This window comes from Carettochelys insculpta, chromosome 6, assembly GCF_033958435.1.
Source record: "Carettochelys insculpta isolate YL-2023 chromosome 6, ASM3395843v1, whole genome shotgun sequence".
Taxonomy (NCBI): Eukaryota; Metazoa; Chordata; order Testudines; family Carettochelyidae; genus Carettochelys; species Carettochelys insculpta.
The window spans coordinates 73928731-74217088 of NC_134142.1; the positions used below are offsets into that span (position 1 = coordinate 73928731).

The following is a 288358-nucleotide window of genomic DNA, read 5'->3' on the forward strand; positions in this document are numbered from 1 at the left end:
TGGTTTTGTTCAGAGCATTTTTCTTGCAGTTGCCAGGCAGTGAAGATCATGTCCGCTGTTCTTTGGAAGAATTTCTTCTGAGAATGGCAGGAGTCAGTTTTCAAGGATTTAATTTAAATTTTCCCTGCCATTGCCAGAAGGCAGATGCCATGATCGTTTCCACAGTCCAACTTGTCACCCTTCTTGAACAGACTGACAACCAGCGTGTCTCTGATATCTTGCAGCATCTGCTCATTATCCCAGATCTTGAGAATCAGGAGGTGGAGCTGTTTGTGGAGCTCTGACCTGCCTTCTTTGAAGATTTTGGTGGGTATTCCACCTAATCCAGTTGCCTTGTTGCACTTCACCACTTTAATGGCAACTTGGACCTCATCCAGTGTAGGAAGTGTTCCAACATTATCCCTAGGTGGTTGCTGAGGGAAATGGTCAAGGGATTCTACGACCATGATGGAGGGGCAGTTCAGGAGCTCACTATAGTGCACCCTCCAGCGAGAAGCAATGGCTTCATTGTCTTTCAAGAGTTGGCAACAATTTTTTGATCCCAGGGGACTGATTCCATGGTTTCTCTGTCTATAAATGGCTCTGGTAGCATTGAAGAAACCTCTTGTGTTGTTGATGTCTGCAGGATGCTGGAGTTCTTGTGCCCTCTCAATCCGCCACTGCTTTTTCAGAGTCTTTTTTTTAAGTTGGACTTCTGGCTTGGCCTTGGCACTTGGCGTGGACTTAGTTGTGCAGTTGATGTCGCTTTTCCAGGCCTTAAAGGCTTTCCTTTTCACCCCAAATCAGGCATTCAATTTCCACATCACTCTCATCAAACCAGTCCTGATGCTTCCTAGACAGGTAGCCAATGGTTTCTCCACAAACTTCAATGATGGCATTTTTCAACTAACCCCATGGTTCTTCCACATCTTCAAGGTGTACTGTTGGCAGCTTCCTTTGGAGAGCTATCTGGAATTCACTTCATCTGATGGGGTCCTTCAAGCATTGTACATTTTTTTCATTGTATTAGTTGCCTCTGAGTTCTCTTTTTGGCAACAATCCCAAATGCCATTGTGGATTTAAATAAGGCCGTGATTGGTCCAGCACTCATCAGCACTAGTCATTACACATCTGAGAGGCACACCATGCTGTTCCTGAGTGTGGAGATGACATAGTCTATGAGATGTCAATATTTTGATGGAGGATGTTGCCATGAGGTCTTAAATTTGTTTTTCTAGTGGAAGAGGGTATTCGTGATGATGAGCTCATGTTCCGCACATTTCATAAGGTGGAGCACTCCATTGGAATTGTTGTTGCCAACTCCTTCTTTCTGAATTGTGGTCTGTGAGAGGTCCACGTCTCTTCTGACCCTGGCATTGAAATCTCCCAAGAGAATAATATTGTCTTCTTTGGGGATGTCTTGAAGAACTGTGTCCAAGTGGGTGTAGAACTTCTCCTTCACATTATCTTCTGTGTCTAGAGTTGATGCATAAGCACTGATGCACTTGTCCTTATTGAACCTCATCAGATTTCTTGCAGCCCAATCTTCCAATTTGTCTAAGTCAGTCTGGACCCTGTCCCTACCTTCCAGCATATCTACCTCTCGCTGTAGCTTAGTGTCATCCGCAAACTTGCTGAGGGTGCAATCCAACCCCTCATCCAGGTCATTGATAAATATGTTGAACAGAACTGGACCCAGAACTGAAACTTGGGGCACTCCACTAGAAACCGACCGCCATCCTGACATCGAGTCGTTGATCACTACCCGCTGGGCCCGACCTTCTTTCCAGCTTTCTATCCATCTTACCGTCCATTTATCCAATCCACATTCCTTTAACTTGCCGACGAGAATATTGTGGGAGACTGTATCAAAAGCTTTGCTAAAGTCAAGATAAATCACATCCATTGATTTTCCCCTATCCAGTTATCTCACCCTAGTTAGGAGGCATCCATCATAATTGTGATACTTGGAGTGGGTTTCTGAAATGGCACTCCTGCAAAAACTCCTGTGTCCACCAATTCAGGGAGTCTCTGACTGTAGCTGGGACTCTGAGTGTTTTGTTCAGTGGATGAACTCAGGGCCTGAACACGGCTCCGAACCAGGCCTGCATTGGTCTCATCTGGAGGCATGCATGGGGCATGACTGAAATCATTGCTGCCATGCGGCCAGGGAGATACAGACATTGCCTGGCAGTTGCAGTGGGAGTGATCTGCAGCGTGGTGACGAGGTCTTGTATTGCCTGTAGTCTGTGTAGGGGACGCCAGGCTATAAAAGTCTGGCAATCCAAGAGTGTCCCTATGAATTCAAATATGGGGGTTGGCATGAGGGTGCACTTTGGGAGGTTTATACATAGGCCCAGATTGGAAAACAGTGTTTTGGTTAAAGTTGTTGCCTGTTTGTTCTGAGCTGAGGAGAGGCCCATTTTTTAGGCAGTCATCTAGGCAGAGGAAGATGGTTACACCCTTTGTTCTCAGAGGTGCGGTGACCACTGCTGGGGCCTTTGACAAGACCCTTGGTGCTGTGCATAGGCCAAAGGGGAGCACCCTGTACTGAAACAGTTGTTTTGCTCTCACAAACCTGAGGTATCATCTGTACGATGGGTGGATAGCGACATTAAAATAAGCATCTTGGAGGTCAAGAGTGGACAGCCAATCCCCTTTTTGTAAAGCCAGGATGACTATGGCTAACATAACCATCTTGAATCTTTGACAAAATACATGCTGTTTCAGTTTTCTGAGGTCTTCTTCATCCTGTTTTCTTTTGTGTAAGGAAATAAGGTGAGTAGAAGCCCCTTCCCCTTTGTTTGGTGGCTCCCATCTGCAGAAGGCATTGTTCCTCTTGTATGAGCACAGACTCATGAGAGAGGTTCCTGAAAAAAGATGGGGATGGGGATTGGGGTTTGGAGATTAATGGACTCACATAACCGGTGTGTACAACCTCTAAGACCCACTTGTTATTGGTGATGGCTCGCCATGCAGAATAGAGTGCTGCTAGCCTTGAGCTGAAGGTAGTGTGTGGCTCCATTCGGGGCTCACGAAGCAAGGGGAGTCTCGATCAAAACTTCAAAATCAGGAGCCAGAGCCTCCTGGGTCAGAGACTGGTCTGTGGTCTGTCTCCTCCTAAGTTGTTTCTGACATTGTCTACTATCATAATGTCTGTTATGGAATGAAGGTGGCTTATACTTGTAACTCAACTGACTGTTTTGTCTGTGCTTTGCAGTGGTCGCTTGGATGCCCATTGTACACAAGGTGACCCTCAAATCTTTAAGGGACTAAAGCATCTAGTTGTTTTTTTCAGTGAAGAGATGAGGTATCTTGAAAGGAAGTTCCTTGATGGTGGTTTGGACCTCCTTAGGGATTCCAGAAAGTTGCAGCCAGGACACCTGCCTCATAACTACCGCTGACACTAGGGACCTGGCTGTAGTGTCTGTTATGTCAGGAGCAGATTGTAAAGCTGTTCTTGAAATCAAGGAGCCCTCTCCCATGAGGGCTTTGTATTGATCTCTCTTATTGCCTGGAATTACTTCAATAAAGGTGTAAATCTGGTCAAAGACGTGATGTGTATATTTTGTGAGTAGTGTCATTTAACTGGCAATATGAAACTGAAAGCTGGGCAAGGAGTACAACTTCTTCCCCATTGCATCCAGCCTTTTCTATGCTTTCTCTCTGGGGCTCACTCTGGTAATCTGCTGTCTACCCCTCTGATTCACAGCCTCTACTATTAGAAAGTTAGAGGGTAGGTGAGAGAAAAGAAATTCAGTGCAGTACTTGCAACTCCAGCCTCTCTGATGTGGGCGTAATGGAGGCTCCAGGAAAGCTTGGCCGGGTCCAGAAATGTCTCATTGACTGGTATTGCCAGTCTATTCTAGGTGGACGTGTGTAAGATACTTGTCAGTTTGTGCTGTGTATGCCTTGGAATCGAGAGGGATACCTCGAGTCTGTCTGGGTATTCGGTTGATTGTCGCTTTTACAGTGTGGTCCATAGTCCTCCATGTCTGAAAACTGTGGCCTGTTCAGTGACTGGATAGTAGTGGGTCGGGGTCTGTCCCTTGGTAAGGGAAATGGCTGGGGAACAGGCCGTTGTTGAAAAGCTGCCCACAGGTCCCTGTAAGGCCAACTGGGAGGCATGGGTGGGGGTGCCCATTGCGGCAGCCACTCTTGTAATTGTGGTGGCTTGCATGACAGTTTCCTTGTTCTTTTCTGAGGAGGAATGCCATCCTCTTAATCTGAGGACCCCGTCAAGTTAGTGGCCAGGGTGAGTGAATATGAGAGTCATAGGCTATGAAGAGAGCAGGGAGGTGCCTGGTGCTGAGGTGACAGATAGCTCCCTTGGGGTGGTGTATGGAGGCATGAATGGTGCTGTCGGTACTGGGAGAAGTGGCTGCAGCTGTGCCAAGTGCTTTTGTGGTACTGGCTTGTCAGCACTTCCCACTGATGGCACAGATGAAGTATTAGAAGAAGCTGGATTGCCCTTGTTGTTTACTGCTCTGTTCTGTGGTGCCAGGATGATGGCTGTACCAAAGAGCCTCACTGTCTTAGATAAGGAGGGGTGAGCCCTCTCCTTTCATCAGCTTTTCAGTGAAGCACTCAAGGCTGCCCCCATAGATGCAGGGAGGGTTGTGGAGAAAGCTGAAAAGTTCAGAGAGACCCTCCAGGAAAATCTGCGCAGCGGCCCTGGAGGTACCAATGCGACATCCAAATGGCAACATCTGAGGGATACAGTTTACAACACAGCCTTGTCGGTGTTTGGAAGAAGACCTAGAAACACGAACGACTGGTTCAAAGCTAACTCCGATGAGATGATTCCAGTCATTGAAAAGAAGCGCGCTGCACTCCTGCAGTCCAAACGCTCACCGAGCCAGAGTACCCAGCAAGCACTTAGAGAGGCCAGAAGAACAGTACAGCAGACAGCCAGGCGCTGTGCCAACAACCACTGGCTCCAGCTATGCAGCAACATCCAGACCTGTGCCGACTTTGGTAATCTCAGAGGAATGTACGAGGGTATGAGGAAGGCATCAGGATCCAGCCAGAACAAGATGGCACCTCTGAAATCCAAATCTGGTGAAGTCATCGCTGACAAAGCCAAACAGATGGAGCGCTGGGTTGAGCACTACTCCGAGCTGTACTCATGCGAGAATGTTGTGGTTGACGCAGCCCTCGATGCTGTCGAGCTCCTACCAGTAATGGACAAACAGGATCAAGAACCGACTGTGGATGAACTGAAGAGAGCCATTGACAGCATTGCAGCAGGAAAGGCCCCTGGCCAGGATGGTATACCACCAGAGGTAATCAAATGTGCCGCGGACACCCTCCTAGAACCCCTACATGAGCTACTGTGCCTGTGCTGGAAAGAGGGTGAGGTTCCACAGGATATGTGCGACGCTAACATTGTAACGTTGTATAAGAACAAAGGAGACAGAAGCGACCGCAACAACTACCATGGAATCTCCCTCCTAAGCATCACTGGTAAACTGTTCACTCGCGTCATCCTTGGCAGACTCCAGAAGATTGCTGAGAGGGTGTATCCCGAATCGCAGTGCGGATTCCACGCAGAGAGGTCTACCGTTGACATGGTCTTCTCTCTGAGGCAGCTGCAGGAGAAGTGCAGGGAGCAGAGAAAGCCACTCTACATAGCCTTCATCGACCTGACCAAGGCCTTTGACTTGGTCAGCAGGGATGGTCTGTTCAAACTGCTCCACAAGATAGGCTGTCCTCCACGGTTACTCAAGATGATCCAGTTGTTCCATGAAGACATGAGAGGAACCATCCAATATGACGGTGCATTATCGGATGCTTTCAGATCAGGAGCAGCGTCAAACAAGGATGCGTGCTTGCTCCGACATTGTTCGGGATCTTCTTCGCACTTCTCCTGAAGCATGCCTTTGGATCTTCAACAGAGGGCATCTTGCTGCACACAAGATCTGATGGGAAACTGTTTAACCTTGCAAGGCTGAAAGCTAAGTCTAAGGTGCGAGAAGTCCTCATCAGAGACATGCTGTTCGCAGACGATGCTGCTGTAGTGTCTCACACAGAAGACCAGCTTCAAAAACTGCTGGATCAGTTCTCCAAAGCGTGCAAGGACTTTGGGCTTACCATCAGCCTAAAGAAGACAAACGTACTTGGTCAGGATGTTGCTGAATCCCCATCAATCAGCATTGACAACTATATGTTAGAGGTCGTCCACGAGTTTGTTTACCTCAGATCCACCATCACTGACACCCTGTCGTTGGACACTGAGCTAAATAGGAGGATCGGAAAAGCGGCCACAACTCTGTCCAGACTCAGCAAGAGAGTGTGGAATAACAACAAGCTGTACACTCACACCAAAATGCAAGTCTGCAGAGCCTGCATCCTCAGCACCCTCCTTTATGGCAGCGAGACTTGGACCCTGTATGCCCGCCAGGAAAAGAGGCTGAACGTCTTCCACTTGTGCTGCCTCAGGCGCATCCTTGGAATATCGTGGAAGGACAGAGTGACCAACACCACCGTCCTCGAGCAAGCTGGAATCCCAACCATACACACCCTCCTCAGGCAGCGTCGACTCCGCTGGCTTGGCCACGTCCACAGGATGAATGATGGAAGGATTCCAAAAGACATCCTGTATGGTGAGCTAGCCTCTGGCAAAAGACCTCCCGGACGCCCCCAGTTGTGCTACAAAGATGTCTGCAAGAGAAACCTCAGAGAGACATCGAGCTGGACAACTGGGAAGAACTAGCAGATGACCACAGCAGATGGAGGCAGGGGTTACACAAGGGCCTTCAGAAGAGTGAGATGAAGATCAGACAGCTAGCAGAGGAGAAGTGAGCACACAAAAAGCACAATAAGGACTTGCCAGGCACCCACCAGATAGCAAGGACTGTCACTCTCGTGTGGGTCTTCATAGTCACAATAGACGCTGTAAATGAAGTCCTCAATTGAAACTTTAAAGGGCGTGATCCATAGTCTATGCAGACTGAAGGATGCCTACTACTACTGTAATGTGGTGCATGGAGTTGGTCTGTTGAGCAGCTGGGGAGACAGACACTAAGGAATTGTGTGACCTCTTCCTCCCACCAGAGGATTTTCCCTTATCTCTCAGGCTTGTCCCAGTCAAAGCCCTGTCAGAAGTCTTGACCCCCTGAGGACGGTGCCTGAGGGGGAAGCTGGAGTTGGTATGGTCCCTAGGTGCCGGAGTCGGCTCCATTAACTGGACTCAGAGCTCCTGTTGTCTTGCTCTCTGGGACCATTTTATGAGCTTTTTGCAGTGTGGGCAGCCTCTGGTATTGTGTTGCTGACACAGACAGTGGTTACAAAGTGAGCAGCCATCCAAACTTGGGATGGAAAGGCCACAAGCAGCAAACTTTTTAAAGCCTGGAAGCCAGGTATGAGTGAATAAGGAGGCTGGCTGTGCTATGTAGCAGAGCCAGTAAAAATGGCTGAAGCTGCTTGGGAGACACTGCTGCATCTATGACATTCCCGTTATGTTTGTTCTGTAAATAGCTGATAAGTAATCTTCTTTTGTTTTTTGTTGTTGTTGGTTGTTTTTTTTTTCCAGGTCTGTGGTGGCTGAGGGAGAGAACAAATCTTGCAATGAAAGCCAGCGGCAATCAGAGAAGAACTGAGGGGACCGGCTGCCCGTGCATGAGCAACAGCTGTCACAGGCTTCACGTGCCTGTGCTCTGTGTGTGCGGGCAGCTGGCTGACAGGACACTGCTACACAAATCTGCAATCTGTGGGTGCAGAGGTGCTGACACACCTAAAGGTGGAGCACCCACAAGGACCCTCGAACAAGAACTGTGAGTCTCCTGTCTGCTGCAGCCTTCATCCACTTTCACAGCTGTTGTAGCATGACCTTTGCTATACTCCATCTGTTTTGCCATGTTGAAGACATTTAAGATCATTCTTCATCTGGACCCTCTCCCTTGGTCAGTCTCCAGATCACTACCTTGTTGTGGTGAGTGGGCTTGTGTGTTCCAACGAACACGAGCATGATGAGGTAGGGAGCCTTGTACTTCCAGCAGGGTTGCCCATGGCGACAAAGACTGTAGATTTAACTATAAGCAATAGCATTGTGAACAGTGACCTGATTAATAGCCAGTGATACTAAAATAAAATGAGATTACGTGGGAATTGGCTCTATTCTATTTTGGTAAGGCATAAAGTAATCTGGCATGAATCTCATAGGAATGCCAAGACATTACATTTCAAAAAGATGAAGTATTTACCCACTCAAAATTTTATTACAAATGAATTAAATTACATCTGTTTAAGTCCTTTGTTGTAACAGGAATAATCTGATGTACATCAATGAAGTTGAAGAACTGATATGCAAAGAGCTCCTTGGGTGAAATTTACCTCTACAAAGAGCTGGCACAAGACATATGAACCACTGAAGTCTCACTTAGGACCCACATAGTGCATGAATCTTGTGCTGGCCCATTGAACATGGGTGGTTTTCCCTTGTTTTGAATAGAATCATAGAATCAATCATAGAATCATAGAAGAGTAGGACTGGAAGGGACCTCGAGAGGCCATCGAGTCCAGCCCCCCGCCCTCATGGCAGGACCAAGCACTTTCTAGACCATCCATGAAAACCATCTATCTAACCTCTTCTTAAGTATCTCCACTGATGGAGATTCTACCACCTCCCTTGGCAATTCGTTCCAGTGTTTGATCACCCTGACAGTTAGGAACTTTTTCCTAATGTCCAACCTGAACCTCCCCTGCTGCAATTTAAGTCCATTGCCGCTTGGTCTATCCCCAGAGGCAAGGAAGAACAAGTTCCCTCCCACTGCCTTATGACACCCTTTTAGATACCTGGAAACTGCTATCATGTCCCCCCTCAATCTTCTCTTTTCCAAACTAAACAAGCCCAATTCTTTCAGCCTTTCTTCATAGGTCATGTTCTCTAGACCTTTGATCATTCTCATTGCTCTCCTCTGGACCCTCTCCAATTTCTCCACATCCTTCCTGAACTGCGGTGCCCAGAACTGGACACAATACTCCAGCTGAGGCCTAATCAGCGCTGAGTAGAGCGGGAGAATGACTTCTTGTGTCTTGTTCATGACACACCTGTTAATGCATCCTAGAATCATGTTTGCTTTTTTTGCAACAGCATCACTCTCTTGACTCATATTTAGCTTGTGGTCCACTATAACCCCTAGATCCCTTTCTGCTGTACTCATTCCTAGGCAGTCCTTTCCCATTCTGTATGTGTGACACTGATTGTTCCTTCCTAAGTGGAGCACTTTGCATTTGTCCTTATTAAACTTCCTCCTGTTTACCTCAGCCCATTTCTCCAGATCCTTTTGAATTATGACCCTATCTTCCAAAGCAGTTGCAACCCCTCCCAGCTTGGTATCATCTGCAAACTTAATAAGTGTACTTTCTATGTCAATATCTAAATTGTTAATGAAGATATTGAACAGAACCGGTCCTAAAACAGACCCCTGCAGAACCCCACTAGTTATACTTTTCCAGCAGGATTGAAAACCATTAATAACTACTCTCTGGGTACGGTTATCCAGCCAGTTATTCACCCACCTTATAGTAGCCCCATCTAAGACCCATTAGCTTCTGCCTAATTGGCTTGAGGAGATATAACTATTCTGTGCTTCGATCATTCTAAAAAAAATCAGCCACTTCTGTTTGTAAAAGTTCACACTCTCTAATAATAAACTGATTTGTTGGCTGACATTGAAGGGCTACATTCAAGCTCCCTGTCTGGTGCTTATACATGTCATGTTTTAACTCAGTAAGAGTGCTTCCATTGACTTTGATGCCATTTGAATGAACAGTACAAAGTAAGATAGCCAGCCAGCTGTGGTGTAATCCTGCTAAGCCCCACACAGATGACGCTCCAGAACTCCACTTTGGTCTCAGTGGTGGGCCTGGCATTCTAGGGTGGGGTCTTCCTGACCTCTTACATACACCTACCCCTGTGGAATTATTTCTGCTTCTAGCATATGTAATCTATCTGGGTGGCTGTGCAGGCATTGTGCATCCACTTCCAGGATGACAAACAAACAAACAAAACAACCGCCCCCCAAGTAAAACCAGGCCCTCATTAATGTTACTTTTTACATTGTTAAATGTGAACCCCTAACTATGCTAAATGGCTAGAACCTAAGATAACCTAAGATATTTTCAAATTTGGGATCAAACACTAAACTTTTGATTATCTGACAGTAGGTCTGGGTACAATACAGCCCTAAGAGCTACAGAATAAAAATACTATAAGTGCTTAGTATTAATTATGTATTATCATAAGCAAAGAGTAAAAATACTAAATGTTCTGTCTGAGCAGGTTAATATTTCACTTTACTATCACTGTGTGGTAGTTTAAAGGATAGTAAGTTACACAAATTTTAACTCTGAAATGACAATTCTTTTTCTCCTACACAATTCTATAAATAACTAGACATTGGGTCTACAATTGATATCACAGCCAAGTCATCTATATGTGTATATATTTGTATACATATATTCATTTGAAACTAAGTGAGGTTTTTCTTATACACAATGGCATATACTTCATTGATCAGTGAAGCATGTAGAGAATAAGATGTACCTCATCTTCATGACTTTCCTTAACAGCTATTGCAGCATTCCTCTGGGTATTTTGACCAAGCTTGAGATTCTTCTCATTAGAAACAGATGAGGTAACCAGGGTTCCCCATTTAGGCTTCAAAACAGCCATGTAATGCTATATGAAACCCTATGCAGCCAAGGTGTAGGGTGGCATGCAGAGAGCAAAGACATACATTCATGATCATATCATCAAAATATGGCATGTCCATTGTAGCTCACTACAGAAAATGCCTGATCAAGGGTGACAATGCGACTGTGCTGCATGCAAGGCTAAAGTAGGTATCCTTTTGGTTACATCACATATTACATTTAATCACCGCAAACTCTAGAAATAATCTGTTTTACTGACTACTGAGGACTATCAAGATGATCTGACTATGAAAGATAGTGTGTATACAACAGGGACTGAGAGCCAAGATCCTTGGGTTCTCTTCTTCTCTGACTTGATTCCGAGTCACTTCAGCACTTAGCTTCTCATTGCCTAAATTTCACTTGTGTATAAATGACATCATTGTGCTTACATATTTCCAAGAGAAACTGGGGTAATTCATGTATTTGTATACTATTTTGAGATCCTTGGATGAAAGGTGCTATAAAATTGCAAGGAAATATAATAAAAGCTATTCTTTCTCAATTCAGATTAAGCAGTAGCTGCTAACAAATGAATTGCATCATGCTGTCATACGCACTTGCTAAAAGTCTGTACAGTAGACCCTCAATGTACACGAGGGTTCCATTCTCAGGAACCCTCATGTAACCCAAATTTCAGGTAAGTAGGGGGCCGCTTTTTCCCCAGTGGAACGCACGTTCTACAACCAGGAAAGCAGCAGGAGCACCTGGAGCTCCTTTTGCAAGGTAAATCCTGGGATGGGGGGCAGCTGGGAAGGCTGGTGCATTGGGAGAGGGGCAGGGGGGTTAAGTCTGGGGTGGGTTAGGGCTGCAGGGGAGTGGGGAGTGGAGCTGAGCCAGATCTGCGCACAGGGTGGGTAGCTGAACCAGGGATGGGGGAGTTGAGCCAGAGCCACACACGGGGGTGGTGAGCTGGAGCTGTGCTCAGGTGGTGAGCTGGGCCATGTGGGAGTTGAACTGGGGCTGGGGGATGGAACCAGAGCTGTGTGCTGGGGGTTTGAACCAGGTGTTTGTGGGGGGGGGTTGAACTGGAGCCGCGCATGGGGGGTTGAATCGGAGCAGGAGGATGGAACTGGAGCGACATGTTGGGGGTTTGAATGAGGGCGGTGGGGCGGGGGATGGGGGTTGAACTCGGGCCATATGCAGGAGGTGAGCTGGAGCCACGCACAGGGGGTTGAACTGGGGTAGGAGGGTTGAGCTGGAGCTGCATGTGGGGGTGGTGAGCTGCACACGGGGGGTTTGAACCAGGGTGGGGGCGGTTGAGCCAGAGCTGCACATGAGGGGTTGTGAGGCAGAGCCAGGCATGGGGGCGGGGGGGTGAGCCAGAGCTGGGCGTGGGTGGTAAGTGAGGGTAGGGGCTGAGCCAGAGCCAAGGGGGGCTCAGGGGGCTGAACCAGGGCCAGGGGTGGGCAGGACTTTGAACTGCACTTAACTCACGTTAACATGAGTTAAGCACAATTCAAAATTGAATATTTTGAGGGTTTACTGTACTGACCCCATTCTGAATTCAACAAGGTGCCTTTCTCTTTTGCATCACTAACTGGAATCTGACATTTGATTAAAACTTTATCTACCTGCAATAACCCAAGAGATACCTAAAGATACATCACATTGTTTACATAAATTACCAGCCATGCGGCTGAGGCATTTGAAAAGCCACAAATCTTGTCACTCAAATGAAGATCTGAGGAGTTTACTGTCACTTTGGATCCAGATTGTGTCAAGACAGACACATTCCTCAGACGCATTTAGAAAGGTTGCCTCACCACAGTCATCCAGTGTGTCATCATTTACCCTCCTCCTTTCCACACAAAGAAATATCTTCTAGCTGCAGTGGTGATTAGAATGCATATTAGAATGCATATTATGGGAGAACTCCCAGTGTGTGTGTGTGTGTGTGTGTGTACATATATATATGTAGACAACAGGCCAATAGCCTAATACCATTACTCAGATGAAAATAATGTATATTAAGAATTTAAATGTGATTAGTGGTTTAATGCCTTCAGATGCTACTGGGATGTACTTCTATGGGGATGCATATTTAATTTGTGATATTTTATTCACACCACTGAGGGGATCCATTCCACAAGGTACTGTGCACTTTAACTTTGCTGCAGCTAAGCATTTAAGAATGGGTCTCATTCTCTGCTGAATACAAATTCATTCTCAGCAAAATGAATATAGTTCAGGAAGGATGTTGGTGTATGAAACACTGCATTTTAAGAATGTGACCATCTTCTGCCTCTCTCTAAAAATAATAATCTGGGAGATAATATTTATGTTCTAGATTGTAGACTAATCGCATTGTAGAACAAATACAAGGAAAGGTGGCATTGCCCTGAAAATGTAAGAGTAAATAGCTCCATCAAGTTGACTTGGTTAAAGTATCTGTAAAATCAGTGTGAGAAGGTCAGGGAAGGGTATTTCTATGCCTGATCAAGCTCTTCAGAGGAAAAGGTTGTAGTCAGCTCTTCCTTCGCACAGTGTGACTTCAGCATCTTCAGTCCCCAGGACTCTCAGCTCTCTCCCTTTCTGTTTGTTTCATGCCTGTAGCTACAAGGCCTGAGCTCATGGAAAAGCTATTACTCTTACACACATCTGACTACTTGTCTTTATTATTTCATTTCTAAAACCAATAATAATAGATTCAGAACTGCAGATTTGTTTTCTGAAACGATTAAACAGGTTCTATGTAACATTATCAGCCACATACTCCTCTTTATGTTATTTCATAATTTTTAACAGACATTTTACATTTTAAAAACATTGGAAACAAGTCACAAATCAATTATATCTGGTCAAGGAATATAATCTCTGGATTTTTGCACCTAAAGATAATTATGTGTTATCAAGCTTTCACAGAACCAAATAATGTGTTAGTAAACTTAACTAATGTCCTTTTCATAGACTTTCAGAGCACAATCGCCTATATTTTAGAAGTAAATTTGGGTAGCTGTGTCTTCTCACCAAATTTTGTGCCTTGATTAACTGGACAAAGAATGTGTATACTTTGTCAAACACCAAGATGATGTTACTCAATCTTCTTATTTTAGGATCCTACATTATTTTCACTGACTTCAAGATGGGACCTTAACTATTTGAAAATCTATACATTATGGATAGATGTATATGGCTTTTTTAAAATATATGACATATATATGCCCACATTCATTTTAACATCAATACTGAAATTCTATTGAACATTACATTGGAGAAATCTGGACTATACTTTTTCAGTATTTATATATTAATCAATTTATCTGAAAAAGTAGCTAGTCAGGGCCATGGCCCAAATTCAGCAAATCAATGTGACTATTCACATGTTTAAGTTGGGTACGTGCTATCCTGCTGAACTGGAGCCATAGGATATCAAGATTAACTATTTTCCCTTTCTTTTAAGATGGGTATTTAGTAACAAATGACAGAAATTCTTTCGTAAAACTGAGACTGACTGAGTCAAATAGTAATTGCAATTTAGCTACTGTATTAAAATATTTCAATATTTAAACCACCTTATTCGTACTAATCTGTTCTATTTTTCAAAACGAGTACTGAAAGCATGTTTCAATACTGAATTAAACATATCAATTGAAAATAGTTTTATTTTATTTTTTTATTTTTTGTTGAATAACAGAGTTATCTTGAATAAGCTATTTAGGGGTTGAAAAGTAAAAGCTACAGAACATGACATTTACTTTATTTGGTCATTGTACTTCACTTTCAAATTACTATCTTTGGTGATCTGTGGACTCATTAACATTTAAAGCTAATGAATAAATGAAGACACTGACTTATGTTTCTTTACTTTTGCATTTTCCTCCTAATCCAAATTCACATTCTCCAAAAGTCACACTTCTTCACAGCTAGGATACTTTCTTTTATCCTAACCTTTCCTTTCTCCTTCTTTAAATGCCCAATTAACAAAAAAGCATAAGATTGGTGGATTAGGATCAGTGGGCGTGTATTGGGAGTGACATCAACTGAGGCAATAAAAAGGGCTCCTTAGTTACTTAGTTCTATTTTAAAGTTACATTTAAGAGGTCCACTAGATCAATTCAGTAGTCTTTAAATATACTCAACATCAAAAGACTGTCAGCTGCTGACTTATCTGAAGAAGAAACCAAGATGTTCTTTGGTAAGTATGCCCTATTTTCTTTTAGGATATATTAGATAAGTGATTTGAATAACAAATGATATTGCAGTCTGTATACTTTTTCTGATTAGGCTAAACAAAAATTCAATGAAAGTCAAAAATCTGCTGTTTTAAAGGTTAACTGAATTGCACTTTTTTCAATTAAATGAATAAAATTCACATAGGATGGTGAATGCACATATCTCAAAGTGAATTCAACCAATGAACTTAACATAGTGAGTCAGATGCTGCCCTTGGAGCATATTCACGCTATGGTATAAAATATGGTAGTTTAAATGCTTTTCTTACCTACTGTATAAACCAAACAGTACAGTAACTGTAAAATCCATGCATATATTTATTCCACTATTATTACTTCACATCAAATGTGCATGGTTTACTATTCAAAAGATCTTTTTCTAGATCTAACCATAAGAACTCATATTGGAATCTGAAATTCAAAGTTATTTCTGCCTTTTGCATAAGTACTAGTATTCTGCAATTATAATTCCACTGACAGTATTGTTGACATGCAAGCAAAATAAAATCCATCTCTCTTCCACAGCTATATGAGTAACGCAGTACTAGCAATTGTAAAAACTTGGGGCCAAATGTAAGGACCAGCGCAACTGACCTAGGAGAATCAAGGTTTTTTAGTTCTGTCAGTAGAATCACCCAATAGGCCAAATGACATAGAAGAAGCAGACAAAAGTTAACATTTTGCAATTTACATAGCTGTATGTAAATATTTCAAGAAGGTTTACATATCTCCATGAGACAAAAATTACAAATAAATAATAATACTTTGCAATTAAACTCTGACTTTACTCAGAGATATCAAAATTGTGGATATTAGTATGCTGGTGGCACACTCATCCATCACTATACGAGCACAATTGGTTCCCAAATTTCTGCTCGTAGGTGAAAACTCATAACAGTGATACTAAATTCCCATTAAAATACATGTAAAAGTCTCCGATTTGTTCCAAGGGCTTGTAACTTGACTTAAACCAGTTGTGTTTAGGTATTTTCTGATGTATTTGAATATTTTGGCACTAGAAATAGGAGGTAGTGTATGTATGTAGAGCAGGGATTCCCAAGCTATGGGTCAGGACCCAAACATGGGTCACCATGAGATTTGTTAAGGGTCACCAGCTGGACAGTTCTGAGCTGCATGTGGCTGTTAAAGAAGCAGCTGCTTAACACTGCTGCCTCAGGCAGATATCTATCACTAGAGATAGCAATTACCTTATGCCTCAGTGCTGAAAGCTTAACACTTGATTTAATTGGTTTTAACGACTGATACCACCCAGCCTAGCAGCCCTACTGAAGAGGCTATGAGAGGAGGAGGAGTGTCTAAGGCTAGGGCTGCTGAGGGCTGCAGGCAGGCAGGTGGGGGGAATCTAAGGCTGGGGGAGGTTTAAGGATGGGGGGGTCTAAGGCTGGGGGAAGTTTGGGGCTGCAGGGTGGTTCTAAGGCTGGGGGTAGTTTGGAGCTGCTGGGGGGGTGCAGGTCTCCCCGCTCCCCAGCCAGGGACCCCATAGCTTGCTCATATAAGTGGGGGAAGTTCACTCATTTAGTGAACATAGGTGGGTATACATGTCCCTCATTTTAGCGAGTGCTCATAAGTGAAGTACTCTTTAAATGACGGATGGGTGTAATGTGGGGAAACTGAGAGACTTACCCAAGACTGAATAGAATCCAGTGCTTCTGATACCTAAATTCCTTGTTCTGATTACTGTATGTGAAAGACATTGTTACATAATCTCTTTTCTGACTACATTTGCATCTTCAAAACTTTTCCTCTTTACTCAGCCTCAATTGTTTCCCTACTTTAACTGGTTTGAAATTATTTGAAACATAAATGTACAAATTTCCTTCTTTCTATCTTTACAGTTAACATGATTTCTATCAAAGATATGGCTAAAACTGCAATTGTTATATATGCAATTTGTTTCTTTGCACAATCTGATGGAAGACCTGTGATGTGAGTATACTGCTATACATTTTGGAATGTAGGGTGACTTTTACTCATATTCTTTACTTTCATCTTTACTTATTATCTTCCTATCCCCATCTGAAATCTGGTGTCAAGTAGAAGAATTAAAATAAACAATGCCAGTGGCCAAACAATATTGGCACTAGATCATTTCCCTCTTCTAACCCTCCTCCCACTAATAAATCCACCACCAACTAATATATCACTATTTCCCCTCCCACAAGCAGACAGTATATCCCCTCCTGTGTTTAAAAAACCCAACAACAAAAAACAGGTTGAACAAATGTGCCTTGCCCTGCCCCCGAAACTTAAGCTTTAGTAGAAGGGCCTTTATGAAATTGTTACTTTGTCCACCCTTCATACAGGAAGAGGTCAGTGAGTGAAATGCAACTAATGCATAATCTTGGGGAGCACCTGCATACTGTGGAGAGACAGGATTGGCTCCAGCTGAAACTGCAGGATGTGCACAGTGCTCCTGAGGCACTGGTGGATGCAAGGACCCAGAGGCCCGGCAAGAAGGATGATACTGTTCTTGGGGAGATCAGAAGTCGGAGGCTGCTGCCTGAGCATTTGCAGGCAGCAGTGCAGAAGAAACCTGTTGTTCTGGACAAAGCTTATATGGACGTACTCTTCAAAACAAAGTCCAAATGAAAGAGGCATAGCCTTGTATCTGTCCAAGTAAGAACACACCTGTAAGTCACTGAGCAAGTAGGGCATTTTATTATTATTTATTATTTCTATTACATTGGTTCCTAGAGATCCCAACCAAGACTATAGCTCCATTCTGCTAGGTCTTTTACGAACATAGATGGTACTTATGCACCTATCTCAAAGACCGGTAATTTCTGAATATTTAATTCAATTGCTAATGTGTCCCATTTGTTTTTAACATTGAAAAATAAAGTATGTTTTTAAAAGCAAACAAGCAGGAGGTTGAAATAAAAACAGTTTCAAAAAGGTAGGGTTAAAATAATTTAAGGCCAGGTTCTACCACTCTTACTTTGAGTGGCACCTTAACACATTGGAATCATCTACAGAATAAATTACTAATGAACCTAAGTGTTGATGGCCGAGTCTGAGCCATTAATAATAAAAAAGGGAATCAATTTTGCAAGGACTTAAATATGTGCTTCATTCTACAAATTGTCCAGTCCCATTGATCTACTACTCAAAATGCAACTAAAGCTAAATTAAATTAAACAAAAGCTAAATTAAACTAATGCATGAAGTTAAGCTCACATCAGTTTACAGGATTAGGCAAAGATCTTGGAAGTGTTAATTACACATAAAAAAGGACTTTAATTTTAAAAAATATTAAAATAAGGTAAAATATAAACATAAAAAATAAGGATCATAAATTATTAAAAGGAAGGGGCTAGAATTAAAAGTGAATTCTATAAGCAATAGAAAAATCAAGGCTTAAACATAATATTAAAATAAGGGAAAGCTAATTATCCAACAAAGGCCAAATAGATATGATTTATAACATAAACAATAAAAAGAAATGGAGTGGCATGTATCTAGACGTTAGGTTAGATAACAAAAATGTGAATGAAATACGGGCCAGACAATTAAATTTAAACCAAAATCATACAATGCATTTTCACCTTCTCACTTGTGTGAATATGACTATTTAAATTGCCTGTATATGCCCTATGAATAACTTAGGCATGTAGTTCTAAATATTCTTATGAAAAATATGACTCACCTGCATACATAAGCATTTGTAAGAATGGGGTAATAGATTCAAAAATCCTTGCCGGGGTTCCCATGAGCTAGTGGAAATCATTGCCACAGTGTAGCATGGAGACTGTGAGCTTTGCAGAATTCAAAAAAGTATTGGATATAAACATATGTGAATAACAAAAAAAAGTTTATAAATAAAATTTTAAGTGTAAAAAGAAAAGTAAAAAAAAATCTCAACCCTGAATTTTGGAAGGAACTCTACTCTCATGCTTTGGAGCATAAATCAACTTCTGACTAATGAAATTTAGGAAGAACTTTTCCTACAGTTAACATTTCACATAGTTGTCTACTGAGGAGTTTATGGCACCTTCATCAAAATATCTGCAAAATATCACTATCAGAGCCTGGGTTGCTGGGAACAATTTGTACAGTTCAGATACTGAGAGACACTGAACCAAACCGTAAATCCAACTTATGATGGAAAACACTTCGGCTGTGTCTACACTGGAGAGTACTGTCGACAGAAGTGCAGTGTAGACACTTTTGTGGACAGACAGAGCTTCCTGGTGCTGGGCAGCTGTTTGCAGAGCTGCCATTCCGCTTTCTGTCACCAGAGGGCAGTGCAGTCTGGCAGTTCTCTGTCGACAGAGCAAAAGATGCTTCTAGTGTGGCCACAGCCTTCAAGTCAGGGAATGCCACAGCACCACCAGATCCAGCATCCATTGTCAGAACCACATATTGGATTAGCTGAACCATTGGTCTCAGTCAACATTGCTTTTCCCCCCTATTTCCTAGCCATTTTGCCAGCCAAGGAAGAAGATATTTTCAGCATCATACACTCCCTCCAACGATTGAGAGGAAGGGTGAATAAAAGCCTGGGCAATCAATGGAGCAAATGAAAAATGGTTAGACAAACCAAAAGGAAAAGATAACAGCAAAGTGGGGCACAAAATCATAGTGCTTCTTGGAAGCTAACACCCAGGGTGACTGCCCCACTTGTGCATCCCTAGAACCTGCCCTGTTCCCATGTAATGTTTACTTGTCTATTTGATGCTTAGCACACTTTAGGAAACCAGTGGTCAAATAATAAATAATATTTTTAATATATAAATTCAAATCCTCTGCACATTAGAAAAGTACTTAAGACTAGTGAACTGTATTTCATTATCTTGACTATACCTTTACTAACGTAAAGGCCCTGATGCTGCAAAGAGATGCACTAATGCAGACTCTGCACCAAGACCCATTACAGTGAAAAGTGTTTAGGGATCCATTATACTACATCTATTTGTGGGACTGGGGCCTTAAAGTGCACTTTCTATTTATTCTTTTGTTGTATGTTTGTGCATAACTTATAAAGAATAAAACAGCATTTTTGTACTTATGTCTCACTTACATATCACCAAATAAAATGGACCAAAACCTCTTGGACATCATTTTAAAGCATAACAAATACTGATTTTTCCTATCAGATGATGGTGTAAGGAGGAAGATTTTAGAATTGTGAGGAATTGGGGAACCTTTGGGAAAACTGGAAGAATTAGGGATGTAAAATCCTTTTTAATTGGTTAACTGGTAGGATAACCTGACATTTAACTAGTTAACCGATTAAAGGGGGGCAGCTGGGAACAGGGCTGCTCTTGCCCAGCTGGAGTTTATCTGCTTGTAATGGTGCTTGTGGGGGGGGGGGGGGGGGGGGCTGCTGGCAGGGACGACTCCAGTGTGGCTGGAGCAGTCCAGTCCCTGGCATGCTCTGGATGGGGATGACCCATCCATGGCAGCCCCAAGTACACTGTGGGCTGGGGCACTCCATTCCAACCAGTGAAGCCTGTGGCAGGGGCCTTTCCAGCCTGGTTGGGCTGCAGCAGCCTCTGCAGTGCCTCTTACTCCCTTTGGCTGTCAGACAGGGACTGCCTTGGCTGGGCTTGAGTGTCCCCACCTGTGGTGGCCCTATGAGGCTGGAGCAATTCCCTGCCCGTAGTGGGTGGGGGGCTGTTCTAGCCCCTACCAATTAATTGATTAATCATTAACATCCCTAGAAAGGATGGACTCCACCCAAACCAAAACAGAATCAGGCTGCTGGTAGAAAAATTTAAAAATGCTTATGGACAGTAAGATGGATGTGGCTGACCAGAGTAAGCCCCTGACAGGCCCTTACCATTGTACTTACCAGTGCTTGCATTTCCCATTGGCTGTATGGGAGCTCTGAGAAGCAGCATGGATGGGGAAATGGTGTTCTGCAGCCAATGGGAGCTGTATGCGCCTGTACCTGTGGAGATACAGGTAAATACAGTGGAGGTGGCCCACCAGGGGCTATTTCTGGTGAACTGCATCTGGCTCACAGGCCAGTTATTGCCCATTGCTGAACCAGGAGAAAAGCTGAGAAAGCCGACAGATGCAACGGAGCACACAGTTTAGTTAGAGACAGCCCTTACAGACAAATCTATTAAAGAGCAAACTCTGTATCATAGTAAAGAGGATAGAAAAGAGGTTGGTAAATACAAGTAAGAGCTGCTGAGGAACAGATAAAGACAAATGCCATTTAAATATAACACATGATGACAAGCAACTACATATAGACAAAATGTACTAGTGTTTATATACAAATGCTGGAATTTTAAATAGTGAGATGAACTAAAATGTTTGGCAATGCATTAAATGAAGTTATTGATATAATAAGCATCATGGAACTGGGACTTGTATTATTAAAAATACTCATAAATGACAGGGAAAAAGGATAAATAGTGAGGCTGCAAAATCTGCAGATGATACAAAATCAGTCAAGATAGTTAAGTCCAAAACTGACTGCGGAATTTTAAAGGGAGCTCATAAAATTGGGTGACTGAGCTACCAAATGATAAATAAAATTCTGTGTGGACAAGTTCAAATAACGCACATTGGAAAATAATAATCTCAACATACAAAATAATGGAAAGTAAATATTCTGTTACCACTCTAGGAAGAGATCACTGTTTGTGGATAATTTATTCAATGTACAGTGGCAGTCAAAAAAGCAGATCATGTTAGGAAGAAAGGAAAGAAAGGAGAGGAAGAAAGGTGAGCAGTAAAATACAGACCCTTGATTTCAGAAGAAATCAGACTTCAAATCCCCCAGAGAACTGATGTGCAGGATCCCCTGGGAAGCTAACATGAGGGGAAAAGCAGTTCAGGAGAACTGGCAGTATTTTAAAGTCCTATTAAAGGCACAGGAACAAACCACCCCAATGCACAGCAAAAAAAAGCAAATATATTAGGCTACCAGCTTGGCTTACCAGGGAAATCCTTGGTGAGCTTAAACTCGAAAAGGATGTGTATAAGAAGTGGAAATTTGGACAGATGTCTAAGGAGGAGTATAAACATATGACTAGAGAATGTCCGGGGGGTAATCAGGAAAGCCAAAGCACACTTGGAATTGCAGCTAGAAAGGAAAGTGAAGGACAACAAAAAGGGTTTCTATGGGCATGTTAACAATAAGAGGTTTATCAAAGAGGATGTGCGGCCACTACTGGTTGACAGAGGTAACCTGTTGACAGATGATGTGGGAAAGGCTGAAGTGCTCAATGCTTTTTTTGCCTCAGTCTTCACGGACAAGGTCAGATCCCAGACTATGGCACTAGGCAGTGCAGTATGGGAAGGAGGTGGGCAGCCCTCGGTGGGGAAAGAGCAGGTTAAGAGCTATTTAGAAAAGCTAGATGCACACAAATCCATGGGTCCAGATTTAATGCATCCAAGGGTACTGAGGGAATTGGCAGATGTCATTGCAGAGCCTTTGCATATTATCTTCGAAAATTCGTGCAGATCAGGAGAGGTCACGGATGATTGGAAAAAGGCAAATGTAGTGCCGATCTCTAAAAGGGGAAAGAAAGACAATCCAGGGAACTATAGACCAGTCAGCCTTACCTCTATCCCCGGAAAAATCCTGAAGAGGATCCTCAAGGAATCCATTTTGAAGTACTTGGAAGAGGAGAAAGTGATTGAGAGTAGACAACATGGATTCACCAAGGGCAAGTCATGCCTGACCAATCTGATTAGCTGTCTATGATGAGGTAACTGGCTCTGTTGACATGGGGAAGTCAATGGATGTGATATACCTAGACTTTACCTAAGCTTTTGATATAGTTTCTCACAACATTCGTGCCCATAAGTTAAGGAAGTATGGATTGGATGCATGGACTCTAAGATGGATAGAAAGCTGGCTACATAGTTGGGCCCAATGTGTAATGATCAATGGATCAGTGTCTGGTTGGCAGTCAGTTTCAAGTGGAATGCCCCAAGGATTGGTTCTAGGGTTGGTATTGTTCAACATTTTATGAATAATCTGGATGAGGGAATGGATTGCACCCTCAACAAATTTGCAGATGACACTAAGCTAGGGGGACAAGTAGATACTTTGGAGGGTAGTGATAGGGTCCAGAGTGACCTAGATAAATTGGAGGATTTGGATAAAAAAAATCTAATGAGGTTCAAGAAGGACAAGCTCAGAGTGCTGCCCAAGCATTGTTACAGGCTGGGTGCCGACTGGCTACATAGAAGTGCAGCAGAAAAGGACCTGGGGATTGTGATGGATAAGAGACTGGATATGAATCAACAGTGTGCCCCTGTACCCAAGAAGGTGAACGACATATTGGGGTGCATAAGAAGTACTTCCAGTAGATCTAGAGAAGTTATTATTCCCCTCTATTCAGCACTGGTGAGGCCACATCTGGAATACTGCTTCCAGTTCTGGGTCTCCCAGTATAGAAAGGATTTGGATGTATTGGAGCAGGTCCAGCAGAGATCAACAAAAGTGATTAGGGGGCTGGAGCACATGACCTATGAGGAGAGGCTGAGGGACTTGGGGTTATTTAATTTCCAGAAGAGAAGACTGAGGGGTGATTTGATAGCAGCCTTCAACTTCCTGAAGGGGGGGCTCTGAAGAGGATGAAGAGAGTAGTGATAGATGGCAGAACAAAGAATAATGGTCTGAAGTTACAGAGGGGGAGCAGTATGTTGGATATTGGGAAACACTATTTCACCAGGACGGTGGTGAAGCACTGGAATGTGTTAACTAGAGAGGTGGTGGAATCTACATCCATAGAGGTTTTTAAGACCCGGCTTGACAAAATCCTGGCTGGGATGATTTAGTTAGGGTTGATCCAACTTCAGGCAGGGGCTGGACTAGATGACTCCAAATGGCCCTTCCAGCCCTAGGATTCTACAATTCTATGACTCATTAGGAAAGATATAATAAAATAGAAAATATCACATCATTACACAAATCAATGTTATACCCATACAGTAGTCCCTCAAGTTATGCAAGGGTTGGGTTTCCAGGCACTGTCAAATAACTCAAATTCCATGTAAGTCAGGGGGTGGCTTTTTGCCCCAGTGGAACACATATTCTGCAGCTGGGGAAGCAGAAGGAGCACCAGGAGCTCCTTTAGAAAGGTAAGTCCTTGGGCTGGGTGGGGCATGTGGGGAGGGTTAAGCCTGGGTAGTTTGGGGCCATAGGAGTGGGCAGGGGGTTAAGCCTGGGGTGGGTTAGGGCTGAAGGGGGAATGGGGGTGGTGGTGAACGAGGGCGGTGGGGGGTTGAACCAGTACCGCATGGGAGGAGTTGAACTGGGGCCATGTGCAAGGGTGGGGATGAGTCGGAGCCAAACATGGGGGCAGAGGTGGGGTTGAACCAGGGCCGTGCGGGCCAGGTGGCTTGAGCCAAGGCTGGGAGGAGTGGGATTCTGAGTTGCACTTAGCTCACATTAATGTGAGTTAAGCACAACTTGAAATTGTGCATTTCAAGGGATTACTGTACAGTAAACCCATGTTTCAGGCAGCTTCACGTTGTGTGAAACTCACATTAACATGAGTTTCACACATGAAGCTGCTGGGCTGTCAGCCTGTCTAGCTTCCTGCAGCTGTGGGCAACCAGACAGGCTAAGAGCCCCTTCCCCTGCTTTCCCAGAGCGGCGCTAGGCATCACTCTCAGAAGGTAAGGGAAGAGCTTTTAGCTCACCTAGCTGCCAGCCCCTGTGGGCAGCCAGGTGGGCTAAAACCCCCTTTCCCCCGCCCAGAGCCCCAGGGAAGCAGTGACCATGGGCACGCCGCACCCAAAGCCCTAGACAAGCAATGGCCACAGGCACTCCCTGCCCAGAGTCCCAGGAAAGCAGCAACCATGGGTGCCCCCTGCTCCCCTCCCAAAGCACCAACCCACCCCCGCAAGCCCTCCCCAGCTTCCACGAAATTCAAGGTATGTGAGCACTGTGTGGCATGCAACTCTCGTGTACCTCGAGGGATTACTGTACTTAGAATACTCCGTGTACTTCCATTCAGCACATTGCAAAAAAGATACATTAGAAAAAAAGATGCAGAGAAGGGCAACAAAATGATTTGGGATATGGAAGAGATTCGACATAAAGAGAGGTTAAAATGACTGGGATAGTTCAATTTAGGAAAGAAACGATTAAGGAGGGAATATAATAGACATCTATACAGTTATAAACAGGGTGGAGAAAGTGACTAAAGAAGTATTATTTATATTTTCTCTTAGCACAGGGATGGGCACTAGTCTATGAGGATTATTTCCAGGTGTGTCCCCACCTCTATATTTACCTGTGCCTTCACGGGTATCAGGTGATCACAGCTCTCATTGGTCATGGATCGCCATTGGCAGCCAATGGGAGCATTGGGAAGTGGTGTCCCAATCCACAACACTTCCAGCAGCTCCCATTGACAATGAATGGCAATCTGTGGCCAATGAAAACTGCACTTGCCCAATACCTGCGGGGGTACAAGCAAATGTAGCAGTGGTGGCCCACAAGGGGCTAGTCCTGGGAGCTGCTGCTTTTTTATTATCCACCCCTTTCAAGAGCTAGGGATCACCCAAAGAAATTAAAAAGCAGCCGATTTAAAACAGTAGAAAGTACTTTGTTGCACCGTGCTCAGTTATCCTGTGGAACACATTGCCGGGGATGTTGTGAAGGCCAAATGTATAACCATTTTCATAAATCAATTAGGTAAATTCATAGAGGATGAGTCCATCAATGGTTTTTACCCAAGATGGTTGGGAATGCAGCACCTTGCTCAAGGCCTCTCCCATGAGAGCATTTAGAATTGCACTTCTAATTTTGAAATAACTATGCTGCTTACAGATAGAAAGGAAATATTGTATCCTGCATTCATTACATAAATATTCCATACATGAATCACTAATTACTATTTAAACAATGGAAACACGTAAATCAGCAATCACATCAGATGATGACTCCTGCCAGCTCATGAATACTCCCAAAAAGAAATTCCAAAAGCTGTACAGAAGTATTTCTTAAACTTTTTGAGACCACAGAACACCAAACAATCATATTTTTATGCAGAACTCCTAGGGAAATTTTCTACCAAAAAAAAATTGTCAGACCAAAAGCAAAACAAAACAAAACCAAACCCACACCCTAAGCCCCCCCAAAATCATTCAAAATATATTTCAATAAAACTGAAGAAAGGTCAAATGACAGAAAGACTGTTGTTTTAGCTGCTGCTGGCTGTCACCTCCAAATGCTGCTGTTGAATATTGCTCAGACTGTTGTTAAACACTATGCAACATTTGACTCTTTGTTACCTAGTTAGCACATTTGAATGACTTTGTTGAATTTTGTGCTTGCTTAGAATCATAGAATCTAGGGCTGGAAAGGACCTGAGGAGGTCATCAAGTCCAGCCCCCTGCCAAAATCAGGACCAACCTTAACTAAATCATCCCAGCCAGAATTTTGTCAAGCTAGGACTTAAAAACTTCTAGGGACGGAGATTCCACCGTCTCTCTGAGTAACACATTCCAGCGCTTCACCACCCTCCTAGGCTGTGTCTACGCTTGAAAGTACATTCAGAAAACCTGTCTCTTCCGAAAGAGCGCGCGGAGCATCCACACACAAAATGCGTTCTTTTAATCCGAAATCGAAAGAACTGGATGCTATTTGTGAAAGTGTTCCTCCAATCCCATAATAGGAAGAGTGCCCCCTTTCAAAAGAGTTGCTCTTTCGAAAGAGCAGTCCTCTGTGGTGCTGGCCAGCTGGCGTGTGGAGACACCCTGGCCATCAGCAGCAGGGGTCTATGGTAGCTGCGTTCAATTGCATTTAAAGTTGTTCAGACCCAGAAACTGCGTGGCTGGAAGCTGAGAGTGTGCTAGGGGTAGCCATCGCATGAGCTCCCACAGCACACCCTCATTGCAGCTGCAGAGCAGCAACTGGCATAGATGGCCAGCAGGCAGCCACCCCAGGAGCCCCAGGGCCCACCCTCAGAGCCCTCACAGGGCTCACAGGACTCCAGGCAGCCCCTGAAAAAAAGGGTGCCCTCATGGACTGAGCCCAAGCTGAGAGACCTGCTCAGGCTCTGGAAGGAGGAGGTGCTCAAGGAGATGGGGGTCAAGAGGTGGAATTTGGCTGCATTTGCCCACCTGGCCAAAGGGTTGTCCACCCAAGACCACTCTGCCCCCACCCCAGACCAAGTAAGCAGCAAGGTGAAGGAGCTGCGGCAGGGATCTGCCCGGGCCTGGGACTCTGCCAGCCACTCAGGGGCAGGTCCTGTGACCTGCCCCCAATACAGGGAGCTCCACTGCCTCCTGGGGCCCAGGGACAGCTCTCCCTTATCCTTTGTCCTCGACACAGTGGTGGGTGAACTGCGCCCCAGATGAACTACACCCTGAAGATGAGGAGGAGCCTAGACCCACAGAACACCGCCGGAGGCTGCCACCAAGGTCTCGGGTGAAAAAGGGGTGATCGAGGTCCACACTGGTCATTGAGCCAGGCAACAGGCAGCCAGGCATCACCGGACTGTGGCAAGGGACCCTCAGGTAAGTACCTGGCAGGCAACACACCCTGGCCTACGGGGCTGGGGCACCACAGCCACCAGCAGGCTACCCACATGCCCAGCAGATCTGGGCCAGTCACAGCACAGGTGGCCATGGCTCCTGGCATGCCACAGTGGCCACTAGCAACATCCAGCACCTGCTCCTCTGGACAGCAATGTGAGCAGCATGCATGGGGAGGCAGGAACGGGGCTGGATCACGGCTGGGGACTGCCCCACATGGCGGGGACCCTTGTGGCAAGCGTGATACCCCATGGCTGCCTACTGCTGCGTGGGAGCCAGTGCCATAACACAGGACTGACTGTGTCCTCCTCTCCATTCCTGCAGCCATGCTGTGAGAGGGCCAGGACACCCCTGACCTACCCATGGTCCCGGACAGCCCAGAGGAGGAGGGGAACCACTCACCACCCCCAGCTGCACCACAAAGGGCCTGGAGTACAAGGGCACAATGGCAGGCCAGTAGGAACGATGCCACCCTTCACCAGACAGAGCTGGCAGAGCGGTGCTTCTACCTGGACGAGGCACACGCTGAGTGGTGGAAGGCTGTATGGGATGGTCTTCTGGGCCACCTGTGGAAGATGACCGTGGTCCTATGGGAGCACTCAGGGCTCCTGGCCAGCCTGCACCCCCAGCCTGTCCCCGCTGCTAAGCCTGCCCCTGCCCAGCCCACCCCCGCCCCTGCCAAGGTGGCCCCTGTTGGCCCCCTCCAGGCCGTACCTCCCTGTGTTGCCCACCCTTCCCAGCCCTGTCAGTGACCCAGGATTATGGGTGGGAGGGGAACCATGGGGCTTGCAGCCATCAACTCCCACCCTGAAGTAGTGCCCCTCCCCCCAGGTTGAGCTTCCTTCCTCCCCCCGGAGGTTGAGGTCCCCCCTTCCCAGCCCTCTCACTGTATATAGTTTGTCCTGCTCTCTGCTGTAACTAGTTTTGTTGTGATCTTAGACCACACAATGTTGATAGTGAAAGTTAAAGTTTTACTTTTGCACCAGGCCTGTGTCCATGCTCTTGTTGGTGGGGGCGGGCAGTGGATGGTTGATGTGTGTGTGGGGGGGTGATGGGTATGGTTGGGGTACAGTGAGGGGTGCATGTGTGGGGCAGCCTCTGAGGGGTGCTGTGGGTGTGGGGTCATTGTGCCCCACGTGTGAACGCCTCCTGGAGGTCCTCCCTAATGCAGATGCCATCCCAGTGGGCCTGGCAGCTTGGGGCGGGGGCTGGCTGTTCAAAGCCGGGGTCAGACTTGGCCATCCACCACGGGGGAGAATACTTTGCCCTTTACCTCCACAACGTTCTGGAGGACATAGCAGATGCCCACCATCTGCAGAACATTTTGGAGGCTGATGTTGGGCTGCGCAAGGAGGCACTGCCACCGACCCTTAAGGCGCCTGAAGGCCCATTCCACCACATGCCAGGCCTGGTTCAGGCATGTGCTGAACAGCTCCTGGGTGAGGTCGGGGTGGCTGATACAAGGCCCCTTTAACCAGGGCTGAAGTGGGTAGGTAGCGTCCACCACCAGCTGTGAGCATGGTGATGTCCCCAGCCTGGTGTTCCTGCGGTGGAACTTATGTCCCAGCCTCCATTCAGTTGCAGAGGCCAGAATTCTGGAACATCTGGGCATCATGTCTCTGGCCTGCCCAGCCCACATAAAAGTCCCAGAAGTGTCTCTTTGGGTTCACCAGCGCCAGGAGCACCACCGAGCGGTAGCCCTTCCAGTTAACATAGGTGCCAGCACTGTGTTGCAGGGCATGGACGGGGATGTTGTCCAAAGCACCAAAGCAATTCAAGAAGCTGAATCCTGCGAATGCTGCATCCACACCTCCATGTGGACCACCCTGTGCAGCAGCATGGCATTGATGGCCTGCACAATATGCATGGGAGGGAAGGCGTGCGCTCTTGTGAGGGTGTGCCCCAACCCCTCCACGGGTCCCCAGCCATCAAGGGTCCCCCTTGCTGGCATCCTCTCCTCCCTATCTGTGGTGGGTGCATGCCCTGCGCATGCCTTAACTTCATGTTGACAGCCCTGACTATGGCCTTCAAGACCCAAAATTGGTGCCCCACTGACCGGTAACTGTCCATGGTGGCCAGCTTCCAGAGGGCAATAGCTACTCACTTTTTGAGGGGGAAGGCAGGCCACATGTGGGTGTCCTGGTGTCTCAGGGTTTGGGAGAGCCAGCGGAAAAGCTCTTTGAAGGTCTGCCTGCTCAGGTGGAAGTTTTGCATGCACCTGGTTTCATCCCAGTTCCTCATCATCAGCCGCTCCCACCAGTCCGTGCTACTGGGGTGACACCAGAGGCAGCGGGGTGCATGGGGGGAGCACTGGTGGGATCCAGGCTCGAGGGGCTCCAGACACCCAGTGGGGGGGTCGACCCCATAAAGAGATGGAGGGTGGCCCATGAACACCATGGCCAGCCGGCTGAACATGGCATTGAGTACGGCCAGCTCGACAAAGAGAAGCTGCTGCTGGACATCCATGGGGACTAGCTTCCAGGCACTTTCAGACTCTGTGGGCCTCAGTATGTGCAGGGCAACAGGTCGTGAGAGGGGCCCTTTAAGGGAACGGCTGGCTGTGGGGCCTGGGGGCTTGTCCGCCACGTGACTCTGTCTTGCATCCTGGCCTGTTCTTTCGCTATGTGGATGCTCTCTTTCAAAAGAGCAAGCCGGTCTTTTGAAGGGGCAGATCTCAAGTTCATTCTACTTTTTCTGTGTAGACGCATACTTTTGAAAGGCGATCCTTTGAAGGGTGGCTTTTGAAAGATCACCTTTCAAAAGCGTGTTGTAGTGTAGAGATAGCCCTAGTGAAATAGTTTTTCCTAATATCCAACCTAGGGCACACTGTTGACTCATATCCAGCTTCTCATCCACTGTAATCCCCAGGTTCTTTGCTGCTGCACTACTACTTACCCAGATGGTCCCCAGCCTATAACAATGCTTGGGAATCTTCCATCCCAAGGGCAGGACTCTGCACTTGTCCTTGTTGAACTTCATCAGATTTCTTTCGGCCCAATCCTGCAATTTGTCTAGGTCACGCTGTACCCTATCCCTACCCTCCAATGTATCTACCTCTTCCCCAGCTTAGTGTCATGTGCAAATTTGCTGAGAGTGCAATCTATCCAATTCCTTGTTGGCATTTTATTGTCCTAATGATGGATTTCCAGAATACTCTGGTTTACCTCTCTTTTATAAAAGGAGATCGAGAAAACGCATTTAATTGATTTACATTTTGCTGTACACAGTAGTTAAGCTTTCAGGTTTTCATGTCATTTAATATTACAAGAGAGAAAGGCTTTATGCATACATTTCACGTAAAGTTTGACTAATTTGTGATTCCCCTATCTAAAATAGTTAGTTCCAAAAACTGAGCCCTAATAAAGCATCAGGCAAGGCCAGAGAGATCAAACCCACTGAAACTTCAGCACAACCTTTAAAGAGCAAACTGGCAAAGATACTGAGAACCAGCCTCTGTAAAGTGATAGCCCTATTTGGTGAACTTTCTTCAGTAGTCTGACATCTTTCTGCAAGGTGAACACTAATAAGGCATCTTCAATTTTGATACCACTATGCATGTTACTGGACAAACCTATGTCTGCTGTGCATACCACTATGGTTCACATTACTGTGGTACTTAACAACTGAACAGTTATCTTGTTCTAGACTGTACATTCTTTTGGGGAAACTGTTCTTGTACGTTTGTACAACGCCCAGTACAAAAGAGGTAACTGAGGTATCAGCCTGGGCACTGCTCTAATATAAAATACTTAATAATACTTTTGAAGAGAGGCCAATTTTGATCTGAATGCACCCACGCTTCAGGCCATTATATTCTTATACCACAAACAGCTGTGCTTGTCTACCACTTGGAACATACCTTAACTGTATAGGAGACTCATGGATGGATACGGTGATTCCTAAAACGGCACAATCACAATTAGGAATTAAGAAAATTTATATAAATATGTCAAATTTATATAAATTAAGGAATTTATAAATTAGGAATAAGATTTTGAATCCATTCTTGAAATGGACTGGAGGCTGCTAGAGGCCCTTTCTTTATCAGATTTACAAGCTTAATTTTCCTTTTGTTTAGAACTGATATTAGCCAACTCCCTTTTAATTCGTGTGCTAATCTCTGCTAGACACTGAGATAGTTGGGTGATGGTGATTTACATTGTAAAGGATTAAGGGAGTCAAGTATAATTCACCTTTGTTGGCATTTGAGCCCATAATATCACTTTCTCCTAGCAACTATATGTAAGTATGGAAAAAGTGGTGGTAGAAAAGCATTTGTCCAGCACCACCCTTGCAGTACAGCCTTCAAGGAACAATTTTAGAGCACTGTCTCTTGACCTTTGTCTCATCTCTTGAGACCCAGGATCTTATTACACTGAGATCTAAGAGTATGGGAAGAAATGCTCTTTATCCATGAATTGCAGAAGGCTCACTGTTTCAGATTTATTACTGGCCAGAATGGAACATATCTAAGATTATCTTGGAGTTTGTACTTGCTTGCTTTGTAATTAACTTGCTAAGAAATAGGTGTGGTACCAAGCTAGAACTGTTGTGTTTCATAAAGCTTTCTTTGGGAATGGAAGACTATAGCCGTTTCAAGGTAGGAAGTAGTATCCCTTTTTCAAATATGGCATTGACACAAGGATTTCTAGTTATTCTTCTTTTTCCACAATCAGCAGCAACTTGCTGTTGATCAGTTTGTTTTACTGCATAAATAGACCAAATCAGAGGAAAGGAGGTGCTATGATGCTGGATATTTACATGATTTTCAGCAGCTGGTATCCCAAGAAACTTTGGATATCAGTGAACTCCATGGAAAAGGATGAACACATCTCTATCCAAGAAGTATTGGCTTGTGTTACGTTAACAGTCTGGGCGATGAAGCAACTCACCCCCTTTTCAGCATGTTTACAAGGAGAACAGAAGAGAGACTCTATGAGCACAGGCTCATAGAAGTTATTTGCATGTCATCTTGTATGCCTCAGCTTTCCATCAACAGTAATCTAGTTTCTATCCATTATCATTTCTGTAAGAAACATAATGATCCATACAGACTGGGAGACAGAACAGAGTAATTTCATACACATACTGATTCATCCATACTACACTTTGTGACTGTACTTCGTAAACTGGGCCAAAATTGGAATCACAGATCTAGACCCTTTCAATCTACCAGGGCATTTAGATTCAAATTTAATGTATGGTACTGGTTTCAAAATCACAAATACATATTCATCCGCATGGCTGATCTTGTGGCAACTCTTAATTCCAGGGCATCACAGTATTTCCCAAAGTTCAAAGTGCATGGTGAAATAACATCTCTACTAGCCACAAACGATGGATGGTACAACAAACTGCCACAATAAAGATTATCACCAGAAACAACACTGGTATGACTCATTTTCAGCGGCATGGATGTGACTCACTCTTTCAGGCTATGTCTACACTAGAAGCATCTGTCTACAGAAGTTACTGTCAGAAGAGATGTTCCAACAAAACTTTTGTTGACAGATTACATCAAAACACAAAAAGGGATGGATCTTTTGAGCTGCTCTGCTGATATAAGGGCCCTCTGGAGCATCTCCATGGCTTTTTTTGTGAACAGTTTCTACTGACAAAATGCATTTTGTGTGTAGACGCACTGAGAGCTTTGTCACTCAAAGTCTCTAGTGTAGATATAGCCTCACAGTGCAGTTAGAGAATAGAGAAGATGCTGGCCAGCTGAGTGGGTGAAACCGACAGCAGGCTAGTGATCTATCTGGAGGGTCTTACATGACCCTCCAAGAGCAGTGACTGGAGAAGACAAAGATCAATTGCTATCAAGTTTGTCACCTGCCTCACCAAGACAGCCAAGGGAAAACTAATAACCGCCCTATTGCGAGGGTCATTCCGGACCCTCTCCTTTCTCCCGCCTCTCCATTCTGTAACCTTGCGGCGCCATTTAAAGAGAGGGCAGGGCGGAGGGGGCAGCTCCTGCCCACACACGTGCGCCACCCCCCACACACGTGCGCCACCCCCCACACACGCCTGCTGGCATCACCCGTAAAGCTTCTCTCGTGTTGGGCTTGTCCCACGTTCCTGCCCCCAGCTACCCCCCTCGTGTGCTAGTGCACCACCCCTCCTCCCCCCGTCACTCGCCCCGTCTGCGCGCCTCTCCCTGGCACCTCCTGTCGCACTTGTCTCCCCACCCCTCCCCTTGCCGGGCCCGGCCCTAGCGTCACTTACACCAACAACGAATCCAGCCTTCGCCCTCGCTTTCACCCAAAACCAGCTCCCCTACCCGCCTTTCTGCCTACGTCACATCCGCTCGGGAGTACCCGGAAGCCGGTTGCACACCCCGTGCCCCACTACAATACAAGTCATAAGGCTCAAAGCTCGCGAGATTTCACTCTTCTCCCGTTTCCCTGGCCCGCTCTCGCGAGAGGAGCTAGCCGTGGCTTGCGCGGTGCAGTATTAGTTCGGTAGCTGCTGAGTGTGGTGGTCCTGGGCCGGCGCTTGGCTGGGTAGGCGAGGGATTCGGATGGGTCTCCCGTGCTGCTGGGGGCTGGGAACATGGGGAGCGCGACGTCGGCAGAGCGGGGAGAGGTGCCGAGGGCGGGAGCGGGCCGAGGACGCGGGCGAGAGGTGATGGAGGTGCCGGGGTGAGGCTGGAGGGGACGGGGTCTCGAGGTGCTAGGGCTCGGGGCGGGGGGTTGGGGGCAGGCAAGTCTGCGGCGTGACGGAAGCCTGATAGGGCGCACAGGCGGGGTGTCTCCGGCGACTGAGGAAGAGAATGGGGGTGTAGCTAGATGACCGTCCCCTTTCTGTTTCCTGTTTGGAGTCCTGTAAAGCGCTGACCAGCCCTCCCTTCCCCTGCGTGGCAGCAGGTTTTCTGGGACGGTTTGTAACGTGCTATTTCGTTATTTTTATATCTATATGTCTACTGTGTGCGATTGATATCCTGCCTCCTAGTAAGACCGATAATAAGCTTGTTTCCTGGTGGCCTTGTTTGGCTCGTCATACAAGTAGCTTTGGAATGAGGTGGTTAGACTATTAATAAACAGTGTTAATGAGGGTTTTCTGCCGTATGTCAGAATTGCATTTCCTGCTGAGGAGTGAAATGATCTGTGTTCTCTGGTCCCCCAACGAAGAAGAGTGGTTTAACTGCAAAGGACAGTACTGCAGGGTTTTATGAAATTAGCATCCATTTCTCCTAATGTTGACTAGTGAGCTGTGAAACGTTCCTGTGTATAATATAATAATTTTTTCTTTGTATAAAATCACTTCAAGCTGGGATCTTAGCTTTTGCGGTGGTCCTCACAACACCAAAAGAAACTACGCTCAGTGGATGTCATGTTAAAAGGCAAGGGGATTGGGTGATTAGTGTTAAGTATTTAGCCTGTCTTTAATATTTTGGATAGTAACAGAGAGGAAGCTGTGCTAGTCTATACACTATCAAAACAAAAAGCAGTCAAGTAGCACTTTAAAGACTAGCAAAATAGCTTATTAGGTGAGCTTTTGTGAAGAAGTGGGTCTGTCCCATGAAAGCTCACCTAATAAACTATTTTGCTAGTCTTTAAAGTGCTACTTGACTGCTTTTTGTTTTAATATTTTTGAGATTTGGTTTTGATGATGATGAATTTGTCAGTGTTCTACAATGTAATCTAAAATACTACTGTAATACCAGAAGACAGTGATTTTCAGCATTTTTTTTCCAGTTTCCAACCCTTAAATTTCAAATGGTGATGTGGACCCCTTTGAAAATTTTAAACCTAGTCTGTGAACCCTCAAGGGTCCATGGACCACAAGTTTAAAACCACTGCCATAAAACATATAATGGTAAATGTAGTGACAGACCAGCAACTCTGTCTTACCTAGCTCTGGAGTTCTTAGTTCTGATACTTTCTTCAGCAACTCCAGCTTTTTGGTAGACCTTCTTAAGATTGCCTCAAAAGTGTCTTGTTTTTGAAGATATGCTTAGCAATGCTGTGCTGGCAGCTAAGATGTACAATTTTGTAGTCTGACAAACTTCTTATGACAAAGTGAAATTGTAAGATTTTGTAAACTGTAGGTAGTTCACCTACAAGAATGCTGCAGGCCTCCTTCCTTCTGTCTGAACTAAAATCTCTCTCTCTCTTTACATTACGTTATGTATGTACATCTGGGAGTGATGTAGTCCAGTGAGAAAATATTTTTTATTGGACCAAGTAGGGATAGCTCAGTGCTTTGAGCATCGGCTTCCTAAACCAAGGGTTGTTGTGAGCTCAGTCCTTGAGTGGGCCATCTAGAGGAAAAAAAAAAAAAGACTTTAGAAAAATGAAGGAGGTTTTGGTGATGTAGTGGTTAGTATGGCTGCCTTCCAAGCAGTTGGGGAGGGATCGTTCAGTGGTTTGAGCATTGGCCTGCTAAACCCAGGGTTGTGAGCTCAATCCTTGAGGGGCCATTTAGGCAAATAGTTATTTTAAAAAAAAAAAAAAAAAAAAAAAAGCATGGTGTTTGGTCCTGCCTAGAGAAATTTTTGGTGAAATGGACAAGTTTTCAAGCTTCGCTCATTTTGTGTGTGTCTCATATCATGCTGGGGCCAACAAGCTGCAGTGACAGAACAAACACAAAACTGAATTGTTTATCTTCTCCCATCACTTCCCTTAAACCTCTCTCCCCTTTCTTTGTACCTTGATTAACAGCAGCACTATCAGGACAGCACTCTTGATTTAATCACTGACTCATTCTTTTTCCCACTCCCACATATCCAGGCTGTCTAAATCTAGCAGCTTTCCCCTATGTTGCATTTTTAAAACTGGATATTTTCTTCCACAAAGCTAAAACTTTTGCCCAAGGCCTCATGGGTGTATGTTCACACAGGAAAGAAGAACCCAGGTCTGGCCCATGCCAGACAACTTAGGCTTGTGGAGAGTGGGTTTAAGGGGCTCTTTCATTGCTGTGTAGACTTCTGGGCTGCAGCCTGAACTATGGGACCCTCCCACCCCACAGGGTTCTAGAGCCTTGGCTATGGCCTGGGTATGGAAGCTTATTCAGTGATGAAACAGCCCTGCAGCATGAGCCCTGGGAACCAGAGTTTGCTGGTCTGAGCCAGCCACAGGTTTTTCTGTTGCTGTATAGATCAGTGGTTTTCAGCTGTCCAAGTATGTCCTGAAATTTGTCAAGTTTCCCTTTCCTCTGGCTGCCCAAGTCTCAGACAGCCAATTCCTACCCCCTTCCCCTCCAGCTCTTTGCTGAGCCACAACTAGAGGAAATGCCAGATCCACGGGAGCTTGCTTGCAGTGGGAGGTAGCTAAAATGCTGCTTTTAAGCTCAAACTGGCTGGCAGTGAGCCCACCCCTCTCTCTGCTGGGGGAAGGAGGGAAGGAAAGTTGGAGGAAGAGGAGAGCCTGCTCTCTGGAGCCACCTTCCCCCTCCCTCTGGAGGGACATGCTGACCTTTTTGCATTCTGGCATGCCTAGGTTTCCCACTAAGTTGCTATTTACTCTACCTTGCATTTTGCTCTGATCCACTGAATTTCAATTATCTTTCTGTTCAATTATTTAATGACAATAATTTTTAAAAATGTTGTTACGAATATGACATAATGTGAAAAGGTGAAATTCAGATGCCTGACCTGAATGCTGCATATGGAACAAATAGAAATAGTTAGAAATAGTTGATTTGAGCAGATTTTGAAAATGGTGTGTTCTGTGGTGGACTTGAAACATTAATAAGTTTGATCCCTGTTTAGCTTGTTGTATGCACTAATAAGACTGTAACCATAGAAAATGCAAGGTTTATAAGCTGTAAATTCAGCTGAAAAAAGCAAGTGTGCAGAGGAATTTTATCTCATTGAAGTGTGCCTGGTTACTGAAAGGGGGGAACCACTAGTGTAGATGTACACATTATCTCATAAATTGCTGCAGTTTTCTCCTTTATAAGCCTTTTATGTCTCTTGGACAATGAATTAGAGTTTACGCAATGATTCTTTTGTCTCTGGTGCTAAATACTGGTTCAGGTAATTATTGGTTTGGCTGGAATGTGATTCTCACTTATTGAGGCAGTGGGACTGTTGATCCTGTTGGAAGCCTTTCCACAGCTAAAGGCTCTCTACTTACCTTCCCCTCCCCTCAGCAGCTTGTGGGGGAAAAGTTGAAGTGTTGATATCAAGTCTGGCTTTTTGACATACAGTCCTGCAAATAACTTTGGAAATGAGTGATTAACCTGTGAATTGCTACTAGTCCTGTAATGGCAGGCAAGATTTTGCTTTTGTGTAGGATGAGTGCACTCCTGCTTCCATTGAAATCAATAGGAGTAGACTGAGTGACTGAATACTCCTTAACCCTTGTGGTCCACATGGAGCATAGGTTGTTCACAAAGTTGAATTATTAATGTCCTTTGAAAAATAAGAGGACAAACTTTTAGGTGTGTGGTGTTGTGCAACTAGACACTTCTCTTCCATAACTCCTGCAGTAACAATAAAGTGAAATTTATGACTGTTCTTTCACATCTGCAGTTACACGGTCAGGATTTGTTAGTGTCGCTCATCTGCTCCTGAAACCTATTGTTTATTAATGGGGGGAAGTTTCCTTAACATCAGTATGCATTAGTAATGCTAACAGTTGGTTAACCAGTGGAGGCTGGAGCTGCTCCAGCCCCTCAGAGATTGTCATTAGCAACCTGGGGCGCACTTCAGGCAGGGGGTGCTTTGGCCTTGTCCACAATGACAGGCCTGATCCAGCCCAGCTGTGTGCTATTAGGACAGGTCTCCTTTTTCACAGCCTTATGTTACAGTATTTTAATATAATTTGGATAGAATGATGATGTGACATCTTGCTTTTCAGATAATGGTTCCAGCTCTTTTAGCCTGACTAGATGGAAGCCATAGGCTTTAGGCCTTGTAATATGGTTACCAAAAAGGCCTTTTCCTTATAGGCTACATCTACACGTGCACGCTACATCGAAATAGCTTATTTTGATGTAGCGACATCAAAATAGTCTATTTCGATGAATAACGTCTACACGTCCTCCAGGGCTGGCAATGTCGACGTTCAACTTCGACGTTGGGCAGCACCACATCGAAATAGGCACTGTGAGGGAACGTGTACACACCAAAGTAGCACACATCGAAATAAGGGTGCCAGGAACAGCTGCAGACAGGGTCACAGGGCGGACTCAACAGCAAGCCGCTCCCTTAAAGGGACCCTCCGAGACACAGTTGCACTAAGCAAGACAAGATCCACAGAGCCGACAACTGGTTGCAGACCCTGTGCATGCAGCATGGATCCCCAGCTGCCGCAGCAGCAGCCAGAAGCCCTGGGCTAAGGGCTGCTGCACATGGTGACCATAGAGCCCCGCAGGGGCTGGAGAGAGAGCGTCTCTCAATCCCTCAGCTGATGGCCGCCATGGCGGACCCCGCTATTTCGATGTTGCGGGACAGGGATCATCTACACGTGCCCTACTTCGACGTTCAACTTCGAAGTAGGGCGCTATTCCCATCCCCTCATGGGGTTAGCGACTTCGACGTCTCAATGCCTAACATCGATTTCAACTTCGAAATAGCGCCCAACACGTGTAGCCGTGATGGGCGCTATTTCAAAGTTGGCGCCGCTGCTTCGAAGTAGCGTGCATGTGTAGACGCGGCCATAGTTACAGTATTGCAAGGAATCTTTATGAATAGTGTTTGATCAGTGTGAATTTAATAACATTTTATAAATAGTTGGTATACATCCACATAAAGTAGCTTTTATTTAGCAGATGTGTGCTTGAGTCTACAGCAAATGTATTCAGCTGACCTGGTATGAGTATGCAGTGGTAAATGCCACTTGTAACTTCTTGCCAAGCAGATTTCATTGGGATTGCAAACAGTATTCCCTGTAAACTGAGGGCTTGGGAGGCCACCCAGGAGAGATTCAGGTTCTGCCCAACTGACTAGCAGAGCACTCATAGCCACCTGCATGTGTTTCTGTTGGTGTGCATGTCTGCATGTGCCTTGGTGCACATAACAAAACTTATTCCATCCAGGAAGTGAAAAAATTAGAGGGACTGCTGACTGCAAGCACTCCCTCTGATAATTCCAGCTAAGGGTGTATAAAGGAGTTCATTCAGCTGATGTTCATATTCTTTTGACAACTGAGGCAGTGAACAGCAAATTGTCTGCCTGTCCGTTTTGGAAAGTTTTAGCTTTTTTACTTGGAAATATGGAATATTAAATAGTGTGACTTTTGTGATCATCTCTGGCCCTGATGGGCATTCTATTTTCCAGACTCCAGTGAGACTTCCTTGTGCAATTGTAAGGCTGTTGTTAAGCTTTCTGTTGTATTTATCTGATGCTTCTGTGTCAGTAACAGCTGATTTCCAGCACCTACTTTGTCTACTCTTTATTAGATTTTTTTTTTTAAACCAATTGCCCCTGTCGAGTTTGGAAGTAACAGCCAACAGGTGGAATTTAAGGCTAATTTATTACATTATTTTTGACATAATCCATTCTGAAATAGTTTATTTCGAAGTAAAACAGCTATGTACAAGAATGCATTTTGAAATAGCACCCAACTACTTTGAAACAGCACGTCTGGGCACATAGTGCCTGTTTCAAAATAGTGCCATTGGATGCCATTATGGCGTATTTTGAATAGCATTATCCTGTGTCTTTGCAGCGCATTCTTGAAATAGGCATGTTTCCTCCTGCAGTGAGGTTTATGAGATTCAGAATTATGCATCTGCTATTATGAATTTATTTCAAAATATCATGTGCATAGTGTAGATGCTGACAAAGTTATTTTGAAATAACGGCTGTTATCTTGAAATAACTTTGCTATGTGGCTGTATCCTGGCTGATCAGTTGGAGCAGGCAGTATGCAGCGCCTGGCCTCTGCCTTGTGAAAAAGGTTGGCATCAGGCATATTTCCTTGCCAGAAAAAGACTGATGGTTGAAGAGTTATAGCTTACATATGAGGGCTGAGCTAAACTACCCATGCAGAGATCTTCAGTCTCATAGTTGCATTGCCCAGAATCAGGCACCAACAGCTGGAAGATGTATGCTCTGTCGGAGTCTATGTGGCAAGCCTTCTAAAACTTTTTACATTGAGTCACACTCTTCATCCTTGCAATTAGCCGGGGCAGGAGGGGCAACCCTTCTAATATAGTGCAAATAGATGGAAATTTTGGTTATGTTCATATGTGTGTGTGTGTGGGGGGGGGAACTCTTTCGGCATTGTAAGAAAATATGTAGAATGTAAAAAGCTTTATTAATTGCTGTATAAATGTGAATACACATTGTAACATGATGGTGTTTCTAGGCATAGCTAAGGAAATCAGTCCAAGGTATTTCTACTTAAAACAGGGCCACTTACTGCCCCAGGCTGGGATTTCCTTCTCACTAAAGCAAAGCCTGCCAGCCACATAAGTATCTCTGCTGGCCCCACTGACCAGCCAGAAACCATACCGGCAAACCTACAGATTTCCTAGCTACTTCAGAATGCCAAGTCCAATAGCCACCTACTCAGGTGAGAGGTTCTTAAAACATATTTCACCAGCACCACACAGATTCTTCCAGGCTCCAAAGGGTCCAGCCACAGTCCCAGGTCAATCTATACTTGGATCTTACCCAAATCACCACGCTGTGCCAGTCCTTCACACCTAAAATCTAAAGATTGGTTAACAAAGATAGAAAGGGTGAGAGAGAAAAATTGTTAAAGTGATACATTACATAAATCAATTATGGATATTGATGCAGGCCAGCAATGTTAGTCTTGAAAATCTTTGCAGATATCTTTTTGGGGGATGGACCTCTAGTCCACACAGGCTTAAATCATGAGGACCAAAAGAACCAAGATGGACCCCTGCCAGGCCCATCTTATACTCTTTTATTTATTTATTTTTTCCTCCTGCGTGGAGGGCAAATTCCTCTCTTCTCCCATAGGTCTTACTTTACCACCTGACTAGGAGGGTTACCATTGCCTGTTGCCACTTGTTGCAGCCCAGGAGGAAAGTTCCACATTCCTGAGATTTGTATTGGTCATCTGGGAATCTTTTCCTTTGTCTTAGTCCATCATCCTGGCTGGGAAGGAGATTACACCTCCCATTTTGTACTCTTGGCTCTGAATATTTCTAATATAGCTAAAGAGTCAAAAATCTATAACTTTACCTACAAGCATGGTACAGACATACAAGTAAGATAAACAGATTCAGGGCGTTTCTAGCTTTCAGTAGACATATGACTTGCACTGCTTGGCACAAGATTTGGTGCCACTACATACAATGGTGACAGAAATGGCTTCCATATCCACTATTAAATCCAATAATATCACACAAGTTTTTAATGAAATGGAAGAGCCTAAGAAACAGCAGCCAAACATGCTGTGCCCCCATTATAAAATTTCATGGGGCCTGCCCCTCACTTTGCTCACCCCTGCTTTAGAAGAATTTTTTACTGAAACTGTTTATTCTGAGGTGAAGAAATGGAGCCTTGCGTCTTACAACTCAATTTCATAGAAGTCTAGGGCTGAAAGGCACCTCAGGAGATCATAGAATACTAGGAATGGAAGGGACCTTGAGCGGCCATCGAGTCCAGCCCACTGCGCCAATGGCAGGACGAAGTACTGTCTAAACCATCCCCGATAGACATCTATCTAACCTGTTCCTAAATATCTCCAGCGATGGAGATTCCACAACCTCCCTTGGCCATTTATTTCACTGTTTGACCGCCCTGACAGTTAGGAACATTTTCCTAATGTCCAGCCTAAACCTCCCTTGGTGCAGTTTAAGTCCATTGCCTCTTGTTCTATCCTCAGAGGCCAAGAAGAACAAGTTTTCTCCTTCCTCCTTATGACTCCCTTTTAGATACCTGAAAACCACTATCGTGTCTCCCCTCAATCTTCTCTTTTCCAAACTAAACAAGCCCAGTCCTTTCAGCCTTTCTTCATAGGTCACATTCTCTAGACCTTTAATCATTCTTGTTGCTCTTTTCTGGACCCTCTCTAATTTCTCCATCTTTATTGAACTGCGGTGCCCAGAACTGGACACGATACTCCAACTGAGGCCTAACCACCGTGGAGTAGAGCGGAAGAATGACTTCTCGTGTCTTGCTCACAACACACCTGTTAATGCATCCCAGAATCTTGTTTGCTTTTTTTGCAACAGCATCACACTGTTGACTCATATTTAGCTTGTGGTCCACTATAACTCCTAAATCCCTTTCTACTATAGTCGTTCCTAGACAGTGTCTCCCCATTCTGTATGTGTGAAACTGATTGTTCCTTCCCAAGTGGAGCACTTTGCATTTGTCCTTATTAAACTTCATCTGGTTTACCTCAGCCCATTTCTCCAATTTATCCAGATCATTTTGATTTATGACCCTATCTTCCAAAGCAGTTGCAACCCCTCCCAGCTTAGTATCATCTGCAAACATAACAAGTGTACTTTCTATGCCAATATCTAAATCATTGATGAAGATATTGAATAGAACCAGTCCTAAAACAGATCCCTGCGGAACTCCACTTGTTATACTTTTCCAGCAGGATTGAGAACCATTAAGAACCACTCTCTGAGTACAGTTATCCAGCCAGTTATGCACCCATCTTATAGTAGCCCCATCTAAGTTGTTTGCCTAATTTTTTTATAAGAATATCATACGAGACCATATTGAATGCTTTACTAAGGTCAAGGTATAACGCAGCTACCGCTTCTCCCCTATCCACAAGGCTCGTTATGCTATCAAAGTAAAGCTGTCAGATTGGTTTGACATGATTTGTTCTTTACAAATCCATGCTGGCTATTCCCTATCACCTTACCGCCTTCCAGGTGCTTGCAGATGATTTCTTTAATTACCTGCTGCATTATTTTTCCTGGCACAGAAGTTAAGCTGACTGGCCTGTAGTTTCCTGGGTTATTCTTATTTCCCTAATTATAGGTGGGCACTATATTTGCCCTTTTCCAGTCTTCTGAAATCTGTCTCCCATGATTTTCCAAAGATGGTATAGGCTCAGATATCTCCTCTATCAACTCCTTGAGTATTCTAGGATGCATTTCATCAAGCCCATCAAGTCCAGCCCCTTGACTAAAGCAGGACCAACCCTAACTAAATTATTCCAGCCAGGATTTTGTCAAACTGGGACCACCTCTCTAGGTAAAGCATTCCAGTGCTTCTGGTGAAAGTTTCCCTAATATCCAGTTTACTTCTTGACAGTCACTCGATGATGAATAGGATGTTTGCATGTCGCCCTCATATTTGTGAGTGCATTGATGGCTGATCAGCCCAGTTCTGGGGCCGCAGATTTTATCATAGATGGGGCAAGTTGGTAGCTGTTGGAGGGATTCAGGGCAGTTTGTGATGCTCTTCTTCACCTCTCCTTGTCTGCACTGTGGCAGGACCTCTCATATTGCTCTACCCTCTCACAGATTACTGTTTCCCACCGCCCCCCCCCCGAGTATGGTGTTGGGCAAGGTTCTCGCAAGTGTCAACGCTGATGCTGCACTTTTTCATGTGTGCCTTCAGCATGTCCGTATATTGCTTCTGCAGGCAACCAATGCTCCTCTGTCCTTCCTGCAATTTGGGGAAGAGTGTCTGTTTGGGAAGCACTGATCAGACATCCGAGCCATGTGCCCAGTCCAACAAAGTTGTTGATGAATGATAATGGCTTCAATGCTAGCCTTGTTCGACTCTTCCAGGATGCTAGTATTCATGTGCCTATCCTCCCAAGAGATACTTAGGAGTCTACTGAGGCAGTGTTGATGCTATTATTCTAGTGCATTCAAATGAAGCTTGTGTGTTGTCCAGGTTTCATGTGCTATATGGACAGTTAGTCCCTTGCCTCTATTGGGAGGCATGGGTTCACTGCCTGGGATCCAAAAGACCAAAACCAGTTTCCCTCCAAAAATCTGATGGGGGACCATATTCCATGTTTGATTTATATATTGGAGAAAAATAACTGCATTGTTTCAGCAGCCGTCTTTGCCTTAACCCTTAAGGTTCAGTTAGCTTTGAATTAGCTCAAGAGACCTTAGTGATCCCCAAACTTTTTGGTCTCTTCTCCTTACCTTGTCCTTGCTCCCCTGGAATGTGGCTGTGGCCTTTTGTAAGGAGCAAGGATTTGGGGAGCAGGATTACAATCAGAGTAGAGGTGGGAGCAGAGTGGGGCTGTGATGCTTCCTCTCTGCCCCCATGGGGGGGCAGGACCAGGCTCCACTGTGCCTCCCATGTGTTCCTCTGTGCCCTCTGGGGGTGTTCCCACAGTTGGGGGATCACTGCTTTAGATAAACTTACTGCTGGGTGCCTCCTGCCACTGTTATCTTCAGCTTCTGGCTGTACTCTGGTCCTAATGTCAGTCTCCATCCTAATAATTTAAAATGTTTCTAGGAACACCTGGGAATGGCTGAGTGTCTGTGCACCTGTACTCAGTGGTAATGGGAGGGTGGTGTGAGGGTGTGGGGGAAGACACAGAAATAGTCCATTACCTCAGGTGAATGAGGCTGTGGGAATAGCCAACCAATGAACGAAAGCACCAATTATGGACTTCTTTCTGACTCAGATCCTTCCTGTAGTCGAAAGCTAGCAAATTACATGGAAAGGGTTCAAATATTCTTAATCCCGAGTTTTTCAGTCATGTGTACAACTCATGATGGGTGAAGAAAACCTGTTCCTCCCTCTTTATCCCAAGTGATGAAAAAACAAACCATAATGCCAAGACAAGATGTTTTATACTCTCAGACAAGAAATTAGTTTAACAAAATTGTCTTCACTACCCGGGATAAACTGTCCCCCTTAGGCTATGTCTACACTATGAGGTAAATTCGAATTTACAGCAGTAAACTTGATATTACAGTGTCACTCTGTTCACTGTATATATCCTTAGTTCAAAGGGAGCACTAATATCGATGTCAAAACTGGATGGGTGTAGTGTTAAATTCGAATTTAAGAGTCCAAATGAAGGCCAGTGTGGAAGCGTCATGTCTTAAACTTGATTTCATTAGCGTCCAGAGGTGTCCTGTGTGTATCTGCTCTGGCTTCTGTCTCTGCTGCTGTCTAGGTGCGCAGAAATTAACTGGAAGCCCGCGGATTTGAATTCGGCATCAGGAATCCTGTTGCTGTGGGATCGTGCTTGTGTGAGACCCTGAGAAATGTCTTTGTGTGCTCTCAGGGCTGTGAGTGCATCTACCCATTCAAAATAGGCCTAACGAGGAGTTGGTGGTTCTGTCTTTACCTCTGCAAGCTGAGCACTTGGATATTTTTTTTTGGGGTAGGAGGGTGGCAGTGCTGGCGTTAACCCCCACCCTGCCGTACTACATAGCAGCTAGGCTGTTGGGTGGGGTGAGCTGGGGTGAGGTAGGGAGGCATGCATAAAACAGAAGCCAAGAAACTTCTCAGTGGTTTACATTTGTGCAGGGTCACCCTCCCCTTCCCTACAAGTGCTATGCATTTTGGGGTCTTTGCCGCACCCAGCCACATCATGTGGCTAGCCCCTGACCCAGTGAAAGGGTGTGCCAGGCAGCACCATGTCCTGGTTTGCATGCAATGTGGGCTCCAATGGAAGGAAAGATTTCTTGGGGGCTTGCTGCTGCCGGGGGGAAGTCTTGTCTGGCAGCTAAGATTTTTGAGGCCTTGCAGCTGCTGTGGGGACCGTTTCAGTGGGTTCTGCAGCCATGGTCCCTATGCTCCCCTGCACAAAAAGACTTTCAGGGAACAATTGTAGTGTAGCAGAAAGCCAAAAATCTTTTTCCTAACCTTTTCTATCATTTTTCGTCAAGCTTTTTCCCCTAATACAGAGCAGACAGACACCTTTCTGCACTGTAAGCCCATTACAGACACTTGCTGCTTTTTGTAAAATCTTTGATATTTCAGTTGTGAGTTATAGAGATTTCAGGGCCCATCCATTTTGGAAGCCCAACATCTTTTTCCCAACCTCCTTAACAGACTGAAGAGTGGGTGGAAGGCCAGTTGAGAAGACAGAGTGCTGAGTGATCCCAGGGCCCAGAAGCTGTGTAATGGTCTGGGAAGCCAAAAACCCTGCCTCACAACATCTTTTTTTTTTTCCCCCTAAAAACCTTTACTCTACTCTTTCTTCAAGCTTTGCATTATTCCTGTTTTATTTTCAGGGATCATATGTAGTCGGGGGTCTGGGGGGGACAGTGGCTGGATGGCCAGTTGAGAAGACTCTGAATCTGCTGGCTTTTGTAAAATTTTTGATAATTCAGTTACGACTACAGTTGTAAAAAGCAATTCACTTGGAGAAGCAAGAGATTTCAGTTAATTTGGTGATATTTGTTGATGCCCTACTTTTCCTTCCTTCCTTCCTTCCTTCCTCCTGGGAAAAATGGCTGTTTGCTTTCCCTGGGAGGGGAATGAGGGCAATGGAATGTGGGAAGATGACATCACATACCTACAATCACTTGCAGGGTATTTTTTTTTTCCCATGCTGCGCCAGTGACAATATCCAGAACGCTATGGGGCTGAGGGAACTGTGGGATAGATTCCCACAGTGCACTGCTGCCGCAGTCAATGTTTGGCGATTGAGTGCGGCAGCAATAAGTTGACTTTGTGGGGATCTTGTGGAGAGATGAGGATACTCCAATTCAAATTTATAAAGCACAGTGGTACAAAGTCAATTTTAATATTCAAATTTATCTAGTAGTGTAGAAGTAGCCTTATTTTATCAGCTCTCTGGGGAAGTGAAAGCTAGGGCATCTAGAGACTGCTGCCATTGACACTACTGTAAGAACAGAGGCAAACAATAACCATGCACGCATGTTGGCTAATGCATTCTGTTTTTCCAAGGGGCATGCAGACTGCTATAGTACATCCTCCCTTTTGTAGGCTTGTTCAGTGAAAAAACAACTCATTTTACCATCTTATGGTCCATATCAATGTCTGATTCCTTTTTGGATGTGTTTGTAAGTAATCTTTTGCATGCACGCCGAATTCTTACACTACAAGAGCTTACCTGGTGAAGGTGGAAATTTGTTATCTTTTTAATGTTGTTTTTCCTGGTAATATAACTAGATTGTTACCAGGGAGGCAATGCAGTAAAAGTGGATTTGCCTCAATGTAGTGTTTAAAAATGAACCAGTGAGATTAGCTTCTATTTTCTCAACTGGCAAATGTTTTCTCATTTAATTCAGACTACTGCACAGCTTCTCCTTGTAGTACCCAAACTTGTTATGTTTTGATGTTTCTTTTATGACTTGATCTTAGAGGTAAGAGCTGCACAAACTTGAATTAAAAAAGCTGCTGCAAAAAGCAATTTATGTGAGTAGAAATAGCATCTGTACTTACACTATCTCATTAAAAATTACAGTAGCATAAATCATTAGCGCATCATCTGTATGGTTGGGAAGTAAAAGCCCACCCCCCAGGTATAGTTAAAGCCACAGATATTGTAGCACTTTTACCTGTTTCTGATATATCCAGTTAAGGATAGTGGTGGAAGCAGGATCCTGGGAAAAATTCTTGTGTAAGAGCTTACTTATGGCGTGCCACACTGAAATATTTCATTACAGTATATACTAAGGAGCCTGGCAGGTTCAGCTGCACACTGTCTCTGTATAGGTACACAAATCTAGTATTTCAGACTTACTCTCAATCTCTTTATCTGTTACACTAAAGAAGGGAAGAGAGGAATGTTGGTGGGCAGGGGGAAAGAGATGAATGTGGTGATGGGTAAAAGAGAGAGCAGATTTTAAAGTACGTAAAAGGTTGTTACAAAAAGGAGGGACAAAAATTACTCTCCTTAACCTCTCATAATAGGATAGAAAGCGGTGGACTTCGATTGCAGCGAAGGAGGTTTAGATTGAACGTTAAAAAAAACTTCCTAACTCTGTCAGGGTGGTCAAGCACTAGAGTAAATTGTCTAGGGGTGTTGTGGAATCTCCATCATTGGAGATTTTTAAGAGCGGATTAGATAAATAACTATCAGGGATGGTCTAGTCTAGATGGTGTTTGGTCCTGCCATAAGTGCATTAAATTAGATTGCAGGCTTCTTTATTAAACACCAAAATGTTATTTGATAACAGATAATTATGTATGTCATTACTGTATTTATAGGTGCTCTGCAAAACTGTCATACACCATGTTTTGGCCACCTACATTTTCAGTTAACATATAATGAGTCGTTGAGCTCTTTTACTGCTGCAGTACTTAGCATCCTAATAACTAGACAAATTTAAGATTTTTCTCTTTCCTGCCTGTTTGTGCAGAGACACGCAAACTTGTTTATCTTGACATCTAATTGTACATCATGAGACTTCAGCTGCTGCTTTAACCTGGTTTCACACAAATACTCTAAAAATGATTTTTTTACTAGTGAAAATTTAAATACTATTGCTTCTGGCTACATCTACACTAGAGAGTTTTGTAGTCGAAGTTGAGGTTTGAAGATAATACTCAGAGCGTCTGAACCCAAAATGTATTTTGTCGACAGAGTGGATCAGAAGATGGATCCACTTTTATGTGTATATGTGATCTGTTGACAGAAGTTTTGTTGGAACATCTCTTCCAACAGTAACTTCTGTAGACAGATGCTTCTAGTGTAGATGTAGCCTCTGTTTTTGTATGCTATACAAAGATACTGTGTTGATTTTTGTGGGATATGGTACAATTCTCTTTTGCTTTCACAGAGATAAAATTTCAAAAATAAAACTGACTGTGTGGTAAATGGCACCTTAAGCTCCTTTCGCTCTCCTGAGTGCACCACTTAAGTAATCTGCAGGGTGTGATTTGTGTTGACCAATCACTTTTAAATGGAATTTCTGGACTTCAGTTTCTTGGTTCATGACCACAAACACAAGCTTCTTTGCAATCTCAGTTTCTGTTCTAGAGCCTGTGCTATTATGCGTTTGCAGTGATACAGAAACACATGTATGTGTATAGAGCAGTGTTCCCTATAAGATGAGCACTTGGGTGGCCACCTACGAGAAACCCAGGTGATTTGCAGCATGCCCACAGCTATGCATTGCTGGCAGCATGTGTTTCTACTGGTACTGCACATTTGCATATGCTGTGGCGCACATTAAAAAATCATTCTGCCCATGGACATTAAAAATCAGTGTAAACACTAATGTAGAGGACAGAGTGAAATCTGTAAAACTTACACAATGCACTTAGGCTACATCTACACTAACCCAAATCTTCGAAATGGCCATGCAAATGGCCATTTAGAAGATTACTAATAGACACCGAAATACATACTTCAAAATCTCCTTAGTCCTTTCAAAAAATACATATTTCAGCACCTCGTTAGTAATCTTTGCATGGCCATTTTGAAGATTTGGGCTAGTGTAGACGTAGCCTAAGTGCATTGTGTAAGTCTTACAGATTTCACTCTGTCCTCTACATCAGTCTTTTTGAAAAGGAGCCCTGTCTGGACAAGCCGTGCAACGATGAACCGCGTCAATTTCGAAGTGCCGTGGCCGCCCACATGCTAATGAGGTGCTGAATATGTTTTTCAGCGCTTCATTAGTAAACTTCAAAATGGTCATTTCAAAGTTTTTGGCTAGTGTAGACATGGCCTTAGTGTGTTTAGCTTGCATTGATAAAACTTGTGGTAGCCTTTGGCTTCTCACTCTGTCCCTCCTTTTTCCAGCATTTGTGAGATTTGGGAGTCATGTCTGATTCTTGGTTCAGCCATGGCAAGTAGCAGTCATTCTGGCCTTATTGTAGCCAGAGTATTTTTCATTTGATTGCACGCCTTCTGATTGTTGCCTCAAGAAACTTGCTACTGTTTAGTTTTCTGTGGGTTTTCCCCCTTCATAGCATCCTTTAATTTAATCTGTGGTGTTCAGGCAGGTTTATCACTTTTCAGACTACTCACTGATTTTTTTGTTAGTGTGTATGTTTGGTTAGGACATGTATGAAGGAATGGTTGAGTGGTGTCTTAATGGTTTAAGAAATAATCTTATAAATGCTTATGCATGTTCACAAATGCGTTCAAGTGGTCCTACTGAAGTTAAAAGGCTGAACACATATATGTAACTATTGACAGAATGGTGCATAATAGTACAGACTAAACATAAACAGCTAGCTAAAAATGGTTTTACATGCATTAAATATTTTTAGAATTAGTTGTTGTTATTTGTAAGAAATGAACATCACAAATTATAAAACATAGTTAACAAATTAATTTTAACAATGGGTTGTTTTTCCATTTCTCTGCACCAACAGAATTCTGTCCTCTAAGTTCTTCATTAACTATGACCAAGAGTCTTGTGTTTTTTCTGATTGCTTGTGTTGTAAGTCTTTTTAGAATGTATTGTCTTCTCCAGATGTAACTTATTTTTATGCCACTTGTTTTGGATTCAGTCTTTTTTATCAATCATAGGGGGTTGTTTTACATAGAAGTGCTCTTAATAAGTCACATACAAAACCATTTGGTTTATTTCCAAAGCTTTCTTGAGTGAATTGTTTTCAAAGTTCTTCCTGTAGATGTTCAGATCTAAACCTTATGTCTGTTCTAGAATTTTTAAGATTTTTCAGTATAGTTTACATTTAAGCAGCCTTTCTGATGGGATTTTGAGCGAAGGCTATGTAATATCGTAATTATGTAGTTGGTGCTTTTAATTCTGTTTCCACTGGATGGAAAGTTGAACCAACTGTTACACAGTAACATTTTACACCTAAGACAATCCAAATCTACTTTTTTTTTTATTCAGTGATTCTTGTAGTAAATAAATGGTTTGTTTCTGAATTACTTAACTGTGCGTAGCTAACAATATATTGAAAAAATGTTCCTATTGGGCTTGTAATGTCTAATTGATAAACTTTTGTCTGCCCACAATGGAATAAATAAAACCAAATTTAATTGTTAAAGTATATAGAATTACACTTCTTATAACAAAAGTGCTATTTTAGTGTCAGTTGTAGCCGACCAGCTAGAAGGAATACGTTCTGTATTGCACCATGGACACTCAAGAATACAAAAACTAGGATACTGTATTGGTGAATATAAATTAACAAGGAGCATTTTAAATTAATCTTCCTCTGTGATATTGTTTAAAGGTCGACACTGCTCTTTTAATGTAGGTTGAGTGCTGCATGTGTGCTTTCAGAGCAATAGTGTGAGGAAGTTGCAGTGGGGATGGCAGGACGGCTTCATCCTTATGACAGTAACTCCAGTGATCCAGAGAATTGGGATCGGAAATTGCATAATAGACCCCGTAAGCTTTGTAAACATTCAAGGTAGGTGTCATACAATTTGTTGCATTTCAAAGCTACAGTAAATCTCTTTCTAAAGACAAGTATACTTGGTTGTGGCAAGTCCTATCATATGGGAGTTCTTTTCTTTTTAAAGCAACTATAATTAAAAATGTCACTTGAAAAATTAATTTTATCAACACAGTTATCAGCCTTTCTAACCTTCACTTGTATTTGATCTGCTATTTTTCTCAGTCTTCTCTAAATTAAATGCATTGTGAATTCACTTAATTGGTAGCCTGTTACATGGATACTTGAATGGTTGAGATGGAAACCAAGCAATTTATTCACTGAAGATAATTTCAGTGAGCTGGCACTTCAAATCTGTGTAACAGCACACTTGGTATGTTTGTGGCTTGCACATAGGCAGGAAGTAATATTTTGCTTACGTGTCTTTCAGTCTTTATGGCTCTTTATTTGCATGGCTCACTTGCTTGCTCTTTTGACTGCTAAATAAGTCTGTTGCTTAAAAACAGTTTTTTGAACTTGACATGGTTTGTAAATACTCAGTTTGGAGATAGATCATGGAGTAAATTTGTATTTCAGTATGTTTTTAGTCAGAAGAGAAACTAAATGAGAAAATAGCTTAAGTTGCAAACATTTTTCTAACAAGGCTTTTCCTCATACATGTCTAAGGATTTGAGACCTTATTAAACACTTAATTACATTTCACAACATTTTGGTCAGATGGGTCAATGCTAGATTACCCATTTTAAAGGTGAAAAAACAGATGCACTCAATTGTGACTTGATCATTTAAGAGTGATTGAACAGTTGCGATGGAACTAACTGCTAATTCTTCCCTCAGTAACGGTCTATTGCTGTGTCAGGTAATTTAAATTTACGAATTAAAAGTTTAACATTAGGTGATATGGAAGACATGCTACTGGCATAATTGTATGTCAGCCAAATACGCATCTGGTGAAAAAGTTGAATAAATACTACTGAGGATCTATGTTTGAAAGTTGAAATATAAATTAAAGTAAGTTCAAGCAAATAAATGTCTTCTATTAAAGATAAATAACAATAAGCCTAAGTGCTCTTCAGATTATTAATCTGTGCTCTTCAGGTTATAATTGGAATATTTTATGTTTGGCCCCCTGAACATTGTCATGTGGCCCTTGATTTTCTCTCTTAAAAAAAAAAAAAAGGGGGGGGGGGAGGGGCGGCGGAGTGGGGGTTGGCCACCCCAGCCTAGAAAATCATTTCCTGGTTTGTATGTCTGAAACTGATTGTGCTTTCCTAAGTGAAGTACTTTGCATTTGTCCTTATTGAACTTCATCCTATTTACCTCAATCACTTCTCCAGTTCATCTGAATAATTATGACTTATAACTCTATCCTCCAAAGAACTTGCATCCCCTCCCAGCTTGGTATCATCCTCAAACTTTATAAGGGTACTCTCTATGATATAAAAGGTTCTCATTGAAGAAAAGGGCCATAAAATGGATGTTAGCTGTTTATGAGCTCTACTAGACCTGACTGACCCTAGTAAGGCCTACTTCTACTACCAAGTTCAGTCTCTGACAGCATTGCTAAGACATGTGAGGTGTATTTAAAAAAAACAAAATACACATTCTAGGTAAAAGTGGTCTGAAGAAGTAGGTCTGTCCTACAAAAGCTCACCTAATAAACTCTTTTGCTAGTCTTCAAAGTGCTACTTGACTGCTTTTTGTTTTGATAGTGTATAGACTAGCACGGCTTTCTCTCTGTTACTATTTAACATTCTAGGTAGTCAGTCAGCATTGCATTCCTAGGTTTCTGAAGAGCAACTGAATCCATTTTACTTTCAGAGGAGACACAGCTCGCACTCATATACTTACAGAAATGTAAGCAGCAGTTCATTCCATTTTCTTAAACTGAAGTCCAAGCTAACTCTCCTCTCTTACTGGAAATGAGGAGAATGTTTCTCAGAGTGATCATCTTTATGGGGGCCAGGAGATGTGTGGGTTTGGGGGGGGCAGCTAATGGTCTCCTGTATCGGAGAGGATCTTGTAGTGCTTGCAGAGCAGGAGAGGTAGAAAAATAAGGATCTAGATACTTCCAAGTCCAAGTACCTGACTTTCTTGGAGTTTATAGAAGGGAAAAGAATTGCTCTCTTAAGGAGACTTAAAGGATTGTTCTTTCTTGTTCTTCTTTGAATCATTTACAGTAGGTTCTTTCAGTGGTTGGAATGTTAGTGATGGGCTTATTAAGGTTTGGGTGCTTTCTTGCCCCTAGGTTGTCAGTGTTACCTTATTTTCACTGGAGACCACCCCAGATTTACACTCATATGTATTTAATTAAATGCCACTATTGGATTAAAGGAAAAAGGGGAACTAGCTTTCAAACACACACTCATACCCTCCTTCATTTCATACACTTACACAGGCGAACTCACACAAATGAAAAATTTGCATAGGGGCAGTGGAGGAAGCCAAGGCATAGTAGGTCCAGTGTATTTGCCTGCAGTCATGAGTCCAAGGTGCTCAGGTGATTGTATGAGTCTCTTGTCAGCTTGCTCCCTTGTCAGTCTGTGCTCTTTTGTCAGAATAGTACTTCGGAGCAGCCAGTACCCATCCATCCTGGAAAGAGAGGGATGGGCCCTGGGGCACATCTTGCTTCTCCAGCCAGCCAAGACTAACTCCTGCAGAGTGGTGATGGCAAGGAGAATTTCCTTAGAGCCTGGCATCCTTCTTTTTTTGTGTATATTATTATTATTTTTTTTGTTTTGTTTCTGTACCATTTTGGTCTAGTAGCTCTTATCTTGTCCCACTGCCCCAAGACACTGTATGACCATGAGTCATCAGCTAATAGCAGATGGGACTCTGATCCTCTCTTGATGGGGCCTCTTTCTCTTTCTTGGGTGGATTCTTTTGCAGGCCTCAGCTCCTATTATTCCATGGCCATCAAGGTGCTGTTGATGGTTGGTTGTCCAGACAGGCTTGCTTCAGGGACTGATTCCATTGCAAAGGAAAACTCATGTCAGGAAAAAAAAAATTCTTTTGCAAAGGAACAGCCAGTATTTCTTAGACTTGCAGTATCTATAAATAATTTCTTACTAACTTTTAATACTTAATGTAGACCTAACAGCTGCTACAAAAGAGAGCTTATGAAACAAAATATAACTATATATAGAACAAAGCTAAAACAAAGCTACTGTTACAAAGCTTAAAGGTTCAACAGACAATGTCTGTTGCAAAGCTTACAGGAAGTTACAACACTTACATCTGCATTGTACTCAACTGATTGGAAGCTTTATATAACACTGAGAATTGAAATGTTTGGGGTCTGGCCCTTCTGGAGAGTAAGGGCAGGCCTATACTTAAAACAGTGCCTCAGCAAACTGTACCACTGTAGCACTTTAATGAGGACTCTGTGCCTATGGGAGAGAGCTCTTCCATTGTCATAGTTAATCCACCTCTGAAAGAGATACTAACCGTGCCAGTTGGAGAAGTTCTCTGACCATCATGGTGCTTTTCACACCAGTGCCTGGGTAGATATAATTATGTCATTCAAGGATGTGGATTATTCATGTCCTTGAATGATTTTATACCAAAGTAATTCTGTAGGGTAAACCTATTATAAGAGGCTTCCCCTTTCTCTGGGTGAGAAGTCCTGACATCCTTGAGTTCTTTTTTGGACATTTACTTACTAACTGGGTTGGAAAACAGAGGAGGAGACAAAGAGAAGCAACAAACAACCGTTCATGCAGAAGATGTTGGCTAACTGGATAGCTTGACCTCCTTGAAGAAAAGTGTTCAGTTTAATGCACCTTCAGAAAATGTTCCTTGCTACCTGAAAAGACTCCTTGAAAAGTTTTGACTGTTTTTTGAAGTGAAGTGGATCTGAAGCTCTTCCATCCTTGGTATGGGATCCTGCCCTGAACTAAGAATGAGGAATCACTCAAAGTTCTGTTAGTGCTTAATGGTTCCAGGTTGGAAAGCTCTAAATTTAGAGCTCTGTTCTGTCTCTATGGGGAAAGACTTGTGACACTACCATTCAGATGAGTACTGCGTGCTTTGGGAGAGCTGTTTGTGGGTGTCCTAAAGAGAGATGGACTTCTGAATTGTGCCTGTGGGACATGATGTGGGGTGCATCACCTGGCCTGAAAAGCAAGAGGGATCTGGAGCCTGACCTCCCAATGATGACAACTCTGTAAGGTTGTAGGAGAGTGCATTTGTTCTCTGCCTGAAACCAAGCAAAAAGTGGTGCCCTTGCATGGATGATAATTATAAGGCCAGGTCTACATTAGATCTTGAAATCTATTGTAGATATGCAATTCTAGCTATGGCAGTTGTGTAGCTAGAATTGACTTATCTACAATTGACTTACTTGGCTGTCCTCACAGAAAAAGTCTCCCGTCGACCTCCCTTACTCCTCACAATATTGAGGCATGGAAAGTCAAACCCTGGAAGATTCACCCTGACCACATGCCCTTTTGTTTGCCCTGAGAGTGGGAGGGGACTCTGAGCTTTGACTTGCTGCATTGCAGTGAGAGTGAAGCAAGGATCCTGAAATTACAGCATCATGAACTTGTAGCTGTAAGAATTTTAGTACAGCTGCACCCATGTTTCCTACCAGCTGACTGCTTCAGAAAGAGAGAACCTGTTGAAATAAGGGAGAAGATCACCTGAATAAGGGATGGTAGCCAGCTTGTAGTAGGCATATGTCTGAGAGAGAGAAAAATACTGGAAACCAATGATAGTTTCTGTATCTAACAAAATAGAACAGCAAAGAGAGCCCCACAGATCTAGATTTTGAAACGGTATGAGCAGAAATCTTCACCCCTCTGTAATTTTCCATCTTAGCTTTCACAAGTCTCTTTAACTGTTCCAACTCCATAGTCTTAATCTTTCAAGAAGTCTTCAGTGCTGCAAGCTATTTTCTTTCCCCAGTAGTAAAACTCTGTGGTCTTGTTTCCTTTTACCATTTTTCTTTGTTTTAGAAATCCAAATTTGCTTTTCTGTCTACAATTTCTTAACAAACACTTTCTTGTATCTAACTTCCATCGTTTTACTTTTCATATCATGGGTGTCTGTTTCCTGGGATTTACTCCCTTCTTTAAATGTAGTGTGACTGTAACACAGTAGTCTGACATGAATCATGCAATTTAATAAATAATCAATTAAAAATATTGTGTAACACTCAGGTCACCAAAAAACTGGAGGGAATTTTGGCCCTGAAACTGTTAAATATAGTGTTGGGCTGATTTTTACCTGCGCCCATTTGTATATGAGAAATTTGACTTGCAATTGAAAACTCAATGATCTGCTTTCATAAGAATGCAGTGGTTAGGAAACAATAAATTTGGTTTATGCACTTTGCTATATCATTTCCCCATGAACTTCCTGGATTTGCCAGAGGTGAGATTTCCATGCCCAATGGTGGGAAACCTTCTTCTCTCTTTTTCAAAAGTCAATTGCACCATGTGCTTGTGGTCTCATCAAAAGACTGTTTTTAGCTGTACATACCAAATGAATAGCTATAAATCCAAACTTGAAAAATATGACAAGAAAATGTTAGCAACAGCCTTTTCAGGTGTTTTGTTTCATATGCTGAAACCTGACAAGCTGGCAGGACTGGAAATTGCTTCCCAGATGGTAGCTGGCAGTATATCAGAGCTCTCCTCTCCTGTGTGCTCTTTATCCTGTCTGTCAATTTAATCACCCAATGGCTGCTTAGAGATGGCGAAATGGCAAGCATGAATTCATCAGACATCAGCACTGCACTATGCACGGCTGAGTCAGTGACTGTGGGAAAATGAACTGAATTAATATCGGTGGGGGCGTGTTTTGAGCACTTAAAGGACTGAATAGCTACAAAAGGATTGTCAGACTTGAGGTAGAGAGGAAAATAGAAGAAAAAAGTAAGACTGGCTAATGGTGCAGTGGGGTAATCAGGTGATGGAAATGTAAATTATACTGAACTTAGCAAGTAATGCCAAAGGATGGTGAGCTGGCTTCGAGAGCTGTTTTTTTGGAAGGAGCAGAATTCTTTTGTACTCTGATTTCAAATTTGTGCCCGTGTTTTTGTATTTCTTCCCTGGTGTATACAACAGGAAGGTGCGTAAACATTGAAAATGGGATAATCTCTGAATAATACATAACAAGGTAGACAGTGAAGGAGATGGAGAAACTCAGAGGACAGTGCCTCTTGATCAGCTCAAGTGATCATTACATCTAAGATAAGTTAATGTAATATAAGCAGAGAGGATTAAAAAGACTTATAAAAATACTGTGTTAACTTTGTGTTTAAAGTGGTCTCCGTTTTCTGAGTGATTACGTGAGTACAGTCACCATTTCATGCAAAAGGGTATCTAAAGTTAGTATGTTTGGAAAATTGGTTAAATAAAAGCTTTATGAAATATAGCAAAAGAGCAGTTGCATTAAAGTTGGCTTTCTTATTGGCTCACTGTCATTCAACTGACTGTAAATTTTTGCTGGTCATAGACATCAGGGCACTATGATTCTATTTAAGTGATATGATAAATTTCTTATTTTTTACAATGTCAATTACAGTATAGATTAGCCTAGCAGTTTGTAATCTATGGCAATTGTTTTGATGGTAAAACTAATCTTTTCTTTTTTAACTTGCCTAGTATCAAATGTATAAACTTCTGTTCTGAAAGGGTAAAGTTTTTCTATTACATCCGGGTTTTAAATTGGAATAGGACATTAACCATTTATCGAAATAATCAACATTTGCCTGACTGCAGAAAGACAAAACTTATATACATCATGACAAGTTTCTCTTCCACCCAACCCCTTTATCCTGTTTTCTATGCTTATGTAAAGTTTTTAGCACATTAAATTTTGTTTGCAATGCAGCTGCTTTTAAAAGAAACTTTAAACTATTTTATCGAGCAAATTCAGTTGTGTGGTTGATACTAAACATGGGTAAACTGAGTGTACCTACATCTCATTTGAAAGGAATATGGTGTTTTAGATTAGTTTCCTCAATATTTCTTTTTTAACTACCACACTACATTTTTATCCTGTGCTTGAAGGAAAAATAATTAGTCAAGATGGGCTGGTCCAAGTTGTGTATGAGTGCACTAATATTGTTACAGTATTTATCTTAGCCACGTCTACATGAGAAGCATCTGTCAACAGAAGTGACCATTGGAAGGGATTTCCTGGCAAAACTTCTGTCAACAGATTGCTCTTTCCATCTGCTTTTATGTGTAGACTCAATCTGCTCCGTTGACAGTGCAGCCAGACTGCCTGGCCTTCTCTTGACAGAGCAGCTGACTGGACGCTCTGCAAACAGGGCTGCCTAGTGAACTAGAAGCCCTGGTTGTCGACAGAAGTTCCCCAGAGCATCTACACGGCTGTTTCCTTGACAGGAAACTGTTGAGAAAGGTGTTACACTTGAATGCGGAGAGAGAGATTCCTGCCAGTGGATGTTCTGAGTTTTGTTGACCAAGTATTGACAAAGCGCATTTTTCGTGTAGATGCTCCATGGGTTTTTCTGACAGAAGCCCAGTTTTGCTGAAGAACCCTCTCGTGTAGACATAGTCCTTGTGTTTAGGAAATAGATGTCCCATGCTTGTGAGTGTTGGTATATTTAAGGAATTGTCAGAAAAACTTTCCCTGTAAAAATGTAGCTGAGAAAACTAGGCAATTCAGCGTTAAGTCTCATCTGCTTCTGTGGTAATGTTCATCTGTGATGTTTTTAATACCGCTGATACGCTATTATTTATGTTATCTTCTAATGAAAGAAGAAATGATTGTTGGCTCTGAAAGGTCTTGTCCCTCTGAATCTTAACATAGTTGTAACAGGTTTTTGAGCACAATTTTTTCCTCCTGAATGCATACTCTCTGCTATTCATATCATTGAGAGCCATTCAGTGCACATCCTCAGGGGAAGACTTTGCTTTGCTTTTTTTACGTGACTAGTTTCTGAAAATAGTAAAACAGACTCTGCTGCTTCTTTATACAGTAAACTTTTTCATACCTGGAGTTCTGTTATCTGGAACTCTGATAACCAGCATTTTACCCATAAGTAAGTGATAGTTGTTTTCCTTTAAGTACAGTATAGTGAAAGTAAATACAAATAAATACAGCAAATACAGTATAAGTTTGAAGTGTATGATACTACTGTTGTTGGTAAAGTACTCTGCACACACTTTTGTTTGTTTCTTAATATCTAATCTTGGTTTTTCTGTAGTGTTATGCATTACTAGGGATACCTCTCATTCAGAATATTTTAATATCCAGCAACTTCCCAGTCCTGGGCCTCCTGGATATGAAAGAGTTTACTTTATTGGCAGCTTTAAAATGCCAAATTTGCTGTATTGCCTTCTCTAATTAAAGTGACCATCTGTCCATTTTCGCTGGGACAGTGCTGTATATTAAGTAGGTGTCCCACCTTTGTTGTAATGAGAAATTTAATTGTTCTGTGTATTCACTCCCCCGGTGAGCTGCCCTTTTCCCCAAGTCAGTGCAGTTGCAGGTAAAAATCAGTCAGGTGGTGGCTGGACAGCACATACTGAGTAGCCAGTACAGGCAGCAGGAGAGGGGGAGCTGGGCCCTGCTATAGAGGTAAGGCAGACAATGTTGTGGGGTAGGGTAGTGTGTGTTGTCCCCACTCAAAATGAGGGAGGGGACTAGAAAATGTGTCCCGAAAATTGCTTGTCCCAACCAAAATGGCCTGTATGCCACAGCTGGGGGTTTTACCCTCACGGTGATTGAAAAACAGTGGGGAAAAGAGATGATATTTGCAGTATGGAACAGTCTCTCCCTCTTAGACAGGGAGAATGCTGTGTGGCCTGAGAGAAGAACAGCCCTCGTAGCAAGAGAACTGGCATGTTGTAACATAGGCATAGTTGCCCTGAGCAAGACCAGACTGGCAGAGGAAGGATCCATTTGCGAACCAAAAGGAGGTTACGCCTTCTTTTGGAAAGGCAGGCCAGAAAATGAAGACAGAATCCACAGAGTGGGACTTGCCATCAAGGCATCACTTCTGAACCAGCTTCCTGACCTACCAACTTGCATCAGTGAGGGTCTGATCAAGCTCCGCTTCCCTCTCACAACATCAGAGCTTGTGCCCCCACGCTGACTAGCAGCGACGAAGCAAAAGAAAGTTTCTATGAGGACCCTGACCATCTTGTGAAAGCAACTCCTCCTAGTGAAAAGCTTCTCCCGTGGGGTGACTTCAACACCAGGGTTGGCAAGGACTGTGGGACCTGGAAAGGAGTGCTGGAGCATCATGGTGTTGGTAACATGAATGCCAGTGGCCACCTTCTGCTGAGCTTGTGTGCAGAAAACGACTTGACAATTATCAACCCTCTCTTCAGGCAAGCCGATAAATACAAGACCACATGGATGCACCCGAGGTCAAAACAGTGGCACCTGATTGACTGTCATCAGTCGCAGGTGGGACATTTGAGATGTTAAGATCAGCAGGGCCACGCAGGGAGCTGAGTGCTGGACTGATTGTAGACTCATCAGATCAGTCCTTATGCTGCACATCACACCACTGCACCACAAGAAGCTCAAGGTTGTCGGACCTTCCTTCAACATTGGGAAGCTGCAACATACTGGTCATTGAGAAATTTGCAGCCTCCCTTGACGAAGTGCTGATGTCCCATGGACCTGTGAATGGAGACCCAACACAAAAGTGGGACCAGTTCAAAACCCTGGTGATGGAGTCAGCCAAGTCAACACTAGAACAGAAAGAGAGAGTTCAACAAGACAGGTTTGATGAAAATGATGAGGCCATCATGAAGATCTTATTGGAAAAACAGAATGAATTTCTGCTATGGCAAAACGATTAATCCTCAGTCTCCAAACGTGATCATTTCAAACACCTTCAGAGCCAGGTGCAAATGGCACTTTGCAAAATGAGTGGTGGGAGAGTAAAGCTGATGAAGTCCAATATTACGCTGACACCAAAAACTCCAAGGTGTTCTTTAGTGCTGTCCAAGCTCTATATATGGACCTTCACGGCCAAATACTACTCTCTCCTGTCTGCAGATGGCATGACCCTTTTGAGGGAGAAGAACAGCATCAACAATAGGTGGAGGGAGCACTTCAGCAGCCTTCTCAACAGACCCTCCATTGTCGACCCTGTGGCCCTAGATCAGATCCCTCAGAAACCCACAATAGACAGTCTTGACCTGCCCCTACAATGGATGAGGTCAAAAAGGCAAATCAGCCAGACCAGCTCGCGCAAAGTCCCTGGGATGGACAGTGTCCCTGCTGAAATTTTCAAAGCGGCAAGACCGGTATCCCTTGAAGCCTTTCACAACATCTTGATCAGCATCGGGAAGAAGACGACATGCCCAAAGACTTTAGGGATGCCACAATCATCTCGCCCTTCAAAAACAAGGGCAACAAAGCTGACTGTGGAGATTACCAGGGCATCTCCCTTCTCTGTACTACTGGGAAGATCTTGGCTCGAGTCATCCTCAACTGTCTGATCACCAGCATCTCAGAGGAGGAACTACCAGAGGCACAGTGTGGTTTTTGCCCAGGCCGCAGCACCATTGACATGATCTTTGCTGTTCGTCAGGTACAGGAAAAGTGCATAGAGCAGAACTTGGATCTGCACACTGTCTTTATAGATCTGATCAAGACATTTAACACCGTCAACAGAGAGCCCTGTGGATTATCCTGTCAAAACTTGGCTGACCAAGAAGATTTTGTTAACCTCATATGCCTGTTCCACAGTGACATGACTGGCTTTGTTCTTTCAAATGGCGAGTCCTCAGATCCATTTGAGATATCCATTGGTGTAAAGCAAGGGTGCATGCTGGCCCCAGTGTTATCCAACCTCTCTTTCATGTGTGTCCTTAGCCACGCAGTTCGGGACCTGGACCATGGAGTTTACATAAAATACAGACTTGATGGGTCACTTTTCGACCTTCGTCGTCTGAATGCTAAAACCAAAATGCTTGAGAGGCTCATCCTTGAAGCCCTTTTTGCTGATGACTGTGCACTTATGGCACACAAGGAATCTGATCTCCAGCTCATCGTCAGCAAGTTTGCTGATGCCACTCGCTTCTTTGGTTTGACCATCAACCTAGGAAAGACCGAGGTACTGTTTCAACCTGCTCCAGGATCTGCGGCTCTCCCCGTTTCAATCTTTATTGAAGGAACAGACTTAAAAACAGTAGAGGAGTTCAAGTACCTTGGCAGTGAGAGAGCCAATGATGGCTCCCTTGACAAAACAATGCCAGAATCTGCCAGGCCAGCTGGGCACTAGGACATCTGAGAGCACGAGTGTTGAATCAGCACAATATCTGACAGTCCACTAAACTGAAACACAGCCTGAGGTCAATACTGCACATTCGATGGCAGGACAGAGTTACGAACCTGAAAGTCCTGAACAGAGCAGGAACCACGAGTATCAAAGCCATAATTCTGAAAATCCAGCTTCACTGGACAGGGCACGTCATACGAATGGAGGAGTCAAGAATCCCTAAGCAACTTCTCTACAGTGAACTCTCCCAGGGCCAAAGGAATCGAGGTAGGCCTCTCAAGAGATATAAAGACTGCATGAAGGCCAACATTGCTCTATGCAATGTTTAAAACCAGATGAGCTAGAGCAGCATGCAAAAGACCAAACAGGCTGGCGTGCTCTCGTACGACACACGTATGACAACTTTGAAGAGCAGTGACATGTACACCTCATTGATGCTCATGAGAGGAAGAAAGCAACAGCAGCAGCTGCACCAACAGAACCAGGACAGTTCCCTTGTCCCCACTGTAAACGCCCATGCCATTCAAAGCTTGGACGACTCAGCCAGATGCGAGTCCACAACTGATAAGCCTGTGCAAGCTCAAGATGTCATCGTTGGACATGACAGACTACCTACATACGTGGTAGTGTTATACAAGTTGAACATCCCTAGTCTGGGACTCTGTCATCCAGCAACATCTGTAATCTGGTATGATTTATTAGTGTGTCTCCTGTAGGCCCATAAAGTTTTACAGCTGCCAGGCCTGGCTGTCAGTCTTCTTCTGGGGTTATATATTGGGAGAGGTCCTGAATGATTGGAAAGAAGGCAAATACAGAACTCATCTTTAAAAAAGGAAAGGAGGATAATCCAGGGAACTATAGACCCGTCATTTCCCTGGAAAAATCATGGGAAGGAGCCTTAAAGAATCCATTTTGAAGCACTTGGAAGAGGAGAAGGTGATCAGGATTAGTCAAAATGGATTCACCAAGGGCAAGTCATATGTGACCAAGCTGATTAGCTTCTATAATGAGGTAACTGACTCTGTGGAAATGGGGAAGCCAATGGATACCTTGGTTTTAGCAAAGCTTTTGGTACAGTCTCCCACAACATTCTTGCCCATAAGTTAAGGAAGTATGGATTGGATTCATGGATACATGACCTGTAAGATGGATAGAAAGCTAGCTTGACGAATGGGTCCAATGGGTAGTGAACAATGGATCTGTCTGGTTGGCAGTTTTTTTTTTCAAGCGGAGTGCCCCAAGGATTGGTTCTAGGGCCAGTATTGTTCAACATCTTTAATGACCTGGATGAGGGAATGGATTGCACCCTCAGCAAATTTGTAGATGACATCAAGCTGAAAGGGGAAGGGGCCAGGTAGATACATTGGAGAGTAGGGATAGGGTCCAGAGTGACTTCAATAAATTGGAGGATTGGGCCAAAAGAAATCTGATGAGGTTCAACAAGTGCAAAGTCCTACACTTGGGGCAGAAAAATCCCAAGTACTGTTACAGGCTGGCCACCAACTGGCAAAGTAGCAGTAGCAGCAGCAGAAAAGGACCTGGGGATTACAGTGAATGTGAAGCTGGATATAAGTCGACCGTTTGCCTTTGTAGCCAAGAAGGCTAATGGCATATTGGGGTGCATTAGGAGAAGCATTTGCAGCAGATCGAGAGAAGTTGTTTTTCCCCCCTCCACATCTGGAGTATTGCATCCAGCTCTGGGTCCCCTAGTGTAGGAGGGATGTGGATGCATTGGAGAGGGTCCAGCACAGGGCAACAAAAGTAATTACGGGGTGGAACACACAACATGTGAGGAGAGGCTGAAGGATTTGGGCTTATTTAGTTTGCAGAAGAGGAGAGCATGGAGTCATTTGTTAGCAGCCTTCAACTTCCTGAATGAGGGGCTCTGTAGAGAGAGGCTGTTCTCATTAGTGACAGGTAGTAGAACAAGGAGCAATTGTCACAAGTTACAGAGCAGGAGGTGTAGGCTGAATATCGGGGGGGGAAAAACTATTTCACCTGAAGTGTGGTCAAACAGTGGAATGTGTTACCAGGAGAGGTGGTGGAATATCCATCCCTAGCTGGGATGATTTAGTCAGGGTTGATCCTGCTTTGGGCAGGGAGCTGGACTCAATGACCTCCTGATGCCCCTGCCAGTCCTAGAATTCTAATGATGATTTATCCCAAATATCCTCTAAGAGCCCAAAACAAAAAAGCTGACATGTAGCACTTTAAAGATTAACAGTAAAACCCTCTTAACAGCCCAGTAAATAGTGAAAGTGTTTGTAATGCTGCTAGACAATGTTGGAATTCTGTGGTTTGGGAAATTCTCTTATTCGGCATTGGTCAGGTCCCGAGGGTGCCAGGCTAGAGAGGTTCAACCTGTGCTTTAAACTATGCCATAGTGGTACAATTAATGCAATACAAAAAGTATTATCTTTGTTTATGTGCACTTAACCATGAGTATACTTCAGTATATCAGCCTCCCAGTTTTTGCTGTGAAAACAGCATGCACATGTACACTAAGGCAGTGGTTGTCAAACTTACTGGCCCACAGCCCACCTCACTCAACATAAACCTTTCTGCAGACCACCAGCCAATCATCCATGGTGAGCGTCGACGGAAAGAAAGCTGCCTACAAGAGCTCAACCCACTACTGAGCTCCACCATTCGAGCCCTGTGACGCGCACAGTGTCTCTTGAAGGGCCGCACCCCGGTTTCATAATGACCGTGGGTCCATGTAGCTTCCTGTCATTTGTTCCCCTTTTGTGAAAAACGTTTTCTAATAAAAATTAAGCTTAGAAAAGTCAAATTGAATTTGATGAACAGTGGGATTTTAAAAATTAGGGGTCCGAGTCTTATGGGTATATACAGATGCCCGCTCCTGTCCACAGGTAAAATACCCGGGCGGCGGGGGTGGGTCTTAATGGAAATTCACTTACCCACTCGCTATGGTGCACCTGTGACCAATGATTTCAGGACAAATGATGGTTTTAACAAAACAGGAGGGTACTTTATTTATGGGTTTGTAAGACCACAGTTTGGTTTCCCCACACTGAACAGTTATTGAATAGTTGTCTAAATGTTACAAGGTACAAATATTCACACTTACATAGTTGCTATACATTCTGTATGACCAGTCAAGTTGGCAAATCGCCAACAACCACTTTCTCTGGATACAAACTATAGGAATATCAAAATACAAAGTGACCGGTTATATCTTGTCGCTGTTTAGCCCCTGGCTTGCTACACCAAGGAGCTTTAAAAATCTTCGGACTTAGGGCCCTGCTACCCTGAGTCTGGTTAATCTACAGAAGAAGCCCAATAAGGGGCTCTACTCCCTTAAGAGGATGATGGGTTATTTTTACCATATATTTTACTATATATTTATATACCATGTACTTATGTTAAACCATGCAGACGGTCTTATTGACATACTGCCAGTTAATCTGAGCTTACCAAGCAGTGGTAAGAACTACAAATAAGGTACTCTCAATTCCAAATAAATTACTCTCTTAGCTATCTAACTAAATACCTACCATATCAATTAGCTTACCTAATGTTAACTAACTACTATACTAACTTGATGTTAAATTAATAGTTTTAAAATTAACGTTGTCTTTTCTTGTTGATGCTTTTGTCGATGCTATAGGTAAGGAAAAGTAGATTGAGTTTATAAGTTGAAAAAATTGAAGTCATTAACCAGTACACGCAGTTAAACAAGGAGGATATAACAGGTAACTGGGCACAATTCTTTTGCTGCTGCCTCAGTCCCTGTGCTGTAGATAGCTGGAGGCTACACTGCCACACCCTGACTAGAGTGCAGTACCCCCTAAGGGGTCAGTTCGACCGCTAGCCGTGGGAGCAGGGAGTGCCGCTCATGAAGTGTCGCTGCCTGCTGGAACCCGCTCCAGGTTCTGCAGTCTTTTATTTGTAGCACCTCTCTCTGCCAACGACTCGTTCGAAGGGACCGTGTGTCCGAAGAAGAGGACCAGCCCCTCAACTCTGCTGTCACTCTAGCTCCAGCTCTCAGGATGCCAGAGTCCAGGATACTGACGACCGTCGACTCTCCACTAGGCCGCCAACCTGCCGACTACTACAGACTCTCTCAACTCCCCCCTTTTATAGAGCCTCCTCCATACATATTAATGAGGCCCAAAAGTTCCAGGCGGACCTGGTTGAGGACTTTTATTCTGTGGTCCTCCTGACTTTAGAAAGTTCATGGAAAGTGCTGGTTATATTTACATAGGTATAAGTTCCACTTAATTTCATAGGTAAGTTCTTACCGTAATGGTATTAATATTCAACCATGTTTAAATCATAAGTGACCGTTGGGAGTTCCAACAGTAATCCCCTCAATGTAAGTGAATGGACATGTGATGGTTTAAAAATAAAACCATTTCTAATAGACAACTTTAAGGTAAAACCTCATGATTTGCATGTGCTAAGCACAACCACACATAGGAGGAGACCCTGCAATTCACCCCGAGGGCGGGGACGTCAAAAACCCCACTAAGGGATTTTTAACAGTGAGGAAATGCATTTGCTTGTCTCTAAATATCTTAAATCTAAAATATTCATATTTGTCTACTGGAGCTTACAGATATAATGCAGAGGGGGGCACGACTTCCTGCTGCATGGAGGGGTGGTGGTGGAAGGGAGAGCAAGTCCCAGGTCTGTGTCTGACTGCAAGATGGTCACAGACCACACTTTGAGAACCCCTGCAGTAAGGATACAGGTAGCAGTTCAAAAAGTTTTTAGCTGGGGTTGATAATCACTTTCTGTATGGTAAGGCTTTTGCTTAACCCTACTTTTTTAAAGCTGTTTCTGATTGTTCCAGTATTTTAAACTATTAGTATTACTAGTAACACTCTTCATTACTAAAGCAGTTTTGTAAATCAAAATTGTCTGACTCCCGAGGCATTGCATTTATTTTTGCTATGTCACCGAACTTCACTTTCCAGAGGTTTTGAAACTACAGCCTCATTTTGCAATCTGGCTCACAAATTTAGTGTAGTTTTAAAGTCTCTTAATTGACTTTTATTTTTCTCCTAAATCGAGCACAAACGTTTTTAACATTTTAAATATATATAATATGCCCCCTAAACTTGGGGGGTAAGCTTCTCCATTTAACTATTTTGCTTTACTTCTGAATGCTTTTTTCAGTAGTAGTTTTCTGTTTTGTAGCATGTGTTCAGATAAATAGAACTTGACATTTTGCCACATATATTAACTGTTCAAGCAAATGCGTTTTCTGAATTTGTCTGGATATGATTCAGTAATAACATTGGCATTTAAGTGATTGTAATTATGATAATTGTTCATGTTTCAGTTGGTGCTGTTTTAGTCAGTCTGTCTTGTGTACTTAAGTCTGTCATTTATAGAGTACCTAGCAGCAAAAAGAACAGGGTTCTCATGCAAGAATCTAACCTGTAAGTATTAAAAATGGAAACCGGAAACTGTCCATAGTCTGTTTCAGAGGAGTGAAGGAACAGCAATTCCACTTCAACTCTGTGGAGAATGTAGGTGGAATGCAAACACGGGGCCTGGAATCTTCTTTCCTGACTTCCTATTAGTTGCAAAAAGTGCCTTGGTACCTTTTTAAATGGGCAGAGTACTGGCTGTTTTTGATCTTCATAAGTTGTTGATAAGAAGGTATTTCCAGCAACAGTGTGAGTGCGGACTTCCATAAGCTGTTGATTTCAGGACTGACAAAGAGGAGAATACATTACCTATTGCAGTGCTAGTAGTTGAAAGATTGCCACACTTGTGGTTGTCATCTTTCATTACTCACCACATTTGCCTTCCCCCTCCCTCCTGCTGCCCTCTGACTAAATGCCCAGCTCCTCCCCTAGAGCCAGGCACCCTTGGCAGTGTGTTTGCCTAGGCCTCCCCACCCCTCTGCCCTGCAGGGGGCTCCAGCGCTGGCCTGACTCTCCAGTGGGCGCCATGGCTGGGGCTCAGGCTCCAGGCCCAGGTCCTCATTCCAGCAGGGGACCCTGTAACAGAGGCTCAGGCTCCGGCCCTGTACTGGTGGGCACCTCATATCAAGGGCTTGGGTTCTGGCCTAGGTGCCGCACTCTGGCAGGGGACCTGCAGCAGGGACTCAGGCTCCAGGTCTGCATCTGGGGGTTGGACTCCAACCCTGTGCTCTGGCAGGGGCCCTGTGGCTGGGGGTCGGTCCTCAGCCCCTGTGCTCCAAAAGTCCCAATCGCCACAATGTGGTCTCTTATTCACCACATGTGGTGAATGGAAAGCATATTGGACACCACAGCCATGTTGAGTCACCAACACTAACTACTTCCCGCAGCATTGATTTTCCTTACTTATTTTTCCATTGAAAGATTAACCAGGGTTAACTGTTCTGTGTGCTCAAAGAACGTTGCCTGGGACACTGGCGGTATATAGCTTGATATGTTTTTTTTGAAGGACTTGGCTTCCACCTGAAGGACTGGGCTTTCTTGTCCACGCAAATTTTAATTCTAGAAAATATAATAAAATCTATAAATGACCTCCATTGTCCGTAGTGCCAAAGCACTTAATCAGTCGGTACACTTTTGGAGACTTGAGTATTTTCTCATGTCTAACGCATTTTTTGTCTAAGGAAATTTATATATTTGGAGAATGTTACTGTGAAATGGAGGCACCTTTCACCACATAGTTAAACATGTTAGGCCAGGTCTACATTACTGCTCATTTCAGTGTTACTTGCATAGTTCGTGGGATAATTCCCCCGCCCCACCCTGGTGATATAAATTATGTTAACCTAATTAAGAACCAGTGTAGACATTGCTATGTTGTCAGGAGAAGCTCTCCCACTGGCATAGCTATTGTATCTCATGGAGGTAGATATATTATGCCAATGGAAGAGCTCCTGTTGGTATAGAACAGGAGTGTACAAAGTGGGGGGCGTCATATGTGTGAAATTTCATAACCATGGGTGCAGCATGATTGGCTGCTAGATCTTGGGCTCATTCACCTCGTTAAAATGTTGAAATACGTTACTGTTTTTATGCATGTGTATTCACATTTACGTATCTGTTAATAGTTCTTCCATTCTGCATACTCTCCTGCACATGCCAAAAGGTGTGGTGCGTGCGGGTGTTTTTTGTTATATGAACATAATGGCATTTCCTTAGGTTTGGATTTCATTAGACAGGGGTGTGTGGGTGGTGGCGGTGGTGTAGGGAGCTGCTAATTGCAGGGATGAAAAGTCGGGCCTGATGTCAAAAGTTTGCTCACCCCTTGTATAGAGAGTGTTCACTAGATGCCATGAAGAGGCGCAGCTGTGCCTGTGTAGTGTTTCTAGTGTACATTAGCTCTTAGTAATTTACCTAAGTGTTTCACTCCTGATGCCTGCTTGGCCATGTACATAGTTACGTTCCTGTAATCACTTAAGCATACAGGTTTTTGGAAGTTGTTTCCAGAGTAGGCAGGACCCAGCCCTCCCACCCCCATTTTCCCCAGACATGTTAATTTCTTTCCTGCTTTCCATCTTCGTATTTTTTTTAGGACTTCCACAATGTTTGCATGCCCTTTGGGCACACTTTCCCATGATGAACTGATAAATAAATCCAGTTAAGTAATGAAGTAATTGAATGTACCATGAGATGACAAAATAGTAGCTGTAGGGACATTAACTAGATTATTTATTTGTAGTGTGTTAGGGTATGTTTTTACTATCCAGTCAGGGTCGATCTTCTGACATTCAATTTCACGCACCTTGTAGGGACACACTAAATTGAACTAAAGGGTTGACAGTTGACCTCTATACTCCTCAATATTGTGAGGAGTAAGGGAGGTTGGTAGGAGAAACTGTGAGGATTCCAGCTGTGCGGTTCCCATAGCTAGAGTTGTATCTACAATCGACTTTACGGTCTAGTGTAGTTCTGGCCTTAGAATCACACTATCAGTTGTTTATCATGTCTGTACATGATTATGAAGTCTAATGTAGACTAGCAACAAAAATCTGCTTGTGTATTTCTAAACCTATGCTGCAGCCTGTCACTTTCAATTTTTGAAGATATTTAGTAGACTTCCATTGAAAGTAGGTGAGTTTATAAATGCAAATACTTAAAAGAAAAATAAAAGTTAGATGTTCCCGCCCACAATCTTCATGGACTCTAAAAGGTGGGGTTACAAATTCTTCTAGGCAAATTCCTGTTTCAAGTCTTGTTTTCTTGAAGGATAAATACTATTTGACTTTCGTAATGGGAGAATCAAGTACATTTGTATTGTAGAATGTCAAAATTTATTTTAGTTTGTTTTTTTTGTAAAAGTAGAGCACTGTCGTCTTCTGAATGTGTCATTTGTTAATGAATCCAGTTAGACCTGTTCATTTTGAAATGTGCACCTGATCCCTGGAACCCTCTAAAAATTAAGACTTGAAGTTTTATTACAGTAATCAGTAATCTCTTAGCCAACTTTACACCTAGAAAATGTCAGAGTTGCGCAGAATATTTTAAGCGTGACAGAAAATGTCATTGCAGCAATTTCTTTGTGCACCAGTTTGTTGCCTCATTGGTAGCAACTCCCTTCCCCTGTCTGCAGCCACGTAAAGTGTGGAGAAACTTGAGACCTTAAATTCTTTTTGATATATAGATTTATTTTTTAGGATTTCTTGAATGACTCTTAATTATTAACTAACTCCTCTTCTTGGTGAGTCACTAACCGTTTTTAATTTGATGGAGTCCATTATCAAGATTAAGCAATGATATGAGGGTCATTGTTCTGTTTTGTCTCTTATGCTTCATCCATCACTGAAAGGGAAAAAGTGTTATCTGCTGGCTACTTACCTTTTGAGAAGTCTTAGTCTCTTATCTCCACTTGGGTAACTTCTAATCATGACAACAGCCATAGTGGATCAGACCAAAGGACCATCTTGCCCAGTATCCTGTCTTCCAACAGCAGCTAATGCCCTTTGCCCCATAGGGAATAAGCAGAACAAGTGATCCTTCTCTGTTGCCCATTCCCAATTTCTGGAAAAATCAATCATTTAAAAAAAAATTTCAGAAACTGGCTTGTCAAATTGCATTGCTAATTATAGTACTAGTTTTATAGTTGTTAATTGGATTCCTTCCACCTTTTCAGGTGAGGGTTTGTTTTTTGATTCTCTTACCCTTTCTTCGGTAGTCTTTTCTTTCCTTTTGGTTGAGAGTAGTATTTGTGGGATTTACAAGCTGGCAGGTAATTGCATAATTTATTCCCTACATCTTGGACACAAACAAGTAGGCATGTTATTTGTCAGCCTCTTAGGCCGATTCTTTGTGCCTCAGTAATCAGATACTAATTTTTTTTAGAACGTTGCTTGCATTCTGCTAGCAGATATTAAAAATCTGTAATGGGAGCAGTTCATGTCTTCATTTATGTCTATGCTGATAGTCTTCCTAGAACTCTCAACTAAGGCTATGTGTACACTACAAGATAAATTCAAATTTAAGGCAGTCAGCTCAATGTTACCATGTGACTGTCTTCACTGTAAATACCATTAGCTTGATTTAGGGAGCGCTAATATTGATATAATATCATTGGTACCTGCTGGCTGTAGTGTCAAGTTCAAATTTAAAAGTTTGAATAAAGGCCAATGTGGAAGCACCATGTCTTATAATGAAATTTATTAGCCTCCAGAGGTGTCCTGTTTGCAAACTCCACTCTCTGGCTGCTGTTCCCCAGGAGCTCAGGAATTTGGTAACAGGAAGACTGTAAATTTCAAATCAGGAACAGGAATCCTGTGGTTGTGGGCTCATGTTTGTATGAGAGCCTGAGAAATGTCTGTCTGTCTGTCTGTCTGTCTGTCTGTCTGTCTGTCTGTCTGTCTGTCTTTTCTATTAGTGCTGTGAGCACATCTACCCATTACAAATAGCCCTGACATGGAGCTTGTTGTTCTGTCTCTATACCCTCCCCTCAGCAACTCTGTTTTTCAAAAACTTTACCAGCAACACTTCCTTGCTTTTCATTGTCCCTGTATTATTTTCCGGGATCAGATGCAATTGAGGGAGGGCGGACAGTCGCTGAATGGCCAGTTGAGAAGACACACACTTGCTGATTTTTATAAAATCCTTGACAATTCAATTACAGAAGAAAGATATTTCTGTTAACTTTGCCATCTTTGTTGATGTCCTACTTTTTCTTCTTTCTGACGGGAAAAATGGACATTTGCTTACCACAGGAGGCGGGGTACGAGGACAGTGCAATGTGGGAAGATGGTGTCGAAGACCAGCGAACATGCCCAGAATGCTATGGGGATGAGGGAACTGTGGGATAGGTTCCCACAGTGCAGTGCTGCAACAGTCAATGTTTGCTGATTGAGTGTGGCAGCAATAAGTCAACTTTGTGAAGAGCATGGGGGGAGGTGAGGATAGTCAAATTCAAATTTTTAAAATCCAACATTACAAAATAATTACTAATAAATTTTAATTTGTCTAGTAGTGTAGACATAGCCTCAGTGAAGAGCAAAAGAGAAAGTAGAGGTTGAACCTCTCTCATCTGACACTCTTGTCCAGCAAAATCTGTGGTCTGGCATGATGGGTTACCAGATGTCCCCTTATCATGGGCATGGCCAAGTTACTTATGGTCCCATGAAGTTTTAGCCACCACATCTGGCTCTGTGATCTGTGTTGCTGTTTAGCTCTAATTTACTCCTGAATGTCTTCTGAGAGCCCAGTAAGCAGTGGAAGTGTTGGTAATGCTGCTAAACAGTATTGGCCTCCTGTGTTTTGGCAAATTCTCTGGCTTGGTACCCGTCAGATCCCCAGGGTGCCAGACTGGAGACGTTCAAACTGTATATGGAATCACTCCTATGCCAAGCTATAGCCGTGGTAATCTAAATGTTGATGCATGTAAAGTGTCAATAATATTCTAAATCTTAAACTAATTTGAGTAATTTTAGCTACCCTCTGAATTTGTGGAGCTTGAAGTCAAATTCTTAATACAAAAATATTTTCACACCTGTAAAGAAAAGTGCCAGTATTAAGAAAATGTATTGCTTATTCAAGCACGCTCTCTATAAGAAGGGAGCTTTTAGCGAACACTGTGGGCAGCGAACAGGGGGCAGCAGCTAACAGGGAAGGGAGTTTGCCTCTGGGCAAAGCATCCTAGAGGAGCTTGGGTGAGTGTGGGATTTGGGGGGCTGTGTGGTGAGCTGGTGGTTGAATGTCTGTCTGTCTGCAGCTATGTAACTTTGCAGAGAAGGGCAGTTTGATCAGCTGCCTGTGTGCCTGAGCAGTTTGCAAGGTGTGAATTGGGGGCGTTTCCTGCCAGGTGAGTCTTCAAGGGCTGATTAGACTGGAGGCAAGGCTCTGAGCCAGGCCTAACCAGCTAGTAGCTCTCTCTATAAGAAGGGAGCTTTCAGCGAACACTGTGAGCAGTGAACAGGGAAGGGAGTTTGCCTCTGGGAGTTCGCCGAGGGAGGAGCCCCGTGTTTGTTGTCCTTTTCAGATATGATGATCCACCTGTGCCCTGCAAGGCAGCACTATCAGGAAAAGGAGTCTCTGAAGAGAAGAGCCTGAAGAGTGATGGGGGAAGGTGGACCTGGGGGGCACTGAGAGCAGCTGGGGGTAGAGGGGCCAGTGCGGTGAGGAGGGTGGACATGGGAGCATATGGGGGTAGTGGGTTGGGGAGGGTCCTATGGTGATGGTAGCTGGGGGGGTGGGGGGGGGAGGCAACAGGTGGGGAGGAGGGTCCCGGGCATATGAGGTCATTGCTCCACAGGGAGCTATGGTGACTCGTGGTGACAGGGAGGTATGAAGTAGAGGGATCCTTAACCCCGTTCTCCACACCCCACTGCCTTGTGGGTTATCCTGGGAAGGAGCAAGGCTAAGGGAGTAAACCCTGACAGAAAATCCGGAGTGGAGTCCGAAGGCGGTTCGGTGTCAACTTCTGGCACTGTCCCGGCAACTCCTGCAGCTGAGCTGGTACCAGACGTTGAGGTTATCCTCTCCTTTGGACTATATCAGTAGAGCTGAGAGGGGGACACTGGTGTCTGGGCAGCCCAGAGTCTCCATAATAAGTGCCCAGTCTCGCGCCCAGAGAGGTACTCCGGCATTGCTGAACAGCGTTGCATCAACACGGGAGGCAACAGATACCGGTTATAAGCTCTTGCTCGACTGGCGTAGAGAACGAGCGCCAGGGGTTGCCTTCGACAGTGGGAGAGATCCTCGCATCTCATTGGACAGTCACCGCCCACCTCAGGCTGGGCAGCCCCCAGCCAATAGGGTACTGTCCCACCACAGTTCACCTGCTTCGCTGGGTGCGTGAGGCTTAAGGTTTCTGAACCTGACAAGTGACTGAAATTTGGGCACCAGGCAAACCAATAAGAAAATCAACAAGAAATGAGAAACATCAGCAGTTTAAGCTTGCTTGCTGGAATGTGCAGACCATGCTGACCGGCTTGACTGATGATCTTCAGGCCATCAGTGACACCCGAAAAACCGCTGTCATCAACAAGGAACTGAAGAGGCTCCGAGCTGATATCGCTGCACTGCAAGAGATGCGACTCGCAGATTCGGGATCTCTAAAGGAAAAGGACTACACCTTTTTCTGGCAGGATAAAACCCAAGAAGAACCCAGAGAGCATGTTGTTGGCTTTGCTGTCAGAAACACCCTTCTACAAATGGTGGAATTAGTCATTGGCAGATCAGAAAGACTTCTTCGGATCACGCTTCAAACTTGCGCCGGTCCCGTCCACCTGATCAGCGCTTATGCTCCAACTCTGTACACCACACCAGAAGTAAAAGACAAGTTCTATGACGTGCTTAGTGCTGCTGTAGGGCAAATACCTGCTCGTGAACAACTGTACATCTTGGGTGACTTCAATGCAAGAGTTGGAGCTGATTGGGCCTCATGGCCTTCCTGCTTAGGACACTTCGTTGTGGGAAAAATGAATGACAATGGACAGCGTCTCCTTGAACTGTGCACGTACCACAATCTGTGGATCACAAACACGTTCTTCCAAATGAAGCCACAACACAGAGTGTCGTGGAGACACCCACGCTCGAAGCACTGGCATCAACTAGATGGGGTCATCGCTAGGCGTAATAACCTCAAAAACATCCTTCTGACACGCAGCTGTCATAGTGCTGACTGCAATACAGATCACTCGCTAGTTTGCTCCAAGCTCAAGCTGAGACCCAAGAAGCTGTACTGCTCTAAACCTGCTGGAAGGCCCCACATTGACGCCAGAAAGACGGCAAACTTGGAGAAAGCTGAGAAGTTCAGAGAGACCCTCCAGGAAAATCTGCGCAGTGGCCCTGGGGGCGCCGATGTGACATCCAAATGGCAACATCTGAGGGATACAGTTTACAACACGGCCTTGTCGGGGTTTGGAAGAAGAGCTAGAAACAAGAACGACTGGTTCGAAGCTAACTCCGATGAGATGATTCCAGTCATTGAAAAGAAGCGCGCTGCACTCCTGGAGTACAAACGCTCACCGAGTCAGAGTACCCCGCAAGCACTTACAGCGGCCAGAAGAACAGTACAGCAGACAGCCAGGCGCTGTGCCAACAACCACTGGCTCCAGCTATGCAGCAGCATCCAGACCTGTGCCAACCTTGGTAATCTCAGAGGAATGTACGAGGGTATGAAGAAGGCATTAGGACCCACCCAGAACAAGATGGCAATTCTGAAATCCAAATCTGGTGCAGTCATCACTGACAAAGCCAAACGATGGAGCGCTGGGTCGAGCACTACTCCGAGTTGTACTCGCGCGAGAACGTTGTGGTTGACGCAGCCCTCGATGCTGTCAAGCTCCTACCAGTAATGGACGAACTGGATCAGGAACCAACTGTGGATGATCTGAAGAGAGCCATCGACAGCATTGCAGCAGGAAAGGCCCCTGGCCAGGATGGTATACCACCAGAGGTAATCAAGTGTGCCGCGGACAGACTCCTGGAACCTCTACATGAGCTACTGTGCCTGTGCTGGAAAGAGGGTGAGGTTCCAGAGGATATGCACGATGCTAACATTGTAACATTGTATAAGAACAAAGGAGACAGAAGCAACTGCAACAATTACCGTGGAATCTCCCTTCTAAGCGTCACTGATAAACTGTTCGCTCGCATCATCCTTGGCAGACTCCAGAAGATTGCTGAGAGGGTGTACCCGGAATCGCAGTGAGGATTCCGCACAGAGAGGTCTACTGTTGACATGGCCTTCTCTCTAAGGCAGCTGCAGAAGAAATACAGGGAGCAGAGGAAGCCACTCTACAAAGCCTTCATCAACCTGACCAAGGCCTTTGACTTGGTCAGCAGGGATGGTCTGTTCAAACTGCTCCACAAGGTAGGCTGTCCTCCACGGTTACTCAAGATGATCCAGTCATTCCACGAAGAGATGAGAAGACCCATCCAATATGACGGCGCATTATCGGATGCTTTCAGAACCAGGAACAGTGTCAAACAAGGATGCGTGCTTGCTGCGACATTGTTCGGGATCTTCTTCGCACTCCTCCTGAAGCATGCCTTTGGATCTTCAACAGAGGGCATCTTGCTGCACACAGGATCTGATGGGAAACTGTTTAATCTTGCAAGGCTGAAAGCTAAGTCTAAGGTGTGGGAAGTCCTCATCAGAGACGTGCTGTTCACAGATGCTGCTGCTGTAGTGTCTCACACAGAAGACCAGCTTCAAAAACTGCTGGATCAGTTCTCCAAAGCGTGCAAGGACTTTGGGCTTACCATCAGCCTAAAGAAGACAAACGTACTCGGTCAGGATGTTGCTGAATCCCCATCAATCAGCATTGACAACTATACGTTAGAGGTCGTTCGCGAGTTCGTTTACCTCAGGTCCACCATCACTGACACCCTGTCGTTGGACACTGAGCTAAATAGGAGGATCGGAAAAGCGGCCACAACTCTGTCCAGACTCAGCAAGAGAGTGTGGAATAACAACAAGCTGTACACTCACACCAAAATGCAAGTCTACAGAGCCTGCATCCTCAGCACCCTCCTTTATGGCAGCGAGACTTGGACCCTGTATGCCCGCCAGGAAAAGAGGCTGAACGTCTTCCACTTGCGCTGCCTCAGGCACATCCTTGGAATATTATGGAAGGACAGAGTGACCAACACCGCCGTCCTTGAGCAAGCTGGAATCCCAGCCATGCACACTCTCCTCAGGCAGCATCAGCTCCGCTGGCTTGGCCACATCCACAGGATGAATGATGGAAGGATTCCAAAAGACATCCTGTATGGTGAGCTAGCCTCTGGCAAAAGACCTCCCGGACTCCCCCAGCTGCGCTACAAAGATGTCTGCAAGAGAGACCTCAGAGAGGTAGACATAGAGCTGGACAACTGGGAAGAACTAGCAGATGACCGCAGCAGATGGAGGCAGGGGTTACACAAGGGCCTTCAGAAGGGCGAGATGAGGATCAGACAGCTAGCAGAGGAGAAGCGAGTGCACAGAAAGCACAATAAGGACTTGCCAGACATCCACCACATCTGCAAGAGATGCAGCAAGGACTGTCACTCTCGTGTGGGTCTTCATAGTCACAATAGATGCTGTAAATGAAGTCCTCAATTGAGACTATAAAGGGCGTGATCCATAGTCTATGCAGACTGAAGGATGCCTACTACTATGTCTACCCTGGCCCCTCCCCTTTCGAAAGGAGCAAGCAAATGTGATGGATTAAAATTCAAATGACATGTCAGTTTACATATTCAGCATCTCATTTGCATAATGGCCGCTCACTGCTTTGAAAGAGCAGCTGTTGAAGTGCAAAACAGCCATGTAGACAGGGTACCTACGAAAGGAAGCCCCGTTAACACGGGGGTTTTGCATTTCAAAAGCAACTCTTCTGGAAGGGTGAGGGGTTGGTATGTAAATGAGGTGTTGAGTATGCAAATTAGTCTTATTTGCATTTTAATCCATTATACTTGCATGCCCATTTTTGAAAGGGAGGGGCCAGTGTAGATGTAGTCACAAAGAAGTATAACATGCCTCTTTTTATATTGACTGAGGATTTAGTCTTTTATGTTGTCAGCTTAAAATATTTTTAAACATACTTTCTTGACTGTTGTTAGCACTGAAGATTTTTAAATAACCTCAGTTTTAAGAAAACATTTTAGGCCTTTGCTTGCTGGGTTGTGATTTGTGAGTTTTATTTTTTCTATTTCTCTGTTCGGACCACAAAAATTGACAAATCATTTTCTGCTTCTCTGCAGTTGCTGGCTTAAGGCTGAGCACAGCAGGAGAGTTTGTTTGTTTCAGGGGGCAAATTAAAATTTAAAGTACTCTGGCAACACTTATAAGTCTTACCTAGTATTGAAGCTTTCTAAACAAAACTCATTTGGGAGCGGGGCAAACTTGACTTTTGTAATTTCATGGTATTGTTTTGACGGTGCATTATGTTCCTTTGTTGAAGGAAATAACATGCACTCCACTTGTAAAAACTGGTTTATTAGAGCTCTGCAAGGATACTGTAAAGTGAGATTTTTAGAAACCATGAAGTGATCGGTTGTTTTTCAATATTGTGAGTAATTCTTTTTCTCTAAATGACACTCCCCCAGATACAAAAATAGGTGAATGTGATATAGCAGTGAACTGGGGATCAACAAAATCGGTCTAGTTTTATATATTAATATAAAATATTTAAAATTTTATATGGAAACATACACCATTATTTTGCAAAGGCTGAATGGCCTTACAGTTGCTCTCAAATTGTCACATACTGAATAGATGTGTTGTTTGGTTTTTGTTTAGTACCCCATCTCGCATTGCTAAAGGAGTAGACAATACCAGAATGAGCCTTCATGGTGCTAGTGGTGGACCCGAGAGATCACGAGACAGACGCAGGTCAAGTGACAGATCACGAGATTCTTCCCACGAAAGAACAGAGTCTCAACTCACTCCATGTATCAGGAATGTAACCTCACCAACAAGACAACACCATGGTGGTAGGTTTGGGACTAATTTTTGTTCCAAAACTTAAGCTTTTGATCTGGTCATTGTTAATTTGCATGGAGCAAACTAAGAAAAAATCTTTGTAAATGTGATGTCAAGATTATAACAATTCCCAGTACATGTTCAAATTCCTCAAACTAGGAAAATGCTTATCATGAATTAGAAATATTCCATTTTAGTTCAAAACTCGTGTGTTCCATTTAGGCTCTATATTATCGAATTGTGTTTTGGTTTGCAGTTCCTGTTTTTGATATGATTCCCTGCTATGTAGGCTATGCGCTATAATGTTGAGTCACAATAGCCAGAGAACTCTAGGAAGCCTGGTTAATGTTTTCTCTTACCACAGCAACTTAAATATCTGAAGGGGGGGAGACTGGGTGGCGAATCCCACCATAAAAAAACAAACAAACAAACATGATTTTATTTTGGAAATTGGTGAACTCTTTCTGATATAAAGTTTTGAACTCTGGAGCCTCTCCAATATAGTTGGCCTTTTGAAAAAAAACAAACTCGGCCTTTCCATATCTTTTCAAGACTGGCTCCCTGCCCTGTGTGATGTCTTGTAGGAAAAGGAGCTAGTGTAGAAGAGGGAAGCTGATGTCATGTGCTGAGCAAAGTGCTAAACGTTTCCTTGAGTTTGGCATTGGGGAGCTTCTGTTGTGTGTTGGCACAGCTGATAGATATAGCTAGAATGACTTGCTACGGGAGGGTCATGATTAGTTCTCATGTCATGCCAGTAAAAGAAACATAATGTCAAACAGCTTGATTTTGTGGATTTTTGTAATTATAGCATCTCAGATTCAAATGTGAAATCTTACTTGATTCTCACTCTGAATTAAACTAATTTTTTTCCAATTCCAAAAGCAAGCTTCAAAATGAGCATCCCTACATTGCTGTTTTCTGATGTGCTTAACCATTCAAAGCTGGTGAACTATTTGCATTAATATTTAAGGCACGAGAGAAAGTATTGCAACACTGAGCAAGAGGACTGTTAAGATATAACTTACTCCTGAATTCTGAACTTCCTTCGTGCCTGAAGAGCACAAGTAGAATTGCTTCACTTGATTACTATATGGATGAAAATGAAGGTGTGAAAGTTGCAATATTTTTGTCACAAGATAACTTTGAGGCGAAGAGTATCTTAGAAATCAAGAGATTAAAGATTTTTATAGATGAGAACATCTACAATAATACTAGCAATGATTAAAATCCTTTTTTAACAAGATACAAATTCTTGTGATTCAGGGCTTAAATTAACTGCTGAGAGATGGGGCTAGGTAAAAAAAAAATCCCTTATAGGTATGTTTTTCCCTCATTGTCCACTATTGATGTATTTTTTGCTGCTTTGTGGTCTGTTGAGCAAGTAACAACAAAAGGTGCACCCTAGTCTGAATCATTATAAGTCTGTTAGCAGTTTCTGTTTGTCATACTGAACAAGGATAGTAGCAGGGTTGAAGCAAATGATACAGAATGCTGCAAAATCTTAACTGTTGTTTCAAAGCAGTGCTTTTAAATGTGCCTGTTTTAATTTGCTGAAAAACTAAATTGTGCAATACACTGAACTACTCCTCTATGAAAATGGAATATTAAATTTTCTTAGAAGCTCTTTTGGAGAGAGAAAAATACTTGTATATACAGAAAATATTTTTGGTTGGAAATGTAGCTTTTATGACAAGCTACTCTTCTGAAGGCCAGTTTGTGAATCTACTGCACAAGCTTGCTGCTCAGTAACTTACTGTGTGGAAGTTTTGATATGCTGAAATCCCCTTGGGGACTTTCACAGTGCTGTAGCAATGTCCGCACAGGGTGTTATTTCATGGCAAGCTAATGTGCTAGAATTTCCATGCATTAACTTGCTGTGCAGACGAGACCTAAGACATTCTTTTCAGTTAACCAGGTCACCATGTTTCATGTGTGTTTTTAAAAAATAAGGGAGATGATCTGACGAGCTCTAGTAAACCTAACATTTTGACTTCCCTTCCCACCATTTCTGTGTTTAGATCGAGAAAAGGATCACAGTTCGTCTCGGCCCAGCAGTCCTCGTCCTCAGAAAACTTCTCCAAATAGTTCCAGTTACAGTGTTGGGAACAGCAGTAGAAACAGCAGCCAGTCAAGTTCAGATGGGAGTTGCAAGAGTGCTGGGGAAATGGTATTTGTATATGAGAATGCAAAAGAAGGAGCCCGGAGCGTAAGAACCTCTGAACGAGTTACACTTATCGTGGACAACACTAGATTTGTTGTAGATCCTTCTATTTTTACTGCACAGCCTAATACAATGTTGGGCAGGTTGGTATTATTATTCTGCAGAATAGAGAGTAATTATTTTTGACTGGTTTTTGGTAAAGCAAGTGATAAACCTTAATGTTTTGGCTGCTAATATCTTATCTTTTAATTTTTTTAAATATTTTTAAAAAACTAAGACTGTCTAGACTGGAGCATATAGTTGATTTTAAGAGACTTAGTTCCAGTTCATAATGTACCTGTCTTCCCTGCAAATATCATTAGGTCGATTTTAAGGGGTGCTAAATTTGGCTTTTGTGTCCTGCCCATTTCACGAGGAGTAATGCCAGGTTTGAATTTACAGGTTGATCTTAAGGCTAGTGTAGAAACAGTATTGTTTTAACTCAGTTTTTGGTCTCCAGAGGTATTGCACAGAGACCACCATTGTGTCCATTCTGGCCATCGCTTTCACCTTCACTACTGTCCAGGTGTACAGGAAGCTCGGGAATTGTGAATTTCCTTTCTGGCCATTGTGACTAACACACCTCAGGAGCACATCTGTCCGTGAGTTCTAAGGGTCACAAAAGAGCTCCAGCATGGAGCAATCAGGAGATCCAAGGTCTCATTGCTGTGTGTGTGGATGAATCTGTTCTGCAGCAACTGTGAAACAGCAAAAGAAATGCGGATATATATGGGAAGATTTCCCAGGGCAGCATGGAGAAAGTTTATACCAGGGACACTAAGCAGTGCTGGGTGAAAATCAATGAGCTTAGATGTATCAGAGGATAAAAGAATCCGACAGGTGGTCTGGGTCATCTTCCAAAACCTGCTGCTTTTATGAGTATCTTGATATGATTTTGGGGAAAGACCAAAATGTGACCATGGTCACATACAGCTGCCTGGACTGTTCAGGAGAGACTGCTCGGCTGTCTTGTGAGAGCAGGAAGGAGGAGGAGATGGTGGTTGATGAAGAAGAAGGAAAAGATGAGTAAGTCCATCAGCAGGTGACTGATGAAGCTTATCCTGGAGTCAGCCAGGACCACTTCATCAATTTGGAGGCAGTCCCCTCACCACAGGATCTTCTGCAGGCAAGCAAAGCTGGAGAGTGCACTTCTGTTAAATATATTTTTTAAACTGCTACAAGTGGGTTGCGACTAGGGTGAGGTAGACCTATGCATCCACAGCCCAGGGCCCCTAGAACAGCTTGTTAGTGTTTCTGGGGAATGGAGCACTGATCCTTTTTGGAAATCTCCATAAAGGTCTTTGACAGGTACTCTTTTTATTTTTCTCATGAGGTTTTTGGGGAGGCCTAACTTGTTTTAGATTCCATGATAGCATACCTTGCCATGCCAAGCCACCAGTAAGTAATCTGGAATCATGGCACCACAGAGCATCCTTGCAAATTTCCCAGCCTTGTGCCCACAGAATATGAGCACATTCTCTCTTTCAGTTATTCTTAGGAGGTTGATGTCTCTTTTTTGCAACCTAGAAGCAGCACAGGAACTTTCATCAGAGAGGTAGCCGTGTTAGTCTGTGTCCTCGAACAGCAAGAAACAGACAGATTTCCTTCTGTCCCTGTTGGAATTGCATAGGGACCCTCTGCCCATAATGAACAATTACACAATCTTCTCACTGTCTCCTGGCCTCTCCCCTTTTTGGGGGCCCAGAATCTGGGGGGGTAAGGGCAACAACAGCCTTGGGGTCACACTAGTTAGCAGCAGCAGCAGAGTCACATGGGTGTCTGCTCATTCATAAGGCTTTTTCTCAAAGCATCTCTGATTTGCATTGCACATATGTGTGCTATTCTGATTGCTCCTGTGTTGTGCTGTTCATAAGTACTGGCCAGGACATGTGGCTCTGCCTGCTAGTGTGGCATGAAATTTTCCTCCTTTGCCTCATGAAGGTTATGAAGCACACAGCAAGCCCCCACTATGATGGGGATGTTGGCTTTGCTGATGTCCGAAAGGAGTCAGAAGGCACCTGAATCTGGCTTTTAAACTGCCAAAGGCACATCCTACCACCATTCTGCAGTGTCTCATGCTGTAGCTGAAGAGGCTCTGGCTGCAGTTGAGGGTGCCTATGTATGGCTTCATGAACCAAGAGAGCCGAGCTTAAGCAGGGTCACCCAGTATCACTGTGGGCATCTTCACGACTCCAAACTTGATTTTTCTGGTTTGGGAAGAAAGTCCCATTCTGGAACTTCCTGTACAGACCAGCATTTCTAAAGATGTGTGCGTCGTGAACCTTTCATGACCATTCGACTTAGATGTTGGTGAAACAACCTTTGTGATCCACCAGCACCTGCAACACTATGGAGAAGTAACTGTTATGGTTTATATAGTCTGAGGCTAAGTAGTCTGGAACCAGGCTGGGGATGTGCATTCCATCTATTGCCCCACCGTTGTTAGGAAACCCTGTGGCAGCAAAGCCATCCACTAGGTCTTGCACGTTTCCCAGAGTCACGGCCTTTTGCAGCAGAAAGACATTGATTGCCTTCACTACCTGGATCACAACAGTCCTCACTGTAGATCTGCCCACTCTGAATTGATTTCCCACTAACTGGTAGCTGTTAGGTGTTGCAAACTTCCACAGAGGAATTGCCTCTCACTTGTGAATAGCGAAGCAAGTCTCATTTTGGTGTCCCAGCACTGCAGGGCAGGGGACAGCAAAGCACAAAGTTCTATGAAAGTGGCCTTGTGCATGTGGAAGTTGTTGTACAGCCCCTGCTGATCATCTCATACCTGCAAAACGACCTGGTCCTGCCAGTGTGTGTGCTAGTTTCACGGCTCCAGAACTGGTGCTCCACTGTGTACAATGCATCCATTGCAGCCAGAATCTCTGTGTTCCTTCTCCTTTCTAATGCTTCAGATGCAGCCATGTTGACCATCTCAGGGTCCTCCTCTAAATCTTCTTCCTCCTGGCTGCTTAGGCACATCAGATATTGCAACACAGTGCATGAAGTAATCATAACACAATCTGCAACAACTCTGAGCTCCTCCAGATCCGTGCAAGCCCCTTGTAATGGCATATGTCGGCAGGCTTTGGAAAAGTGGTGCGAAAATTCCTTTGGCAGTTTGTTTTCAATGGGAGCAGGCAGTGAGGGCAGTGCACTCTGGGATGATATCAGACACGCACAACAACACAGAAACCCAGAATGCAGTGGGGCTGCTGGAACTGTGGGTTAGGTACACACAATACACTGACGCACTCAAATTTAGCAAAGGTAATAGAGACATACTGTCAACTTTCTGGATATGTGTGGACACGCACCATCGACATTATAAAATCTAGTGGCAAAATGTCAGCTTTAGTAAATTCAACCTTATTTCTTAGTGTAAACATAGCCTTAGTTACTGTGTAAGTTCTTCTTTCTTGTATTTCACTTCATGTGGTTTTGTGACAGAGCATGTAACACACACAGTTGTATCCAAGTGACATGAATATTGTAAAAAGGCAATAAGTATCAGAGAGGTAGCTGTGTTAGTCTGTACCTTCGAAAACAGCAAGAAGTCTTGTGGGACCTCTTACTGGGACCCCGCTCTTTAAATATCCCTGAGAAACCCACCCCCCATGCATCTGATGAAGCGGGTCTTTGCCCACGAAAGCTTATGCTCCAAAATATCTGTTAGTCTATAAGGTGCCACAAGACTTCTTGTCGTTGTTGAAGCTACAGACTAATACGGCTACCTCTCTGATACTTATTCAAAACCAGTCGCTTTGTAGGCTCATGACTCCTGAAAAATGTGAAGACAGGCTGGCTTGAAGCAACATTGGACTCTGACAAGGGCTCATGTCCCCCTGTCTGATCTGACTTGGTTTTTCCTCTTTTGATAAGTCCTGTTGATACCGGGCCATTTCCACCTTGCTGAATAGACCTTGTCAGCTCTGGCCCCCACTTTTACTGGGACCCCACTCTTTAAATACCCCTCTGAAACCCCCCCTCCCCCCACGACTCATGAAGCGGGTCTTTGCCCACATAAGCGTAGTCTCCAAAATATCTGTTAGTCTATAAGGTGCCATGAGACTTCTTGTAGTTGCAAAAAGGTAATGAGATCTGTGAAATGGGAAAGGTGATCACTGCTGGTAAGTTGGCTCTCAGAGGAAATGAAACATACATCTGTTAATGGAAGCTTTGCTTCCTCATCTTTTGCCTATTTTTGCTTCAAGCCAGCCTGTCTTCACATTTTTCAGGAGTCATGAGCTGCGGTCAGAATACAAAGCGACTGGTTTTGAATAGACCCAGTGAGTGTTAGGATTATTTGCATTCTTCCCTTCTTAATTCATTTTTTATGACGACAAAACAATGGCCATTAGATAATCTCTGTGATAAGAGTTAAAGAAAGCCATTTAGGAAAATATGGATTATCATGGTGTTCTGGTCAGTTGAATAGTCCTACTGGTGCTTAACACCCACAAATTCCTGTTTTCTAATGTGGCATACTCTGTATCTGGCAGATTGAATGACACTGCCTAGCAAGACAGATAGTTGTCAGTGTTCCTTAGGAAAGAGAATCAGAATGTTTGATTAATTGTTGAATGAAGGCTTAAAAGAGTCATCACTTCGATATATGACTTTAATATTTAATATTGAATATAATTAATTACTATTAATATTTAATAGCAATATTTAACATTTTAATGTTGACTTTAATGTTTGTGAATTTTTATTAAACTGGTCAGAAAAGACGCTTTAGATCAACCAGCCTGGTGCCAGGCACTTTCCCACATCCCATATTTAAAACAGTCAGTTTTTCCTCTTCCTGGGACTCTGATGCTAGACCACTAAATTGTGCTATTCAGTATTTATACTTGTGTGAGATGTTCACATGAAACATGGCTGTGTATTAGCACAGCACTCATTGTCATATTTTTAAACATGTTTGGATGCCAAGATGTAATTTATAAACCACCTCATGCTTTGTTTAAATGACCCATGTGAGGAGTATATGTCACAAGAACGAACAAAAGGAAACAGAACAATTGGACTTAGGCAAGTCTTTTGTATTAGAAGTAAATGTTATCACCCTTCAAAGGGCATGAGACTACTTCTTGCATACGTCATTATACAATCTAGGAATCCAGCAAATCTGAGTCTCTCAAGTGGCAACATAACACAAGAGCTTCAGTTTAATGCAATTCCAAGTTTGTGTCCCATGTCAAGGAGCCTATTCAATGAGCAATTTGACTTTTGCCTTTGGAGAAGTTGCCTCCATAACTCCTTCACTGTACTCTGCTGTTTTCCGTACAAAGGTTGTGCTTAATTGTAGAAGGGCTGTGTGGCATGTGTTGAAAAGAAGCAGAGTTAAAGCTGCAGTTTCATGTAATTTGCTTCCACTGAGGGTTTTTTTTCAAGCATAGATCCTCGAAGGAAAACTGTGGGTGGACTTTGCATGGTTTCAGGACTCTGCCTACATGGCTTTCTTGGCAGGATTAGAGCCTTGATTTGTACAAAGCCATAAATATAGTAGTGTTTCCTACCTTCTCTCCCCTCCTTTTTTCCTCTTTCTCCATTGTATCTCCCTTGTATTCTTACTCCTCTTTCTCCCCTTACATCGTCCTTCCCAGTGCTATTCAATAGCTTCATCAGCAATTTAGATATTGGCATAGAGCATATGCTTATTAAGTCTGCAGATGACACCAAGCTGGGAGGGGTTGCAGCTGCTTTGCAGGATAGAGTCAGAATTCAAAATGATCTGGACAAACTGGAGAAATGGTCTGAAGTAAATAAGATGAAGTTTAATAAGGACAAATGCAAAGTACTCCACTTGGGAAGGAACTATCAGCTTCACACTTACAAAATGGGAAGTGACTATCTAGGAAGGAGTGCTGTGGAAAGGGATTTAGGGGTCATAGTGGATCACAAGCTAAATATGAGTCAACAGTGTGACCATGTTGCAAAAGAAGGCAGCATGATTCTGGGATGCATTAGCAGGCGAGACACTGTAAGTCATTCTTACCCTCTACTCAGTGTTCATGAGGTCTCAGTTGGAGTATTGTGTCCAGTTCTGCATACCACTTCTCAAGAAGGATGTGGAGAAATTGGACAAGGTCCAGAGAAGAACAAGAAGAATGATTAAAGGTATAGAGAACACGAGCCACGAGGGAAGACTGAAAAGAACTGGGCTTGTTTAGCTTAGAAAAGAGAAGACTGAGTGGACATCATTGCAGTTTAAGTACCTAAAAGAGTGTTACAATGACAATGGAGAAAAATTGTTCACCTTGACTTCTGAGGATAGGACAAGAGCAGTGGGCTTAAACTGCAGTAAGGGAATTTTAGGTTGGAAATGAGGAAAACTTCCTAACTGTCAGGGTGGTTAAACACTGGAATAAATTGCCTAGGGAGGTTGTGGAATCTCCATTACTGGAGATGTCTGTTTAACCTGCTCTTAAATGTGTGTTGGGGATGGTCTACATGGAGCTTAGTCCTGCTGTGAGGGCAGGGGACTGGACTGGATGACCTCTCGAGGTCCATTCCAGTTCTAGTGTTCTGATTCTCTGAAAACCAGCATCTTTAACCTTCTTTATTCTTGAGTAGGATTATGAGGTGGCAGAAGAGATTAAATGAAATGTTTTTGATATGTGTGAGGAGTGGATGGGAAGCAATCTGCATGTAGTGTAAAACTCAGCAAATCTCTTGTCTGTTCTCTGGCCTAAGTCACTGAGAGAGACAGCTAGTGACAGAAATACTAGACGTCCATGTGTAGTTGAGATGTTACTAGGTTAGTCTCTCTTCCATGGATTGGTCTAATGAACAAGCTTATTCTATACTTTGGCCAGTTCAAAAGTAGTTTATTAATAAAAATATGAAAATGAAACCATTTAATGAGGCTCCTTCTCCAGCACCAGTTCACAGGACACTGAGCAAGAACTGTTTTACCAGAATCTCCTTGGAGCTGAAAGTTACCATAGTGCAGACTTACTGTTTAAGCCTAATAGAACCAACTGGACTCTCACCTTCATAAATTAAATATTAAATTCATTCGTTAAAAGGGAGATAGATACGAATGTAAAGGCTGGCATCCTATATTAATACAAAAATTTCTCAGATCGGGCATTTGCCCCTGATACATACAGAAATCTTTTTTTTGCAACTGGATGCATTTTCAAAGTAAAATGTATGATGGTATAAGGTGGCTAACAGCATACTACTTCATGCCTTAAAGCCTGTTCCTATGTTTAGGGGAAAAAAAAGAATAAGGCTGTGTTTCGGCTCTATGTCTGATGTAAAATAATGCCAGTTTGATGTTTATGAAGAGTGTAGAAACAAAAGATAGTTTTGAAAACTAAAACTGTACTTCAGAGTGAATGTCCTTTCGTAATATGAACATAACTCCTATTAATATGTGGAGTAAAGTTTGAAGTAGATTCAGACACTTTTGCTGTGTTAAATTTGCCTCTTAAAATGGTAGATCAGGACAATTTATGCAGCAGAGAATTGTGTCCTGTGCTGCTTCACCATAGAATGCTTTCTTAGCCTCATTAATAATAAGCAATCCTGTAGCATCTTAAAGACTAGCACATTTATTATTAGTATCCAGGGTTTTAGGAAATAACTCTGTACTCAATAATCTGAGGGAATGGGTCTTACCCATGAAACCTAATAAATTTGTTAGTCCTTAAGATGCTACAGGACTGCTTGTTGTTTGTGAACCTACTGACTAACACAGCTACCCATCTTAGTTTAATTAGGCTTCTACAACAGTGTTAATTTTGATGTGTGCAATACCAGTAACACTCTTTACTGCGGTAGTCCTTGTTGATTGTGTTATGTATAGCAGAGACACAGGCCAGATCCTCCATTGGAAGCACATAATGGGGGGAAGTGGTAGGAACCAGAAGCAGAAGGAGGAGGATTTGAACAGAGATGTGAGCAGAGACTGGTAGAATGGGGAGTGTAATGGTAAAACATTAGAGATTAGGAACGAGCTGGATATCTTACTGTCAAAACTGGGAATGCTGCGGAGGCAGTGCCCTCAGAAAACATGTTCTTCTTATTACTCTGTAGCAACCACTCTCCAAGTCCTCCAAGCATCCTTATATGTTACATAATAAGCATCAGCATGAAAGGTTTGTTTCAACAAGAAATGTTTGAATATTTTTGAAGTGTGTGTTTTTTGTTTTTTTTTGTTTTTTTTTTCAAATTTGCAGGGGGTTGGAACTAAATGTAACTTTTAAATGGCCAGACATGGAAATTCCAAATTTTAGCCAGCTCCACTGAACAGTGCACCTGCCTTTCATCTTACGGTACAGGGTACAAAACATCTGAGATGGTGTGTGAATTCTGTGCCATTATATTGGCAGTTTTAGGATGTTGTGCTTCATCTAAGTTCCATCTAAGTAAATTAAACTGAATTGTAACTGAATTGTCATTCTGTTAAATAGGATGTTTGGATCAGGCAGAGAACATAACTTCACCCGTCCCAATGAAAAGGGAGAATATGAAGTAGCTGAAGGAATAGGATCAACTGTTTTTCGTGCTATTCTGGTGAGTTTTACACATGCACATGTAATCCCTGAAGGAATAGGCTCAACTGGTTTTTTGTGCTATTCTGGTGAGTCTCTCGCTCTCTCTCTCGCTCTCGTTATCCCTGATGCTGGAAAAGCTGAACATTTTTAAACCTATACAGGTGCATAATAAAAGTTTGACAAATGTTGTTAAAGCAGTATTTCTAATGCTTCCTGTGCTCTCCCTTTTTAAAATATAATCCATAAATAAATAATGATTTTTCCTTTTGAACAAGTAACTTCATGTGGAAGTAATTCAGAAATCTGCTTTTACTTTATCAGTTCTTGCTGCTTTTGCAGTGGAAGTAATTTATTTCAACAAACGTACCGGAAGTGGCAGTTGCAGAAAAATGCAAAGTGCAATCAAAAGAAAACTGACGGCTTTTAAACATTATCAGTATGCAGTCTGCCTACTGTACTGTTTTGTCGGCTGCGCTACAGTGTAGTGGAAGTTGAGCGATGTGTCTTGTACAAATTTCAAGATCAGGAGATTTTAAAATAGAAACTTCATACAACTAAAACTGTAAAATGACATTTAAGTTGATATTAGCCATTCTATTCTGGAAGCTCTAAGGATAATCTTTATTTTAAAATATTAATCATGGTTCAGTCTTTAAAGTTTGCGATACAAAGAATTGGGATTTATGCATGTGGAAAAGGTCATTTAATAATTAAGTGTTTCTATTGGTTGTCTAATATTTGTGCTTTTTCTATTTCACAAGGATTACTACAAAACTGGGATAATACGTTGTCCTGATGGAATATCTATTCCTGAACTGAGAGAAGCATGTGACTATCTTTGCATCTCCTTTGAATATAGTACTATCAAATGTAGAGATCTCAGTAAGTGGAATTTTGTTACCGCTTTTGTACTCTATCTTTAAAATATTACAAGAAAATTAAATGCATAATGTGAAATGTATAAAAATGCTTTTCTGCTCCTTCCTGATTAGCACAGCCCTTGTAAAAAAAAGTGTCTCACTGATGTCCTTATTTGTTCATGTATGTTCTTGTCTATACAAATTGAGAAATGTCAGCAGTTAGTTGATCTTTTGAAAACAAGTTCAGGAAGTGAACATAATGAACAGATCTCCCCATCATTTGTTACTCAGAGTTGGTCATTCTCTAATTTGAGTGTTTACTTTCAGTGACACGCTGCCTTAGTGAGATATTGATGTATAAAATAAGTTTAGCATCTGTGACCCCATTGGCTTGGTGGTGCAAATGCTCAAGTCTGTTAGTCCAAATAAAGTAGGCACAAAACTTCTAATACATAAAAAAGTGCATCATGGATAGTGCTTCAAATTTTGAAGCAGTTAAGTGACACATTTGGCTTTCCATTTATGAATCTCTGTTTCTGATAGTTGTAATCTCATATTATTGTAATGTCTCACATAGTGGGCCAATCTTCAAAAATGAGACCTTGGAGTTTCATAAGGTGTTCTTTCGCAGACTGGAGGGAGAAATCTTGGAGCGTATACATTCCACCAGCAGAAGTTAGCCCAATAAAAGCTATTACCTCATCTATCTTTTTCTCTCCTGTGTTAGGCTGCTACAGTACTGCAAATGTCCTTTTTTTTTTAAATGTGAAAAGAATTTTACAAGTTGCTATCATATACGTACTATAAAGACAAGAAAATTTTACCACTTCATGTGTATAAAAATACATGGTTGCACAATCTAGTTATGAGTTTACTCTTATAGACGAATAGGAAATTGCAGGACAACCCTTCTTGTACAAACCTTGACGCATTATTTCTGGGTATTTAAATTGAAATTGAAAATTGTTTTTGTTCATACTGGTAAGCAAAAGGAAATATATCATACCGCTTAACAGCCAAAGGAATTGATGTATACCTTGTTTTATTTCATTATGGGTGAATGTGTGCTACCGTTCAATTTTAATTCCAGCCTCCATTTCTCTACCAAGCTTCCCAATGTCAATACACTTTATGGGTTTGATTTCAGGTGCTCTCATGCATGAATTATCAAATGATGGTGCTCGCAGACAGTTTGAATTTTATCTTGAAGAAATGATTCTTCCGCTGATGGTAGCTAGTGCCCAGAGTGGCGAGAGAGAGTGCCACATTGTTGTGCTTACAGATGATGATGTGGTTGATTGGGATGAAGAGTATCCTCCACAGATGGGGGAGGAATATTCACAAAGTAAGTTTGGTTTTACACTTGTATTGAATTTAGGTCTTCGTGAATACTTTGTTGATTCTACACTGGTGTAAAATTCAGGCTGTATCATAGCATTACTACATCTCCACTGCTTCTATAGTGCCCAGATGATTTGTCCCTTCTTGGCAGTCACTTGATAATGAGTAGGACGTTTTCATGTCACCCTCCTATTCATGAAGTTTGTTGATGGCTGATCAGCCCAATTCTGGAGTCACAGATCTTATCACAGAAGAGGCAGGTGTTAGCGCCTCTCCAACAGCTACTGGGAAGTTTTGGATGCTCTTTTTCTCTTCTTTGCCTGTCGTCATCTGCACTGTGGCAGAACCTCTCAAATTGGCCACCCCTTGTCTCCACTGGGGATGGTCTTTGGCAAGGTTCTCACAATGCTGATGCTGCAGTTTTTTTTCCATGCGTGCCTTCGGCATGTCCTTATATCACTTCCACTGTCCCCCAATGCTTCTCTGTTCTTTCTCCAATTTGGAAAAGAGAATCTGTTTTGGGAGGTGCTGATCAGACATCTAAACTGACCAGTCCAAAGAAGTTGTTGATTAATAATAATGGCTTCAATGCTGGTTATGTTGGACTCTTCCAGGATGCTAGTGTTCGTATACCTATCCTCTTCTCCTGGAAGAGCAGCAGCGTTGATGACATTGTTCAAGTGCGTTCAGTGACTCTTGTATGTTTTCCAGGTTTCACATGCATATAGTAGCATTTATCATATTGTACTTCATATGATAATATCAAGTGAAGTAAAGAAGATGTAGCCAAGTTAAATTATGCTGTGCTCAAAGACAGGAATAAAATACTTACTAAAGGACACAAGCAGTTGTGGGGGAGGGGAAATAGTACTTTGAAGAATAATTCCCATTTTTGGCCAACCCTATTTTCAAGTGAAGAATTGGCTTACAAAAGAGAAGTGGGTTGAGTGCAGCAGCCATTTTTTTACTTAATTCTGAAAACATTTTTAACCATTTGGTCCACAAATAAGTTATTAGCAATTGATAATGAACTGCTTTCTCCACATGTGCAGTATCTTTGTGCAGTTTGAAGTTCCTTTTCTGTTTGAGAACATGGATTCGCTTTATTTAAGAAATTGATTTTTTTTACCTCCAATAAAATAGAAGTCCCTCAAAAGTGTTTCTCTTTTTAATCTGACACTGTGCAAGCGTCTCAAGTAACTTTTTTGTTGAAACTTTACCAAAAACAATCAATATTACTGTTTCCCTTGAGAAACTTCAGCACCCAACTTCCCTAAATGTTTGTGTGTGTGTGAAAATAGTTTAGTTGATAGTAATTTCAGACAGTATGTGTAGACTTGGCAGAGATTGTTTGCTTTTAAGTTTTTTCAACTGATATCAATGTTTATTTTTAACCTTTTTTTTAATTTTTATTCATTTTAATTTTCACAGTTGTGGGAAATGAGTCAGAGAATGTGGGGAAGGTGGATGGGAGGGAGGCAGCTGTCAGGCAAATGTTTCTAAGCCTAAGTATGATTGATGTCACTGTTCTAGCAGAGCAAAGTAAAGCAGACTGTTCAGGCTTCTATCAGTCTTCAGAAGGCAGTAATTGCCTCATTTTTTCAAAAGTAATTAGTCCTGTTTTACCACACACTATATCTTGCTCTTGGAAATTTGTATGGCTTGTTAAGGGGTCTTTTTGTGTAAATTTCTGCAATTGCAATTTTAAGAGAAATAATATAGCACGAAAACAGGAAGGGATCAAGGACTGATAATGTAAGTTACAGAGAAGTGGCTTCTTTATTTAGCAGGCTCCATTAGTCAGTGGAGTATCTGCCCTTTTAGGAGTCTTTGTTTTTTTTTTCCCCTCTAATAGAAATAACCAAAGTTAAACCTTAATCTACTTGCAGGTAGACTGCCCTGCACGCATTAAAATTCTTGCCACCTTGTATGCAGAACACGCCTTAGAATTTTACCTTTCTTGGGATTCAGTGTAATTTAGGCACTAATGACTTTGGATGCCTCCATTCTGGGATTCAAGAGAACATCAATCTATAAAAATATGAATTAAGGCAGTTGGAGATGCCATCCAGCCCATCAGTTGATAATGCTTCAAACTGTGCTGGAAAATGTCTTCATTTTTCTCAGATTTCAATCTTAGTCAACTTTAACTGCATAGATTTTAAGAAGTTTCAACTGGAATTAGATTTAAAAAGGGTGATCAAATATGGGCTCGTGGTTCACCCATATGGTTGAATTCTAGGTAACTTCATGAGGTGGTATTTATCAGTTCTCTGGTCTTATTTGTAAGCACTATTTAGACCATCTTCACTGTACAACTAGACATTAAAAACATCTAGGACAACTTTTTATTAATCGCTGAAATGCAATTTTCCCAGTTATTTACAGCACAAAGTTGTACAGATTCTTCAAGTATATTGAAAACAGAGACGTGGCCAAATCAGTTCTGAAGGAAAGGGGGCTCAAAAAGATTCGATTGGGTATTGAAGGTAAGATTGATTTTCATTGCTTTCAACTTAATCCTCTGGCAAAGGATACTTCTGTGCATCTGCCCTTTTACACAGCAAGGTAGGAATGCTGTACAAATTAGTGGTATTAGGATCTGTGTTATGGTGGAAACTAATTGGTTCATCTTGTTGGCTTGTGTCCAAATTAGAACATACCCTCTTATGGTAGAGCTTTCTTTGACTTATGAGTGCGTGGATGGTTCTGCTCCATCCTGTGTACATTTTATTTAATATTTGCAAGTACTAAAGACAACTTTAATTCTTCTTCGAGTAATTGTTCGTGTGCATTCCAAGTTGGGTGTGCGCAAGCACACGCCCAGTTGCCAGAAGCCTTTTGCCCTAGCCAATAGCCATAGGAAGCACAGCACCAACCAGGGAGTGGCACCGATATAGCGACCAATATATGCACTGCCTAACCCACTCCTCCCTGCTCGGTTCTTTCTTGCCACGCTGTCAGTTGCTGGAGCCCCCTTCTCTCTCTTTTCGTTCGGCTGGTAGCCATTACCTGTAGGCTAGATAGTAGTTCTTAGTGTCAGTAGTTGTGAACGGTTTTTAGATAGTTGTAATTAGCTGTAAATAGCTAGTATTCAATTGTTAGAGAGCTGGGCGGGACTTCTGCCTCTCTCAGCACTTCGGCACCAGGGGATGCCTGGCTCCCCAGGCTGTAAGACCTGTTCAAAATGTGGCAAAAGAGAGCCCAAAAGTGACCCGCCTAGAACTTGAGTTGCCTCAGTGAGGGTCATCTCAGAGAACATTGCTTCATCTGCAAGACCTTCAAACCTACGACTCTCAAAGACGGAGCACAACGCTTAAGTCTTGCTCATGGAAGCGGCCTTACAGCCAGGCGTGTCTCTGGCGGGAGCTCAGAGCGATGCATCTTTGCTGCAGACCGCTCCAGGTGCCGGGACCAGATGGCGGTGCCAAGCGTTCCAAGACAACATAAGAGCCACTTCCCTGTGCCTCATAAGAAAGAGGCACGATTGGGGCAGGTCCCTGGAGAGGGTAAAACACTGGGAACCCTCAAAGGCGCCTGCCAGGTTGCACCATGAATCAGGTCGTGAAGCGCAGGCATCAATGCTAGTATGAGACAGGATCCCGTGCTCTCCAGGGTTGCCCTCGATGCTGGAGGCTTTTAGCCTGGTGCAGGGGCTTTTACAAATTACAGTGCCAGGCCCACACCACTGGAGGAGACTGCATCACACCTAAAGGTGCTCTCCAAGGCACAGGTGCTAGAGCAAGATACCACGCAAGCACCTCCATTCATGGCACCAACATCATTCCTGGTACCAGACCAACTTCAACAAGCCAGACTGCCAGTGCTGTCCTGCTTAGTTTGTCTTACCAAATGGTCCAAGTATCAGAGAGGTAGCCATGTTAGTTTGTAGCTTCAAGAACAACGAGAGGTCTTGTGGCACCTTATAGACTAACAGATATTTTGGAGCATAAGCTTATGTGGGTAAAGACCCACTTCATCAGATGCACGAGTTGGGGGGTGGTTTCAGAGGGGTAGTTAAAGAGCGGGGTCCCAGTAAAAGGGAGGGCCAGAGCTGACAAGGTCTATTCAGCAAGGTGGAAATGGCCCAGTATCAACAGTACTTATCAAAAGAGGAAAAACCAAGTCAGATCAGACAGGGGGATGTGAGCCTTTGTCAGAGTCTAATGGGGAGCTATTAGCACCCAGGGCAGAGAAACTGCCTTTGTAGGCTGCGAGCCACTCCCAGTCTGTTTAATCCATGGTTAATGGAGTCAAATTTGCAAACAAATTGCAGCTCAGAGATTTCTCTCTCCATTTGATTTTTGAAATTTTTTTTTGTTTCAGAACTGTCACCCTTAAATCTGCCACTGAGTGTCCAGGGAGATTGAAGTGTTCCCCCACAGGCTTCTGTACATTACCATTCCTGATGTCTGATTTATGTCCATTTATTCTTTTATGGAGAGACTGTCCAGTTTGGCCAATGTAGATTGCAGTGGGGCATTGCTGGCACATAATGGCATATGTTGTATTAGTAGATGTAAGGTAAAGGAGCCCCTGATGGCATAGTTGGTGTTAGGTCCTGTGATGATGTCACTGGTGTAGATATGTGAGCAGAGTTGGCAGCAAGGACTGTTGCAGGGGCTGGTTCCAGGCCTAGAGTCACTGGTTTGTGATTTGTAGTGGCTGGTGAGGATGTGTGTAAGGTTGGCAGGCTGTCTGTAGGCGAGGACAGTCCTGCCTCCCAAGGTCTGTGAGAGTGACACATCATTGTTCAGGATGGGCTGCAGATCACTGATGATACGTTGGAGAGGCCTTAGGTGGGGGCTGTATGTGATGGTCAGTGGTGTTCTCTTGTTTTCCTTGCAAAGACTGTCCTGTAACAGGTGGCTTCTGGGTACCCGTCTGGCTCTATCAATCTGTTTCCTCACTTCCTTAGGTGGGTATTGTAGTTTGAGGACAGCTTGGTAAAGGTCTTGTGGATGTTTGTCTCTGTCTGATGGATCAGAGCAAATACGGTTGTACCTTAGAGCCTGGCTGTGTACAATGGATCGTGTAGGGTGCCCTGGATGGAAGCTGGAGGCGTGTAGATAAGCATAGCGGTCCGTGGGTTTTCGGTATCGGGTGGTATTTCTGTGACCGTCACTTATCTGCACAGTAGTGTCCAGGAAGTGAATTTCTTGTGTGGACTGGTCCAGGCTGAGGTTGATGGTGGGGTGGAAACTGTTGAAATCATGGTGGAACTTTTCAAGAGCCTCCTTCCCCTGGGTCCAGATGATGCAAATGGTGCAAGGGCACCAGCAAGAGCTCGTGCAGCATCCAGGTCCTATGGCACTGCCCTGGTTGTCGGTGTTGGAATCGGCATCAGAGTTGGACTCATATTACTCCATGTTTGTGAGGAGCAGGAGCATGAGGACGTCACACCACAGCCATCGGGACCGGAGCTGACATTCTGCGGATGATAGGTGGCAGATGTCCTTGCAAGGGGCATCTCAGCGGCCCTTCTGGTCCTAGTGGGTGTTTCACGAAATGGAGTGGAAGTTGCAGGACTCGCATCCAGGGCACGCGGCACTCCCCATGTGCTGTGTGCAGCATTGTAGGCTTCATTGGGGCCGCCCCCCTGAGGAAAATTTGCAAGGGCTGACTGGGTCGGAGGCCTCCTCATCAGTGTCAGTGCTGACAATGGCAGCATCCCAGCTCGCAGCATCCCAGCTGTGGGTGCCACCCTCTCTGATTCCGGGACATAGAGCACCGTCGTTTCTGGCACCAGCGGGCCAGGTGCCAAGCCACATTCCACCACACCAAGGCGTGCCCCTCATTGCAGCCTGCCCCGATTCCAGGCGTACCAGGCATTCAAGTGAGGGACTTGGGCTTATCACTCTTGCCGGTGAGCATGGAGGTGGCAGGTGTGTCTTCCTCACTGGACAAAGCCCTGGCTGGCTCATCAGCATCCCTGGTCGTGGAAGATGGCAGGGTGTACCAGCAGCTGCTGCGCCAGGTGGCCCAGGGCCTGGGTATCCAGGCGGAGAGGTCAGGGATGAAATAGATCCAGTGACGGATATCCTGTCCACCTCAGGCCCTACAAGGGTGGTGTTGCCTATTATCAGAACAATTGCCAATATGGCAAGGACAGTAAGACAGACTACAACCTCCACTTGGCCCCCGACAAGGAGGAACAAGTGCTCCCACGCAGGGCAACGAACATCTCTTTATCCACCATCCCCCTGACTCCCTAGTTGTGGATGTGGCAAATCGTAGGGAGAGGCAGGGGTTTCAGGGCCCATCCTCGAAAAACAGACACACCAAACGTTTGGACCTGTATGGTAGAAAAGTTTATTTGATGGGAGGCCTACAGTTAAGAATTGCTAACCAGCAGGCTCTGGTTAGCAGATATACATACAACACTGCTAATTCCCCATCTCACTTTTCAGAGCTGGTCCCACCTGAGAGCAAACCAGAGTTTCAGGTGGTAGTGGAGGAGAATAAACTTATATCCAGGGCAGCACTGAAGGTGGTGCTGGATGAGGCAGATGCCGCCACCCAGGTCATGGCCTCGGGCAGCCATGTGCAGAGGTCCAACAGGCCATCCAGGACCTACCTTTTGAAGGTCTGTCTCTCTTTTCAGAGAAGACCGATAAGAGGCTACATAGCCGAAAGGACTGGAGGGCCACTTTGCACTCCCTTGGCCTTCATACTCCAGTGATCCATCACCAGCACTTTTACCCCTAGACCTCCGTTCAGACAGTTTCCCCAACAACAGAGGAGAAGGGGTTGTACAGGCAAAAGGCACTATGGCCAGCAGACCCAGGGCCAGGGTCATCAAAATCCTGTCAGGGCTGAAACAAGTATTTTGATGGTGCGGTCAGGCATGGCACGCCAATAATTACTTTAGTTCCAGCTCGTCCCTTGTTTTCGTTCCACTTATCCCCCTTTTTCCATGTCCGGTGCAATATAACTTCGGACCCATGGGTCCTACACATGGTGGAAAGGGGATACACTCTCCAATTTTCTTCATAGCCCCTTCCCACCCATCCTTCCTGTCCTCCTTCAGGGACCCCTCCCACACGATTCTGCTCAGGCAAGAGGTACAGTCCCCCATTCAATGGGGAGTTAGAGGGGTCCCCCAGCAATTTCGGGGGCAGGGGTTTTATACCCGTTATTTCCTAATTCCAAACGCAAAAGGGAGACTAAGGCCCGTTCTGGACTTGCAAGACCTAAACAAGTTCATAAAAAAAACAATAAGGTTTTGTATGAGATCCCCGGGCCTAATCATTCCAGTGCTGGAACGGGGGGATTGGTTTGCTGCTCTGGACTTACAAGATGCATATTTCCACGTAGCAATTTACTCACCCCACAGGAAGTTCTGCAGTTTGTGGCGGTTGGGGTTATCAGTTCATGGTCCTTCCATTTGGCCTGTCCTCTGCCCTGAGGGTCTTTACCAAGTGCCTGGTGGCGGCGGCAGCAGCTGTGCAGGTACAGCGTACACCTTTTCCTGTACCTGGACAATTGGGTGGTCAGGGGATGCTGGCAGTGGAGTTCATGGGGGCCCTTCCTGGATACGGTGCAGGACAGAAAGCAGGTTCCAGGCCATGGCATCTCTTATCCATGAGGTGATCAGGCTCCCGACCATAGGGCCAGAGGCTGCCTGAGGTGGTTGGGTCACATGGTAGCGTGCACGTTTGGAGTCCAGCATGCTCGGCTGCAGATGTGCCTCTTCCAGCTGTGGCTCGCCTCAGGTACCGCCCAGTCAGGGACAACATAGATGTATTGATAATAGCATCACTGCGATTCTATCAACCCTGCACTGGTGGCTGGATGCCCGAACCATTTGCATGGGTGTTCCCTTCAACTTCTCACAACCTTCTCTCTCCCTAGTCACATACGCCTCAGACTTGGGCTGGGGGGCACACTTATGCAAGCACTGGACTCGGGCTTTGTGGGACAAGGAGGATGCCCAGCTCCACATAAATGTTCGGGAGCTCAGGCCCATCAGGCTCACTTGCGAGGTGTTTCAGGACAGTCTGATGTGTCATTGCGTGTTAGTGAGCATGGACAATACCACAGCAATGTACTGTATAAAAAAACAAGGGGGTGCACGCTCCTCTCCCCTGTGTCATGAGTCGCTCAGGCTCTGGGAGTTCTGCATTTAACCCCCAATTCTCCTGAAGGCCACGCTATCTACCTGGGGTCTGCAACTTCCTGGCAGACTGTCTCACCAGGTCTTTTCTGGACCACAAGTGGTCATTACACCGAGACGTGCTGCATTCGGTTATACTGGGCATCAGTCGTCCCAGTGGCACCAGCAAGGGCCCGGCAGCATTGGTACTCGACCCTCCTGGAACCGTCATCTGTGATCCAATGACACTCCCATTACACCCAGACCTGCTGACACAGGAGGAGGGGAGACTGCAGCACTCCAACATTTGCTCCCTGCATCTCACAGCTTGGAAACTCCATGGTTGGAAGCTGTGGAGCTCTCATGCTCAGGACCTGTGAGGGAGGTGCTGTTGAACAGCAGGAAGCTCTCCACAGGGGGCAACAAATGTGGCCTTTAAATGGAAAAGGTTCTCTGTCTCGGCATTTTAGAAGGGATTATCCCTGGTACAGATTCCAATACCTGTTATTTTGGACTACTTGCTGTTCTTGAGTTGTCTCCATCCTCCACCAAGGTGCCTTTAGTGACTATCTCAGCCATTCACCCTGGCCTGGGTGTGTTGTCAGTTTTTTCAAACCCAGTGGTAAAAAGGCTTATGAAGGGCCTGGAGAGGGTCACACCGCAGACACAAGCCCTTTTGCTGGTTTGGGACCTTAATCTGGTATTGTCAAGACTTATTGTCAGACCTCTTGGTTCCTGTTCTCTGCTATTTCTTAGTTACAAAACAGCATTCTTGGTGACCGTCACCTCAGCCAGGAGGGTGTCTCATTTGAGAGCACTGATGGTGGACCCGATCTATATGGTGTTCCACAAGGACAAGGTCAGGCTGAGACCCAGTGCGGCATTCTTGCTGAAGGTGGTCGCTCCCTTTCATATCAACCAGGATATTTCTCTACCGGTCTCTTACCTGAAACCTCCTGCCTCCTCTAGGGAACAAAGCTTACATACCTTGGATGTCCAAAGGGCACTAATGTTCTATATGAACAGTGGCAGACAGGACGAAGGGCCTCCTGGTCTCCTCCCAGCAGATCGCCTCCTGGATAGTGGTCTGTATTAAGCAATGCTATAAGCTGTTGGGGGTCCCCCTCCCCCAGTCAGAGTTCATTCTACCACAGCGCAAGGTTCATCAGCGGCATATTTGTTCCAGGTTCCTCTCCAGGACATCTGCAGGGTGGCCACCTGGTCCTCCATCCACATGTTTATGGCCCATTATGCACTGACGCAGCACGCTAGGGACAATACTGCGGTAGGCAGGGCTGTCGTAAATTCCATCTGGTGCTCTGACCCCATCTCCTAGGCATTGTGTGTATTCACCCAACTTTGGAATGCAGATGAGCAATCGGTTGAAGAAGAACAGATGGTTACCTGTCTCGTAACTGGTGTTCTTCGAGATGTGCTGCTCATGTCCATTCCAAAACCCTCCCGCCTTCCCCACTGTTGGACTAGCCAGCAAGAAGGAACTGAGCGGGGGCCAATGCAGGTGATGTATATATTTGGTCTCCATATTGGTGCCACTCCAGAGGGCACCGTACCGACCCTATGGTAACTGGCTAGGGCAAAAGGCTTCCAGCAACTGGGTGTGCATGCCCAACTTGGAATGGACATGAGCAATACATCTTGAAGAACATCCAGTTACAAAAGAGGTAAGTGTCTTTTCTTTTAAGCGTTTCCTTTGCAACCTAAATAATCACACTGGAGCTTTTTAAATATAAAAAGTGTTAACAGTATAGCCCAATAACCTGCTCACAAAGACAGACTGACCTCTCTTAGTCTTCTGTAGAAAGCTTTCGTGACTGGTCTCTTGGGGAAGAGAGAGGAAGGAACTGGGTAACTCTAAACTTTAGAGAACTTTATGGATTTTGTTCTCTGCTCCATTTCATGAATAGAGAAACTGGAAAAGCTTTTTATGCTTACTGAACGTTGGTTTTACCATAAATAAGATTTTTTTTAATGCCAGTAAGTCAGATTTTATAGAAATTTTCAAGAAAAATTCTTCCCCAAAAGTAATGTGAATGGTGTTCGCCAGCTATATTCATCACCACCTTTTGCAATCTTGAAAACCTTTTAGATCAAATCAGCATAAATTTGGTCAGGAAAAGACAACTAAAGTGTTTCGGGCCCTTACATTTTTAAGAGCATGAGTGTAGGAACAAGGACTGACTTAGTCTTGAAACTGAACTCGCAGAAATGCAGTACAGGTTCCACTTCCCGGGTCTGGCACGGTTGGGACCTAAATGGGTCCTGAACCAAGAGCATTTGCTGGACCAAAGAAGGTTCCCTGCCTCTGAGCCACCTCCATCTCTGGGCTGCTACTCTACCTGCTGCTGTTGCCTGGCCTGTGGCTGCTGTGGGGGGAAGGTAGTTCCAGCCCACGCTGGGGTCGCACCTCTAACCTTGTGCAGCTGCCCCCAGCCCTGGCCGTGTGGGGCTGCCTCCACCCATGCGGCTCTGCTGGGGGACACCAGCCCTGTGCACCCCTCCCCCATGTGGTTGCTAATGGTCAGGGGGACACGGGCTGTGCTGCATCTCTCCCCCTAGGGCTGCCAGAGGACATGGGGTGCATCCTCCTGTCTGGCTCTCTGGTGCAGAGACACCCCTCATAGAGGGATGTTGCTGGACCAGTGAATGTTGGATTTAGGAGTTCCAATCTGTAGTGTAATTTAAGGAAAGTGAACTTGGTTGTGATGGTGAACAAACAGTTCCAGGTTAGGTGAAAGCATAAGTCTAAAAAGCATAAGTCTAGTTCACTTAACCTAAAACATGCATCTGATTGATTTAGAATTGTTCTCTAAAGTATATCTAATTGAAAAAGGTATTAGTCCTGTAGCCCTTTCCACATTTAGATTCAGCCGAGTGGTATTTTATTTATTATTTTTTCCTATCCTCTCTTCCCCAAACAGACATGAAACCAGTTTTGCTTTGCTTCAGAAGTAAGGTAGAAAGCTAGGTAGTAAAGTACTATTGTCACTAGTCATTTCAAACTTCCTAAAAAACTGAGCTGGAGGAGCAGGAAAGGGAGGGAGGAAAATGCTTGGACACAGCCTAGAGAACTCATGCCAATACATTGTTGTATCATCACTGAGGTTGACAATTTTAAACTTCATCCTTTGCTCTCCAGGGGCGCGTTTACACTTGCATTCCTCTTTCGAAAGAAGTATGCCAATGAGGTAAATCAAAAATGCAAATGAAGTATAAATTTGGATATTCTAATTTTGAAATCTTCTTTCGAAAGAAAGCCAGTGTAGACGCTGCTCTTTTGAAGGCAAACCCCATCTTTGAAAGAATCCCTTCTTCCATTAAATTAAGGGAAGAAGGATTCTTTTGAAGATGGGCTTACTTTCGAAAGAGCAGAATCTACACTGGCTTTCTTTCTAGAGAAGCACTTCTGAAATTAACATGCAAATGAGGTGCCAAATATGCAAATTATACCTCATTTGCATTTTCAGTGCCTCATTTGCATACCTCTTTTGAAAGAGTAATACAAGTGTAGACGCACCCCAGATCAACAGTGGTACAAGTGTAGCTTCCAAAGTTCTGCAGGGAGGAGAGAGCTATTAGCTTTCACTAGATCCTGCAAGAGTTGCTTTCATAGTGCTTGGTCTTAGCCAAAATCCAAGAGAGAAAAACGCTAACTTCTGTAAGCTTTTGTTTGATTTGTAAACTGGGGAATATTTTGGTTTTTTTGTTTTGTCTTTTTGTTCTTTAAAAAAAGTGTCTCCATCATTTTGCATGCTAATAGGGAAATGTAGCTGCTTATCTTCAGTGTCTTCCAGCCAAACAGAAGGCTGATAGTGTACATGCTCTGAAGCTGAGCTGGTGAAGGAGAACTTTGTGCTAAGTAGTGCTGGAAACTTTAATTCAGTCATTTTTATTCTAACATTTTTAGGTTATCCCACATACAAAGAAAAAGTGAAGAAACGGCCAGGGGGGAGGCCAGAGGTGATTTACAACTATGTCCAAAGACCATTCATTCGGATGTCATGGGAGAAAGAGGAAGGAAAGAGTCGGCATGTTGACTTTCAATGTGTAAAAAGTAAATCTATTACAAACCTAGCAGCAGCTGCAGCAGATATTCCCCAGGACCAGCTAGTGGTAATGCACCCCACACCACAAGTGGATGAGCTAGATATTTTACCTATTCATCCTCCACCTAGCAACAATGATGTGGATCCAGAGGCACAAAACCCAGCACTCTGATTGATATTTTTATTTGAACAAAAGCATGCTACTTCAAAAAGTGACTCATACTGCACTGCAATTCCAGTTTTTCTTCATTGTGTAAGTGTTTAGGATATTGCAGAATGGGCTTTCTTAGAAACCAAAGGCATATCTAATCATGGTTTTTAAAGAGTTCAGCTAAAACATCCTGAGGTTCCAGTTACATACATGTATTTGTTTGAGTAGGTTGGTGACATTGGTTATGTGTATGCTGGACTGTCCTCTGTGCCCATCAAAAACAATGGGATCTCCTGGCTATTGCACATTCAAATATTGTTACATGGAGGGCAAAATGCAGAATCAGAACTGATAGTAGCACTTTATGAATGGCTGCTTGGTAAGTGGATTCTCAAAGCCATTTTTTATAAATGCGTTGCACAATGCTAACTTTAACAAAGTGCTTCTATCAAAGTCTTTCTATTCAGTTAAATGTAAATAGCTTGTCCTGAATAGACTGACTCTTAAATGTATTGTATATGATCAAGCACAAATTGACTACCCATTGGGGTTTTTGGATTGAGGACATTAGTCAATTACCCATTTAACCTCCTGCCCTACTCAAATTTTCCCAGTGATTTTTTTTTTCACTTGTTTGTAATGTGAGCCATGTTCAAGAGTTGTGAAAAATTGATAGGGAGAGTTCTCTTAAATTTTGCCTTACCTGAATTTCTTGATGGACATATTTATTTACTAAAAGTTTGTAATAAATGTCATGGAATAGAAGAATACAATGGTTCACTCTTCATTTATTAAAGGATTATGAATTCAAGTTTTTCTTTCAAATAAAATTTCAATTTTTTTAATCAGTGTGATAGTTACCCCTTATCAAAGGTTTTATAGCTAAGCATAAATTCCATTGACTCTGCACTTACTCCTTCTCTACCTCAAGTCTTACAGCAGAGAGGAGAAATATAATGTGTTGATGGAAGGCATAGCATCAGTCTTCAGTTTTGCCCTGATTAGCCATCAAATGCCAGTTAAGATTCCCCAGTGCTGGGATTCCTATCGTCTGGTTCAAAATATTAAAAATTGCTTACATCTTCATGCCAACTAGATAAAATATTGTACTGCTAGTGAGGTAACTAAAGATGCTGTTTTAACTACAGGACATACAAGAGACAAATGTCAGAAGCAATTAATTCTCCCCCCCCACCCCCCAATTAAAATCCTGATGACATTCCTCCACTAGGAAGTCATTAGTTGTAAGGCAATATGGTAAAAGTAGAATTCTTTCCACTAATAAAATGAATGAACTTCCAAAGACTGTTCATGATTTCTTAAACTATTGGAATGATAAAAGAACCAAATCTGTGAAAAAGCTAACACTTTAGAACCCTTAAGTATAAAGTTTGTGTGTGCATATGAAATTGCCTGAAAGAGAGCTGAGAATGAAGCCTTGGGACTGAATGTTTGTACTGTATTACTTTCTACATGGGGGGGAAAAAATAATCTGTGGTGTTTAGCATGCTTCTTAAGCAGGATTTTATCAGAATTTTTTAAAATAAAAATGCTGCCTTTTAGAACAAGGGAAACATATTTATTTTAAAAATATTTAACTGTTTAATACATTACACTTTAACAATATTTATAGTAAAGGATTCTGACAGGAAAGAATAAACAGTTTTTGATACAATTAGTATAAGAAATATCCAGCTGGGGACCTGTTCTGTAGTGTAAAAACACATCATACATCTGAAATGACCATTTGCATATAAAAGCTACCAGTGATAAGTGCTGAGTTGCACAGTGATTGAAAAAAATTCAACAAGAGTAGAATCCCAAAATATACAATTAACGCAAGTTATAGATAGCTAACCAGATCAATATTGCAAGAACACTGTAGCATGTTTATATCCACTTTGTCTGAAATGATCCATGGTAGGATGAGTTGTTTCTCTGATATGGCTTTTATGAAATTCATACATAAAAGCTATTTTCATAATCCAAGCTTCACAGACTGTAGAACTCCACCAATAATGCACTTTGATATTCAGATGCTGAATGTATATGTATCATTTACAAGGGCCATGGTAAGTCACTGAAATCTACTGGGCCTCCAAGGCCTGCATCTGCTTCCAAAAGGCTCATAATAACTGCCATTGCAGCTTCATCATTGCTGGGACTGCTTGATCCTTGGTCGTTGTCTATCATGTCTATGCCTATGTGAGAGTTCTCCCCTGTGGAAGCATGAAAAGAAAACTGCAGCAAACAGCAACAAGCATATATGAGATGTAAAAATCACATTTTAAAAAGTGACTGCTCAGAAAAATGTCAATCGTTAACAGACACAGAAGTGCGCACCCTCAGCTGTATTTTGATAGGCTGGGTGGGTGTGTTTGATGGCAAATGCACTCATCTGCTTACAGTCCAGACATGGGATCTCATGTTTTGAAGTTCCATGGGGATATAACGGAGGACTATAGCTGTGGGAGGTATATGAAACGGGGAGAATGTCTGCGGGGGGTGCAATGTGAAGTGGCCAATACACAGCTGGTTCTCGACTTCAGCTGCTTCCAACCACTGTTTTCTTATTGTTTTACTAAGAATATTCATCCATTGGGGAAATAAGCACTGTATGAACTACCATTTTATGAATGAACAACGGGTCGTGCCAGGGGTGTGCAAAGATCCAAAGTATGTCAACAGCCTGTAAGCAATAAGGTCTCCTGCAATGATCAATTAAGCTGTTACACATTTATCAGCACAGAGCTTTAAAGGCATTTGTTACTAATTTCTTTCTGAAGAATGTTTACCTGTTTTTTTTATGCCCTATTATGTTCTTAAGCCTAATTTTGTTTTAGATAAAGTTTTGTGTAAAGCTGAGGCTTTGAGATGGCTTTTACATTTGTCATACCTCTCCAAACTGCAGACTACATTGTGTGACTGTGCTTACCAAGGATGGAGGAGTTGTCAGAATAGGGATACCCGGAGTTATCCTGGATCTGCCCAGATAGTAAACCAGCAGAGGGAATGTCTGGTGTTCCACCATTCAGAATCTATAAACAAATGAAAAATATAAATGTCTAGTCTCCTGTGGTACTCATGCTTTTCTTAGTATTAACCAATATACCACATTATAAAAAGGAGAACAAGTCTTAGTACCCAGGCGTATGGATTTAAACTGCCTGCCAGTGAGACTTCACAGCAGGATACTTCAGTATTAATGTGGTGAAGATTGGGGAACATATGTCAGACAATCTAACTGCAAACCAACTTTGTTAGAAGTCAAACATCAGCTACATGAAATTACTTTAAATGTTGCATGAGTACTATTGACTCAATAATATAAATCTACAGTGAAAAGTGTCAAAGCAATGTACAACCACTGGAAAGACAACTGCTAGACAAGGTACTGTAACCAATTATCTTTATATAGCAGCTTCTTTTTCCAAAGCATTTGCTTAAAATAGTTTGTTCTTGCTATGGAATTTAAGTTTTACTACTTTGTAATTTTCAAAATGGTGCCATCTACAAAATGCTTTTGAACCTTCCCTGCATACTGCATAGCCAATGATTTTTAGAAGGGACCATGATTTTGTCCATCTCCAGTTGCTTAGAAGGTGTTTCTTTGTAATCTGGGTAGTGCCGCTAGATGCTGTGCAAATATGCAGGCTGTAGTCCCAGCCCTGACGAGCAAACAAGCTCAAGTGTAATCCTCTTTTTTTAAGGGACCTCCAGAACTTCCACACCTCACACAGAGTGCCTACACCCTCAGGGGACCTCAGTCTAGTGCTAGACTGCCTTATGAACTACCCCCTCCCCCTCCCTATTTGAGCCTTTGGCCATGTGCGCTATCATACCTCACACTGAAGGTGGTATTTATGGTAGCTGTCACCTCCACAAAGAGGGTCAGTGAGATAGGGACGTTAATTGCTAGTTTACTCTACACCATTTTTGCAAAGGACAGAGTGACTCTAAGACTGCATCCTTTTTTCCTAAAGTCACCACCTCATTCCACATCAATGAACCTACAGTCCTATCCATATTTTCCCCAAAGCTGCACATGTCCCCTAGGGATGCAGTGCTTCATACACAGGACATTTGTCACACACTAACAGAATGCAAGTGTTCTGCAAAGTGGTGTTCCTTTTTGTTCCAGCTGGTGACCATTCCTGGGGTACATCCATTTCTTCCCAGCGCATCTTCAGGCTGATAACATCCTGTCCTGGTCTTTGTAATATGTCCTTGACAACTCCACCAAGAGCACATTCCATTTGTGCCATGGCAACAATTACTGCTTTCCTGAGCAGCGACCCTGGGAGTGATACCTGTTGGGCAGCAATCTGGTCATCTGAACTAACCTTTGCCAGGCATTATGCCATCATGCTGCCACTAGCTGGTGATAAAGCAGTGGCTACAGCAGTCTTATCCCCCACCATTAGGCAGTAACTCCAATTTCCACCATCCATACTGGACACTGCTTTGTAGTTACCAACAGTGGAGCACCAACAGAAACATCACCAGAAGAAGAAAGGGAAATTACTCAGTTTCTGCAGTAATGACCGTTCTTTGAGGTGTGTGTTGTGTCATGTCGGCCTGTTCCCCTCTTCCCCCAGCCCCCGCCAGCGTGGGTGCTCTGTGACCCTCTCTTCCTTTCTTCTGCTTGGAGTTACATATATGTGGGTACAAACGAGGAACTGAAGGGAGGCACCAGGCCATGGGAGGCAGCTGTCAAACTGCCAATGACGCAAGCTGCCTCTCGCACATGCATGGCCCAACAGTAAACTGCTTGGGAAAAAGCTCCAAACTGCAGCTCCGGGGATGACCCGTGACCAACAGTGGAGCACCTATGGGGACACAACCTCAGATGGTTGTTACTGCAGAAAGTGAGTAACTTCCCTTTTCTCCACAAGTATAAATCTCTTTAATGGTATTTCCAGTGGCGAGCTCTTCTCCTCCCTCAGTGATGGGCTAACTAAGACAGCTGGCAAAACAGTCCTCCTCCTTCCTACATTGTAGGGAACCGTTGCTTGCTTTCTAGAACAAAAATGCAGTGCTTTCTCTCCTGGGGAGTGCTGGTGCCATGCCTTGAATTGCTGGCCATGCCTGCAGCTGGAGTTGGTAATTTTTCTCTCAGAATAGGTTATTTTATAAGAAATTAGGAAGTGCTGTGCATGCCAAAATGATTTTTGTACAATACAGCCCACAGAAGCAGGAGATGTAACACAGCAATACTACATGGAGAACTCATGAAGCAAAAGCAATAACTTTGGCTAAGTTTTGTTATGTAAAGTAGGAAAAAGTTGTAGAAGCGTATTTTGCTTCAGTTTGGAGAGAGGTGAGTTCTACTTCCCGAGTGCTCTTGGCATTTTTATACATTTTTTGTAGTTTATCCCAGGAAATTTGAATTCTATTTATATGAGTTTGAATTCTATGATATGCTCTATGAACGTGCCTCAAGCTGTGTACATGTGCCAGCTTACAGGGGAATAGATTGTTGCTTAGAGGTGTAAACTTTGCACTCGCCAACCACAAAGCAATGTAAGTTATTCTGACCTGCATGCAGGTACAGCCAATGCTGGGTCAGTGGGAGAAGGCTTAGATCATCTGCAGTAGCCTTAGTCAGCTGAAATGTCTCTGCTTCTCACGCCACTGCAAGGGTACTACTAACTTGTTTAAACACTGCTGTCTGGTTGCAGTCACTCAGGCCACATCTACACATGCACGATCTCCTGGCAGCTCTCTTCTGGAGGTGCACGTCCACATGTTAAATGTGTTCTGAAAGGGCTGTCCCTTCTTCCGGAAGATCGCGTCTACACAGCCATGGATGCTCTGCCGGAAGACAGGCAGGAAAAGCCGTGGACAGGGTCCCATGTCTGGGAAGCTCTTCCAACGGCACTGGCCAGGTGCTGCATTAAAGGGCCCCTCCCTACACATGCTGCTGAGGTGGTCCTGACCCTCAGAACCCTCTCATGGACCCCTAGCAGCTGCAGACGCGTAGGGCTGCCTTGACCTGGTTGTTAGGCATTCTCCTGGCCACCTTTTCTGATCCTTTTATGGGGTAGGAGACCCAGGCCCTTGTGTCCTGACTCACCCCAGCCCCTGCTGCCCCCCACCCCCACCCCGGAGGGGGGGGAACAAGCTGATCATGGCCGAGTGGCACAATGCACGGTGGTTGCAGAACTTCTGCATGAAAGATATTCCTGGAGATCTGCAGCTAGCTCACCCCCGTCCTTTGACAGCAGGACCCGTGAATGTGGCCAGCTCTCTGTTGAGAAGTGCACGGCCATCACATTCTGGAAGCTGACCACCCCAGACAGCTACTGCTCCATTGGGCAGCAACTCAGGGTGAGCAAGTCCATTGTCGGGCTGTCATCTGTGAGGCAAGCCATGCTCCATCCACGGGCCCAGCTCAGGGAGTGGGCTATCTGGCAAGGGGGCACTCTTGCTCTCTGTCCCCTGCAGGTTGTGAGAGCCATCAACAAAGTGCTGTTGCGGAGGGTCATGTGCATCAGGGACCTGGACAGGGGTGTCGCAGGGTTCGCCAACCTTTGGTTTCCCCCAGTGCTTTGGGTCAATCAACAGCATGCGCCTTCCCATTAGTGCCCTGGACCACAGTGCTGGCAGATACATGAACCACAAGAGGTACCATTTCATCATTCGCCAGGCACTGGTGGACTATCAGGGGCAGTTCATGGACCTCTACATGGGCTGGCACATAGTGCGCATAAGTCCACGTCTTCCGTAACGTGGTCCTGTACCACAGGATGGCACCTACACACCCCAGAAGGAGCGTGCCCGCAGGGATGTCACCATGCCACTCTGCCTGCTGGGTAACCTGGCCTACCCTTGCAGCCTTGGCTTATGTGGTCATAGCCGGGCCTCACCCACTCCCAAGAACTCTTCAATGCCCAGCTCACATGAGCCTGCCACCCCACAGAGTGCGCCTTCAGCCCCTTGAAGGGGAAATTTAGCTGCCTCCTCATGTTACTCAGTGTGGGGTGGAGAACGTCCCTCAGGTTGTAGGTGTCTGCTGTGACCCCTGACTGCTAGGTAAACCGCAACAGGGTCTGCATCCCGGAGCCATTCAACTGCAGGGAGAACTGACCCTCACCCAAGCACCCTCCACCGAGCCACTCTTCATCCTCCCTTCCCAATAATTAGGGACACAGGGAGGTTGGAAACTGTAAAACTGTATTTACAAGTGACTGGACAACAATAAAAGTTTGCACTGTAATGCGTAGGAGGGGGATAACTAGGTGGGGAAGTCATCAAATGGGATGGGCATTCCAACTTGGGTAGTGGGGGATGGGGATGGAGAGGGTACTACGCAAGAGATGGGATGGAGGGCTGAGCCCTAGTGCCCCTGGGTGCTTCTCCCATCCCAGGTACGCGGTCCCTACTGGGGCAGGAAAGAGGCTGGGAGTATGGGGCGGTAGGGATGTGAGGCCACAACCTCTGCAGGGGGGCTGGGGGGGAGGGTTGGCAGGGTGGGGGTTCCTCCATGGGGCCCACCATGTCCACAAACCAGGCCCCAAAGCTTGAGGGCCTCAGGGCCACTGTGGGGGCTGGAGCAGCTGGGGGGCAATACAGCAAGGGCCCTGCACACCGTGCGCAGTATTCCCACACCCTCCCCCCAACATGCCTCACTGCCAGGCCAGTTCTGCCTCATCCTGAGCCAGCTGCCTCTCAGCAAAAGTATTTTGGTGCCAGAAGGTGGTTGTATAGGCTGCAGCCTCCACACCGCAGCTCTCGTGTCAGTACCGCCAGGCGTGGGCCAGCCAGGCTGAGGGTGCTGGGGTTGCTCCTGGATAGGCAGGCCCTCCAACCCAGATGGGTGGCAGGCAGGCCCCAGGCTTCTGGTGTGGCTCTCCCAACCCTCTGATGGTGTTGCTGTAACATGTGGAGGGAGGGGGTCAGTACCACCTCCTGACCCTGGTTGCCATTCCCCCTGCCCCTCCTGGGCAGCTGCTTCCACCCTTGACATATGTCCCGGGGATACCCCCATAGTGGTGGCCTGTGTTCCCTGCATGCCTGCCTCAGCCACACATGGCCTTGGGGATGGTGCTAGCCCTAGTGATGCCCCCCCGCCACCCCCTGGGCATAGGCTAGCGGGCAAGGGCAGGGTGCATTTACACATGGGGGAGTCCCTGTCCAAGGTGGGCTGGGTGCAGCTTAGCATCCCAAGGTACCCCCAAGCATGTGTGACTCACAAGGTTCTCCCTGGGGAAGGGTTCCAGATGTCCCATGTGGGCATGCCTGTGTCACCAGTGTGCACTCTGGGGTGGGCTATCTTGGGTTGGGCTGTCGCAGGTGGGCCCCCTGTGTGTGTGTGTGGGGGGGGGTGCACCATGGTAAACACTTACCGGCGGCTCCCTTGAAAAGGTCAGGTGTTGCCTAGCTGGAGGGGCCTGGCTGCTGGAGGTGGAGGCCAGCTCGATGATGAGGGAGCCCTCCAAGGCCTCATCCCTAGATGGGACCCCTGGCTGTGCAGTGCTGGGCTTTGTGGTTGGTCCAGGCTGGTCTTTGGCTGGACCCGCCTCCCCCGCCTCCAGTGTGGCAAGGGGCTGCTGCACTGCTCTCTCCGCGGTGGCGTGTCATCCCCCACCAAGAGGTCCTGTAGCTCCCTGAAGTAGAGGCAGGTTCATGGGGCCTGCCCAGACCTGCAGCCATTGTCCTAGGCCCTCATGTACCCCTTTCTCAACACCTTCACCTTACACTGGACCTGGCTGGCCGAGGGAATAAGGGGACTTCGAAGTAGGCGGGGTCCATTCGAAAAGGAGCCCCGTTGGGACGAGCCGCGCGGCGGCGAGGCGCGTCAATTTCGAAGTGCCGCAGCCACCCGCATGCTAATGAAGCGCTGAATATGCATTTCAGCGCTTCATTAGTAAACTTCGAAATGGCCATTTCGAAGTCTGGGGCTAGTGTAGACGTAGCCATAATGTCCTTTTGCACACTAGTGTAGAGATGTGTGAACTGCTCTAGTTAGTACATTGCTGCCACTGTGGGTACAGGGAGAGGATATTAAACTAGTAATCATTAAAATTAAACACTGATTCCTGACAAGGACATTTTCACACTGAAATGTCTGGGTTAATGCACTAGCTATTTACATAAGCAGATGAAAACTTACCTCCTGTCTAACCTATAGTTTCTACTCAACTTCATTATAAAATCACCATACAGATCAGCACGAGTGGCATTCACTGTTCAGGAGCACGGCCTGGCATCGCAAGGGTTGTCCACTTCTTTACATGTGACTCAAATCTCATTTTCATGAACCCCACACTTACTACACCACCACTAAAATAAATCACACTTATTTGCAGATGCTTTGGCTGGAGGTAGGGTGTTGTGGGGAAGGAGGAATTGTCGTGCTCACTGAACTTTTGCAGCCAGTCTCACGTGACATTCAATGTAGATGAACACTGAGGTGCCAGATGATGAGGTACCTGCTACACGTTGCCTGAGGTAATAGCATCAGAAAACTGAAGCATTTTGAGTTGTTTTAGTGCATGCTAGAATGGTTATGGAATTACATCTTTATTAAAAATTAAAAACAGCCTGGTTATCTAAAATAGGAATACAAGCAGCAATGTTAAAAGATATACATGTAGCCAAATAATTCCAAAGAAGCGCCAAGGCTACATGCAAACTTTCCATTGCGCTGTGTTATGTAGTTGAAGTAAAGATTGCAGCTCCCTGGTCAAGACCTGATGGGTCCCAAACAAGAGAATTTGCCAGAAGTCCAGGGCTTCTGCCCCCAGGCTGCCCATGCTCCTGGGACTGCTGTAGCCCCAGTCTCCCTCTACCAACTCTGACCTCAGTTTGGCCTCTCTGGGGCTGCCACAGGGCTCCAGCCCTAACCCTGGAATACTACAGGGCTGCCAGATGGCTCCACCTCTGTCCTCTGCGAGGCAGGTGGGGTCTCTGGCTTCCAAACTCAGCTTGGCTGCAGGTATTCTCTTGTCCTGGGATATCTGTGGTCCAGCAGCACAAGAGTACCAGATCTGAGGTTCAATGTATTGTACCATTTACGGGCCCTATATACACATCAGAGTCTACATTGTGGAAGGGGTTGCTATGCTACTGTAAGGGAAGTTAAAAATTGATCATGCTATACAACTGCAGGTTTTTTTCATGAACAGTTTAAACCACACACTGCATATCTTCATGGCCCGATAGTTCATTAGTTTGTCTTTTGCTTACCTCCATACACACTATTTAATCAGGAAATGTCCGTTCTCACTGGTTGTCTGAGCCATTGCCATGACCTGCTACATTGTTTAATTCATACAATAAAGGATCTCTGTTGCAAAATTTTTAGTAGGCAACTGGAATTTTTAGTATACAGCATGTTTTTTAGGTAGAGTTTGTTTTTTTCTATGTTAACGGCTTTTATTTTCTAGAGATAATTAGCACAATAAGGTTTTCTACCATACTTAATTAGCACAATATAATAATTAGCACAATAAGGTCAATAATTAGCACAATAAGGTTTTCTACCATACTGATCTGTTTTTATCATCATTTTTCACATTGAATCTTGTTGATATAGGGCCTTTCCCATTATGCCTTGTGCCATAAGCATTAGGTACTTATAATTGTTCTTGAGCAGACTCAGAATCCAGACGTACTGTATCACATGGACACATGAATACACGTGGAAGAATCTGGATATCAGACTACAGTAAAACCTCCAGTTACGTGAGGGTTGCATTCCTCACAACCCCTGCATAACTCAAATTTCATGTAAGCTGGGGGATGGGGACACATCCCTCCTCCTCCGAGCCCCTAGCAGCTTGGAGCCAGGTGCAGCAGCACCTGGTCACTTTCTAGGCTCCTGCTCAGCCGCAGGGAGCTAGGAGCCAGGCGCAGCAGTACCTGCTCAGTTTCCTGGTTCCTTGCTGCTTGCAGGAGCTGGGAAACTGACCAGGTGCTGCTGCACCTGGCTCCTGGCTCCCAGGGAGCTAAGAGTCTTCCCCCTGGCCTGCCTCCCTCCCCCAAACCCATCCTCTGAGCACCCAGGAGCCAGGCACTGCTGCCCCTGGCTCCCAGCTCCCTGGGGCTGAGGGGCTTCCTCCCCCACCTCTCTCTTCCCTTATCCTTCCTTTTCTGAGCCCCCAAGAGCCAGGCACAGCAGGACCTGGTCAGTTTCCTGGCTCCCCATTGGGGAGCCGGAAAACTGACCAGATGCTACTGTGCCTGGTTACTGGCTCCCTCAGGGCTTGGAAGAGGAGGGGGCAGGGGGCCCTCAGCCCCAGGGAGCAAGAAGCCAGGCACAGCAGTGCCTGGTCAGTTTCCCAGCTCCCTGCTGCTCGCGGGACCCGGGAAACTGAGTGCTGCTGCATCTGACTCCCAGCCCTCTGGGGCTGAGGGGCTTCCCTGCCTCCCTCCTCCCCCTGGCTCCTGGCAGCAGCATATCCTTGGGTTAGGAGAAAGCTGCACAGCTGCTTCTTTCAGCGCTCTGCTGCCATGGCCCCCAGGCTCCAGCTGCCCGGGATTTTGACATTCGTGTTTAGGGGGCATTTACTGTGCTGATGAGTGCAGCGGTAAAGAAGCAGAATCGCTTCTGGACATAGCATGTAGCTCTTGATGGACTATAACCAAAGGATTAACATACAAAGGGAACACATGCATGTATCTACTGTTTCTTGTTTTAGACTGTAAGCTTCTTGGGTAGGGACTATCATTTTGTTCTGTGCTTGCATAGTACCTAACTCAAAGGAGCCCTACTCATTGATCAGGGCACCAATGTGCCACTGACATACAAGTAGTTAATAATTGCTTTCCTTCCTCTAGCTACAGCCATTCTGGATAATGGCCTACTACCTTACTTTTCTCCCAGTAACTGTGCTGGGAGGTGGAAATTAATGGGGGCTTGCAGCTTTGTAACCTCTGATTAAATGTCAAGTGGCTTAATCAACAGCAAGTCCCAGAGCTCCTTGCTAGACAGATGGATCCAGGCAATCAGCAGCAAAATGAGTCTAAATTCTGCAGCAGTTCCATTTCAATAGGGGCATTTTTCATTAATTATAAAAATACCAGTAGAGTAGTTTCATTGTTGATATTAAATTAACATTAAGTATTTGTAGTTTTCTATATGTCATGTTTTTATACTAACAATGTGTAATTGCACCAAAACAGCCTGTGTGAAAATTGGATCTGGAACTTACGGATTTATTATTCAAACAGGTATGTTAAGCATTTCAAGATGGTTCAATAAGCACTTGTCAGATGTGTCAACTAAAATGACACTGTGTGTTCACACTCTTAAATTTGTTGCATCTGACGAAGCGGGTCTTTGCCCACGAAAGCTTATGCTCCAAAATATCTGTTAGTTTAAAGGTGCCACATGACTTCTTGTTGTTTTTGAAGACACAGACTAACTTGGCTACCTCTCTGATATGCTTAAATTTAATGCCTCATTCATATTAACAAGAAATTCACATTTTAGACTTTCTGCACATTTAGGGCTTCTCTACTGTGGAAGTATGGCTGCTGTGGTTACTGATTAACATAGACATGACCACTGCTGAAAGGTGGGGTTCTCCCATCAGTATAGGTAATCCACCACCTCAAGAGGCACTAGTGAAACTGATGAAAAACTTCTTCCACTGACATAAGAACATAAGAACGGCCATACTGGGTCAGACCAAAGGTCCATCAAGCCCAGCATCCCATCTGCCGATGGTGGCCAATGCCAGGTGCCCCAGAGAAGGAGAACAGAAGACAATGATCAAGTGATTTATCTCCTGCCATCCATCTCCTGCCCTTGTTATGAAGGCTAGGGCACCATACTTTATCCCTGGCTAATAGCCATTTATGGACCTAACCTGCAAAAATTTATCAAGCTCTTTTTTAAACCCTAATAGAGTCCTGGCCTTCACAGCCTCCTCAGGCAAGGAGTTCCACAGGTTGACTGTGCGCTGTGTGAAGAAAAATTTCCTTTTATTAGTTTTGAACCTACTACCCATCAATTTCATTTGGTGTCCCCTAGTTCTTGTATTATGGGAAAAGGTAAATAATTTTTCTATATTCACTTTCTCCACACCATTCATGATTTTATATACCTCTATCATATCGCCCCTCAATCGCCTTTTTTCCAAACTGAAAAGTCCCAGTCTCTCTAGCCTCTCCCCATATGGGACCCTTTCCAAGCCCCTAATCATCTTAGTCACCCTTTTCTGAACCCAATACAGCCTGCAGTGGAGACAAATTAACTACATCACTTGGGCGTGGACTTTCCACCCCTGTGCACTGTAGCTGGGTAGAGGTAAATTTTTGGGCAGAGGAGGCCTAAGGAAAGCCCTACAGCTGTTCTACATCCTGTTGACTTTTTCAAATTTATTTTTGAACTAGGAGGATTAGACAGAATGCCACTATGTACATCCATGATACACCCATATTTTGAATACTACATGCAGCTCTGGCCATCGCATCTCCAAAAAGATTTGTGAGATTTGAAGGAAAAATACAGCTAAGGGGGACAAAAATGACAATGGTTATGGAACAACTTCCTCCATGTGAGGAGAGATTAAAAAGCCCAGGACTGTTCAGCTTGGAAAACAAGATTAAGGAGTGGATATTAAAAAGATATCGAAAATCATGAATGGTATGGGAGAAAGCGAATAAGGCATATATTATATTATTTACATCTTTGCATAACACAAGAATGTGGGGTCAACCCACTTCCCCTGAAATTAACAGGCAACAGGTTTAACACAAACATTGGGAAGAACTTGACAGAGCGCATGGTTAAACTGTGTAACTTGTCAGAGGATGTTGAGAAGGCCAAAACTTAAAATGGGTTTAAAATAATTACACAACTTTGTGGGCCAGCAATGGCTATTAGGCAAGATGGTCAGGGACTCAACCCCATACTGTCCCTAAACCACTGCCTGCCAAAACATGGAACTAGAAAACAGGATGGATCACTTGCCATTCATTCCTGCTGAAGCACATGTAACATGGATGGACCTGGGTCATCAGCAAGAGGGAATGAACCTGTAACCATAGAGGCTGAAGCCCTGTGCTCTACCACGTGAGCTAAAGGCCAGCTGGCTGTTAGCCAAGGCAACAGAACAGAGACTTCATTCTCCTTAGTACATGGTCTCAGTGCCTCTGGGGTGATTCTTGTAGCACAGACCACTGGCAGAAGACAAGATACTGGGCTAGATGGACCATGGGTCTGACCCAGTATGGCTGGTCTTATGAAATAATTCTGTAAAGAGAAAGTTTATATCATAGAAATCCAGGGCTGGAAGGGACTGCAGGAGGTCATTTAGCCCAGCCCGCTGCCCAGAGCAGGATCAACCCCAACTCAATCATCCCAGACATGACTATGTCAAGCTGGGACTTAAAAAACGTCTAGGGACACACATTCAAGTGCTTCACCACCCTCCTGCTGATACAGTTTGTCCTAATATCCAACCTACGCCTCTCTTCTGTAACTTCAGACCTTTGCTCCTTGTTCTACCATCTGTCACAATTAAGAGCAGTCCCTCTCCATCCTCTTTAGAACCTTCTTTCAGGAATTTGAAGGCTTCTATCAAATCACCCCTCAATCTTCTCTTCTGCAAACTAAATAAGCCCAAATCTCTCAGCCTCTCTCATAGCGCATGTGCTCCACCCCCTTAATCATTTTCATTGCCCTCTGCTGAACCCTCTCCAATGCGTACACATCCTTTCTATAATAGAGGGGCCCAGAACTGGACGCTATACTCCAGATGTAGCCTAATTCAGGCCAAGCATAGATCTGCTAGAAATGCTTCTCCTAATGCACCCCAATATGCCATTAGCCTTCTTGGCTACAAGGGCACACTGTTGACTCATATCCAGCCTGTCATTCACTGCAATCTCTAGGTCCTTTTCTGCTGCACTGCTGCTTAGCCAGTCGGTGCCCAGCCTGTAACAATGCTTGGGATTCTTCCATCCCAAGTGCAGGACTCTGCACTTCTCCTTGTTGAACCTCATCAAATCCTCCAATTTGTCTAGATCACTCTGGACCCTATCCCTACCCTCCAGTGTATCTACCTGATCCCCTAGCTTAATGTCATCTGCAAATTTGCTGAGGGTGTAATCCATCCTCTCATCCAGGTCATTAATAAAGATATTGAACAATACTGGGGCACATTCTTGTTGCAACGAGAAGGGGGCTAACCATGGAATCCTTGCAAGCAAAGGGTTCTGGAGCATCTCTCCAGAGATTGTTTTCAAAGACACCAGTGAAAAGAGCCTACTGACAATCTGTCCCATAAGTGAGATTGAACAGACACCTGTCTGAAGTTTAAACTATTATACATGCATTTATAGTGCAAATAAAGAACCAATGAATGAGAAATATATTAAAAACATTCCATTTAAAATTTGAAATAAAATTTGATATACACCAGTAAGCAGGTACTACAGCGTCTCCAATTTTTAGTAAACATGTAGTTTTATCATCCCAAATTTAGTCCTCCCTTACTGCAGAACTGTGCTAGCCAGTCTAGCAGCACTTCTCTATATGCATGAGAAGAGGAGCCAAAGGAAGAAATGAATTAAAGAAACGACAGATCTTGGAGCACAGATGTAATGTGCTTGCTATAAGAGTGCTGCTCAGCAGCCTTTATCGCTATGTACTGAACTTTCTTGGACGGCCTGCTTTTCTCTCACCACATCTGTCCACTATCCAACACTGTTCTAAACTAAGCCTGTCAAATAATTAAAACAGTTAACTGCAAGATTAAAATAGTTGTTGTGCTTAACTGTAGCATATTTAAATATTTGGTGTTTTCTATGCTTTCAAATGTACTTTTTCATTTACAATATAATGTGCAAACTGTACAGTGTTCACCTTAAAATCTTTTATTACATGTATTTGCATGTTTGTATGTGTTGGGGGAGTGCAGCCTCTTTTTCAGCCAGCAGCTGGTTGGGGCTGGGCAGTTCTGCAGTTAATGCATTAACTGCAATTAACGGACAGTGTATTCTAGACTAAAATATTGTGCTCACAGTAGGACTTCTAATTGTAGGGCTAAATGGAGATGTACCCTAGCAAGCAAACAAACAAGCATTCTTCATTTCTAATCATTCCTAAACTAAAATGCAGGTATGGGGTTAAACAGAACACTTCAATGTGATGGGGAACATTTTAACCGCTATTTGGTAATTTAAAAAATGGAAATTGGGAAAGGCTAATCCCAAATCCAGAAAAGGAGATCGTCTCCCTCTGCCCCAATGCCCTCTAGTCCTGTGGTTAGTGCATTCAGCGGGGATGTGAAAGACCCAGATTCAAGTCCCTGCTTTGCCTGAGTTGGAACAGAGATTTGAACCTCAGTTCCCACAAAGCAGGTAAATACCCAAATCAATCAGGGGTCTCCTGACTCTCTTTCCATCTTTCCTGTTGAAGTTGTTTGCCATGCATAAATGCTCAAAAATGCAAGTAGGCTACATTCTGCTACCCTAGGTGCAGGCAGCTGAGGGGTGAGATTTATGAAACATGACAAGTAATTAAAGTTTTTCAAAATTGTTCTCACCTTTTTGCCTCCTGGAGAAGAAGTATCAGGGGGTGGTGTGCTGGTAACGTTCAATGGACTGGAACCACAGCTGGATGGTGACGACCCTCTCATCCTTTCAAACCAATTACATCAAAGTTAGAAAGCAGCAGTACAAAACGATGCAATTAATGTACTAATCACATGGAGATCAATGAATCATATTGGTGGGTTCTGGAATGTTCACTACCAGCAACTAAGTAACGGTCAAGTAAATCTTCAGATACCAAGGTCTTAAACATCTCAAGCCTAACCACAAAAATACAGTTTGGGTGGTTAGCATCAGTTTTATGCGTTGTGATCACTGTTTTCCTGATGGTATAAGAGCTGTAGTGCTAATCTGCCTGAATTCAACACAGCTACCATTCTTATCCTCAACAGCATAAACTGTACATAGGCGAATCAAGTGCCTGAATTTGGCATTATGGAAATTTGCTCAGATTATAACCTTCAGCTCTCTCTTATGCTGTTTACTTGCACAGCCTCTGTAGGAAATATTAAGTAGTATGCAGAGCCAGATCCTGAGCTGGTGTAAATTTGCATATTTACATAAGCTGAAGGTACAGCTCACCATGTCCAAACAAAGAACCACATGTAGGTACAGCTCATTTTTATACCTGTGTAACTGCCTACAGGCAGACTTGAATCTGGGATCTCTGGCTCTCAGTGTAGATGCCCCCACAGCTTGAACTAAAGACCAGCTGGCTTTCAACTTAGGCTGTAGAAGTGGTCTAGGTACCACTACATAGGACAGTTAACCACATGTAGGTGTGTGGGTTACACTTTGACATATTAACAAAAAAGTCATCCTAATATTTTTCTTCAATAAGTTATTATGACATAGGTATACTGAGCATTTTTTTTCATCCTATAGCGCAGTGAGCACGTGGTAAAAAGAGACATTTCAAAGCCATGGTACTGTTGCTCATTTCAGGATTTCCCCAGCCTGGTGTATTAGCACTGAATGGTTTGCACGTGAACAGAAATGCCGGAGAGCCATAGACCTGCTGTCCATACAATTAAAGAAAACAGAGTGGGGGTAGTTCCCATGTGGTAATTTGTAAAAATGGTCAAGTTTTTTTTTTTTTAAGTGGGAAGCTCCTTCACCATGGCAGAGTTTCAATGGGAAGGCTGTGAACAGAAGGCAGTACAGCAGGTGCAGGGAACCAGCCCATGGCGGGGTAACAGGTGAGGAGCTCCAAGCCTTGAGGGCCGGATCATGCAAGCCAGGGCCAGCTCCAGACCACAGGCTGCAATGGCGCACTACTGCTGCTTCTCCTTCCCCTCCACTGGCTAGGGGAACAAAAGCATAGTGCTGCCTGCAGGAAGACTTCCCTGTGTTGCTCTGATTGGACACAATTCCTGCCAATCAGAGCATCCAGGGGCAATGTCTGTGGCAGGAGAAAAAGCTCCATGAAGAGGTGTTTCGCTAGTGCTGTTACCCCAGCTGGGGAGCGGGTGGCAACACTGATGCATGGAGGTAAACACCCCCCAGCCTGCTCCTGCGCCCCCTCCTGCCCAGACTCCTCACCTCCAGCCCACTCCTGAACTCTCTCCACCACTGCCCCTTCCCACTTATGCATCTTACCTATGACCCAGATCCCCCAACCCATTCCTGCACCCTCCCTCCGACCTAGCCCCAAACACCCCCCCCAGCCTGCTCCTGGGCCCTTCCTCCCAAATCCCACACCTGCTCCCAAGCAGCCCCCTCCCCATATTGAACACTGACCCCCCCTATTTTTGGTCCCACCCTGGTCCTCCAGAAGAGTTAATCTGGCCTAGGTTTTTTGTTTGTTTTTATGTGGCCCCTGACTGATTTTTATGTGGGTCAGTGGCCCCCGACTCAAAAAAGGTTCCCCCACCCCAACAATACAGGAAAACAGAAACAGCTGGTGAAAGAGCACTGAAACTAAACCAGGGCTCTCTCCATCTGTAAGGAAAACAAGGATAGTAGAGTGTATTTTGTTTCTGTTAGTAAGAGAAACAGTAGTATGAAATGCTATTTAAAATTATCTTCAATAAATTTTACAGCTATTAAAAATAGGTGCAAACTTTTAAATTCTTTACTCAGTCTTAGATTGGGCTTAATTTAAAAATGGAGGAAGGAGTGTCACAACAGCATCTACTAAAAATGTTATTTTCCTATATAATAGATCATCTCATTTTGTGTGTCACTGAAGGGATAAAAATATTTCACTACTTTTCAGTCCTCCTATGCATTCACCATCAACAAAGCTATGGGAGAAGGAAATGGAATTTCCCTGACTTGTGTATCATCAGGGTTATTAACTAAACTAAAGCTACAGAACCATTTATTGGATAAATGAGATTTTCTGGGTTTTTTTTTCAACTGGAGGGTTCATGCAGCAAGAAATCCCATGTACTAGAGAGATCAGGTCTCATGACATCCACAACCTCAGCTGCTAGTGCAGGGAATTTTAGCTGGATACAGGAAACATGATAGGTGCCTCTTTCATGGGAGCTGGGAGTCAGCCATACAAACTAGCCCCATATTTAAGGCTGGTGACAGGCCTGTAGAATAAATTAGACCGGGGAAAGATGGCCTCCTGAACTTTAGGCATCTGCAAAGCTTGATTTAATCTTTTGTGTAGTCTTCTCCCTGTCCTGAACACCAAGATTTACTTTCAGATACCAAGCTGAGTTGACAGGTCTGGTGGTTCTAAAACACATTTAACTGAGCAAACGTGATCTGGACTCAGACACACACAAACTTGGAATCCTACCGTGACAATTTTACAGACTTCCTTAACATACCCGCACTTCAAACGGGTCTCAGTCTAATTTTCACACTTCAGAAATTAATGTCGGAGCAAAATAATTTATTATTCTCAGAGTGGAAGACTTACTATCTCCTATGGAGCACTAATAAGACAGGGTTACGCACCTTGTGCAGTAACTGATGTTCTTTGAGCTGTTTGTTCTTGTGGGTGCTCTATCTACGTATTATGGTACCAATACACCCCGGCTGGAGATTTACAGTAGCAGTTCCCTTGGTGGGCTGTGGACGCACGGCGACTAATGCATGCTAAGCATGACAGCTACGACACACGCACAGTCTGTCTATCCCATCATTCCTTCTCTGCCCGGCTGAAACAGACAAACTGAAGCAGAGGGGAAGAAGGGTGGTGGATGGTGTCGCACTCACATGGACAACCATCTTGAAGAATGTCAGTTATTACACAACATGTGTAGCACTCTCTTCTTCAAGGAGTGTCCCCATGGATGCTCCACCTAGGGGACTATGGAGCAGTTTCCACTGAAGGCAGAGGGAGTTTTGGTGTGTGGTGTAAAAGGCTGAAGAGCACAGAGTGACCAAATTGAATGCGCGTAGCAGCACATTTTTCTGCAGCATACTGCTGTGTGAAGGAGTGCAAAGAAGCCCAAGTGGCTGCTCTGCAAACGTCAGCAGTGGGGATGTTATGCAAGAATGCTCTCAATGCTGCCATTGCCCTTGCACAATGAGTATGAATGGTCTGAGGTGGTTATTTGCTTAGTGTTTGATGCGACAAGCACATACAGTCTGATATGCATTTAGAAAGCCTCTGTCTGGAGATGGGTGTGCCTGTGGATCTTCCAGTGGTTGATACGAAGAGCCTGTTCATCTTAAAATAAAAATAGAAACAGGTAGCTCAGGAAGTTCCATTTTATCTTTAAAAAATGTTTGCCGAGACTAACAACTTCAATTGCAAACGTTTCCTTACTAAAAGGAGTAATATCATCAGTGCCTAGTGAGAGATCTTCAAACCGTTCCTTATACAGTCCTTTCGCATGGACTTTATCAGTAATTAGACCGTGATTGATTACTCATGTCTTCAATTTAAGACCAATTTGCACCTAATCCCACCCTGATTAGTTCTTCTTCTACTTGTCCTATTTCCCCTAGCAGTACCTGTCAAGCCAGCAGGGTGCCAGCATATGAGCCCACATATACCCCTGCCAGCTCTATAGCTCTCCAGTTCCTTCTTACTGCCCATGAAGGTCATTGCAATGTGCTCTTGCTCTCAGGAAGTGTTCTCTAGCAGTTGTGTATATAGTTCTTATCTCAGTCCTGTTAAGTAGCAGCAGTTGTTAGATAAAGCCCAGAAGGTCCTTGTGTTGCATGCTCAGCACGTGTGGCAAGGGAAGCCTGGGTCCCAGGGCTTCAAACCCTCTAGGAGTTGCCATCGGCTAATGCCCTGTAATGATCCTCACACGGGTTGTTTCAAGTGCCCTGAGTGAGGCTCATTTGTCTGAGGCTTGCAAGATCTGCAGGTCCTTCAAGCCATGGACCAAGCGTGAGTAAGTTACATCTTAAGATAATTGTTATGGAGTCTGCCCTGCATCCGGCACCAGAACTGGATCCAGCACCATCGAAGCAGAGTGCATCAGCCTCAACACAGGAAGCATCAGGTCTTCCCTGTGCCTTCCAGGCACTGCGCAGCCCCAGCACTGTGCAGGCCCCAGCACCACTCTCAACCCCTGGTGCTGCAAAAGAAGAGGAACTCTAGTAGAGGCAGTCCACCCCACTGGCACGGGCCCTCTGTGCACCCACCAGTGGGGCATGTGGCACCCTCAGGCATGGGCCTGGATTTAGTTGCCTGCAAGAAAATCAAAGTTCAGGTGGGGCGGCCAGCCCAGCATGGAGTCCTCCAGAGCTGTCCACTCCTGAGGCTTTCAAGGCAGCCGGGGATCTTATTGTTCTGTCCCCACATTCCCCACCAGCAGTGGCCACAGGGAAAGACCATGGCCAAAGGCGGCACTGGTTGAGTAGTAGGACAGCGCATACCTCGGCGACGTCTCCGCGGAAGCACTGTGTCATTGACCAGAGGTCAGCACCGACAGCACCACGCTTTTGGCAGCAGCCTCAGCACTCATGGCGCCCTCTACCTCAATCTTCTCTCCCGCACCGGCCCTGGACTCAACACTTATAGGGGCTTTCCTGGCACCGAGACTGGACTCAGCCGACCTGAGCCCCAGTGGGGTAAGGCCTCCTCTAGACCCTCTGTCAGCACCAGGGAAGCCAGAGCCAATGGCTTGGCAGGCACTGGTTGCAGCACAGGCAGCACAGGATTTTATTCCTTTTCCTTTCTGATTCCCAAGGCAAAGGGTGGGGATGGGGGAGGGGGAGTTCCATCCCATCCTCGACCTCTGGGACCTAAACACCTTCATAGCCAAAAGGAAGTTCAAGATGGTGACACTGGTATCTATTATTCCCTCTCTGGCTCTGGGAGACTGGTATGCTGCTCTCGATCAAAGCGTCTCCTGCACTTTCCAGTTGACAGAGACCATTAACAATTTACGGCTCTCTCCTTTGGGCAATCAGTGGCCCCACAGGTGTTCACAAAGTGTATGGCAGTCATTGCTGCTGTCCTCTAGTTCCCCAGGACTTACTCTGTTCCCTGGACTGGTGGACCTGGGAGCAGGAGGTGTGTATGGGAGTCCCATTCTCCAAACCACTGCCAACCCTCCAGCTCGTGACAGGTGTTCCCCTATCTGGACAATTAGCTACTGTGGGGATGTCCCACTGAGGTATGGACCCATATTGCAGGGGATGTCTTTTAGAGTATGGTGGGTCTGAGGTAGGTTCCTTAGTGAGAGCTCAAGTGTATCCATGACCCTTCTGAAGAGCTTCTGAAATGACATGAAGTCATCCCCTGTGGTTGGTGCAGGTGGCATTGTAATATAATCAGGGGAAGATGATATGTGCTGTGATAATGGAGAGTCTGGCATAGATTCCTCTGCTGCTTTATTAGAGCCCTCCTCTACATCCAGATGGGGAGACATAGGACACGAGGAAGGCCTGGGCAATGGAGACATGGAGGAAGAGCGTGAGGTTGTTGCACTCTATATGGTGCCCAGAGGTCCCAGTATGGCTATTTAGGAGGAGATAGAGGCAGATGGCATGTTACCAATTGCTGATGAGCCTGCCACAAGGGGAGAGACTGATGCTTTCAGGGAGGAGTGGCCGGGGGTGTCGCAGGCCACAACACTATCCTCATCATAAGAATCCACAGGAGATTGCAACTCCAAGGGTGAAGCCAGGAAACTGAGGCGAGGAGTAAACGGCATGTCACTGGTACTGAATAAATAGGTGCCCGGTATCGAGGCTACTAACAGGTCATCTGCATTAGAGAATGGTATAATAATTGGTGGGATGCCCATTGGTGTATTGGAAGGTACTGATGTTGGTGCCATCTTTTTGTCAGCCATTGGTGTGGTGTTCGATTTTCAAGCAGATGACCTGCTCTGTGGTTTTGGTGCTGATGGAGGCAGCATAGGAACATCTGGGAGGAGATGCCAACTGCTTGCTTGGCGCCAAAACAGTTGTAGACAGTGCTGAAGGTGTCTTAGGTGGTGTGAGAGATACCAATTTCAACTTTTTGTGTGCTGAATGCTTAGAGCCAGCTGAGCATGGGCTGTAGGTCCTCGGGCCACCTTAGTGTCAGAGATGCCTGGAACTTCATGGTCCAGTAATATCTTAGATACCGGTGCCAGAATAGATTTATCTTTAAGGGACTGCTTCTTATGAGTCAATTTGTCCTGTGAGTCTAATGACCTTTTCTTGGTCACTGGGGAACTCACAACTGGTGGTGTAGACATGTTAAGTGGTATCAACAGTTCTGATGTAGCCATAGGATAAGGCTCTAGATGTGGAGAGGAATGCTCAGCATCTGATACCAGCCTCACAGACTTCTCAATGAGGAAAATCTTCAGTTGAAACTCCCTGGCCTTCCGCATTCTGGCCATGATCTTCCTATAGTGGGGACACTTAGAGGTATAGTGTCCTTCACCCAAGCACCTCAGACATTGAGAATGTCCATCAGAAACTGGAATGGACATTCTGCATGTCATGCACCATTTAAAACCTGGTGATCCAGGCATGGTGCTGAAAAATAAACTTGGAAGGAAAAAAAATTAAACTGTAGAATAACAAGAACACTAGCTAACTAAACTATTTAAACTAATAAACTAACAGTGAGGAAATCTTAATCAAAGGGAATGGTGTGGGTTCCCACAAGTGCCAACAGTGGCAGAGAGGGAACAGAGTGGTTGGCAGGCTGCGCGTACATAGTAGCCATTGGGCTCAACATACATCTGGTGCCATGTGCCTGCAGCCAACCGAGGGAACAGCTACCCTACATCTCTGACCAGGGCACATCAGTACTGTAATACCTAGGTGGAGCGCCCACAGGGACACCATTTCTCTTTTAAATTGATTGCCACGAGACACTGGGTGTCATTCAGCCCACCATGATTTCTGACCTCCCAGCCACTACCAATTCACGAACAAGCCATATGAAATATGGCATGGCTTGTGAGACACCAGTGGGCATCTACTGGTAATATTTAGTACTGACATTCAAACAAAGTGGGAATGTTAATGAAGAGCAAAAATGCTATCCATAGTTCCAAGAATGTTTGTCCATTTTGCTGCCAGCTGGTGTTGCCTGCATGAACAGAATGGAGAAGGACAGATTCTTAGAGGAAGTGGTCAACCTTCTCTGCCACAGACTGTGTGATCTCAATCAAATCACTGAGTGCTGCACAAGAAGTTTTGATATCTAACTGAACCTCTGGTACTTATATTCAACATTTAGACACCACTAATGTTCACAAAATTGAACTTAGGCCACAACCTTCTCCTCAGCATTTTTTACTACTTAAATTAAGTGGCCTCCTGTTGAGCATGCTGGCTTCTGTGAATCCCATTTTCAGGCACTCTCTCTCCATGCATGTATTCCGGGGGGAATTCTGCACCAAAAATTAAAATGGAGCTGAGCACACCTTAAAATGCTACATATTTTGTCCAAATAGCACAACATAATCATATCAGTTTCAATAATTTTGAAAATTTGTTTAAAAAACCTGTCAGCTAGTATGTCTGTAACAACACAGACAACAAAAACATTTTCCTAAGGGTACAAAGTGAAAGCAACTCCTAGGACAACTCAATTCCTGTTTCTTTGTTATGCTTTCATTGGGTGACTCAGTCTCGATGTGTCACATGTGCCAACTGGACACATCTTGCGGGGGGGGTGGGGCGGGAGGCCGGGGGACGATGACGGACACATGACTCTGTCCCTATAGTCTCAAGACACCAACATCCCCTTCTCCCCAGAGCGCAGCTGTGGGGCACCACTTTCCCCCCTGCACAGACAACCTTCCAGCTCTCCCAATTCCCAGCAGCGTCCTGTATTTGAGTGCCCTGTGTAACTTACATCTTATACTTGCATTTGGTCTTAAGTAACCTATAGAAGAACAAGAAGTGCTATTAATCTTAACTTTGTACCTAGTAAGCATTCTTTGGCATTCAGGGGGCATCCTGTTTATTCCTGTGAAACTTCACTTTTTTCCCCCAGACTATTTTCTTCATTGATCTCTCTCCAGAGCTAACTTCTTTCACTGTTAGCTGCTCTCCTTCTGCCTCTTCCAACATTATTAAGGTATCTGATTTCACTGACTAGTGATCAGATTATTACAACAGGAAAATATAAACCATAAGAAGAAATAAAGTATTTCTCACTGGTGCTGTCATTTCTGTCTTGATCATGTCAGTACAGATCTTAGTACAGATACGATTTCACTGTAATGGAAAATACCTACTACACTACAACTGCATAGTAATACTGATGCTTATGGAAATAAAAAGGGTAGCACATTTCTTACTTTTCCCTTTACAAAAAGTTATCTACTAAATTAGAGCATAACACCAGTTTCTCTCACCTATGAATCTCCATGATTTCCTCAGCAATCATTCTGCCTATTTTACCTGCCCCAGCTCTTGTTCCACCTGGAATGCCAGGAACTGTAGGATGGGTCCTTTTGGGGACACCTAACACAATGAAAAATATTTGTAAGATCACACCCACTATAAGGCACAGATTATGCAAGGTTTTTAAAGGGTAGGGGAAGAAAGGAAGCTCCAAGGCTGCTCTAACTTGATTATGGGTGTCTAGGCCCAGCTAGAATGTGCCTCTTGGAAAAAGCAGCTCAGAATCAGGTCTTATATATCTAATGACTCATCTATGAGAACCAAGTTCTTGTTGAATGAGTGAGATGACCCAGTCCAGCTGGGTGCACCTTGCCCAAACTGTTAATGCTGAATACTTAATATTATTAGTTGCTGATCTGCTATTTATATACACTCAGGGAGGATGGTTTCCCTAAACACAGTGAGCAGCATATTAATATGTCAGCATTTAGCAGCAGAACACCACCACCACCAGGGAATAATTCAAAGTTACCTGCTAAATATTTAAATCAAGCCCATTTGGGTCACTGCAAATGTCTGACAACGAAGTAAAAAGTGATTTAAAATTGCTCTTTTTTATTCTAATACAGACTTTGCAATTGAACAGCATTTTTGGGGAAGCCAGGAAGAGTTTGCTCCATTCCAGGGCACTAAGAAGAAAGTAGAGGAAGGGCTTCACATAAAATAATAAGGAAATGACAGAGTATCACCTGGATGCAATTGTTAATGGACTTTTGTGTTAACAATTCATAATGGCCGCATCTACACTATAGCAATCTTTCAAAAGACGATCTTCCAGAAGATCGTCTTTCAAAAGGGAGCATCCACACACAAAAAAGCAGATCGAAAGATCGAGCCTCTCTTCACAAAGCATTAACAAAGCCCCCATTCTTTTGAAAGAACAGGCCAGGGACTGAAACATCCGGCACCATGAGGTCCGTTTTTTAAAAAAAAAAACAAAAAAAAAAAACTGCAGGGCACCTACACATGCATTGTTTTGTAAGATGCTTTCAAAAGGAGGTGCTCTTCCTGAGCTGGGAGTGGAAGAGGGCTTCTGAAGAAGAGCTGCATTTTTTCCATTTTGGATTAAAAGAGCACATTTTGTGTGTGGACGCGCTGTGTGTGTTTTTGAAAAAGGGCCTGATTTTCTGAAAGAACTTGCTAGTGTAGACGCAGCCAATTAGACCGAGCAACTTACCCAGGACCCCTTTGGGTTGATGTCAGTGGGAATCAGGGAAGCTCAGCACCCGGAAAGATCAGATCTTTGAAGTCAGCCTCACAAACATATCAACTTAGTTGAGGGCTCGTAGAACACAGAGAGCCAAAAACTATGGGGCCACTACCCTCCCCATGAGGACTGGGAGCTTTGTCCTGCCTGCAGCCAGGGGTCCACTCCTAGTCCAGCCTCTCCTCATGCTCCAGGCCCACTGCCAGCAGGGATGTCCCTAATGCTGCATCTACCCTCAGGATCTTGGCCTGATGAGTTGTTTCAGGCCTGGCACAATGCCAGATGGATGGGATCTGGACACAGGTGATGTAGGCAAGTCATTCTCTGTACTCCTGATGACACAAATTCGGAGCAGCACTGAGACCCCAATGCCACTCACCTAGATTTGACTTGGCTACCCGACCATGATGATGATGGGCCAGGTTTGGTTAACCTTGAGTGATGCTACGACACTGCGTGCCAGGTCAATGCACAAACAACTGCTGGCCCAAAACCAAACCCATAAAATGCACGCTACAGACACCTCAACTTCTTCTATGTGAAATATTTTGCTACGTGTTTTCTAATTGGATATTTTTCTAACAAAAGAAGAAAAATAAATTTTATCACAAATTTTTAAATAATAGCCTTCTATGTACCAAAGTTCCTCTTCAAAGACCCCAAACACTACACACTAAATGCAGACAGAACTAATTGTGATGCCTACATCTCGCATTCTTTTCTTCTCCACACCATCTTACAGGTCATACACTCTTGATGAGTCCACTCTCCTTCATGATCAATGTCCCTATTCTTGATTTAATTTTCAGGACTTTGGAGCAGATTTCTGCAACTCTATTTAGTATAAAATTGTACTAAGCTGGCTATTACAGGATTTCCACAGAACAGTGGGATCCATGTGGCCTACAGAGTAGCAGTATGCCTCCCATCCCCGCAGCCAATGTAGGAGTGGCCAATGAAATGACCATGGTATCTTGTATTAATCTTTATTAATGACCTGGATGAGGGACTGGATTGCACCCTCAGCAAGTCTGTGGATGACACAAAGCTAGAGGAAGAGGCAGATATGTTGGAAGGTAGAGAGAGAATCCAGAGTGACCTGGATAAATTGGAGGACTGGGCCAAAAGAAATCTGATTCGGTTCAACAAGGAGAAGTATAGATTCCTGCACCTGGGGCAGAAGAATCCCAAGCACTGTTGTAGGCTGGGGACCAACTGGCTCAGCAGCAGTACAGCAGAAAGGGACCTAGGGGTTACGGTGGGTGAAAGGGTGGATATGAGTAAACAGTGTGCCCTTGTAGCCAAGAAGGCGAATGGCATACTAGGGTGCATTAGGAGGAGCATTTCAAGCAGATCTAGAGAAGTGGTTGTTCCCCTCTATTCGACTGGTGAGGCCATATCTGGAATACTGGGTCCAGTTTTGGGCCCACCAGTATAAAAAGGATGTGGATTTGCTGGAGAAGATTCAGCAGAGGGCAACAAAAATGATTAAGGGTCTCGAGCACATGACCTATGAGGAGAGGCTGAGGGATTTGGGCTTATTTAGTTCACAGAAGAGAAAACTGATGGGTGATTTAACAGCAGTCTTCAACTTCCTAAAGAGGAGGGTGAGAAACTGTTCTCAGTGGTGAGAGATGGCAGAATGAGGAGCAATGGTCTGAAATTAAAGTGGGAGAGGTGCAGGTTGGATATTAGCTTAAACTACTTCACCAGGAGGGTGGTGAAGCACTGGAATGAGTTGCCTAGAGAGGTGGTGGATTCTCCATTCCTGGAGATTTTTAAGTCCTGGCTTGACAAGGTCCTGGCTGGGATGATTTAGTTGGAGGTGATCCTGCTTGAAGCAGGGGGCTGGACGAGATGACCTCCTGAGGTCCCTTCCAGCCCTAGGATTCTATGATTCTGTGTATGTATGGCAGATTACTAACTGCCTTAATAACCAATTGGGACAGTTGGCAGGCACCTAACACACATTAGAGCAGCTTTCGCATCTGGGACTGGACAAGCAGTAAGATACATCTAGATGGGGTGGCAGGGGGGATGGGGGAATCTTACAGATAGGATTAGTAATGCTAAGTATAAAGATGAGTTGCACTAAGTGCTCCTTTGGTACAATCCAAGCTCAGAAGCAGAACAGGTGTCTTAAAAAATACACAACCCACAATCAACCTTCACCTGGAACTCTCCTCATGGAGCAAACACCTATTCTCTCCTCCAAATCTCTCCTTATAGCTGTCCAGAATTGATCCATAGGAAAGCATGCTCTTACTCCAGTACTTCAGCCCTCTACTGTTATTTGTATTGTTTCTATCTAAATTAAATTTAACCTATTTGGGGCAGAGATCTTGCTGGAATTCAAGTATTTTAAGCGCCACGTACACCTAGCATCTTCCAAGTGATTAATAATCTAGGATGGATGAGAGAAACAAAACTGGAGCATACAGGCTTAATTCAGTAACCCACGAAAGTCACCCAATGATTGTCTAGCAAGTGCAAGTTTCTAATTATTCTGTAGTTACCTTCTCCAGCCTGAAGTACACTGTCCATGCTCTGCGGAGAAGCTGCAAGCTGCAGAAAAGCTGCATCTCCACCATCAAGTACATTGGTGCTGAGGGTTTTAAATCAACAGGGAAAAACAATGATCAAATATCTGTAAGTGGTAAATGTATATAGCATGTTACAAGGGGGAAGAGTTTCAATGTTTGTGATTTATAAGACAAGTTTAGTCATCACCGTGGAAGCAACCATAATGAATGACACATATACTAGAACCATAAAAATCAATAAGAGGGTTGTAGGACTTGACGGCTATGTCTACAAGAAAGGGTTTTCCAGGCAAAACTGGACTTTTGCCAGGAAAAACCACGGAGTGTCTACTTGCATTATGAGCTTTGTCAACAGTTTGTTGACAAAACTCGGCACATCCACAGGCAGCATTATATCTCTCCCTGTTCAGGTATAACACCTCTTTGGTCGTTTCCTGTCAATAAAACAGCTGTGTAGACACTTTGGGGCCGTTTTGTCAACAGACAGAGCTTCCAGTCCACTGGGCAGCCGTTTGCAGAGCTTCCAGTCAGCCGTTCTGTCGAGAAAGGGCCAGGCAGTCTGGCTACTCTCTGTTGACAAAGTGTATTGCTCTTTCAATCTGCTTTTATGTGTGGATGCAATCTGTCAACAGAAGTTTTACCGGGAAATCCCAACAGTGACTTCAGTCAACAGAGGCTTCTCGTGTACAAGTAGCCATTAAGCAGAAACAGCTGCACAATATACTCAAAACAATCCTAAAAGAAAAACAAAAACCCTTATGACTCATCAAGCATGCGTTATTAAGCCTACACTGCTTTTCTCCTAACAGGAGGGAGCAAATGATCCAAAATCTAATCAGACAATTCATTGTACAGGACAAACTGCTGCATCCTCACAGAATTCCAAAGAAGAAACCAGAAGCTCCATGGGGTAAGGCAAGACACCTGGCATGCTCTGGGAAGCACAGAGGGCTGGGGACGATGGGAGGGAGGAACGCCATGATTGGGGCAGCGCTAAGGACTAACTTCTTCAGCCTCCCCCCTCCCACCTTCCTGGGGTGCTGAGCAGGCCATCCCTCCGGCCACTCACCTTGCCCAGCAGCTTGGCAACGCCACAAGTCCCACTGGCTATGGTACAGTCGATGAAAAGCTTAGGGGTCCAGTGTCTTACTCTATAAATCTATTATTTAGATTTCAACGAACTGTAATAAAAGATCAGCTAATGTCTAGATTTCATTCCTCTTGTTGTAAGACTAACCATTGTTAAGCTCATAGGCATAATGTAATATACTATGTGTACACATTTTTAGAGCAATTCCCCTGATCTTATAGTTGAAGCAGAGTTACATTCCTGATGTTCAAGTGCACTTATCAGAAGAAAATACTTACGAAACAACTGTATTTGTTGAGACGATGTACTCTACTTCTTTGGTCCAAGGGTTCATGAAACTGAACCAGCGACTCCTCAAGGTAATAAAAGAGCCATCCTTTATTTTAAACTTGTAACAATTAGTTGTAATTTTGTCTCTTGTCTGTAAAACTAAAAATAGAGAAATATAAGTTACAAACCTAGTTTTTCAGCACACACTGTACTTGAAGAGTAGAGATTTGATGCAGGTCCTCCCAGTTTCATGGTTCTGGGTTTTTTTGTGGTACAGATAATGGTTCTATTTTTAGAACTTTTTAAAAATCTCTGCACCTGAGCTGCAAATTAAGAGACTCATAATAATTTAATTTTAGCTCAGGATATTTACACTATTCAGTGCATATCAAACAGAATCCTTTCAATGCAAGAAAAATGTAATGTTTGACAACTTGAAAATAAGACCTTATTCCTTTAACTTGTATTTTTTGTGTGAAACATCAGGGAGACAAATACGTATTTTGACTGTTTTGACTTGTTGAAATCAAAATCTCATGCTTAGAACTGAATTATAAATCATTTTACCTTGTCTATGACATTCTGCAAGATGTACTATATCATCTTGATGAAAATACTCATAACATGAAGTGCCTAGAAGTTCCTGTGGTAAGTATGCCAGAATGGCCGTTGCTCTAAACAAAACAAAAGTTTTCTGTTAGCAGTAATGAAATATTCAAGCTCACTGAGACAGTATCTTGCATCAGACCAACTTCTTTATGTGAGAGAGACAAGCTTTCAAGCTACGCAGAGCTCTTCTTCAGGTACAAATCTGAAGAAAGGTATTATGTAGTTCAGAGTATTCTCTTTCATCGAGAGAAGTAGGTCCAACCAAAGACATTATCTCACCCACCTGGTCCCTCATTTGCTTGGATTGACACAGTTACAACACTGAAAACAATATTTTAACAAAGAGCATTAAAGTTTCAAACATTTTCAAATCTGTTTTCTTCCTTTTTCTGTCCAGGATCCTGTTGTGTTATAAAAGCCTGCCTTTGTGAATGTCAGTATTTCAGACAGAAATGTAGCACCTTAAAGACTAACAACATGATTTATTCAGTGATGAGCTTTCATGGGACAGACCCGTTTCTTCAGATCAATTTCATTTCCAGTACAGACTGCCATATATAAGTACAGAGGACCAAAAAGAAAAAAGAAATGCAACAAAAACTGACAAATCAAATAGAAGAAAAGGGGTGAGAGGTGGGGGGATGTTAATTGTCCTGTCTGAGATAATTATGAGCATCAAAGGAAGGGAAGCAGTCCTTGGTCTGAAGAAGTGGGTCTGTCCTATGAAAGCTCACCTAATAAACTATTTTGCTAGTCTTTAAAGTGCTACTTGACTGCTTTTTGTTTTGATAGTCCTTTTAATGTGTGAGGTAGCTGATGTTTCTGTTCATGCCAGGTGTTAATGTGTCGAATTTGAATATGTACTCTAACTCAGAAATCTCAAGCTCTAATTCGTTAAATTCTTTATGTTGCAGGACACAGATTCTGAAGACCTGAGAATTATTACATTCATCACCAAATAAATCATTTTGTTAGTCTTTAAAGTGCTACACTTCTGCTGCTTTGTTTAGTTGGAATACAGACTAACTAGGCTACCTCTCTGTTAGTATTTCAGATAGGAGTGTTTCCTGAAAGAGGAGCAAAAGATGATTGAAAATGAAAACAAAACCTGAAAAGTAAAGGAGATAGGATGAATACATTTTACTGATTTAGCACTGAGATACCTGCCTGTATATCTTTAGTGCCACTATAATAAGACAGGCATATAAAAACATGAGAGATTATATATGGCTTTTGTTTCACCAGAATATTTTCTTCAAAGCTGTCCCATTTTTACTGCATAAGAAAACTTCAGTATTAAAGTTCCAGGATCTCTGAGTGGTTGGAGGAATTCTCAGAGATTTGTGGGTTTGATATTCCAATAACAAATATTTGGCCATTTACCTATTCACTAAGCTTGGAGACAATGCATCCACATAAACCTTAAAGCATGATGGAACGTTTGTTTTTTTTTTAAAAAAAACGCTCTATGCTTGTGCAGAATAACAGACTCCTGAATGTCACAAGACTACTGATTAACGGCTGAATCTTGCAATGTGTTGGGCACTCTCATTCTGATTTAGCTTGTGCTTAACAAGAATACACAGCAATTTCAAAGATAATCCTCTAATTTTTCTATGGTTTGCTTTAGAAATTCTACATTACAGCACTCCTTTCAACACAGACAACTGAATGCATACCTTGCATTACTTACTTCCTTGCATTAGCATGGAAACTACTTGTTCACAAATAGTTTTACATTGGTAGGTCACTTGATGTAATTTGCTTTAGTAGCTGTACTGTAGATTACTCTGGAAAATGAGAAGCTGTGCCAACCATTTTCAGTTGAGCTACAGGCATGATAATAAAGCAACTCAATTATGAGCAAGAGAAACAGAACAAAAAACACATCACTGATGTTTCTTCTAGATTTGCATGTGTTTCTATATGCTAGTGAACCCCTTCTATCTCTTCCATCTTTGCATATTGGAAAAAGCAAGTCCCTTTCCAGGGGACTGTACATTAAATTAACCACACATCAGAAAGCTAAGATGAAGTGGGATATGCGGAGGTCACTTTCTTCCTCAGATTCTGAGTTAGTTGCCACATGAAAGGAGGAGGAAAATAAGACAGGGAGAGGAAATACATGATGCATCTAGAAACGAGCAAATTAAGCCTTTACATAGTGTAGCTAAATTGTGAGATACAGGAGATGTTAACAAGAAGAGAGTGATCAGAGAGGGTATGGGGCCATTACTGGATGAGGGAGGTAACCTGGTGACAGATGATGGTGGAAAAGCTGAAGTAGTCAATGCTTTTGTTGTCTCGGGCTTCATGGATAAAGTCATCTCCCAGACTATAGCACCAGACAATGCAGTATGGGAAAGAGATGGGCAGACCACAGTGTGGAAAGAACAGGTTAAGGGCTATTTAGAAAAGCTAGACATACACAATTCCATGGGTCAGGATTTAATGCATCCAAGGGTACTGAGGGAATTGGCAAATGTCATTGCAGAGCCTTTGGACGTTATCTTGGAAAATTTGTGTAGATCAGGAGAGGTCCCACATGACTGAAAAAGGGCAAATATACTTCTCATCTTTAAAAAAGAAAAACAGACAATCCAGGCAACTATAGACTGGTCAGCCTTACCTCAAGTCCCCAGAAAAATCATGGAGCGGATCCACAAGTCACTATAGGGGCTCGTCTGCATACTTGGCTCAATCTAATTCTTCTCCTTCCCCCACCCCTCCACTCTCTGATTTGCTCACCTTGATTATCCTTTTCTGATTTGTCCTCCTTGCTCACTGTTTTTGGTTCTCTGTGTCTTAAATATTGAGTCTGTTCTGGTCTGGCTATGGTCTGAAGAAGTGGGTCTGTCCCACGAAAGCTCACCTAATAAACTATTTTGCTAGTCTTTAAAGTGCTACTTGACTGCTTTTTGTTTTGATAGTGTATAGACTAGCACAGCTTCCTCTCTGTTACTATTCGGGCCATGAATGATAAAAATTATAGGGAACCTTTGTTGCTTCCTGCAGCCTGATTAAACAGAAAACAGTTACCTGTTTCATAACTGGTGTTCTTCGAGATGTGTTGCTCATGTTCATTCCAAGTTGATTGTGTGCTGGCACATGCCCAGTTGCTGGAAGCTGCCAGAAGATTTTGCCCTAGCCAAGTAGCCAAAGAGTCGGTGAGGCAACCCCTGGAGTGGCACCAATATGGCAACCAATATATGCACAGCCTGCCCCACTCCCCGCTCAGTTCCTTCTTGCCAGCTACTCTGACAGTGGGGAAGGCTGGAGGGTTTTGGAATGGACATGAGCAGCACATCTCGAAGAACACCAGTTACAGAACAGGTAACTGTCTGTTCTTCGAGTGATTGCTCATGTGCATTCCAAGTTGGGTGACTACAAGCCAATGCCCAGGAGGCAGGGTCGAACCTCCGGATGGCATGTAAGACAGACCTGCCTACTGCAGTATCACACCTAGCATGCTGCATTAGCAAGTAATGGGCTGTAAACATGTGGATGGAGGACCAGGTGGCTGCCCTGCAGATGTCCTGGAGAGGAACCTGGGCCAAATATGCCACTGAGGAACCTTGCACTCTGGTAGAGTGAGCTCTGATTGTGGGAGGGGGAGCCCTGCCAGCTTATAGCATTCCTTGATACAGGCCACTCTCCAGGAGGAGAGCCGCTGGGAAGTCGACAGCACCAAATGCAGCACCTGGGGAGGGCCAAGCACCCTGGATGCAAGTCCTGTGGCTTGCCCCTGTGTTTCACGGAACGCCCACAGGGTCCAGAAGGCCCACTGCAGTGCCCCTTGTGAGGACGTCTCTGACCTATCATCTGCAGAATGTCGGCTCCGGTGCCTATGACAGCTATGGTGCAATGTCTTTATGTCCACTGAGCTGGAGTAATATGAGTCCAACTCCGATGCCAATTCGGACACTGACGACCAAGGCAGTGCCATAGGATCTGGAGCCTGCCTGGACTCTTGCTGGTGTCCTTGTGCCATTTGGTAAGACAAACTAAGCGGGACAGCACCGGCAGTCTGGCTTGTTGAAGTTGGTCCAGCACCAGGAATGATGTTGGCACTGTGAATGGAGGTGCTTTCACGGTGCCTTATGCTGGCGCCTGCACCTTGAATAGCGTGTCAGGCGGTGATGCAGTCTCCTCCAGCAGTGCTGGGCCTGGCAGTGTAATTTGTAGAAGGCCCTGTGCCATGCTAAAAGCCTCCAGTGGTAAGGGCAACCTCAGAAAGTGTGGGCTCCCACCTCACACCAGTGTCAATGCCTGCACTTCATGACTCGGTTCATGGCACAACCTGGCAGATGCCTTGGAGGATTCCCAGTGTTTCGCTCTCTCTGGGGACCTGCCCCGATCATGCCTCTTTGTCTTATGAGGCACCGGGGAGTGGCTCCTATGCCATCTTGGAACGCTGGGTGCTGCTATCCGTTCCCAGTGCCAGGAGCTCTCTGATGGCACTGATGGTGCCAGAGCACTCTGCACCAAAGATACACTGCTCTGAGCTCCCACTGGAGACACATCTGGCTACAAGGCCACTTCCATGAGCAAGACTTTTAAGCGGTGTGCTCTGCGTTTGACAGTCCTGTTTGAAAGGCTTGCAGATGGAGCAACGTTCCCCACAATGCCCCTCACCAAAGCAACTTAACCAAGTTCTATGGGAGTCACTTTTGGGTGTTTGTTTTGCTGTATTTTGAACAGGTCTTAAAACCTGCAGAGCTGGGCATCCACCAGTACCAAAGTGCTCAGAGGGGTAGAAGTCCCGCCCAGCTCTCTAACAATTGAATACTAACTATTTACAGCTAATTACAGCTATCTAAAACTATTTACAACTATTTACACTAATTACTACAACCTAAACTACAGGTAATGGCTACCAGCCAACGAGAAGAGAGCTCCAGCAACTGACAGCACAGTGAGAAGGAACTGAGTGGGGGGTGGGTTGGAGGGTGTATATATTGGTTGCCATATTGGCACCACTCCAGGGGGTGCTGCACTGACCCTATGGCTGCTGGCTAGGGCAAAAAGCTTCCAGCAACTGGGTGGCGCACACGAAACTTGGAGTGCACATGAGCAATCACTCGATGAAGAAATTCTTTTGCTCTGTCCTTGTCCAAAGTTTCCAAACTTTGTATTATTTTGTTTTTAAAATGTACAGATAATATTGCTTCATTAGACTTGCTGATGAGGCCACAGCATACAATATGAAGGCATACATATTATAATGCAATCCCACTAGTATTATATTTTACACAAATGTAGTTTGTTATTAGCACTATTTATAAAGAACAACAGAAAAGTTATGATTTACAACTTCTATAATGGTACAACGGATCTCTTGAACAAATAATTCACCAAGCTATTGTAACAAGTATCAGCATGATAAGACTATTCCAACGACCAAGACAATTACAATTCTTACCTTTGATCCACAAAAACAAACTTTCCATCTATCGCATATCGAGAGACATACTCTGTAGGTTTAACCCGGATCTCACCATTGACTGGTTGAGGAACAACGTGAGGATGCAACCGTCCAATTGCAACAAGACAGCTTAAATTACAGCCTTCATTATCTGGCTCATTATCTTCATCTAGTCCCATTTTTGTTGGTGGCCAGCTTTTTAAATATCCTGTGCTATGAATTGTGCAAAAACTTTTGCGATCTGCTATAAAAGAGAATGTTAACATCATCAGCCTGCCTTCAAATAAATTTGACCCTGCATACTCATGAACTATTACAGAAGAGGTATATTTATGCACAGTGTATAGTGGAGAAAAGTCAAATATTTATCTGCTAATATTGAAACCTGTTACGACAGTTCAACAATTGCAGTCAATATTGGTTTTGCATTTTCTCACAAATGACAAAGTTACAATTTTAGCTAGTCACACTGTGAACATATTAATAATTTTTATTATAATTCTTATTCTTAGACAAAACAAATCAGCGTGCGGAGTCACAAATTATGGACTAAAAAAATTCAGTTTTAAATTTGCAGAGTTTACAAAATAACAGAAAAGAGGTTTCAATTAAAATAAAATACCATGGCAATGTCCTTCAGAATATATACCGGCATTCTGCAACTAGGTTGTTAATTGAAAAGAGTGTCTGTTACCTTTTGCTCGAGAAAAAATTAATATTGTCATATCCTAGATATACTGAATAATTTCATATGATGCATTTAGTTGGAGATTATATTCATAAAATTATCAGTGCATACCAGAGAGTAAAAAGATATAATGGGTTCTACTTCTGATTTTTGACATTGGCCCATCGCTTGATCTTGCCAAAGGAAAGTAAGTGTGAGGCTGGGAGCATTTCGATTGGTTTGGGTCCTTGTGCAGTGTTGGCCAGGGAAACACTTAGTCTGAGAACGCCTCCAAGGCTTAGGCATAAATGAGGTCTCTAACCAGTCTGTAAGCAGTTGGGCAGCATCAGGACTTAGGCAGCTTGGAACAAAGTCAAAGGAAACTTGGTTGCCATGGGGACTTTAGATGCCTATAGCATTAGGGCAGCTGCTAAATAGTGGTTTTGAGAATGTCAGCGAAATCTAAATGTTGGACATAGGCACTCAATTAGGTGACATAATTAGACAATTAGGCACGTAAGTACCTTTGTGAATCTAGTAACTAGATACTTATGAACCATTAACTTTGAAACTTAGGGTTTACAATCAAATTCATATCTCCCAAATAAATGCACGCAGCTACCAGCATTTTCAACTACAGCAGAATTTTGCCTTATCCACTAATTATGATTTCTTTTTCAAAAATGTAACTTTATTATGACATCTACTTTTAAAGAACTATAAAGAGAAAAAAAACAAACAACAAACCTTTACACAGTCATAACACTGATGAACGCTCTGCAAATAAAGCAGTTCTATTCCTGAAGGTTATTCTATTTTGAATCTGACAGTTGCTCTTTTTGTTCTGGTAAGGTGTTTCATACAGCAACAGTACAGAAAAACTAACTGCAAAATCTCAATGATATTTGAAAAAATGTACAAATACTACCTTTTTTCTTTGAACAGGTAGAAGGAAAGTCTTTATCTTCGACTTTCACTGAAGGTCTGTTGCACTTCATCCTACAAAAAAAGGAACGCCTTGCCCCAGAACAAAGTCGTGATGGCCCAGGTGTTATATCTGTTTTAACTGGAAGTCCAGCTGCATGAAACAGAACATTAAACTCAGTAAACACTGTCTGTATTGAAATTAATTAAACTATATTCTCAACTCTGCCAGTATGTCTTTGAGGGGAGAATAATGGGGTCAGCAAACTTATATTAACTTCTTAGCAGCCTGAGTTTATTTTTAATTATATTTAATGCTGAGTTGATGGAATTCGTGTACAGATGACCCAGATATTTCTTGCTCCTCTAGAAGCCAAAGAAGGGCTATTTTATGCTTCTTATTTGTGGAAGATGTGTTAAATGGCCAACCAGCCAGCAAAACCAAAGCAAACCAAACCAAAATTACATGGTAGGATAAGATAGCTGCGTACCATCTGTCAGTAGTGGACACACTAGGTATAGGAACACCAACCTAGGACTAAGTGGTCCCAAATAAGAAAGTCAGAGAATTCCTGCAAAAATCTACTATTTGCAATAGATTTTGCAATTCCGTTGAACTCTAACTGTGCAGCTGGCCCAAATGCAACAAACCATTAATAGTGGTTGTTGTAAACTAACAGTATGTGTATATGAGAAACAGTAACAGTATATGAGAAATTGCTGAGCTACAATTCATCTGCAAATTCGACACCCTCAGCTCAGGATTAAACAAAGACTGCGAATGGCTGGCTAAATAGAAAAGCAGCTTCCCCTCCCCTGGTGTTCACACCTCCAGATCAACTGCTGGTAGTAAGCCTCACCCTTGCTGACTGAGCTAACCTTGTTATCCCCACCCTTGCTCTGTCTTATTTATATCTGGCCCTGCAGATTTCCATGATCAGCATCTGATGAAGTGAGTCTCTGCTCACGAAAGCTCATGCTCAAAACTTTTATGTTAATCTATAAGGTGCCACAGGACCCTCTGTTGCTGTTACAGATCCAGACTAACATGGCTACCCCTCTGATACTTTACAGTATATGTGTGGCATTTGGGATTCCTTATCTGAGACCTTCGTGCAAACAGGCCTAATTCTATTACTGGCCCTGGAGTTGCATCTTCTTACACCAAGGCTGAATCCTGCCCCTTAAAGTTCCTGGAACCTAGACTTCAAAATAATGCATGGGCCAAGCTCCTGATAATGTGAGATGATAACAGTACACATGATATTTGAATGTTTTCAAGTGCATATTATTAATCCTGTGTTACCGTTAATTCCCTAAATTTTTGGAGTAGCCATTAATACTTCACAAATGAAGCTCAGAAGCTTACAAGCAAATTATGAGCTCATACTTTGTCATAACTTGCATATGTTTATATATAAATGGGATATTAAAGTGTTACATGATGTACATAGTTATCAGATAGATTGAAATTATTTGAAAATTATAGACTATTAAGTGGTTCAGAAGTGCTCTCTTTATCTTCCCATCCCCACACTTTCCATTACAAGGATTTCCAATCTACAACAGAGGGCAGCTAGGGTTAATAATAGCTTTCTAACTATCTGGCCATCGTGATGTATAAACAAATGCAAAGTTCACTAGCTACCAACAAGTTCAGGTACCTTTAACTGTATAAAAATCATACATTATCTGACTGTACTGTCTAAGCTGACTAAATGTTATTGTAAATGTAAATGTCAGTTTTCTTACTCTACTCAAGAAACAAGCCATTCTAAAGGACACAGTTCCTTTCAAAAAGCTATAGCAACTTTGAAACAATCCTGCCAAGAGTTGTTTTAGATTTACTCCAGAATACACTGCCCTTCAGTTCCTGTCATCAAGGAACAAGCAAGCCATCCCAACTGCTCAGTTACAACAAACCAGCCTCATACAAAGGATGCATTTTCAGTAAGAAAAGGAGTACACCCTTAACTCCAATTAACTACCGCGAGGTAAAATCCTTGCAAAGACAATGTAGTTTGTAGTTTTCACAGATTGAACAGAGTAAGAAAAGGAAAATATTTGGATGACCATCATCAATTTTTTTCTGATTGGAAGATCTGTTCTAATGAGGACTGATGATAACAGTTTCCCAATAAATTATACAGGACAAAACACATCAGTGTGCAGAGTCCCAAACCCTTTGAGAGGTCTGTCACAGAGATTAATAATGATGATTTGAATCACAGAATCGTAGGACTCAGAGGAACCTTGAGATCTCCTCTGCACGTGTGGCAGGGCTATGTCTTACTTACACAAGGCACATCAAACTCAAAGCCTACTGAGGGCCACACAAACAAAAACTGATAGCTTTCAGGGCCATCAAAGGCTCCCCCAGTGCAACAACCCCAGGCCCCTTGAGGCTCGCACTGCACCTCCCATACCACTTCCCCATATTACTGCCTCGCACTCATCGAGTGCCCCTTGCTCCACACGCCCCCACAGCTCCCTACCTATAGATGCCACAGGCAGGCACCCCTCTCTGCCTTGGCCAATGTGGGTTTCACTGTCCCTCTCCTCAGAGCAGTCACACACCACTCTGTGGCACGCACGAGCAGCAGGGTTGGAACAAACATCAATCCCATCTCCTCAGGTTGTCTGTGTCTGGTACATACATATTAAAACCCCAGCACACCTCTCTCTGGCACGTACGAGTGACAGAGGCAGGACAAACATGAATCCCAGCTCCCTGGGCTGTCCATGTCGGATGCATGTGTATTAAAACCCCTTTGGCTCCATAGGTGTGTGAGTGGATGGGCTGCACTTACATGTTTTATTAACAACTAGCTGTGGGATGCAAGAAAAAAAAACAGAAAGGCCACATGCAGCCCCTGGACACAAGTTTGACATGGCTGACTTACACCAGCACTCACAGATATTTGTCTAACCTGCTCTTACAAATCTCCAATGATCATAGAATCCTAGGCTAGAAGAGACCTCAGGGGGTCTTTGAGTCCAGCCCCCCACCCAAAGCAGGACCAACCTTAACTAAATCATCCCAGCCAGGACTTTGTCAAGCCGGTACTTAAAAATCTCAAGGGATAGAGATTCCACCACCTGTCTAAGTAACACATTCTAGTGCTTCACCAGCCTCCTAGTGAAAATTTTATTCCTAATATTCAACCTACATTCCCCACACTGCTCCTTGTTCTGCCACCCCTCACTACTGAGATCAGCTTCTTTCCATCTTCCTCTTCAGGAAGTTGAAGGCCGCTATCAATCCCAACTCTCTCTTCCCTTCTGCAAACTAATTAAGCCCAAAACCTTCAGCCTCTTCTCATAGTTCATGTGCTCCAGCCCCCTAATCATTTTTGTTGCCCTACACTGGAAGTGCTTCAATGCATCCATATCCTTTCTATACGGGGAGTCCCAGAGATGGACGCAATAGTCAAGATGTGGCCTCAACAGTGTTGAGAAAAGGAGAATAACAACTTCTCTAGATCTGCTGGAAACACTTCTCCTAATGAACCCCAATACGCCATTAGCCTTCTTGGCTACAATGGCACATGGTTGACTCTTTTCCAGCTTCTCATCCACTGTAATCCCCAGGTCATTTTCCGCTGCACTGCTACTTAGCCAGTCAGTTCCCAGCCTGTAACAATGCTTGGAATTCTTCCATTCCAAGAGCTAGACTCTGCATTTGCCTGTGCTGAATGTCATCAGATTTCCTTTGGCCCAATCCTCCAGTTTATTTAAGTCACTCTAGACCCTATCTCTATCTTCCAACATATCTACCTCTGCCCCTAGCTTAGTGCTATCCACATATTTTTTGAGGGTGTAATCCATTCCCTCAGCCAGATCATCCATAAAGATGTTGAACAATACTGGCTCTAGAACTGATCCTTGGGGCACTCCACTTCAAACCAACTGCCAACCAGACATCAAGCTATTGATCACTTCCCGCTGGGCCTGACCATCTAGCCATCTTTCTATCCACCTTACAGTCCATTTATCCAATGCATACTTCCTTAACTTACAGGCAAGAATATTGCAGGAGACCTTATCAAAAGCTTTGCTAAAGTCAAGTCCATTGACTTTCCCATGTCCACAGATCCAGTTATCTCACCACAGAAGCTAATCAGATTGGTTGGAATGATGGAGGGTCCAACACCTCCCTAAGCAATTTATTTCAGGGCTTAACTACTCTGACCATTGGGAATTTTTTCTAATGTCCAATCAAAACTGCTCTTGCTGCAATTTAAGTCCTTTTGCTTCTTGTACTATTCTCACATATCTACATCAGTGACATCATCACAGGACCTAACACCGACTATGCCATCAGGGGCTCCTTTACCTTACATCTACTAATACAACATATGCCATCATGTCCCAGCAATGCCCCACTGAAATTTACATTGGCCAGACTGGACAGTCTCTCCGTAAAAGAATAAATGGACATAAATCAGACATCAGGAATGGTAATGTACAGAAGCCTGTGGGGGAACACTTCAATTTCCCTGGACACTCAGTGGCAGATTTAAGGGTGACAGTTCTGAAACAAAAAAATTTCAGAAATCAAATGGAGAGACAAATCTCTGAGCTGCAATTTATTTGCAAATTTGACTCCGTTAACCATGGATTAAACAGAGACTGGGAGTGGCTCGCAGCCTACAAAGGCAGTTTCTCTGCTCTGGGTGCTAATAGCTCCCCATTAGACTCTGACAAAGGCTCACATCCCCCTGTCTGATCTGGCTTGTTTTTGACTCTTTTGATAAGTGCTGTTGATACTGGGCCATTTCCACTTTGCTGAATAGACCTTGTCAGCTCTGGCCCTCCCTCTTACGGGACCTCACTCTTTAAATACCCTTCTGAAACCACCCCCCCCACTCATGCGGGTCTTTGAAGCGGGTCTTTGCCCATGAAAGCTTCTGCTCCAAAATATCTGTTAGTCTATAAGGTGCCACAAGACTTCTTGTTGTTCTCAAAGCTACAGACTAACATAGCTACCTCTCTGATAGTGAGAACAATATTTCTGCCCAACCCACACATACATCCTTTTACATACTTAAAAACTACTATTTTGTCTTTTCTAAATATTCATTTCTCTAGATGAAACAAAACGAATTTTTTCATTTGTCTCTCATCAGCCATGTTTTCTAGAACTTTGATTATTTTTGTTGCTATTCTCTGGACCTTCTCCAAATTATCCACATCTTTCCTGAAATGTGGTGCCCCCAACTGGACACCATACTCCAGCTGTGGCCTCATCAGCAGGCAGTGGAGCAAAAGAATCACTGTTTTTGTTTTGCTTACAAAATTCCTGCTAATACATGCCAGAACTATGTTTGCTTTTTCTGTAACAGTTGACTCATGTTTAGCTTGTGATCCACTATAACCTCAAGATCCCTTTCATCAGTGTTCCTTCCTAGGCAGTCACTTCCCATTTTGTTGTTGCAAAGCCACAAAGATTACTTGTCTGATCTTGAAAACCTGACCTGACCTCTCTATAACTCAGTCTCTCCAGTAGTAAAATGGGAAAAATATTCATTAATCCATTTGTAATCTAGGAATTAATTAGTTTTTGTAAATATTAATACTCTGACACCCTTACGTGGAAGGCACTATGGAAGTAAACAGTATTAACTAGCATTTAATGAATGTATCTGGTACATAAAAAAGATGATAAAAACATATATTAACCTTAAGATGCCGTAACATTTCAAGGAAGCACTCACTTTTTGCATCTATGAGTCTTTCTCGTGGCGCAGTATCAGAAGAAGAGAGCTGCTCCTTAACTTTGGCGATATCCTTAGGATGAAGGTAGTCAAACAAACTCTGACCAATTAGATCATTCTGTAGATATGGATGATTAAATCACAAGTTAAAAATAACAATGTGTTAAATTTGAGAAATAGAACATACATTTTAAAGTATCAATTAGTTCTTCAGTCTATTGCAGTCAAAGTATGGGCCTCTTTTTCCTCTTGAAAAGATTTATTCCCAGTTATATATCTAGTATTGATTGTAATATCATAACTAAATCATAATCCTGTCACCATGGCTTTTAGAATATGTATGTTGAACAAAAAGCTGGCCAAAAATTATTTTTAATTTAGTTTTGAAGTTCATAACATTTTAACGAAGGAAAAGAGGGTACATAAAATGAAAAATGTAGTAGTATTATAACAAGAATTTTCATAAAATCCAAACCTGGCGTTAAAAGTACATTAAACCTGCTTTGTTATGATTATGCTAATTATTCTTCTATACTGCTTGTGTTATGTGGTCGTATAAGTGTAATTTCTGTTCTGCTCAGATTCCTCACCTTGTCAAATCTCACCTGTATTTAAATCATTCTCTTTATACTGTTCCTATGAATATCTACTTATACAAATACTGGCAAGCCCTCCTTCCCCACCCCAATCAGAGCTACTATAAACTCACATGCATTTTAATTTATTGTAAACTAATTTAAATTTGCTATTGTTTCTATAGCAGGTTGATGCTGCTTCATTGCAAAAGTTGACTCTCATTACAAACTTCATTACTTTATTTGGTTAACAAGAAGGGAAGAGCAATCAAGTTTGATAAAACTGGAACTATATGGACAAATGGAACTACATTTTCCAGAACATAAGTAACATTTTCAAAAGTGCCTAACTGGTTTAAGAGCTTAATTACCATTTTCATGAGCCAAAGTCATTTAGGCACTTTTGATAATTATTCCAAGCCTTTTAAGGGGTGAAGCAAAACAAACCAGAAACAGGCAGTTTTGTAAGTGCTGAAGGAGAGTAGATACTCTGCTCTTCTTGTATGAAACTAACACCAGCAGCGGTATTACCAAAAGAAAGATTTTTTCCAATGCAGCAGAAACCAGAAAACTTGTAAATCTTGCAATTTAGCTAGATTTTGAAATAATTCCAGACTCAAACATAGACTTTTCAGATAAATATTCCAAAGTTTAGATGTTTCCAAACAAAACACTTTTATGTCTTGAGATCTGTTCATTCTGAGGCTACATCTACACTACGAGATAAATTTGAATTTATGAAAATCAATTTTGCAACACTGTATTTTATAAATTTGAATTTGAGTATCCTCTCCTCCCCACGTGCTCCCCACAAAGTTGACTTATTGCTTCCACACTCAATTGGCAACCATCAACTGCTGCAGCAGCACATTGTAGAACCAGTCCCACAGTTCCCTCTTCCCCATAGCATTCTGGGTATTTTTGCTGGTGCAGCATAGGAAAAAAAAATGACCCACAGGTTGCTGTGGGTACTTGACATCATCTTCCCACAGTGCATTGCCCTCATTCCCCTCCCATGGTGAAGAAATGTCCACTTTTCCAGGCAGAAGAAAGGAAAAGTAGGGCATCGACACCAAATTAACTGAAATCTCTTGCTTCTATAACTGAATTTCTTTTTAATACTAGCTGTAACTGAATTAGAAAAGATTTTATACAAAGAAGTAGGTGTGTGTCTTCTCAGCTGGCCCTCCACCCACTGTCACCCCCACCCCCATTAATTACATCTGATCCCTGAAAATAATACAGGGACAATGAAAAGCTTGAAAAAAGAGTAGATATTAAGGGTTTTGAAAAAGAGATTTGGTGAGGGAGAGTTTTTGGCTTCTCACTTCATTATACAGCTTCTATGTATAGTCCGTGCCTTCTCAAATGGCCATCCGCCCACTCTTCCCTCCATGAAGGGGTCCAAAGTTAGAAGAAAGAGGATAGAAAAAAGGCAAGGAAAAAAGAATTTTGGCTTCCCTCTTCACTACACAGATACTGCCAACACAGGGGATGGGGCTCACCCAATTGCATTCCCATTTTGAGCGGGCTGCTATTTGGGAGGTTGAATGGCTAGTTGACAGGGTCCCTGAAAATCTTTTTGGGCAGTGGGGTGTGAGGTCCGTGGCTTGAGGGCCACTTGAACTGTTACGCCCCCCAGGCAGCAGCCGGGTCCTGCAATTCATACCCACCAGGGGAGACTTCCCGCCTGGCAACAGCTGGCTTGCAATTTCCTTGTTGTGGTGGTCATGGGGGGTTGGGTGGAAGGCCAGTTGAGGTGTTCCCCCCAAGGGACAGCCAGGCCCCACAATACGGTGCTGCCTGGCAGCATAGTCAGCACTGAGCGGCAGGCACATCCTTTTATTGGGTCAGGGGCTAGTCATGTTGATGTTTGGGTGCAGGAAAGATGCTGACTGCATGGCACCTGTGGGGGTAGAGTGGGGAAGCCTGCACAAATGTAAACTGCTGAGAAGTTTCTTGACCTCTCACACAAGCATGACCCACCCACCCCACCCCCTCATACAGCCTAGCAGCCACATGGTGCGGTGGGGCAGTGGCTAGCACGAGGCAGCACAGAAAAAAATACCAAGTGCTCAGCTAGCAGAGGCAGAGAGAACTCCATGTTGGGTCTGTTTGTAATGGGTACATGTTCACACAGCGCTAATAGGAAAGAAAGAAAGAAAAACATTTCTCAGCCTCTCATACAAGCATAACCCCACAGCCATGGACTTCCTAGGCCCAAATTGAAATTTGTCGTCTTCCTGTTACCTAATTCCTGCATACTTGGAGAACATCAAAAGTGGAAGTGGCGAGAGCGGAACACTGGGCCATTGTGGGGTACATACAGGACACCTCTGGAGGTTAATAAATTCTATTTAAAGGCATGGCACTGCCACACTAGCTTTCATTCAAACCTGATGCTACACCCATTTGGTTTCGTCAGTGTTATGATATTGATATTAGTGCTGCCTAAATTGAGCTAACGGTATTTGCAGTGAAGATGGTCACATTCTAATATTGAGCTAAGTGCCTTAAATTCAAATTTATCTCATAGTGCAGCCGTAGCCTAGTTCCCAAGGTACAGAATAATACCTGACTGTAGTTGAGGATCTTGAAAACAGATTCTGAAACAAACAATATCTTTCCTCTGTCGCAGCCCACAACAAACAGAAATCCATCTGCTGCCTAATTAAGAAAGATATTTATATTATTACATAATAGTTAAAACAATTACACCTCCTGAGGTCTCTACCAGTCCTATGCTTCTATGATTTAGCTTTTTGCTACCTTTGTTACACAGTAGAATTAATATCTTTGCATCAATAGAAATAATTTAATTAAGTATTAAATAAAGTATGAAATTATGATAAATTCTCAAGTATTTTTTTATACTTGGAATTAGATTTTTTGCACTATTTTCCTTAATAATGACAAGAACTTAGAGACAATTTCAGTAGTGGTAAAAGCTCACATCTTCTCCTGTAATATTATAGTTGTACACTAGGAATTTTCTTAATTTTAATAAAATCAGTAACTAATCTTCTGCTGTTTGAACTGTATTTATTTAATTTTAAATTAATGTGACTCGGAAATTAATTTGGAAATTAAGTGTGTCGCAGGTCTTGCTGACATTTTTGTGCATGCAAGCCTGCTGATGGGGGGAGGAGGCAAAGGGGCAAATGCCCCAGGGCCCACTGCTTCAAAAGGACCCAGGGCTTCCACCTGCTACTGCAGGCATTGCAGTAGCATCAGTGTCTGGAGCTTTAAATTGTCACTGAAGCCCCCGGTAGCACACTCCAGGCAGTGCTTAGGGTTGGCTGGGGGGTAAGAGGGACATATGGTATGGTCTGAGGGAGGGCTGTCCCGAGCACTGCCCCTTCCACCCACACCTCCTCCCCTTCCAGGAGTGCAGAGCTACTCCTTCCTACTTTTCCAAGGGGCCTAGCAATTCTGTTGGCTCCGCTGTATGAATGTGAGCAGTCCCACGAAATTCAATGGGCCTCATGTACCTAAACATTTATGGGATCAGGTCCTAACTAAAACAAAAAGACCCTGGCATATGTTTTTATAGTATAAAGTACAGACTATAGTATGTACTATAGATAAAGTATATAGATTTTGTTTTTACTATCAGCTGAACAACATCTGTATGTTGTTTCCTCACCAACCTCGATCATTTTCTTGCATTAATTGATTATACTCCTACGTGTGTGTGTGTGTGTGCGCGTAAAAAAGGCAATGAGCCAATGAGAAATTAGCTGAAAACAATGTTTTTATTTATTTACTTCTAACTTACTTAATCCAACAACTGAAAATCCTGATAAGTAGATGGTACGGTGAATTTAAGCCAATATGCTTTTTATGTGAAAACAGTTTGAATTGGCCACTTAGTTTTGGTCCCCTCATTTTAAAATGCCCAACCTGACATCTACAGCTAGATTTTAAAGTGATCAGCAGCTGCAAGTTCCACTAGCTTCAAAGTGGAGGTGCAGGAGCTCATCACCTTTCAAAATCAAAACTGCCTACCTCCATTTGCATGGTTCTACCATTGGGATCTTTTCCTTCTCTTCCCCAAGTTAATTAATTTTTAAAACCAAAGTTTTAAATTTAGCATTTTTAAATTGAAACATACCCTGAGAATAAGATGTTTTAATTCATCATCTGATAGAAAAGCAGGTTTATAGTTTGCTTCTGTATATGGGTTTGTGGCACCTTAATTAAAAAAAAAAAGAAATAAGTCAATATTCCATGTAAATAAACTTAACGTACATCCATCTAATGTAGATATATTCTTGTTTTCAAACACTTTTTTGCAGTGCATTTTGATGCTCTCTCATGTTTCTTTTCCCAGCTGTGTTCTAACTGCAGGTATCTTTTACAAGTGAAACCCAGCAGAATACAACTCAAGAAAGATGAATACTGACTGGAAAAAAATATAATGTACACACTGAACAAAGGAAAAGAGAGTAGCTGGAAACATTAATAATTCTTTAAGATAGTGTTCCTTAAACTTTTTGAGTCCCTGGAACACCAAACAATAATATTTTTATAAGGAACACGTATGAAAATTTTCCTTAAAATAATTGTTGTCAACCAAAAAAAATAAACAAAAAAAATCCAAACAGCAACATATACAGCAGCAACAAAATGAAGTAATTTAATCAGGCATCCCAGCAGTGGGGTAACATAATATCTGGTTTTAATAACAGAAAATACATACCATAAGTGTATGATACCAAAAAAAGCGTCAGACACTTGTAGCACACCTGCAAGTTGTTCATGGAACACCAGTGTTCCGCAGAACGTAGGGCTAATCTGTACTCATGCAAAGATTGATCGTGGGAAGATCGATCTTCCAGAGTTCAATTTTGCCACATCTGTGAAGACACGCCAAAATCGACCTCTTTGGGCTCAGCCATCAACACCTGTACAGGACATTGATGGGAGACTCCTAAATCCCTGACTACACTAGGTAACAAACTTAATTCTGATACATCGATTCAGTGGGTCAGGTGTACCTTGACTATAGTAAAGCTTTTGATACAGTTTTCCAGGGTGCTCCACAATGAGTGTTGGTGCACCCTCACACCAGCATTCGGAGATTCTTCGATAGCCAAGGTTTCCCATGCCACGCATACACAGAAAGCACCCCTTTGTGTGCTCTGGTGCACGTGTGGGACAGGTTCCTCCATTCCTTCTCTGCCTGACAAATAGAGCAGGATGCTCCAAAGCAGGGGAAGGAGAGAGCGAAGTGGAGCACCCACAGAGACGCACATCTCAAAGAACCATTGTTACTGCACCAAGTGGGTAACTTCCTCTCCTTCTTTGAGTAGTGTCCCTGTGGAAGCTCCACTTTGGGTGATTATAAAGCAGCAATCTCAGTATGGAGGTGGGTTTGGAGCTCGGTAACCTCCACAGTAGATAACAGCAGGTAACACCGCTTGTCCTACTTGGATAGAGGAAACAAAAGAAGATGAGAGAGCATAATGCTGTGCAAACATGTTGCCAGAAGACCACGTGGCCACCTTGCATGCAGAGGAGCAGCCCATGTAGAGTGGGCAGTGATGGCACCCAGGAGCTTCCTGTAATGGAGCACGTAACATGTGTGGATACGTGAGGAGATCTGCTTGGACAGCCGTTGTGGTAAAACAGGTAAGACCCTTGGATCTCTCTGCAAAGGACAGGAACAGTCTAGGAGGTTTACGCCAAGGTTTCATGTGGTCATTGTAAAAGGCCAAAGCCCAGCAAACATCCAGGGTATGCCATGCCACATGCAGGACCCGGAATTTGGCTTAGGAAAAAAACACTGGTAAGTGAATAGTTTCATTGAAGTGAAACGGAGAAGGAACCTTGGAGAGAAATTTAGGATTAGGACAAAGGATGACCCTGTCCTTTGTAACCACTGTACAGGGAGGCTCAGCCATGAGGGGAGCAAGCTCCCCAACCCTTCTGGCAGACATGATGGCAACTAGAAAGGAAAACTTTATGGACAGATGAAGCCAAGAACACATCACCAAAGGCTTAAACGGTGGTTTTGTGAGGCACTTGAAAACATGGTTAAGGTCCCAAATAGGGACTGGGGGGGGGAGGGGTGTTCTGAAGGAAAGGTGTTCTGTGGGTCCATGAGAAAACGTTTGGTGACAAGGTGGGCCAGGAATGACACCCAATCCTTCATCTGGCAGAAAGCTGCCAGAGCAGCAGCATGCACACGGACTGTGCTAAGGGCCAGGCCCAACTCATGCAGGTGCAGTAGGCAGTCAAGGAGAACCAAGACAGGTGCAGTATGAGGAGGCATAGGATGGGGGGAGACCATCCAATAGACAAACCTTTCCCATTTGTAGATGTAGGATTTGTGTGTAGATTCCCATCTGCTGTTAACTGGAACCCTTTGTACCCCTTCAGAGCATGCAACTTTGGCATTTTGGACATGTAGTTTGATCAGATCTGGATGAAAAGTGCAGCCAAAGTCCTGAGACAGGAGATCGTAGTGAGGAGGAAAGGGATAAGGAGTCGCTGCTGACATCAGATACAGGCAAGGATACCAGGTCTGGCTCAGCCATGCCAGGGCTATGAGGATGAGGCCAGCAGGCTCACTCAAGTCTGACCTTGATTAGGAGTTAGTTGGAGGAAGGAATGCTTAAAGGGGTGCATCCCATGTAATAGAGAAGACGTCCGCGAGAGAGTGCCTGCCCAGGCCTGTCCTGGAGCAGTATTGGTGATGCTTTCTATTGACTCATGTGGCAAACAAGTCTATGCATGCTTGGCCCCAAAATCTGGAACATGCGATGGAGAGCTGCAGTGCTGATTTCCCATTTGTGCTGATTGCTGAATGAGTGGCTGAGAGCATATGCCAGTATGTTCAACTCCCTAGGCAGGTGGTTGATGTGATGCTGGAGGCACGATTGCCACAATGTTGTGGCCTCCACGCTCAGGGACAGAGACCAAAACCCACCTTGATGGTTGATATAGTACGTGTACGTGGTGTTGTCTGTCAGGATATTGACTGACCTATGCACTAGGTACCTTTGAAATGGTTGCAAGTATAACAAACTGCCTGAAGCTCCAAAAGGTTGATGTGGAGCGCCTGTTTGGTGAAGGACCATTTGCCTGGCATGATGTGAGAGCCAAGATGGGCTCCCCAGCCCATAAGGGAAGCGCCCATAGTAAGCATGATTGACAGGGACAGTTGGTGGAATGGCACCCCAGTGAGAATGTAGCCTGGATATGCCCACCATTGAAAAGCGGCAAGGACGTGTGATGGAATGACCACGGTTTTGGTCAATGGGTCTCTGGCCAAAGTACAGCATGTGGTGAGCCAAGAATAAAGACAGCACATGTGAAGTCTGGCTACTCTGACCACGTATGTGGTGACCGCCATGTGACCCACTGGGAGATAGAGATGTACCACTAAGGTGAGATTGTGCAGGGCCTGAAACTTGTGCAGGGGCAGCATGGCCCTGGTGGTAGTGGTGTTCAGGTCCATCTCCCAATGAACTCCAGGGACTGCATAGGGTGAAATGTGGACTTCTTGCAGTTTATGTGGAAGCCAAGGCTTAACAGAATGTCCATGGTGACCCGCATTATGCGAAGTGCCTCAGTGAATGACGGCCCTTTTATGAGACAATCATCCAGTAGGAAAAGATAATGATCCTATGTCTGTGTAGGTAGGCTGCTACGACTGCCAGAGTCTTGGCGAAAACCTTGGGTATGGTGGAGAGCCCAAATGGGAGGACTCAGTACTGATAAGGGTGGGGCCCCACTGTGAACTGAAGGAAGTGCTTGTGTGCCCAGTGAATGGTAATGCAGAAGAAGGCATCTTGTAGGTTGAGAACTGAGAGCCAGGATAATGGTCACAAGAGTCACCATCTTGAACCGTCAATAAAGGATGTATTTGTTGAGCTTTCTGAAGTCGAGAATGGGCCTCCATCTCCCCATTTTCTTCTGAGTTAGGAAGTATGTGGATTAAAAAATCCCTGCCCCAGAACTCCTCGGGAACCAGTTCCATGGCTTCCAACAGGAGGAGGTGTTGGACCTCTTGGTCAAGAAGATGCTCACAAGATGGGTCCCTGATGAGGGATAGGATGGGGGCAGGTAGGCAGTGTAGAAGTAAAAGGGATATAGTACTCCCAGGACACTAACTCCAGTACCCACTTGTCTGAGGTAATGGTAGCCCAGCAGTGGAAAAAGGGGTGATGGTGAAAAGAGTGATCTGCGGCCCACAGATTGGCTGGACCAGAAAGACCTCTCAGGCTCTTGACCACACCCTCAAAACTGCTGCTGGGAGGTTGGGGATTGGACACAAAGGGCTGCTGCTGTTGTTGCTTATTCGAACGCTGTCATTGGGACCTAGTACACTGATGAGGCTCAAAGCATTGTTGTTGCTGGTGTTCTGGCTGTAAGTGCTCCCGTGGCCTTTGGTATAGGGAGTAGCAGGCCTGTTTAACTGACAGCATGTACATGCCTAGGGTACAGAGTGTGGTGAGGGAATCCTTGGTGGAATGGAGGACCTGACTGGTTTTTTGAGCAAACAGACGCTGTTTATCAAAGGGGAGGTCCTCCATTTTATATTGTAATTCTTTAGAGACCCTAGATGACTGAAGCCTTGACGTGTGCCTTATAACCACTGTGGACGTTGTGACTCTGGCCATTGTGGACTGTAGGGCCATATAGGCAATGATATGCCCTTCACAGATCATGCTGATGAGGGCCAGGTGCTGCAGTTCTGGCTGGGCCAGGACCCACTCTTGTAGTTTACAATAGTTGAGATGGTCATAGTCAGCCAACATGGCTGCATAGTTGGCTGTCTACAGCAAGATCATGCCTGACGAGTAAACCTTACACCCCATGATGTCCCATTTTTTCACTAACTTATCTTGAGGCGTAGAACGAAATGATTTAGTCTTGTTTCTGACAGCTTCAATGACGAGAGTTTGGTTGGGGACGTGTGAAAAGGAACTCTGGATCCTCAATAGCTACAAAATATTTTTTTGCCCACCGTTTTGTTTGTGGAGGTGGGGTGGAAGTGGGAGACTGCCAGAAAATGTTGGTGGGGTCCATAACGGCCTTGTCCATAGTCAATGCTACCCCTGACGAAGAAGGCTGTTGCAAGTTGCAGATAAGCTTGTATTGTTTTACAGGGACCTCCTGCAAGTCTTTCTCCTGTGCCACGGCCACCCACCTGAATAGCTCCCGGGGGAGGTGACACCGACAGCACCGCATCATCTAGGGAAAATGAGCAGGGATAAAGAGTCCTTGGTGCCAGAGCACTGGGAAGGTCGGTACAGTGCTGATGTAGAGGGTTTTGATGAGAGGGGATGGTCCTCTGTGACTCTGAATGGTGCCGATGGTGGATATGAGCAAGGGGATCTGGTTTGTCATGAGGACCACTGTGGTGTTGGATCATGAGGATGAGAATGATGGTGCGCAAACCATGTTAGAGGAGGCTGCAAGTACACCATGGTGGGGGGCACACCCTGCCAGGTTGAGTGCACGGGGCTGGAATGTTGGGAAGAGAAACACTCCGTCAGTCAGAACTGTACATTCCCTGTGTCCAGGGTCGGCTTCCAACATGTAGGAGAGCATGAACTGCTGCGACAGACAGGAAAACGTGGAAAGTACCACAGATGTTTGATGGGAGGAGCCACATAATGCCAGACCCAGTGCCGACTGGTGTTGCAGTGGGGGATTGGTTCGTCGTTCCTTTGACACCGTGCCATGTTCTGGTGCTGATGGTCCTGACTGTGCAGGGTCTCGGTACCGTGTTGTGTTGTCTTCGGCGTTACATGAACATGGAGCAATGAATCAGCCCTTGTGATGTGCAAAGCTGTGCCCAGAGATTGCTGCAAGCAGTATGACAATTTAGGTCTGCACCATTTACGTTCCACGTCTGACACCAAACATGAGGTTTTAGATTTAGAAGACCTTTTGTCCTTTGGAGCTGAAGCAACCATAACTTGCAGTGCCGACAGTACCAAGAACGTCCTGGGTGCCAGTGACTTCCAAGTCAATTCCCATAACACCCTTTCTGGTGGTGCTGGCAGTGATGATGCCAAGGAAGCCACAGTCACCTGTTTTGCTGGCACAGTCCATGGAGACAGACATGGAGGCCAAGAGCATGCCAGAGGCAGGTCCCGAATGGAAGTAGGGTTACTGCCCGAGGCAGAAGGATCTTTGGCGTACGTACTTTTGGCCATACCTTTGGCCACCCATACAGGGTCTTTTGCGGGCATCTGCACTGGAGATGCAGGTTGAAGGGACTTCTCATACAAGTATGTTTGGAGCCTGCTGACTTGGTCCTTTCAAGCCCATGTGGTAAGGCTGGAACAATGGGTGCAAGACTGAGTGTGATTTCCCTCAGCCAGACATTTGATGCAGAAAGCATGGCCATCAGAGGCTGGCATCATTTCTCTGCACATGGCACACTGCTTGAATCTGGGAGAGCCCAGCATTGTGGAGCTGCAGCAAAAATTAACAAGTCACAAAACTAACTGTAACTTTGTTTTTTTGTTTGTTTGTTTTTTTGGTAAACTAACTATAATATGAACAGTGAAAGGTAACAGGCTAAAGAACTAACTACAAACAACTAACCGAGTAAAACTTTGTTTTCTGCAGAGAGAATGAAGCTCCATCTACAGCCAAGGATGGTAGAGAAGGAACTGAGGGACCCATGCAGCATGCGTGTAGGCCACATCTGGAGTATTGCATCCAGGTCTGGTCTCCCCAGTATACGAAGGATGTGGATACACTGGAGCAGATCCAGCAAAGGGCAACTAAAATGACTAGGGGGCTGGAGCATATTACCTATGATGAGAGGCTGAGTAGTATGGGCTTATTTAGTTTGTAAAAGAGAAGAGTAAGAGGTGATTTGATAGCAGCCTTCAACTTCCTGAAAGGGGACACTAAAGGGGATGGAAACATGTTGTTCTCAGTAGTGACTGATGGCAAAACAAGGAGCAATGGTCTGAAGTTACAGAGGGGGAGGGGGAGGTTGGATATTAGGAAAAACTATTTCACCAAGAGAGCGGTGAAGCACTAGAACGTGTTACCTAGAGAGGTGATGGAGTCTCCATCCCTAGAGGTTTTTAAATCCTGGCTTGACAAAGTCCTGGCTGGGATGATTTAGCTAGGGTTGATCCTGCTTTAGGCAGAGGTCTGGACTTGATGACCTCCTGAGGTCCCTTCCAGCCCTAGGATTCTGTGATTCTATAATGGTTTAGCTAGAAATGCACATCTGAAATTGACTTTCTTCCATAGCATAGTTCTGCCCATAATTTAAGAAACACTGCTTTAAGGAATAAGAATATTCCTCTCCACACAAATGTTTTCCTATACTCTGTCCAAATGAGCTCTGAACAACAAAACAAAACCTGAGAAATTCTTACAGTGACTGATGTTTTCCATCTTTAAATAATTTCTTGATTGTAGACACTAGTCAACAGTAGCTGAAAATCATTATTATCTGAGAGCTACTTTATGGCCTATGTGAAATAAATTGGTGATCTCAATCCAATTCTTACTGTTCACGTCTCAGCACATGCTAAGAATTTGTATAAGCACTGAGAATGAACAACCATTCACTTTTATGGGTTCAAGTGTTGTACCAATTCTATAGAAATTCTTCTGATGCTACATCCTTTGAAAAGCAATAAATTGAGTTAAACAAGCAATGAGGGAGCTGATGGAAGATTTATAGCCTTACCAATTAAAAGTAGTACAGAAAGTTATGGAAAGATCTTTAAGAGGGTGAGAGACAACAAATATAGTTTAAGATTTAATGCCTGATAATTCACAAGGCATTAAAAAATACTGCCTAGTCTTCCCGAGCCACATTCACACATCAATTCCTTGACAAATATACAAGTAACTTGCACAATTACGATACTAGATACATGTGTTTAGATTTCAGCTATTTGTGTGTGTATATGTGTGTATAATGTGTATGTGCGTGTATATACATCTTTTCAAAACTTAGTTTATTTCTGTAACATCACTGCAGTAAAACCCACACCGTCTATTTACATGCAATACTTAAGTGCCAAAAAACTGGCTTCAGAGAAAAGCAGGCCACGCTTGTAAATTAATAAAAACAGGCACCTAAAGCTATAGCTAGGCTTTCGTTATGAAAATCTCTATATAACCTTGCTTTGAGCTGCCATTAATTAACTGAAAAGTTTTTCTTCTAGACTGAAGATATCCCTAGAATCTCAACTAAATTATGACTTCTTTGAAATTTTGGCCAAAAGAGCGAATCAGCTATCTGAGTTGGCACAACAGTGAATTAATATTAGGGCTGTCAATTAATGTGTGTTAATGCCTGCAACTAACGCAGGGCAGAATTAATGCATTAAAAAAATTAACACATTAATTACGGGCCTAAACACATGTTAATTGACAGCTGGGGCTGCCAGAGGGGTTCCATGCCCCAGCCAGCTACCAGCCACAAGGCTGCCCCTGGCCAGAGTCCCACGACTGCTGGGCTGCCCATGGCCGGGGTCCCCACGACTGCAGGGCAGACAGCAGGGCTCTGTGCCCCAGCTGGCTCTCAGCAGCAGCACTGCTAGGGTTCCCCCAGCTGTGGCCCCATGGCTGTGGGGCTACTGGAGGGGACCCATACCCCAGCCAGCTCCCAGCAGCAGGGCTGGATAGTCTCTCCGTAGTGGGGCTTCTACCCCCACCCCCAGTCCCACCACCATCAGGGATGCTGGCAGACCTCTGACTCAGGCTAGACTTCCCAAAACCAGCTGGTTCCCTGTAGTGGGACCTGTCTCCCTGAACTGGGGCTGCTCTTGGGGCTTCCCAGACCAGGCTGTCATGGGACTCCCTGCACCAGCAGGGCTCTGCTGAAACCCGTTCACCCCCGCACACACACAGAGCTGGAGCTCTCTGGTCCAGGCACTCTCTGGTCCAGTAACATCCACTGTCCTGCCAGAGTAGGGATACAGCTGGGCGAGAGAATGCCAGATGAGGGAGTGTCCACCCATATTAGGCAATAGGGGCAAACATATTCTCATTATCATTTAACAGAAGCTGTACTCTTCTATACATTTTTCCTGCATTTTGGGGTGGATTTTGCCTCCCTACACTATGCATTATGCATTAGGTTTTTTATCTTGCAATTAATCTCAATTAACTTTTTTCAATTACTTGACAGACATAGTTAATATGTACTTTTCCTGATTTAAAAGTATCTAGCTTTTGTGCACAGATAATTCAAACACAGATAGGCATTGATGAGGAACAATCTTCAAATTAACTTTTCAAAATAAAAATTCATCCATAAATTGCTTTTGTGCATATAGTGCAAAATTTCTAGTGAGGCATTATTTGTAGTTGTTTACATGACCATACTGTTAAGTAAACATATCAGCATCCATAAGTACATTGGGCTGGTTGGGGAACCTATTCTACTGAAAAGTTCATTAGTTGCATGGGGCTTCCATTTTACAGAGCTGTAGCAAAATTAAAATTAGTCTTTAATTCTCCCTCTGTTCTGGTCTTTTATCTTAATAAAACTTTAATAATTAATTGTTAAATATCTGGGTTGATAAAACTATACTAAAAAAGTTAACCACACAAATCTCAAAAAGTAATGCTCCCATAGAAACCTTAACCATAACATTTATACTTGTAACAATTTGTAGTTTTGTTCTGGTTAGATATATATAATAGCATATACATTACAGCTGAAATTCACTCAAATGCAGAAAGCTGGCTTAAGATCTTCAGCAACATATAAATTCTGGAGGGCACAGCCTATGTATCATAGAAGGTCTTTGCGCCAGCCTACAAAAACAAGAATGGGCTGGACTGAGTTGGGGATCTAATGGATGAAGGATTAAATGCATCCAGAGACCCTAACAGCCTATTCCAGTGATATGGAAGAGCAGGAAATGGCAGTAAATCATCTTATACGTGTTTATGTTTTATAAATTTCTCCTGCGTTTTGGGGTGGATTTTGCCTCCCTACACATGCATCAGGTGTGAGTTTACCTTTCCTAGAAAACCTGCCTTTATGTTGCCTGTCTTATGAATTGTTTAACTACAATCTTTACAATGCCTTTAATTAGTAAGCCAATTTCAGGCTCTGCTTTTGGTCTCAGAGCTTATTTAAATGCATACTGTCAAAGTAGAGTCAATTTGTGCCAGGATTCTAATACTCTACCATCCCACGCAGAGATTACGTCTGCCAAGAGCACAAGTAATCCAAAACTATAAATAAGGGATTGTGCAGAAGGTACAGGGTTGTCCATGCTAACATATATTGACCATTCATTTCAAAAACTCTAGACCAGAACGTACCTCCCAGCTCAATGCAGAACAAAGAAGAATTTTGTAACTCACCTCGTAACGTTTTCATATGCTGAACAGCCATTCTCAGTACAGTAAGCTTATCTAGCTTTCGGGACATAGCATTGCACGTTGGTACCAAAGATGCCAATTCATCAATAAAACTGTTCATTTTATCTCGGCGTCTTTTTTCAATCTGGCTGTGAGCCTCTCTAATCAATAACAAAAATTTAATATTGAACAGCAAAATGAAGTTTCAAAGGATGAGAAAAAATAAAAAACAACTAATTTTAAATTAGTAGACCACAAGACCCATTCTTCAACCCCATCATAAGAGCCCACACATACAAGTAACCCCACTTAAGTGGATATTAAAAGTTAACTACTTGTGTGAATAAGGGCTATTTGTGGAAGTAAAGGTGACAGCATAGGGCCCTAATTTAACACCAGATACTCATATCACAGGTATGCTGCCTTTTTTACAATCAATACTGAAATTATCTAACAAGCAGATTCTATACATCTATCTGAGGGGTTTCTGCCCCTGTGTTAATATGTAAGTTCATTTACTGAGGTAATATAGGAACTATGTAAAAATCAAGATCATAGATGCATAAGTACCAGTGTGTACAGAACTGGATAACAATTCAAGCCAAGGAATAGCATTTAAAAGTGTCATTATGATGATTTCTCATGATATTCAAATTATTTACTGAAGTATATGCTTCATGTAAATTTTCCCTTGTCATGGTAACCAAATAAGTTTCCTATTCGTTAAAATATCTGTTTAAATATTTTGAAAAACAGGTCTAAAATTAGGCTCTTCCTATTGCTTAGAAAAACTGTTTAAAGTATCACACCATCATTTTGACACTGCATGTTTAAATATGAAGTGGCTTTATACATATATTACACTTTACGTCCTGGCAATGCAATAACACAGAAGATAAGGATTTTGGTTCAGTATAAAGGGAGTTAGACATGCTCTTTCTATTTAAGGTTAACTAGGATTGCTTTTTAACTACACATTTCCAATTTAAAAATCTACCATTTCAGTATTTTCAAAAAATGTATGTAGTACAGAAAAGAACGAAACTTTAAGATTGAAAGTAGATGGAAAAGCCAAACAGAAAAGAAAATAAACCCAAATATAAGCTGTTACTTTGAAACTCAGGCACAGGTGCACAAGGTCTCTAACATAACAGAAGAACTAGAGTATCATCTTTTTCAGTAAGTTAGTTGAGAAATATTATAATTTACCTTGCATTTTTTATTCTGCCTTGTTGGTCTGTATATTCCAACCTGAGAAAGAGGAAGTTAAATTATAAAGTCACACATTACCACTATTTTCTACATAATTTTCTAATAATTCCTTCTGCATACACTATGTAGCTGTTGGTCTTCAGTTACAACAATATTTTTTGTGGGGGCAAACTAAGTTAAACTGAGTTTGGAAGGGATTGTTACTTTCTCTTCTTGCTTTAAAATTAAGCCCTGATCCTTCAAATTCTCAGAACCCACATGGAGCCCAGGCCCTGACTTCAGTGATATGCCACACAAATCAAAAATCAGGTATCTGGTCTCAAGTTAAATGTCCTGGGACACACATTTTAGTAACAGTGGAATAGTACCTTCCATGTTGGTCATCTTTATCTGTATCCATACCTTCTCTATACAAAAATCAAAACAAAACAACGTCAGAAATATAGCGGAATTAGTGAATACAAACTTGTTATGAAATAAGCATTTATTCATGCTTCTAAAAGGAAAATCAGACACAATCATTGCAAAAAGTCACATTGAAATGTTTTTTCATCTTTAAACCTTTTAATACAAACATAATACACCAATTTATTCAAAAAGAACATAAATATCTGTGAAAGAGTATGAAGGGACAACTTCAGTGGAATAAGCCAGAGGTTCAAGTAACTGTATCATGCAATAAAATAGGCTTAAATTTGGGAAAGGCATTAATGTTAAACTAAAAGACTAAGGCTATGTCTACACTAGCCAAAAACTTTGAAATGGCCATGCAAATGGCCATTTCGAAGTTTACTAATGAAGTGCTGAAATACATATTCAGCACTTCATTAGCATGCGGGCTGTCATGGCACTTCAAAATTGACGCAGCTTGCCACCGCACGACTCATCCAGACAGGGCTTCTTTTCGAAAGGACCCCAGCTACTTCTAAGTCCCCTTATTCCGATGAGCAGATGGGAATAAGGGGACTTCGAAGTAGGCGGGGTCCTTTCAAAAAGAAGCCCCGTCTGGACGAGCCGCGCGGCGGCAAGCCGCATCAATTTCGAAGTGCCGCGGCCGCCCGCATGCTAATGAAGCGCTGAATATGTATTTCAGTGCTTCATTAGTAAACTTCGAAATGGCCATTTGTATGGCCATTTCGAAGTTTCTGGCTAGTGTAGACATGGCCTAAATGTCCTTCAGCCTACTGATATACCATTTTAAGGTTTTCTTCTAAGCAAAACTACTTTTAATTCATTAACAGTCAACTTGCATTGGCAAAACAGAAACAAAAGATTCACAGCAGCATATTTGTTACAGATGCTAAAAATAATCACTGTAAGTTTCACATCTTCCAACTTACCGCGTCTCCACTGCCTTATCCAAGTCTGACTGCATAAGCAATGCATTGTGGGTACCTATCCCACAGTGCTTTAGCCCTGCTGCATTTTGGGGGGTTTGTACCACTGAGTTGTGGAGAAAAAAAGCAGCTGCAGTCGCTTCTGGGTGTTTGATGTTACTATCCTACAATGCAAAGCGCTCTCCCAGAATTCAAAATACCCACTAACCATGTGAAAAAAACCAGGAGATCACACCACTTTCTCCGGCACAGCGCTAGTACAAACATAGATCCTCAAATGCTTTGAGTCATTGCACAGATCATTACAGCAACTTTTCAGAATGTCATATACTTTTTCTTTTGACTACAAAGGGAGTGGGCTGAGATGATGGTTGAGGGTTATGATGAAGATTTTGAAGAGGAAATTGCTCATCTGCCAGCCAAGAATTTAGAATTACTGACTGCCCTGGATGCATTGCTGACAGTGGAGCTGCAATTCTGGACTCATGAAACCAGCATACGCTGGCGGGACCACATTGTTTTGGAGTCTTGCGATGACCACTAGTGAGTGCAGAACTTTTGCATGCACAAGTCCACTCTCATGGAACTTTGTGATTGGCTGGCCCCCGCCCTGAAGCACAGTAATACATGAATGAGGACAGCTTTAATAATTCACAAGTGAGTGGCAATCGTTCTATGGAAGTTTGCAATGCCTGACAATTATCAGTCAGTGAAAATCAATTTGGGGTGGGCAGATTTACAGTGGAGGCCATGGCGGTTCAAGTAGCCAACGCAATCTGTTGCTGTCTCCTGAGGAAGACCATGACCCTGGGAGATGTCCAGAATATACTGGATGGCTTTCCTGCCATGGAGTTTCCTAACTGCGGTGGGGCAATAGATGGCACATGCATCCCCATCATGGCTCCAGACCACCTGACCTCTGAGTATTTAAAGAGAAAGGGATACTTCTCAATGGTTTTGCAGGTGCTGGTAGATCACAAAGGTCATTTCGCCGATATCAAAGTGGGATGGTTGGGGAAGGTTCACAATGCGCTTATCTTCAGAAATTCTGAGCTCTAAAGAAAGCTCCTGGATAGGACTTTATTCCCAGACCAGAAAATCAAGATTGGCGATGTGGAGATGCCTATAGTAATAGTGGGTGACTCAGCTTACTCTCTGCTTCCTTGCCTCATGAAACCATACACAGGCACCCTGGACCACAGCAAGAATTACTTCAATTTCAGACTCAACAGGTGCAGAATTGTGGTGGAATGTACCTTTGGCCATTTAAAAGTGAAGTTCAGGTACCTATTGACCCCTTTGGCCCTTTCAAAAACTAACGTCCCCGTTGTGGTTGCAGTGTACTGTATTTTCCATAACATTTGTGAATCCACACGGGAAATTGAAGGTATTAAAGGTATTATTAAAAAAGGGATAGAAAATAAGACAAGGAGTATCTTACTGCCCCTATATATGGTATGCCCACATTTTGAATACTGTGTACAGATGTGGTCTCCTCACCTAAAAAGGATATCCTGGCACTGGAAAAGGTTCAGAAAAGGGCAACTAGAATGATTAGGGGCTTGGAACAGGTCCCATATGAGGAGAGGCTAAAAAGATTGGGACTTTTCAGTTTAGAAGAGAGGAAGCTCCGGGGGGACATGACAGAGGTATATAAAATTATGACAGGTGTGAATAGGGTGAATAAAGAGAAGTTACTCACCATAGTAACGGTGGTTCTTCGGGATGTGTCCCCGTGGGTGCTCCACAATAGGTGTCGGGCTCGCCCGGCGCCGCAGATCGGAATTCTTCCAGCAGTTTCTCCTGGATCGCGCATGTGCCGGCGCGCGCCGCTCCCTTGCGCGTCCCCAGCCACGTGCGTGATCTGCTCCCCGCCAGTTCCTTGACCAACCACCTTGGATGCTCCTGAAAAACACTAAACAGAGATCCGAAGCGGGGAGGATGGGCGGGTGGTGGAGCACCCACGGGGACACATCTCGAAGAACCACCATTACTACAGTGAGTAACTTCTCTTTCTTCTACGAGTGTCCCCGTGGTTGCTCCACAATAGGTGACTACCCAGCAGTAACCCAAGTAAGGAGGTGGGTAATCGGTTTATGTGCAGCTTGCCCCTGAAAGGACTGCTGTCGACAGATGGGTGTCCTCTTGGTATATCCGATGTAGTGCATAATGTTTGGCGAAGGTATCATAGGATGACCAGGTCGCCACTCTACAGATGTCCTTTAACGCGATGCCCTTGAAGAAGGCTGTTGACACTGCCACCGCCCTGGGGGAGTGAGCCCTAGGCGGGGCCAGCAAAGGAGTCTTTCGAAGTTCGTAGCACATTTTTATACAGGACACAATGTGCTTTGAGATTCTCTGTGAAGAGAGACCCTCTCCTTGTGACCTGGGAGTGAGAGACTAGAAGTCTGTCTGTTTTCCGGAAGGACTTAGTTCTGTCTATGTAGAAGGCCAACGCCCTCCTCACGTCCAGGAGATGTAGGCGTGCCTCCTTGCTGGAGCTGTGAGGCTTCGGGTAAAACGAGGGTAAAACTATTGGTTCGTTAAGGTGGAACTCTGAAAAAACTTTCAGAACAAAGGCTGGATGCAGCCGTAAAGTTACCGCCTCCTTTGAGAATACTGTGCAGGGCGGTGTTGCCATAACTGCTGCGAGCTCACGCACCCTGCGAGCTGATGTAATTGCAAGGAGGAAGATTGTTTTTATCATAAGAAGACGTAGGGGAACTGTGGCTAAGGGTTCAAACAGTGGGCCCGTTAGCTTGCTGAGCACCAAGTCCAAGTTCCACGATGGTGGAAGCAGTTTCCGAGGGGGGTACAGGTTTACCAGCCCCTTCAGGAACCTGGTAACAACAGGATGGGCAAATACCGTGGGCCCCTCCTCTGCATGCCGAAAAGCAGATATAGCAGCGAGGTGGACTTTTAGCGAGGATAGGGAAAGCCCGCCCCTCTTGAGGTCCAATAAGTATTCTAGTATTACAGGTATAGGCACGTCAAGGGGAGCTAACTGCTTGGCGGAACACCAGGCAGTGAATCGAGTCCATTTCTGCTTGTAGGTCTTCCTGGTGGAGGTCCTTCGGCTACTTTCCAGGAATTGTTGTACTCCCTCCGTACATGTGCTTTCTAGGGAGCTGAGTCATGGATTAGCCATGCTTGTAGGCGCAGACCTTGAGGTTGTGGGTGCACTATGGACCCCTGGGCCTGAGTGAGTAGGTCCGGCGCCACCGGAAGGGGGAGCGGTGGGCGGTCCAACATGCTCAGAAGGAAGGGGAACCATTGCTGTTGATCCCACGTTGGGACTACTAGAACCATGCGGGCTCTCTCCCTTCTGGCTTACTGCAAGATCTTGTGGATGAGCACTGTGGGAGGAAACGCGTAAAGTAGGGGGTCCTTCCATGAAATCGTGAATGCGTCCCCCAGGGACCCCTGCCCCAATCCTGCCCTGGAGCAGCACTGGGCGCACTTCTTGTTGTGCTGAGCGGCAAACAGGTCGATCTGGGGAAACCCCCATGTGTGAAAGATCGGTCGTAGCAGATCGGAGCAGATCTGCCATTCGTGCGTGAGTGCGAAGCGCCTGCTCAGCTGGTCTGCTTTCATGTTGTGAGCGCCCGGCAAATACGAGGCTTTCAACGTTATATTGTTGGCGATGCACCACTTCCACAGCCGGACTGCTTCCGCACATAGGGCATGGGATCGGGCTCCCCCTTGTCGATTTATATAAAACATAGTGGAGGCATTGTCTGTATTGATCCCGACTACTTTCCCCTGTATGTGGTCTCGAAAATGTTTGCAGGCGTTGAACACTGCTCTGAGCTCCAGTATATTTATGTGCATTGACTGTTCCGCAGGGGACCATAGTCCTTGCGTCACCTTGTCGCCGATGTGTGCTCCCCATCATATGTGGGAAGCGTCGGTAGTAAGAAAAATAGAGATTTGTGGTTGGTGAAAGGGTACCCCTGTTAGCAGGTTCTTGGGGTTTACCCACCACTGCAGGGATCTGCGCACCTCTGTCGTGGGTGATACCACCCTGCGGACAGTGTGGGATGCCGGTTTGTAGACGCTCACCAGCCAATGTTGTAGGCTGCGCATGTGCAATCTGGCATTTTGCACCACAAACGTCGCCGCCGCCATGTGGCCCAGCAGCTGCAAGCATGTTAAGACCGGCACCGTGGGGCTGTATGTAATGACTTGCACCAGCGAACTGATGGTGAGAAAGCAGGCGTCGGGTAGGTACACCCTTGCTGTAATAGAGTATATACGTGCCCCTATAAACTCTATGTCTTGTGTGGGGTCGGTCTTTGACTTCGCAAGGTTGATGACTAGGCTCAGTGAAGAAAACGTGTCTGCTGTTACGCGTATCATGCGTAGGACCTCTGCCTTTGAGGCCCCTTTCAATAGGCAGTTGTCCAGGTATGGGAATATAAATACCCCCTGTCTGTGCAGGTAGGCTGACACTACTGCCAGGGTTTTGGTAAAGACTCTGGGGGCCGAGGAGAGGCCAAACGGGAGAACTTTGTACTGGAAATGCTCCTTGCCGACCACAAAACGGAGGAAGTGCCTGTGTGCTGGGTGGATCGTTATATGAAAGTAAGCATCTTGTAAGTCGAGGGCTGCAAACCAATCTCCATCGTCCAGTGCAGTGAGTATGGAGGCGACTGTGATCATCCGAAAACGTTGTTTGCGCAAGTACTGGTTGAGGCCCCGAAGATCTAAGATGGGCCTCCAGCCTCCTGTTTTCTTCTGTGAGGAAGTAGCATGAATAAAAGCCTTTCCCCTGGAATTGCTCCAGCACTCGTTCCACCGCCCCTATGAACATAAGATGGTCCACCTCCTGTTTGAGTCTCGCCTCGTGGGAAGCGTCCCTGAGGTGGGGCCTGGGAGGAGGTTTCGGCGGTGGGAGCAACTGGAAGGGGATCGCGTAACCCATGGCTATGATCTCCAGTACCCATTTGTCTGCGGTGATCTTTTGCCATTGGGAGTGAAACGGTCGGAGGCGATGATGGAACATGAGCTGGGAATGGCATTGCGCGATGGTAGTGATAGTGCAGCCCTCGACATGCCCGTCAAACTTGTTGCCTTTGGGCCTGCCCCGAGGATGCACAGCTTTGTTGAGAACGTCGCCTGGGAGTTCGGTGCTGTTGCTGCTGTTGATGTCGCCCTTGGTCGTAGCCCCGTTGGTACTGAGCACGCTGTGGTTGGTACGGGTATCGTCTTTGCTGAGGGTAATACTTTTTCTTCCTATATGGAGGGGTATAAATATCCAGAGTTCTAAGTGTAGCTCTGGAGTCCTTACTGGAGTGGAGGACTGAGTCGGTTGAGTCTTCAAACAACTTCTGCGTGTCAAAGGGAAGATCCACAATCTTCGCCTGCAGATTCCTCGGGATACCCGATGTCTGGAGCCAGGATTCTCTACGCATGACCACTGCTGTAGCCGTTGAGCGTGCTGCCGTGTCCGCCACGTCCAGGGCAATCTGGACTCCCGTCCTCGAAGCTGTGTAGCCCTCTTGCACAATTGCCTTTAGCACCGGCTTGTTATCTTCCGGAAGCGAATCCATGAGAGAAGTAAGCCTGGAGTAATTACCAAAATTATAGTTCGCTAGATGTGCTGCATAGTTTGCCATTCTCAATAGCAGGGTGGAGGAGGAATATACCTTCCTGCCAAACAGCTCTAGCTTCTTGGCATCTTTGTCTGAAACCCCCAATTTGTACTGAGAAGTCTTTGATCTCTGCTGAGACGATTCCACCACCAATGAGTTTGGTTGTGGGTGACTAAAAAGGAACTCCATGCCCTTCACCGGGATGAAGTACTTCTTATCCGCTCTCTTGTTCATAGGCGGAGCGGAGGCCGGGGTCTGCCATATGGTAGTGGCTGACTCCATAATGGCTTCGTCGAGCGGGATAGCGATTTTGGATGAAGCTGGGGGTCTCAAATTTTTCAGGAGTTTGTGATGTTTCTCCTGCACTTCTGCCGTTTGGATACCTTGCATGAAAGCCACCCTTTTAAACAGCTCCTGAAACTGTTTGAGGTCGTCCGGGGGAGCAACGTCCCCGGGGGCCGTGGCCTCATCAGGGGAGGACGAGGAGGAACCACTAGGGTAAACCTCCCTCGAACTCTCAGGTTCCTGTGGCCGATGGTACACCCGCTTGCTGGAGGATTGCGAGGGTAAGTCTCGGGGTTCTAAAATTAACTCTTCTTGAGATAGCTGTGTTTCCGTCCCCGGCCGGGAGTGTCCACGGGGATATTGGACAGCCGGGGGGACCTGCCCCTAGGTGTAGGCCTGGGGTGTCTGTGTCCAGCATGATAAGGACGACCATCGCAGCACGGGCACGGGTCCGGGGATGGAGACCTGGACCACTCTTGGGGTGCGTACCCCCGATGTCTGGGAGAGCGAGATCTCCGCGACGATACAGATAACAGTGAGGCTGGTTTGTGATAGTACTCCAAGGGATCCAATCCCAGAAAGGGCGAAAGTGGCCCAAGCCATGGTGACGTAGGTTGGAGGAATGGAGAAGGAGGCTCTGGATAGGCCGGTGGAGACCCAGATCTTCTGGGTGGCGTGTGCAGCATAAGGGGAGGGCTTGTTGATAGCAGCATTGCAGCCCTGTCCGGAGAAGGGCTGCAATGCCGGGTTTTTGCTCTCACCTTTCCCCTCCCCTGCGGGGCTGGCACCGTCCCCTCCCATGCCGGGGATCTTGGCCCCGCTGTCGGCACCGCGCTCGGCCCGCTCAGCTGCGGTGCCGCGCAGATAACGTCCTCCGGTGCCTGCAGGCTCTGTGCCTGTTGGCCCTGCACCGCTGGCGCCGCAGGGGTCGGTGCCACCTGTGGCAGTGCCGCCGGTTCCGGCGCTCGCCTAGCCGCCGCTCTAGGTGCCGCATGTGCCAGCTGTTTGGTAATTGGAGGCTCAGCCTCTGCCACATGCGCTGCTGTGCTGCCGCTTGTTTCAGTATGCGGCTGGGGGCTGTGTGCTCCGCCCGTCCCGCTCACTGAGACCGCCGACAGGGATCGGGCTGGGGAGAGCTTCCTCCGTTTCTGCACCGAGGGGGTGAGGGAAGCTGCCTTCCTTTTGTAGAGCCCAGAGGGCCCTTCTGGCTGAGGCCTCTCCAGCAAGTCGGGCTGGAGAGCCTTATCGAACAGGAGCATTTTCAGCCGCATTTCTCTGTCTTTCCTGGCCCTGGCTGTGAGCTTAGCACAGTGGGAACGCTTCTGGGTAACGTGTGATTCCCCCAGGCACCGAATGCATTTGCTATGCCCATCAGAGGCTGGCATAGCTTCGTGGCAGGACTCACACTTTTTAAAGCCTGAAGAGGACATCGCGGTGAGTCTTTTTGTTGTTAATAGGGCACTTAGCACTTAATTCATGCCTGTTTACCTGTCGCGGACACCGGCCTGCAGTGGCGGGAGGCCTACTGGCCTTCACGTCCACGCGTCTTCTCCGCTCCTCTCTCTCTTTTTATTATATATATATATATATATATATATATATATATATATTTTACTCTCTTGCTTTCTCTCTCTTTTTTTTTTTTTTTAGAAAGGAAAAAACAACAATTTACACGTAAAACTCTAGCTAATCTGACTCTGGCCGTAGCCTGAGCGGATTCCGTCTGCAGCCGATGGCGGTTGAGAAGGAACTGGTGGGGACCGGATCACGCACGTGGCCGGGGACGCGCAAGGGAGCGGCGCACGCCGGCGCATGCGCGATCCAGGAGAAACTGCTGGAAGAATTCCGATCTGCGGCGCCAGGCAAGCCCGACACCTATTGTGGAGCACCCACGGGGACGCTCGTAGAAGAAGGAGAAGTTATTTACTTGTGCCCAGAATATAAAAACTAGAGGACACCAAATGAAATTAATGGGTAGCAGGTTTAAAACTAATAAAAGAAAGTTCTTCTTCACTCAGCGCATAGTTAACCTGTGGAACTCCTTGCCAAAGGAGACTGTGAAGGCTAGGACCATAACAGAATTTAAGAAAGAGCTAGATACATTCATGGAGGTTATTAATTAATAAATAATTAATAAAAGGCTATTAGCCAAGGGTAGGAATGGTGTCCCTGGCCTCTGATTGTCAGAGGCTAGAGATGAATGGCAGGAGACAAATCACTTGATCATTGCCTCTGGGGCATCTGGCACTGGCCACTGATGACAGACAGGCTACTGGGCTGGATGGACCTTTGGTCTGACCCAGTATGGCCATTCTTATGTTCTTATGAGAATTTCATGAGCTCCTGGAGTGCAGAGGCTGATGCAATGAGCAGCTGCCTGCAAGGCCATTCTCCAGTACCAATGTGAAGGCAGTAGCAATCAGGGAGGCTTTGAAAGATAGCTTCATGAATAATCTGCCAGACACATGATTGTGCCACTCTTGTAATACCGTTCCTCACTCCCCAAAATGATTTGTGGTCCCCAACAAATGTGAACCAATAATCAGACTGTGGCTTTCACAGAAAAAAATACTTTTATTTAGCAGGAGGGAGATAAGTTGCAGGAAGAAGAATGGATGTAAAGAGAGGCTTATTTTCACAAAAAGATGGGCAGCTGTGCTATCGGCTCTCTACGCCCACGCTTGGGTCCCTTTGTCACAAGTCCTCTGCAGACCTTGGCACAACGGCAGGCATTTGTGCTATCAGCCCTCTCCACCCCTGCCCAAATCCCTCTGACTCAAGTCTTCTGCAGACCTTGGCATAGTTGCAGGCAGCTGTGCTATCAGCCCTCTCCTCCCCCACCCAGGTCCCTCTGCCACGAGTCCTCTGCAGATCTTGGCACAGCAGTGGGCAAATGCACTATCAGCCCTCTCCACCCCCATGAGTCCCTGCAATGATTTGTGCACCCCACCACACATGGGTGCCAATAAATCACACCATGGTTGTCATCAAAAAATGTATTTATTTGAGGGGGAGAGAGAGGGTTAAGTGACAGGGAAAAGAAGGGGTGTCAAGGATGGTGAAATAGCCTTTGGCAGTAGATCTTGGGGGTGGAGTCGCAGGCTGTCTTTGCCCTGTCTCCTCATGTTCAGGGACCACAACTACAGGGGATGGGCAACCTGAACTCAGGGGAGTCCAGGCAGCAGGGAGCAGAGCCTGCAGTACTGTGTAGGGGGTCCCTCTGCAGCTCCAGCATACAGTGCAGGACATCCGTTTTCTCACTTGTAGCCATTATGAGCTTTGCTGCACCCTCTCTTATGTATGCAGAATGCTTTCTCCTGAACTCAAATTTGCCAAAATGCTGCGTGGCGCCATGATGCCAGATCTGGATGCTTGGCACAGCAAGGTGTGCTACCTTGAAAACTGCAATAAGTCAGGCCTGCCCAAAAACCTTGTGCAAAAAAAACCAAGAGTCCCTAGATAAGGCCTTCCCAGAGAGCTCCAGAAAGGATAACTGTTCCATCCTCAAAAATATTAACAGGATGATCTGAGGGACATAGATCCATAGAAAACCGTTACCCGTACCTATACCTATAGCCAGCCGCAACCACTTGTAGCATTCAGAAAAAAATACTCACCAAAACAGCTGGGCTCCAGGGGTTCAGGGACTGGCACAGAGGGGATCAGCTCCAGGTTGATGGTTAAGAGCTTTGGGCTGTCAGAAACAGCTTCCTCAGGCCCCTGCTGGTTGTCCCATCCTCCTCAGCACCCCTAGGCTCAGGTCTTCTTGGCTCACCACAGGCTCCAGAACAAAAACTCTTAATGAGTCCCAATTAAGACTCAGCAACTTGGTCCGGTTCCCCCTCTGTTACCCAAACTTCCCCAAGAAGCACATGCAGGTGTTCATAATAGTGGCACGTCTTTGGAGATGACCTAGACCACCAGTCGGCTTCCCAGACTCTGTGATAGGTCTGCCAGAGTTCTTTTGCCTTCACCCAGCAGTGATGCAAGTGCGATGTGATGGCTAAAAAAAATAATAGCTTCTGGGTGCCCCTCATCTTTCCCGGCTTACTGGTGATGAATTCAAATCTGCAAGCTTTCTGTGACCTTCCTGCACACCTGGACAGCAGCGGAGATGGAAGCGGCCACAGCAGGTAACTGTGTGGCATTGTGGGATACACATGGGACACTTCTGGAGGCTCATAAAGTCAATGTAAAGACACGGTGTTTCCACACTAGCCTTAATTCAAACTTCTAAATTTGAACTTGATGCTACGTCAAGTTGCTTTCCATGTTGTTACAATACCAACCTTAGCGCTGCCTAAAATCAACCTAATGGTACTTACAGTGAAGACAGTGATATTGTAAAACTGGGATAACTGTCATGATGTTGTGGGGTATATCATCTTCTCCCTCAAATATTATGAACAGATCCCCCAGAAATTTGAGGCAATCCATATCCAGGGAGCACCCAGCCTCTCTGGGGGCTCCAATATATTCTGGGATTAGCATTCTTTTTTTTTTTTAAAGCAGAGATTCATTGAACTTTTCAGGGCCAATAGCACAACAACAAGCATTTGATCAGCTCAAGCCCCCATTTTAGGACCTCTAGACCCAAATCCACTGTTCATGATAGAAACAGCATTTTTAGTAAAGTGCTGGGTGCTGTCTTGCCCCCAAAATTTTTGGGCCCAATTATTACTGAACCCTTGTCACACAAATGATTACACATGGCTGAATGGAACTATCACATAGTGGACACAGAACTGTGTTAAATTCATGTTCAAAAAGCAGCACCACTATCTGGAGGGACTTGGACAGGCATTCCTCGACCATAAAAATGTATCTATTTCCAGAGAGCCAAGGAGCGCTCCAATGAGCATTACTCTTCTCCCAGTTTAGTATCACTATTTCATACTGCCTGGGAACCAGAAATGAGAAAGCAGACTTCCTCTTCTTATGTAAAACAGGATATTAACAGGGAAATGGAGACCTCAGCTTGGAACCACCTCATCTCCTGAAGCCCTGTAATTTTCTTTAACACTGTAACCCACCTAGACCTGATAACCTTCCTTTAGACACTTGCTCAAGAAGACTTTTCTACCAGGAAGGCTCCACCTAGGAAGAGAATGGTCAAAGTACAACAATATACTTGGAGTGGGGATGATGTATGTCAGTAGGTTCCTATATATATTTTGCCAAGGCATGATCCATTACAGACATTATGGCTAAACCAGAATGCCCCATTCGCAGGTTCTGGGTGCCCATTTTCTAGAAATGTTAAGGCATCTCAAATTGGGCACCCAAAATCATTAGTCACTTTTGAAAAACATGCATCTCAAAAATAAGCGCCCGATTCTGATCCTCAGTGGCGGACAATTATGGTATTCAAGGATCTTCCATAAGAATCCTAAAGTTCATTTCTCGGTAGGCATAGTATTCAATTGTAAAACTCAGTGTCAACGCTCATCTAATAAGCATATTTACAGCATGAATAGTAAAATACTCCAAACTGTGTATCAGAAGGCATTCCAGTACCATCAAAAAGAGCAGAACTTCTGCAGTTTGTTGAGTTCACAAGAGTCTCAACCACAAATAAAAATAATGGTATCAATATTCTGTGTGGGAAGGGGCAAGAAAGATTTATTGTTTATACTTACTCAAAAGAAAAGCCATCAAGCCTGGAAAGATAAAGAAAAATTACTACTCAATATATAAAGATAACTAGTGCTTACTAGACTATATTCTGCTAATGTTTGGTCTCAGTTTCTAGTTTCCACCCCCCCACATTCAGATATACTATCATGCAAGTCTGCAATCTAAAAAAAAATCAAAAATTTTCATACTGACTTCCACAGGGAGTATTCCCTGAGTTTTATGTGTCTTATGGTCAGAAGAAGAGAACTATGGTATACTATTGAACTTGGGCTTTAGGGAACTAGGTTTTTTTTTAATAACTCACTTAAATTTTCAGTAGAAATTCTATCCTTGAGATTAATGTGAGGACAGATCCAAGAGTAAACTTTGTCTTTCTGGAGGAAAAGAGGAATTCAGCAGTGTCTCCCATTCAGAAAGATAAATATGGAAAAATTATTCTTGAGGTACCCAAAAGTTGATAAAATAAAGAATGCTCCAGCTAAATCTGCTCATCTTCATTTAAATTGGAACAGTTATCTTATTCCAAAAATGTTGGCCAAATGAGCATTGCAAGTGGCAGTATATACAACATATATGTCCACAGTTTGCAAAAACTTCTAGAACTTTAAATTCAGATTTCTTTAAACAGAAAGTGTCTCCAGGGATCCTACTCAATATAGAGCTACTTCATGCTCAGTATGGATTAAAAAATTGTCTAGAGAAAGTGGAACATTTCAACATGAGACTCAGGGCCTAGAATTGGTAGCCATTAGGGCAAAGAACCAGACAACAGGGCAGCTGAAGTCTATTCTCAGCTTCTGATACTGATTTTCTGAAGGGATGGTGAACCTGTGGCTGATGGGCTCGATCCAGCCCCTGGCTTGCTTTGATCCATCCTGCATCAAGGCTTGGGGATTCCACCCACAGCAGGTCAAGCCAGTGCAGTCAAGGTTCCAGCCTTGTGGCAACTCTCGGACCTGTGGGGCTGGAGCATGATCACTGGTTTGCCCTGCTATGGAGGAAAGCCCCAAGTCTTGCCCGGCCCATCTCCCTCCCCCTCTCCCTTAAGCAACTTTTTTTTTTTTTTAATTCTCACTTGGAAGCCAAGTCAGTGAGGGGTTTTTAATGGCCTTGACCAAAAGAAAGTTCCCCACTCTAATTTACTGCATGTCCTTATTGAAGATTTGCCACAGTTTGAAGTTTAAACACTATTTCTCGTGTTTTTCAGCTTGTAGAATCAGATGTACTGAGTACCATGAATTCCACTGCAGAGGCCCCAGACAGTGAGAAAAATACAGTTTAGTAACTGCTGCAACTTATTTTTAAAAAAGCATTGACAAGTAATGTTGCTGTTTGATACACTTTGCTGTAAAACAATCCTAGGAAGAAAAAGACTGAGTATTTCTAAAGGAAAAACTTAAAAGAAAGCAAATATGTCAGTATTTCTATATACAACATATACATATACCTTCCAGACATAAATACCTCAAACATGCAGTCATAATGTTTGTGTGAAAGTACAGAACAGCGATGAGCAACCAAGGCTAGCAAAGGAGCTGCTCATCTCAGTGGACCATAAGAGTATCATAACCAAGAGGCTCTCTCAGGATAAGGTAGTTTTGCTAACTGTTCTTTTGTACCTAGAATTTTCTGGGCATGCCAGTTGAAGCACAGCAGTACTTTGACTGGATGCAGACAGCACACAGCTCTCAGTCAACATTGTGTGCAATCAGCATGCATCTCACTCTGCGTGCCCTTGCTTTACGTGTCTTTCACTTTTGTAATACAAGCATGAAAACTAACTGTAATGATAGAAACCACTGGAAACAGGCAACTCCGCACACAGGCAACAATATATAAAATGTCTTGTGGACCACACATAGAACCCTTATGGCCCACAAATGGCCTACAGGCTGCAGGATGCCCACCATTGGTAGAGAGTCATTTTACATGCAATCCAACATTCTGTCCAATTCATTTCCACCACCACAACTTCTAACATTCCAAATCTCTCACCAGTTTTCAAATAGCTTACGAAAAAAATAAAACAAACTTTTCTTAACAACTTCTACCCAGTATACAGAATTGTTCTGCAAATGTCACCATCAAAATCAGACAGAAGAGGGGAAGAGCAGTCAACATGGATTCACCAAGGGCAAGTTATGCTTGACCAAACTGATTAGCTTCTATGATGAGGTAACTGGCTCTGTGGACACAGGGAAGGCAATGGATATGCTATACCTTGACTTTAGAAAAGCTTTTGATACAATCTCCCACAACATTCTTGCCCATAAGTTAAGGAAGTATTGATTGGATAAATGGACTGTAAGACGGATAGAAAGCTGGCTAGATAGTCGGGCCCAATGGGTAATGATCAATGCCTCAATATCTGGTTGGCAGTCAGTTTCAAGTGGAGTGTCCCAAGGACTGGTTCTAGGGCCAGTATTGTTCAACCTCTTTATTAATGACCTGGGTGAAGGATGGATTGCACACGCAACAAATCTGAGCTGACCCTAAGCTGTGAGGTCAGGTAGATATGTTGGAGGTTAGGTAAAGGGCCCAGAGTGACCTAGACGAATTACAGAATTGGCTAAAAGAAATCTGACGAGGTTCAACAAGGACAAGGGCAGAGTCCTGCACTTGGGATGGAAGGACTGACTGGCTAAGTATTAGTGCAGCAGAAAAGGACCTGGGGATTGCAGTGAATAAGAGGCTGGATATGAGTCAACCACATGCCCTTGTAGCCAAGAAGGCTAATGGCATATTGGTGTGCATTAGGAGAACCATTTCCAGCAGATCTAGAGAAGTTATTATTCCCCTCTATTCAGCGCTGGTGAGGCCATATCTGTACTATTGCGTCCAGTTCTGGGCCCTCCAGTATAGAAAGGATGTGGATGCATTGGACCAGGTCCAGTGGAGGACAGTGAAAAGGATTAGGGGGCTGGAACAAATGACCTATGAGGAGAGGCTGAGGGATATGGGCTGATTTGATAGCAGCCTTCAACTTCCTGCAGGGGGGCTCTAAAGAGGATGGGAGAGAGGCTGTTCTCAGTAGTGACAGATGGCAGAACAATGAGCAATGGTTTGAAGTTACAGAAGGAGAAGTGTAGGCTGGATATTAGGAAAAACTGTTTCACCAGGAGGATGGTAAAGCACTTGAATGTTTTATGTAGAGATGTGGTAGAGTCTCCATTCCTAGAGGTTTTTAAGTCCTGGCTTGAGAAAGTTCAGGCTGGGATGATTTAGTTAGGGTTGATACTGCTTTAGACAGGGGGCTGAACTAGAGGACTTCCTAAGAACCCTTCCAACCCTAGGATTCTATGATTCTACATTGATCTGCTGTCCAGAGGGACAATATTTTACTTTGGAAAGTTACAGGTTCAAATTCTGCTGTCTCTCAACATATAAGCACTAGAAATGGAAACAGCCAGGAAATTCCCCTTTGTGTTGGGATAAAGCTTTTATTTAAAGAAGTTTTAATATTCTTATAAACATAAGTTATCAACTGTGTTCAAGAAACTTGCAGAACACATTACTTCTTCATAGAAAAACTGCAGTAGAACACAGAAGTTCAGTATGCCTCTCAACCAATGTAAAATTAATAGAACTCTTACTTACTGATAATCAGTAGAACTTCCTTTCCTTTTCCTATTGCAATCCATTCCTGAAGTGCTAAGGGAACTGGAGATTAGGTCGGTGGATCCTGGTGACATAAAATCACTAATTGTAGAGGAAATGTCCATCCTTTGGTCAGCCATTGGATGGTCTGGAATTACCAATTAAAAAAAATGTAGATTCATTACTTTTACATTACATTTAAAAAGAAAAAACTACACATTTTGTTTTCACCTCTAAGATGGCTTAAAATGACTGACCCAAAATGCAAAGGAAACCAATTAGCCTTAATAATGTTTTAGAGTACTGGAGTAAATAACCCACTCAATCATATTTCACAAATAATACTTCCAGAATATTGTAAATAACAAAATATTAGATACCATACTAACCACATAACTATGAAAAGTTTTCACCTTAAAATCTGCTTTCTGGAAGCCAACTTAGAAGAAAAGGCCTGCACTGAATCTGCTAGCTGATTCGCCTCACCAGTCACCTTAAAACTTCTTTCATACTCTGCAATTTGTTAGTTGACCTCTTTCAAAAACCTGAATAGGAAGAAAACAAAACAAAACAAAAGTCACATCACTTTTAAAGGATGTCTGGTTTGTCTAAACAACATGCCATGGGATGCTACCGTGAAATTAAAAACAAAAACAAAAACAAAAAAAACCCGCTGAAGACTTACATTTTAAATCTCTTTGATCAACCACATTTCTGTTAATTGTATAGCACCAGCAGCTGCCCAAAGCAGCTTGCAATCTACTTTGAATAGATAATGAATTTGGCCATGTTATTTCTAAATGGAAACCTGTTCTGTGCAGTCAAAGAACTGAATAAGGAGGGGAAGAACTGGTGGTCCAAGCAGGGACAGAAAATTAATGGGAGCAAGACTTCTATCAAAGTCATGCTTAGATAGGGGATGAAGATACTTGGGGAAGGAGCACAGAATCTTCCAAATGTCCACAGGATTTTCCTGTCATCTTTCAGGATAGCTGCTGGTAAGGAAAGCTATGCCTCATGCTTGCTGTAGGTTGGTTGGGAACAACTCTTGCATAATCCTGATAGTATGTCTAACAGTAAACTCTTTGGCCCTTGTACCGGGTACAGTTTTTACACCAAAGCAAATTGAGAGCCACACACAATGGTAGTGCTTAGCACTAATTTTCCACTTCTGTAAATGACTACATACAGTGCAATGACAAATTGTGTCCTTAATTCCTGGCTGCCCCTCCATCTGCTCACAATATAGAGCAGTGGTTCCCAAACTTTTCAGCATCATTCCCCCCGCTTGACTTCTGAGAGAACTTCTTGCCCCCCCACCTCTTCTTTACCATCATCCAACCCCCGTTTTAACAAAAAATTCAATTCACGATTTAAAATAAACACAAAAAGTGTTATTTAAAATTAAAAATAAACACGAATAGTTTTTCTTGGCCCAAAAATTTAATAAAAATGTAATTTAACATCAGGAACAGCAGAAGCAAAACGAATTTAATGTGAAGGATGATGATGCATTTTCTTCATAAGTTGGGAAATCCTAGGATTGAAAGATGAAAGTGCACAACACAAATCATTTTTGACATCCAGTTGATTTCTTTGTTTCATTTTTAATGTGAGTAAACTTGAAAAGCTTTTTTCACAGAGGTATATTTACAAAAATAGAAGAATAATACGTAGCACTTTTTCCCCAACTTTCAAGTACATTGGGAAATATTCTATCCAAAATTCCTCCAAGCTTGAGTTTTCGAAATTCTTTTGCACTTGAATCATATTTTACTTCGAGTGCTTGTTTTTGCAATACTTCTGGCGTGAATCAACATCATTGAATAGACTGCTTATTAATTTATGAATGGAGTTGCCAGAAAAGTTGTCTGGAAAATAGCGGCTAGCAGACTCAATGGAGCTGTGCCACCCCGCTCCGAGCTGCACACCAAACACCAAAGCCCTGGGGCTCTTTACCTCCTGCTGGACCTTGACCCTTGCTGGGCTGACACCAGGCAAGCCACAGGCTGAGATGACTGGTTCCAGCCCCATGCTGGATATGGCTTGGGCCCCATGGGCACCAGCTCCACCCTGAATGGGCTGCTGACATGGCCCCAGAGCTGCAGGTGCGGCCCAGGCCCTGCAGCCATGGCTGGGGTGCTGGACACTGTGCTGGCACCATCCCAGCCCAGAGGCTGACTATGGACCAGCCAGGCTAATGGCACAGCCCCCACCTTGCAGATGCCTAGTACAGCCCCAGCTGGCCAGTTGCCTGAGCCCTGTGCCAGCCACCAGAGATGCCCACACCAGCTGCCCACCCACTTGATCCCTGTGCTGCCAGAACCACCTGCCCAAGCCCCTCCCTTCCCCTGAAGCCAGGCACCACCAGCCCCCACATCTAACCCCATCCTCCTCCTCCTCCCTCCCTCAACCCACACTCCTTTACAAGAGGTAGCAAGCTCCATGTGGGTCTTTGTTGGCAGCCTGCTTTTTATAGCAGCTGCGCTGGGTCACCCACGTAAAATAGCAGGGGCTGAGAGCTGGAAGCAAAGGCCAGATCTTTCTTGGAGTAGGGGGAATGAAGGCTGAGGGGTGGGGACTGGGTCACCTCAACCCCCCTTGGAATTTCTTCATGGCCACCCCAGTTTGGGAAACCATGATATAGAGAAAGCCTGCTTTGGGCTCATAATCTCAAACAAATAATGCAGGGATAAATTTTGATTCTTATATGTGAAAATTCTGCTATAATATTCTTAATTACATGATCTGCTTTAAAAAAGTAAAGACTATAATTACAACCATCTTGAAAAGAAATACTGTGTCCTAGTTAGGGAGTGGTCTACAAAATGAGTCTCTGATTGCGTAATAAGGCCCTATGAGAATCAGACTGCTGCATCTGGGATTAAGCTAGTAAAGTGTCTTCTTCCCGAAATAAAAGAGTAAAAGTCTTAAGCTTTATAAATTAAGTTTGGTCAAGTTATCACACATCCTAAACATTTCAAAGTTACTTACACCAAAACAACTCTAACTCCACCCTCAGATTAAAGACTATTTAGGCACATAGCCCGTAAAACAGTGTTAGGCCATGTCTACATTACAGTGATCTGTTGATGGAAGTCACTGTCAGAAGATCTCTCTTGACAAAACCTTTCTTGACAGTTCACGTCCACACTGCAAAGAGATCTGCTCAATCGACAAAGCAGCCAGACTGCCTGGCCAATTTCTTGACAGAATAGGCCCTGGAACCCCATCACACAGGGTTGTGTGGCTGGCAATCCCTTCTGGGAACCCTAGCCAGACAAATGTTCCCTGCCCATGGTGAATATAGCCTGCCTCGTTGAGGCACATAGCTACTACGGGGTCCCAGCTTTCTGTGAGAGTTTGTGCTTTCCAGATAGCCATGGTGCCAGAGCAGCCCCTGGGCTTGCACTGGACCCATTTCCCATTGCTTGAGCTGCTGCTCAACCTCCTCTCGGCTGTCCTCCACTTCCCCTTGGGGGACACACCTGACACCGGCTTCAAGGAGCATGCCCTCAGTGCTGCAGGGGCCTACCTGCACTCACCCGCCTGGATGATCAGGCAGCTCTGGAGGCACTGCTACAGTTCCGACTGGTGGAACCAGCTGGTCATAGGGCAGTGGGACAACCAGCAGTGACTCCAGAGCTTCTGAATGAGAAAGGAGACCTTTCTGGAGCTCTGTGCCTGGCTTGCTCCCCGACCCCAACCACAGACGGGACACCCAGATGCAGCCTGCCATTCCCCTATATGGAAGCTCTCCATCCCAGACAGCTAGCATTCTGTCAGGAAGCAGTTCATCACAGGGAAGTCCAACATCAGGGCTGTCATCAAGCAGATAATGCACCCTCAGACAGCAAGCTCTGCACTGGGGGATGGGTGTGAAGGGTATCCAAGGAGGACCCCCCCCCCACCCCTGAGGGACCTTACCTTCCCACCCTCATACAGACCTGCTTCTGGGGGGGGGCAGCCTCTCGGGAGGGGGGTGCTTGGAAAGCTTGGGAGGGAGGTTGCAGAAAGGGCATGGGGAGTCTCCCTGGGGCCCAGAGCCCCCCTCCCGCTCAGTCCCTGATGTGTGTATTTGGTCTTCTCCCCTTGCAGGTCACAAAGGCCACCAAAGCATTCCTACTCTAGAGGGCTGTCCACCTCACAGATGTGGACACAGTCATGGCCATCTTTGCCACCCTGGGGTTCCCCATCTGCCATCAAGACAATCAACAGGACACACATCCCCATTCATGCCCCCAACCACAGCATGACCCAGTTTATCAACTAGAAGGGATATCACTCCATTGTGCAGCAGGCCCTGGTCGACCACCTTGACATGTATGTGTACAATTCCTTGACGTGTACGTAGCGTGGTTGAGCCAGGCACACACTGCCTGCATCTTCCACAATTCCAGCCTGTGCAAGAGGATGGAAGTGGGCACCTACATGGTAGCTGGCAGTTGGGGATATGAATACGCTACTGTGCATTGTGGGGATACCACCTACCCACCTGATGCCCTGGCTCATGAGGCAATATACCGGCCACCTGGATCCAAACCAGGAACTGTTTAACAACTGCCTAAACCAGGCAAGGAACCAGTTCAAGTGTGCCTTTGGCCGCCTCAAGGCACATTTTAGGTACCGCCTGACCCAACTGGACATGGGAGAGCACAATGCCCCCCCAGTAGAGACCACGCATTGTGCCTCCAGAACCTTGTGGAGAGAAAGGGGGAGGCCGTCCTCCCAGGATAGGGGACAGACGCCAGCCATTGCTACAAACAGCTGGGCACAGCTCCCACCTGCCAAGCCCACAGTGATGGAGTGCAGATCTGGGAGGCCCTATAGGAAAGCTTCTCCCACGGCCCCCAATGATGCTCCCAAGGGCACCCCTGGAGGGGGTCTTGGGCCCACAGCCCTACCCCATATCCACCATGACCCCTCCTTTTGCCTCCACCCATTCCCAGCAAAGAGGGGTGTGGGAGTGGTGAACCGACGACACTTTAACATATAAAAACATGTAAAATAAATAATGACATCAAAAAACTATTTACAAAGTGCAATAATATACAACTATATACAGTGTGGAGGCTTGGAAGCGGGGGTGGGGAGCATCTGAACTGCACTGGGGAGGCCTGGGACAAGAGGTGGAGAGTATCAGTCCAAGGATGGGGTGGGAGGCCATGACCTCATCAGGGCTGGGTTGGGGACTGCAGCACAGAGAGGCTGTGTCTACACTACAAAGAAATTTCGAAAGGGGGAACATCGAAAATCAAAACAAGGGATTTCAAAATAGCGCGGCTACACACACAAAACGGATCGCTGTACCAATCCGCTATTTCGAAAGAACACCCTCCATTTATCGACAGAGAGCATCCACACTGGAAAATGAGCTATTTTGAAATAAGCAGCCGGGAAACATCATGCACGGGGTCACATGGCTGACAAGCCCTTCCGGGTCACACAGCCAGCAGTGCCCTTAAGGGGTCCCTCCCAAACACATCCACCTCGCACACACAGAGCCCAGCAGAGCAGTACACAGCACTGCGTGGACTGTGCACCCAGAACCAAGAGGAGAATGGAGGAGCAGCAGCTGTCAGAGTCTGATACTGGGACCCAGGCGGTCATCGCCATCCTGGGCTTGGTGGATGCCCTGGAGCCCACCTTCCCACCCACACGTGTCCTGCAGGCCCTGCCAAGGGGGAAGTCACCGCTTCCCATCCCCCGTCCCCCACAGCGCCTCTTGAGCCACCCCAGCAGTGGGGACTGGTGGGAGAGGCTAGTCCTGGGCCAGTGGGACAACGAAAGGTGGCTCACCAATTTTAGAATGATGAGGCACACATTCATGGAGCTGTGTCAGTGGCTCTCACCCGCCCTGCAGCACATGGACACCCACATGCAGCCCGTGCTCCCAGTCGAGAAGCGGGTGGGGATTGCCCTGTGGAAGCTGGCCACCCCAGACAGCCATCGGTCAGTAGGGCACCAATTCAGGGTGGGCAAGGCCACCGTGGGACCCGTCCTCCTGGAGGTAAGTCAGACAAGGGCCCCACACCCTCCCCAGGAAGGGGCGGGGGCCCCCGGGTGAGGGGCCTGCAGGGGCAGGGGGGCCCCCCTGATGCGCAGGCCCACATGTCAGTGCCTCCCTACAGGTGGTCCAGGCCATCAACCACCTCCTCCTGCGGAGGGTCGTCTGCCTCGGGAACTTGGACGACGCCATGGCGGGATTCGCAGCTCTCGGATTCCCAAACTGCTTCGGCGCACTCGATGGCACGCACATTGCTATCCACGCCCCAGACCATAGTGCAGGACACTATATAAACCGCAAGGGGTACCACTCGGTGGTGCTCCAAGCGCTGGTAGATGCCAGGGGCCGGTTTACTGACATGTGCGTTGGCTGGTCCAGTCAAGCCCATGATGCGTGGGTATTCCGCAACTCCTGTCTGGGGCGGCGCATGGAGGAGGGCACCTACATCCCTGCCCAGGAGCTTCCCGTGGGAGACACAACAATGCCACCCTGTATTGTGGCCGATGGGGCGTACCCATTAAAGCCGTGGCTGATGCGCCCCTACACTGGGCACACCACCACGAGCCAGGATGTTTTTAACGCCCGCTTGAACCAGGCTCGCAACATTGTTGAGCGGGCCTTCGGACGCCTCAAGGGGCGCTTCCGATGCCTCAACGCGCAGCTGGACGTGAGCCTGCACAACGTCCCCGGGGTGGTTGCAGCCTGTTGCGCACTGCACAATGTGGTGGAGGGCAAGCAGGAGCGCTACATGCCCAGGTGGGCTGCGGACAGCGTCCCTGGCTATGAGCAGCCGCCCGCAGCCCCGTGCCGCCAGGCACAGCGTGAAGAGGTTAGGGTCCGAGAAGCCCTCCAGGAGGCCTTCAAGCAGGAGCCATGCTGACCCCCACCTGGCACATGGCTCACACTCACCCTGCAGCATGGCCCCCCCCACACACACAGGGGACACTGGGCTGCACAAAAAGGTTTATTAAGGGGGGACTAACTATGTAAATAAATGGCTGTTAAACAACTGTGTGGGGTCTTCCTACTGGGGCTAAATATGGGGGAACAGGAGGAGAACTACATACAATGGGGCAGGGGCATGCCCCCATGGCCAGGGCCACAGGCATGGGCAGGCCTAGTCCCCCACAGGGGCGGGATCCCCGGCGGGTACGGGTGTCCCTGCTGCCCCTGGTGTGGGGGCCCTGTCAGGGCCAGGAGGGGGCTGGAAGGACGGGGAGGTAGGGTCGTTCAGAGGCTGAAGAACAGGGTGGGCTGGGAGAGGTGGGGCAGGGGTGGGGGCCAGGAAGGGGATCCCTCTCCTGGCTGGCACTGGCGACCAGCCAGCTGGCCAGGGCAAGACGGGTGGATGGGATGAGGGAAATGTGTTCGGGGGCAGCAGTGGGAGTGGGTTCAGGGGCAGCATGGGGGGCAGGTTCAGGGGCAGCTGGGGGGCCAGCCGTCGGAGGGCTGCAGCCGTCGGAGACCTCCCTCCGCCAGGCCCTGTCCTCCCGCTCCATGAGCAGCCACTCCCACAGCACAGCGGTCTGCTCCCAGATGGCTGCGGTGTAGGCCTCCGCCACCTCCTGGTGGTCGTAGCGCCACCGGCGTCGGGCCGTCCGGGTCTGGGCAGGCGGCACGCGGGGCAATGGGGAGGAGGGCTCTCCGGCGCCGTCCGAGGGTGGCACGGGTGTGGTCTGGCCCTCAGAGGATGATGCTGTGGAGACACAAGAAAAGAGTAGCCACCCATCAGTGCTGTCACCCGGGACTGGGGTCTCTACCTGCGCCATCCCCAGGCCATCCCCCGAGGTGGTGGCTCCCCTGCCGACTGCGCTTGGGGTTCCCGTCTGCCTGCCGGGACCTCATCTGTGGGGCAATTGCTGGCTGCGGCCTGGCCCCCACACCCCTCCCCGGTCAGGCAGGCTAGGGTGCTGTCCATGGGTGCAGGTGCTGGATGGCGCGTGCTTGGGTCTGGGACGGGGCAAGGTACCGTGGGATAGGTCCCCCGACCCAGGCCATCTGATCCACCTGTCACCTACCTGGACCTCCGGAGAACAGGTCCAGGGACACCGGCTTCGAGGGCACCTGGCTGGAAGTCTCGGAGCTCACTGTGATGAGTAACGGGCCCCCCTCATCTGAGTTGCTCCCGGTCCCCGCAGGTGTGGTCTGGCTGGAGGGTCCCAGCTGCTCCAGCGGGTCTATCTCCCGGTTGGGGTATGGGTCGCCTGTGTCCACCTGCACCGACGGCTCTGGGACATCCTTCGGGCCGAGGAGCTGTTGCAGGGCCCGGTAGTGTGGGCACCTCGGGCTGGCCCCAGCCCCCGATCAGCTGCGGGCATCCTTGACCCAGCTGTAGGACTGCCTGAGCACCTTAACTTTGGAGCGGACCTGAGCAGCCGTGCGTTCAGGGTGTCCCCACTTCCGCAGCCCCAGGGACAGCCGCTCAAAGGCAGCTGTGTTGTGGGGCCTCCCTGTGCTGTGGAGCAGTACCTCCTCCTCTGCCCAGAGGCCGAGGAGGTCTTTCACCTCGGCCTCAGTCCAGGACGGGCCCCTCCTTCTCTGGCCCTGGCTCTCCTCCAGCGATCCCTCGGGTGGGGAAGAGGGGGCCTCCTGGGGTGCCCCAGAGTGCGGGGGGCTCACCATCCCATTGATGGGCTGGGTGGCACGGCCATCTGGCTGCTGGAGCATGTATAAGGCTGAGCTCATGCTTCTCGAGCCCTAGGTATGCTCTCAGCTTCCTGCACGGGGTTTCCAGAGCCTTGCAGCTTTAAGGGGCTGGCCCAGGGACCATAGAGCCCCGCCGGTGCTTGCTAGCGCGTCTCCTGCGATCCCTGGAGCCGCCGCCATGGCAGACCCACAATTTCGAAATTGTGGGCTGCGGAGCGTCTACACATGCCCTATTTTGAAATTTTATTTAGAAAGGGGCCGCTCTTCCCAATCCCGGATGGGAAGAACGATTTCGAAATTAAGACCTGTTTTTGCCGAAAACAATTTCAAAAGAGGCTGTTGAGCGTGTAGACGCTCCGCAGCCTCTTTCGAAATTGAGGCCCCTTTTGAAATTAATTTTGAAATAGAGTGCTAGTGTAGACACACCCAGAGATATGGAGATGGTGGGGCTGCAGTGAGGTCAGACTTGGCAAGGGAAGTGGGGAGCCTGGGGAGCAGGGGTGCCAGCCATGGCCATCACCCACTGCAGCAGCTGCAGCATGCCTGGGGGCAGGGCAGTGGGGAAGGGGCAGGCAGGGATGGGAATTCAGGAACAGGAAGAGCAGGGGTGGCAGGGAGGGGGATTGGAGGTAGCAGGTATGAGTACATGGGACAACAGGTCCTGCCAGAAGTCAGTGGTGGCATCAAAGCAGAAAATCAGTTGTTCCCAGGCCAATGTCTACCACTTCTGTTCTCACACCCACCACTCCCAGCCATCCTGCACCTGCCACTCCAGGAGGTCGATGAGCGTCCAAAGAACAGTGGTGTGGGCACCCAGGAGGTCCTTGTCCAGCTGGTGATGGCCCCTCTGGCTGCAGGCCTACCCTCTTGGTGGTGAGGTGCCAGCTCACTCTGGTCCCCGTTCAGGGCTGGCTTGCTCTGGTGCCAGGTGGGGCAAGTTGACCCTGTCAGGGAGGTGGGGCTGTGCTGGCCCTCTCAGGGAGTGCAGGACGGCAAGGAGGAGAGACAGTGAGTTATTCCCACAATACAGCCTCTAAGGGCCTGCCCCATACTCACCATGAGCAGCCACCAACCCCCAGGCTAAGGGATGGTGATGTCCTGGAAGCACAGGCATGTGTGCCCTGCACAGCAAGCCCTGCTGCATGGCGGGTCCTGCCACATGGGGACTCCATGGTGCCTCAGTGACAGGACCAACCTCTGTGCCACCCTTCCCTCTCACTCCATGGGCTAGTGGCCAAGGGGAAGTGTTTAACCATGGAGGGGTTCCCGCATGGGTGACAAGTGAGCCAGGGACAGCCTGGCCCTCCTCCCCCCCATGTATGCAGCTTGCAGCCCTGTCCATGGTGGTGGGTGCTGACTGTCGCCTGTGGGCGTGCCCGCGAGCTGGGAGCTGCACTCCTCAGTGGTCTGCGGTCAGGCCAGCACCCATGTGGCTGGCCTGCTCCCAAGCCATGGCAGGTACAGGCAGATTCCCCCACCCGCAGGTGCTGAGGCCTGTCCGTGCTCCCACGAGGCTGGCAGCAGGCTGGTGCCCATAGCCGAGGGCTGCCTGCTGCGTCTGGGTGGGAGATGCTGCCTTGCACGTGGTTGCATGTGCTGGGACCCCAGCGTGAGGACCTGCCGGAGCCAGCCTGGCGTGGCTCACAATGTGCCCCATTTGTGCCCATCCCCACCCCCACCCCCATGCCCTGGGTGTGTGACATGTGGGCTACTTATCAGAGGGTCCCCCAAGGAGGTTCAGGGATGCCCTGGCCATGGTCTGGCTGCAGGGCTGAGTACAAGGCAATGGTGAGCATGCACCCCCTGGCCTTGGACCTTTTGTCCATCTGCAGCTGGATGCCAGTCTTCTCCTGCTCTGGCTCTGGCCGTGGTCAGTGGAGAAGACATCCTCACCCCTCAAGAGCTGGTGAAGCTCCTGAGAGTGAGGGCAGGTGGCTGGTCCTGCCCCTGATGTCCAGCCAGTGTCCCAGGCCCGGGTGTACCCCTGGCACAGCTCCTCCACCTTCACCCACACCTGCTCCACACTGTGGGCAGGGTGGCCTCATTCTGCAAGGGTGCTAGCCAGCCAGGCATATGCCAGGGCACTTCACCTCTTGGCTGTGAGGTCCAAGGGGACCTCTTCCTTGGCCCACAGACTGAGGAGGTCCTGTATAGAGCTGTGACTGCTGTGAACCGGGCATTCTCCCAGGCCAGCAACAGACCGTGTGTAATCCAATAACAGCAAATACCTTAGAACAAAGGGAACTTTACTGGATAGGGCAGAGTGATGAAAGAAAAGAAAATAGTAGGCTATTCAGCTTGTTATGAAACATAACACACATACATCATGAAGGACTGAGAAAGCTTTTAGCAGAATAAAGTTATAAGAAAAATGACAGCACTCAGAGGGAGGAATTTCTTCCTCATCGCACAATAATTTACCATCATTACACAAAACTATTGCTTTAAAGCAGTCCTGACAGTTTATTAACTTGTCTCTGGCAAAGACTGAAAGCAGCATGGTTCTTCTGGACCATAAATGGTTTCTTTAATTGTTCTGGCAAATAAAAATTTAGAACACTTCTTTGTACACAAATGAAGGTTTGTATAATTCTAGAGGCAGTACAAATCTGAATAAAAACATGAAACATTGCATTGACTGGCTCAGTGTCGTGTTCTGTAACTTTATCTCAAAATTAAAAATATTAATCAGAGATTGAATCATGACACCGTAAAGCCATCCTCTGGTTGGCCCTGTTAGTCAAAGTGAGATTTTCCACCTTAGAGTACATCACTAAAAAATGGCAGTGTTTAGTACTGATGTAATCTGCAGAGACTCAGTTACACTTTAATACAGTGGTTCCCAAACTGTGGGGTGTGCAGTAGCAGGGGGCTGAGAAATATTTGGGAGAGGGTGTGGCAGTCCCTACAGCAGCTCTATGGGGGATGGGGACAGGGAGGAAGCATCATCTTACCCCATTCTGCCCCCCATCTCAGTTCTATCCCACCTCCTCTACTACCACCAGCTCAATTCTGCCTCCCAGCTGCAGTTCCATTCTGCCACCTGCTCTGTGTCACCCTAGTTCTGACCTCATTCCCTGTCTTCCCACCCCGCCAGCTCTGTCTCTAGCCTCAGCTCCTTCCCCATTCCCAGATCTGCCCCCAGCTCTGCTTTCAGCCCATGTTCCTCTGCTGAGCCAACTCTGCTGAGCATGGATATGGTGAAGCAGGGTGGAAATATTTCATTACTGATGTGGTGGAGTAGGAAGAGGTGAGAGGCAAATTTTGGACACCACTACTACAACATGTTTATTGGTTCTACACTTTGTGGTTGTACAGATTCATGTAAATGAGCCTCTGGATATGTTGTCTCACTGCAAAACTTTGTGAACTTCTCATTTACTAGACTTAGACATACTTGAATATGCAATACTATGAATATACAATACATTATGCATATACAATACAGCTGGACATCCAATGCTTAAAGGGTCCCAAAAGATGAAAGACTAGATTCTGAAACCAGACAAATTCTGGGAGACAAGTATCAGAGAGGTAGCCATGTTAGTATGTATCTTCGAGAACAAGTAGTAGTTCTGGGGCACCTTATAGACTAACAGATATTTTGGAGCATAAGCCTTCGTGGGCAAAGACCCACTTCATCAGATGCGTCTGATAAAGCAGGTCTTTGCCCACGAAAGCTTATGCTCCAAAATATCTGTTAGTCTATAAGGTGCTACAGGACTTCTTCCTGTTCTGGTAGAATAAGTATATGATGAGATAGGACATAAATCTGAAGACTAAATTCCAATTCTCAAAAACATGCCATGGGTCGATGTTAAACTAGGACTATAAAACACAGATATTCAAACAAGCAATAATAAATAATTATGCTATTATAAAAGAATTTTGAACATGTCATTGATAAGATGACATAATCAATGAAAAAACATGGGAGATAACTGGAATTCAGCAAGTGCAAGTCAGAGATTTTAAGGGATTCAGTATGAATGCTTATGTGTTGTCAAAGGGAAAGTTGAGGGCAAAAGAACACAAGGCAGAGAAACATTTTGGATGGATAATGTGGTTGCCTATGCGGATCTAATGTTCTATTCATCCACAGAGATTACGTGAGGATTGTTAAAAAATAAGCTGTCATAATTGCAACCCTCCAATAATGGAGGCTGCTGTATGAAGCCTCTGCTCAGTCCAGTACAATGCAGATGTAAGTTCTATAACTCTCAGTCCTTGCTGGTTTTAAGTCCTGTAACTTTCAGTAAGCTTTGTAATCAACAGCTTTCTTTTATAGATGTACCTTTGTTATATCTTGTCAGATGAGCTTTGTTTTGTAGCAGCCACTAGATCTATATTAAGTATTATAAGCTAGTACAAAATTGTTTATAGATACCATAAGTTTTGTAAGAAATCCTGTCTGCTCCTTTGAAAAAGAAATTTCTTTCTTTCTGAAGTGAACTTTTCTTTGTGTGGGTGAGGAAAATGTGAATGTGGAGTGTGTGAGCATTGGAATTAGTCCCTAAAGCCAGCCTCTGGATAACTAACTGCCAGTAGCACCTGGATAGTTAGAGAATAATAGGAGCTGAGCCCTGCAAAAGTATCCACCCAAGAAAGATAAAGAAGCCCCATCAAAAGAAGATCAAAGTCCCATGTGCTGTTAGTTGATGATTCAAGGTAATGCAGAATCCCGGGTCAGTGAAACAGGACAATTGATATTGGACTGAAACAGATAAGAGACAGTGCAAAGCTACAGGAACTATTTTTTCCTGCTTTCTTTTTATGATTACCATTCTGCAGGAGTGAGTCTCAGCTGGGGTTGGGGGAGGTAGGGGCAGGAAGCAGCCCAGGGACCTGACCCCTTTGCCTCTCCCCAGAATGGATGGTCCTGACTGCTCCTGAGAACTAAGCCGACAAAAGAGCAAGCTGGCAAGGTGGTCATACAATCAGCTCACCACCCTGGATTCATGGTTGCAGACAGACACACTGGACTCACTATTCCTTGGCTTCTTCCACTGTCTGGCTATGTTTACATTGCAGAGCTATTTCAGGATACTGAGTTTTCCCAAAATAGCTACTCTGTGTCTATGAAACGCCCCTGACGTTTCAAAATATTTTTGACATACCATGCATACTACTTTGGCCTCAAAATAGCACGCTATTTTGACAGCTAGTGTTACGTAGACAGTGCCAAATGCCGAAATAACCTATTTTGAAATTAACTTGAATTGGGATACACACTTCAGAGCGGGGGGCATGGGCAGCTCAGTGGTTTAAGCATTGGCCTGATAAACCCAGGGTTGTGAGCTCAGCCCTTGAGGGATCCATTTAGGGACCTAGGGCAAACAGTTTTTTTTTAAAAAAAGAGAGAGATGGTGCTTGGTCCTGCCAAGAGGGCAGGGGACTGAACTCACTGACCTCCCAAGGTCCCTTCCACTTCCATGATGTGTATCTCCATGTATTATTATATTAGTTCAGCACTCCTTGTTCATGAAGGCAGTCCTGCTCTAGATGGAAATGTGATGATTCCCATGGCGCCAACCCCAACTGCTCAAAATGAGCAATTATGAGATTTGCCTAAGAATAATGTGAGTTTTAAAAACAGTATCATGTTTTCATTTGTCTTCTGATTTCTGAGCCTTTAAAATTAATGTTTTCAAGGTTTTCACCAAGCCATCAAGAAGCCTTTAGAAAAAAACAAACCTAAAATCTCAGGTATTCACATTAGCACATGATTCCAGGAGCTGAGGTCTAAGAAAAAATACTGAACCTCATAAACATTTATGCTTTATTAAAAAAAAAAAAAATCAAAGAAATGACAGGATTCCAAGCTTATGCAGGGGCTCATGTACCAGGAAGATACAAGCATATTAACAGACTAATTTTTAAATGTGATTCAAGAATTATTTCTGCTAATATGCTTTTTAAATGGTTTGTTTGGCCAGAAGAAGCTATACAACATTTTAAAATTAGATTTATAAAACATTACAGTAATTTGAGAAATATGACTAACTGCAACCAATTATATTTAGGCCATGCTAAAGCTGTTACAAACTAGTAAAAAAAAATGAGAACTCAGTCAAGGCCAACATTCTGTACTGAACATGCCCAGCTGTGCCAACATGCTGAAGTCAGGATTCTTTTGAAAATTTTATTAGTATAAGCAGGAGAAAGGGGTTAAAATTTAAGAGTAAGAGTCGTACTCCACATTAACTGTGCCTACACTACAAAGTTTTGTTGACAGAAGAGGCACTCTGTCAACAAAACTAGGGAGCATCCACACTACAAAGGTGTTCTGTCTAGAAGCTGTCAGTTTTCCCAGCAGAGTTCTGTCTTGAAAGTTTGAGGCATAGCGCCTTTGTAGACAGATTCTGTCAACAGAATAGTAGTTGTAGATGCCCTTCTGTTGACAGAGGAGTCCTCCATGGCGTCAGCCACCTGGGGCTGGGAGACGGTCTGTCCATTGCAAGCAGAGCTGTCTGCTCCTCCAGCCGCCCTTAAAAGGACAGCAGCCAGGGAAACCCCATACCAGGAAGTAAGAAGCGTGCGATCAGCCCAGCCAGCATGTGTTCTTGCAGCCTGCCCACAGCAATGGCAGCAGCCTGGCCCTCCAGGGAGGGAGAAGAGCTCTAGGACTCACCCCTGGCCAGGAGGCAGCATGCTCTGTCCTGGACAGACCCCAAGGTCCAAGACCTCATCAGCTTCTGGGCAGAGAAGACAGTGCTGCTGAACCCAGCAGCCAAGAGGTGGAACACTCTGGGCTAAAGCAGGGTTGCGAGAGTCTTGGCAGCCTGGGGACTCCCTACCCAGACCATGGGGCAGGTCCAGGCAAAAATTAAACAACTCCAGCAGGGCTATACTGAGGTTCAGGACGACACCCTCCGCTCAGGAGCACAACGGCCCAGTTGTCCCTATTACAGGGAACTCCACAAGCTCCTTCAGGTGGAGGACACTTCCCCCTCCCTCCACAAGCTTCCTGGACACCTCAGGAAGCCCGAGTCCCCACCCAGGGAAGCAGCAGCCCAAGGGTGACACCATCTCCTTGGCCAGCTATGGGACCCTGACCATCAGCTTGGAGTAGGGCCCCTCCCCCAGCCAGGACGCACCCCAGGACCCAGAGGGGTGGGCAAGGGTGAGACATGCCACGATCCCCACCAGGCCAGCTCGGGCAGTATCCCACCCTGCGAACCCAGCACCTGCACATATGTTCAAGGCACCATGGTCTACCCGGTCCAACCACACAGCTGCAGCACACAGGCACTGGGCTGCTGTTAGCCCCAGGGGAAGCTGTGGCAGGGCCCCAGGGCCCCAGAGGTGGCTTGCCTGCCCTGACACGACTGGGGGTGCGACAGCCACACAGGCAAGGGCCTGACCCCAGACACACCACCGGAGACCACGACTCTCCACTTGCAGGCATGCCTAAAGGACACAGGCAGCACCCACACCCATGAAGTGTCCTGAGCCGCATGCATGCAGGGGCAGGGAAGTGGGAGAGCCCCAGGGACAATGTGGAGGGAAGGACTTACCATCTCGTCTCCCTGTCCTCCCTCCAGTTGGCCTCACCTCTTCACCAGAGCCAGCCAGCCCCCAGGAGGGGCCAGAGCCAAAGCTGGGCATGGCCGCTTGTAGCCAGACCAGCGGTGCCGGGGTGCAGCACAGCACCATGGTGGTGCAGGCAGCTCCGTGGACAGAGGGCCTATCGCCAGGTCGAGGAGGACCAGGGAGTCCTGGAGCCAGTCGCTGACAATATGGAGTGGTGGTTGTGGGCTGATGAGGCGCAGTGGCAAGGGACCGGAAGTGGCAGGCACAGGCACAGGACCAGCTGATGCCCTGCCGGGACAGTGCCACTGCCGTCCGGCAGGACCGGCTGGCCCAGCCGCCCATGCCCCCCTCCACCCCCACTCCACTTGTAGTCCCCGTTTCCCCTGCCCCAGCTGCCCTCCCCCCACCAACACCCCCCCAGTTGTCCTGGCCCTCACCAAATGGATCCTGCCCTCAGCAATACCCTCTCCCCCCACAAGCTCCCCCCACTTCCTCAGCTGCACCCAACCCCCGTCCCCCAGGTCTCCACAATGGAGTCTGACCTTGCCACAGCCCCTCCCCGTGCACACCTCCCCCTGCTACTATCCCCAACCCAGCCCACACAGGGACCCTTAACCTGAAGCAGGAGGGGAATCCGTGGCCGGGGTTGCTAGGGCTCCCGCTCTCCTGCAGCATCATGGCCCATCTCCCTCTACCAAGCCCCCACCTCGCTGCACATAGTTCATGCCCCTGTACATTGTGTATGCATAAAAACCAAAACATGAACTATTTACATTCATCTGTTAAAAGTCGAGGTTCATTTGTTCGCAACTCCTGTGTCTCTAGTTAGTGGGGAGGGGCTGTGGAGGGAGGAGTGGGCAAAGGGAGGGGTCAGGGTAGGTCATGGATCTGTAACTCCCAAAGGGGGTATCTTGGAGCGGGGAAGAGGGTATTGGGGTCCATGGGAGAATCAGACCCACAGGATCTCCCAGATACACAGCCCATCTCAGTCTCCTCATAGGTGCGGCCAACGGGAGGGCCCCCCGTCAGGACCAAGGCCTCCACCTTCCCCTCCAGAAGATTGTGGAGGGCACAGCAGGCCTCCCACAACTTGGGGAGCATTACTGACATCTGGACGTGGGGGAGGGCAAACACTGGAACTGGGCTTTCAGCTGGCCAAAGGCAAGCTCCACAAGCAAAGGAGCCTGATTCAGCCATGAATTAAAGTGTTCCTGGATGGGGTCCAGGTGGCCAGTAGAAGGCCACATAAACCATGGCATTAGGGGGTAGGCAGCTTCCCCCACCATGCACAGAGGCACCCCACAGGGCCAGCCCCCAACAGGGGGACTAAGGTGCCCCCCTCCATCTTCCGGAAGAGGCCAGAGTTCCGGAACACCCTTCTGTTGTGTGCCCGGCTGGGTCTGACATACACAGTCGGCAAAGTACCCACAGCGGTTCACCAGGGTCTGCAGCATCACTGAGTAGTACCCCCTCCTATTGATGCACCGTGCCCCACAGTGGTCTGGGGCACGGATGGGAGCGAGAGTCCTGTCAATGGCCCTGAAGCAGTTGGAGAACCCCAGAACCTTGAATCTAGCCATCATAGGGTTGACATTGTCCAGGCAGATGAGCCTTCAATGAGCCCTGGTTCCAAAATTTCCACGTGCATCTAACAAAGATGGTATTTGCCCATGAAAGCTTATGCTCCAAACCAGCTGTTAGTCTATATAGTGCCACCAGGACTCCCCACTGTTTTTGCGGCTACAGACTAACACAGCAACCCCTCTGATACTTGTTATAATGCTTTTTCAAAAATTGAGGTAAAAGTTAGCTTTGCTAACTTTTCTCAGCCTTCAGTTGCTAACTGCTCAACTGCACAAAATATTCCACAAAAAATGTAACATTACACTACTACACCACACTATACACACCCACAGACATAAAAACACAACCAAATTCTTCCAGTTATGACCCTGAAGTTGTTGCCAAAGTACTTCAAGGACCTACCTGAAAGAATGCCAGATAGGCCACTTCCTGATTCAACTTCCCTGTAGAAAAGAACCAAAAGCATGTTGTCACTGCAACACATTCTGCCTCTTCTCTCCACAGTGCCCCGCCCCCTGTATATATATGTATATATCTGAACACTTCATTATTTTTCCTTTCTTTTATCTTCATTTCTATTAGCTGCAGTGAAATTCAAGAGAGGCTAATCAAACACTAAAAAATAAATCCTAATTGTTCATCGATTTTTTTTCCCTTATAAGTGCCAGTTGTCATGTAATTGGCTTAATCAAGCAGCAAAGCTGATCATGAGCACAGGAACATCTCACTGAGTAAATTAAGGTCAGAGCAAAAGTAGGCCAACTAACCCTGCCTTAGCACCAATCTGGGAGCCAAGACCTCTTTATGCAAGCACTGCCAGGTGCAGCAATGCCCAGGACAGGGATCAGCAACCTGTGGCTGCAGAGCCACATGCAGTTCTTTAAGGAATCAGTTACAGCTGTGCACACTGCCACCACTGACTCCCTGCACTGCTGCTGCTGAAACAGTAGAACCAAATTTAATTGGTTTGACAGCCAGCAGGAGGGATCTGGCCGTTAAACCAATCAAATCCAGTTCCACTATCTCAGCAGTAGCAGGGCAGGGAGCCATCCTTCCACTGGGTGCATGTGGCTGCCAGGTATAGGCTCCCAACCATGCGAACGCTCCCATCCCCTGGGGGTTTTAGCCAGCGGTGTTGTGCCCCTTCCCAGCTGGAAGGGGCTGTTTTCAGACTGGCTGCACTGGTTCCCTCTGGCCTGTGCTCTCAGCACAGCCCCAGGGAGCCAGTTCCACACTGCAACCATCCCCACCCAAAGAGGGGGCCCCCCAAACCGACAACCACAGCTGGACCTGGGGTCAGAGGCCCTCATTCCCTGGGGTGGGCCGGGGTGCTCTGCCCCTCTGCCTCACTCAGCCCCACCTTTTGTCCAGCTACGCCACTACACCTGACTTGCTGACAAACAAAGCCAGTGCTATGGATAGGTTAGTCCTGGGGTCTGGTTTGTGGCTGATAGGGCTTAGTCCTGGAGATAGGGTGGGTGGGTACAGCCTAGGGAAGGGGTGTGGGGAGGCATGGATGGTTGATGCGAGCTTTGCTCCTTCCTGCTTAAGAGCCTATACCCAGGCACACTGGTTTTTTTTGTCCTCATTTGCTCTCCAATCCAGGTCTGAAGGCAACAAACTTTCTAACTGGTACAAATCATTGTGTGTGTGCTGTTCTTAAAGTAGGGGTTACAAAAAGTATGGCTTGATGTTTTTTATTAAGGACCACCTCGTATTCACATGGATTGCAGCTTCTGAAGTATTGAGTTTGTAACCGAATTGGAAAAAATGGCTCTTCTCACTATTTTGGTTGCAGAACCCTGACCTAGGGCTAGACTGAACTATTGCCATCAAACCAACAACTGTTTATTTCAAACGAAACTTCGCTCAGCCTTATTGTAAGTCACAAGCATGTCACAACATAAAAGCATTCTTTCACAATTACAGCATATGTTTGTGGTATGGGTTCCATGAGAAATATCATGGTGAGGACATTGGTTTTGTTTATGGAAATAGATACATGAATCTATCAAGGAAGTTCATTTTCTTTTAACAGAAATACTTTGTGTCTCAGAAGTTAAAAACTGCATAGTATGGACTAGCTAGATGTACAAGAATATTTTTTAAACGGCTTGAAATAGACCAAATGGGTTTGATCTTGAGTATTTTATGTTTTCACTTTCAAAAAATCAATTTTGCTGTAAAAGAAAGCTGGGGACACTTTGTTCATCATGATAGATATTGTCCCTGTGTGAAATTTCAGGCAAAGATGAATGTCAATGTTAATACTTGTGTTTTGTATTTAACTAGGGGCACAGGTATTAATCAAAATACCTTGCTCAAAATGGGCTATTTCAAGCATGGTGTTTGGCCATGGGGCTTCTATTTCGGGATACAAACATATCCCAAAGTAGAAACCATAGTGTAGCCTTAGCCACAGGGGTTACATCTACATTACAGAGATCTTTTGAAAGAAGCTCTTCCGAAAGAGCTTCTCTGGAAAGAGCACGTCCACACACAAAAAAGCCGATCAAAAGAGCAATCTCCTCTTTCGAAAGACAGCATCTACCCAGCCCCTACTCTTTTGAAAGAGCAGGCCAGGGATCGACAATGAAGACTGCTCTTTGAAAAAAGAGCCATGCAGAGTGTCTACACACCTTTTCTTTCGAAAGAAGCTTTTGAAAGGGGGCGCTCTTCCTGAAATGGGAAAGAAAGAGCAATTTCAAAAGGAGCACCAGTTCTTTTGATTTACTTTCAAAAGAATGCTTTTTGTGTGTAGACACTCCATGGGTTCTTTCAAAAGAGCCCCCTTCTTTCAAAAAACTTGTTCAAAGGAACTTGCTAGCGTAGACACAGCTAGGGAATAGCACTTATTTTGAAATAGATATTTGAAATAAGCACGATTCTGCATCTTAACAGCACCTATTTCAAAATATCTAGTTTGAAATAGTTACTATTGCTCTTGCAATTAGATTTACCAATTTTGACATAAAAGCACCTGCTATTTTGAAATTCATTTCAAAATAGCATGAGTAGTGTAGATGACATCAAAGTTATTTTGAAATAACAGCTGTTATCTTGAAATAACTTGGCTGTGTGGCTGTAGCCATAAAGTTCCTCATTTGCACACAATGAGCCACCCTGTTCCTGTTCTGTTGCCAAAAATCGAAATTCTGCTGTCTTTTGGCCATATTGTACCATTTACTCTAGTGGATGTGAATAAAATTCAAGCTTTAAAAAAGGGGAACACTTTATGTAAGTCAACATTTAAATACATCAACTTGTTTTATATTCCAGGACTGCTTCTCCACCAAGGATTGTTTTGAACACTGAGCATTATACTCTATGAAAAATCAAATTCTCTCAGTAAGAAGGATACCAGTCATCATGGGCCGTGTCTACACTAGCCCCAAACTTTGAAATGGCCATGTAAATGGCCATTTCGAAGTTTACTAATGAAACGCTGAAATACATATTCAGTGCCGCATTAGCATGCGGGCGGCTGCGGCACTTTGAAATTGAGCAGATGGGAATAAAGGGACTTCGAAGTAGGCGGGGTCCTTTTGAAAAGGAGCCCCATCTGGATGAGCTGCACGGCGGCGAGCCGTGTCAATTTCGAAGTGCCACGGCCGCCCGCATACCAATGAGGCGCTGAATATGTATTTCAGCGCTTCATTCGTAAACTTCAAAATGGCCATGTAAATGTAAATGGTCATTTCGAAGTTTGGGGCTAGCGTAGACATAGCCATAGATCCATATTCCAGAAGGAAAACATAGCTATTTTAGCTACCTTTTTGTGGAAAATGTAAGCGATATTTACAAATTATGTTTATACCTTGCCAATAAGCTAGGTTTCTTATATACCAAAGCGCACAGGCTGTGGCTACACTAGCCCCTCCTTTCAGAGGGGCTCTGGTAATGTGGCACTGCAGAATACGCTAATGAGGCACTCCCATGAATATGCAGTGACTTATTAGCATAATGGTGGGTGCCAGTTTTGAAATGCACGCTGCCCTTGCACAAGCCCCTTCTTCCCAAAACCAAATGGGAAAACCGGCGGTTTTGAAGCATGTGCGACCACCATTATGTTAATAAGGTGCTGCATATTTATGGTAGCACCTTATTAGCATATTCCAAAGTGCCACATTACCATAGTGTGGTCACCTAGTGAAACCTAGTGTGGCCGTAGCCGTAGAGTTATTGAATGATGCCTCACCACTGGAAGGGAATGAAGATGAATACAGTTCTATAGCATCTATAAACACTCCAGATCTTTTTGAAAGTCAAAAACTTTAAGCTACAGCTAATTGTCATGGCTGTTCATCTGGCACAGAAATTCTGGTTTTCTTTTCACATGGAGATAGCTGTACATAATGTACATGAAGGAAGCAAAAACGTACCAAATTGTGATTTTTACAGTTGGTTCCATATTAGACTTATTCAGGAGGACTGTAAAATTGTCTTATTCTAATGCTTTTTGTCTAGTATTGCAATATTTATCCAAGGGGTACATATCTTCTGCTCCTCTTTGACACACACGTTGGTTTACATTATGTAACTATTTAGTAGTGCTTATTTAATAGTTTTTTTTAAAACTTTTTAATATTCTATGAAGAGGTTGGAACCTATGTGCTTTTTATTTTTTTTATTTTTATTTTTTGCCTACTTAAAGTATTTAACATTACGTTTGTTATTAGTCTCTTTATTAGGTGCAGGCCTAATTTTGAAGGTTCTGTTGCTACTTATACATTATTGATGGCAATGAATCTTTCAGAGATTGATGATTATAATTCATCACAATTCTGAACTTCTATATTTTTATGAACTTGCATTATTTGCAGAAAGAAAATAGACCAAATATTTCCATTAAAGAGACTGATGTGATTGCAACAATTTGGGATAACTGGAATCTAAATGGGTGTTTAAAACATATCCACAACTCTACCACAAAGAATCCCAAATAAAAGTTTATTGTCAGAAATGTGCATGCACTTCTGTTCTTATGTCTAAAGATGAACAAATAAAGTATTCTATAGCCTGTTAGGAAGATGATGTCTTGGACCACACCCACTTTTTATATGTACATCATCACTTCATTTCAATGCAATACATATGTGCAGGAGTTGAAAATTTGACATTTTAATTTATGGTTGTGGATTCCGTTTCTGAATTGGATGATAATTCCAAGAGGCAGGTTAAAAAGCCTTCAAAAAATCTAAAAGCGCTTCCTTCTCCTTCATGCAAGTCAAAAGCCCTCAGTAATGTTCTGCTCCTACACCCAGAACCAACTGATCTCTGGTCAAAAAAACATGTATATCATCAGTTTGACAATAGCATGACAGTTTGTTTTAAATAAAAACCACAGACATTAGATTTTATGAAACATCTATTCTCAAGGATAAGATATGAAAATAAGGGAAATTCAGGGATGAAATATTTAAATTATATTTAATATTGTTGATAATCCAAAACTTCAAGGGCCATTTCTGGTATCAAATTTACACTAAATGGACTGAATGCAAAGTTCATGTACAATTACAGATGTGATTGTTAGCAACAGATGATTCTATGCTCTTTTTCCTCAAACTGTAGGCTAAAAAAATATACTCAACTTCTACTAAAAAGATGATGATGGGAAAAATTCAACATTTAACTGTTGGAAGAAACTGAAAATGACTGCTAACTCCAAAAGTCCAGATATTTTTAAGAAAAGGGCAAAGCCATTTTATATTTACTACCCTCTGTATTCTTCACTGTCCAGATGTTCTGGTAAATGTTACACAAGGATACTGCGCTCTCATTTATCAGGCTAGTCGCCCTTTGTAGTTTGCTTGTTTCCACATACACTGGCTATAAACATTCTGCACGTAAACCATTTGAAGTCAACCCCACGTTTATGGTGGCACAGACAAAATAATCTCCAGCTTCTCAGTCTTTTCCCCACTACTGTTTTAAGCAACATACTTAGCAAGTTTCTATTACTGGGGTCAGCAATCTTTCCAAGGTGGATTGCTGAAATTCAACCTTTTGACCTCTAAGTATGGGCCAAGTGCTGGTGATACTTTTAAAAGTCACTAGAAGTCCTACTTACAACAGCTTAATTAATAAATAAAGATGCAGAGCTTTACCGTTTAGGTGGTAGTTGGTAACATTAGCTAGTCTTTTGTTAATCCCCAGGTGATATGGCTTTGAGCAAGCTCCCAGTTACATGGAGGCGGGGGTCAGGACACATGGAAAAGGGGCAGCCCTAGGCAGGGCTGAATTCCTGCTTTGTGTGCCAATGAAAATCAACTCACATGCCACTCCTGGCACCCATGCTGGGGGTTGTTGACCCCTTTTACTGTATTTTACACACTGGGTACACTATCTGGATTTCTCTTTCAGCAGAAGTTGCTATACAATGCTCTTTATTAAATCCCCTCCTACTGTTTTGCAGCTCTACCCACTCTCTCTGAAATCTTCTTTGGATCATTCTGTTAATATTAATAGACATTCTTCTGAGACATTGCAAATGTACTACTTTAGCTAACAATTCCAGATTGGCTGCCTTCTTTCCACTATCTTGAAAAGGTCATGTTTAGATTAGGACAATTGAGTCAATTGTTCCTCTGTGTCCAAAGTAGCATAAGTCATAACAGTAGGTAGTTACAGCAGGTGACGTCAGCCACCCATTCCAAGCTGGAACATCTGGATACATATGAGCTACTCTGATTCTTGAAGGGGATTCATTTTGTGGCATCATAAGCTATGTACCTATGTGAAAGTGCCTCCTCGAAGGACTGAAATCTAACTTATGTTTCGTTAACTTATTTGTATGTTTGTTCTTCTGAGGCTGAGAAAGAGGAGCTGGAATTTTGAAGTAGAGATAAGAACAAACATCTGATTCTAAACAGTTGAGGGGGATCTCTTGGACAGTGACATCTGAAGGAATCTGACTCAGAGGAAAGCTGAGAGAGAAGAAACATTTGAGAGCTTAACTACGTATGGGAACACGACTGGTGGTGGTGAACAGAGGAGGAAGGGAGTTATATAATTCTGCAGTTACTAGCCCCAGTCTCAGCCAGTCCCTAGACATGTCTAATAAACAATATATACTAGAGTCTGCCGGTGTAAGCTAAACTTGTTCAAGAACTCAAACTGAAAGAGCTACAGCCACAAGAAGTGGCAGGCGGCTTCTTCATACCTTAACTTACACCAAATACAAGGTTTGGATGTGCCTGGAAAGTGGGAAATGCCTGAAATCCTACGAATTCTCAGAACATGGAAAGGTGGGGGGGGGTTGGAGAAGGAGGTGAAAGGGAGGGGCACATCCAGGAGAGATGTGATACTGAGAATGGTCACTGAGGGCAACTACAGCACTAAGAGAAAGGCCAACAGGCCTCCACCATCTTGCCTGCCACAAAGACTGGGTGAGTAGCTTCCCTGCCCCAAACCCAGAGCCTGTCCCTCCATCATGGAGAGCCCACATCCATGGGGATGCTGCAAGGGGTGGGGGCAGACCCCAGAGAGCCTGCAAGCCACAGGAAGGGATGCTGGAGGCCATGGGCAGCCCCCAGAACCTGGGCTCACCCAGACAGTCTGCAGACCCTGGGGAGATAGCTGGAGAAGAGACAGCCACCAAAGCCTAGCCTCCCAGACAGCCAGCAGACTGTAAGGGAGTTACCTGGATGGGGAGCAGCCCCCTGGAGCCTGGCCCCACACAGACAGCTTGCAGACCACAGTAGAGCAGCTGGAGGAGGGCAGCCCTATGAAGCCTGCCCCAACAACAGTCTGCAGAACACAGGAAGGACAGCTGCTGGAAGGCAGGCAGCCCAACAAAGCTTCCCCCCAGCCAGAGAGCTTCGGGCCACAGGAAGCAGCTAGAGGAGGGGATAGCTCCTGGAGCCTCCACCCTCTGTCCCCAACAGCCAGCACGTTGCAGGGATAGATGGAGATGGGGCAGCTGGAAAAGGGAGAGTCCCCTTCTCCAGCCTATCCCCACCCAGACTGCATTGGGGGGGGAGTGGGAGAGGGGGTTGCTCCCGGGAGCCTCCCTCTCCACCCCCCAGCCTGTCCCTTGTTATGTAGTTCATAATAAAAGAGTCCCTGGGTGTTTTTCCCCTCTGCTCTCAGTTGACTAAGACACTGGCTGCATCTATACTACAGTCCCCTTTCGAAAGAGGAATGCAAAAGAGCAAGATTGCAAATGCAAGTATGGCCTAGATTTACATATCTTGCACCTCATGCAATCTCACTTCCAAAAGAGACTGCTTTTGCAACAAAAACAGCCATGTAGATGGGGTTCCTTTGAAAACAAACCCCGTTTTCAAAAGAACCTTTCTTCATATTTTGTTTCAGGAAGGCGGGTTCCTTTAAAAATGGGGTTTGTTTTTGAAGGAACCCCACCTGCATGGCTTTTAAAACAGTCTCTTTCGGAAGCGAGATCACACAAGATTATGCAAATAATACAGGAGACATGTATATCTGCACCTCACTTGCATTCTCCTTTTGAAAGGGGAATGTAGCATAGACATAGCCACTCTGTCTTTTTTAGCCTACTGACCTATTTGCTTATATTATTTAGCACAAATAGCCTGTTTTCAACTTAATGATTCACTAACTCTGCAATCCTATCATTTGAAGTATGTGGCCTCCTCCCAGGTGTTAATTGCTCATGTAAGGCCAGGCCTTGGTTTCAACATATTGCCACCAGCCACTCTGTCAAGACTGTATGGCCATATTAGGACCCAGCTCACAGAGCCTTAGAAGCTGGCCCACCAAAGTCAATGGATTGTTACCAGAGAATTCACAATGTCAGTATACATGATACTCACTGCCATTTCCTGAAAAAAAACCCAACAGACCCGGGTTAGAACCAGGGTCTTGACATCACACCCTCCCATTTGGTGCAACTTCAGATAAAACTCAAAGATTAACGGGTTTATTTGTGGGCAGATCTGCTAAGGCTTACAGACTGGTAGCCCAGTATGTAGATATCTTGGTCTATTTTGAGGTTTTGGCCACACACACTGTGTAAATGGGGCTTTCCAGGGCATGGCAATAAATATAATACTGATACCCCACCTTCATCATCATCACCAACCATGGGCTCAGGGCCCGTTGGTGTCTGATGCCTCTCTCACTATTTCCTTCCATCTTTCCCTATAACCCATCTTGGCCACATCAAAATGTCACTTCAGCTTTTCTTGAGTTTGCAGGATGTCACGTATAAGATCTGAGGCTGGAAGACAGTAGGTGCTGCTAGGAGTACAAAGTGAAAACAGCATTGAAAAAATCAGTTACCGAAGGGAAAAAAAAACAAACACCCCTCCACCCCACCCCCACACCCCACCCCCAACAACAAAAACAATAACCACAACAGGCTCACCCAAGTCAAGACATGGCCAGAATTATATATGAAATCTGTGTATGTAATCAGTGAGGCCTAGTCATTTTGCTATTCAAAGTACTATTCCAGAATCAGAGTCTTTCTGATTAGCCATCTGTTTGCAGAAAATAGGTGGGTGAGATCTGGACAGCCACTTAAATATTGCTCTCTAAAATCATGAGACAAACTGGGATTTCCAATATGAAGTAGTGTGATCTGTGTGGCCATGGAAATAGAACACACAGGAGATAAGGAGGTGGTGTCCTCAACCATGGTGACTCGGGCACACTTGTGAGAATCGGAAGATCTTGAATTTAGGCCTGCAGGACCAACATCCCCACACTAGTGGGAGCTGCAGCCTAGCCACTGTGACCCACAATCTATAGAGCATGGACAGCCAGCCTGCTGTGCTGAGGGGCAGAAGGCCCCAAGCTTGCAAACCATATTGAGGCAAACCGACGGTGGATACAAACTGCAGGCTCTGCTTCACACAAGAGGAAGGGCTCTGTGCACTTCGAGTTCCCTCCTCCCAGACTCAGGGAATGGCAGCACAGGGAAGCACTGGCCTGAAAGCATTTTCCCCACTGCTCCCAATCGGACAAATCACAGCCAATGGGAGTAGTGCAAAGAGGGGTCGGGGGGGAGTGGAGCACTCCACCCCCATTGCCCTCTGGCAGCCCCTCACCCAGACCCTAGACCCCACTACCAACCTGCTCTTGCATCCTGCCTGGACCCTGCACCCTCAGCCTGCTCCTTGGCAGCCTCATCCCACACATTGAACTCCTTATTCGCACCACATTACTTAGCCCTGGGCTCCCAGAAGAGTTAATCTATCCCTGGGTGGAAGCCCTGAAGTCCTCCCAGGGCACAGGGAGCAAAGTGATTGAGAAGTGGAAGACACAGAGAGAGTTGGGGCAATGTCAGCGAGGTTTTTTGTTTTTGTTTTGCTGCTTCTCACTTGTGCAAGTCCCGCTGACTGACTGGTTGTTCTGTGGATCAGCGGCCCCTGACCCATGACAGATTCTCCACCTCTGCCACAGAGACTGCATGCCACAGGAAGTCCTGTCTGGAGTGATCTGACAATTGCCTTAGTGATCCCTGTTAGGATCAGGGAACCAAGATAGGTAGGGTGGTCTGAACAACAATTAATGGACAATGGTTTGCTGGTCAGAAAGACAGCAATAAGTTGAAACAAAAATAGCAGTCCAGGAGCACTTTAAAGACTAACAAAATAATTTATTAGGTGATGAGCTTTTGTAGGACAGACCCACTTCTTCAGATCACAGCCATACTAGAATAGAGTATGGCTGTGATCTGAAGAAGTGGGTCTGTCCCACAAAAGCTCATCACCTACTAAATTATTTTGTTAGTCTTTAAAGTGCTCCTGGACTGCTTTTTTGTTTTGATAGTATAAAGACTAGCACAGCTAGTATCTCTCTGTTACTATTCAGCTCTAGGTTGATACTTAATCATCAGCTAATTAGGATCAAGCATGGGCCCATCAGAATGCAGGTCATGAAACCTTGAAAGCCAGCCTCTCAAGCCTGTGAATTCCCTGGTGATCCTATATATGTCAGTGTGCCATGATGGTCAAGATTGCATCTCAAAAATCCAAACAGGCCAAGTGCAAGGTCCTGATGTTTATAAATACTCCCAATTCTTCCCATTTATGCCACATAGTGTTTGGATTTATGTATAGACAGCTAAGATAGCAATCAGATTCCCTTACTGTTATCACTCTTGCTGCTCCTATGACCCTATTGTGTTTTTCCGGTTCCCTTCCTTTTAGCACTCTGTAAAACTCTCTTTTATTTATACACAAACCCGGGGGCTTGTTGCACCTGCCCCTTTGAACATAGTTTAAAACCCTCCTCAAATAGTTGGTGAGTTGCTGTGTGAATATGTTCCCTCTTGTCTTTTTCATGTAAGTCCCATCTCTTCCCTTAAGTCTTCCTTCCTGGCACACAATTCCATGATGGAGGATTGGGCCTCAAAATCTGATGAGGTTCAACAAGGACAAGCGCAGAGTCCTGCCCTTGGGACAGAAAAGAAAAATCACAAGAATAGTTACAGGATGGGAACCAACTGGCTAAGTATCAGTGCACCAGAAAATGCCCTGGGGATGAGAAGCTGGATATGAGTCAACAGTGTGCCCTTGTAGCCAAGAAGGCCAATGGCAAACTGGAGTGCATGAGAAGGAACATGTCCAGCAGATCTAGAGAAGTTATTATTCTCCTTTATCTGGTACCGGTGAGTCCACATCTCAAGTCTAGTTCTGCCTCCCTACACCCCCACCCCCAGTAAAGAAAGGATGTGGGTGCATTGGAGAGGGTCCAATGGTAGGCAACCGATATGATAAGGAGGACTAGAGCACATGACCTATGAGGAGAGGCTGAGGGATTCTGGCTTATTTAGTTCTCAGAAGAGAAGAGTGAGGGGCAATGTGATAGCGGCCTTCAGTTTCCTGAAGGTGGCAGGGGTGGTGGGGGGGTGTTGTTCTGAAGCAGATAGAGAGAGTCTGCTCTTAGTAGTGGCTGATGGCAAAACAGGGAGCAATGGTCTCAGGTTACAATGGGGGAAGGTCCAGGTTGGATATGAGGAAAAACTATTTCACTAGGAGGGGGGTGAAGCATTGGAATCCCTCATGTAGAGAGGTGGAGGAATCTCCATCCCTAGGAGTTTTTAAGTCCCAGCTTGACAAAGTTATGGCTGGGATGAGCCATTTAGGGTTGGTCCTGCTTTTGGCAGAGGGCTGGACTCAACCTCCTGAGGTCTCTTCCAGCCATAGAATTCTATGAAACCAAAACCCTACCATCAGAACCAATCCTGCAGTTGTACTTTTATTTCCATAATGCATGGGTCTGGGCACTTATCCTCAGCCAGAAATATGGATACCCCTCCATCTTGATCCTTGCTCCCAGAGCCCTGCTCAGGATCATACTTGGCACTATTATTTTTGCCCAACATGAGCAGCAGACAGAGGTCACAGGAACAAATGAGCTTTGGCAAACTCTTTGTTGTGTCTGGAACACAGGCTCCATGAAGGCAGAACAGCTCCCCAGACATATCAGCAAATGGATGCCTCCACCTAGAACTTGGCACAAGTATAAAATTGGTATTCATATCCAAGCCACATAAATGGTCTGCAGCTATCCACAGCTTGGCTGGGCTCTCCATGTAGCCTGCTCAGAAGTTATCACCTACACGTTATGTCTCCTCCTCTTGGCCACAAATCTCCCAGACAGTTCATCTCCTCCTGCTGGAGCATCTTTCTTGCTACTTTCATCTTTCCCTACAGCGTTAATGTAATGGGATGTGATTCATGAAGCTTTCTAAAGGTGGAATACATATAGAATTATGAAAATTTGTAAATCACTATTTTAAAATATTTTTAAATATTTCAGTTTAACAAAATGTCAGCTAAGTCTATCAATCTCCAATCCATACAACCAGGCAAACAAAAATTAAAGTGAATAGATGAGACTAAAATCTGGACAAATTTGTATCGATAAACCCACCATTCTATATTTTAGAATTTGGCAGACAGATGAAAATCCAGAACAGAAATGAGAAAGAGGATACAACAAGCAGAGAAAACTAAACAAGTAAGCAACAAATGAGATCCACAGCCAGTAACTGATTGCACCTGATAAGAGCAGAGGAGAATGGATTAGATAGCAAGGAAAAAAAGACTGATGACTAAATTTTGGCAAACCATGTTAAAAAAAAAAAAAAAAAAGGATATCTACAGCACAAATAACTTCAGGGAAGCTTGCACACTACTGCCATTAGGAAACAGATCCAGCCAATTTACATCACGGAAAAACTAAATTTGTTTTCAAAGGTGGAGAGCTACAGCATCCCACTGCAAGCCCACATTCAGTTTTACTTACAGGGGAAAATCATGAAGTTAGTTTCCTTCTCCTTAAATTTTCTTCACTAAGTAGGAATCTGCTGCTCCATTAAGCTGGGAACATGGCTTTATTTCTGCCTCTTCCGAAGTCTTACAGGCTAGTTAGAAGTTCCTGTTTCTTCCCCACTACTTGTCCCCCACCTGCCCTTCCTGGCATTCTGGTTGTCAGCACCCTAGGCACATGATGTGTTTAGTGAACTGCACTGATATTACTCTCAAGTCATGCTTCCAGAGCTAACGAGAGAAAACAAAGATTAGACCTTGAAACAGACACTTTGAAAGTGTCTATCCCCTTTCTGGGCAAGAAAAGTACAAAAGAAAAGCAGGTACAGTATCTCTCTCTGGAGCCATGTCTACACGTGCACGCTACTTCGAAGTAGTGGCAGTAACTTCGAAATAGCGCCCGTCACGGCTACACGTGTTGGGCACTATTTCGATGTTAACATCAACATTAGGCGGTGAGACGTCGAAGCCACTAACCCCATGAGGGGATGGGAATAGCGCCCTACTTCGACGTTGAACGTCGAAGTAGGGAACGTGTAGTCGTTGCGCGTCCCGCAACTTCGAAATTGCGGGGTCCTCCATGGCGGCCATCAGCTGAGGGGTTGAGAGACGCTTTCTCCAGCCCCTCAGCTCAATGGTGGCCGCGTGGAGCGGCCCCTTAAAGGTCCCCACCCCCTCCCTTTCTGTGCAGGAAGCTGAGAGCGCGTGCAGGCAGCAGCAATAACACGCAGCTTGCCTGCACGCTCTTCTTCAGCCACCCACACCCCCAACCGACCTGATGGCCGCCCGGCAGCCCCCCCAGCGCCCTGAGGGAACCCCCCCCGGAGGGGAGCCAGGGCAGCCAGGGCAGGAGCCAGGCCAGGAAGCGGCAGCGGGGACCCTCCTGGACGGAGGCCGAGCTTCGTGACCTGCTGGGGCTCTGGAGCGAGGAGGAGGTGCTCCAGGTAATGGGGAGCAAGAGGCGGAACGCGGATGCGTTCGCTTGGCTGGCCGAGGGCCTGGCCGCCCGGGGTCACCCTGCCATGTCCGGAGTAAAGTCAAGGAGCTGCGGCAGGGTTACGCCCGGGCCCGGGATGCGGCTGGCCGATCTGGGGCCGCCCCCATCACTTGCCCCTTTTACAGGGAGCTCAGGGACATGCTGGGCCCCCGGCACACCTCCTCCCATGCTTGACACCTCGGCTGAGGAGCCCCAGCAGGCCCCGGAGCCGGAGTCCGCCCCGGAGGTAAGCCCCGCACCCCGGGGGCCCCCCCTGGAGCCCACCCCAGGGCACCGAAGCAGAAGGAGGAGGAGGAGGAGGGGGACTCCTCCTCCACTGAGACGGGGCTCCAGATCCTCCTCCTGCCATTGAGGAGCAGCAGGTGGGCGTCCACCCCCCGGGTGTCCCCCGACCGTGGGAGTGGACCTACAGGTATGTACCCCCCCGGTGTACACCCCCGGGGTTGAGGGGCGGGGGTAATAGATATGTGGCCAGGGACCTCCACATGCCCAGATGACCATGGCCCCAAGGACAGCAGTGGCATGTTCCTCACAGGAGTGCATCAGCCCCTTCCCCCTCCAGCACGACAGTGCCATGCCCCATCCCCAGGGCAGGGGGGAGCAGAACCTCTAGGGTCCCCTGGGAGGAGGGGGTGGGACACCCCGCAGCAGCAGCAGCAGCATGTGATGGAGTGGGGGGAGTGCAAATAAGAGACTCAGGCTAGATATGAGCAACAAGCTGAATAGCTCCCAGGGGCTAAGGATGATCCTGGGGCTACAACTGGCAGGTTACACCTCTGCCCTGAACAAAGAGGAGGGAGGAGCCGAGCTGGCTTTGAATCAGGGGCTGCACTTAGAGGCTAGGGGAAGGGAGAGCTGGAAGGCAGCCAGCCTGAGGAGGGGGAAAGCTACACCCCAGAGGGGCACCCCTTGGGGTCTTATCCCCAGGACGGGTTGGAAGGACTGTCTCTGACTGCTGTACTGTCACTTCTGGGAGAAACTGGGCATCTGTTGCCTAAGAAACCTCTCCTATCAGACCTGCTGAGTGAAGTGAGAGTCACTCCTGCCAGGGGACGGGGTGCAGTGCAGGGGGACCCTTGAACCCCATCACAGCAGCATCTCCCGGGGACGGGGAACCTACAGCACAGGGGTGGGGGGACAAGGGCCACGGCTCAGGGCCCACAATAACGCCTGTCTCCACTCTTCTTCCCCCGCTCCTGTGTTCCGCAGCTGCACCATGGGAAGGACCGGAGAGTGCCGGTGAGGCATCAGCGGTCCCGGAATCCCCTCCGGGGCCATCGCTCCAGGCCAGCCCCTCGGAGGAGGACCGACCGGCCCCACGGCGGGCAAGACAGCGGACCCAGCAGCAGCCGCTGGCGACGGACCCCCAGCTCCTGGCCCTCCACTACCAGCAGGTGGAGGTCGCAGAGCAGCGGCTGCGGGTGGAGCAACGCCGGCTCCACCTGCAGGAGCGGGCGCTGGCCTGGCGCCAAGAGGCATGGGGGGCCTACATGGAGACCTTCAACCACATAGCAGATTGCCTGGCCCCCCATGCCGCACCGGCCGCCGCTGCGCCCGCCCTGCGTGCTCCACCCGCCGCACCACCCGCTGCTCCTATCGCCGCGCCGTCCGCCGTCACCCCGCCACCGAGGGCCGTTCCGCCAAGGGAGACCTGGGGCCAGCTGACACTTGCCGGCCGTATCTACCGGTCCGCCCGGCCCCCAGCCAGCCCCGGACAGGGCTGCGGCCGAGGCGGGGATCCCGGCCACCCACCCCCAGTGCTGGACTATAGGGGCATGGGGCCCAGGACGTGCCCCCCCTTGTATATATTCCCCACCCAGTTTTGTTTTCCGGGCTTGTATATAGTTTGTATTTATTTATTTGTGACCCCCCGTTTGCACAGTCTGATCCTTCCCCCCCCATGTAAACAGTTCTCCCCTTCCTTGTTATCCCTGTTTTTTTCTGTTAATATATACATACATATTTAATATTAAGTTAGTTAGAAGTTCCTATATATAGTTAGTATTAGTTAGAACAGAGTTCCAAGTAAACAAGTTTGATTTCACAAACAAGTGTCTGCTTTTATTTGTCCAGGAAAAGTGTGGGGGGTGTGTGCGCTCTTGGGTGCTCCGTGGTGTGGGCATAGGGGCAGGGAGTGTTGTGGAGAATGGGGGGGCAGTGGGGGGTCTGGCAGCGTTCACCCCGCGGCCTCATTGAAGTGGGCCCACAGGGCCTCCCGGACCCGGGTCCCTTCGGGGTCCACCTGGCGACTGGGGGCAGCGGGTGGCTGCACATCGGCCCTGCCAGCCTCCACAGCCCAGCCCTGAAAGAAGGCCTCCCCCCTTGCTTTCCACCAGATTGTGTAGGGCGCTGCACGCACCCACAATCTGGGGGATGCTGGTGGGGCCCACATCCAGGCGGGTGAGGAGACATCTCCAGCGCCCTTTGAGGCGGCCAAATGAGCGCTCCACCACCTGGCGCGCGTGGTTCAGGCGCTGGTTGAAGCGCTCCTGGCTGGCAGACAGATGGCCCGTGTACGGGTGCATGAGCCAGGGCCAGAGGGGGCATGCCGCATCTGCGATGATGCAGAGGGGCATGGTGGTGTCCCCCACAGGGATCTCCCGCTGGGGGATGTAGGTCGGCACGGGCCCAAGTTCCAGAATACCCAGGCGTCGTGGGTGCTGCCCGGCCAGCCCACATAAATATCCTGGAAATGGCCCCGGCTGTCCACCAAGGCCTGGAGGACCACTGAGTGGTAGCCCTTCCGGTTGATGTACCGTCCTCCACTGTGCTCCGGGGCGCGGATGGGGATGCGAGTCCCATCCAGAGCCCTGAAGCAATTGGGGAAGCCCAGGGTGGCAAAGCCCGCGATGGTGGCATCTGGGTCCGCCAGCCTCACAAGCCTGTGGAGGAGCAGGGCGTTGATGGTGCGCACGACCTGCAGGGGAAGCACATGGGAGAGCACCAATGAGGGGTGAGCAGGGTGCGTGTGGCCCTCCCCTGCCAGGGCTCCCCTGCCCTGCCAGGGCTGCCTCCCCCACCCCGTGGGTCCTCTTACCTCCATGAGGACAGCCAAGACGGTGGCCTTGCCGACGCCAAACTGCTGGTCCACGGATCGGTAGCTGTCTGGAGTGGCCAGCTTCCAGACAGCGATGCCGACCCGTTTCTCGACGCTGAGGGCATGCCGCATGGCGGTGTCCTGGTGCCTGAGTGCGGGGGTGAGCCACTGGCATAGCTCCATAAATGTCTGCCGGCTCATCCGAAAGTTCCTGAGCCAGCGGTCGTTGTCCCACTCCCCAAGCACCAGCCGCTCCCACCAGTCGGTGCTGGTGGGGTAGCTCCACAGCCGCCGGCGTATGAGGCGGCGGGGGGGTCAGGGTGCTGCAGGGTTGGGGGTTGAGTCCTCCTCCCCTGTGGGCAGCTCCTCCTCTGTGGCAAGGAGGTGCTCAGCTGCCTCCTGCATGGCACGGAGCAGGGCGAGCACTGCTCCTGCAGGGGCGGCTGGGTGGACCTCTGGCTGCTGCTGCTGCTGGGGGTCCATGACTGCGTCGCCCAAGGTCTGAGTGCCTATGGCTCTGCAAACCGCGTGCTGTGCAGGCTGAGTGTGTCTGGGAGGGGCCCTTTAAGGGAGTGGCTAGCTGTTGCCCCAGAAGCGCTAGTCCGCCCTGTGACCTTGTCTGCAGCTGTGCCTGGCACCCTTATTTCGATGTGTGCTACTTTGGCGTGTAGACGTTCCCTCGCTGCGCCTATTTCGATGTGGTGCTGCGCAACGTCGAACATCGACGTTACCAGCCCTGGAGGACATGTAGACGTTATTCATCGAAATAGCCTATTTCGATGTCTCCACATCGAAATAGGCTACTTCGATGTAGGCTTCACGTGTAGACGTAGCTTGGGACTCCAAAAGACTGGAAAAGGGCAAATATAGTGCCCATCTATAAAAAGCGGGTATAAGAATAACCCAGGAAACTACAGGCCAGTCAGCTTAACTTCAATGCCAGGAAAGATAATGGAGCAGGTAATTAAAGAAATCATCTGCAAGCACTTGGAAAGTGGTAAGGTGATAGGAAACAGTCAGCACGGGTTTGTAAAGAATAAATATTGTCAGACTAATCTGATAGGTTTCTTTGATAGGATAATGAGCCTTGTGGATAGGGGAGACGCGGTAGATGTGGTATACCTAGACTTTAGTAAAGCATTTGATACGGTCTCGCATGATACTCTTATCAAAAAACTAGGCAAATACGATTTAGATGAGGCTATTATAAGGTGGGTGCATAACTGGCTGGATAACTGTACCCAGAGAGTAGTTCCTAATGGTTCTCAATCCTGCTGGAAAAGTATAACAAGTGGGGTTCCACAGGGCTCAGTCTTAAGGTTCTGTTCAATGTGTCCATCAATGATTTAGATGTTGGCATAGAAAGTACGCTTATTAAGTTTGCAGATGATACCAAGTTGGGAGGGGTTGCAACTGCTTTGGAGGATAGGGTCATAATTCAAAATGATCTGGATAAATTGGAGAAATGGTCTGAGGTAAACAGGATGAAGTTTAATAAGGACAAATGCAAAGTGCTCCACTTGGGAAGCAACAATCAGTGTCACACATACAGAATGGGGAGAGCCTGTCTTGGAACGACTACAGTAGAAAGGGATCTAGGGATTATAGTGGACCACAAGCTAAATATGAGTCAACAGTGTGATGCTGTTGCAAAAAAAGCAAACATGATTTTGGGATGCATTAACAGGTGTGTTGTGAACAAGATACAAGAAGTCATTCTTCCGCTCTACTCTGCGCTGGTTAGGCCTCAGCTGGAGTATTGTGTCCAGTTCTGGGCACCGCAGTTCAAAAAAGATGTGGAGAAACTAGAGGGTCAAGAGAAGAGCGACAAGAATGATTAAAGGTCTAGAGAATGTGACCTATGAAAAAAGGTTGAAATAATTGGGCTTGTTTAGTTTGGAAAAGAGAAGATTGAGGGGAGACATGACAGCAGTTTTCAGGTATCTAAAAGGGAGTCATAAGGAGGAAGGAGAAAACTTGTTCTTCTTGGCCTCTGAGGATAGAACAAGAGGCAATGGACTTAAACTGCAGCAAGGGAGGTTTAGGCTGGATGTTAGGAAAAAGTTCCTAACTGTCAGGGCGGTCAAACAGTGGAATAAATTGCCAAGGGAGGTTGTGGAATCTCCATTGCTGGAGATATTTAAGAACAGGTTAGATAGATGTCTATCGGGGATGGTTTAGATAGTACTTGGTCCTGCCATTGGTGCAGGGGGCTGGACTCGATGGCCTCTCGAGGTCCCTTCCAGTCCTAGCGTTCTATGATTCTATGATTCTACAAGAGTTATAAGAAATTGCTGAATATAAGTAATCCTGGGTCCTCACAGAGTACTCGTCTTTTCTGAATGAAATTATGAGATAAGCTATATGGCTAAGTCTACACGGCCCTTTAGCACAGTGCTGCTGTCAGAAGCACAATGCTAATGACAGTTCAAGAAATTGCAAATGGAGGACCATTTGCAAACTTGCACAACTGAGATTTCGCTGTCAGCAGGGGAGTGCCAGCAGTACAGAGGCCGGATGGACATGTCTCTGCCAGCTAAGCCCCCCTCTGTCACCAGTCCCTTATGACTGACAAGGCTTTTGCTTGCTTTTTGAATCCTTCCTGATATGCTGAAAGAGTGAGGAGAAAGCAGTTCCAAGGCCTTCTGTCTCATTACTATTCTGACTTTTCACCTGTCTGCCAAATTCTAGAGTATAGAATGGTGGATTCATCAATACAAATTTGTCCAGATCTTAGGCTCATCTATTCACTTTAACTGTTGTTTGCCTGGTTGTATGGACTGGAGGTTGACAGATTTTCTTCTATTTAATTTTGTGGGAATAAAGGAATGTCGAAGTAGGGCGCTTATTTCGAAGCTGCCCCATCTACACTGTCAATCTGCAATTCGAAGTTTGTGTGGCCATCATTATGCTAAATGAGGCACTGAATACGCACATTAGCACTTCATTAGCCTGCTCTGAACTGCCTCATTACCATGCAACTTCCAATGGGAGATGACATGTGTAGAAGCAGCCTGTCTTGGGAATCTACTGCTGCATCATGCTTGGAACTACTGGGAGTTAGTATGCCACAATGAATATCCACCTGGGAGAAAAAAGAGAAAATGCCTTAAGTGGAAACACCTATATGGAGACAAACATCTAACAGAACTGGACGGGACTTTGGCCACCTCGAGGACTGAGCTCATAACCCTAAGTTTAGCAGGCCAATGCTCAAACCACTGAGCTATCCCACCCCCTAGTCAAGTGACAGAACTTTTTTTTTTTAAAAAAGGGCTTCCACAAATGACCACCAGTGAACAAATGAAAGACTTCACATCTGAAAGCAATATCAGATGAAAATTCCATGAGTTTGTAGGACTTCCATATATTTATTTATGAATGCCCAGCAAATATCACCTGAACAAGCACAGTATTTTTCCCCGACTCAATAACTCTGCTGGGATTATGTCTTCATGAGAATCTCATTTAGATGCCTTATAAGACTGGAAAATAGACAGACAATCTCCCTAGAAATGGCTCTCCATAATTTATCAAGTCTCTAATAAAATGCCATTAGAACTTCTAGCTTTTTTACTGTTTGGTTCTATGCAAGTAAAGCTTTTTTGCCCTGATTCTCTCTGAAATGTGCAACTGTTTGTCCAAAGTTATATCCTGGTGTTGAAAAAAAAAAAAATAAGACAGTTGATTGTGCCTTCCTCCACTTAAACCCACAAACCCTGCAGTAAACACTTTCACATCCAGCATTCTATCATCTGGAACTCTCCAGTAACTGGCATTTTAACCATAAGTAAATTTTAGTTACATTTTCCGTAAGTACACTATAGTGAAAGTAAATACAAATAAATACAGCAAATGCAGTACAAGTTTATAGTACTCTGCATACATGTTTGTTTCTTAATATCTAATCTTGTTTTTCTTTAGTGTTATGCACTGCTAGGTATACCTCTCTATTTTCCAGAATATTTGAACATCTGGTAATTTCCCAGTCATGGGGCTGCCAAATATAAAAGAGTTTACTGTATTTGGAAAACTGAAGATAAGGCTCCAAAGTTTGCTAAATATATTTAACAGTAAGGAAGAAAAATAAATTTAGAGACAGGAAATAAGAGGCTATTGCTCACATTGGCTCAGAAAAAGGATTTAGTAAAAGATGCCAGTGGGAGGGTGGGTGGGAGGATGACAGTCTTTGTACCACTTTCGCATTCAGAAAATGAGGCATCTAGGTAAAGCAACAAGCTAGAATTGGGAAGGATCAGACATCTTGCTCATGGCCAAAAATTATTCACTAAAGAAACCAGAGCTCAGAATTTTATGGGGGAAAGGAAAAAAAAAAAAAAAAAGCGTTCAGAACATGGGACAATCTGGGGTTGAAACTGGGGTGGATAGAGAATTGCTAATATACTTAATTCCATGTCTTCTAAATTCTCATGCAAGATCAGTTGATGGAAGCGTTTCTGGATAATGCCCATTTGTAAAAGAGCGTTGATTCCAACAGTTAGCCTCAGATAGGTGGTTCAGTGCTGAAAGTATCAAGTGACCCTGGTAAAGGAGGCCCTGAGAAATTGGCAATATCCACATCCGATATACTTGCTCATGCATCCTGGCCAAGAAATAGGACTCAAAAGTTACTAACATTTAAACCTGACTGACCTTTCTGGCCAGCCTAAAAATAAGGAGGGAGAGATTCAGAGGCCGTTTCTACACAGGCCACTTCCTTCAGAAGTGACATGCTAATACATGGAGCGAAAGATGCTAATGAGGAGCAGATGCAAATTCCTCATGCCTCGTTAGCATAATGTCACATGATTTGGAGTCCGGAAGACCGTTCTTCCGGACTCCAAAAAGCCATGTTGCAGCACGGCGCCGGGGGGCGGGGGGGGAGAACGGGGAACAACACTTCTGGAAGGAAGTTCTTCTTCTGGAAGCCCCTTCTTCCGGAAAATTTTTGGGAAGAAGGGGCCTCCAGAAGGAGGACTTCCTTCCAGAAGCACCCTCACCAGGGCCGCACTTCTACAGTCTTCTGGACTCCAAATCACGTGACATTATGCTAATGAGGCATGGGGAATTTACATCTGTGACTCATTAGCATCTTTCACTCTGTGTATTAGCATGCCACTTCCGAAGGAAGTGGCCTGTGTAGAAACAGCCAGAGAGAGAGAGAGAAATAATAGTATACAATCTTCAGGCCCATGGATGCCAATGCCGGGAGAAGGACTTGGTAATTTTTGGCAGACTTACAGAAGGAATAACAATGCAATCTGATTAAAAACCTGCTCATATCACTTACTGGTTCCCACATCCAACTTTAAAGCTATGTCAGGTGGGCTGATAGCCTTGCCAAGGACTAACATTAGACTCTTCCATGCCTGAAGCACTTTTTTGCCCTTTGGCTTTCATTTTCTGGACCATCTTGGTGACTAAGCTGATCCATGGTGATTCTACCAGTGGTCTCCAGATGCATGACTACACTTCCTAGAGGGACCCTTGAAAGGAAGCCAACAACTCATGAGATAGATGCTACTCTGCAATTTTAGAGGCTACTGCCTGTCCTGGGGCATGTAAGGCCCATATGTCCATCCCATCGGTCATGCAAACCTGCCAAAGGTTTTCCTGCACAGAGATAAATACTGTGATCACCACCAGTAAAGCAAAAACTGGATCTAAGGAGGGATTGTCTATAGGCAGTTCATATCATAAGCTGGCCAGCTGCAGTGTGGCCTTTAATAAGTGCAGTTTTCAAATTTAAAAAGGCTGGTTACTGATTAGGCAATTTTTGTATGAGACGGACCATCTGGAGTCAATTTTCTTCAAGATGGAAAAGGTGAGGTTCTCCTGGCTACATTATTTAAAGACTGGAATTAATTAATTCAACCAAGACCTTCATGTTTATCTTCATTAAGAAAGAGGCAATCTAAGCCATGTGATTAAAAGCAGGAGCAAAAAGGTACCCTTCATCATCAAAGGACTGGTGCAGACACTGAAATAACCAGAAGAAGCCCATTTCCATTTTCTGAGGCATAGTAGTTATCACCCTTGTTTAGAATACTGAAAGAGAAAAGAACTCTGTCCTCAGCTTTGAGTGAAATGCAGTGGGGGAGGAGAGATGGATTACCTATTGAGGTGTTAGGGACTCATGAGCAGGGAAGTTCATGTAGTTTAGATTAGTGAGGAATTAGATACCACTGATCTGTTTAGACTAAATAAAAAACAGCATATTAAGTTGCTTACATGGGACTGGCTTCATCTGCCTAAAATTTAAAGCTATTGAAGTAACTGCTCAATTGCCGCTTGAGGAGGGGACTCACAAGGGAGACAAGGAAGAAACCACCAGGATGAATCAGAGGGTGAAGAGGGGACGACTCAAAATAAGGAACAGAACTTGTTACAGGGCTGTTCCCAAATACTCTAAGAGCCAGCCAGCTGTTCCCCTCCAAGTCTCATACTTCAACCCCCCATCCCATCACCTGAGACTTGATGGCTGCTCTGGGGAGCAGAACGAATAGCACAGGAGAGTGAGTCAGGCATTCAAAATAAAGTTGGAGAAATCAAGGATTGAGGTTACTAGTGCATGAAGCCAAACACTGCAAATTGGAGACTTTTGTTTTCAACTGGATGCTACTGAGTCATTGACATTATTAGGCTTTACTGCCAGGCCACGGCAGTCTCCCGCCATCTTGAAATCACCCTCCTCAGGATTAGTTTCCTGTCAGATACAAGCCGCAAAAAAAAGATGAAGAAGTTGGTTTAAAAGCAAAATACATAAACAACCCTGACATAAAGCCCTCAGATAGCTCCTAGGGAAGCTTGAGATAAAGGAGAATATGGGAGCACAATAGGCTTTACCAGGTGTGTCTCCAGCAAAATTTAACAAGCAGATATTTCCTATGTAAATCAAGTATCTCATATGGTTCTTTAAACTTGGAACAGGGGACACAAAAGGAGAAAAAAGAAGCTACAGCAGTGTCAGGCCTGAAGAAGTTCACTTCAAAATTCATTCAATTCAACCCTTAATGCAAAATTGACTGCATAGACCAAAATAAATCAGGTGCACCAATGTCTCTCTCTCTCTCTCATTACAAATGGGGACATTCAACAAAACTGAAAGGTGAAGACCAACAAATAATTCACGTCTAAATAGCAAATAATATGTGATCTCAAAGCTCACATTGGACTGGATAGCTCCCCCTTAACATGGGCATTGCATTGTGGGATGTGATCCTGTACCTGTTTTGATTGCATTGCTAATAGAGCCTGGATATTGAAAAGGAAAAGGAAGCTAGTGACATCCCCACTCTGAAGGGCAGTATGCATTTTAAGAAAGAAAACTGAAATTAAATGTGAAATAAAATTAGTATAAGTGGGATTGGAATGGCTTCAAAAAGGAGGAAAAAAATCAAAGATGAAAACAATTTCAAACTGAATGGACCCAATCCTTCACATTTATATTGAGTTCTGCTGAACTCCTTTTATGTCTCATTTGCAATGAGAAATTCACAAACAATGATAAAAAAATTCCAACATTGAGAGGCATTTTCTCAAAGACACCCTATTTTTGGTGAACAGCATCCAGCTAGAGATGCCCAAAAAAAAAAAAAAAAGCTGTAGAGGAGCTGCTACACATAGCAGAGCAAAATAAGAACACATTCACTAAATGGGTGAAATCACCAAGTAGCATAACTATGGCTAGTTTTATGGCAACTCAAGAGATCACGAAACAAGGAAAGCCATTCACAGATGGTGAATATACAAAAGAGTGCTTTATCAAAGTATAAGAGCAGCTGTACAGCGAGTTCAAAAACAAACAATTGTTCAGAAAAAAGACGGTAAAGGATTGAACTCTAAAAATAGCCACAGATAACACCGGAGAGCAGATTAAGGACATTAATACAGCCATGGGCTTCTCTCTTGCTTGTGATAAGTCAAGTCATGTTGATGACGTTGCACAAGTGGCCCTTCTGAAGGACCCCAAAAGGAGCTTAGTAAGTTGCTACCATTCAAAGGCCAAAGAAGTTGAAGATATTTTTTCAGTTCTTGTTGGCAGTCTAAAAATGAAAGAAATAAACATCAGCCACGTCATCTCAGTTGCAACTGATGGGGAACCAAGTATGAAAAGGGGCATATCATAGGTTTGCTTCTCTGTTGCAGAAAACGCTGGATCATAATGGGATATCATTTCACTGCACAATTCATCAAGAAGCACTCTGTGCACAAATGTTTCCACCTGAGGTTATAGAAGTGAAGATGCTGATAATGCAGATTGTCAACAATAATGCCAAAAGGCTTGAACCACCAGCAGACAAAAGTATATGCAGAAAAAACAAATGTGGCACGGCAGAGAATTTCCACATGGGAAAATGAGTCAGGATTTGAAGTCTCACTTACAAAAGCAAAGCGAATGCTTTCCATGTGGGAAGAGAATTACGGAAGAATGGAATTTATTTCTTCATGGTGAAAATAGATAACTTTTGAACTTTACTCCCAAGAATAGAGTTTGATAATCAAGTTTACTTGGAAAGATCACAGAGGCATAATACAGCAAAAATGTAAAAGGAGGCTGAACTTAGAAGTATATCTGGAAACCAAAAGGGACAGATAAAACATACTGTGATGTACAAAGCACTGATACAATCAGTTTTACACCATGGATGCCAAGCTTTTGGCTGAACCTCAAAAGCAAATCTGGGAAACATGGGACTGCTCCAGGCGCAACTTTTGTGATTGGAACATGGCTCAATGATAATCACCAGAATGTTTGTACAGACTTTGTTACAAACAGCCACTGGATATATACTTACAAATCTAAGGATGACACTATTAGATTTAATCTCCTATTCAAGGAGATACACGAAAACAGAAGCAAAAAAACAGCTTCATTAGGCTCGCTAGGAGCTTAATAAACAGAACAATTATGTATTACCATACACTCTCTCATACTATCGAAGTTAAAATGTCAAGAGTTGAGAACTAAAACTTTCCAATCATGTGAAATCAAAGTACAGCTGAACAGTTATTTACCCCATTTGTGGATGTGGAATAGTATGAAAAAAAAACAAAAAACAAAGGGACGGGGAAAACCATGAGTATTAAGACCAGCATTTCTTTTGAGCTTATGAGACCAATCAGGAAGGTTCAAACACCGATTAACACAGCGCCCACAGCTAGGTTTTTTGTTTCTATTGGTAGTGCAAATCGCACATGCCTTGATGCACATAAAATGTATTCTGCACATGGATGGAAAAGATTAGAGAGAATATTCACTATGACAAGTCAAATTTCTGAATTTATAAAACAGGAACACAGCTTTGCCAAGTCTATACAGATGGACCAAAACATGACAGCACTGGTACAGTGGAAACAGCATTCCATGTTCCTAGTCTTGGAATCCAGAAATTTAAAATGATACCAAGTGATGTGACAGTTCTGAAGGCTGAACTAATAGGGATCAGCATTAACCGGGACGTGAGATGAGCAGCTGTAATTTTAAGATTCCTTGTCAGGCAAAATTACAAATCAAAACTGACATCAGAAAGCACAAATGATGTAAGTGAAATAATGCTCTTCACTACAGATATAATGCAAGCAAATATCTGTGATTTATTAGCATGGATTCAGGCACATATCAAAATATCTGAAAATGAGACGGCTGAAAAAGCAGCAAAAAATGGTCTGAAAAAATACGAAGTAGTGACTATTAGGATACCTTTAACCAGGCAACCATCTAATAGCCTGCTGACCAAAGAGCTTGCAAAGGAATAGGCAAGAAAAAAAAAAAAGTGCCAAGATGTATGCTTAAAAGTAGTACACATAAGAAGATGCTTGTGGGTGACTTCTTCTAATGTGGAAGGGGACACTAGTGTACTGCAGCCACCACATGATCCTATACGAACAGAAGGTCCAGGTCCAATGGCATGGCATCCTTGATGACTGGAAGTCTCCTGTCCACTGCAGCCTTCATCCGCCTTGACAGCTACTGTAGCAGTACCCGTGCTATCCTCTGCATGTTCTGCCATTGAGGGCCTTTACGATCTTTCTTCTGCACCCTCCCCCTTGACCCCGCTGCCATGGGTGACCCTGCCGGCAGTACAAGACTCTCTATGGTATCACTTTTGGGTTCATTGGAAGGCATAAGCCCACTCACCATGACAAGGTGACACTCCAGAGAACTTAAGCCCTATGGTGAATGGCAACTGGAGCACGATTGTGAAATTTTGAAGCTTTTAGTCATGTACCAGCACCTATCCAGGGTGTGCATGTGTATGTCAGCTGTTCTATTGACTGAGGTGGTAGAATAGTTCAGCAGCTGCACAAATAACTGAGCTGCCCTATTTAGGATCCACTGTGCTCACCTTGCATGGGGAGGCTAGAAAAGTTGCCCTAAACATAGTCCACCTCCACCCCTGACTAAGAAGTGCATCCAGTGGGTTCACCTCTATGCAGTCAAAAATCAGAGGGCAAACTTTGGAACGTATATAGGCTCTAATGAACAACACAGACAGTGGGTGACTCAAAAGACATGTGGCAATTATTGCCCATGAACTGAGACGAGTCAGCATAGATATAGCTGCCTCGGCAGAAACACATGGACCAGACAGAGGACAGCTAAAGGAAGGTGGAGGGTATACCTTTTTTTCTGGAAAGGAATCCAAAGAGAAAACCTAATTTATGGAGTAGTATTTGCCATCAAAAACGAACTGACAAAGATCCTGTCTGAATCAATGAGAATCATATGACTCTCCGCTTGAAGCTTGCCAAAAACCAACAGGCAACTGTTGTGAGTGCTCATGCACCAACTCCATTTGCTGAAGATGAGATGAAGGAAAAAATTCTCCATCCAATTGAATACAGTCTTGAAAGACATTGCCGAGGAAGACAAGATTAATTTTCTTGATGGATATCGATGTCAGGGTCAGAAGAGACGCGGACCTCTGGCAGAGCACCATTGGGAAAGAAGGGGTAAGCAACAGCAACTCCAATGGAGTGCTCCTCCTTACAAAACGTGTAGGACACAAGCTTGTCATCACAAACACCCCCTTCCACCAGAAAAACAAAATTTAAGACCTGATGGCAACATCCTTGATCGAAGCACTAGCACCTCAGACATTATGTCATTGTCCGCACATGGGATCAGCATGATATCCTTCTCACACGTGCAATGACTAGTGCTGATGACTGCTGGACCTATTACCACCATTATTCAATCCACTATGGAATTAGGATTGTCACCAACAGAGAACTTGGAGGAAACTGATCAATCCAACAAAAGATCAAAGTACAAGGCTTCAAGGACCCCATCAGATGAACTGATGCACTCCAAGGAAGCTGCCAACACCACATCCCCTGAAAATACGGCAGAACACTGGTGTCAACTGAAAAATGCCACCATTGGAGCTTGTGGAGAAACCATTGGCTATCAGTTCAGAAAGCATCAGGACTGGTTTGATGAAAACAATGTGCAAATTGGACGTATGACTGAGGCAAAACCAAAAGCCTTCAGGCCCTGGCAAAGTGACATCATCTGCACAATGAAAAGAGAAGTGCATATCAAGGCCAAGGCAGAAATCTAACGTAAAGCAAAGACTATGGAAAAAAAACAAAAAAAAAAACAATGGTGGCCTGAGAAGGCGCAAGAACTCCAGCATCTCGCAGAGGTCAGTGATACAAAATGTTTCTTCAAATGCCACTAAAGCTATTTATGGACTGAGAAACTATGGACTCAGTCCCCTGAGATCAAAGAATGGTACCCAACTTTTGAAAGATAATGAAGCCATTGCTTCTCACTGGAGGGAGCACTGTAATGAGCTCTTGAACTGCCCCTCCACCATGGTCCTAGAGTCCGTTAACCAAATCCCTCAGCAACCACCTAGGGATGATCTCGCAACACTTTGTGAATGAGGTCCAAGCTGCAATCAAAGTAATGAAGAGCAACAAGGTAACTGGACTTCATGAAATTCCCACCAAAATCTGCAAAGAAGGTGGGTCAAGGCTCCACAAACAACTCCACTTCCTGATTCTCAATATCTGGGATAGGAAGCAGATGCTACAAGAGTTCAGAGACAGATGCTTCAAGAATGGTGACAAATCAGACTATGGAAACTATCATGGCTTCTCCTCCCTGGCAATGGCAGTGAAAATATTATTAGGTTGAATCTTTGCAAACAGATTACTGCCACTCTCAGAAGAAATTCCCCCAGATTTCCACCGTGGCTTCCAACCATTCACTGCCTGGCAACAGCAAGACAAATGTTGTGAACAAAATCAAGACTTATACACAAGTTTTATCAACCTGACCAAAGCGTTCGACTCAATCATAGCATCTTGTGGACCATCCTCTCAAAGATCAGATGCTCCGAAAAATTTACTAGCATCATGAGGCTCCTTCATAACATGCTTTTCAGAGTGCTCAGCAACAACAGATCCCAAAGTGTCCCCTCTGAGGTCAAAATTGGAGTCAAACAAAGCAGTGTCATTGCCCCAATGCTGTTCTGCATCTTCATTGCCATGACATGAAGACTATCTATAGAACCAACGGGAAGCTTTTCAATTTCAAAAGACTGAAGGCTAAAAGTAAGGTCTCCACAATCTCAATCATGGAACTCCATGCGAATGACAACACGGTTGCTACTCTTTCTTCGGTAGCTCTTCAGACCGTCTTAAGCAATTGCGCCAAAGGGCACAAGTCTCAGCCTCACACTGAACATCAAGACAAAGGTGCTCCATGAACCCTCACCGATGAGGCAATATCATGTACCTTCTATTGAAGTCTACAGAGACCTGCTGGAAAAGGTAGAGCATTTCACATACTTTGGAAGTCATCTTTCCACTAAAGTCAGCATTGCTTTTCCCTGACAAAGGGTCTGAGATGAAGGGTTTTCGAGAACTGGGAAATCTGTGCCAAGACAAAGCTCCTTGTACGCTGCATAGTGGTTGTTCCAACAAAACTGTATGCATCTGAAAGCTGGACATCATACAAGTGTCATCTGAAGGCACCTGAACAGTCTCATCAACACTGCCTCAGGACAATCCCAAATATCTCATGGGAGGATAGGCACACGAACACTAGCATCCTGGAAAAACTGAACATAACCAGCTTTGAAGCCATTATTATTCATCAACAATTTTGTTGACATTTTCTGGATGTCTGATCAGCACCTCCCAAACAGATTCTGTTTTCCAAACTGAAGGAAGGATGGTGGAGCATTTGGGGCCAGGGGAAGCAATTAAGGGAAATGTGGAAGGCACACACGAAAAAGTGTGGCACTGGTGGCAACACTTGAGAACCTTTCCCACAAGACCCTTCCCAGTGGAGAGTGGTGATCTGTGAGGGGGTGGCGTAGTCTGAGAGGTCCTGCTGCAATGTGGATAAGGAGACGCAGAGAAGTAGGGAAAAAAAAAAGTGAAAGCTGCCTCGCACTCCTCCAACAGCTCTCGGCATCTCCCTTTTTTGTGAAAAGACCTGCAACACCAGAATCAGGCTGGTCAAAGGAGTCACAAATAGAAGGGTGACATGAAAAAATCCTACTTGTTGTCAAGTGATTGCCAAGATTTAAGAGAGGTTACAAATAAGAAAACTACACTGCATAATCACAATAAAAGAGTGAAGTATTCATTAGTAGAGTGTTCGCAACTCACTCTGCCTTAAATGGTAAATTAAAATTTATTAAAAAAGACAAAGGCTGTGTAGCATCTGCAAAACCATTAAATTATGTTCTTAAAAGTAAAGTTCAGACTCCTTTGAAAATCTTAGATATAGTCCACAGACTCCTGGGATCTGTAGACCGCAAGTTGAAAACCTTTGCATTAAAGGATACCTTAAAAATAAAAAAATAAACAAAAACTTTGCTAAAATAACTGAATGACGAAAGTACTGGTCACACAATGATGCTATTATATCCAAAAACAAAGACGTAGTTTGGGAGTGAACAAGGAGATAGGAGCTTCTCTCTGCAAGTGTCTGTGAGGGAAGTCTGGCGTCAGACAAGATTCTTGAACAGCTTGCTTCCTAGATGAGCTTCCCAGTGGATGGAACAACCAAGCACTGGAAGACTGATTAAAACAACTGGCAGCACCAAGACAAGCCTTGAGTAAAAGGATGGGCCTGCTGAATACTCCTTGGATGACCCTGGTTTTGGAGTTCACAGTATTTCTGGAAGGAGTAGACTTAAATTGTGACTGAGCTGAAATCACAAGAAAAGCTGAACTACTAGAGGACCAAAGCACCCGTCACGAAGAGGTAACAGGCAAAGAGAGAGCTGCTACACTATGCCTAGCAACAAGGAGGCACTCCAGTGATGTTTACACTCTTTCACACCATATATTAGATATCTTTAGAATGTTATTCAAACTGTTCACCCAGACACTAAGCTTGTAGGGTATTTTACCCACAAACTTCTTAGGGTTTCCATTAAAGAAAAACCTGCAGCTGCAACTGGCTGTCAGTTTGTTTCATTGCTGTATAGACGTCCAGACTCAGATTGGAGCCCAGGCTCTAGGATCCTGCAAGAATCTAAGCCCAGAAATCTGCATGACAGTAAAATAGCCCTGCTGTCAAAGCCTTGCAAGACCGAGATTGCTTGTATAGGCCAGTCATGGGGGCGTTATTTTGCAGCATACCTGCCCTGTTCAACTCCTGTGTTCACCCAAGAATATATCCAATGCTTTTTCCCCCTCAAATATTTAATTTACCAATGGAACTGCACTTGTTCCCTTTGTGAGATTGTAAGAGATGGTCCACTCCATCTTCTCTTCTTCCTAGTTGATTTAAATACTTTAGTACTATTGACAGATGAGTAATAACACCCAGAAAACAGCAACTGGTACAAAGAGAGATGTGCCTGTGAAAGTTTCAGCCAAATTATTCAAACTTAAGGTGTTCAAATAGCAGAACTTTCCATTCCAAGCATGGACTTAGAGTTTCACAATTTCACCCACACAGAATGTTTATATATTAAAGCTCTTCCAGGAGCAAGTTACTAAATATTCATATAGCTGTTCTGGCTACTTAACGAATCCTTAAATAAACTACAGTTCTTCAAATTTACCATCATCTTGTGTAAAATCAGAAAAGCGTCTGATCACCTGCTCAGATCAGCATGGGGTAAAGTGTAATGTTGGATAACCAGGGGTCTGCTAATCGGTGATTTACTGTAGTTACTAAGTTTTCAGCTGTCCATGGTACCAGTACAATCCAACAACTTCAGGCAAAGGCACAAGTCATGTATGCACTTCCTCCTCAATATGCACACAGTTCTAAGATGAAGAGCAACTTGTGCCAAAAAAGAAAAAAAGCCTCTAGTACTCAACTACTGCATGGAATTTCTTTAATTCTTGGCAAACCGATAATCTGTAATAATATGGTAGCTCACTGAAACTGCTAAAAAGCACACCAGCCCCAATGTGAAAATACCTCTAAATTGGCTTTCAATGTTGAATCCTACCACCAGAATACTGATTATATTTAAAATAAAATAAATAAAAGAGATTGCATTAACCATTTTTTCCCCAATGTTTAATTAAGAAAATCATAGATGAAGGCTGTATTCTTTGAAATCAGTCACATATCTGAAATCTAAAACCTCAATTGCAGTATTGTTACTAATGACTTGGATTATATGCCATTGCAAACTGTTCAGAAAATGAAACTATCATTCTTTCACATGACAAGTGTTAAAAATGCTCCTCCACTACGATACTATAACTACTTAATGTGAATTGTATTTCACCAGAAGCCATACCAGGCTTGACTTAAACCCTGGTACTCCAAGGGGAATTTAGGTAATCTACAAGACTCCTTCACTTCACTCTATCGCGGGACAAAGCTTCTAGCTGAGTCCAGGAGTACCTCAGACGTTGTCCTTCATTCTCAGTGGATCTTCTCCACGTTGTCCAAGGTCCTCCTCCTTTGTGTTTTCCTTGTGGGTTCCATTTGAGAGCTTTACGGACTATGGTGGATGATGGTTTTCTGAGAGTGCAGCCTAGCCAGCCCCACTTTCTTGATCTGACAGTTAAGCGGTTCTTGTCCTGGTCTGTTCTGAAGCTCCTCATTTGGGACAAAGTATTGACATTTGATATGAAGGATGTACTTCAGGTATCTGTTTATGAATGTCTGTAGCCTGCGATTTTAAGACTTCGTAGTATGCCAGGTCTCGCATCCTACAACTGCACACTCTTCACATGTGTTGACGATCCACTGTTTCATCTTGGCAGATATTATTTATGAACTCCATATGGGATGAACAGACGAATGCAGCTGTTGCTCTCCGTATCCTCAAAAACAATGAGAAGTCCTGTGGCACCTTATAGACTAACTGATATTTTGGAGCATAAGCTTTCGTTGCCAACAAGCTGCTTTGTCAGATGCAATGTAGACTATCCTGGCATTGATATCCTTTGTCTGTTCCTTCATCTCTGCCCGTAATACTCCCCAAGTAGCTTAACTGGTCCACATCCTGCAGCCATCCCCTGCCAGTGTGATGGTGGTGGTTGTTGGACTGGTTGATCCTCATTGTTTTGGTCTTTCCCTTGCTAATGCTCAGTCCAGTCATTGAGGCAGTTTTGTCTAGTGTTGCAACCTTTTCTTCCATGCTTTCGTGTCAGTGTGAAAAGAGAAGTATACCTTTAAATATTTATCTTAAGAGTAAACTTCCATACCACAGTACCTCCTTCATGTAAGCTGCTGTTAACAAACCCCTTATCAATGGAAAGCTTGCTAATTTAGTGTCAAGCAAGAAAAAGTTGCCACAAGCAATGTGTTCTGAAAAATAAATGCATGTTTTATCACTGTTTACATCTGTGTAGTCTTCTTTAGACAGTTAATAGGAAATGTAGATGGTCTGAGCCATTTAAACTGGAATTTACAACTAACTTCTGTGAATGATATTTCATGCTCTAGTAAAAGCCCACTGGCATTATTCCCACTAGCAACTCCTTCTTTCACCCAAGTTACCATGTGGCATCTGCCCAGGGTCACAAATTCTTCCAAGTCATCTCTGATAACAGATACCCTTAATACAAAGCTTTTCAAACAGTAGGAGCTTGAATAGTTACACACTATCTAAAAATTTCTGTTGTAATTGCAAATAGGAAAGACACAGAACATGGGCTAACAAAATATGACCATTCTAGGCACCGTTAACCTTACACTTGCTTATATTTATTTATGGGGAGTGCATAAGATTCTTTTACTTTTTACTCTTTAGACTCTGGAGTTAAACCCAATCACTGAAAGTGCAATATTACAATATAGCTTGAAATTTATTTTTAGATAATAGCCATGGTCCAAATTAGTGCAAAGACAATTGCATTAGTCAACTTTCTCAAAAGGTAGCAAATGACATGTCTTGTTCTAGTTTATTTAATTGATCAGGAATCTGTCAAGCTTCTGAAACCTAGTCGCTTTGAGGATTTACATCTATTCTTAAAAACTGATTAAAAACAGACAAGTTAAGCTTATGATGTTGAGTGAAAGATCAGGTTTCCAAGGAGATGAAGTCTAGGCCCTGGATACATAGCCTCATGTTACATTTCTTCTAACAGACTAGATTAAAACATCAGATAAAATATGTAACTCCTATTTTTAGAGTTGTACACAAAATCTGATGAAAAAGGTAATGAACATACATCCACATGTCACTGTTAAACAACCACCTGTATTTAATGCAGAATCAGCAATTCATAGTTGAGAGTAAAACAGTTAAATAGCCATGGCTTAGACCAGCATTTCCCAAAATGAAGTCCATAAACCCTTTAGGTTCCATGAGGATACTCTGGTGGTCAGTCGGTCCTGCTGATCAACCCCTCCTCTCCCCTCCCTCCCCGTGCTTCCTGCATGCCAGGAAACACCTGTTCAGCTGTGTGAAACAGGCACTGGCAAGGAGTGGGAGAAACAGGGTTGGGGCACACTCAGGGGAGGGGCAGAAATGGAGCAGAAGTGGGGCCTTGGGAAAGAGTTGGATTGAGGGCCTGGCCTAAAGCTGAGAGAGGGAGGTGCTTGGGAGGGGGAAGATGGGACGAAGAAAAAAGTATTAAATCAAAATTGGGGTCCCTGAGTTGCTAAAGTCTGAGAAGCACTGGTGTAGACTACTCTTCATATTTATAAAAAACAGATTACTTTGCAGGCTATTTGTGAGAGAGACACGCTTTTGAGCTTTCAGAAGAAGCTCCGTAAGCTTGAAAAGTTGCCTCGCTCAGCAACAGAAGTTGGTCCAATAAAACAGAGGTTCTCAAACTGGTGGGGAGAAGGAGAAGAATATATTCTGGGTGTATGTGAGAGAAACTCTATGAAAACAGCAGCTGCTGGCCTGGGCTCCACGCTCTGAAGGAAGCACAGCTACCCGTACCAGCAATGCCATACCACCCTTACCTCTGTGCTGCTGCTGACAGCATGCTGGGTTTGCAGCCACCACTTTACACTCAGACTTCAGAGCTGAGAGCCACTACGTGTACTTACATGGCGGAAGCAGCAGAAGGCACAGATACAAAGAAGAGGGCATGATCAAATAACATTTGAGCACTGCTGTATTACCTCTCACATCTTATCTTTCTAATATCCTGGGACCAACATGGCTACAAAAGCCTTCATACTGCACGGTAGTTTCAGTATTAGTAAGTTTGGGTTAGAGGGAAGAAGTTAGCCTCAAGATATACAAAGGAGAATCATGTTTCAGAACTTCAGTTAGAATTCCATCTTTTTCTGTAGCATAATGCTTTTTAAGGGTTTTTTTCTAAGACTAAGAGTTATGAAACATTCCATAGAACCTCATACAAAAGGGGCCTGTCGGAGGAGTTTAGCATTGATCATGACCAGTTGACTTGTTTTAACCATCCTTTAAATCATTTTTATATTGGTTCAAAGGAGTGTTTAAAACTGCTACATAATAAATAAACAAATAAATAAATGGGATGCGAACTTTCCTAATTCAAACAAAGCTACAGTATCAGTTTCACATTTAGTTACGACTTTCTAAATTCTGATTGTTGTTGACATATACTTCATCTACATGACATATTGAAAGTTAAAGGGGCAAAATATAGGGCTTTCAATTCTGAAAGATGAATAGCATAGTAGAAAGTGGAGGTATTAGAAGAAATAAATATTTACTGTTCTCAAAGGGGGCTTTTTACAAAATTTGATTTACCAATTATGAGCCAATTAAAAATCAAAATACCTGTATTATGAAGCCACAGTAGTTGTTCTGGGCATATTTCATTAAAGTGCATATGTACATCACGGGCTGGCAACCCCAGCACAGGGGCCACTCTTGGCACACGAGCTGATTTAGAGGGGCATGCAGTGGGAGCTCAGACCCACCCCTTCTTTCCCCCATCCAGCATAAGGCCAGGCCAAAGCCACCACCGCAGTATTGAGCCGGAGCCACAGCTCCTGCCAGGGAGCCCCCAGTGCAGTGTGGGGCCCAAACCCCCACAGCGGAGCCCCAACCGAGTGGCCAGGGCCAGAGCCCCCACTGTGCCACAGGGCCTGCGTGAGAGGCCTCTACCGTGGCACAGGGCTGGAGCATGAAGCCTCCACTGGAGCACAGGGCCTCTACTGGAGTCAGCACTCTCTCGTAAATGTAGGGGGAAAAAATATAGATACTAATAAGAAACTGCCTTCTATAACTTTAAACTAATCCTTCATAAAACAAAACAAAAAAGCAGCCCAGTAGCACTTTAAAGACTAACAAAATAATGAAGGCTCACCACCTAATGAATGATTTTGTTAGTCTTCAAAGCGCTACTGGACTGCTTTTTTGTTTTGATAGAATACAGACTAACACGGCTATCTCTCTGTTACTTTTGTAAAACAAAACTGCAGTCATGTAGCACTCTAAAGACTAGCAAAGTAATTTATTAGATGATGAGCTTTCATGGGACAGACCCCATTAAATTATTTTGTTAGTCTCTAAAGTGCTACATGACTGTGTTTTGTTAGAATACAGACTACCATGGCTACCTCTCTGTTAGTAACTCTTAATAAAACAATGTTGTGGTCAAAAGAAGGCTACTCGATGAAGGCTATTAATGACTTTAGAAGGTATCACCAGCATTAAAACCACATATAGCGGTCAAAAGGCAAAATTTCAGCTCTCTGTCTTAGTAAGGTTGCTGAACCCTGATATATATTTTCTCAACCTGAGCTTCATCAAGATCAACAGAAAAACACCATGGACACAAACAACAGCTACCAAGGAACATCCTGGCTGCATCTACACTTGCCCCCAGCTTTGAAGGGGGCATGGTAATCAGGACCACAGGAGATTACTAATGAAGTGCTGCAGTGAATACACAGCACTTCATTAGGCTAGCTTCCCCCACAGCAACTTCAAAGTGCTGGCATGCGCGTAGACACAGGCACTTCTAAGTCCCTTTACTCCTCAAAATTTTGGAGACTTTGAAGTAGCATGGGCATTTTGAAGTGCCCACAGCTGCACACATGCCGGCACTTTGAAATTTGACACTTCGAAGTTGCAATGGAGGAAAATTAACCTAATGAAGTACTGCATATTCACTGCAGCACTTCATTAGTAATCTCCCGTGGCCCTGATTAAGGCCCCTTCAAAGTTGGGGTCAAGTGTAGACACAGCCCCGGGTAGCAACAGTACTAAACATGACAACTCCCAAATAGCTAATTAAGAGAAAAAACAACTTTAATTAAAAAAAAGCAAGCACTGAAAATAGAAAAAAAAAGCAAATAAATGAAAAGTTCTACACTGACCAGTGCCTCAGTTAGATCACAGAGGCAGGAACAGTTTCTCACTTTCTAACACACTGGGTTTTCCTTATGACAGAACAGCAGTTTCAAAATCAGGAGTTTGCCAATCATGTTTAACATTTCCCAAGGGGTGCAGGCCCCCATTTGAAAAATTTTAAGGGTCTGCAAATGAAAAAACAAACAAAAAAAAACAAACTACTGTTCTAACATAATGGCACCTCTATTGAGCCTCTGAGTCCTACTGTAAGTATGTTGACCACATACATTTTTGTTCAAACTTCTCCTTTCTTCACATAAGCAAACTCTTCACCGGGTACAGGTTCAGCCAGTCAAATTATGGAATCGAGAGACCAATACACTTTGATTCAGTGCTTGAACTCACCTCTCCTAGAGAGCAAGGCAAAGACCACCAACCACTTTAAATATGATCCAACAGCAAGATTCTCTGACCTACTACTCTTTGCCCTGCTTTCTTCTTCTGCCTCTGCTAAATGGTGAAAGAATTAATGCAAGAGACCTGAAAGAAATTCTTAAATTACCTGAGTTCTGTAAGTGACGTTAAAGAAATGATTGGTGTGACATATGTTCAACCCAATATTTTGGTATCCCTTCTCAGGCTTGACAAGACAGGTTGTTTCACTTCCTTCAATTCTAAACCTTCATAAAATTAATGTACACCAATTGCGCTCCCAAATAACAAGCTCTATTTAACAGAGAGGAAGCCGTGCTAGTCTATACACTATCAAAACAAAAAGCAGTCAAGTAGCACTTTAAACACTAGCAAAATAGTTTATTAGGTGAGCTTTCGTGGGACAGACCCACTTCTTCAGACCATAGCCAGACCAGAACAGACTCAATATTTAAGGCACAGTGAACCAAAAACAGTAAGAAGGAGGACAAATCAGAAAAAAGATCAGCACCACACTGTATCAAAAACCTACTGATCGCTATACTTACCTACACCCTTCTAATTTCCATCCTGCACACGTGACTAGATCCACTGTTTACAGTCAAGCTCTTAGGTACAATCGCATTTGCTCTGATCCAACTGACAGAGACCAAAAACTACAAGAACTTTACCAAATATTCATAAACCTGAACTACCCACCAGGAGAAGTAAAAAAACAAATTGACAGGGCCAGACGAATACCCAGAGACCAGCTACTCCACGATCGGCCCAAAAAAGCTAAGAACAGAACACCGCTGGTCATCACCTACAGCCCCCAACTCAGACCACTGCAACGAATTCTTAAAGACCTACAACCTATCCTTAATCAGGATGCTGCACTCCAGAAGGCCCTGGGTGACATGCCTGTTCTCTCCTACAGACAACTTCCCAACCTCATGAGGATCCTTACTAACAGCCACAGTCTATACCCCAGGAACTCCAGTCCTGGAACCTTTCCCTGCAACAAAGCCTGCTGCCAGCTTTGTCCACATATCTTCTCTGGAAATACCAGCACTGGACCTAACCAGGTTACTCACAGAATCACGGGCACTTTCTCATGCTCCTCTACTAACACCATATATGCCATCATGTGCCAACAATGCCCAGATGCTTTGTATATTGGACAGACTTCTAACTCCCTTAGACAAAGGGTCAATGGGCACAAAACAGACATCAAAACACTCCAGATCCACAAACCAGTTAGTCAACATTTTAATGGAATGGGGCATTCTGTCAGTGACCTAAAGGTATGTGTGTTACTGAAGAGGAATTATCGCACCGTTCTTCAAAGGGAAGCAGCCGAGCTGGCTTTTATATTCAAATTCGGCACATTAACACATGGTTTAAATCGTGATGGGAACTTTCTGAGTCACTATGGGGGCTTGTCTGCATACTCGGCGCAGTCTAATTCTTGACCTTCCCCCCCACTCCTCCACTCTCTGATTTGCTCACCTTGATTATCTTTTTTCTGATTTGTCCTCCTTGCTTACTGTTTTTGGTTCTCTCTGCCTTAAATATTGAGTCTGTTCTGGTCTGGCTATGGTCTGAAGAAGTGGGCCTGTACCACGAAAACTCACCTAATAAACTATTTTGCTAGTCTTTCAAGTGCTACTTGACTGATTTTTGTTTTGAAGGTCTATTTAAATACTGCTTGTGGAAAGGCTGGGAACTCTCATAATTGGGAAAGAACATGGGCGACCAAACTACACTTTGTTCCAACACTGGATAGTTTCCTCCCAGAATAATTATTAAAATTATTTCAAATTTACAAGTAAAGCAAATTATTTCAACCAATGAACTAAGAACTGATGCATGATATCTTCCTCCCTATAAAATTGTAACCAATGGAATCTACCTACAGCTTCCCCTCCTAATTCAACAGTAAGCCTATATTTCGTTAAGTTCTTGTAGAAGACTCTGATGGTTAATGGCTGTCATTTATTAACCTATGCAGTAGGGGGTATTTAATAAAAATAACCCTTCCCCCAAGTCAAACCAGTCAGTGTGCCTTAGCCACAGCTAAAAGTGAAGGTAATGCTGCTCTCAACTCAGAAGGAAACACCACACCTCTTCCCTCAGGAAGCACTGACAACTATATACACTGGGGACTGCGAGGGGAGGGAACCTCTAATGTAGATACACACACACACACACACTTGCAACACATTTATTTTGGGTGTCCACAAACACTCCCTCCCACTACCCACCACCCCCACAACCTAGCCCCCACCCTTCCATTTACCCCCATGAGCTACATCCTCACACCCTTCCTTACACTCCCCTGACTTGTACCTCCACACCCTTGCCCCCACACCTCCATGCACCCCCAACGTACACCTATATACCCCTCCCTCAACTCCTCACACCCTCATTCCCGCCACGAGCTCACCCCCGACCGCAGACAATCTCACTCACACACACCCGTCCCTAACCAGGAGGCTCCGGTCGCCCCCGCACGCTCGCTAGCCTACGAAACCCCTTTCCGCCCCCCCGACCGGAGGCCCCCCCAGCCACCCACCCACCCACATCCCACCGGGGCCAGACCGCAACCAGCCCCACTTGCCCATCCCTCTCTCCTCACCGTAAGAAGGGAGGGGGCCGGCGCCCCTCTGCGACGCGGTGAGGGCAATAAACAGCGCAGACAACCACAGTCCCTGACCTACTTTCCGCCTGATTTGCCACTGAACGTCGCACCACTAACCTACTTTCCAGCCAATGGCTTTTCTCCCCGGTAAGCGAGCTAGCGCCCCGCACCGCCAATGAGCGACCGGCTCCCGAAGCTCTTCGTCCAATGGCCTGCAAGCGGGACTGCCGGACCTGCCCTTCAGAATTCCGACCAATCCGCGCCTTCCGAACGAGAGGGACCCAATCAAAAAAGGACTTCGCGGTTTTCCTCCCGCCCCCAGGAAGGTCTAACCGGGGGCTGAGGAGGTGTGGCGTGAGTGTTCGATAAGGAGGCGGAGTGAGCGGTTGGGTTACGCTTGGGCGCGGGAGGCTGGGACCCGGATGTTTCGCTGCCGGTGTAACGTCAGTAACTGTCTCAGTTAGGCTTTTCTGCCAGTAGCATATTTCAACATACAAGCGGATCGTAAAATGCTTCTATCATAACTTGGTGCCGATGCACATTGGTCTTGTCGGTCATAGACTACGGCCTAGAGGAGTTAGATCAATATTAGAACTTGACTGTCTTCACTCCAAACACCTAAGTCTGCTCTGGTCTGGCTATGGTCTGAGGAAGTGGGTCTGTCCCACCAAAGCTCACCACCTAATAAACCATTTTGCTAGTCTTTAAAGTGCTACTTAACTGCTTTTTGTTTTGATAGCGTATAGACTAGCAGGGGTTACTGTCTGTTACCATTAGCTTGAGTTAGTGAGCCCCATTACCCAGAACATCTCAATATTACGATATACGGGTAGCATCAGTTTCAAATTTAAAATATCTGATAAAGGCTGGTGTGGAAGCACCATGTCTTTCATTTGAATTCATTAGCTTCCCAAAGCGTCTGGTATATATCCTACAAAGCCGGGGTGACACATTCCAATGACTGGCAGTTTCAGACCTTACACCGGCACTGCTGGGCATTGAGCCACTTACTATATATTAATTTTTATCTATCTATCTATCTATGTACCTATCTATCTATCTAGTACTGATTGGTAAAGTTTTTACATTCTACATACTTATTTTCTTACATATTCAGAAAGTTTTTTTTCATATGAACATATGAAATTTCATATGATATTTCCATCAGGATTAATTACATTAGACAGGTTGGGGGGCCCTACTAATTGCAGGGAAGAATTAGCAAAGAGTGCAAAGAGCCGTCTATCTATCTATCTATCTATTTATCTGTCTGTCTATCCACAGCTGTTAGATAGATAGATAGATCTTTGCACTCCATCCACAGCTATTTTGGCTCTTAGTCTCTATCTTATTCAGGGTTGAGCAAACTTTTTACATTGGGCCCCACTTTTTGTCCCTGGAATTACTAGGGCCTCCCAACCTGTCTAATGGAATCCAATCTGATGGAAATTTCATATGAAATTTCATATATTCATATGAAAAAAGCTTTCTGAATATGTAAGAAAAGTATGTAGAATGTAAAAACATTATTAATCAGTATAGAAATGTGAATACACGTGTAAAAAGAGTAACATATTTCAACATTTTAAATAAGATGGATGTGCCTAAGACCCAGCAGCTGATTCTGATGTATCCCCCTTACAAAATTTCATGCCTCTCTGACAGGGCCTCACACTTTGTGCACCCCTGCTCTAGCAGGTTGGCCACCCCTGCTGTATAATGTTTCCCATCTATGGAACTATTTGACAGGGTCTGATGTGGCTGCACAGCAGAGTGGTGCTGATACCTAGAAGGGATCTCCTGACCTGGTTGTAGTCCAGTACTGGAGAGGTAGTTGTCCCTCCAGCATTATGTCTAGTCCAGAAACTCCTCACAAAAAGCAGAAATGTCTGGTATATTTCAGTAGGGACAGGAGCAAGAAGTTTGACTGGATTCAGCCAGGTAGAGATCAATACACTCCTAAGTGTAAAATCTGCAACAATCTACAGTTTACCATAAGTCAAGGTGGTGAAAATGATGTGAATCAACAATCCCAATCAAAAACTCATGTGCAAAATTTGAAGGCCTGCAGATTCAAAAAAAATTCAATTTTTTTTGCCAAGAAGCACAGCAAAGAGAAAGATGCTGTAGCCTTTGCAGAAGAATCTTTCAGTTACCATTCTGCTTTTCACTTGCACAGTTACAACTTATCTGACTGTGCTAGCACATTATTCAAAGGAATGTTTGGTGACTCACAGACAGCTTTAAAATATTGTTGTGGAATAACAAAATTATCAACTATTGTTACAAAGGTTTTGGCTCCTCACTCCAAGGAATTTGTCCTCAAAATGTTGGCAGATAATCATGCTTTTTCTATTGCACTGATGCTTCACACAAAGGAAACATAAAAACTTTTCTATTAGTTCGTCGTTATTGTGACATTTCACATGGTGTTAAAACTTTGTAATTCTCATGTTTTCATTGGACTCAGAGCAGTCAGCCACGATATTCAAAGATATTCAACATAATCTTGAAGAAAATGTTTTTTCACCCAAAAATGTTGTCTCATATGATGTCAATAATGCAAACATCAACTATGGAAAAAATGAGAAGTGTTTACACAGCATTGGAGAGTCACAATGAACACATCATTAAAGCATAAAATACATAACATCAAAAAAGCATGCGATGCTTAAAAATTTGATATCAAAGCTGTGATCATCAAAGTCTATAATGAATTTAGCTCATCGATGGAAAAAACTTCTGAATTAGAAGAATTTTTTGAATGGATAGAAACTGAGTGGCATGACTTGCTATGCCATGTTCCTACTAGATGGCTAACTCTACTTCAGCTGTTGAAAGGCTGTTGTCTTGTTTTGAGCCTGTCAAAGCATATTTAAGTCAACAAAGCGTTCCACCAATTATAAAGATTTTTTTGATGATGAAGTGGGTGAAGTTGATTTAGCATTTGTGATGAATATTTGCAGTGGTATTCAGCCAGCTTTAAAAAAGCTTGAAAAAGATGAAGTCCTTATTGTTGAGTTATTTATAATTGTTAGTATTATAAGACAATCTTTACAGGAGAAAAAATGAAAAATCTTTTGTGCATTCTTGGCTTGACAAATAATTCAGAAATATGACAATTATTCTGCTGTGAAAAGATTTAAATTAGATCATCAAAATTTCTTTGACAGTGCAATCAACTATACGGAAAAGTGGTTTGACTTTGAGGATAAAAAACTTCAAGTAGTAAGTTGTTTGAATCTGCAGCTTATTCCAAAATTCAAAGTGATTTTGGAAGTTGTTACCGTTTACAATGTTCAAATTAGTGTGCATATGCCACTCAATGAGTTCATCAATATGAAAAAAGTATTGGTGAATTGAAAGGTGATGACAAGTTACTTCCTTTGGATCAAATATGGGTACTTTTAGGTTCAAGTGAACTAATTTTTTCCCCTTGCACTCTACCCAGCACCCTCACCTGACTTAATGATTTTCAGGGCTATGTAGGTTGTAGAGAGGAAGCAAATTTTGGATTTAAACAGAAATTTTGAATTTAAGATTTCTAACTGGATAAGATCTGTAGTTTTAGAAATGACAGAAAATTAGCAAGGCTCAATAAAATGCATTCACGGCTTGCTACTCTGCTTGTGTACTTAAAATAACGCACAAGTATACTAAAACATATTATACTCTCTGGCTACATCTACACGGGCAGCCTGTGTCAACAGAAGTCACTGTCAACAGAGAAACCTCAGCAGTACCTCTTTGACACACTGCACCTACATATAAAAGCAGATCGAAAGAGCAATCCGCTCTGTTGACAGAAAGCAGCCACACTACCCTGCCCTCTGTTGACAGAATGGCTGACCGGAAGCTCTGCAAACAGAGTTGTCTGGGGAACTGGAAGCTCCATCTGTTGACGGAACTGTCTATACAGGCACCCTGTTGACAAAACACTGTCAACAGAGGCCCTATTCCTGATCAGGAACAAGAATGACCCTGATGACTGAACAGCTGAATTTTGTTGAAAAACTCTTGAGGGAGCTTTTTAGCCATGTAGACAACTCAGCAAGTTTTATTGACAAAAGGGCTGTTCTGTTGACAGAAGTTGCCCATGTTAACGCAGCCTCTGTTACAGTGCTTTAGCATCCTGTATTCAATATATGTCAACATGGATCTTACTGCCAGGCACTAAAAAATTTCTAGAGCACTTTAGTTGACTACCATTTCAAAGTGGGGTAAGTTAGAGCTCAGTATGTGCAAAAACAACATCTACCTGGACACAGCGTAAGGCAAACTGATGAAGAGTAGACTTATATTCCAGTTTTCTGTGAGCATATTTTAATGTAGACAAACCCTGAGAGTAATCTGACTCCTCTTCAGCAAGTCTGAGACCAAGATGTTTCTCTTCCTCCTCTCCTACAGAGTAGTGCCAACTTTGTAGATATAAGAAAGAATGATTGGTAGCAGCCTTCAAATTCCTGAAGGGGTGCTCTAAAGAGGATGGAAAGTAACTGTTCTCAGTGGTGACAGACAGCAGAACAAGAAGTAATGGTCTGAAATTACAGAAGTAGAGGAGTAGGTTGGATACTTGAAAGCTGGCTTGAGGGTTGGGCCCAAGGGGTCAATGGCTCAATATCTGGATGGCGGTCAGTTTCAAGCGGAGTGCTGCAAGGCTCAGTTCTGGGACCGGTGTTGTCCAACATCTTTATTAATGACTTGGATGAGGGACTGGATTGCACCCTCAGCAAGTTTGTGGATGACACAAAACTAGGGGGAGAGGTAGATACGCTGGAGGGTAGAGAGAGAAGCCAGAGTGACCTGGGTAAATTGGAGGACTGGGCCAAAAGAAATCTGATGTGATTCAACAAGGAGAAGTGTAGAGTCCTGCACCTGGGGCGGAAGAATCCCAAGCATTGTTATAGGCTGGGGACTGACTGGCTCCGTAGCAGTACGACGTAAAGGGACGTAGGGGTTATGGTGGATGAAAGGCTGGATATGAGTAAACAGTGTGCCCTCATAGCCAAGAAGGCTAATGGCTTGCTAAGTTGCATTAGGAGGAGCATTTCAAGCAGATCTAGAGAAGTAGTTATTTCCCTCTGTTTGGCACTGGTAAGGCCACATGTGGAATATTGTGTCCAGTTTTGGGCCCCCCAGTATAAAAAGGATGTGGATTTGCTGGAGCAGGTTCAGAGGAGGGCAACAAAAATGATTAAGGGTCTGGAGCACAAGACCTATGAGGATAGGCTGAGGGATTTGGGCTGGTTTAGTTTACAGAAGAGAAGTCTTAGGGGTGATTTAATAGCAACCTTCAACTTCCTGAAAGGGAGCTCTAAAGAAGAGGGTGAGAAACTGTTCTCAGTGGTGTCAGATAGCAGAACAAGGAGTAATGGAATCAAGTTGAAGAGGGAGAGGTGTAGATTAGGTATTAGGAAAAACTACTTCACCAGGAGGGTGGTGAAGCATTGAATGCATTGGCTAGAGAGGTGGTGGATTCTCCATCCCTCGAGGTTTTTAAGTCCCTGCTGGACAAGGTCCTGCTGTGATGACTTAGTGGGGGTTGATCCTTGCTTGAAGCAGGGGGCTGGACTAGATGACCTCCTGAGGTCCCTTCCAGCCCTATGATTCTGTGATTCTGTGATATTAGGAAAAACTGCTTCACCAGGTGGGTGAACTGGCGAAGTAGCAGTGCAGCAGAAAATGGCCTGGGGATTACAGTAGATGAGAAGCTGGATATGATTCAACAGTGTTTTCTTGTAGCCAAGAAAGCTAACGGCATATATGAATGCATTAGGAGGAGAAATTCCAGAAGATCTAGAGAAGTTGTTATAGTATACCCTTGATTTTATGGATCCCGATGGAGATTTCAGGAACAATGGACATCTTCCAGACCCCTGTAGTTCTCAAAACGTGCTCAGTCGGAGCCTGTACAATCCTAAACCTCACCACCCTGAAAAATAAAAAAGTAAGGGGCTTACTCAAGCCACCAGAGCTGCTGCAGCCTGGACCATTGCCACTGCTGGACCTGCCATGTGCTCATCCCACTGGGGTGGGGTACATACATAGGCAGATGGCACTCCTGCACACCCCCAGCCCTGGTTGGAGGAGTGTGTGACAGCTCTGGTGCTGGTGGTGGCACCTCCAGGCATGCAGTGCCAGGCCTCCTCCAGCCACATGGCACTGGGCCCCCTCCCACTGTTCAAGGCACCAGGCTTCAGCTCCTCCACCAGTGGCTGAGTAGCAGGCTTTTGGGGGGGCTGTGGGGAGGACTGGGGCTGGGAAAGCCGTGGGGGGTGGGTCTCAGTAAACCCGCTGACTTCACAGACATCCAGGTTTAGCGGACACCTCTCCCCCACATTAGTCTGTTAAATCGAGGGTTTACTGTGTTCCCCTTTCTTTGGCACTAGTAAGGCCGCATCTGGAGTATTGCATCGAGTTCTGGGCCCCTGTGACATTATTGGATTTTAAAGCAAATGTGAGAACCGTTATTGTAACCACTGTCCTTGGTGTCCAAGTGCCAAATGAGGTGCCAAGTGGGCCAAGTGAGATGTCAATTGAAAACTATTGATTCACTGAATCTGTGTATTCTGCCTATATGTGTATCAGTTATGTATGTGAAGCTATGAGTATTGGCGTTATACTTCTAGTTGAAATTAAATCACAAAAGGTGGCATGGCAACTTCCTAGCCAGCTGAAACTGTGATTAAAAGAGAAAGTACCCCATCAGACTCCAATCCACCTCTGAAGGAATTTGTCTGTGGACATGTATCCTGAAAGACTGCCAATGGCAGAATGCCAAGAAAATGACGTTGCCAGATGACCTGATCATGTGATTCGCCATTGCAAATGTACTCCTAGACAGGGAAGAGCAATGGATTTCCCTCCACATTCATAAGGTATAACGCGAACCCTGAAGTTCCTTCATTTTGTCTTCAATCTCCAGTTTGCAGTCTTCAGTCTTCCATCTTCAGTCCAGTTCATCACTTCAGAAGCAACTCTGCTATGAACTAAGCCTAAAAGAATTACTGACCCATCCTGACAAAGGATGCATTTCAGAGACTTTTAAGATTTTCACTCTGCTGCAGCCTGCATCAAGAACTTTGTGATTGATGTATGTATTTGACCACTTTAACAATCTTGCTCTCACCCTATTCTTTCTTTTAAAACAAAAAAGCAGTCAAGTAGCACTTTAAAGACTAACAAAATAATTTATTTGGTGAGCTTTTGTGGGACAGATCCACTTCTTCAGACTACGAAAGCTCACCAAATAAATTATTTTGTTAGTCTTTAAAGTGCTACTTGACTGCTTTTTTGTTTTGATAGTATATAGACTAGCATGGCTTTTTCTCTGTGACTATTCTTTCTTTTATTTTTATTAATAAATCTTCAGATTTTAGATTCTAAAGGATTGGGACAGCTTACTATTTTGGGTAAGATCTAAGTATATGTTATCCTGGGAATGTGGCTGGTCCTTTGGGACTGGTAAGACCTGTGTGGATTTGGTGAAATTGGTTTTCAGAGTCTCTCATCTGTGTAAGGAGAGTTACTGGTTGTGGCACAAGAAAAGCTGGAGTGCATGAGGGATTTGCTTGTATAACTTGTTGCTGGCCAGGAAGGCAGGAGGGTTGCTCTTTGTGACTGGTTTACTTTGCCTTATGGTGGGGAAACTCCAGGCTTAGGCCATAATTAGCCTTGTTTTAAGCAATTTCTCCAGGTTTGGTATGCTCAGCTGTGTCCAGAAAAACTTCCTCTATTACAGCCTCTGAGTATAGAAAGGATGTAGATGCATTGGAAAGATCCAGCAGAGGGTAACCGAGATGATTAGGAGGCTGGAGCACATGGCCTACAAGGAGAGGGTGAGGGATCTGGGCTTGTTTAGTTTGCAGGATAGAAGAGTGAGTGGCAATTTGATAACAGTCTTCAACTCGGGGGGAGGGATAGCTCAGTGGTTTGAGCACTGGCCTGCTAAACCCAGGATTGTGAGCTCAATTTAGGGACTGGGGCAAATACATGTCAGGGATGGTGCTTAGTCCTGCCAAGAGGGCAGGGGACTGGATTAGATGACCTCCCAAGATCCCTTCCAGTCCTGGGTGGTGTGTGTGTGTGTGTAACTTCCTGAAGTGGGGCTCTAAAGAGGATGGAGAAAGGCTGGTCTCTGTGGTGGTGGATGGGTAGCAAGAAGCAATGGTTTCAAGTTACAGTGGGGGAGGACTAGGTTCGATATTAGGAAAAAAAACATATCACTAGGAGGCTGGTAAAGCATGGGAATGCATTACCTAGATAGGTGATGGAATCTCCTTCCCTTGAGGTTTTTAAGTCCCAACTTGACAAAGTCCTGGCTGGGATGATTTAATTAGGGCTCAATGACCTTCTGAGGTCTCTTCCAGCCCAAGGATTCTTAGATTCTATCACTTTTCCCATTCATTGATCCATTTAAAAAGGCAGCAAAGTCCTTTTTTCCTCTGAAGGTACCAAATTCTTAGCCACCTCTAAAAGCTTTCTAACTAGTAAACACAGAGGATAATAGACAGGGTATCTGAAGACTGTGAAGGAAAATCGTGTAATTAGTGAAATATCACACTGATGGGAACAGTGTAAGAACCTCAATGGATTATTTGGCCATATGCTCAACAGGAAGGTCAATGAAATATAGATATGGCATACAAGAATTACATACAAGAAAATTTTTTGCTTATTTAATTATTGTGTACAGCAGTAGTGAGCAAATTTTTACATCCAGTCCCACTTTCCAGCCCTGCAATTAGCAATGCCCCACCCCCAGCTTGTCTGAGGTAATCCAAAATTTCAGTTATGTTCATAGGGGGAAAAACCCCTTAGCATGTGTAAGAAAACAAGTATGTAGAATATGAAACTTTTTTAATCAGTGTATAAATGCATAACATATTTCAGCATTTTTAATGAGATGGACGAGCCTGAGATCCAGAAGCCAGTTGAGCTGTGCCCCCATTATGAAATTTCAGGACCCCACTCCTGGTGTAAAGATTGGCTGCATTCTGGCAGTTGTTTGTTTCATACTTCTAACTGACTCTGCTGGAGGAAGCAGTCCATTCCCTCCAACAACTTGTCAACCAGTATGGCACTGGCACTCAACACAAACAGCAATCCATGCCAGCAGGTTTCTTCCCAGGAGTGCAGCTGCTGCCAATTATCATGTTAGTGTCAGCACAAAAGTGAGCAACCTGAAGATGACCAACTTCCCAATAGGTGCAAAGAGCTAAACATGGCAGTGTTCACTGTGTGTTTTTGTGAATCTGCAAACAAACTGAAATTAAACTAGTGGGCAGTGTTTCGAGTTCTGTAGTATGATCTTATCATGTTACAGTAATTTTGCATATGAAGTCGGGTCTACCTCGCATGATAACAGGTCCTGCCCTCTCTGCATCCACTTCACTATACTGCAGAGACTTGATTATTAGCAGTATGAACTTTATTGTTTGTTACACTTCTTTGACCTCAGTCTGACGTTTAACTTCATATTTCCACACCTGGTTGCAAACTTTAAGACAATTGCCTTTAGAGAGCTCATTGCACAATTTGCATTATTTCCCGTGATTTTCAAGAGCAAAGTTTATACTTGGGGTCCTGAATACTCCCTAGAGAGAGTCCATAGGTGGAATGTGGACAAGAGGATTGAGTTCTGCCATGCTGGAGGATCAGACTGTGCACAGAGGGAACGGAACTATCACACTATTTACCTCATCCAGACCCCACACAGCCTCTTCACAGATCAGTAGATATGTCTCTAGGGACAAGCAAAGAGGAGTGGGAGGACCAGTAGCAGGTTTGCAGAGGATGCCTGTTTTATCTCCAGCCCTATGGACAGTCATCCATGGACAAGATTATACAGCCTGGCCTGGGCTGTGGGTTCAGCCACAGCCAGGGGAGGCCCTATATAGAGCTAGCACAGGTAAGACTTCATTCTGGAGGTGGGGATAACAGGGTGTCTCACAATTCGGGTGCCCTGAGAATCATTATTTCTTATGGCCATATATAAATACACACACACACAATTGTTTGATATTTTCATTAATGTAACGTCAAACTGTTCAAACTACAAGGCTACGTCTACACTAGCACACTACGTCAAAGTAGCCTATTTCAACGTAAGGATATCGAAATAGGCTACTTCAACACGTATCATCTACACGTCCTCCAGGGCTGGTGCTGTCGACGTTCAACGTCGAAGTAGCGACAGGGAACGTCGAAAGGATCTGTCCCAGAAGGAAACGCAGAGCGTCCACACACACAAGCGCTCCCTGTCGAAATAAGGGGCCAGGAAAGCCCGTGGACTGGGTCACAGGCTGGACTAGCCCTTCTGGGTCAACAGCAAGCTGCTCCTGTAAAGGGCCCCTCCCAGACACACCCGGTCTGCACAGCACAAGGTCCGCAGCACACTCTCGCAGACCAAGTCAAGCAGATATGGACCCCCAGCAGCAGCAGCAGCAGCAGCAGCAGGAGGAAGAGCAGGGCCTCCAGGTAGTCATCCAGGGGGCAAGCGCCCTGCTAGGTGCTGCCCGGGAGGCAGCCCAGTGGTTTCTGCCACAGGAGCCCTCCCCAGGGGCAGACGGGGATGCCCCTGACCACCGGGTTCCCCCTTCCTCCCCCACTGGCTGCTCCCCTGCCTCTGGAGCTACCCCAGCAGCTCCGAGTGGTGGGAGCAACTGGTCATGCAGGAGTAGGACAACAACATGTGGCTGCAGAACTTCTGCATGCGCCAGCAGACCTTCCTGGAGCTCCGCCAGCTCCGCACTGAGGCACCAGGACACCCGGATGTGGTGCGTCCTCCCCATCGAGAGGGAGATCACAATAGCCGTCTGGAAGCTGGCCACTCCAGACAGCTACTATTCCATGGGACACCAGTTTGGAGTGGGAAAGGCCACGGTCGGGGCCATCATCATGGACGTAAGGAGGCCCGGGCACGCACCCATTGGGGGGCAGGGAGGGCCATGTGTGGGGCTGGGGAGGGAGGGGCTGGGTATGGGGCTGGGGAGGGAGGGGTGCCGGGGAGTGAGGGGCTGGGCGGGGGGGCACCCGGGGAGGTGCCCAGGAGCGGGGCCTAGGGGGGAGGGCTCTGGGGCATCCTGCACACACTCATGGGCACCTGTGTTCCCTCCCCACAGGTGGTCCATGCGCTCAATGCCATGCTGCTGCAGAGGGTCATCTGACTCGGGGACCTGGACGCAGCTATCACCAGATTCACCACCATGGGGTTCCCAAACTGCTTCGGGGCCCTGGACGGGACCCACATCCCCATCTGCACCCCAGACCACAGCGGAGGATGATATATAAACCGCAGGGGCTACCACTCCGTGGTCCTGCAGGCCATGGTGGACAGTCGGGGCCACTTCCAGGACGTGTACGTGGGCTGGCCCAGCTGCACACATGATGCCCTTGTTTTTAGGAAGTTGGGCCTGTGCCACTGGCTGGAGGTGGGGATCTACATTCCCCAGAGGGATCTCCCTCTGGGGAACACCACCATGCCCCTCTGCCTCGTGGCGGATGCAGCCTACCCCTTGCAGCCCTGGCTCATGCACCTGTACACCGGCCACCTCAGCACCAGCCAGGAGTGGTTCAACACCCGCCTGAACCAATGCCTGCCAGGTGGTGGAGAGGACCTTCAGCCTGGATGTCAGCCTCCAGAATATCCCCCAGGTTGTGGGTGCATGCTGCATGCTCCACACCATTGTTGAGAGCAAGGGGGAGGCTTTCGTCCAGGGGTGGGCAGTTGTCGCCGGCATGGGCTTCCCCCAGCCGTCCGCTGCACCTAGCCACCAGGCCCACCGTGAGGGGTTATGGGTCCGTGAGGCCCTGCGGGCCCACTTTGATCAGGAAGACCCCTGAGCACCTCTCTGGCCTTCCCCAGAGGACTCCCCCACACACAGCCCCACTGCCCACACATCGCCCCCAACACCCACATGCCAACCCCCCAACAAGCACACTCCTCCAGTTATTTGAAAAATAAAACCTTTTTTTTTTTTTTTGAAAACTGCTAACTTTGTTTTGTGCACAACAGCAACTGCAACCAATATACAAAGGGGGACAACTATATACATGACGGCCCGGCAGACGGCTTGGCTGTTGGCCCATCAGTCCGGGGTGGGGGTAGAGGGGCACGACCCCCAGTGAGTATGGCTCACGACCCTGCCCCCCATTGTCTGTGGTCCCCGGCATGACCAGCTGGGGGCTGGGAGGACCGGCAAGTACATCCGGGATGCCTCTACTGGCTGGTCTTTAGCCCCAGTATGCTCTGGTCCTGGGGAACTTGCAGGTGGCACAGCAGGTGGGGCAGCAGGTGGCGAGGCAGGTGGGGCAACAGGTGGGTCAGCAGGCGGCGAGGCAGGCAGCAAGGCAGGTGGGGCAGCAGGCGGCACGGCGGGGGGGCATCAGGTGGAGCGGTGAGGAGGGCGGCCCAAGGGGCAGCGGGGGGGTGGGAGCCAGGCGATGGCCTCCCGGATCGACCCACCTATGTCCCAGAAGACCCCCATGAAATCCTCCCACGCCACCCACTGCCAGGTGGGCTCCTCCCTGTCGAAGCGAAGTCTCTCCTCTGCCACCATTGTCTGCCACCGAAGAGCTGCCAGGAGCTGGGGGAGTCCACAGGAACCATCCCCAGGGTCCGGCGGTGGGGGGACCATCCCGCTGGCCTTGGGGGTGTCTCTGGGTGCTGGCAGTGGCTGACCTCTGGTGGGCTGTCAGGGACGACGGAGGGTGCCTGGCTGCCAGGGGTGTCGGATGGTGCAGCTGCAGAGTGGGAGAGAGGGAGGGGAAGGCTGTTAGTACCCTGCCCTGGCCCGTGGCCTGTTCCCCCTGCCCCACCTTGGGTGCTGGGTCTACGTCCCCATCGGTGGGTGTGATGTCCCTCTAGGGTGTCCCTATAGCACTGTCTCCCCACCCCCGGGGTTGAGGCACAGTGCTGTCCATGGGTGCAGGGGCTGAAGGGCGCTGATAGCTGTGCCGCCATCCTGGGACCGTGCTGTGGCTGGGCGGTTGCGGGTTGGGGTCTGCTGGGGGGAGTGTGAGGCTCCTGGTCATGGCTGGTGCCACCGCCCCATGGCCCGTGGGTGTGTGCCCTGTGGCGTATGTACCTGACCGTCCATTGCCGTGGTTGGGGGAAGCCCAGTTGGCAGACGCCCAGCTGGTGCTCCGGAAGGGGAGGTCTATGAGGAGCCCCCACTCCTCGCTGCTGGACCCCTCCTCCACTGTCCCAAGGGGGGGCTCCTCGAGTGGGTCCCAGGGTGCGGGGCTGGCCTCCGGGCCGGACTCCGGCTCTGAGGCCTGATGGGGCTCGTCAGCCATGGTGTCAAGGGTGACCAGGGGGAGGAGGTGTCCCGAGGGCCCAGGATGGCCCTGAGCTCCCTGTAATAGGAGCAAGCGGCGGGGGCGGCCCCAGACCGGCTAGCCGAGTCCTGGGCCCGGGCGTACCCTGCCGCAACTCCTTCACCTTACTCTGGATGTGATCCAGAGTGCAGGCAGGGTGACCCTGGGCAGCCAGGCCCCTGGCCAGTCAGGCGAACGCTTCTGCATTCTGCCGTTTGCTCCCCATCATGTGGAGCACCTCCTTCTCGCCCCAGAGCCCCAGCAGGTCTTGGAGCTCGGCCTCTGACCAGGAGTAGCCCCGCCTCTTTTTGGCCCACCGCTTGGCTGCTGGGGGTGCCTGGGTCCCCTCAGGAGGGGAGCCCTGGGGGTGCTTGGGGAGCTGGCTCGATGCCATGGGTGGTGGGTAGATGGGTCGGGGTCTGTAGAGGGCATGCAGGGCTAGCACGTGTGTGTGCTGCTGCTTGCACGCTCTCAGCTTGCTGCCACAGCAAATCTGGGTCCATGGTGCTTTAAGGGCTGCTGCGCGCAGGGACCATAAAGCCTTGCAGGGGCTGGACAGAGCATTTCAACCCCTGAGCTGATGGCCGCCATGGAGGACCCCGCTATTTCGAAGTAGCGAGATGCGGATCGTCTATACACACCCTACTTCGACGTTCAACGTCGACATAGGGCACTGTTCCCATCTTCGGATGGGAATAGCTATTTCGACGTCTTGCCGCCTAACGTCGATTTCAACATTGAAATAGCACATGGCATGTGTAAATGCAACAGGTGCTATTTCAATGTTGTGCCAGCTACTTTGAAGTAGCCGGCTAGTGTAGATGCACCCCAAGTGAGTCATAAGTGGCAGGTTCAGGTTGACTATGATTTTGGATTTCTGCAGACTTAATATTTCATCATCGTGCTGTGTCACACATAATGACATTGAGGGCAGAAAATGTGGGTTGATACCATACAATACCAGTACATTACAGTTTCTACAGAATTCTTTTAGTTCTGTCTTACAACATAGTGTGCCCCTAAGGAGCAGGTCCTGCAAATGATGGCAAACAGATATAGAGTCATGATATGCTGAGTTCACATTTGCCGTTATCTGGCTAAGTAAATCCCATAAAACATTATTTAATCACAAGCATGATTTTACTCAAACACAGTTTGATTACATAAGGGCAGACAGCTTAATCACGGTGTTTTTATGATATATACTGATAAAAAAGTTTGCAAATGCTGGAAAAAAGGATTGGACTGTGTGAGGGAGTGAAGAAAGAAGGGCCTGGCATCGAGGGGTTAAAGAGAGCCTTTGGGCCCAGTTAGCTCCACCTCACTTTACTTGCAACCAATGCCAGGCTTGGAAGGAGGAGAAAAAGAAGGAGCTTGGCTCAGTTTGAGGCTGACTTGCAGAGAGACAGGAGGAGCTTTAGCAGAGGACCGACAGTCTGCCTGCTTAGCAGCCACAGGTGCATGTAACCCTTCCATCGCCGGGAAAAAGGGGGAATTCCCTGAGAGACCCCACTTATGGGGAAGTTGGACTATTGGGACCATGCCCCAAACTTAAGGAGTAGAAAGGGAATGGTTGAGCATCCTTGGGCCAGGACCAGAAGGGGCTTGCACCCCTCTCTCCAGTCCCTGTTTGGCCCGCCTACTTGGTGATCTAGCCACTAGGCTACCCAGACACAAGTGGAGAGTATGGGCACTTCCCTGTTGAAGGGATTTATCAAAGGAAAATAGACTGAGAGAAGTGTGAACCCAGCCCCAGAAGGAAAATGGAGTCCCTGCTGAAATGGATGGCTGAACAAAATGCCTGGTGGCAGCAGCAGCTCTTACCACAAATGGCCCAGCAAGAGCAATAGCTAATTGGTGAATTAGCTGCCCAACAACAGCAGCTGGTGCAACAGGTGGCCTCCATTTTGCAATGCACAACCCCTGTGGAGCTGCCTAAGCCTGCCCCTGCGCCAGCCCCTCTCAAGCTTGCCAAAACAGGGCCTGACAATGAGTCATCAAAAGGCTTTTATGGAAAAATTTGAGTGTATGTCTGTGGTATCCTCATGGGCACAAGAACACAGGACATCTGTGCTAGCTCCATACCTGATGAGAGTAGCTCTTGACCCCATCATGTCTCAGGGCTATGCCAAGGTCGAAGGAGCAACCCTCAATGCCCTGAACATCTCAGAGGACATTCCAGCAATGCTTCTAGGCAGAACGGCACTCACCAAGAGCCTGACTGTGCCTCATTGCCCAGAAACTGCAAAGCCTGCTGGAGGTGGCTGAATCTAGAGGCAAAAAGAGGGGTGCAATTTGTTGAGCAGATTCTGCTTAAGCAGTTTACCCAGATCCTACCCGCTGTGAGGTCAGTATCAGCCTGACAGCACAGCCAATGCCAACCAGCTGATGGAGACCTACCTGGCCACTAGGTCCCTGAGGTTGATTCCTTCTACAAGCCTAAGGTTGGCTCAAAGTACCACAGCTTGGACGGAGGGAACTACTGATGGTTCCTGTTTGGGGGGAAACTTCATCCTCCTCTTTCCCTCTCTGGGTCCCAAGGGGCTTCTGAGTTCAGGGGTACCCACGTGCCTCAACTTTGTAACCCAGGACCATCTCCCCACCTCCCCATCTGGGTGACTGGCTGCATCTGAGTTTAAGCCAGGGCCCCTATTCAAATACTGACTTGGCAATGCCTGCTGTTAATTGTCCTGGCCAGGCCCCCAGGGAAGCTACTTGGGAGTGGTAGTGTACATGTGGTGGCCCATGGCACTGGTTCAGGGACTGCCCGTACATGGTATGCAACTTTGGGAAGCTCAGGGTCCCACAAGCTGGAGCATGCCATAAGGACCCAGCAAAACTGACTGCTCTGATGTGAATAAATTGAACAGAGGCAGTTGAGCTGATTGTTTCAGGCTTTGCTTAGGCCCTGGTAGGGCACCCTGGTCCCTAACCCTGAACCTCCTCAAGGCATTGTTATGCTGCATTGAGTCCATGGAGATGTGAAGACCCACCCTCATACCCAAGTGATCTTAAGGGTGGAGAGGCACTAAGAGCACCTGATGGTTGTCCTAGCCCCAAGTCTTGCCTATTCAGTGATCCTGGGCAGGGACTGGGGCTATATTGGGGAGCTTTTGACTGAATTATTGGTAAACTTTTCCAAGGAGCACCAACTTTGGTGCTTAAAAACTGGTTCACCAGAAGCAGCAATCTGTACCAGTGTGGGAGAGGTTGCAGACCCTGGGGACCTCCCAAGGCCGAATACCAGCCCAGAGGAAGCAGGGTTCTGGATCATTGAAGGAGGAACCAGCCCCACTAACAGTCAACTTGCCTGTCTGACTTCAAGGAGGAACAACAAGCAGAAGACACCCAGAGCTGAGCATATGACTTGGTAGCAGTCATGAATGGGGAGACCACGGACACCTATCAAGCAGGATGGTTTTGCCGCTGTGAGATCCAGGGAGGATGGCTATACTGGGCAGAAAAAGGCCCTCAGGCCTTCCAGAGGGAGGTCATGTGTCTGGCCCATGCCGTACCCACAACAGGGTACCTAGGAAGAGAGAAGATGCTGGCATGGATCTTGGCCCACTTCTTCTGGATGGTGGGCGGGTTGACAAGAAGGTGGCAAATTTTTGCACCTCCTGCCCAGAATGTCAGCTCAATGCACTTTGGTCTATGGAAAAAGCCCCCTTAATTCCCCTCCTACTTTCAAGTGGATTGGCCCTGACATAATTGGCCCCCTGGAAAAGAGCACTGCTGGATGGATACTGGTTCATCTTTGTTGTAGTGGACTATGCTACCTGGTATCCCAAAGCTGTGCCATTCTGCTCCATCAATTCTGAGAGAGTGGTGACCAAATTTATGAAAAATCTTTGCCCGAGTTGGGGTCCTTTGGAAAACTTTGATGGACCAGGAAATGCACTTCATATCCCAGACGGTGCAGCAACTCTGCTGACTACTGAAAATCAAAACTCTCTGAACCTCTGTATGCCACTGCCAAACAGATGGCCTAGTAGAGTGCTTCAACTGGACCCTGAAAGTCATGCTTCAGAAGTTTGTCCTGACTGATGAGCCTCACTGGGACCAGATCCTCCCATCCCTCATGTTGGCAGTCCAGGCATTACTCAAGCCTCCACAGGCTGCTCACCCTTTGAACTTTTGTACGGGAGGCAACCCCAAGGGGTTTTGGACGTAGTCTAAGAGAGAAACAGACTTCTTGAGGCAACAATGTAGTGCAGTATGTACTAAGCCTCTGAGAAAGACTTGAAGTCTTAGGAAACCTCCTACATGTCTAAGAAGCCCAAGAGGCAACTAATAACAAAGGGGCCACACTTCATGAGTTGCAGCCTGAAGATTGGGTTCCACTGCAGCTGCCCAGTTCAGAGTTGAAATTCCTTGCTTGCTGGCAGGGTCCTTATGAGGTGATCCGAAGGGTGGGTCCTGTAAGCTATGAAGTACGTGAACCTGACAAACATAGAGTTCAACAGATCTACCATGTGAACCTCTTAAAGCCCTGGAGAGCCCAGGATGGTTTTTACATACCTGCCCAGCAGAACTGGAACTGGGCCTCCAGACATCTGGGCCGCGTCTACACATGCACGCTACTTCGAAGTAGCGGCACCAACTTTGAAATAGCGCCCGTCACGGCTACACGTGTTGGGTGCTATTTCGAAATTGAAATCGACGTTAGGTGGCGAGACGTCGAAGTCGCTAACCCCATGAGGGGATGGGAATAGCACCCTACTTCAAAGTTGAACGTCGAAGTAGGGCACGTGTGGACGATCTGCATCCCACAACATCGAAATAGCGGGGTCCGCCATGGCGGCCATCAGCTGAGGGATTGAGAGACGCTCTCTCTCCAGCCCCTGCGGGGCTCTATGGTCATCGTGTGCAGCAGCCCTTAGCCCAGGGCTTCTGGCTGCTGCTGCTGCAGCTGGGGATCCATGCTGCATGCACAGGGTCTGCAACCAGTTGTCAGCTCTGTGGATCTTGTGTTGTTTAGTGCAACTGTGTCTGGGAGGGACCCTTTAAGGGAGCGGCTTGCTGTTGAGTCCGCCCTGTGACCCTGTCTGCAGCTGTTCCTGGCACCCTTATTTCGATGTGTGCTACTTTGGCGTGTAGACGTTCCCTCGCAGCGCCTATTTCGATGTGGTGCTGCCCAACGTCGAAGTTGAACGTCGACGTTGCCAGCCCTGGAGGACGTGTAGACGTTATTCATCGAAATAGACTATTTCGATGTCGCTACATCGAAATAAGCTATTTCGATGTAGCGTGCACGTGTAGACGTAGCCCTGATGCATCAAAACCACGAGAAGTCAGATTGGATCCAGTTTTATTCCTGAACTGAAATGTCAGATGCAAAACCTGATCATTTCCTTCTCATCTGTTTTTTTCAACTAAACTCAGCCAAACTCACCTGGCGATTCACCACCTCCGGTTGGACCCGGGGTTAGGATCCAGGAGAATCCCTGGCCCCTTCCCCAGAAGCTAAGAAAAATGGAGCAATGGGAACTTCAGTCGACACAGGGGTTTGGGGTAATTAAGGAGTCCTTCAGTAACTCCTAGTCCCCAGACCCAATGGAACCAACAACTTTTGCACTGATTTCTGAAAAGTGAATGCAGTGTTGAATTTGATATATACCCAATACCCCATGTGGATGAGTTGCTTGATCATCTTGGAGAGGCAGAGTATATCATCACTCTGGACTGGACCAAAGGGTACTGGCAGATTCCCCCTCACACCAAGAAGAAGATGGCATTCACCACCACCTTTGGTCTCTTCCTGTTCTGAACCAGGACCTTCCAATTGCAAGTGCCCCTGCCATGTTCTAGCAGTAATAGGCTGTGTTCTTCACCCACACAGTCAGTATATAGCTGCTTATTTATAGCTGAGACTGGCAAACCCACCTGTAACGTGGCTGCTGTGCTGCAGTCATTCAGAGAGGCTGGCCTGACTACAAACCCTGCAAAGTGCCACTTTGGGAGGGATGAGCCCACTTTGGGGATGGACACAGTCTGACCTCCCCGTTGGAAAATCCAAGACCTTAAGAAATGTGATCCTCCATCTCCAAAAAAAAAAAATTATGCCATTTTTGGGGGCTGGCTGGTTACTACTGTTAGAGAATCCTAGGATTCTCCTCCATTTCAGCACCTTTCACCCACCTCCTCAAAATTAAGAGTCTAAACAGGATCCAGTGGAACAGAACTTTGAGGAGGCTTTCCAAGTCCTAAAGGCCAAGCTCTGTCGAGAACCCATCATGTATAGCCTCAACTTCACAAAAGAGTTCATGTGACAAATGGATGCCTCAGATATGGCCGATGGGCTGTTCTTTCTCAGGTTATGGGGGATGATGAATACCCTATCCTGTGTATTAGTGGGAAGCTGTTCGCAAGAGAGATGGTGTATTCCATGATTAAGAAGTAAGTGCTAGCAGTTAAATGAGTGGCGGACTCAGCCCTGGGTAGACTCTTTACCTTTGTCACAGACCATGCCACCCTCCACTGGCTGCATATGAGAAAGGACACAAAGCCTGGAATCATGTGGTGGTACCTTTCCCTCCAATCCTTCTCCTTCTAGGTCCAACAGCAGGTTGGAAGGGCCCATATGAATGCAGACTTCTTTTCTCAGGAGCATGGAGCACAGTTGGAGGGGGGCGGACCCCAAAAGAGGTTGTGGGAGGCGGGGAAATGTACGAGGGAGTACAGAAAGAAGGGCCTGGTATCTAAGTGCTTAAAGAAAGTCTCTGTGCCCAGCTAGCTCCACCCCACTTTACCTGTAATCGATGCCAGGCCTGAAGGGAGGAGAAAAAGGAGTTTGGCTTAGTTTACGGCAGACTTGCAGGGAGTCAGGAGGAGGTTCAATGGACCTGCAGTCTGCCTGCTAAGCAACCATGGGATTGTGTAACCCCTCCCACCCCTAGAAAAAGTGGGAACTCCTGGAGACACCCCACCAAGGAGGAATTTGGACTATTGGGGCAAAGCCCCAAACTTAAGGAATAGTAAGGAAGTGGTTCAGGGTCCCTGGGCTAGGACCACAAGCCCTTCACCCCTATTTTGGCTTGCCTATTTGTTAATTTAGCCACTAGGCTACCCAGCCATCTGGGATCTGGCCACAGACTGCCAAATATAGTTGACATATGACATTGACATTATAAGGGAATGATGTTGTGCTTTCTAGCTCACTGAAAAAGTGTTAGATCTACTTAGAATTTTTATCTTGTGGGCAATGTTGACCTTTTAGAAATTATTTTCCCTAATGAATAGGAATGAAAAATTGATGTATTGACATGTTTGCAGAACAAAAAGTTTGGGAAAGATTTTAATTAGAAATTGCTTTTTTTTTTTTTTTGCATTTTCAATTGAAACAAAACCCTTTTAACATTTAAATTAAAAACATTTCAAAACAAAAAGTGATTTTGTTTTAAAATGTAAACTTTGTTGTTGGTTTAATTATCCCAATCAAACATCTGGAAAATTTTGTCTAAATGGACATTTTTTACAAGAAAATATATGTCGCTCCTTCTGCCTATAGGAGCCTCTGATTTTTACTGGGAGGATCCTTCATGCTTCAGTGTTGCTGTAGAGACTACAACTCCCATGAGGCTTTGGGAAAAAAAGGGAAAGTGTGTCTTTTTGGTTGGGCAGGGGGAGAAGATGATGGTTTTGTTTGGGGAAGTTAGGGCTGCTGCTGTGGGCACACCATGGCTGGTGATTGAACAGACCACTTCAGGGCAGGTGTGGAGCTTTTTCTTCCCAGCTCTGGAGGGACATTGGGAAGCTAGAGCCTGCTGATGAGAGGCCTTGCAGAGAAGGGACTGTGATTTAATCTGTGCTTAATAACTGAGTGCACACTCTGGGGTGGGGTAATTGATGGCAATGTACACGCTAGAAAGATACAATTTATTTCTGTGTACATTGTTAACTGATTTTTTTGTTCATGTTTAGTTATAACCCTCTTTCCTTAAGTTGTTAAGTAAAGGTTTGCATTTAATTTTTAATGTTTGGAAGCTAAATCCAGATAATAAATGGAAAAAGTATTCCTGAAGGTTTCCAAGGCACACCATTAAGTGTGTACAGGGCCAGCCAGTTGGAGGCATTGCCATTTTACAAACCTTTAGAAATAAGGGACTGCATCAAAGGGGCAAGAAGGGGATTCTCAACTATCCAGCATCACTATTGGGATACTCAGGATCTCCTTTAATATTAAACCCATCCAGTACAGAGGCACACAAGTGAGTGTCACCTGTTCTCGAGTAATCCAGGGAGTAAGGAAAGGGATTACGTATACATTTCAATGAAATCACACTTTTTAGTAGGAAACTTTTCATGCTGAAGGTTTAACCAATTCCAAAAAATATGATGTTGCTAAACTGAATTTACAGCTGATGTCATTAACTTCAGTGGATGGCTTTGTTTGCTTTTATATCTGGTGTTTTGTTATTATTATTATTCATAGAAAGAAGGGAGTAGAGAAAAGCTGCACTATGAACCCCACAGATATAGGTTTCAACTATTAAGTTCAAAACAGGATCTTCAATTTAGGAAAGTGCAGAATATTTAGGTCTAAGGTTCTGATTCATTCTGTTATAGATATATGAACTAACAACTTCTCCATAGTTCAGAGACGTTCAAGCCCAGAGTTTCTGTTATAGATATATGAATTAACAACTTTTCCATAGTTCAGAGATGTTCCCAGTCCCATCCGTAAATGTACAATCAAGCTAAGAAGGTATGCAGTCATTTCTCCCTTGCTGAGCGTTATTTTAAAATAAGCTGGGAAATGCTAAATAACATACATGCGATTTCAAAATAATTCAGAAATAGCAGGCATGTTATCTTGAACCTCATTCCATCAGGAATAGTGCTTATTTCAAAATAAGTGCCATTTAGACAGAGGAAAAGGGCTATTTCAAAATAACTTGCCTCCAGCCCTTTCCCAGCATGCGTGAGTGACTGCTCTGGCCAGGATGACTCCACAGTCCCCCCCTCAAGCCCAGAGACCTTAAGGCTACACAGTGCTCCCAGATTGACAGTGAGCCACAGCAAGACTCACAAGCCACATGCTGCTAGGTCCTTGCACCCAGGATAAGTGGAAGTACCCATCTCTTAGAACTGGAAGGAGCTCAGGAGGTCATCTAGTCCAGTCCCCTGCCCTCTTGGCAGGACTAAGCACCATCCCTGACATCTATTTGCACCAATCCCTAAATAGCCTCCTCAAGGACTGAGCTCACAATCCTGGGTGTAGCAGGCCAATGCTCAAACCCACCGCTATGAGCTGAGCCCGGCCACAGGTGGTAAGCTGCTCCCCTCAGCTCCTCATGAGGACACCCCAGCCTCCCAATGGCCAGCGCTGGGCAGGAAAAGATGGGCACATTCAGGATCGGGTGCAAAGATCCAGAACCTCACCAAGGTCTGCAGGGAGGAGGCAAACCTCTAGATTTCTGCATCCAGTGCAGGAATGTGGCCATCTACAGCTGCATGGCCATCAGCATGGCTGAGAGTGGCCGCATACCCACCCAGGAGCAGGGGTGGATGAAGATCAAGGAACCCTACCAGACCTACACCAGGGTCAGGGAGCACCGGTCCTGCTCCACGGCAGTGCCCATTCACTGGCCTTATTATACAGAACTCCACTTCATCCTGTGGGGTGGGGACATATCATTGCCACCCCGGGTGGCTGGCTCCAGGTTGGAGGAGTCAGTCATTACCCAGCCCAGTGGGAGCAACGCTGGTGATGAGACAGAGCCAGCTGAGGGGGGACCCGGAGGCAGAGAAGGGTAGGTCAGGTCAGCATGGAGAGGCAAGGCCAGGCACCAGAGCCATCCCCATCCTTGTCATCAGACACAAGCTAGGGACCACTCTCCCCAGTGCAGGGGGTGGAGAGGCGGGCCAGGTTGGGGAGGAGGGACTGGGTGCTACACAATGTGATCCTCCAGTCTACATTGGCGTCCAGGCACCAGATGCCTCCAACTGCTGGCTCCACTCTTCCAGGTACCATACAGCCTGTGGAGTCAGGTGCCAGGGCTGAGGTCATTCTGCAGATAGTGCAGCATGATCTGCAGCAGGAGCAGGAGAGGCTCAAGGCTGGCCATGGGGATGGGGGGAGGGCAGCCAGCTCCAGCTGCATGGCAGGGTTTGCAGTGGAGTCCTGAATCAGGGCAACCAGAGCCTGCAGTGTGAATGCTGTGCAGTCCCTCAGGGAGGTAGGCAAGTGAGCAGGGAAACCTGAGAAATGGCTGTCCCGGAGGTCCCTTTAAGCATGAGCCTCAGATAGCCTCAAGCAGCAGCCATGGGAAGCAACAGCTGATCTGATTAGATTCCCTGACACAACTGCTTCCAGGTGGTCTATTGGAGTCAGCATCCAATCCCTTTGGATGCTCTATTTTGAAATAGCACAGAGGTATTTTGATGTGTTTTCCGGCTGTGGACACATTGCAACTCGAGTCTGAAAGGCAAACTTTCAAAAGCCACCGTCTGGGAGCTCGCCTTTTGAAAGACAGCAGCCACGCACAAAAAAGCTGATCGAGGCCTCAATCCACCCTTTCAAAAGAACCTTCCGTCCTTTTGAAAGCAAGCGGCTACACAGCCCCAGGCTCTCTTTCGAAGGAATGAAGCAGGAAACACCACAGATGGAGCTAAGTGTCTAACAAGCCCTTCTGGGAGCTGCAGCCAGCCACTTCTGTAAAAGGCCCCTCCCCAGCACCCCTCACTGTGCAAAGGCTGAGGGCTGCCAGGCTGTCCGCAGTTCAACTTCCATAGAGGGGAACACAGCAGAGCTACTGCTTAGACCCACTTGGATCCCCACTAGCTCCCCGATGGGGACCTCCTGGATGCCATCACCAGCCTGCCGACTGCACTGCTCATGGCCGTCCTGCAGTGGCTCTGGATGGCCAATCACCTAGCCAATCTCCTGAAGTCCCGCCCCCCATTTGCAAGGTGTGCACCCCTTCCCCCTAGCCAGATGGTGCCTGTGGAGGTACCCAGCACCACTGAGTGGTGGGAAGGGCTTGTAATGGAGGACTGGGATGACAGCTGCTTTCTCCACAATTCCTGAATGATGAAGGGCACCTTTCTGGAGTTATGACACTTGCTGCCCCCCAACCCAGCACCAGGACACCCAGATGTGGCCCGTGCTCCCCCTGGAAAAAAGGGTTATGATCACACAGTGGAAGATGGCCACCCCAGACAGCAACCACAGAGTCAGGCACCAGTTTGGGGAGGGCAAGGCTGTCATCAGGGTCGTCCTTATGGAAGTAAGTGAGCCTGGGTCATGCATCCGCCACAGGGAGAGGACCTGGAGGCGGGTCCTGGAAAAGGTCGGGGGACTCGGAGCACCCCACAATATGCTCAGGGGTGTGTGTTTGTCCTCCATCCCATGCAGGTCATCAGGACAATAAACTGCCTCTTCCTGTGCTACGTTATCCACATCAGGGTCTTGATGCCTCCATCGAGGGTATCCTCTGAGCTGGGGTTCCCCAACTGCTTTGGCACATTGGATGAGTCCCACGCGGTGATCTGGTCCCTGCAACACAGTGTGGGTGGCTACATCAAACGAAAGGCATAACCACTTGGTGGTGCTCTAGGCCCTCATAGATGCTAAAGGGCAGTTCATGGACGTCTCTGCAGGCTGATCAGGCCAGACTCACATTGCCCAGATCTTCAGAAATTCATGGTTGGGAGCACAGGAGGGAGGCAGAGACCTACATCCCCACCCCCAAAGTGGGTCCTGGTTGGGGACATGTGTGCACAGTGGCTGACAGTACCTACCCCCTGGATGTGTGGCTCATGTAGCCATACATGGGCCACAGGGAGCCCAGTCAGGACCAGTTCAATGCCCGCCTCAACCAGGCCTGCAACACCATTGAGCGGGTGTTTGGCTGCCTGAAGAGGTGCTTCTGGTGCCTCCTGACATGGCTGGAGGTCAGCCTCCAGAACATGCCTGCTATCATGAGGGGCTGTTGCACTGTCCACAGTACGGTGGAGAGCAAGCAGATGATATTCATCCAGCAGTGGGTGGTTGAAGCCATGCCCTGCTTTGAGCAGGGAATTGCTCCCCCATTTCTCCAGGTGGACCAGGATGAGATGCGCATGAGGGAGGCCTTCGTGTGCGGGTCCCAGTGCCCCTACCCCCAGACACCCTTCATGGCCATCCCTCCTGCATGCTCCTCACCACCCACTCCACCATCACCCTCTCCCACACACCTAGCCCTCACCACACCCCTTATGATTCTCATAAGACAGTGGGCTAATAGAAAATAAAACTTTTGCTGACACAACAAACAAATGACAATATAATTCTTCCAAAGTAAGCAACTAGACTGGGGACTGGGGATGGGGTTTGAACCATATACAATGGGGACCAGGGATGGGGTGGGGGGGGACTCACTTCTCTGCCAGGGTGTGGGGGGGCCATGACCCATGCTGGCCATGGCTGCCCCTAGAGTCCTGGGTTGGGGGTCCCCTGTGGGGGCCAGACCGGGGCCAGGACAAGAGAGAGGTAGCAGTATGGTAGGGGTATGGCAGGTTCTGCCTTGGGTGGGTCCATAGGGAGGAAGGAGGGGGTGGTCAGAGGGGCTGTCTCCGGGGAGGCTGCACTGACCATCAGGCACCACCTGAGTGCCAGCTGGGCAGTGGTGGAGAAATGGGGTGGGAGCAGGGCATCAAGGGCAGGGGCTCTGGAGGGGGCTGTAGGGGGGATGCGGGAGGGGATGTATGAGCGGCTGTGGAGGGGGGCTGCAGGAGGGCCAGGCACTGGGGTGGGCAGCTGGGCCAGTCAGGTGGTGACTGCCTGAGTGATGGTGTCAAGGCCACCAACAACCCAGTTGCTGGCTGCCTGTGCCATTGTCAGCCACTCCCACAGGATCCGATTTTGCTCCTGCCAGGCAGCTCTCTGGGTAGCTGCCTATTCCTCCCGGGAGCAGTGACATGTACTCCCACTGTGGTGCATATGCCTCAACACAGGGGGGGTGCCCCGGCCACCTCGCCAGCTGCTGTAGGGCTCCCAGAATGTCGACAGGTTTGGCCTGGCCCCTGGATGCCGGAGCTGTGGAGACAGAAGGGAAGAGAGAGGCAACCCATCCCGCAACCCCGCCACAGGGGAAAGCGCTCCCCATCCCCACCCTCTGTCCATTGGTGCGGGAGCCCTGGGGCATCCTGTGCATGGAGTGGTCCCCAGCATGGGTTGGAGGTATGCTGGCCAGGGTCCGTCCCCACTTCCCGCCCAGGTCATGTGCCCCATGGTGCTGTCCATGGGATTGGGTGCTGATGGCTATGTGCTTGCCTCCCCCTGAGGCTGGGGAATGCCCAAAACGCCCATGGAGGTGCCTTGAGGATCTCAGGAGATGCCCAGGTAGAGGTGGCCTGGCAGGAGGACCTAGACGGAATGGAGATCACCAGGATCCCATTTCACGACTTCTGTCTGTCGCTGTCCAGCTCCAGCTTATGCTCCATGCTAACGCAGCTCATGTGGTGGGGGGGCAGGCTCCAGGGTCCCAGCTCTTCCTCCTCAGCCTCCTGGGGTTCCTCCTCCAGCACTGTGGTGTTGAGGGGCTCTTCCAGGGGGCTACCTTCTTCACCTGAAGGAGGCGGTCAGCCTCATTGCATTAGGGACAGCTTGTGACCACTGCCTTGCAATAGGCCTGGTGCCTCTCCTTGACCTTCGACCACACTTGCTCTGGAATACAGGGGATATGTGCAGCAGACAGATGGCCAAAGGCTGTGGAGTTCCATTGGCACACTGTGGTCTGCAGCAGGACCTTCCCCCCACCCCCCCCACCCCCCACCTCCCCCCCCACCAACAGGCTGAGGAGGTCCAGCAGTTCTGGCTTTGCCCAGGATGGGACACTTTTCTTCCTGCCATGGATGGAGTCCTGGGAGCACATCCCAGGGTGATGTTGGCTCCCGGGGGGTGGGGGGGCGGGCGTGGGGCTTCTGGCTGCTGGCCAGGGATTTATTTCCCTGCTGGAAGGTGTAGCTGCAGGCTCATTCTGTCCCTGCTGCCAGCACACTCTCAGCTTCTTGCCACAGGGTTTCTGGGTCCCTGGGATTTTTAAACGCGGATGGATGCAGGGAGTATCCCGTTCCTCTGGGGCTGGCCAGGGCATCTCCACACTCCAGCAGGTCAGCGCCATGGAGGACTCTCTCGTTCAAAATGGCCCCACAGAGAAGTTACGCACATTTTTCTTTCTAAATTATTTTCAGAAGAAGGTGCTCTTCCTAACATGGAAAGGAAAGAGTGATTTCTAAAGGCAGGCCATGTTCTTTCCAAAGTGATTTGGAAGGAGCACTCTTTGGCTGTGGCCACACTTGGCCAAAACTTCGAAATGGCCATTTTGAAGATTACTATTGAGGAGCTGAATTGAATATTCAGTGCCTCATTAGCATTAGGACATTTCCGGCCCCGGCACTTTGAAAGCACCACTTTTGAATGCTAGTGGTGCAGCGTGGCTAGATGGGGGTCCTTTTCGAAAGGACCCTGCACCTTTCCAAATCCCCTTATTCCGCTCAGCGGAGAGTCCAAGTGTGGCCACAGCCCATGTGTGTAGCTGCGCCCAGAGATCGTTAGAAATAGGCCCTTGCTTTCAAAAATATTTTCAGAGGAACTTCCTAGTAGAGCCACAGCCTCTCTGTTCAGATGTATTATTTTAAAATAAGCTACGTTTACACGAAAAGCTTATTTTGAACTATCTTATTTCAAAATAAGCCTTTCATGTAAACATAGCCTTCTGTGAGCACCTCCTGGTATCGTCTAATGGTACACACTCTTCCTTTCTTGGTTAATTAATTAAATAGCTGAAGTGGTGTTTGTAATCTTGACTGACGACTGAAACACTTCCTTTTCATTCTTATGTGAGTGAAAACAGCAGTGCAAATGACTAAAAATATAATCGCTGGGCCAAATTTTGAAGCCCTATGTTGGTCTGTCCATTCCCCTCCCTCAAACCGCTTGAAATCCTGCACATCCTGAACATCAAGAACCAGATAGAAGGCAAAGAAAATATTTTGTCCTTTCCTCATTTCCATGCATAACCCGAAGAAAACTTTTGCTGGGAATAGGTCTTGATTAGATGACCGAAGGTACCCTTATAGTCTTTTGCTAGCCTCCTCCTACCTGTTCTCAATCATTTTGCTGGGCGTATACGGATCTTCCCCAGTTCAAGTTTGCAGTCCCAGTTTCCCTCTTCTTTCTGCCACAAATCAAATCTATTTGTGTGTATCCCTCCCTCCAGCACCCTTATCACTTCTGCATTTGAATCGGGTGGCTTCTTTCTCCACATTACCGGGGAGGGGGGGTCACAGGAGAAAACGAATTCCCTCTTTCAGTTCAAGTTCCCAGCCCCAAAATTGCAAATAGCAGCGCACAGCCGCAATTGCAGGTAAAGCCCCGCATGTTCAGTGCAGATAGAAATTTTGGAAGTTTTAGTTACAAACCCCTAGCAAGTCTGAACTGAGCACGTGCAAAGGAACATTTTTCAGAAGCTTGACCAGATTTTGGCAGATTTTAATGTGGAAAGCAAAGGGCTCATCCCTGACCCAAAGGCTAATCCACTCTTTTATTTTAAGTCCTTACTCCAAAAGGGGGCACTGTGAGAGGATTACCAGAATTTTTAAGATGGGCAAAACTAATGTTATTTTCACTAGCCACATTCTCAAAATGACTGAACTGTTTTGGCTGTACTTTTTGTAATCTAATTCTGCCTAAGGAAGAAACTCAGTTTGGAAAATTTTAGCCTAAATAGTTATGGTAATAAAGAGGGCAATATTCTCACTTGTGACACCATGCACAATGAGCCTTGGTCATCTTAACTTTAAAGATCAATAAACAGCCACTTTTATTCCAAGTTCTCTAAGGCTAAGTCTAGACAGTGGGCACTGTTCTGAGATATGGTGGTGTGCCAAAATAGCTGCCCGCATCTATGCAACGTGTCAGTTATCTCAAAACAGTTTTCAGGAGAATGGTGTTAGCCGATGGCTGGGTAATGAGTGGTCTGTGAGCCTTATTACATCTGAGTCTTTAACATCTAGGACCGGCAATCCCTTTGCAGTGGGCAGCCAGGGTGGCTGATGGGTGCCCAAAGATTGGTGCAGAGAGCTTATTTCACCTGAATCTTTAACTGCTAGGACAGACTGTCCCTTCGCAGCGGGCAGCCAGGGTGGCTGAGGGGTGCCCCAGGAGTCTGTCCTGTGGAGGCGACATGACACAGCACTCAGCTCTCACTGCACCTTACCACTGACCAGGCTGATATAGCCAAACCAGCCAAGGCTCTTTGTTTGTGTTCATCCGAGTTACAGTAACTGGAAGGGGTCAGGCTGAAGCTTAAATGGTTACTAGTTATTAAAAGCAGAAATAAAAATCTTAGTGGTTACAAGGTTATTGCTCTATCTTCTTAACAACTAGTAGGATGATACATGTGGTATACCAATTAGATTACAAATGAAAGTTACACATTTAAGTACAAAACGCCTTAGCTTACAGAGCTCTTACTATTAAATGTGCACAAAAGTATATTGCAGGTATAATTCTCACCCATGTCCTCCGACTCTGGCATAGCCAGCGTCGTTCATTCAGTCCCTCGGGAAGGAGAGTACGAGAAGGGCGTCCCCCTGGGTCCTTGGGAGGCAATGACCTTACCTGACTGGCAGATTTAGGTGAGTGGAGCTAAGTTAGAGTGGGCTGCCAGACCCTTCTTTATACCCCTTGGGTCATGTACACTCTTCCTTATCTAAAGATGCCAGTTGTACTGGTTCGCCTTTGTGACACCAGTTCTTACAAGGCAGTTGCAACTTAATTTACACTTGTAAGACAGAGATAACTAAGTCATTAAGGCAGGAAATTCTTTTTTGTATGGGCGTGAGATTCCTCTACTGGAATGATGTGTAGGCTTATCAATTATCAGTACCAGCCAAGGGCAGTTTGAGGCCCTGTGGTCATCAGCTAGCCTGTTAGCCCTTTTATCTGTGTTCTTCCGTTGTCCAGGGTCATGATGAGGCAGCACATCTGCGCTCCCAGGAGTCAAAACTGTGCTGTTTCCTTTTGTCCTTTGTGCTCTGAGGCACCTAAGAGGGGTAAGATGGAGTAGAGCTGGGATATTCTGTCTGGCTACAAATGGGCATGCTATTTTAGTATCTTTGTACACCTCATTTCATGAAGATGCCTTGAAAGCGGGGTTTATTTTTGCACGTGGCACCATGTAGACAGCACCACGTGCTGAAATAGCCAATTTCAAAATAAAATGTGCACTTTGAATAGCATGAAGTGCATAGAATATTTTGAGCTTGCAGTGCTGGCCTCTCTACTTATTCAGATAACAGTCTATCTTTGAATATTATCAGAATCCATATATATATATGAAGCCAGTCTGTACTGGAAATTCTATTATTCTGAAGAAGTGGCTGTGTCCCACAAAAGTGCATCACCTAATAAATTATTTTTTTGGTCTTTAAACTGCTACATGGCTGCTGGTTTGTTTTGCTAGAATACAGAGCAACATGGCTACCTCTCTGGCACTATTTTGCTTGGCTGTGTCTACACTCGCATTCCTCTTTTGAAAGAGGCATGCAAATGAGGGAAATTTAAAATGCAAATGATGTGAAGATTTACATATCTGGTGCTTCATTTGCGTATTCTTCTTTCGAAAGAGCTTCTTTCAAAAGAAGAAAAGCAATGTAGACACTGCTCTTTCAAAGCAAACGCCATCTTTGAAAAAAACTCTTCTTTCCATAAAAAAGGGAGCTCTTTTGAAAGAACAATATTCAAATGAGGTGCCAGGTATGTAAATCTCACCTCATTTGCATTTGCATTTTCCCTCATTTGCATGCAGCTTTCAAAAGAGGAATGCAAGTGTAGACACAGCCTTTTTTGATTTATTGTGAAGGAAGACAGCTCCTCAGCTCCAATTCCATTCTTTTGAACCCCTTTCTATGGTGCAAAGGGTAAGAAAAGCTGCCCAGATAGGCAGGTCTATGTTACTTTCTCCGAGCATGATCCAGCATTGTATGTGTACTGTGGCATGCCAAGGATGAAAAGGGAAAATGAAAGGTAATTCCAGCTGTCATAAATTAATGCAGCCTTGAAGCAGCTCTTACTTGTGCCTGGTGCCAAATCAGTCTCAAGCAACTTTTTGCATGGGGTAAAGAGGCCAGATAATTGGGAAAGCCACAGATGCACCCCAACCAGGTCATGTACAGCAGAGGACATACACCAAGACTTCTACTGTAAAGGGCCCCTCAATCTTTTTACACAAATATTATCTAAATTGCATCATTTTTCAAGGCATTTGGAAGTGAACTTTTTGCAGCACCCACTTTTTGAATAAATGTTTGGTGGGCTGAATGTTTTCAAACATTGATGGGAAGCAGCAGAACAAAAGATGTTGTCTCATGTCAGTGTACTCTTATCTGACTTACTGGACGCAGTGTACAGTATAGTTGGACATGCAGATACATTATATTGCAGGCACAGCAATTGCTTATAAGCATGTATATTAGCAAATACTGCTTACCTTCAGGATGTTCTCACTAAGTTTACTTAAAAAGATGCAGGTTACACCATTCCACCTACATTAATTCACTAACATACTTTAACATTAAAATCGTTCAAAATTGGCAACAGTTACATTTTTGACTGTGGGTTTGTTTTTTTTTGTAATCTAAATGCCAAGAAGAAATTGCTGAAACATCATGGCTATTATCTCAATTGCTTGAGATGACTACAAATAAACAATTACTGCTACTTGAGAGAAGGAAACTTCTGTGTTAGGAGCAGTAAACCATCATTGAGAACACAATCACAATGAAATATTGTGCAGGTTTTACATCTGAATTTAACTCTTGAACTGAAACCCTGTTTATCGCTACCTCAGAACAATCATTTAAATGAAGAAAAACAACACATTTGAGAATCTGAGCAAGGCTAGTACACAGTTGTAACAGATGTGGAAGCAGAAATGTGAGGAATATGTTCTTTACAGATCATTTACACAGAAGGAGAAGAGTTTCAGGGTGTGTCCATGTAAAGAAATAGTTGCTTTGTTTGCAAGACTTGCTGAGTAGCAGATGAAGCCACTGTGTTTCACCTATTGTAAACGACTTGTTGCAAAGTCACAACTTATGTTATCACCCAGGCTACATCTACTCTTACCAAAAAACTTTGGAATGGATATGCTACTGGCCAGAGCGAAGAATATATATTCAGTGCCTCATTAGCATGCCGCCAGCTGCGGCACTTCAAATTTGCCGCGTTTCACTCCCACACTGCTTGGCTATGGGGGGGTCCTTTTCAGCAGGACCCCCACCAACATCGAAATCCACTTAGTCGTAGTAATAAGGGGATTTTGATGTTTTCAGGGTCCTTTTGAAAAGGACCCTCATGTAGCCGAGCCATGTGGGAGCCAAATGCAGCAATTTTGAAGTGCCGCAGCCGGCAGCTTGCTAGTGAGGCACTGAATATGTACTTCAGAGCCTCTTAGTAGTCTTCATTCTGGCCAGTAGCATGACCATTTCAAAGTTTGTTGTAAGGGCAGCCACAGCCCCAGTGTAAACATTATGGAATATCACTAGCATTAGAAATTATTGTGGAAATACAATCATCATTGCTGTGTAAGTTGTGGATCACATAAGGCTCCCCTCAGCAGAGCACTGTGGAGCAGAAGTCGGTGCGGAGCTGTTAGCCGATGGCCAGGTGAGATGCCACTTATTCCGTTGTCTATGGCAGAGCCCACCAGTGACGAGGCTGAGAGCAGCTGAAAGCAGCTGGGTTCTTTGTTTTGTGTTCAGTTTCCACAGTAACAGGAGGAGTCAGGTTACCACTTAATCAATTACTTTGTTTATTTATCTAACAAGTTAATCTCTTACTGGTACAATGTCACTTTATTTGTTTACCTAGCGAGTTAAGCTCTTGTGCTTACAATTATTACAAGGTTTATACTTTGGTTACAAATAGCTAGCATACACTCTAATTCATAGATCTATACTTAAATGTGCACAAAAGAAAAAGATAAAATACCTAGCAGCTGTTATTCTCACCCCTGCGTTACCAACGTGGCTTGGCTAGTTTCTCGCTCAATCCCTTCGGAAAAAGTCCTTTGTCCCTTTTTCTCCAGGAGGTGGGCATCCCCAGGGACCTGGGGAGACCCCCCCCACCCTCCTGTCTGGCAGGAAAGATAATTGGAGCGCAAATGGGGAGGGGGGGGTCTGCTGGACCCCTCTTTTATATTTATGGGGGCACGTAGAAATGCCAATTGAATTAAACTGTCTGATGCTGGTTCTCAGAGAGAGTTCAAGGGCATAGTTCACAGCTTGAGGTAGACCACTGAGCGCATTTGTTTCTGAAAGGGGCCGGAGATTTTCTTCTCAAGTCTGGGACTGAGGGTGAGGTGAATCAACTGATGGGAATCAACTGATTAGCCAAGGGCACATAGCCATTACTTCCCCACGGGCTCTCCACAAATTCAAGTTATTGTAGCCACACTCAGTCGCCAAATATTTACTATTGCAGCAGTGCATTGTGGGAAGCTAGCCCACATTTTCCTCAGACTGTAGCATTTTGGTTATTTTTGCTGGTGCAGCATGGGAAAAAAATGCCGCACAAGTGGTTGTATGTGATGTCATCTTCCCACAATACATTGCACTCATTTCCCCTCCCATGGAAAGCAAAAGACCTTCCTTTCCAGGAGGAAGGAAGGAAAACCAGCATTCGGTGGTTCTTCCAACACTACTATGTGGCTGCACTAGGTGACCTACTAAGGAACCTAGCAGGCCTAGTATTCTATGACTCTATACTATACGCATGTGAAACGTGGACAACATACAAGCCTCATTTGCAGCTCTTGACCAATATCATGAACTCTGCCTCAGGAGAATCCTAACCATATCTTGGGAGGATAGGTGCATGAACACTACCATCCTGGATGCGTCAAACGTGATTGTCATTGAAGCCGTTATTATTCATCCACATCTTCGTTGGGCTGGCCATATGGTTAGGATTTCTGATCAGCGCCACCCAAAACAAATTCTCTTTTCCGAATTGGAAGACAGAAAAAGGAGCTTGGGGGCCAGCAGAAGCAATATAAGGACATGCTGAAGGCACAGATGGAAAAGTGAAGCATTGGTGTTCACACTTGGGATAACCTTGTCCAACACCATCATCACTGGAGAACGGTAATCCATGGGGGGGTGGAGCAATTTGAGGGGTCCTGTTGCAGTGGTGCTGAGGATAGGCTGAAAAGAACATCAAACACTGCCCCCAGCCCTCTAACAGCTACTAACACCTGCCTCCTCTGTGAGAAGATCTGAGGCTCCAGAATTGAGCTGATCAGCCAACAATGGACTCACAAAGAGGAGGGTGACATGAAAGTGTCCTGCTTGTTACTGATTGACAGCCAAAAAGAAGAAGAAAAAGAAGGCAGGAAGAAAAAGCACAGATTGCAGAGAATAGTTGGCAAAAGATATGCAAATTGTGCAAGAATCCTACCAACAACTCTGTCATGAGAAGCTTTCCCAATATTTGGCCCATCCACATGAGGCCAAATGCTGAGAACCCACCGTCTGCCAATTGTGCTCTGAGTCAATTCATTTGTAAAGATGTATTTCTGATCCAATACTCTTGAAGGTTATAACTGTTACTTCTGACCCTGTTTTTCAAATTTGGAATTACTTTTGCAGTAGTTATATAAGATGCAAATGTAGAAAAATTATATTGACTTAGACCCATTCTACAATATATTTCCGTATTCAGCGTTGTTAAAAATAATAATAGTAAAACTTGCAAAACCTCTAACTTGTCCCCGACAACAGACAAATAAATTTGAAAATCAAGCCTAGACTTTAGGAGCTCCTGGTTCCTTGTCCCTTGTTCAAAACATTAGATCACGTTCTCATAAGAGATCCTCATCAGGTTAGCAGGGATTCAACAAGTTTCATCTCTGACCACATGTCTGCATTTTCCCCACAAAAATAATGATAGCAAACACTAGGTCATCTTTCTTATCTCTTTTGCTTGGGCTAAGTTGAACAGAAGGGGGCAGCATTATATAAGTCTAGTCACTCACGTATGATTGTGGTTTAAGTAGTAGGAATCCATGTTTTGAAAGTTAAGGTTTCTTTAAACCTTTTTTGATTTTGGCATCTTTACCACTTCTCTTATTGGGCAACTGCATTATTGTGTGACATACATTGTTGGTAAGTTATTAATGAATGTGTGTAAAGAAGATGCTTTCTGAGCCCTACTAGTACTTCTAAAGGAACCTTAGCAGTTAAATGAACTATTCATTTTTTCTTTTGATAAATCCATTGTCATTTTTCCCTGGTAAATCTAATCTGTTAGGGTGAGTCTGGTGAGTCTAATCCACTATGTTTGTACTTTAAATTTCACTTCTGGTTGCAATCCCTGTGTTCATTATATCTCATGTCTATTTGGCACCTAATTTTTTTTGTTTATTTTTTGTACTTTGAATTAAAATAATAGACTACTACTGAGGTCGCTAAACATAATACTAATAAAGCTAATATTTAATAGATCATTATGCAATAAATATCAGCAATAGTAAAATAAATGTAAAAACCTATATCAGAAGTCATATTCTTCATTGAAGCCTTGCTGAACTGAAAGTAACATGTCTTACTTACTAGCAGATGCACCTGGCATTGCTCCGCTCTTTAGCTGAAGGAATATTGTGAAAATAAATGAAGAATGTACATGCTTTCTTCAGTGATATTATTTTTCAACAATGACAGGAAACGAAGGCTGGAGTGACGGTTCAGGAGTGAGGCGGGGTGTGGGTGGGTCATGTCTGGCAGAAGTTTGGTAAGAGCTCACGTCAGGGGCTGGGGGTAGAAATGTCAAGGTAGGTGGGAAGTGCAGAAATTAGGCAAAGGTCTTAGGAGAAGGGGCTGGGAGGTGGGGAGAGAGGTTTATGGGGCCACCCGTGGCATTGAGGATGACACTGCTATGGTGCAGCTCCTCCCAGGGGGCCAAGGCAGAGCACGCCAGCCAGCAGCTCCTCCTGAGGGGGCAGGAGCTGCTCTCCCTGTCCAACAGCTCCTCCATGGAGGGGAGGGATTCGGGGCTGCATGCTTGTCAGGCGGGGTTGTCATAGATTCAGGCCTCTGCCAGCTGCCCACCCCGCCACCCTCACACCAGAGAAATCAATCCAGGGTACCTTTGCTTCTCACAGCCCCAGCCTGGGATTTCCTTCTCACTGAGCCAAATCCAACCAGCCACCACAGCTCTTCTTCCAGCCCCTTGGCGGGCCAGAAGACTTGCAAGCAAACTCACAGGTTTACCAGCTGCTCTCCTGGCCCAGACCAACAATCCCCAAATTAAGGTTAATGGCTATTAATCCCGTTTCACCCAATACCACACAGATTCTTCTGTGCCCCAAAGGGTCCAGCCCCAGTCCCTGAGCAATATGCACTTGGATGGTACTCAAACCATCATGCTCTCCAATCCTTTAGCTCTAATTATCTAAAGATTATTAATAAAACAGAAAGGAGAGGGTTAGAGAGAAGACTCTTCAAACAATACTTTACATGCATTAATTATAATTACTGATGCAGGCCAGCAGTGTTATTTGCTGATTCTTCAAAGTCCCTGAAAGTCCATTTTAGGTCACATATTTTTAGTTACTGGAGCATTGCAGATCCAGCCCACTGGGGTCCAACAAGGGGACACATGGAACCTTGGAGACAGGCACACCAAAAGACAAAAGATCCCAGATGGACCCTGCTAAGTCCACATCATCCTTTGTGTCTTTGTGTTCAGGGATAAAAGCCCTTTCTTCCTCCCATAATCCCTTGAGGGTCTGCTCCACCTGACTCAGGTGGGCTGTTCTGGCAAACTGCCATTGAATCGATCCCAGGAGTCTCAAACTTCTGAAAAGGGCCTGTTCCTTTGTCTCAGTCCAGGTCTCCTAACCAGTGGGCTGCATTCCACTGACAATACCCAAGTGTCTGAAGTTTGGATTTGACACCCGAGCCTTTGTTAATAGTCCATTTTTCTGGCTGGAGTAACACTCAGCTCCCCTTCGGCTCATCCATACGGCACCCCTGCTACTTCGAAGTCCCCTTATTCCCATCTGCTCATAGGAATAAGGGAACTTCGAAGTAGGAGGGGGTCTTTTCGAAAACGAGCCCCATCTGGACGAGCCGTGAGCCATGTCAATTTCAAAGTGCCGCGGCCGCCCGCATACTAATGAGGTGCTGAATATGTATTTCAGCGCTTCAGTAGTAAATGTTGAAATGGCCATTTGCATAGCCATTTTGAAGTTTTTGGTTAGTGTAGATATAGCCATTGTAATGCTGGCACTAAAGCATTGCTAATACAACTACATAGCTTGATCTATGACTTTACCTACTAACATGATACAACCATATATGTGGCATATATAGATTCAGGGATTCATCAGCTGTCATTAGACACCTCACATGGCGCCCCTGCCCCCCGCCAGCTCAATATTTGGGGCCAGTAACTGCATTGGGTGTTGAAATGGCTCCCGCACCCAATATAGAAATCCAGTCATGACTCCCCCTCCAGCCTGCAGTCTGTGGGGATCAGCATTCTGGGGGGCAGCTTCTACAGGGGGTCTTGGCTTGTGGTAGTGTCCACCCTATTTTGCAGCCTTTTGGGGGCAGAGCGCTACTCATAGACTCATAGAATCCAAGGGTGGAAGGGACCTCACGAGGTCATCTAGTCCAGGCCACTGAAACAAACTGCCATCCATTGACCACTACCCTTTGGGCCCAACAGTCAAGATCGTTTTCTATCTTATATTCCATGGATCTAATCCATACTTCCTTACCTTATAGGTAAGAATGCTGTGGGACAGTGTATTGAAAGATTTGCTGAAGTCAAGGTATATCATATCCACTGGGTTCCCCATGTCTCCAGAGCCTGTTTCCTCCTCATAGAGGCTAACCAGATTGGACAGGCAGGACTTGCCCTTGCTGAATCCATGTTGGCTACTTTTGATCACTTTTCCCTCTTCCAAGTGCTCCAAAATGGTTTTCTTGAGGATCCCCTCCATGATTTTCCCACGGACTGAAGTAAGACTGACTGGGCTATAGTTCTCTGGATTGTCCTTCTGTCCTTTTTTAAAGATAGGCACTACATTTGCCTTTTTCTAGTCATTGGGGATCTCTCCCGATCTTCAAGAGTCTTGAAAAGCAGTGGCCAAAAGCTCAGCAATGACACCTACCAAGTCTCTCAGTACACTTGGGTGCATTTAATCTAGACCCATGGATTTGTGTACCTCTAGTTTTTCTAGGTAGCCCATTACTCGTTCTTTCCCCGCAGATGGCTGCTTTTCCATACTACATTGTCTATCACCCAAGTGTGGGACCTTTTGTCAGTGAAGATGGTGGCAAAAAACCAAAACCATTGAGTACTAGAGCTTTTCTTACATCATCTGTCACTAGGTTACCTCTTTCATCCAGAAACGGCGCCACAACTCCTGTGATACTACAAGCTGACCATCGCCTCCAGCTCCCTTCCTCCCGGCAGTCCGTGCACTAGGTAGATGATTCTTTGAGGGCCACTCTCAATGGCCGTTTGCTGGGGCACTCCAGGGGCTGGCCAGGGTCCGAGGGGGGTATGCCCACTTGCAGTGCCCCCTTGTGGCCTACAGGCAGTCAGGAGGAACAGGTTTTCGGGGTTGCTTCTCCTTTCTGCAAATCCCCCTCACACACCGTAGGCTGTTGAAGTGGGAGCGAGGCTCCAGGGCTTGCCCAATCCTCCACCTGCCCACATTGAGTCTGTAGGCCACTAGGGAGAAGCTCTTGGAGTTGCTGCCAGCTGCCAGTGAGCTCCCCCTTCTCCCTGGAACTTGCAGGCTATTTCATGGGAAGGCTCTGGAGGCTGTCACCTCCATCTGCCCCCCGCCCCCCGTGCATGCTGTCTGGTGAGAGTCAGGCTCCAGGGAACTACCATCTCTCCAGCTGCCCCCCCACCCGCCCACGGTGGTCTGCAGGCAGTTTGGGTGGGGCAAGGCTGTTGGGGGGGGTCTACCTCTTCCCCAGCTGTCCCAACTGCTACTTCGCTTACACACTGATAGCTATTTGGGGAACCAGGCTTTGGGGGGGTCTGTACCCCCCAGCTGCCTCTATGGTTTGCACAGTGTTTGAAGGGGGCCGGGCTTCGGGCTTCAGGGGCTTCCCCCCCGCCACTGGTCCCTTGTTGTCTGCAGGCTGTCTGGGTGGGGTCAGGCTGAAGGGGGGCTTCCACGTCTCCATCTGCAACCCCCCCCCCCACGCTGCTTCCCCTGTGGTCTGCAAACTGTTTGGGAGGAGAAGGCATCAGGGACTGCCATGCTCACCTGTTGTGTCCGCAGACACCTGTCTCTCCCAGGCCTGCAGGAGATCTGGGACGTACCATTTTGTGGGGGCTGCTCCTGGCCTCCAACATCCTCTCCTGTGGCCTGCAGGCTATCTGGAAGCTTCTCCCCTCCAGCTCCTCCTCTGTGACTTCCATGTGGGGGCACTCTCTGAGTTTGGGGCAGGGGAGCTACTCACACAATCTTTGTGGCAGGCAAGATAGCGGAGCCCCTCTCCACTCTCTTTCTCCCACAGCTGCCCCTGCACCACTTCTCTGTGTGTGTGTGTGTCCCCCTCCCTCCTCCTTCTGCCCCTCTCTTTCCATATTCTGAGAAATCCTGGGATTTCAGGCATTTCTCACTTTCCAGGCACAGCCAAACCCTGATCTTGGTTGAAGTTAGGGGCAGAGGCAGCTGCATACCAGATTTGTGGTTGTAGCTCTTACAGTTAAGAGGAGTTCTAGGACAAATGCAGCGCACATGTAGTCTACTATATATATCTATATATAAGGTATAGGTCTTGCTCCAAAGCCAGCTGAAGTCAAGGTGACTTTTTTTTTGTTGACTTCATTGGTGATTTGCGGGGCTATAGACGTTGATAGTACATTCCAAAACAAAGATACAGTCTCAGCTTTAAAAAGTTCATAGCAACAGCAAGAAGGGACAACAGAGAAAGACTGGCAGGTCGAAGAGACGGATGTGGACAATAAGATCCTGTGGTTACCTGGAAGAATGTGCATGTCATAGCTTCCTGAAAAGGTGATAACACACATATTTGCAATAGTTTTGGTATTTTTATTAAATGGGGAATTATTACTGTGTACTTTAGGAAAGGTATTCGTAATTCAGGAGTAGTTATCAGTTGATATTGACTGCCAATCCTTGGTTTCCCTCCTAACACACAGTATTTTAACCTGTGTGATCCATGGATTACTTTTTTTTTTCTGCAGAAAGCAGGTATGTAACACAGTACGTCTTTTTTTAAACTGGTTTTGCAGGGTGTCCAGGCTTCTTTTTAATGAAGACCCTAGACATTAGAAAGAGAAACCATTCAATTTGCCTCCACTAAGGATGACAGTTAGTAAAAGAGAAAGATGAAACAGGAGCCAATAGAGGCACTGGAGCCGCCTGCAGAACAAAAGGGCGACTCGAGAAAAGCAAGTCTGAGAGCCAAGCCTGCGGTGTGGGCCAGAGACAGGAAATGTGCGAATGAATGAGATGAAAAGGTGGGAGCGGAGATGAATATTTCCTTTCCCCCTAGAAGGATGCAATACTACATTAAAGATTTTTCATAATAGCTGAAAACATTAGAAAAAAAGCTTTCAGTATAAAGTTCTAATAATTATATACATTGAAATAACATTTTTCAACTGACTGAGAAATGGAACGCTTCAAAAGACCGCTTGGTTATTTATTGGTGAAAAGCTTATGAGTAATTCTAGAGGCAATGTCTGCATTTCTGAAAGTTAATTTAGAAGACAAATGAGAATAAATTAGAAAAGGCTTTGGGTAAATAAACTCTCGCTGTCCATTGAACAAACATTTGGCATAAGATAGTTTTCTCCTCCGTATGTGTTTACAGTAAAAGAAATATTTTAGTTCAGTATTTAGTGATACTTTTATATAAAGAAAATGTGCAAAGCTGCAGCCATCAGTTAACAACTGAATTGAAGAGGGGGATGAAAGGCATCTTTAGCCATATTAGTTTGTAATACTCCAGAGTACAGATCTACTGGTCAAGAATTTAAAATATTATGATAGAGGAAACAAAGAAAAATTACAAGTGTATCTTTTTATTGTGGGTTTGGGACACACAGGGTATGTCTGCACAGCAAACTTATTTCAGAATATCTTGTGCTATTCCGAGTAAGTTTGAGGGGGCATCTACACAAGGCAACAGCTATTTGAAAGTTAACACATAATTAACACATGGTATGAACAGAGATATCAATTACCTCACACATTACAAGGACTGCTTTCCTTCCTCTGATGCTTGCAATTATCTCAGGCAGGACACTGAAAATCCCGCATTCCTCCTGCCACCTCCTTCAGTTGTATGTATTTGATTTTTGTCAGTTTTTACTAAAAAAAAAATTTTTTTTTTGTTTTGGTCTTCTGTACTTATAAAAGTCAGTCCGTGTTGGAAATGTAATTGATCTGAAGAAGTTGGTCTGTTCCATGAAAGCTCATCATCAAATACACAATGTTGTTAGTCTTTAAAGTGCTAGATTTTTGCTGTTTTCCTTCGTTTCTGTCAGCCCCTGGGTTTGCTCTGGACCCACTCCATGCTGCTTGAGCTGCTGCTCATGTTGCTGATGCCATACTTCACTACCTCTGTGGGTGATTCATCTGACACCGGGCCCAAGGAGCAAGACCCTGGTCCCCACCTACATTTGCCCTCTTGAATACAGGTAGGTCTGGATGTACACCACAAGTTCCGGCTGGTGGGACCAGCTAGTCACGAGGCAGTGGGATTACCAGCAGTGGCTCCAGAACTTCTGCATGAGGAAGGTCACCTCCATGGAGCTCTGCACCTGCCTCATCCCCATTCTCTGGAGGACACCTGGATGCAGTCCACCATCCTCCTGGACAAGCAGGTCACCATTGTCTTCTGAAAGCTCACCAACCCAGACAGCTATCGCTCAGCGGGGCACCAGTTCAGCATGGCGAAGTCCTCATGCAAGTAAGGCAGGCGCAGGCTGCAGGTGCTACAAAAAGAGAGGTGGAAGGGAGGTCCTCTGGCTCTGGCTGCAGTTGGGGGGTGGGGGGGTCGCCTCAACAGTGTCAGCTGTCAGCTGAGGCCACCATCTTTGCTTGCCCCCCCCCCCCCAGAGCTGGTGCTGCTCATTAGAGAATGAGCAGTTTTCTTTTACTTTGTCTTTCACCTCCTTCAGGTGGTGTGTCTGTGGTGTGTCACGACTATGGCCAGGTGTGTATAGTCTGGGTTGTTTCAGTGCTTGCCTGAGGGGGTTCAGCAGCACAGCTTCCTCAGCCCAGAGGCCCAGGAGGCAGTCTAGCTCATGGCTGGCCCAGGAGGGCACCCACTTCTTCACCCCTGCCCCAGGATGTGTCCTGGGATCCCTCAGCCAGGTCACCTGACAGTCTGAGAGGCGGCCTCTGGTGGCCACAGTCATGTTTTCTTTGTGAAGGAGGGTGCGTTTGCAGCCAGCCTCATGGCTCTCCTGCTCGTAAGGTGTCTGCTTCCTGCCACAGGGTTTCCGGGGCTCCCTGTAGCCTTAAGAGTGGCCAGAGGCAGAAAGCATGGAGCTGTGATCGCTATGGGCAGGGAAGACTGATGACAAAAGTTCCCCAACACCGCCCCCCCCGGCCGAGCATCCACACTTGCTGTTTTGTTGACAGAAGGTATCAAGAAAAGGCTTTTGCCTTGTGGCGCAGAGGCAGAAGACTAAGCGCTGAGTCTTGTCAATGTACTGGTCAAAAACATTGAATGAATGAGTTTTGTCAGTACAACCCTTTACTGTAGATGTGCCTGTCAGTTATGAACAGTCACATTCATTGAATATTACCCATACCTTTACATTGCACTGTTAACATTTTGCATGCATCAGAGCGGTAGACGGGTTAATCTGTGTCTTCGAAAAAAAAGAATGGCTGTGACACCTCACAGACTAACAGATATTTTGGAGCATAAACTTTCATGGGCAAAGGCCCCCTTTATCAGATGCATCCGAAAGCTTATGCTCCAAAATATCTATAAGGTTCCAAAGGACTTCTTGTTATTTTGCAAGCATACATTCTTACTTCCAATGCTTTTTTAGAAAAACCAAGACAGCTAAGATTTCAAATTAGTTATCCCTTTGTTCTTTACCATCCTCCAAACACTCCTGTCTCGTCTTAACCATTTGCTCAAATAAGTTAGGTTGTCAATACAAAAATTACACCATTTTGAAATGGTGGTCAGCATAAAATAAAATAAAATGGGGGCTTTTGTTCTGTTTTTAGTGAATTTAACATGAAAAAGAATGTGAATTTCAATTGTTAAAGTAAGACAGTCAAAGACTTTCTAATACGCTACACCACATTTTAGTTCAGTGTGACCTGAAGTCCTTGACCTTAATCAGATAGATATTCTGAAAGGAATTGCCACATAATTAATTCTGACCAAATTCGTTGCTCTTCTATAATCCCACTAAAAGCTGAACCTCTTTTATTTGGAATGCTGGAGGTATAGTTTAGTGGTTAGAGCATTGGACTACTAAGCCCAGGGATGTGAGCTCAATACTTGAGAGGCGCTTGTCTGGGCAAAAAAAAACTGGTAGGGATGGTGATCTGTTCTCCTGTAAGTACAGGAGATTGAACTCAATGACCACTTAAGGTGCCTTCCAGTTCTGTGAGATGTGTATATCCCATATGGTCTTCTCTTATCTGTCAAGCTTCATAATCCTGCATGAGTTTAGTTAGCTAGATGACCATGCGTGAAAACAGGATTCCTGCAGTCCCATAAAGCTGATTTACAGACCTCAGTCCTGGCTCTCAGTGTTCTGTGCTGTTATTTAGCTTCAATTTACTCTTAAATGTCTTTTAATGACCCAGTTAAGAGGGAAAATGCTGCTAATCCTTCTAGACAATATTGACCTCCTATAGGCTGGCAAAGTCTCTCATTGGGCACCAGTGAGGGCCCAAGGCTGCCGGGTTGTAAGCTTGTGAAGAAGAATTATAAGGTGCTAACATCATTCAGACTTATCTGATCAAACATAAACAGTGGATGCATTGAAACATCTTTGATATTTTTATATAAAGAAAAGTGTGTAAGGTACGCCTCTGAAGTACCAATTGACATCAATGAGCACCTGACTGTGACTCACTAATAACCATCATGTAACTATTGTGAGTGCCTGTGCACCAACACTGGATGCTGATGAGGCTCTAAAGTAAGATTTCTGCTCTAAGCTGGAAACAGTGCTATTGGAGACCCTTAAAGAAGATAATATCATCCTTCTGGGGTATTTCAGTGCATGTATTGGCTCACCCTCAGATGTGTGGAAATGAACAATTGGCAAAGGAGTGGGCAAAAATAACTCAAATATAATTCTGCTCTTAGTTAAATGTACTGAATTTGAACTTACCATGATGAACATCCTCCTCTGACAAAAAAGCACAATTCAAAACATCTTGAAGACATCCAGTGGTATCTGCTTGAATTTGTCATAGTTCACGCCCAAGATCACAGTGACATACTTTTCGCAAGAGCAGTGGCGAGTGCCAATGATTGCTGGCCTGATCTTAGCTCTACGATGAAAATTAAGGTTGTTTCCAAATGGAGGCTTCAAAAGAAGCAGGTCAGGGAGAAGCTGAAGGTTCAAGATTTGACACCCTGATAAAGCATAACCAATAGCAAGCTTCCATCAGTGTCCTCAGGAGAAATCGAAGAATGCTGGAGCCAGCTGAAAGATGTAATAATCAAGGTCTGTGAAGAAACTATAGGCTACCAAACCAGAAAATATCAGGAGTGCTTGGACAAGAATGATGCTGAAATCAAACAACATATCAATAAGAAGAGAGTTACATTTTGACTTTGGCAGACCATCATAATTGTAATACACAGAGATACATGCCAAGACAAGGGCAGTCTGCTTTATAGTTCTGACTTAGTCCTGTGTCATATAAAAGTCTCAATAATTTTTTGCTTCATTTTAGACAGACGTGTTTATATATTTCTGTATTAAGCCATCATTTTTTTCTTCTCTGTGACTTTTAATTTCTGATTTCCTTCATTCTAGTGAGGATGATAATAAAATAATTCCTGTCAAGAAAGCAGTAAAAAATAATAAAATGAATACGTGAGTTATCCCCACATTGTTTTATCTACATTCAGAAATAATGTTAAACTAGTCTTGTTTCTATGCACATGTGTAAATTCTATACGTGGCAAGCGTGGGAGGGTGGGGGCAGCTCCAGTGAAATCAATGGATCTGTGCATTGGGCGATGGGGTGGCAATTTCCATGCCCATCTGAGGAAGTCTGGGAAGACAGCCCTCCCCTGTGCCTACAAATTAGGCTTATGATAATACGCAGTGGCTAGTACTAATAATGGGAAAGATGTAGTGACTAAGATGGGTGGGGACAGGTTGTGACGTGAAAAATAAACAGGACTAAGCCTGGTATGTTAAATTCCATCTACTGGTGGAAGGAGGGAGATGATGGTGGCAGAGATGGATTTTGCCACACTTTGCTTCTCCACCTTCATTGTTATTGCCTCCTGTTGTAAGTACATCTTTAAAATAGGGATTTCAGTTAATCACCGTTAATTCATGCACTTGATATTTCAAAAAAAAAAATCACAGTCCATCACGGTTTTAATTGCACTGTTAGAAACAGAATCACAATTGACAGTACTGAATAAGAGACCAGGAGACCCAACTCCACCCCTAGCACTAGCAGCACAAGTCACTTGTCTTCCCCCCCCCACCCCCCCGCCAACCAAGCAAGGGCAGCCCATGCCCCCCTCCCCCCCTCTCCACTGTGACCGGGCAGCCTGTCTGGGTAGATCAGCCTCTTTGGAGCCCTTGCAGGCTGCCCCCCCCGGACCATGGCAGCTCAGTCTTCTCAGTGGCCTTGTGGTCCATGGGCTGCTCCCACTCTCCTCTGTTAAAAATGTGGTGCAAGGCCTCATCCTCCAGGTCTCGCCCTTCTCCCAGAACACGGGGAGGAGGGACAGGCAACTTCCGCTACCCAAACTACAGGGAGGGAGCATGGGGGGCAGAATGTGGGTGGCATCAGCCAGGCAGATTGGGAAGGCAGTGCCTTCTTATACTCGCTGCCCAGGCACATCTGCATCCATAGCTTCAAAAATTATGTGTGGATATCTGCATTCATGTCTATGGATGTGCCTACCTGTGGATATAAAGTGTATATCTACAGATTTGCAAGGCCTGGTTGCAGCCCCTAAAGCTCCTTTTGTAATCCAGTCCTGTTTGCCTTGGAAAACCTAGACACTTAAAATACCAGTAATCTGAGGGTAGTGAAAAATCTAATCTAATTCTCTCTGTATTGTCATAAGACTATGATTGCAGATGGTAATAGTAACTTTTTTGGATGGAGTAGATGCAACGTCTGAAGGTACTTTTTAAGTCCCTGAAAATGTAAATGAAAATTAGTTTTATTAATTGCAAGATTCTGAATGCATGACCTCTTAGTCTCTTTCAAAGGATTCTTGGGTTTACATTATTCCTGTGTGCTTTCCAGATAAACCTCCAAAAAGACCTTATAACTGTGTAGGGCTTGGTTTTTGTTTTTTTTTAAACCTTCATAACTTGGGCTGAGATAACTTATCTTCTGATTGTATTCCTACCATTACTTAATTAATGAGCAGTGATTGTTTATGAATTCTACAATAGGAAACTTGATTTTGTGAACATACACTTTTCAGAAAATAAACTAGCCTCTGTATACTTTTATAGCTCTAGGAATTAGCTCTTTAACAAAAAATTTTTGAACTAATTAAATCAGTGCTTTGTTCTAGAAAAAAGGTGGCTGACTCTTATGTCCTAAGGGTCCTCAGGTCGTAAGCTGCCCTCCCACCCCCGCCCCGGAGGACCACCTCCTCCCGAGCTTAGCCCTTCCTTGTGTAGGGCCCAAGCCATTCCCTCCCATCCCCCCCCTGCAGTGGTCCCGGGCACCCCCCGGCAGCTACTGAGAGGCCCTCCCTATTCCTAAGACCCAGGTACCTCTAGCCCCTGCCCACCCCAACCCATGCCCTCCTCTTTCCCTAGAGCCAAATACCTCCAAGCCCCCCCCCACCAAATACCCTCCCCATTCCCCAGAACCAGGTACCTCTCCCCCCCACCCCACCCCGAATGCCAACAACTTAACTCCCTGCCACCACAGGGGCTGCACCAACTACAGCATACCCAGGATGACTCCAGGCTGCAGGTCCTGGGGCAGCAGGGACCTCGCGGCTCCTGGCATGGCACTGTATGCACAGAGCAGAGAGGGTGGGCACAGTCAATAAAGCCATGATTTTAACTTTTTAATAGATGCCCTTTTTTTAGTAGCGTTATGTCGGTGATTTTTTTAGTACTGGTATCTGTTTTCTTCAGCTTTTGGACTCTAAACTGGGAATGTACGATGTGTTTCAGATTTTACCCCTTCTACTACAAGCACGTGTTGAAATGTAACAAAAATTCTTTGAGATTTTCCCATAGTTCTTAATATTTCTGTTTTGGTTGTATTCTGGTGCATCTATTTAGGATTAATTTAATGCATTGGTGTCTGGATATAGGACTGTTTTCTTGCCTTTGTTTCCCACCAATTTCTTTCACGTAAGAACATTAGAAAGACCATACTGGGTGAGCACAAAGGTCCTTCTAGCCCAGTAGCCTGTCCTCAACCGGTGGCCAGTGCCAGGTGCCCCAGAACGAATTAACAAAATAGGTACCCCGGCCTTTGTTCTGTTCGCTGCAGAGAGCAGCCAGGGACACCATCCATGCCCAACCTGGCTAATAACCATTGACGTACCTACCCTTAACGAATTTATCTAGTTTTTTGCTTTTTTTTTTAGATCCTGTTATAGTTTTGGCCTTCACAACACTCTTTGGCAGTAAATTCCACAGAATGTGTATGGTGTGAAGATTTTAAAGGAAAAGTGTTGCATCACCTGAGCATCAAGTGTGCCCCGTTTTTAAAACATAGTATCTACTAATTTTGGAGCAAACCCCCCCACCCCCAATATACAAGATGATGAAATGTTAAAAATGTAATGATGCCAAACAATCTTCCTAAAAAACAAATGGTAATATCCAGATGAAGTCCGAAAGAAAATCTGCTCAGAAATCATAAATCGAAGGATTGTCTATTGCTCGTGTCAAGTTGTTTAATTAACCTGTGATATTATTTACTACGGTAGGAATGCCATTGTGGACTCAATGCTCATTCCTACAAAAGGCAGGCCCCCTACCTTAG

At 45.3% G+C, this 288358-nt stretch overlaps 3 protein-coding genes across 7 annotated transcripts; 2 read left to right on the forward strand and 1 right to left on the reverse strand.

The window, feature by feature from the left end:
• Nucleotides 1–16713: 16713 nt before the first annotated feature.
• Nucleotides 16714–17462, forward strand: PTH (parathyroid hormone). Its single transcript, XM_074998909.1, has 2 exons — nt 16714–16799; nt 17177–17462. Exons 1-2 carry the CDS (start codon nt 16714–16716, stop codon nt 17460–17462), a joined length of 372 nt encoding a protein of 123 aa, XP_074855010.1.
• A 16287-nt stretch (nt 17463–33749) lies between these two features.
• BTBD10 (BTB domain containing 10) lies at nt 33750–106770 on the forward strand. Of its 2 annotated transcripts, XM_074997341.1 has the most exons (9): nt 33778–33835; nt 51304–51459; nt 79325–79518; nt 81526–81811; nt 90128–90230; nt 90973–91093; nt 92219–92416; nt 94791–94901; nt 104433–106770. In XM_074997341.1, exons 2-9 carry the CDS (start codon nt 51359–51361, stop codon nt 104741–104743), a joined length of 1425 nt encoding a protein of 474 aa, XP_074853442.1. In that variant the 5' UTR covers nt 33778–33835; nt 51304–51358; the 3' UTR covers nt 104744–106770. The 2 variants fall into 2 exon arrangements, with proteins under 2 accessions (XP_074853444.1, XP_074853442.1); XM_074997343.1 differs by lacking the exon at nt 51304–51459 and having other exon boundaries at nt 33750–33835; nt 104433–106766.
• A 10-nt stretch (nt 106771–106780) lies between these two features.
• BMAL1 (basic helix-loop-helix ARNT like 1) lies at nt 106781–239930 on the reverse strand. 4 transcript variants are annotated; one of them, XM_074997337.1, is made up of 20 exons: nt 239832–239925; nt 199196–199236; nt 181437–181568; nt 181024–181171; nt 177429–177449; nt 164942–164980; nt 164571–164612; nt 163365–163522; nt 153157–153236; nt 151617–151709; nt 148468–148585; nt 142755–142904; nt 141157–141403; nt 135693–135799; nt 135134–135284; nt 133739–133827; nt 129967–130075; nt 121225–121318; nt 107658–107760; nt 106781–106941 (listed from the first exon to the last, which is right to left on the reverse strand). In XM_074997337.1, exons 4-20 carry the CDS (start codon nt 181161–181163, stop codon nt 106781–106783), a joined length of 1902 nt encoding a protein of 633 aa, XP_074853438.1. In that variant the 5' UTR covers nt 181164–181171; nt 181437–181568; nt 199196–199236; nt 239832–239925. The 4 variants fall into 4 exon arrangements, with proteins under 4 accessions (XP_074853438.1, XP_074853441.1, XP_074853439.1 ...); XM_074997340.1 differs by having other exon boundaries at nt 181413–181568; XM_074997338.1 differs by lacking the exon at nt 199196–199236 and having other exon boundaries at nt 239832–239930.
• Between the last annotated feature and the right edge of the window lie 48428 nt (nt 239931–288358).

What these genes read in the sequence shown, in the direction of transcription:
- PTH (XM_074998909.1), top strand. Translation starts at nt 16,714, where the DNA reads ATGATTTCTATCAAAGATATGGCTAAAACTGCAATTGTTATATATGCA. An exon ending in TCTGATGGAAGACCTGTGAT is followed by an intron (nt 16,800 to 17,176) that starts GTGAGTATACTG and finishes CCCTTCATACAG; the next exon opens with GAAGAGGTCAGTGAGTGAAA.
- BMAL1 (XM_074997338.1), bottom strand. Translation starts at nt 181,163, where the DNA reads ATGGCTGACCAAAGGATGGACATTTCCTCTACAATTAGTGATTTTATG. An exon ending in AAAGATGACCAACATGGAAG is followed by an intron (nt 164,613 to 164,941) that starts GTACTATTCCAC and finishes CCTCTTTCTCAG; the next exon opens with GTTGGAATATACAGACCAAC. An exon ending in TGCAGAATGTCATAGACAAG is followed by an intron (nt 135,285 to 135,692) that starts GTAAAATGATTT and finishes CTCTATTTTTAG; the next exon opens with TTTTACAGACAAGAGACAAA.
- BTBD10 (XM_074997341.1), top strand. Translation starts at nt 51,359, where the DNA reads ATGGCAGGACGGCTTCATCCTTATGACAGTAACTCCAGTGATCCAGAG. An exon ending in CCTAATACAATGTTGGGCAG is followed by an intron (nt 81,812 to 90,127) that starts GTTGGTATTATT and finishes TCTGTTAAATAG; the next exon opens with GATGTTTGGATCAGGCAGAG. An exon ending in TATCAAATGTAGAGATCTCA is followed by an intron (nt 91,094 to 92,218) that starts GTAAGTGGAATT and finishes GTTTGATTTCAG; the next exon opens with GTGCTCTCATGCATGAATTA.